The 288358-nt window shown below is 46.3% G+C and overlaps 3 protein-coding genes across 6 annotated transcripts; 1 reads left to right on the top strand and 2 right to left on the bottom strand.

Moving 5' to 3' along the window:
• Positions 1-84278: 84278 nt before the first annotated feature.
• On the bottom strand, positions 84279-172643 carry NOL10 (nucleolar protein 10). Its single transcript, XM_067703695.1, has 21 exons — positions 172468-172643; positions 168728-168773; positions 166343-166441; positions 163538-163615; positions 161943-161980; positions 160595-160731; positions 159792-159857; positions 158294-158354; positions 153530-153615; positions 148687-148765; positions 147335-147484; positions 144776-144842; positions 142419-142471; positions 114673-114799; positions 111029-111108; positions 110729-110827; positions 109593-109682; positions 101048-101221; positions 100537-100784; positions 91008-91110; positions 84279-85093 (listed from the first exon to the last, which is right to left on the bottom strand). The coding sequence occupies exons 1-21, from the start codon at positions 172531-172533 to the stop codon at positions 84974-84976; spliced, it is 2067 nt and encodes a 688-aa protein (XP_067559796.1). The 5' UTR covers positions 172534-172643; the 3' UTR covers positions 84279-84973.
• Positions 172644-197946: 25303 nt separating this feature from the next.
• On the top strand, positions 197947-252704 carry ATP6V1C2 (ATPase H+ transporting V1 subunit C2). Of its 4 annotated transcripts, none has more exons than XM_067703690.1 (14): positions 197947-198023; positions 199184-199338; positions 201921-201988; positions 227315-227400; positions 234305-234399; positions 238629-238720; positions 240068-240166; positions 240779-240847; positions 242755-242847; positions 242963-243056; positions 245431-245568; positions 246394-246491; positions 252024-252156; positions 252431-252704. In XM_067703690.1, exons 2-14 carry the CDS (start codon positions 199210-199212, stop codon positions 252518-252520), a joined length of 1284 nt encoding a protein of 427 aa, XP_067559791.1. In that variant the 5' UTR covers positions 197947-198023; positions 199184-199209; the 3' UTR covers positions 252521-252704. The 4 variants fall into 4 exon arrangements, with proteins under 4 accessions (XP_067559791.1, XP_067559792.1, XP_067559794.1 ...); XM_067703693.1 differs by lacking the exons at positions 197947-198023; positions 199184-199338 and adding exons at positions 201039-201127; positions 201309-201359; XM_067703691.1 differs by lacking the exon at positions 245431-245568.
• Positions 252705-253170: 466 nt separating this feature from the next.
• Positions 253171-276302, bottom strand: PDIA6 (protein disulfide isomerase family A member 6). Its single transcript, XM_067703689.1, has 13 exons — positions 276153-276302; positions 270632-270773; positions 267293-267350; positions 266721-266847; positions 263514-263620; positions 261701-261831; positions 261188-261302; positions 260516-260656; positions 259653-259737; positions 259458-259530; positions 258175-258333; positions 254247-254343; positions 253171-253640 (listed from the first exon to the last, which is right to left on the bottom strand). Exons 1-13 carry the CDS (start codon positions 276169-276171, stop codon positions 253572-253574), a joined length of 1323 nt encoding a protein of 440 aa, XP_067559790.1. The 5' UTR covers positions 276172-276302; the 3' UTR covers positions 253171-253571.
• Positions 276303-288358: the final 12056 nt, after the last annotated feature.

Genomic DNA, 288358 nt, shown 5'->3' with positions numbered 1-288358 from the left:
CCATGCCCTGGTCTGGGCCAGCTCCTCGCTGAATGTGTTCTCTCCATCTTATTTCATTGGTTCCCCACAAGGAATCTACCAGGCCAAATGTTAGGATCTTAATTTTACCTTCAAGATACCAGTTCTTACAACAACAATGTCCTACTGTATAGCACAGGGAACGACATTCAATATCCTGGGAGAAACCATATGGAAAAGAATATGAGAAAGAATGTATATGTATATGTATAACTGAATCACTTTGCTGTACTGTAGAAATTAACACAATATTGTAAATCAACTTTACTTCAATAAAGTAAATTTAAAAAAATCATTTCCCACAAAATTCCCTGTTCCATGAAGAAAGAAAGATGAAATCTGTGACATAATGGAACACAGAGGTGAAATCCCTCACTCCACATCCAAAGCACAGGGAGCAGCCCCCTGGCAAGGGTCTGAGTGGGAAGCAGAAGCCGGGGAGCACCTGGCAATCAGGAGGGGCCGCGGTGCTCTGTCATCTCTCCTGCGTGCCGCCCTTCCTGGGCAGGTGACTGAGAGCTGCGGAGGGACGAACACCTGCAGACCCTGCTGTGGGGGCCGCCCTCTCACCAGATATGGGCCCCCAGAGTCGGCCTGTGGTTCTCTGCAGGGACAGACCCCCAAGGAGGGGTTGACACAGATGGGGGAGAGGAAGGAAATCCATGTTCCTTGATTCTTGGAATTTGAGGAGTTGAGTGTTGGAAGGGACTTCTGAGATCATCAGATTTGATAGATAAGAGAAGCTGAGACTCAAGGAGGCCTGGGGGCTTCCCGAATGTGTTACCAAAGCAGGGCAACACACTGTCCCTGGAGAGGGAAGGTCAAGCTTCCCTTCCTGCATTTCCCGCCAACTCTCTGATCTTGGTGGCCTCTGAGCCTTGGTTTTCCCACCTGCAAAGCCCCATGCCTGTTCCCCAGGATTACTGAGAGGCCAAAGTGACCATAAGAATAGAAAATCTGGCAGGAAGCCCCTTGGGAGCCTGGAGGGCCACCGGGAATTACCGACCAAGAGGGCAGGGCCTCGGGGCTCCGGCACTGCTGGGCCTGCTCTTGGAGAAATGGCCACAGAAGGGCAGCTGGGGCCTAGGCAGGGCCTTGACGTGGTCTCTCAGACCCAGGGAGCTCCCCGGAGCTTCTGTCCCCTTTCTGTCGCCTCCTCTACCGCAGGCTCTCGGTTCATTCCCGGGACTGATCAGGGTGAGGCCCCAGCCCCGGTCAGGGAGGGGGAAGCAGGACGGGAATGTGACCACTGCTCCCAGGCCCGCCCCGCACCCACTCTCCCCCCTACGCTGGCTTGCGGTTGGCTGGCGTTGCTGCTTCTTGTGGCTACGTCCAAAATGGGCCGTGGCGGAAGACACCGTGGCTGCGGTTTACAGCACGCCCATCGTGTGCGGGAAACTCTCATCTCCAATTCTCACACACCTGGCTCGACCAGCAATGAAATCTGCAGCGTGGGATCCCCGTTTGACAGATGAGGGCACAGGGGCTCAGTGCTGTTAGGCGGCTCGCCCAAGGCCACACAGCATGGGAGGGCAGAGCCGCGATTCAGCCAGGTCTCCTGGACTCCACTCCCATGGTCTGCGGTCCCTCTGGGAAGAGCCCTTGCATCCTGCAGAGCCTGAGACGTGATCGGTGCCTGTGTGGGGAGCCTGAGGCCTCTTCCAGCCTTGGGCTGCTCGTCAGTGCAGGGAACTGTTGGACTTAGGGGTTGCCTAAGCCATTTCTAGCCCCCATTCTGGGGCCTGGGGCTGGATGCCCTGGACTGTGGTCTGGATAAGGTCCCCAGGGTGCTCTGACCCTCTGCCTGGGGGCAAGGGACAGAGCTGCGCAGACATGACCCCGGCCTGCAGCCTTGGAAAGACGTCTTGTCTCAGGGGGCCCTGGACTAGTGTGTGATTAGTAGAAAGAGGCCTGGGCTCGTCCTGTGGCCTCTCCGACCCCACACATCCTGGGCACGGAGGACAGATGAGATTCTCTGGGCCAGTGTCCTTACCTGTCAGAATGAAAAGGGTGTAGGTGCTGATTTTAGGAATAAGAAAAAAATCTCCATATTCTGCTACGGAAGACATCTCCAAGATGTATTGAGAGAAAGAAGCATGGTGCATAGGCAGTGTGCTAACGTAAAAATTCCATATGTATTCCATGTATATACTGTAATATATATGTATATATTCAATAATATACTTTATATACATGATATATATATACATATTCAGCATATATATGAACTCAAAAGATATATTTGCTTATTTTTCACAAAGAAACAATGCTAGAGTAAACCAAACATTTATTTTTCTCTTTTTTTTTTTTTTTTTTTTGCGGTATGTGGGCCTCTCACTGCTGTGGCCTCTCCCGTCGCGGAGCACAGGCTCCGGATGCGCAGGCTCAGCGGCCATGGCTCACGGGCCCAGCCGCTCCGCAGCGTGTGGGATCCTCCCGGACCAGGGCACGAACCCGTGTCCCCTGCATCAGCAGGCGGACTCTCAACCACTGCGCCGCCAGGGAAGCCCTTCTTTCTTTTTTTTATTTTATTGAAGTATAGTCGATTTACAACATTGTATTAATTTCTTCTGTACAGCAAAAATATATATACATATATATTCTTTTTCATATTCTTTTCCATTATGGTTTATCACAAGAGATTGAGTATAGCTCCCTGTGCTATATAGTAGGACCTTGGTGTTTATCCATTCTACATATAATAGCCAAACATTCATTTTTAAACGGTTGCCCATGGGAGAAGGGAGAGCAGGGCTAGCGAGGGGACACAGGCGTGGAAGCTGGACCTCTCTGAATGTGCCTTGCTTCACGGTGCTAATTTTGGAACTGTGCATCAATTTCATGTAACTTTAAAAAAAAAAGTGAAAAAGAACTGCAAAGCAATCCATAAAAAAAACAAAACACTGCTTAAATAAATGTTTGCGTATCAGTGTGAAGACACAAATGCCCAGAGAAGACTCTTTCCATTGACAGTGCTTAGATGTTACCGCTCAGTGACACCAAGCCTCTAAAGAACCCACCAAGGCTGCGCTCAGTGGCTGTCCTCGTGGTGCTAATGTGGATACTGTGACTCTGAAATGATCACATATGTGAATGTATATAGCAGGATAAATGTCTATGCTGCTAAGAACCAAGGTTCTCAGAGTAAGAGAATGGAGAAGCAAACTGGATGCCAAAGCTAGACTGTGAAGTAAATGCTTCTGGACTTGTGTGTCTCTGAGCCCAAAGGCCCCCTGGGGAGACCCCAGAGGATCGCACCCAACGCTGCTCCCCACCTGCCCTTAGCTCTCTGCCACAGTCTTTGCTAGTTTTATAGTCTCTGGGGAACAAATGGCTTGGTTTGGAAGAACGTTTTCTTGCTTAAAGAAAACCAAGAGTCCGGAACCGCTGACGGATTTGACCATTAACTGTCCCTTCAGAGCTGACATTTCATGGTTCTAGAAACCGAGGTGCTCAGCTAGCCGACTTACACCGAGCTCATGCCTAGTTTAACGCTGCACAGAAGTCACATCTGAGGTGGAGCCGTCCCCGCACATTCCAGCAAAGCGCCGCCCGCTCGACTCCCCCTGGGTCAAGGGCGGTGCTTGCTCTGGTCCTTGACTTCCGGGGCTTGGGCTTGTCACTCTGACTGACCCAGACGTGATCATTTACAATGTCCCAGAAACTGCTGTGTGTTGGGAACTGCTACAGGTGTCGCCCACTTCGTCCCTTCCAAGACCTTGTGAAGAGGGGACTCAACCCCGTTTTCTCAGGGGAGGAGAGGCAAGTGTGAGGATGCGAAGTGACCCAGCCCTGGACCCAGCTGGGCAACGGTGGGGCCAGAGGTTGCGTGTGGCCTGACTGACATCAAAGCCCTGCTCCTTCCCTGAGCCCTGTGCACCTGTCATGGAGAGAATGGTCTCCTGGCTCTTTCTAAAGGTGTGAGACAGGCTGTGAACGAGTTAAGCCAATAGCAAAGCGCTTAGTAGCAGGTCGGATCCTCTGGCCTGGGAATGGCCCCATCCTCTCCTGGCTAAAGAGAGAAGTGTACACACAGCAAGATTAGCTACCAAGAATTAATCCCTGCTGTGTGCTGGGCACCACCTACGTCAGCTAATGGAATCTCCACCATGCCAATGAAGTGGGCATCCTCTGTACTTCACAGGTGGGGAAACTGAGGGTCTGAGAGATGAATGGCCTGCTAATGTCATAGGAATGAGGAGACACAACTCTGGACTAGCCTGCAATACTGCAAATCAGTCATTGAGAATTGTAATTTAAGTCTCCATCTTTACTCTACAGGCTAGGAAGAGGACAGCAACCAGCTAGAGGGGGAAACATTCCCTGACAAAGGAAGTTTATGGATTGAAGCTCCAGGTACCTAATTCTGTTCAGAGCCAAAGAATAGATTTTATTGGTCTAGCCCAGTGGTTCTCAGCTGGGGGCGATTCTGGCCTCCTAGGGGACATTCAGCCGTGTCCAGAGACAGTTTTGGTTGTCATGACAAGGAAGGGGTATGTACTCCTGGCATCTTGTGGGTAGAGGCCAGGGATGCTGTCACATGTCTCACAATGTGCAGAGCAGCCCGGATGACAAAGAATGGTCTGGCCCCAAAAGTCAGCAGTGCCAAGGTTAGGAAACCCTGCTGTGGCCTAGACTTTGGAGAAGACCTCCGCCTCCAAACCTGTTTCTCTTCCCACTTGCTAGTGCTCTTCAAACACTCAGTTTTCAAGAGAAAGTCATAAGCCACCTGTTCTTTTTATTTTAGAAGGTTTATTTGTTTATTTATTATTTTGGGCTGCATTGGGTCTTCATTGCCGCACACGGGCTTTCTCTAGTTGCGGCGAGCGGTGGCTTCTCTTGTTGCAGAGCATGGGCCTTAGAGCGCACGGGCTTTAGTAGTTGCGGAGCGTGGGCTCAGTACTTGTGGTGCACGGGCTTAGTTGCTCCACGGCATGTGGGATCTTCCCGGACCAGGGCTCGAACCCGTGTCCCCTGCATTGGCAGGTGGATTCTTAACCACTGCGCCAACAGGGAAGTCCAAGCCACCTGTTCTTAAAAGTTTCCAGAACGTCTCCATTGTCAGCAAAGCCAGCTCAGTTATGTCTCTTTCATCTTTCCAGGAGGGTTTCATGTTGGGAGACAGTGTTTGGGAACCCACGTGATGACAATTATTCAAATGGGCTTCTCCTCTGAGAATCCGCTCTCCTCTGAACTTCAAACATCTTGAACAGGGACTTCTCTGGTGGCACAGTGGTTAAGAATCCACCTGCCAATGCAGGGGACACGGGTTCAAGCCCTTGTCTGGGAAGATCCCACATGCTGTGGAGCAGCTAAGCCCGTGCGCCACAACTACTGAGCCTGAGTTCTAGAGCCCGCGAGTCACAACTACTGAGCCTGTGTGCCACAACTACTGAAGCCTGCACGCCTAGAGCCTGTGCTCCACAACAAGAGAAGCCACCACAGTGAGAAGCCCGTGCACCACAGCGAAGAGTGGCCCCCGCTCGCCGCAACTAGAAAAAGCCCATGTGCAGCAACAAAGACCCAACACAGCCAAAAATAAATAAATAAATAAATTTAAAAACAAAACAAAACAAAACATCTTGACCAATACTAATCTAGCAGCAGAACATCTCAGGGAGATCCTATCTGCTCCCAAACCAATTAATTGAACTCTGGGCAAGTTTACCAAACAATCTTCTTTGATCAAATAATTTATTTTTTTCCAAGGACGTGATGTTCTAACCATATGTCTTCCTTTGACATTAACTTATAGACCAGAAAGGAGAAGCACCTCCCACTTTTGGAGATGTCATTGGCATTTCAGAGTCAGGTTTAAAATATTGCATTTTTCACTGTTGTTTCTATAACTTGGTACAGAGAGAAGAATCTTGGGGTTCTGAGGCACCCAGCAAGCACTCAGAGATCAGAATCCCAAGTGCCAGGCTCCACGAAAGGAGAAAGGACTCCAAGTCCCCTCTGGGCCAGGACGAGATGGAGCGCACTGCAGGGTCAGCTGTGCGAGGGCCTTTGTCTGACTCACTCTCCATTCACTGAGTGGTCTCACCAGCATCGAGCCCATTGTGAGGTGCTGGGGCTGCCACAGGGGAAGGGAATGCCATCTGTGCCCTAAAGTTTACAGTCCAGTGGGCAAGAGACAACTGAACAAATAATTATGGTGTTTTTGTGTGCCTGTGTGCTACACACCGCCCCACGGCTGGAGGGATCGGAACTGCCACCCTCTCCCCTCTTCTGAACATTTGCATCTGCTGATTCTTTTCCTGGTGAGGTCTACTCATCCTTCCAGACCCAACGGCAGTGTCAACTCACCCTGGCAGCCTCCCCTGTCCCAAGTTGAGCTGGTGACCCGTCTGTCCGCTGAGCTGCCCAGGCTCCCTTAGCTTCCCTCTACCAGGACATGGGCCACTGGTCCTTTGTTTGTTGTTCTTCCCCTACTGCCCACCCCCTAAGTGTGAGCTCCTTAAGGTGGAACCCTGGGTTCTTTGTCTGTGTATCCTCAGCACAGGGAAGGTACTGGATAAGTACTGAATGAATGAATGAATGAAATGTGTGGATGTAGGCCCAAGGGCAACAGGAAGTAAGAGTGAAGAGGTGGATAAAGGAGTGATTTTCAGCTGATGCTTTGTTAAGCCTGTTTTCTGGCGCCATTTTGGCATTTTTCCCACAGAGCAATGCCGACAGGCATCCAATCAAATAAATGAATATTCCCTTCCCACCATGAAAGACTCACTTTGTGGGAAGAGCAAGTCCACACAGTCGTGTGTGGGTGTGTGCCCCATACATCAACCCCAGGAGAAACCACCATGTGTTTGCCTATGTCTTCCTGCTGCAAGAGATGAGAAGTGTTCAGCTTTCCTTTCTCATGGGAGCCACTGACGCTCATCTGACCTTTGTGGTGGCAGAAAATTGGAGAAGGGGTGGGAGCACAGAGAGGGGAACGGAGAGGGAAAACGTTTATCAACTGTGAATCCAGGCACCCCTCTTGTAAGAAAAAACAACATAGTTGCCACTATTTTTTTTTAAATTAATTAATTTATTTATTTTTGGCTGTGTTGGGTCTTCGTTTCTGTGCGAGGGCTTTCTCTAGTTGTGGCAAGCGGGAGCCACTCTTCATCGCGGTACGCGGGCCTCTCACTGTGGCAGCCTCTCTTGTTGTGGAGCACAAGCTCCAGACGCGCAGGCTCAGTAGTTGTGGCTCACGGGCCTAGTTGCTCCGCGGCACGTGGGATCTTCCCAGACCAGGGCTCGAACCTGTGTCCCCTGCACTGGCAGGCAGATTCTCAACCACTGCACCACCAGGGAAGCCCAGTTGCCGCTATTTAAAGGTCATAAACTTTGTGCCTGTGGAATATTCTCCTGGAAGTTTCAGTTTTAAAAAATCACTAAAACACTTCATGAACAGAAAAATGGAGACTCTCTTGTTCTCAAGATAGTAGAAATAAATTTCCCTGGTTATAGGCCAGATGGATTTAGAGCTAATAGCAATTGTAACTTAAAAGTCTTCATATAGATAAGAAGCCACTTCTCAATTTAAAGGTGAGCCTGAATTTTGAATAAGAACAATCATAACTTAGCAGTTCGGGGGCCTCTAACCCCACTCAATTTAGCCTCAATAGATACGCTAATTTAAGAACATTTACCTGCTGCCATTTTGTTTCAAGATGGCCAAAACCCACACACTCACCCAGTGGCGTATCATGATACCCTTTAGTAGCATAAAGGGATCTAAAGTCTGTCAACTTCCATGCAGGTTAGCTGGGGAGCCAGGAAAGAGAGGTAAACACAAATACGCAATGTCACTGAAACCAGTTCATCGTCTTGTTTGGTCAATGAACGAGCAGTGACTTGGTCGTCAGTGACTATAATGTTTACCAGGCGCTTCCCAAGTGCCAGACACTGGGCTAAGTACTGAGACGCCTCCCTTGACAGAGAACCGTGAGGGGTGCGGTGCCGTCATCAGCTAACAAGTGAGGAAGCGAAATGAAGCACTGCCTGGTGTCCAGACGTGGTAAGGGGGGACCTAGCGCCCGAGTCCGTACGTGTCGCGCTCCAAGGAAAGCAGGTGGAGCAGTGCCTGGCACACGGCGAGCTCCATGGAGGCAACTGTGTCATCCCGGCGGTTCAGCACCAAGAGGAATCTGTTCCCGCGCAAGATGCTCTCTGAGGAAGGAGATGTCAGAGGCACATGGCCCTTGCTCTTCCAGAACCCACAGCGGGCTGGAGGCAGGTTCTCCCTCATTAGCCTGAACAGGACGGGGACCAGGAGGTCTTGGGGCACACAGCCCTCCTCACACAGCATCCTCCCCAGTGCCTCCCTTGCCTTCTCACTGGCCCCTGCTGGCCCCTCACCTCAGTTGGGAGGACGCCTGCCTTTCCTTCCAGGCCCGGGCCAACTGCTGCAAAGCCTCCTCAGAGTCCACTCGCTGTAACTGCCTGCTCCCTCCTATGACCAACAAACAGGAACTATTATTATTTTTTAGGGTTCAGGATACAGAAAGAGGTAGGATTTGATCTCTTTTAAGGGCTCTGTGTCTCTATCCACGTTGCAGCCAAAGCTCTTTGGCTTCAGGGGTCAGAAATTTTTTCGCATAATGGAATGAATGTAGTTACCAAAATGATACAGGGTGTGCAAACACGGCCACAGCTCTTCAAAGCTCCTTCCATGAAGAGGTAGAGCTTCTTCCTCACCCCTTGAATCTGGCTTTGGCAGAAGCAACATTAGAGTTCCGTGCCTAGACCTGAAGAGGTTTTGCAGTTTCTGTTCTTGGGCTGGGAATCCCCTGCCACCAAGTCCAAGCTAGCCTGCTGGAGGATGAGAGACACGTGGACGGATGCCCAGACAAGTGAGTGACCCCAAGCCTAGCACAGCCAAGCTCAGCCCAGCCCAGAGGAAAAACCTCACAGACTCCAGCTCGAATCACTGACACACAGAATCATGAGCTAAATAAAATCATTGTTTTAAGCCACTGCACCCTGGGGATGTTTGTTACACAGCAGTAGGTAACTGGTGCACAGGGCAAGCTCATGGAAACAAAGTCCAGTTCATGGGAATGGAAACTGGGGGCTGGGAAGCCATTGAAGGCTTGGTGACTATTCTCTCAATTTCTCTCTGGGATTGTGTGGTGGTTCTTACTGCAGTCTGTGCTTTCTCCCCCATCACTCTCGCAATCCTGCTTACTCAGCCCCAAATGGTCACCCCAGCCCCAACTCAACACAACCTTTCTGTGCAAGAGCTCACCATCACCAAATGACTGGTCCTGGCCTCTTCTCCACTCACGTGTACCCTGAGTGCAGTGGAACCTGAGTCCAGAGGTCCCTGTGGGCAGCAGGCATTTCGGGGAGGGAGGCTGTCCGAGAAAGTGCTCCTGGTGGGACAGGCAATAAAAGACTGCATTTCATCACCCATATGGGGACAGGGCAAGGTGAGACTTTTCACTACCATCTTGTTGCTGAAGAAGATGCAATAAGAATGATTTTACTGAATAGTACTGGGTCATAGTAGGCTAAGCTGATAAGCTTGTGTCTCTCATTCCTACTTGCTAAATATTAGAGAAAAACCTCCATGCTGTGTCTTTGTTGGCAGATATGGCAGATCTCACTGGACTTCCCCTGGGCCCAGGCCAAGGAAGAAGGTTCAGAATGCACAATTTCCACCATCCCCTTTGGTTTATTTTTCTTCTGGGGGTAGTAATTCTTTCCTTTGCCTTTTTTCTGGCAGCCCTTCATGCCCCTTCTAGCTCCACTTACCACAACTCCTCTGGACATCTATGCTAACAACCTAAAATATATTCTCCTTGTATATAATAATATACAAGCATATACAAAGTTCTAATAATATTATTTACAAAAACAAGGTCATACTTTATACAGGTTTTTGCATCCTACTTTTCTCAAAGAAGTTAACCACCTGAATTTAACTTTAAAGAAGTTAAATTAGTTGTAGCCCTAATTTATTCTTATTAATGGTTATATAATATTCTAAGGTGAGAATAACTATGCTCTATTCAACCCTATCCTATTGATAGGTATTCACTTTGTTCCCACATTTTTCCAGAGCTGCAGTTCTTGAATATAAAGTCTTATGTACTGATGCTCTTATTTCTATGCATTAGATACCCAGACATGGGGTTATTGCTAGGCTGAAGGATATATATGTATTATTTTAATGGATGTTGCCAGATTGCCTCTCAATTAAGCTGTAACCAGTAATTGAGTACCCATTTCACCATATCCCCAAGAGCAAAAGGTACTATTTCTGTTTTTAAATTTTGCTAGTTTGATAGCTGTGAAGAATTATCTCACTGTTAATATAAACTGCTTTTCCTATACTCGAGAGTTTTGAGAACCTTACAAAAAATTTTGTTAGTCATTTGGATTTTCTCTTCTGTAAATTGCTTCTCTATATCCTTGTCCATTTTTTATTAGGTAATTGTCTCTCATCAATTTCTAAGAACTCTTAGTAAATAATGGATACTAAGCTACTATCTGTCCTCTGAATTGCAAATAATTGGCACCTTCTTTAAGATATCTTTTGCCATAAACAATTTTAAATGGTTTAATATTGACAAACATGTCTGTCTGGTTTTCTTATGGTTGTTTAGTTCTGTTTTTGTGGGGGTTTTTCTTTAGTTTTTTGGCTGCATCGGGTCTTAGGTGTGGCACGCAGGCAGCACACAGGCTCTAGAGCACTCGGGCTTAGTTGCCCTGCGGCACGTGGGATCTCAGTTCCCCGACCAGGGGTTGATACCATGTCCCCTGCATTGGAAGGTGGATTCTTAACCACTGGACCACCAGAGAAATCCCTATTGTCTTGCTTTTCATATTTAAGTTTTTATTTGGCATTGATCCCTGTGTAAGTTGTAAGACTGAGAACAAATTAATCCATCTTTTCATGTATTAGACCATCTTTTTCATGTATTAGGTTCTTAAACATACTGGATCTATTTCTGCTTTCTCAGTTTGGTTCTAGAGCTAGTTTCTCTTCCTATGCCAATACCATATTTATTTGAATAGAGTAGCTTTCTGGTATGTCCTGATCTGATCACGCAAATTCCTCTAACTATTCTTTTTCAAAAAGTTGGTATTCTTAGGAATTTATTTTTCCAAATAAGCTTTATAATTTATTTTAATCCAATTATCTGTCCCTTAAAAAAACTCTGTTAGGATTCTATTTGGAATTGCATTAAATATATATATATATATTAATTCTAGGAGGGATGACTTTAAATAAATACTATGCCTTCCCATCCAAGAATAAGGTATGGCTTTCCCTTTATTCAGAATTTTGTTTATGTCATTTGATAAGATTTTATTGTTTTTATGTAAGACTTTTTTCTTGTTATACTGTGTTCCTAAATATTCAATAGTTTTGGTTGCTACTGTGAATATTTTTTTCCCATTTCTACTTACTTAAGGCTAGACTAGAGAGATGTCAATATTTGTACATTTATCTTGTATCTAGCTATGTCACCAAATACTCATTAATTCTGATCACTTTTACTAATTTCTTGGGTTTCTAAGTATATCATCAACAAAAATAGACAAAGTTCTCTCTTATTTTCCGAGATTCAAACCAGTTTTATAGTTTAAAAATTTTTTTTTATTGCATTTGCTGTAACCACCAAGATCATGTTCAATAATAGTGATGGGACTTCCCCGGTGGCGCAGTGGTTGGGAGTCCGCCTGCCGATGCAGGGGACACGGGTTCGTGCCCCGGTCCGAGAAGATCCCACATGCCGCGGAGCGCGTCCGGCGCCTGTGCTCCGCGGCGGGAGAGGCCACAACAGTGAGAGGCTCGTGTACCGCAAAAAAAAAAAAATAGTGATGGTGATTATATCATCTTTATTTGTTCCTGATTTAAATGAACATTATTCTAGAGGTTCACCATTTAGAAAAATATTCTCTGTTGGTTCTTGGTAAATGATCTTTATTTCTAAAGTTTCCATAATATAGTGTTTAGAACTTTTAAGGAAAGGATGCTAAGTTTTTTTCAAAGGTCTTTTAAACTCAATTGTGTGTGTGTGTGTGTGTGTGTGTGTGTGATTTTTATTTTTTAATTGCTCTAACTTTGTTTTTAAAGAAGACACTTTTGTGCTTGGAAATTTACACAGGCATATTGTCTGTCTCTCTTTCTTATTTTAATTCATCTCTATGGTTTTCCAAAGACAAAAATCAAGCAAAAAGTTATTTGCATATGATGGAATACAATATCATTTCAAATAACATATTCCCAAAGACTATTGTCATAAGAAGAGAATGGTGAAATAAGTTAAAGTGGAGAAAAAGATAGAATGCAAAACCATAGACAGCATGATCCTAATTCTTTAAAAAATAAATACCTATCTATACATGAAAGACCTCAGAAAGGAAATATAGTGTTAAGAGAGATATGGGTGATTTCTAATTGTTCCTCATAGTCTTATGTATTTTCAAGATTTTCTGTAATAAGCTTGTCATGCTGTTATAATAAGGAGGAAAACCACATTTTAATTTTGAAATGTCAGTAACAAGAATCTTATGTCTCCTTCAGATGCAAAAAACACCCAGAGTTTTCACAGCACAGCCTGGTTGGGGCTTAGTGGAGGATTGAGGCTTACAGATTCCGGAAGGCTCGGGTCCCACTGCCACCCAGTGGGTCCCATCATCAGGACCTATATTACAGTTGTTTATTTAACCCCAAATCCCTGCTCCTTCCAGCACTTGCTCGCCCTCCACCCCAGGACAGTAGTGGAGCAAATCTGAAATGGGGGCCAGAAGAACAGACCAGCCCTGGCTCTGTCTTTTTCCTGCTGTGTGACCTTGGCAAGTCACTTGGCCTCTCTGAAGCATAAAATAACTCCTTGCTCATAAAATAAGGCAATAATGTCTGGTCTTCTTGGTTGTGTGGATCAAAATCTAAAGGAGACCCTACAGGTAGAGCTGCTTTATAAACCACCCAGAGTAGTATAAACCCAAGGGATCGTCCTTGCCTCCAGAGAGAGAGCTCCTTGTCATACTCTGAATATCCTGATTGCAAAACAATTCTTATTTAATTGGATCCATCTGAGTAGGTCAAATAATAATAATAATTACTGAGCGTGGTAGTCATATCAAGAACAGCTCACTATGCTTCTATTACTAACCTGAGCTTCCCTCCAACGCCCCAGTTTGAAAGCCTCTCCCATTCACCTGCTCGTGACTCAGGGATCACAGATCAATCCTGTGCTTGGAGAAAGGCCCTCGGCTCCTCCTACCTTGATTTAAACGAGCGGCCAGGGCTGTCATCCTTGCTCCGGTCTCTTCATACTCAACCACGGAGTAAGCATGAATGGATTGCTCATCCAGCCTCGAAACGCTGCTCCGTGGACAGGTGTGCCGTCGGATGAGGGATTTAAAAAAGGCCGAGCAGGGGATGATGCTATGGCATCACCTGTTCCTTCAGCCAAAATCCTCCCCCACCCAACACAGGTGCACCCTGTGGCGGCTGTCAGAGGTCCCTTCCTGCCACAGCTTCTGATGCCTTTGTTCCTAAAACGGTATCTTTTCCCCAGCTCCCCAGGGACAGTCAGCAGGGCGCCTGGACCCGCCCGCCACAGTCCAGTTCCTGCACCCAGGCTGAGCCTCATTCCCCTTTAGTAAACCTCTCCACTGATTAGACACCCCCTTCAATTCAATGTTTCAGCCCATGAAATCTCCTTCAAAGAAAAATCTCAGGAGACCCCAAGGTGGTAAGGAGGGAGTGTTGGGGGCCCAGAGTGTATGCCCTGGTGCTGAGGTGGGGTAGCGGGTAGGGCATGCTAAACCTCCCTTTAGTTCCTGCTACAAAGCCTTCTCACCTACCAGAACTAGCAACAACTCGCAGAGGCCTCTTTCCTCCCACATTTCAGGGGGAAAGTGACTGCTTACAAGTTTTTCAGGGAAATAAAAGCAAGCCACTTTCCCAGGAAAGCCTTGGTCACTGGTCAGATTTCCTCCATTGTGCTGGAACTCAGGGGCCTTGTCATTCTGGACACTCAGACCCTTTAGCCTGGGAAAATTTTCTTGAATTATGTTATCCATTATTTCCTCTCCTGTTTTCTCAATTCCTCTTTCTAGACTGCTTTTTTGGGGGTTTGTTTCTAACTGGGCTCCTTGTCTTAGGCCATTAGTTTGCTTGTCTTTCTTCTCCTACACCTTCACTTCTCCTAGACTGCCCAGTGTCTTCTGTTCTGACTGATACTGTTTCTGCCCTACCAGGAAACTTCTGTTCCCTGAGATGCTGTATCTCAGAAACAGCACTCCTGACGGTCTCCCAAGGCTCTCCTGTGTTTTTTTTTTTAAAGATTTTATTTTTATTTATTTATTTATTTTGGCTGTGCTGGGTCTTAGCTGCGGCATGCAGGATCTTTTAGTTGCAGCATGTGGACTTCTTAGTTGCAGCATGCATGCAGGGTCTAGTTCCCTGACCAGGGATTGAACCTGGGCTCCCTGCATTGGGAGCACAGAGTCTTACCCACTGGATCGCTTGGGAAGTCCTAGACCTTCACTTTGCCTTTATTTCCTAGGAGAGGTCTTCAACTTCTTTTTCCTGTCCTTTGATTATTTCATTACTTCTATCAAATTTTTAATTCTCCAGAACTGTTAGTTGTCTTCTGAGCCTTCTTTTGGTCTACCATCTGCTTCTTGTTTCATGGATGGAATTAGCATTCCTTTCAGGAGTTCCATAAGAATGATTTTTTCCTTCCTCCTTTATAGACTGTTTCTTCAGGCTTATTTGTTTGTTTGAGTCTCTGTATTTCAAGGTCCTGGATCCCTGGTTGTCCGTCCCTATTGCAGAGTGAGGTGCTAAGACGTTGATTTTAGAAATCCTGGGCACATGGGTAGGGCTATAGGGTCATTTTCTTAGACTCCCCCCTATTTTTTTGGGGGGGTCCCTAAACATGTCTGTATCTTTAGGTCTTTATTTTGGTGCTGGTGGGAACTCCAAAAGGCAGCCTGGTGAAAAGACACATTAGGGTTTTCTTCACTAGCTTCTTCCATTTTAGAGCCTGGCTGCTGACCCAAATACTATGTAAAACTTTTGAGAACAGATTCACACAGAACATGATTAGTTTGTAAAAATCAGATTTCTGTAGTGCCCTCTCCAAGAAAGAAAGATGCCCCAGAGTGCAGGACCAGACCAGGTAGTGTTCATTGCATCTACTTTGGAATTTCTGGTGGACAAGTGAAATCTCCCCAGCAACGTTGGGTGGGGATCCAGCCTCACTTCCTTCAGAAGAAGTGCTGTACCCACCTGGTGTCCGGTCACCAGTGGGATGTCGGCGTCTCGGCCAACAGGGTTTCCCTAGATAAGCCTAACTTGGGGGGAACCTCCTAGGTCATTCAGCCTGTGGATCTAGTTTACAATATGCCCAGTGTCTTCTGCTCTGACTGATCCTCTTTCTGCCCTACCAGGAAACTTCTGTTCCCTGAGATGCTGTATCTCAGAAACAGCACTGCTGGAGGTCTCCCGAGGCTCTCCTGCAACTGAGTCTCATGGTTCTCACTGTTTGCAATTCCTATCTGAAAGTGCTGCAAGTTGCCTGTGGGCATTGGAAGGCACCGGCCACACGAAACATTCAATTTAAAGGCTTAGCGCCCAGGAGAAGAGAGTATTATTATTATTAATATTATTATTATTTATCACCTCTGGGTACTCATAAAGCAAACAGTGCTCCCATGTAAGCACCTAAGTTAGAGCTAAATGCCCTGAGTCTTGTCAGCTGGAAGCAGGCTGTGGAATGAGAGGATGAATGGCGATCTCCAACCGTACTTAGAATGCTTGGTTTCCAAAGAGAGAGGGACTATCATTCACAGGACGGGCCACAGGATCAATCCTGTCCTGGAGCGTCCCCGGATGTACTCTTCAGTGGAATTAATAGTTGTTTAGATCCAGGGAGCTGCCTTACTGCATAAACATTAGCAGAAAAAGTGGAGTCAGACCCTAGAGACACAGAGTTGGCCAAGCCTGGGTCCCTGCTTTGAATGGGTTCATAGCGTCCTGGGGCAGGCAGACAGCAACGCAGGACCAGCGTGCTGGGGCCTAGGAGCATGTGGGTTACTGGAGGTCAGTGTGGTGTCCTGGGGTGCTGTGGAGCCCCCAGAGGCACAGTTCTTCCCCCCTGCCGTGCAGGTCGGAGGGAGACCTCTGTGCTCAGGGGTTCTGGGTCCCACAGCATCAAAGGGACCCGGACAAACAGGAACACATCTCAGAGGACCATACAGGAGGCTGAGGGGCTCATGACCGCGTCTGATGTGTTACCTCGAAGAGATTGCTGTTATTTGGGCTGGAAGGAAAAGGCTGGGGTTGGGGGTGAGAGGGAGAGGGAGAACACTGTTGAAAGAAATTAAAGACCTAAATAAATAGAAAGACATCTCCAGTATATGGATCGGAAGACATAATATTGTTAAGATGGTAATACTCCCAAATTGACCTACAGAGTCTACGCAATCCCTATAAAAACCCAGGTGGCTGCTTTGCAGAAATTGACAAGCTGATCCACAAATTTACATGGAAATTCGAGGGACCCAGAATAGCCAGAACAACCCTGATGAAGAAGAACAAAGCTGGAGGACGCCCACTTCTCAGTATCAAAACTGACTATAAAGCTACTGCAGTCAAGAGAGTATGGTAGTAATATAGGGACCGACGTGTAGATCAGTGGAACAGAATTGAGAATACAGAAATAAATCATGTAGGAGCAATTGATTTCCCACAACGGCGCCAAGACAATTCATTGGGGAAAGAACAGTGTTTTCAATGGTGCTGGGACTGATGGATAGCTACATGCGAAATGATGAAGTTGGACGTGTCCCACAAACATACCATATCAAAAAAAAAATCTCAAAATGGATCAAAGATTTTTTTAAATGTAACAGCTAACACTATGAAACTCTTAGATATAAATCTTCGTGACCTTGGATCAGGCAATGGTTTCTTTAACGTAACACCAAAAGCATGAGGGACAAACGTAAAAAAATAAACTTCATTGGGCTTCCCTGGTGGCGCAGTGGTTGAGAGTCCGCCTGCCGATGCAGGGGACGCGGGCTCGTGCCCCGGTCCGGGAAGGTCCCACATGCCGCGAGCGGCTGGGCCCGTGAGCCATGGCCGCTGAGCCTGCGCGTCCGGAGCCTGTGCTCCGCAACGGGAGAGGCCACAGCAGTGAGAGGCCCGCATACCGCAAAAAAAAAAAAAAAAAAAAGAAAAAAGAAAAAGAAATAAACAAACTTCATCAAAATTTAATTTTTTAAAAATCGTTATGTTGTATACTTTAAATACATTACAATTTTATTTGTCAGTTGTACCTCAATAGACTTAGCCATGAATTTTACCCTCCTAGACCCTAAGTCTTGTGCTGCCTTCAAGGTACAGAAGCCCTTAACCACAGGAAGCCAGTGTTTCATTCTGGAAATGACTCCACCTCATAGGTTTGGAGACCATGTCTGTCTTTCCCCAGAGCCAGCAGTTTGATAGTCAAATAGAAATCAAATAAAGAGAATTGGCCCTTGGAGAACATGGGCCCAGGGTGAGAACTGCCAGGGGCCGTTTCAGGAGCCTGGAGTTTACCTGCACCGGGCCCTGCGCTCCTTTCCCTGGAAGCATCCACCTCTGCAGCCCGGCCTTTGTTTGCACTGCTCACCGGCTTGACCATTTGCGCAATGTGGGCAGTGACTGGGCTGGGGCAGCACATCCCAAGACAGCAGACTTTCTACAGGCCACTTCCTGGAAAGAGGGGAACCCCCGGGAGAGAGGCTGATTACTTAACAGGCTGTGTAAGCTGTCCGGCTGATTCACCCAGAACCCATTCAGGGAACCAGCAAGGCTGAGCGGTGTTTACTTTTGCAGAATGTGGGATGGTGCCTTGGACTCGGGCGAGCTCTGGGAACACCCACACGGCAGATGAGGCCCCCAGAGATGGAGACAGAGACAAGGGAAAACAGACCATGGCAGCTTTCACAAATGTCAGGCTGTGCCGGTGGACTCATCATGGAGACTGACCCTTGACACACTAAGGTTTACCTGAGGGAGGAAGCACCACAGAAGGCCCCAAGCACTGGGGCCAGCGTTGCCCAGTAGGACTCACCCTCCCCTTGTGCACATGCGTGTTTCACATACGCCGAGGTCTTCCACGTGCGTGACCTCGCCTGAGCGTTTGTGTTTGGCCATTTGACCCACAGTAAAGGGAAGGAAGAGTCAAGCGTCGTTACGGCAATTGATGGAAGCCGTTTACGATCACGTCCTGGTTCTGCATCAAGCATCGTCTCCTTTAACTTAAAGCAGGGTGCAGAGTCGGTGCTGCTACCATCCCCACTTCACAGCTGATGAAACTGAGGCTTGAGGTTCTAGAAATGCGAGTCACGGCAGGCGAGAGGCGGAGCCGACTCCCGCTGACACCCCAGCCCCACCCGAGCCATTTGCATAATTTAAACCAACGATCCTCTGCAGCTGTCCCCTGGGTCTCTGGTGGCTGGTCACAGGGGCCAGTTGGGAGGGAGCCCTGGAAGCCACGGAGCCCTGCGCAAGCGCTCTGGTCCGCCTCACCTCAGGAGGCAGAGAGGCTACTCACGCCACTCTCGCCGCAGTGATCTCGGTGAGAAAAGGAGCTGATGGCACCCGGGCAAGGCGGGGCCCGCAGCTGTGTGGGGAGGCGGTAGGGAGCTACAGTCATGACGGGTCACTGGCCGGGGCCGGGCCGGGGCGTCCTCCAGCACGTTTGAGTGGGTGACAGGCAGCCGGGTGTGTGGGCTGTGATGTAACAGAGCTGCTACGGCTGCTGGATGGCGGGGAGACTAACTTTCCTCCTCTGTCAACAGCCTCTAATGGCCTCCACGGCTGGAGAGGGTGGGTGTGGCAGTGCCCACAGCCAGGGCCACCAGCCAGGCACCGAACATCAGGGCCACGGATCAGCCCACACTCCCAGCTGCCGCCCCTGCAGCCTCGGACCAGACGGACAGCTAGGTCGGTCCTGGCGCAGAGCACGTGTGGGAAGAGAAGGCAATGCAGGCAAGACCCGGAAAGCAGGCTGTCGGCGCGTGAAGAAGGGTTTTCTTCTTTGGACCTAGAGAAGGAGGTGAAGGGAGGGGGAGCCGTGTTTTGATTTCCTACTGGGAGCCAGGTGCGGTGTAAGCACCTGCGTGATCTCACTGAGTCTTCACAGCCGCTCAGTGAGATGGGTATCGTTCATTCATCCATCCATTTATTCATCCATTCATTCATTCACTTAAATATTTCTGGCCACCTGCCAGGTGCCATCACTCATAGCGTGGTTTTACGGATAAGAGGCTCAGAGGTGACCTGACTTCCCCAGGCGAGGCCGGAGCTGGGGCTCACAGCCGCCTTCGTGTGAATTAGAAGAGGCTGCACCTCTGGGAAGATGCAGCCTCCCACCAGGAGACATGACCTGGCGAGAAGCGTTTTCTTGGCAGGCGCCCCTGTTCCGCCTCTGAGATCTCACGGCCAGTGGGCGGTACAGCTGGGCCCTGGGGAGCCAGCCACGTGCTCCTTCCCACGCGACACCAACTTTCTCTACCAGCAAAAGTCTCACAGCGGGAGGTCAGCTTAATGGACCTGTTGGCAAACTCTACCAACCAAAATCAGTGTTTCTAGTCATAAAAGGGAGACTGGAAGAGTTCTTATGGAACAGCGGGCAAGCCAAGAGCCCAGCAGGGCTGGGGGGCTGGAGCAAAGGGCCTGATCACGCCTGATGGAAGGGACAGAGGTGGATGCTGGTCCTGCACGCGTGGGGAGTGGGGCACGTGAGGAGCATGTGGAAGTGATGTCAGTTTGGGTTGGCCCATGTGAGTCCTGTTTTTCTAGCACTTGAAATGTTCCAAGGAAAAGGATAAATGTTGGTCAGAGCTACCCTAAGGATGTGTGGGTATAAAATAATAAGGGGAACATTCAAGAAAAAGTTTCTAATAAGATCCATTGAGAAGTGGAAGGGGCTGCCTTAAATGTAGTGATGTCCCTGTTGCAGGCCGGCCACCGCTTTAAGTCACATTAGTGTGGATTGCATAAGGTTAGGGGACTTCCCAGTGGTGAAACTCAAGGATTATGATTTAACAAACCCATTTAGGTTATTGCACTGAGCCACTGCCTCAAAATTCCTTTCCATGCAAATGAGAATCACCTCACTGAACGGGGCCAGGCCCCTGAAGAAGGAAGTGAAGGGTGACTGGAGGGAGGTGTGTCCCCAGGCGCATCTGGGGAAGCCAGCTGTCATCCCAAGCTGATTGCGTGTTGCTCTGGGAACGTGGTCAGGTCCTTGGCCTGGCCGGCTCTTCTCCCAGCTGTTTCCCGATCACCTTGGACCCTGGGGAACGTGGGGAGCAGAGCCTGGAGCAGAAGAGGAAGAGCGGCGGGGGCGGGGTGTGTGTGTGCACTCCAAGCGCCCCAGCTCGTCTATACTGTTACAATAGGGACACACTTCTGCACCAGCTGGCACAGCTGCTCCCGCCCTGGCCCCCAAATTGTGATTGTCCAACACAGGCTGTGCCCAGCGTAAGTAGGTTGAATTTATATGCATAAATATCATGGATGAATGAAACCTACACACAGCACAACTACGCCCTTGGGTTCCTTGGGGCTCCTCCATCCTGAAGCCACTCAAAACTGCCAGGCCACTCTTGAAGCCTCCTGCAGCAGTGAGGGTGGGAGCTGGGCCCCGGGGCCTTCATGGAGAGAATCGCTGGGTTAATATTTGTCAAATATGCTGGTGCTGGTTTTTTCTATAAAGTGGCTTTGGTTTCAATTTACATTTCAGGGAGAGGCTGCAAAATGATAAGTAAAACAATCATTATCTCACGATTAATTTGCGTGTCTTTACACTGAAAATAAAGTTAACTCTTTGTGCTGGGGCTGTTCCTACCTAGTTTGTGTGGCTGTGAATCGCTCACATACAGCTCTATACTGTGGCTCTTTTTTTTTTTTTTTTCTTTTTTTGGTGGTACGCGGGCCTCTCACTGCTGCGGCCTCTCCCGTTGCGGAGCACAGGCTCCAGACACGCAGGCTCAGCGGCCATGGCTCACAGGCCCAGCCGCTCCGCAGCATGTGGGATCTTCCCGGACTGGGGCACGAACCCGTGTGCCCTGCATCGGCAGGCGGACTCTCAACCCCTGCGCCACCAGGGAAGCCCTATACTGCGGCTCTTTGCCTTTCTGATTTGCAAGCGTGCGTTATGTTCAAAGATGGTAACTCTTAGTCGTGGAGGTTAGAAATTTCTCAGCGATAGCAGGGGTCTTCAAGGCAAAGGCTGACAGCGTGAGGGGCCCTTCGTGTCTCTACATCCCTTCCCAGATGTCTGGGCTTGTCCAGGGGGGCCAAAGAAGAAGGCCAGTCAGCTCTGACCCACACGTGGAAACACTCCTTGCTGATCTATCTTATGGGGATCCCATATAAGATTTCCGTTGAGTAAGAGTTTGTGGTTAAAAGGTTGGAACACTCACTTCTAGTCCAAAGTGCTCATTTTGCCTGTGAGGAAGCCCATGACTGGGTGAGGGGTAAGTCGTTCTGGACACACGACCTCACACACACACACCCACATCCTCTGGGTGTCCTGAGCCTTGGCGTCCTGCCTGTACAGGTAGACAGCAGCATCCAAAGTGCAGCACTCGTTTCAGTCCTGGTGCTGTGGCCTCAGACTCCTGCCTCAGTTTCCCCACCTGTAAAGTGGGTGCAACCCCAGTGGCACCCCTCTCATAGGGCCGCAGTGAACCTTACATGAGATAATTCATGTGGAGGGCTAAGAGGAGCGCCCAGCACGGTGCTCAGTCAGTTAATTATTATTATTTGGTCCGGGGCCCGTTACCTATTAGCTGTTCAATTAACTTTCCTCTCCTTCCCAGCCCTGGGGACTCGTGAGCCCAGGAGGCTGCTGGGCCTGGGCCCTGAGCACCCCCTTGGTCAGAGCCCTGAGAGGAGATGGGGAACCTCGCGCTCCTCCCTCCCTCCGGGTCGGCAACGTCCCCCAGTCGCCGCAGACCTGGCAGAGCCGCGGCCCGCGGGAGTCAGCACCTCCTCTCCTGCCCTACTTTGTTGTCGTCCCGTCTGGGACAATCAGACGGGGATGCGGGACAGCTGCCCGGCTTTGGCCCCTTCTCCTCCGGGCGCCTTTCCTCTCCTTCCCCACTGCTCCCTCCTCCTCTGTATTCCTCGTCTTTCCACATCCTGGATGTCCCCTGGTGCCCTGGTCACAAGGCCGAGGGGCTGGCGCTGCCGGTGCCCCCGGCCAGGACAGAGCTGCACTGCATCCAGCCTCCGGCTTGAGGACCCGCCCTGCTCTCCAGCCCTTCTTCGGTTTCTCCGCTGTCTCCCAGTCTCCTCGGACTGAGGCCCGATCTGGCTGGCTTCAGGTTGGGGTACATCCAGCTGTGAGTGCATCTGACCAGTGGGAAGTGGGATCTGAGGCCCTGCCCCGCTCCAGGCCCACAACTCGGGTTTCAAGCCTAATCTCCAGCCTCTTGCTGGAGGGTGGGTGGAGAGTTGGGAACTGGAATGTGGACAGGCTGCCTGAGCCCTGCTGCTCGGCCCACGCCAAGGGTCGACTGGGCAGAGCTCCCACACCAAGGGTGGACTGGGCAGAGCTGAGTCAGCTTCCCTCAACGACTACTGAGAGAGCAGCCCAGGCGCCGGTCCGGGCTGGGATGGAGTGAGCAAAACAGCTGAGCCCCGTCCTCAGGGGAACCTCGGGGAGGGCAGAGAGCGCTAGCTGGGCCATTGTCCCCGCCCCACTGGAGGAAGGAGGAAGAACGCCGGAGCCCTCCGAGGGCACGGCTGGTCCCTGGGATGTTGACAACAAGCTTCTGTAGCAACAAACCAGCCCTCCACCCTGACGGCCCCAGGCTCCCACTGGCTCTACAGGAAGAGGACTGGGCAGGTCCAGGACAGGCTCATGGCCTCCGGTGCCAGGCTAGTCCTTGTGCCACGCAGAAGAGTTTCCGTCCTCCTCCACCGGAGCAACCAGCATCCACAGGTGGGAGCCCCCTCTGCTCCCGCCCGCCCAGCCTCCAATGTCCCCAGCGCGCGGAAAGCGGACCCCCTGGGCTCTTCCGCACCTCCCTTGCACACGGAGCCAGCTCCTTCCTCTTTCCTGCTTATCTCTCTTCTCTCCTCTGGACTCGGTCACGCGTGATGTTTTCTTTTTTTGCGGTACGCGGGCCTCTCACTGCTGTGGCCTCTCCCGTTGCAGAGCGCAGGCTCCGGACGCACAGGCTCAGTGGCCATGGCTCACGGGCCCAGCCACTCCGCGGCATGTGGGATCTTCCCGGACCGGGGCACGAACCCGTGTCCCCTGCATTGGCAGGCGGACTCTCAACCTCTGCGCCACCAGGGAAGCCAATGCGTGATGTTTGAAACGTCCTTCTGCCCTTTCCTCCACTGGCTCTCCCGCCCAACCACCTCTTCCCCTGCACACCCATCGCACATGTCAGCTGGCCCTCCCTTGCCCATGCGCTCTGCCCTCTGACACCATTCTCACTGGTCTCTGGCCTCCCGGTGACCAAATGCAATTGGCCCTTCCAGGCCTCCTTTCCTGGCCTGGCCGCCCTGCTCCTGCCCTGAAAGCCTCCTCCTTCTGCTTCAGCGGAAACTTCTGTTGAGCTGACTTTGGCCCGACCTTGCCCCACTCTATCCTCCTCGCCTCAGCCCCCTTCCTCAACCACTCCTTAAATGCGGATGTTCCCAGAGAGCCCAGACACTTCCAGGTCTCCATGCCACCTGGAGCCCAAGCCTTGCTCTTTCTAGACCTTCTTTCCAAATCTCCTCCAAGCCCTAGACCCGCAGATCCATTCGCAGTAGTTTAGTAGACATCTCCCTGCAGCCTTGCTGGCAGGAAGTGTGCAGGCGCCGTGCTCCCGGGCCTTCCCTCAATGACTGGGCGCCTCAGCTGCCCACTGCCACGTGCCCCTCCACTCCCACCTAACTGGCCGCCGAGTCCTGTTCACCTCCTGCCAGATGACCCTGGGGTCTGTCCTTCTGTCCCTCTGCCCCAGTTCCTCTCCACTCCACAGTCCTCTGCTGGCCTTTCAGCCTGCTGCCGCCTGGCGCTGGCCTCCGGCCCCTCCTGCTTCTCCCTCCTTTGTCGAAACACTGAACACCCGCTTCTCAATGCTGCCTCTTTGCACTGGCTGTTCCCTCTGCCTAGGATGCCCTCCCTGCCTCACCCGCCTGGGGAGCCCCTCTCCACTCCTCAAATCCTCCTCTTCCCAGGAGCTGTGCTCCAGGAGGCCCATCCGGTCCCACGTCTTGTGTGCCTGTTCCACCATCCAACGCCCCCTCTGGCCTCCCAACTTCTCTCCCCGATGGTGTCCACTCCAGCACAAGGGTCCGATGGCGTCCACTCCAGCACAAGGGTCCACTCCAGCACAAGGGTCGCACGATCTGTTCCGCTCACCGCTCGGATGGCTCCCAGAGCGGGCAGCCTGTCTGACCCAGCTCCCTGACCGCAGCCGGGGGCACGGCCCAGCACACAGGGGCCAAGCCGTGACCGATGGCCCAGGGTCTCTGCTGCGGATGGAAATGGCGGTCCAGAGAGGGAATGGGGGTTGGGCCACAGGAAGAATCCCATCCCCACAACTAGGAACCTGAGAACTTGGTCCGACCTGCCCAAGGCGGCAGTTAGTATTCCAGTTAATTAGTGAACTCTGTAAAGTACTTCGAACACGAAACACACTATATAAATGCCAAGTATTATTATGAAAAAGTAAGAAGTTCTCTAATATGCCAGTCTGGAGAGCCCCAGGCTAGTCCAAATAAAATGAACGAATGCAGAAAATTAAGCAATTAAAAGGTGCTATTTCAGGATTTGCAAAAAGATGAAAGTAACCGAATGGCTGCATCTGCGGGGTGATCGTAGCCCCCCTCCCTCTGCCCTCTCTGCATAGCCGGCCCCCTGAGCCGACCTTGCATCCATCTGGAAGGGCTGCACGGAGGTTTAGAGTGGGGTTGGGAGGGGGCGAGGTCTAGGAAAAGACGCTGAGCCTGGACCGACCGGCTGGTGGGAGCCTCTGTGCCAGTGGTGTGAGCTTTGGCAAGTCAGGCCTCCCCTCCGAGGCCCCGTTCCCTGAGCGTAGGACAGGAGGCACCTGCAGCACCAGCCCTGGCGTCGCCCTTGACCCCGCTCCCTGGCCAGAGGGCTCTGAGCGGGGGCAGGAAAGGGTGGCCAGTGGCATCGAGCTCCAACACTTACCGCCTCCGTCCTTATAGCCAGGTGACCCCACGCGGCACATGTGCTTCCTTGTCAGCACTTGGGGACGGCAACATCCCCTTCACAGAACTGTCGTGGTTAAGAAATGAAACTTAGGTACAGACGCATGGAAAACTGTTGACCACAGCCTGCGACCTGGGGTTTGCCTGCTGGCTCATCCTTCACCTTGACATATTGAAACATTGTGGATTTCTCTCTTCCTTTTCTGGAGCTCTGTCCTGGCGTCCAAGGGCCAAGGTTCAAATCCCAGGCCTTCACTGAGGGGCTGTGTGACTTTGGGCTCTTCCCGTCCTTGTGGAAAGGAGATGAAGATCCCCACCTCTGAGCCTTGCTGTCCCCGAGTAGAAGCCCTCAGTCCAAGGCCAGCCTCAGGTTAGGTAAATGCGGGTAAACAGATGTTTCTTTTCCTTCCCTCCAGGCTGGCAGAGGCCAGCGGCGTGACACGCACACGCTCATCCAGGCTACGAGAGACGAGAGACCCCGTTCACAGCCCCTTTCCCCAGGACCTCCATCAGAAACTCCTTATTCACGCGTGCCTTGAAATAAACACCCAGGAGGATCCAGTCACAGGCCAGCCTAAGAAAGGGACTGAAAAACCAGCACAAGGTCAAAACTCCTTGGCCTCAGACAGCAGCTGAGCGGAAATGGTCCCCTGATTCGGGACCATGGGGTTCCACATTCAGCTGGTTGGCCTCAGCTTGCTTATCTGTAAAATGGGCTCTTTGGACCAGGCAATGCTCAGGATCACCGGCGCGCTGACCTCACTTGCGGTTTGCATAAATCTCAAGCTCGGACAAAGGCGGCGGGAGTCCTGGGTTGGCCTGGCCTCTTTTGACCTCCTGCTCTGGCCAGTGTAGGTCTTCTGAGGTGTGGTGCTCCCGGGTTGTTCCCCGGGGTCTCCATCACTGCGGAAAGGGGGAGAAATCGGTCCTTGGGGAGCCCTTGCTCTGGGTGGGCCCTGGGCCCCCAGCAGTCATGGAGGGCCCCAGGGCCGGGTGTCAGTGAGGGGCACCAAGGGCGCTGCTCCCAGCTCTGGCCTCTGCCTGATGGCCGCCTGGGAGGCCATCCTCTGCTTGGCCCCCACCTGAGTCGTATCCCTGCTTCTCTGGCTTTCCCCCTGAAGGCTCAGCACCAGGGCTGATGTAGGGCCTGGGCCTTGACCCCCCGGGGTGTGGCTCAGCCCCTCACGTTAGCACCACCTGTGAGGCAGGCCCGTGAGCCATGGCCGCTGAGCCTGTGCGTCCGGAGCCTGTGCTCTGCAACGGAAGAGGCCACAACAGTGAGAGGCCCGCGTACCACACACACACACAAAAGCAGCACAAGTCTTATATACCAAAAACTATAAAACTTCCCTGAGAGAAACTGAAGATTTAAATAAATGGAAACACATTTCACATTCATGGATTGGGAGACTCAATATTGGATAGATGTCAAGTCTCTTCAGAGTGAATTACAGATACAGTGCCATCCCTATCAAAATCCCAGCAGGCATTTTTTGCAGATATTAACAAGCTAATCCTAAAATTTATATGGAAATGCAAAGAACCCAAACTAGTCAAAACAACTCTGAAGAAGAAGAACAAAGTTGGAGAGCTCATGCTCCCTGGTTTCAAAACTCATTATAAAGTTACAATACTTAAGACAGTATAGTACTGGCATAAGGATATGTATATGTGTATGGTAGTAAAGAATGGTGTTTCAGCTTCAGCTGTGCTGAAATAATTATATATCCATGTGCCAAAAGATGCATTTAGACCCTTAACTCACACCTCACACAAAAATTAACTCAAAATAGATCCTAGACATATGTATAAGAGCTTAATATTTTTAGGAAAAAACATAGGATAAAATCTTTGTGAACTTGGGCTAAGCAAACAGTTCTTAGATACAACTGTGAAAGAAAAAGAACTGATAAGTTGGACTTCATCTAAAAGTTAAAATCTTTTGTACTTTAAGAGACACCATTAGGAAAATGAAATGGCAAGCCACAGACTGGAAGAAAACTCTTTGTCAATCAATATATCTGATAAAGTACTTGTACCCACAACATATAGCTCAATAAGAAGACAGACAGCCAATTAAAAGACAGGCGAAATATCTGAATAGACATTTCATCAAAAAAGATGCACGAATCGCTCATTAGTCATTGGAGAAATGCTAATTAAAACCGTTTCACATCGAGATACCACTTTACACTGGCTATAATTTTTAAAAACTTGCAATACTAAGTGTCAACATGGCTGGTGGGAAAATATGTTGCAACTTCAAAAAAACCACAGTTTTTCAGTTTCCTAAAAAGTTAAACATAATTTTACCATATAACCCAGGAATTTTCTCTACCCGAGTAATGAAAAATATGGCCATACAAAAAGTTGTACATAAATTTTCATAGAAGCATGATTCATAACAGACAAAAATGGAGGAAATCCAACTGATCATCAACTGATAAATGGATAAACAAAATGTGGTCTGTTCATGCACTGGAATAATATTCAACAACAAAAAAGAACAAACTACTGATACAACATAGATGAACCTCAAAATATTATGGTAAGATAAGATAGATACAGAAGACTTCATACTGTATAATTCCATTTATATGAAATATCCAGAAAGGACAAATTTATAGAGACGGTGAGCAGATAGGTGGTTGCCTGGGGCTGGGGGTGGGAATGGAGACAGATGTCATATGTTCTCGAGGGGTCCTTTGAGGGTGATGGATGCTTTAAAAGTCAACTGTGAGCCACTATGGAGAACAGTATGGAGGTTCCTTAAAAAACTAAAAATAGAACAACCATACTACCCAGCAATCCCACTACTGGGCATATACCCTGAGAAAACCACAATTCAAAAAGAGTCCTGTACCACAATGTTCATTGCAGCTCTATTTACAATAGCCAGGACATGGAAGCAACCTAAGTGTCCATTGACAGATGAATGGATAAAGAAGATGTGGCACATATATACAATAGAATATTCCTCAGCCATAAAAAGAAACAAAATTAAGTTATTTGTAGTGAGGTGGATGGACCTAGAGTCTGTCCTACAGAGTGAAGTAAGTCAGAAAGAGAAAAACAAATACCGTATGCTAACACATATACATGGAATCTAAAAAAAAAAAAAAATTGTTCTGAAGAACCTAGGGGCAGGAATAAAGACGCAGATGTAGAGAATGGACTTGAGGACACGGGGAGGGGAACGGTAAGCTGGGACGAAGTGAGAGAGTGGCATGGACATATATACACTACCAAATGTAAAATAGATAGCTAGTGGGAAGCAGCTGCATAGCACAGGGAGATCAGCTCGGTGCTTTGTGACCACCTAGAGGGGTGGGATAGGGAGGGTGGGAGGGAAACACAAGAGGGAGGAGATATGGGGATATATGTATATGTATAGCTGATTCACTTTGTTATAAAGCAGAAATTAACACATCATTGTGAAGCAATTATACTCCAACAAAGATGTTAAAAAAATAAATTAATTAAATAAAATAAAAGTCAACTGTGGTGATTGATGGCTGCACATCAATTTACAAATGTAAATCTACTGAAAGTCGTTGAATTTTACACTTAAAACAGGTGACTTTCAATGTACGTAAAATTATACCTCAATAAAGAAGTTAAAATATATATTCATAAAATATATGTGTAGAAAAGACTGGAAGAAAACATGCCAAAACAGTAAGTTCTTTTACCTTTGGGTAATAGGATTATGGACGCTGTTATTTTCTCCTGTATCCTTTTCTACATTTTCTAAATGTTCTCAGTGGGTCTGCAGTTCTTAGATATTCAAAAAACAGTGTTTTGTTTTGTGTGTCTGTGTGTGTGTGTGTGTGTGCAGGATATGAGGCAAAACTTGTTTGTTGTTTGCTTTGGTGAAAGAAGCTGTTGTCTTAAAGCTGCCAGATGCTTCTTGAGCAGGAAAAGCAAAGACATGCCTCTATTCTGGGCAGAGGCCTCAGGGGCAGCCTCCACAGCAATGCACACGGAAGAGTCACAGGTGTTCATCGTCTGGACAAAGGCCATTCCGGAAAATAATCCTTGAAACACAGAGTTCAAGGTCACAGCAGGGTGAGGAGGTGGGCAAATTCATAAACAGTGAGAAACCTCCTGGAAGAAAGGAGTTGGAGACCTTGACTCCTTCCCTTTCATATTTGTTAAGAAAAATTTTGTTGACTATAAACTACATCAGGAAGTGCATAAATTCTGAGCAAACAAGTCCATGAACTTTCCAAAGGTACAACTACCATTCAGAGCAAGATACAGAATGTTCCTGCAGCTACCTCATGCCCCCTCCCAGTCACTAACTCTCCCAAGGGAAACCACCCTTCTTATACCGAAGACTGTTTCACCATTTTTGAACATTATGTGTATAAACGCATGCAGCACATTCTCTTCTGCATCTGCTTCTTTTTTTTTTTTTTTTTTTTTTTTGGCACAGGCCCCTCACTGTTGTGGCCTCTCCTGTTGCAGAGCACAGGCTCCGGACGCGCAGGCCCAGCGGCCCTGGCTCACGGGCCCAGCCGCTCCGCGGCATGTGGGATCTTCCCGGACCGGGGCACGAACCCATGTCCTCTGCATCGGCAGGCGGACTCTCAACCACTGCGCCACCAGGAAAGCCCTGCATCTGCTTCTTTTATTCAGCCTTATGTTGGTGTCTTGTACATGCTGTTCATTTTCGTTACTGTGTCCTGTTCCATTGTATGAATACATCTCAATTTATTTATTTTTTAATTGAAGTATGGTTGATTTAAGATGTTGTGTTAGTTTCAGGCATGCAGCAAAGTGATTCAGATATGTGTGTGTGTGTGTGTGTGTGTGTGTGTGTATTGACAAGGGTCCTTGTCAACTCATGGTTTTGTCTGTCTTCATTTTAGCCCCTTTGGTGGGTATAGTAGAACCACATTGTGGTTTTACTTGCGTGTCCCCGATGGCTGATAAAGCACATTTTCTTTTGCTCACTCGCCTTTGGCTTTGTTCTTTGGTGGAGAGCCTGGTCAAGTCCTTTGCTTATTTTTCTATTGGCTTGCCTGATTGTTACTGGTTTGTGGGAATTAATATATATATATTCTGAGGACATGTCCTTTGTCAGAAATATGTGTGGCAGGGGGCTTCCCTGGTGGTGCAGTGGTTGAGAATCTGCCTGCCAATGCAGGGGACACAGATTTGAGCCCTGGTCTGGGAAGATCCCACATGCTACGGAGCAACTGGGCCCGTGAGCCACAACTACTGAGCCTGCACGTTTGGAGCCTGTGCTCCACAACAAGAGAGGCCGCGATAGTGAGAGGCCCATGCACCGCAATGGAGAGTGGCTCCCGCTCGCCACAACTGGGGAAAGCCCTCACACAGAAGCGAAGACCCAACACAGCCATAAATAAATAAATGAATTAATTAAAAAAAAAAAGAAGTATGTATGGCAGGTAACTTCTACTCTGTGGCTGACCTTTTCATTCTCTTAATGGTGCCGTTTGATGAAGAGCAGTTTTTCCTTTTAGTAAAGTCCAGTTTATTGGTTTCTTCCCTTATGGTGAGTGCTTTTTATGTTTTGTTTAAGAAATCCTTGCTAATCCCAAGACCGTGAGGGTGCTTTCCTATTTTTTTCTTCTGAAGACTTTACTGTTTCACCTTTCACATCTAGATCTGCTCTGTATTTGGAATTGATCTCTGTGAATGTATGGAGTGAGGCAGGTGGAGTTCAACATCACTGGAGCCTCTGAGGGTGGGAGAGACAAGGCCCCACCAGAAGGGAGCGGACTTGGCCTGGTGTGGCTGGGCAGCATGAGCTCTTTCAGCTCTGCGTGGGTCTCCGACTAGACTATGCTGTTGACCTGACCACTACCCAATGTGACGGAGGCTATGAAAAGGGGGGAGGGGCTGGGAGCCAGATACTCAGGTGAGCATTGGCACAGGTGGCCTTGGTCTGGCACACTGCTGAGGGAGGCCGGGGTGCCCATGGCAGCAGAGAGGCGAGGGGCGGTCACAGTTGAATGGATGCAGGCAAAGACCCCTCCTCCTCTCCTGTACCCTATGGAACTGCCTTCAGGCCAGCTGAGGGAAAACCATTGGACTGCGTGAGACCTGTGCTTGGCAATGATCCTTCAAGGCCACGATGAAACCACTGCAGAGGGAAACTGGGTCAGCTCCTCACTTCTCTACAGCTGGAAGCAGAGTGTCCAGCCCTTTCAGACTGAGTTCTCTGAGGCTCTTGGGAAATTGGTTAGATGCGTGCTCAGTTGACTAATTTGAATATTAAAAAGAGATGTGCCTGAGAAAGTGGGTCACGCCAGTAATGTATATAAATAAGTGAATCACCCTTCAAGCCACCAAAATAGCTGGGTTTTGATGTGGCCCAGCTGGCAACTCCTGAGGAAGAGGCAATTCTCCACACCAGGCCTGCCAATGGAGCAGCTGCTTTGGAAAATGTTATTCTGGGTGAGTTTCCACTACGTGGCACAGGCCAGAGCAGGGGATTGCCAGGAGGCCTCCCTCTAAGTGCTGCTTAGCATTCCACATGGTCTCGGATGGCTAAGTTCAAACAGGGTCTACCGAAGGACTGACAGATCAGTTTAAGCCTTGCTCTCCACTGAACAAAAAGTCCGCTTCCAAGAGACGTGTCTGGTTTTCTTCCCCCACCTCAACTCTTCCAAGCTACCAAAGGGGAAGCCTGTCCCTCCTGCATAGCCTTTGGGAGTACGGGGTAGGGGGGAGGCAGGGCCCTCTCCACTTGCTCTCTCTTTTTTCCTATGACACCCTGGGGGTCTGCCTTTCTCTACATCACAAAGGCAGTCATAAGACTGGAGGAGTCCTTCTGTTCTGGTAGAAAAAGCGTAGGCCTTAGGATAGATTTGGCTGGGATGAATCCCACCTCCATCAGTTCCTACTAACTGTGAGATTCTGGGCAGATTCTTAATCCTTCTTAGCCTCAGTTGTCTCATCTGTGAAATGGGGACAATGCCTATCTCATAGAGCTGTTATGAGGACTAATCAGGATGATGAATCTCGAGTCCATGTATCTTTTTGGAACACAGTAGGCACCCAATAACATTAGCTATTATGATTCCATTTTAAACTACCATCTCCCTTGGGTGTAGGTGCAGAGCCCACCCATCAGAATAGTCCAGAGACACATTGTAGAGCTTTGGCCCAACCTTCTTTGGAAATCTACTTCACTTGTGAAGTTCCATTGTGAAATATCGAAACATCGATGTGGAAGAAAGGAAGACAAAACCCAGACTCTGAATCAACCAGTAGGTGTAGTGTTTCAGAGACTCCACAGGAGGGTGAGCCCAGTGACTCACCCATAGTGATCCTTTTACTTTTCCTAGTGACCAGTCTGATTTTTCCATTACACGGCAATGATTCACCGGTTCAATGGTTATAACAAACCATTGTTGAAATGCCATCCCTGAGAATGAAATCACCTGCCTCCTTGTTCTCTGAGAAGGGAGCAGCTGAATGGTGGATCGCACCCTGGACTGGGAGTCAGGAGACCCCGGCTCAGGCTGGCCTTGACACAGATTCCCCTGTGTTGCTTACCTTCTCTGGCCTCAGTTTCTCCACCTTAAAGTGAGATGTTGGACTACATCAAACCTAAGCTTTGACATTCAAAGAATTTACAATATTAAACTTTTCTCAATGAGTCTTTTTGCTAGGCAAGAGTTCTCAAAGTGTTTGCTATCAAATCCTAAGTGCATGGCACTACAGAGGTGGACATGGAAATTGAGTTAAAGGGCAGAGTGGGGGAAACAATGGATTCATGCTAGATGTCTTAATAATAAGTTAATCTAGCCTTGGAGGAATGGGGTCCCCACAATTTTTCCCATCTGTCCTGTGTTATAAATAATAAACGGGAGAGGATCTCCATGTACTGACACCTCAGCTGCCATGCTGATCATGGCCCTCGGCAGACCTAGGCCAAGAAAGAAGGGAAGGGCTTTGCAGAGGCAATTATACTTGCTTTGCTCATTCCCTGGCAGGAGCTCCATGTCTTAGGACTGACCAAGTAATATAAGCCCATTGGACACATCATTGGGCTACCCTGCCAGTAAGAGACAGGGCTGTCCTGGGCTCTCAAAATCTAAATTTCCTTTTTTCCTCATCTTTAGCATTTGTTGGGCTTCTTAAATCTATAGATTGGCATCTTTCAACAGTTCCAAAAAGTTCTCAGGCATGACCTCTTCAAACAATACCCTTGCCCCTTCTCTCTTACTTCTCCTTGAAGAACTTCAGTTAGATGTATTTGGGCATCCTTACACTATCTGTCTGGTCCCTGTGTCTCTTTTTCATGATTTTTATCTTTTTGTCTCTCTGTGCTGTCATTTGGGTAATTTCTTCTGACCTATCCTCCAGTTCACTGATTCTCTCTTTGTCTATATCTAATTTCCTAGTAAACCCATCTATTGAGTTTTAAATTTGAGTCATTGTATTTTTCATTTATATTTTTAAAAGATCTATTTGATTCTTTAAAAAAAATCTGCCGGATCATTTTTTTATAGTTCTCTATTTCCTGCCGATTTTTAATCTTATATTTTATTTAACATAATAAGCAGCTTTATAATTTTTTTCTATCATTCTGTTATACGAAGTATTTGAGGGTCAGCTTAGCTGTGTTTTTTTCTGCTTATTCTTGCTCTTATTGCCTCATTTCCTTGTGTGTTTCATTATATTTCACAGAGTGCTGCTTACTATTCCTGAAAAATTACTTAGTGGGAATTTTTTTGAGGACTGGGATGAATGTGACTTCTTCCAGAAAGGATTTGCATTTGCTTCTGCCATGTACCTCGGATCATGTCCCCTCCAGGATCACTTTATTCTAAACTTTCTTCTTGAAGTTTTTTGGCCCCTTCAGAAGATGTGAATGTAGGCTACCAGTCTGCACAAGGGTTAGCATGTGGTTACAACTTCCCAGAGATGAACTTCTCCCCTGACCTCCTCAGTGTCAAGAAACTGGTCCTCGTAGTCTCTAAAGTGGGAGAAGAAGGGAAGTTTGCTTCTGGTCACACTCATCCTGGGTGTGTAGCCCTTTGAAGATGAAGTCTGATGGGCATCAGTGGTTGTCTTCCCCAGCTGGGTAGATACAGTACCTGTCTTTTACAGGATTTATAGCTGGGCCTGTCCTTGGAGACCTCAATCTGGGAACCCACTGGCGATTGTGCAGCAATCCACCCCCCAACCCCGTTTCCACATCCCAACATGGACAAAACATCTCTGGTCTTCAGTCCTGGGGGCCTGGTGAGTGACAGTCAGGACCTCCCAAAGTTGGTGAGTTGGGGTGGGGGGCGGCAGGGTGTGTGGATGAGCAGAAACCCATCCCTGTGAGGATGTTTTAGGGAGGAGGGGGCTGGCTTTCTCCATGCTGGCCACACGCTTTTCTTCTCATTCTTCCTGTATGCCACGCACTTCCCAGACCTCGAGCTACATGCCTAAAGGGTTACCTCCCAGCCACACCTGATTTAAATACTTCCCCACAGCCTTCAGATCTTACTTTCAACACCAGTTCCTGACAGAATCTCCTGACCAGGTGGGCGCTCCTCTCATTGTCACCCAGAGCAATCACACTTCTCCTTCATAATGCTTGTCACCCTTCAAATGACTATTTACCACTCAGCTTTCCCACCGGATGGGAACCTGCTCAGGGGCAGGAATCACATCTGTTTTATGGCTTCTGTGTTATCGGTGTCCGGCACATGCACAGCTGGCCCGGAATCTGCATTTGCTGAGTGAATGAAAGAATGAAAAATCAAAATCCACAAATGGAAAAATAGTTACTGACACGTTGAAGATACTCATGATACAATGTTAAGCTAAACAATCACACCAGGACTTCCCTGGTGGCGCAGTGGATAAGAATCTGCCTGCCAATTCAGGGGACACGGGTTCCAGTCCTGGTCCGGGAAGATCCCACATGTCGCGGAGCATCTAAGCCCATGCACCACAACTACTGAGCCTGCGCTCTAGAGCCCGCGAGCCACAGCTACAGAGCCCACGTGCCACAACTACTGAAATCCACGAGCCTAGAGCCCATGCTCCACAACAAGGAGAAGCCACTGCAATGAGAAACCCGTACACCGCAACAAAGACCCAACACAGCCATAAATAAATAAATAAATAACTTTATTTAAAAAAGTAATCACACCAGTGAATGAAGGGGCATGAAATTATATCTATAATGTGAAACAATTTGGGGGGAAATGCCCATAGGAAAATACTGGGAGCAAAATGGAAAGAAATACAGCAAAATGTTAACCTTAATTAATTCTGAATGGTATGGCTACAAGTGATTCTAATATTTTTGTATCTTTCTGTAATTTCCAAATTCTCCGTAATGTACATTTTTGTTCTCAAAATACAAAAGATGAAAGTCCTTCAATAGACAGAATACGTGGAGACTTGAGTTAAACTTGGGATGTGTTTGCTCATGGTCAAAGCTGCATCAGGTCAACGAGGAGGGAGGAGGGAGCTGGGAGCCCGTGTGACGGCTTCGTCAAAGGGCGTGGAGCCTTGAAGGTCACTCTATGGTCCCAGGGCACGGACGTCTTTCTATATGGTAAGCCCCGGGGCCCTGAGCGTCCATCATGGGCACATTCCCAGGCATATCTGAGGGCACACTGTCCACCCAATGCAGGTGTGCTTCATGTAGGGCCATTGTCTGTTAGCAGGAGAATTCACTGCAGGTGTGGTTGTGGTATTTCACCTGTGTATTCATCTGCATGGGCTGTTATAACAAAATACACCAGACGGGTGGCTTGAGCAACACACCCTTACTTCCCACAGTTCTGGAGGCTGGAATTCTTAAGATCACGGTGCTGGCGGATTCAAGCCCTGGTGAGGGGCCCACTTCCTGGCTTGTAGATGGCCAACTTCCTTCTGTCTTCACAGGGTAGAGGCAGAACGATGGTCCCTCTTCCCATCATGGGGGCTCCACCCTCATGACATCATCTAAACCTAATTATTCCCAAAGGCCCCACCTCCAAATACCGTCACATGGTGGGGGGCGGAGGTGGTGGTGGGTAGAGCTTCAACATAGGAATGTGGGTGGGGAGGTGACACAACACTGAGTCCGTAGCAACCTGCCTTCACACCTTCCTTTGAGCAGAAATTACATTGTTGCCCCCCTCCCTATGGGAATGCCTCAAAGCACATTACTTATATACCCCTTAATGTCTTCCTACCTGTTCTCCCAGGACACTTCATTTGAATTCAGTCATCTGCTTACCTTATTAATTGATTCACTCATTTATTCATTGAATAAAGACAGACAATACAATGGACAGCGTGTGGTCCTGGATTCTGAGTCCCCAGGGCAGGGCCATGCTTTGTCATCATTTTATCCTCACCGCCTACCTCAGGGCCGGGGTGCCCAGTAGGAATGCCCAGTGGACAGAGGAGTGAGGCAGGGCACTCCTGGCATGAGAAACAGCCCACAGAGCAACGGCAGGGAGTGAGGGGGCAAGGCTTGGGCACAGGACGGCAGCCAGATGGCCCTGAAAGCTAAGCCTCGGGCTTTGTGCCTGGAGCGCAGTGGACCATTCATTTGAGCTGGTCCGTTCAATGGATCAGGGAAGTCACACCATCTAAAGGACTTTGGAAAGAACCTGCCCAGGGAAGGAAGGACTGGAGAGGGAGGAGACCAGAGGCAAGGAGACCTGCTAGGAGTCCCAGGATTCCCGGGGTTGCCGCAGCCTTTGGGGTCATTTTGGCGCGTCTGTCCCCCTGTGAGCTTTGGAACCCGACGCCACACAATGCTCGGCCCTGAATGGTGCCCAGTGGAACCGGGGGAGAGCAAGACCTGCCAGTCCCTGCTGTGCAGAGCCACGAACACCTGGTTGAGGCTCCCCCACACTCCGTCCTGTTGAAAGGACACACCTGGAGGCACCTGGGAAGCAGGAGGGTCGGCGAGGCCCTGATAGAGGCACTCCTGGTCCAAGTCCTAAAGGCTGAGTAGGTGCCAGCCAAGTGGAAGCAGGAGGTGAAGGACGTGCTGCTGAGGGGTTGCTTGAACAAAGGAGCAGGTGTGAGAACAAAGTGACAGGGCAGGCGGCCAGGAGCAATTTTTTGTTGTTGGAGGGAGGCCAGGGCTGAGGCTGGGGAAGTGCAGTGGCCCTGTCAGGCAGCCGCGCTCACCCTGGAGGGATCGGGGGGCTTGTCTGGGTGGTGCTGGGAGCTGGGCGTGAGGCGGCCATTCCAGCAGGGTCTGATGCATGGGCGCTGCGGACGGGCCAGCTGGGCAGGGGCGTGGAGGCAGGATGGGGGCAGGGACCACAGTAGAGGCTGCTGTAATTACCTGCATAGGAGGAGCGGAAGAGATCCCCCAAATTTAGGAGGCAAAATTGGGAGGGGCAGGTGATGGCCTGCATATTGCATGTGAGAGATGGGGGCAAGGAGACCCCCAGGTCCCCGGCTCAGGCGGTGCCAAGGCGGAGGGCGGGGGGAAAGTCAGGAGCCAGTCCCGGACGCGACGAGCCTGTGGTGCGGATGGGACACCACGGTGGGCCGCCGAGGGGCATCTGGACGTGGGGCTTCTGGAGTCACGGGTAGGCAGGCGGGGCCTCCAGAGCCCGAGCAGAGCTCAGGGGGAGCTGTGGGCTAAAGACAGAGCCTCGGAGCCAGACCCTGAAGTGGCCAAGGAGCTGAGGAAGAAAAAGCTGGAACAGCCCAAGGGGCAGGAGGAGGACAGGCAAGCTCTCCTTTCAGAAGAGCGCGGTCCACACAGTCAAACATGACACAGAGATCCAGAGTAAAAAACAACAACGGCCCAGCCCAGAGCACGAGAGCGCCATCCTGTGTCCTTGGCCTTGGGTCCCAGTTCTTCTACTTACCTGCTCTGTCATCCTGGGCAAGTCATCTTTTTTCCTCATTGACAGAGAGCATAGCCCCTCTCAAGGCGATGTGAGGGCTGCTGCATGGCGCGGGCCCCCTCTAAGCAGTGCCCCTCCAGCGTCAGCTGTTACTATTGCGGGCGTGGAAAGAGGCCAGCCGCTGAGTCAGGGCTTTATCCGTTGTCTCAGCTCCAAGCCCACCCTTCCGCTCCCGGCTCTAATGATGCTGGAGTGGGGACCCTGCCAACCGCCGTGCCCACACCCCGTGTGGCTGCCTCTGCCCCTGGGAGGCTGGAAGATGGGAGAAGGGGAGAAGGGACCTCCCGTCTGTTTTCCACGTGGGTCAGCGTCACCTCAGCGGCAGCCGGGGACCACACAGCGGGCCTGTAACTTGCAGGTCTCCTGAGCGCCCAGATGGCTCCGCAGACCTGGCCTCACCTGCCCGCTTCTGTCCTTCACACACACGGGCAGACTTCGGACGTTTGCTTGGTGTTCCTCTGACACCACCATCCCCAGATACCCACTAGGCTCGCTCCCCCAGCCCCCAGCCCGGCTCAGCCCGGACCCCTGTTTACTGGTGCTGCCCCCTCTCCCCAGCAGCCTCTAGCCCTCCCACCTGCTTTGGCCCCTCTCTCCTCCACAGCACTTACTTAGTATTTTTGTGGGTCCGCCCCTGCTGGAGTGGGGCCCCCCCAGGGAGGGATCTTTCGCTGTTTTGTTCACGGATGTATCCGCTGTCTGGCACCTATGGGCGCTCAGGTGATATTTGTTGGACGAAGAACTGGTGAACAATTGAATGAGCGGTTGGGAGTCAGTGCTCTGGAGGGGTTGAGGGTCCGGAAGAGATGAGGGGTAGGGATGTGGGAGGCAGGCATCTCCCCCAGAATGAAGCATGGCCCCTGGGGAGGCCAGATAAGCCAGGAAGGGGCTTCCGGCCACACCGGCGGGCAGGGGGAGAGCAGAGGGAGTTGGCAGGGGGAGGGGAGGCAACCATGCAGGGAGAGGTAGGGAGAGGAGAGGTGGGGGTCCAGGATGGCTCCACAGAGGATCCGACCGGCCTCGAGGCCAGTCAGAGGCAAGGAGGCCCAGGCGGCGCCGATTCCTGGGCGGAGAATCCAGGCCCCGGGTGAGGCAGCTGCAGATGCTGGGGTCGTTGCTGAGGTCAAAGGCACCAAACTGGAAGGGGCAGACCCTCACGGGCATCGTTAGGCCCACCTCACACTGGCCCATCCTGCCAGGCTCAGGTAACCTCGCGTGCTGAGTCCAGCCCGCTGGCGGGGGGGCCGCAACTCGTGGGCTCTGTGGTAGCTCCTTGGTCGTGGTGGCAGAGGGCGGGGCCCCAGAACAGGGGTCACAGTGACCCGGGGTCAGGTCCCCAGCCCAGCAGACTGGCTGTGTGGTCCTAAGTGTGTCCCCTTCACCTCTGGATTAGTTTGCTGTTGCTGCCATAACAAATGACAACAGACTTAGTGGCTTATAACAGCCCAGGTTGTCCTCACAGTTCTGGAGGCCAGAGGTCCAAGGCAAGCTCTGGGGCTACGATCAAGGCACTGGAGGGCTGATTCCTTCTCTGCTCACCAGCTTTTCTGAATCCTGCAAGGTTACCCACTGGTAATAACTCTAGGTCTGCTGCAGGGAGAACCAGCCTGTGTCAGCCTGCATTCTAAACAAGTGAAAATTATTATGTGCCTTTTCTACAAGTGAAAATGGGGGCTCGGAGAAGACGAGTGACTTGCCCAGAATAAATGGAGCGGCAGGATTCGAACTCAGGGCATTCCAAGAGGAGCACCCCGCCTCTCTGCCCTGCAGGAGCCCCTCGGCCGCCCGGGAGCCCGTACACCTGAGGGGCAGGCTGCCTCTCTCAATGGCCTGACACCTGCCCTGGCAGAACTGACTTGAGTTTGTGTCTCTGTGGGCCCAGAAAGCTGGCCTGTCCTGGCTTCCCAGTTGAGAGAGAGAACAACTGGTGTCTTAGGGTCCACCATAGAGACTCACATGGATACAGCACTTTTCCTAAGTGCTTTGCATGTCTGATCTCATTTGAGCCTCACGACAACTATTTTCCACTTTGAAGATGGGGAAACTGAGGTATCCGAAAGGCCAAGCACTAGGTGCCCACGAGCAGGGCCGAGTGAGGACCGCAACCCAGGTTTTCTGATTCCCCGTCCCGCCTGCTTCCACCACACCGGGTGGGTTCCCGGGCAGGGGCTGTTTCATAGGGAGATGGGCTGTCAGAACCCCAGCGGGAGCCTGGCCAGGCCGTGGCCACACTGCCGTCCGACAAGCCCAGGGGCCTGTCCCAATGAGACTCAGATCCGTGTGGAGACAAGTGTGCAGAGTGACTGGCTGTCCGGGCAGACCTGCTGGCACCCTCCGAGGCACAGAGGGCCGGCTCGGAGGCTGGGCTTCCTTCCTTCTGTGGCAGCACCTCCGGCGCCTGGGTTCCCAATCTGGCCGTCAAAGCCAAATTTCAGCTCTAAGTAAAAATGAGTCTGAGTGATAAACCTTTGAAGATGCGGGTTCTTAATGAAAACGGAGAGAAGCCAATTAGAGTGGCATGAACAGTAATCGCTATAATAAGGGTAACTGAGTTGGATTTATTATAGCTGATGACGGACTTTTTTTTTTCGTTAAGTAGAGAAAAAGAATAATTTACCGATATTAAAACATGGTTTAAGTTTTCCTTCAAACCCCTGAGAAACAGATCGGTTTCTGGAACTTCATCTCAAATGGGTAAGCTGGGACGAAGTGAGAGAGTAGCATTGACATATATACACTACCAAACGTAAAATAGCTAGTGGGAAGCAGACGCATAGCACAGGGAGATCAGCTCGGTGCTTTGTGTCCATCTAGAGGGGTGGGACAGGTAGGGTGGGAGGGAGACGCAAGAGGGAGGGGATATGGGGATATATGTATGCATATGGCTGATTCACTTTGCTGTACAAGAGAAACTAACACAGTATTGTGAAGCAATTAGACTCCAATAAAGATCTATAAAAAAAAATAGAAGGAAGGCATGGTGTTTAAAGGAAATTAATGCCGATTTGAACCCTGTACCAGGCCAAAATAGTCTTCAAGGTTGAGGGCCCACTCAAGCCACTTGCAGATAAAAACTGAGAGCAGTTGTTACAAAGAAACACTGATTCACTTTGTTATGCAGCAGAAACTAACACAACGTTGTGAAGCAATTATACTCCAATAAAGATGTTAAAAAAAAAAAAAAAGTGAGGCTGGAAGAAAACAAGGAGAAAAAGCCACCCTTAGTGAATTTGACTTTCTCAGGTAGGAGCTCTTCTTTTCAGAAGCAAAATCAAATGAATCCAGAAGAATCTGGGAGGCAGTAACGGAAAGTGAGAAGAACAGAAATTGGGAAATCATACTCCATCATTGTCTGTGTGATTTAGACAAGTTCCTCAGCTTCTCTGAGCCTTAGTTTCTGTGTCTATAGAATGGTGATAATAATACTAACACTGCAGGTTTGTTGGGAAAATTAAATTAAGCTAAATTACATTAAATTTAATTAAAGAAGGTATATAATATGCCTGGCAAGTGGTACACTCAATAAATGTTAACAACATTCCCTAATAGTAGGGAGTTATCTATGGAGAGAGCCCAGGGCTCCAAAAGTCCAGCCACACTACTTTGTTTTTTTAACAAGATAGAAATTTATTTCTCTCTCATCTAAAATTCTACAGGTAAGTAGACCCAGGCTGACACGGCAATTTCATAATCTTCTGGGACCCAGGCCCCTTCTCTCTTAGTGTTCTGCCACCCGCAGAATGAAGCTTTTACCTCGGGGCCCAACATGGCTGCCAAGCTCCAGCCATCATGCCCTGTTTTCAGTTAGCAGGAAGGAGTAAGGAGCACGGTGGGGTTCTCTGACGTTCTTTAAAGAACACTTCCAAGAAGCCACACACAACACTTTAGCTTACGTACGTTTGGACAGAACTTGTCACATGCCCCACTCGGCAACAAGGAATTCTGAGGAATGTAGTCCTTATTGCAGCAGCCACGTGTCCAGATAAAATTAGGATCCTTTTGCTAAGGAAGAAGCGGGAGGAGCACTGGGGTAAAATAGGCCATCTCTGACCCGTTGCCCTGTTTGACAGGTTGGCCACGTGAGCTGATGGGATAACGCACATGTACTTCTAACATCAGTGCCTGCAGCTCCCCTCGTTACACGGGTGCCTCCAAATCTCTCGTGTCTGGCTTCCTTGGCTCGAGTCAGAGCCTGAGACCAGCCAGCTCAGAGGTGGAAGTTGTGCAATGCAGGGACAAAGTGGCATTTTTATGTAGATATTTATTTGGCAGTGGGAATTTACCATGTGCCATGCACCACGGGTATCATAACCTCTCCAAAAGTTTAGGCTTAAAAAAAAGTGAATTTTGCTTTTAGATCATGTTTATTGATGTGGGAAAATCCACAGAATATCATATTCAGTTACAAAGCTCACCCCCAGCGTACAAAACAGCAGGCAGTGTGATTCCAGTTATGACTGTTTTTACAGTTATCCTTTTTTTTTTTTGCGGTACGCGGGCCTCTCACTGCCGTGGCCTCTCCCGTTGCGGAGCACAGGCTCCGGACGCGCAGGCTCAGCAGCCATGGCTCACGGGCCCAGCCGCTCCACGGCATGCGGGATCCTCCCGGACCGGGGCACGAACCCGTGTCCCCTGCATCGGCAGGCAGACTCTCAACCACTGCGCCACCAGGGAAGCCCCCTGACGTACATGTTTTAGTGAAGGGCTCTTTGTAACACCTGCTCTCAGCTTTTATCTGCAAGTGGCTGAGTGGGCCCTCATCCTTGGGGACTATTTTGGCCTGGTACAGGGTTCAAATTGGCCTTAATTTCCTTTAAGCACCATGACTTCTATTTTTTTTTATAGATCTTTATTGGAGTCTAATTGCTTCACAATACTGTGGTAGTTTCTGCTGTACAACAAAATGAATCAGCCATATGCATACATACATCCCCATATCCCCTCCCTCTTGAGCCTCCCTCCCATCCTCCCTATCCCACCCCTCTAGGTGGTCACAAAGCACCGAGCTGATCTCCCTGTGCTATGCAGCTGCTTCCCACTGGCTATCTATTTTACATTTGGTAGTGTATATATGTCCATGCCACTCTCTCACTTTGTCCCAGCTTACCCTTCACCCTCCCCATGTCCTCAAGTCCATTCTCTACATCTGCGTCTTTATTCCTGCCCCTAGGTTCTTCAGAACAATTTTTTTTTTTTTAGATTCCATATATATGTGTTAGCATACGGTATTTGTCTTTCTCTTTCTGACTTACTTCACTCTGTATGACAGACTCTAGGTCCATCCACCAACGAAATAGCTCAATTTCGTTTCTTTTTATGGCTGAGTAATATTCCATTGTATATATGTGCCACATCTTCTTTATCCATTCATCCGATGATGGACACTTAGGTTGTTTCCATCTCCTGGCTGTTGTAAATAGAGCTGCAGTGAGCATTGTGGTACATGACTCTTTTTGAATTGTGGTTTTCTCAGGGTATATGCCCAGTAGTGGGATTGCTGGGTCATATGGTAGTTCTGTTATTAGTTTTTTAAGGAACCCACATACTGTTCTCCATAGTGGCTGTATCAATTTACTCTCCCACCAACAGTGCAAGAACTTCTATCCCTAAGAGTTTGGTCTGCAACTGTTCAGAGGGTGACACTTGTGACATCCCTCCTAGGGCTTTGGGTGTTGCCACCTATTGTGCCGTAAACTCACCTGATCTCTTTCCGGCCACAATGTGATGTTTCACTTTCTGCTCCTGATATATGGAACCGACACGCCCTAGGTTTCGGGGGTACGATGAGGTCGTGGGTGTGAAAACGTCTTTCACAGGAAGGAATGGCAATGGGGACGATGAGGTGGCCACCAGCTTCCTTTCTCCAAAGCCCTTCCCAACAAGGCAGACAAAGGCCAGAACTTGGGCCCAGCCCAGCCCTGGGGGCAAACACGAGACACCTCTGTCTGCTCTGACTCTGGATTTTGGTCCAAGACCAATCGGTTCAACCCCTGGCTTTAAGCTCAGTCATTATGGGACTTTAGAAAGTCCGCCATCCCCTCTGAGCCTTCACCTCCTTGTCAGTAGAACTGGGACAATAATCTCTAGCTCAGAGGCTTACTGCAAAGAGCAGACAAGACAGTGGGTGTACGACGCCTCGCAAACACTCAACGCAGAGAACGGCATCCCCAAGTGAGCAGCCCCAGAGTGGCGCTGGCTCCAAGGCTGCTGCCCTTCTCTGATTGGCTTAGAGCTGAGTTAGAGCTGCCTGTAGCACCATCAGTCAGTTCTCCTGAGGAGCTGTAGCCCCAGGAATCTCCGCTCTTTGCAGAAGGTGCCTCTAATGTGGAAATACCCACAACAGGTCTGGTGAGGTACACAGGCAGTTGCACTGGGTAGTATCCAAACCTGGGGGCCCGACGGTATGAGGGCAATCCTCTGGAAGCGGCACGATGAGAAAATGATTCCCAGCATTGCTTCCATCGGTGTGTGTGTGCAAGGTCCACGGAGCGTGTCCATGCAAGAGACACAGCTTTGCCCACGTGGCACAGCCTCCGGGCAGCCCCAGGCCCCCTTCTTCTGCTTCCGGGCCCCCTCCCCAGGCTGCCTGCTAATGAGCGAGCAAGGGAAGGACCCAGGAAACTCCACGGAGACCCCATTAGTAAACCGACTCTTTACATGTTAAACAAACAAACAAACAAACAAAAAAAACGTGTGGTCAGTTTTCATTGTGCATAAAGGCCCTGATGGGTGGAAGGACACCCATCTGCCCCCAAGAGGCAGATTTCATGCTCTGAGTTGTGTAGACCTGATGGGAAAAGTATGTTTGGGGATAGGGCTTTCCTGGTGGTGCAGTGATTAAGAATCTGCCTGCAAATGCAGGGGACATGGGTTCGAGCCCCGGTCCGGGAAGACTCCACAGGCTGCGGAACAACTAAGCCCCTGCGCCACAACTACTGAGCCTGCGCTCTACAGCCCACAAGCCACAACTACTGAGCATGCGTGCCACAACTACTGAAGCCCACGTGCCTAGAGCCGGTGCTCCGCAACAAGAGAGGCCACCGCGATAAGAAGCCCGCGCACAGCAACGAAGACCAAACGCAGCCAAAAAAATAAATGTGTACGGCCCCGGGCGTCCCGACCAGCAGGACAAATCCTTGTGAGTCTGAGGAGGAACCTGTGGGGGTTGAAAAAAGGGGGAAGGGCAGGAGACGCGAAAGAATGGAGGCAAGACAGAATCCTGATCAAGCCTCAAACTTTTATTGCTGCGGTAGCTGTATTTATACACTGCAGAGAAAGGGGGGCGGGATTCAGAATGAGGGAAGTACTTGGCTAATCATCATTGGTGCTGCGTGCGCGGGCTTTCATTTTAGGCGCGAACTTCTATCTCATAAATCAGGAAGAGAAGCAGGGTGTCGGCCATCTTCTAATGGCGAAAACTTCTTGGCTCTCAACATTTCCTCCCTTTTTATTTCTTTTAAGGAGGTGGGCATTAACCGAGTGAGGGAGTAGTGACCTGAATCCTCCCGTGGACAAGGTATGTGTGTCCACACTCATCGGCTCTTGGTATCTTTTGGGGAGGAGAGGCAGAGCCAAAGATAATCTTAGCTACTAAAAGCCAAAAACAATGTTTAGATACCAACCTCTATCATAATTCAGGTATACTCACAGGGAATAACAGAGATTACCTTGTATATACATATATACACGTTTTCCCTTGTGCATGCTTTGCTGCCACACTCAACTCGGTACCCATACCCTCCATCAAAGAGGGGGGTAGGCATGTCTCTGTTTCATGCCGCTCCAGTGGAGGGGCAGCCAGAATCATCCTTTGGTTCTGCTTCTGTAATGGCGAGGCGATGGTAATGTATCAGGTTAAATTTTGAGGCAAGTGGGGAGTGCTTTCAGCCTGTCCAACAACCAGCAAAGATGACAGGATCAGGGTCACAACGGATAACTCATGTCGTCTCTGCCGCTCTTTCAATATTAGGAGGGTCTCCATCTTTTTCTGAAAAAGAAAAAGAAATACAATCTCAGGGAAAAGGGCCCTGGATAAAATTTATTACTTTATAGAACTTATAGGTTTAATAAGGCGCTCAGGCAACCAGCGTGCTCCACCTTCTTTGGTATTATATACACATGCGGATCCCCTCCCCCAGATGAGGAGTGGATCGGGTCCATGCCATTTAAAGGTCAAAGGGTCTTTCCACATAACTTGTGCATATTGATTTTTAGTTTCTTGATGCCAAAGGCGATCGGCGGCAGATCTACCATTATTATCTAATTGTAAAAAATTAATTACAAACAGGGCATGACTAAGAATATTTTTTGGGGAATTTTTTGTAGCAGTTAAATCATTATTTTTAAGCTTGGAAATGGTATTTTTAAGGGTTTGATGGGCTCTTTCTACTATGCCTTGACCCTGGGGATTATATGGAATTCCCGTAAGATGTTTTATTTGAAGCCGGGTGCAAAAATCTTGGAAAGCCTGGGAGGTATACCCAGGCCCATTATCTGTTTTAATTATTTGAGGCTTGCCTAAAACTGTAAAACATTGGAGCACATGTGAAATAATGTTTTTTGTGGCTTCTCCTCCCTGAAGGGAGGCATATATAAAGCCGCTAAAGGTATCAATGGACACATGAATAAATTTTAATTTTCCAAATTCAGCAAGATGGGTAACATCCATCTGCCAGATTTCATTAGGTAATAGACCTCTTGGGTTTACCCCAAGATGTGGAAGAGGTAAAAATGTAACGCACCCTGGACAATTTTTTACAATTTGTCTTGATTGTTCTCGAGTAAGCTTAAACATTAAGTGAAGAGTATGTGCATTAACATGATGTAGCTGATGAAATTGAGTAGCTTGAGAAACAGAATCAGAGGTTACGGTGCACATCAGGCGGGCATTTTTATCAGCTAAATCATTGCCCTGAGAGAGGGGTCCAGGAAGATCTGTATGAGCCCTAAGATGATCAATAAAAAAAGGCGCTTGTCTTCGAAGTATAAGACTTTGAAGTTGTTGAAAAAGGGGAACAACATTGGAAGAGGGTTTAATATATGGAACAGTTTCTAAAAGGGGGACGGACAAAGCTATATATGAGCTGTCCGTATATAAATTAAAGGGGATATTCTGTAACATCTCAAAAACCTGAAGAATGGCAAAAAGCTCAACAAGTTGTGCTGATAAAAAGGGGGACTGTACCCTATAGGGCTGATTATTTATAACAAATACAGCAACACCGGATGATGATCCATCAGTGAATACTAGGGCAGCATCTCCCAGAGGAACAGCAGAAGTGATTTTGGGAAATATAAACAGATGTTTTCTAGCAAACTGAAGGAGCTTATCAGGTGGATAATGATTATCAATATTACCCTGAAAGGAGGATAAGGAAACAAGCCATTTATCATCAGTTTGTAATAACCAACTAAGCTCTTCTTTGGTATAGGGGAGAATCAAATGATCAGGATCTCTGCCAAAAAATTGACGGCTTTTTTCTCTGCCCAAAGTAAGAACCTGTGCTACTAAGGAAGGGTAGGTCTTAAGCACTTTATTAGGAGATACGGACAAATGTATCCACAAGAGGGGATGATCTTGCCATAGGACTCCAGTGGGTGTATGTGCAGTGGCACAAATAATCAAACTAAAGGGACGACCATAATCTAAAAAGGTAATCTGTTGACATCTAATGGCCTTTTCTACTAATTGAAGAGAATTTTTAGCCTCCTTAGTCAGCCTACGGGGTGACAAGGGATCTGATGGCCCTTGTAAAATTTCGAATAAGGGTTTTAACTCTCCTGTAGTAAGTTTAAGATACGGTCGTAGCCAATTAATATCTCCCAAAAATTTTTGAAAATCATTGAGGGTTTGCAAATGTGATACTTGTATGTGTATCTTTTGAGTGGTAATTATTTTTTTGTTTAATTCGAAACCAAGATAATAGTATGGATCTTTTAATTGTACCTTATTTGAAGCAATTTGAAGGCCAGAGGAAGCAAGATTATCTTTTAAATCTTGATAACACTTGAGGAGTTCATCAGTTGATTTTCCAGCCAAAAGAATATCATCCATATAATGAATGATATAGATACCAGGCCAACGAGCCCTAAGAGGGTCTACAGCTTGTGCAACAAATTTTTGACATAAGGTGGGGCTATTGGCCATACCCTGCGGGAGGACCTTCCATTGAAAACGTGGCATTGGGCCTTTAAAATTAATTACTGGGAGACTAAATGCAAAACGCTCTCTATCCTGAGGATGGAGAGGGATAGTAAAAAAGCAATCTTTAAGATCAATAATGATTTTAAAATAGCCAGCTGGAATGGCAATAGGAGAAGGCAAGCCAGACTGTAAAGCTCCCATAGTAAACATTGTTTTATTAATTTCCCTAAGATCTTGGAGAAGTCGCCATGAGCCAGATCTCTTTTTTATCACAAATATAGGGGTATTCCATGGCGAAGTAGTGGCTTCTAAATGTCCAGCGGCCAATTGTTCCTGCACTAACTTTGTGGCAGCTGTAAGTTTTTCTTCTGTTAGAGGCCATTGGTCCACCCAAACGGGATCATTAGTTTTCCATCGTATTTTGTCCGCATGGGGCACAGGAAGGTCAATGGCCGCTAAGAAAAAGGCGAACTGCCTAGGCCCTGGCGATTTATGTTAGATGCCAGAGAAATAGGTCGTGTAATACCCTGATTATTTTTTCCTAAGCCTAAGCCTGGTAGAAACCCTTGGTTTAGCATTTGTTGGGTCACCACCTCATTGGGGCTGGCCATGATTAACTTTAATTGTGACAGGATGTCACGTCCCCAAAGATTCAACGGGATATGTGGCAAAATATAAGGTTGTACCTGTCCGGTATTACCTTCAGTATCTATCCATGTAAGAACTTTAGAGCTCCGTTTAGGATTGGCAGAATGTCCTATGCCTTGTAAATGAGTTATAGACACTGTACAAGGCCAAGAGGAGGGCCAATATTTTTCCGAAATAACTGTTGCATCGGCTCCTGTATCGACTAAACCCTCAAATTTCTTTCCATCTAACCACAGGGTTAGGAGTGGCCTTTCAGGAGTAATTTGTTGGACCCAATAAACATCTGAGGAGCCAAAAGCAGCATCTGCTCTAGGACAATTAGTATGGCTCTTATTTAAAGAATTTAGGGGCAACAATACTAACTGTGCTATCCTTTGACCTTTAGGGATTGATATAGGGCCTTGTAAAGCAGATGCCAAAAGGGTAATTTGACCTGAATAATCATTATCAATAACACCAGGTATAATTTGGAGGCCAGCCAAAGCGGAACTACCTCTTCCTAAAATTAAACCAAAAGTATTTGGGGGCAGGGGGCCATAAACTTCTGTGGGAATTGGTTGTACTCCTTGTTCTGGGACTAATATTGAGTCGGTGAAGGCACAGAGGTCCAATCCTGCGCTTCCGGGTGTGGCTCGACAGAGGGAGCCAACATCTGGGTGCAGGGAACTTGTCCAGATTTTTGAGGAACAAACCGAATTGCCCCTTGGTTTGGTTCCAAGGAAGGGGCCAGGGGCTGGCCCCGTGAAAAGTTTCCCTGTTTTTTGGGGAGCAATTGGCCATTTATATCCGTTTTTGAAAAACATTCTGAAGACCAATGTTTGCCTCTTTTACAACGAGGGCAAACGGTGGTGGGAGGAGCCCGGGATTGATATCGGGGTTGTTGTGGGTTAGCCTTTAATGACTGTCCTTGTCTATGTAATGAACAATCCCGGGCAAAATGTCCAGGTTGTTTGCAATTATAGCAAGTTTTTTGTTGTTTATCTAGGACGGATGTATCTTTAATAAAATCTTTTAGAGCAGCTCCAATCGCAAGACCAACAGAATGGGAGGGACCAATTCCGGAGCACAACTTAATGTAATCAGCCAGGCTACCACCACGATGAGCCCGAAGGGCAGCTTGGCAGGCCGGATTGGCATTTTCATAAGCTAAATGTTTAACAAAGGCATTATCAGTTTCACTATCACCCACTACACGCTCGGCGGCGTCCGTGAGGCGGCTAATAAACTCACAATAAGGCTCTTCTGGTCCCTGGCGAATTTTTGCCAAGGAAGTTGTGGGCGAACCCTTAGGCGGAAGACGGCGCCAGGCCTTAAGGCCAGCATTTTGTATTTGAGCCAACAAACCAGGGGGAAAAGCAGCCTGAGACTCATTGGATTCATAGGGGGGACGGCCAAGTAATTTATCTCGGGTCCATGATCGGGAAGTTCTGTTTTCAGCATTTCTTTGGGCAGTTTCTCTACAATTTTCTACAAATTCAGTGCACCATAAAACAAAATCTCCCCCAGAAAGGGTGGCCCGAGCCAGGGTAAGCCAATCATTTGGGGTCAGCCAGCGATCGCTTAATCCCTCCAAGATTGCCAATGTATAAGGGGCTGTGGGCCCATAATTATTGACAGCAGATTTTAAATCTTTTATATGTTTTAAATTGAGGCGGCGATATTTATGTTCAAAAGGGCCGCCCCCAGAAGAATTATGAATATCTGGTCCCTCATCAGGTTCAGGAGATTCTTCTCCCTCTTCCTCTTCCCCTTCCTCACTATCTTCAGCTTGAATTTCACCTTGAGTGGGTAAATTTTGACTGCGAGTAACAGGGAAGGCTAACTTAATGGATCCTGGTTTTTGTCGAAGCGGGGGTTTATTGGGACCGTTCGAGACATTAAAAGAAGTAAGCTCCACCTCAAGGGCCTTAAGCTCCTTTAGGAGATCCAAGCGTTCCCGTTTTTGTTGTAAAACATCTCTCAAAGAGGAAATTTCCTGGGTTAAGGCCATCTTAGCCTGTCGAAGGGGATCAATCAGGGGGGCAATGGGAGCAGGGGCGCTAAAGGCAGGCATCTGATGAGGAGTATTATAGGATGGTGGAGGCTTCAAAAGGGGGAATCCCCAGGGATCATCATTGCGATGATAACGAGCAGCCTGCTCATCGAGAGTTTCCTGATCTTGGGGGGAAAGCTGGTCATCATTGGGATCACCCTTAATAGCAGTAAGGGAAGGATAAATCTTTGGGATAACTTTATCATCTGTGGGATAATGATGACCGGTTTCTGGAATTTTTGGGAACTCTTCATTTGAACCCATATCAATGGTAACGGATGGACAAGCTGAATGGAGACGAGAGGCTGCTTTAAGAATTGTTTCCCCGGTCTCTACAACCTTTTGGACATCGGGGTCAAAAAAATGACCCATGAGAATCTCCCTAATTAAATTCCAATACGAAAATGCAGTCACAGGCACTTTAGAAGGCCCAAAGGTTTGATAATAATCATTTAAACAATTTCCTACACGATTCCAGCATTTTTTTATCTATTGTCCCTTCCTGTGGGAACCATGGGCAAACATCAGACAAGAACATAAAAAATTCACGCAAATCTTTTTTTCTAGCCTTAATCTTCCGCATCTTGAGGGAATCCTCGATCCCCTGAAGAAAGAGTTCATGGGAACTCAATTCCTGTCCCATATTTATAGCTCCGCTTACCTTATCCTCAGGTCACGACTGCCGAAGGGCGGCCAGTCCTCCGGGGACCTAATCAAGCTGCACTTTCGAGTAAGTCTCGCGGCGGCTCAGTGGGTGCCTGGCCAGGCGTTCGTAAGCGTGCTACCTCCGTCAGGATCCGTTCCTCAGGCCCCACGTTGGGCGCCAATTGTGTACGGCCCCGGGCGTCCCGACCAGCAGGACAAATCCTTGTGAGTCTGAGGAGGAACCTGTGGGGGTTGAAAAAAGGGGGAAGGGCAGGAGACGCGAAAGAATGGAGGCAAGACAGAATCCTGATCAAGCCTCAAACTTTTATTGCTGCGGTAGCTGTATTTATACACTGCAGAGAAAGGGGGGCGGGATTCAGAATGAGGGAAGTACTTGTCTAATCATCATTGGTGCTGCGTGCGCGGGCTTTCATTTTAGGCGCGAACTTCTATCTCATAAATCAGGAAGAGAAGCAGGGTGTCGGCCATCTTCTAATGGCGAAAACTTCTTGGCTCCCAACAAATAAATAAATAAAAAATAAAATAAAATAAAATAAAAGGATGTTTGGGGACTAAGAAGTAAAACCAGGATAGGAGATTGGGGAAAGAGAAGGACCTGGCAGGAAGCCAGATGACAACGTATTCACAGGCCACAGTCCAGGTCCTCTGGGGGCCGAGCAAGGCTTCATGGCTGCGTCCCTGTAGTCCGTCCCACCCTCCAGGCCAACCCAAGTGTTTTCCAACATCCACACCTCCTTCGCAAATGTCCCAGGCCCTGGTGGTCCTGCTGGTACGTCTGGTCTCCTGGGCACATGGCAGGAGCTCTGAACAGACCCGAGTCGCCAGGTGTACTTCTGTCTGGGGCAACTGGGTGGCGTTTCTGTAGGCCACCTCTGCTTCTCTCCCGGGCAGGGGATGAAAGTTCAGGCTGTGCTCTCCCAAGAAGGTCAGAAAGAACCTGTTCATACCAAGGATGGACGACGAGGTGAGCAGCGGTCTCAGGAACAGAATGGAAGGTTTAGTGGACAGTCAACCTGCCCTGCAGGGCTCCAGAGGACAGAGGTCGGTTCTCTGACTACAGGCTGCAACACCGGGCAAGGGAGTGAGGCCCGACCAGGTCCACTGCCCACCCAGACCGGCCAAATGAGCCCAACCTCACTCCCCAAGCAGGCCGTGGACACGCCAGGGGGCATCCAAGAGGGAGTGGCCAGGTCGGGAGCCGTGCGACCCTGCAGTCACACCAGACCCCGCTCTGGTTTAACGCCCCGTTCCGGAAATTTGTAATAATTTCTGAATAAGGGCCCTACCTCTTAGCTTTTTTGCACTGGTGTGAGCTAGTCTGGTCTCTGCCCTGGTTCCTGGCACACAGCTCCCGAGACCTTTGTGATAAGAGCTCTAGAAGAGTCTTTTGCTCTAATATTCGGCCTTTGATCCCGGTTCCTGGCACGAGTTCTTAAATCCCTTGGAATTTCCTGGGTGATAGCAGGTGTGTTTTGTTCTAATGAGGTGACTCTGGACAGCTCCTGGGTGGCGGCTGGTCACCAGAAAGGCCAAGCCACAATGAGAAGCTTGGAATTTTCATCCCCGCCTCCCTCCACCCCTCACCGCCCCCCGTTTCCCAGAGAGGGGAGAGGGAAGATGGTGTTAACGATCAGTCATGTCTGCATGACAAAATCTCCATAAAGATCTCAAAAGTACAGGGTTCAGAGAGCGTCCAGTCCGGTGGACGTGCGTGGGTACTGGGGGGGCAGGGCAGCTCCACGCCCCTTCCCACACACGTCGCCCCACGCATGTCTTCCATGCTGGTTACTGATGTAAACCAGTAAACATCAAGGAAATTGTTTTCCTGAGTTCTGTGAGCCGCTCTCGCAAATTAATCAGAGGAGGGGATCATGGGAAACTCCCCTTTACAGCCGGTCGGTCAGAAGCACAAGTGACACCTGGACTCACAACTGGTGTCCAGAGGGGAGAATGAGTTTTTCCTAAATTATGAAATTATGACATTTTCCTGCAGACTCTGCAGCTGGGCCTGAGCGCTGTGGCGAGGGGCCTGGTCAAAGGCAGACCCCTCGCAGGGCCAGGCCTGTCAACTGGGAACACAGGGAGGACTCACGAGGGGAAGGCCGTGTCCATATACCTGCAGCGCCCGGCAGAGAAAAGAAGGACCGGCTTCCTCCGAGCAGCCCTGGAGCACGGAGCCGAGGCCGGTGGCCGGAGCCGGGCTGGGGCGCAAGGGGCTGCAGGGCTCAAAGTTGCAAGGGCTTCGCACCAGAGGTGGGGACACCTGGCAGACATGCAGGGGATGCTGTGAGTGAGACCTGGGTCCTGGATCTGATACCTGGAACAGCCTTCCTGGACCTTGAACCTCAACTGAAGGCTGTGAGCCACCTGGTGCTGGAGAAACCACCATCCAGCACCCAGAGGGAAGTATGACGATGATGGGGTCTCCTGAGCACAGGCAGCGCCCCCTGCCCCGGCCCAGGTCACAGACAGGAGGCCTTGCCTTTCCCAGGTGCTCTTCCCCACGCGGGAAGCTGGCAAGCTCCCAGACCAGGCGCTGGCTGAGCCCAGCTGAGCTGCAGCGGCCAGGCCTCCCAGCATACCCTCCAGTCCCGTCATCAACTTCTTGGGCTGCCGTTTCAGATTTGGCATCTCTCGGCCCTGGGGCTTGACACGTGCCTCCTGTCTGACTGCTCCTCAGCTATTAAAGATGCAGCCGGCTTTCCCCGTGCTGCCCCAGTCAGGCCCCAGTGGTGGTTCTTTAACCAAGCCTGCTTGCTAGCTACTGCTTCCTGTTGTTTGCTTAGCTCTGGCACGACTGGTGGTCCAGCAAGAAAAGAAAGGGCGTTTTCCTACCAAGACCTGTGAGACGCAAAATCAACTGAGCCCCGTTGTTTGGAAATTCCTTGCCTTGGAACCTAATATTCTTCTGGCTTTTCGCTTTGATCCTGTGTCTGGAAAACCTTTCTCTCTTGGCCTGGTGAAGGTTATTCTAGCTCGAGTAGCACGTTTGGAGCAGAGAGGCCGTGTGGGCAAACTGGAGCTGGGGATGGTGATGTCCAGAATGGGAGCGGCCTCCTTCCTTCACTTCTCAGGAGTGAGTTGCTGCTGATGCAGGGGCCAAGTCGTCCTGGTTTGCCCAGGACTCTTCTAGCACGGGACGTCTCACAGTCACACCAGGCCTCTGGCCTGGAAGGAGGGGCTGGGGGTCCTCAGCGGAGGTGGCAAGGATGGGGGAGGTTACCTCGAGGACAGGGCTCAGAATTCTCTCCCACTCTCCCCCCTCCCCACCCCCTCCCCGCAGCTCTGCAAGGTGGCGCTGGCTCGGAGACACCAGCCCACAGCCAGTGATGGGCTAAGAAAACCAGATTCTGCTTCCCAAGCCCTTCCCTGTCTCCGCCCATTGATGCCCCTCCAGCAGCCCGTCCCGCCACCATCACTCCGAAGCCCTCCCTTTCCAGCATTTCCTGTATGCCTCACGTTCCCACAGGGTCCTGTGCAATAGACACTCCGACTGGCCTGTGTCCGCTCCTTGGAAGAGCATCTAAATCCGGGGGATTTCCCACACGGTGAGGTGTCTTGTTATTCACAATGGGCCCCCAGACCACACCTGACGGTTTATGCTAACCGACGGCTCAGGATAGGGGCTGGTCACACCAGGGAGACCAACCGTGTGACTAGGGGGTTGTGGCTTGAGCCACAAGATATCAGACCGGACCTGGGGGGCGGGGACGGAGCAGAGACTGAGGTCAACCACACCGGCTGTGAGTCAATCAATCATGCCACGTACTGGGATGCCCCCCAAAAGTGCTGACACTGACGCTCAGGTGAGCGTCCCTGCTTGGCAAACACTCTGACAGTTGTCGTACTTTGCTGCTGGAGGCACGCCATGACCCTGAAGATTATGGAAGCTCTAGAACGCTCCTGACCTCACCCTACACAGGGTGAGGTCCTCTGGGCGGTTCTAATTCATTATCTTGCTGTAATAAAAGTGTAACCACTGAGTCTAGCACTTTCCTGAGTTCTCCCAGTCACTTTAGGGAATTATCAGACCTGAGGGAGTCTACGGGAACCCCTGGATTTGTAGCCAGCTGGTCTGAGCATGCAGTTGGTCTAAAATGAGGTCTGTCTCGGGGAGGATGGGGCCCTTAACCCTGAGTTTGCTGACCCCCGGGAGCTCCCCTTCCTGAGGCCTCATCCCTCCACACCACCCCCCAATTACAACATCCCTCTCACTGGGTCTCACTGTCTCTTCTTCTCTCTGCATCATCCTTCAACTTGCTGCCAGAAAGACCTTCCTAAAACTCGACTCTTACCTTGATCCCTTTTTCTGCTCTTCACTGGCCCCCGTTACTTTCTGGGTAAGATCTAAACTCCTTGGCCCAGGGCTCTTGCTGACCTCTTTTTTGCCCAACTCAACCTCAGGCAACTTCCCTCTGGCTTCACCGCCTTCCTTGGAGTTTCCTGAATCTTACTGTCACGACATAGGTCATAACTCTACTTTAATCTTCGAAACTCAGCCAGAACGTCACCTCCTCCTGGAAGTTTGTCTTCGACTCTTTTCCTACGCCTCATGACTGACGTAGGTGCCCCCGTACTGGTCCCAGCACTCACCATCACCCCACGGTACTTACACCCGGCAGCGCAACTGTCTGTCTTCCTGAATTGATGGCTACACTGTGCACTTCTCAAAAGCAAGGACCGTGCCATTCAACCTCATGGCTTCAGCCCCCTCACGGCATTTGAAACCCAGGAGGCTCCTAGCACACGTTTGTGGGATGAATGGGTGAAACTTGAGAATCGTCACTGACTCTGTCATCCGAAGAAAGCAAGATTTACAAATATTTATTATTCCATTTGACACTGGTCCCACGTAGCCTGTATGTCAGAAGGTTGTCCTGCACACAGGATACAGAGAGCTCCCAACCACATTTTGTCCCTTTCTAGATGTGTGTGACATTTGCAGATCACTTGTGGCCAGGGGATTCCTTTGGATAGATGGATTACATCATCTGATATTAGCTAAAGTAACTGTGTTAAAATGGAGAAGTGGTTTTGAAATATTCAGGAAAAAACCAAAAAATACCCCCAAAACCCTAAGAGTGGAAATAATCCTAATATGCAGGCCCAAGTGGATAATAGATATGGTATAAAAAAGTAAAGATTTGGCCTCTATCCCAGTTCCTGGCATAGAGCTCCTAAAATCCTTCCTGTGTGATGAGTGTCTTTTGTATGCCGAGGGGATGACTCCTGGGGGGCCAGCTAGATAATTTCAGGATGGGGGTTGCTCACCAGAGAGACCAAGTCATGATTAGGGAGTTGGAACTTTCAGCGCCAACCCCTGACCTCCAGGGAGGGGGGCGGGCTGGAGATTGAGTTCAGTCGCCAATGGCCAATGATTTAATCAATCGTGCCTATGTAATGGGACCCCATTAAAAACCCCTAACCACTGGGTTTGGTGAACACATCCATGTGCCAGAGGGGGATGCACCCCAATTCCATGGGGATGAGGCGCCTATGCTTCAGGCCATTGCAGACTTGGTCCTATGCTTGCTGTTCATTTGTACCTTTTATAATAAACGGAGACAGTCCGTAAAGCGTTTCCCGAGTTCTGAGTCATTCTAGTGAATTAGCAAACCAGGATTGTGGGCAGGGGTGGGCGTGGGGATGGGGCTGGGGGCAGAGTTGTGGGAACGCCTGAATTTGTAGGCAATGGGGTCAAATCACGGGCCAGCTGGGGATCCCAAGTGTGGCTGGCATCTTAGATGGGGGCCATCTGGGAATCCACTGGCGGCCCAGTGGTTAGGACTCTGGGCTTTCACTGCCAAGGACGTGGGTTCAATCCCTGGGGGCCATCATATAGGACTGAGCCTCTAACTTGTGGGGTCTGACATTAACTCCAGGTAGGTCATGTCAGAATTGGGTTGAATTCTTGGTCCCCCAGAGCACTGGAGAATTAGTTATTGATGTGGAAAAACAACACGCGTTTAGTGCCACCAGCGATGGCAGAAAACACTGCACGATAGGTACCGAGCTCACAAACATCTAGTAAAAACCGTGCATATCTAGTGGTCTGGGACAAGAAGTCAGCCATTCTTTAAAAGCTACCAAGACCATTCGAAATGTGGATTTATACTGATTGCTCTTACTGACAGGAAGCCTCCCTCCAAGTTCGCGTTCATGCATTGCATTGTGCCACGCCGCTTCAGTCAGCAGCACATTTATTTATTTATTATTTATTGATGGCCGCGTTGGGTCTTCGTTGCGGTGCGCGGGCTTCTCATTGCGGTGGCTTCTCTTGTTGCGGAGCACGGGCTCTAGGCGCATGGGCTCAGTAGTTGTGGCTCGCGGGCTCTGGAGCACAGGCTCAGTAGTTGTGACGCACAGGCTCAGTAGTTGTGGCTCGTGGGCTCTAGAGCACAGGCTCAGTAGTTGTGACGCACGGGCTCAGTAGTTGTGGCTCGCGGGCTCTAGAGCGCAGGCTCAGTAGTTGTGGTGCACAGGCTTAGTTGTTCCGCAGCATGTGGGATCTTCCCGGACCAGCGTTCAAACCCGTGTCCCCTGCATTGGCAGGTGGGTTCTTAACCACTGTGCCACCAGGGAAGTCCCTCAGCAGCACATTTAAAAACTAAGCCCCCAGAGCCCAAGACACACCTCAATACTTTTCTCTACAAACTTTAGTTAATCCAGTTCTTCATAAACTCTTGCAAATGAACTCTTTTCATTCTTGTAGTGAAAAGTGTCTAGAAGCTTCTTTTGAGTTTTATTTTAATAGAAAAAAGCCTAAGAGGCATTACCAGTGTGCAAACACTTAAATGGATGAAACAGTGATATAGAAGAGGGTAACAAACCAAAACACATTCCTTTGTCAACAAATACTGTTGGAAAATGCCTAGAAAACGCAAGTGAAAATCTGAACATTCATTAGAACGGATTATTCAGTGGGAAGTTTGCTATATACAGTTGGATAAAACTAGGGATATTGTTACTGTATCTGGAAAAGATTACGTTTCAAGATCGAAGCGCACAAAGAACTACTATTATTTTCATGAGCCACCAAAGGAAGGTATTTTCTCAACTCTAAGTGACTCCTCAAAACAATGTGTTATTGAAAACCTCCGTGAGCAACTGGAGCTTCATTTTCCTTGGAATTAAAAAAAAAAAAAAAGGGATTCAGAATCAGGTTACAAAGCGGGAACTCATTGCCTCCATCGCGAGGAAGGCAAAGAGTGTGACGCCAACGAGCAATGTGACCAGAAGTGGTTAATTTTATAAAAACAACACTTTTAAACATAGTAGGATCTTTTCAATACTTTGCAATAAGATAGGAGTGAAGAAAATCTCTCATTCCACGGAGATCCAAAGGTGACCTTGTGACAGAACACTTAAAAGACCCACTGAGCTGAGAACAAACAAAAAACAAGTGCTCCAAACGCAGGGAGCCTTTCTCTGATCACGTGACCACCACCTACAGATACTTTAAACACAGACACCCGCCCGCACATGATCTGTCCCTTCAGAAAAAAAAATGACATTCTGATAATTCTAAGACAGTCCTTGCTATATAGTTTGTGCAACTGAGCATTTGAAAAATATATTTGAAAATGTTCCCATTGTCGTGTGATTTTTTGAGGGGGACCACTGGTAATCAAGGTGTCAATAAAAAACTTCCATACCTGCGCACCCCCAAAACTTGGGAACAACAGCAAAGACACTTGGGAACACAATTCTCTGTTTCCAATTCATCCCAATAAAAAGTCTTGGTGGGTTTTGAATACCTTTATTAAAAATATAATAACAGCCTCTGATTAGTTTGCAAAAACAACAAGTAGACAACAGGGAAGATGGAAAGTTATTGGCCAGATTTTAATGACAGAAAGAAGATCTTTGTGTAATTGGTGGATTTATTTATTTATTTATTCATTCATTTATTTATTTTGGCTGCACGGCTTGTGGGACCTTAGTTCCCTGATCAGGGATTGAACCCGTGCAGTGAATAAGCAAAGTCCTAACCGCTAGACCTCCAGGGAGCTCCCTGTAACTGGTGGATTTAGAAGAGAAGTGTGATTTAGTCAGAGCAGACAGATGACAAGGCCCTCATTTGTTTGTTTGTCCTTTATTATTATTTACTTATTTCACTTAGCATAATACTTTCCAGGGTCATCCACGTTGTACCATGTGTCAGAACTGTACCTTCCAAACTTATCTCCCTCTAGACCCCGCCACGACCTCTGCTGCTCCTGAGCTCATCCTATTTCTCCCTTCTGGAATGTTCTTCCTTTGTTCTCACCAACTCAAGCCCTGCTCATGCTTGGAGCTCAGCTCCAACCTAACTGTCTTTACGAAGCATTCTGAATGACCCCTTTATCCTCAGAGGAGGCTTTCTCCTGGGGTCCCTCAGCACTTACAACTGCACCCAGCACGCTGGGCTGTCCCCTCTGTGTGCACCCTGCTTCCCAGACTCACAGGCGGCTCTTGAAGGAAGACTTGGCCTTGCGTGTCCCTGGTACCCCTATGAGCTCCACACCAGCCCACTTGCACAGCAGGTGCCTGATAAGTGCAAAAATGCATGGACCGCGATACATTGTCCTAAGTGCCCTCTGCACCTGTAGGTCAATTCAGGAGCCACTTTCCGTGTCTGCCAGCCCAGTCGGCGGTCAGGACCGCCCCGGCTGGAGCAGGCGTGGCTCAGCTTTGAAGACCGACAGGCCCCAGCTCACACTCCAGCTGGGCCCCTCGGTGGCTGGGGGACCTTGGTTGGTCAGCTTCGATTTCTTCATCTACAGAATGGGCAGACACTGTGGGCTTTCTGGGGTCAGTGTGCGCAACAGTTGGATCCCACGTGTGAAGCGTATCGCCCACAGTATCCAGCTCTTAAAGGTGCGAGGTCCGCAGTGGCTGAGGGACCTGGACACCGTCCATGGTGGGGGCATGCCTTCCCCACCCACCTTAACCTGGGTGGGTAGGGAACACGACGCTCACCCCAAAGCTCTGCCGTCATTGGCCTTTTCTGACGGGAACCCCACTTAGTGGCTACAGGAATAAACTGAGGGTGGAGAGAAAGAGATTCCGTGGGGTCCTTCCACTGTGGACGGCCGCGTGACGGTCATGACCCCCTGGCTTCACCCCAACCCAAGCCATGTGCCCACCACTGCCATCTGCCTCTTTATTTCACAGGAAGAAAAGAACTGGAAACAAAACTGAGTGTGAGGCTGGGCTCTGGGTCAAGGGACGACAGGGAGGTGTTGGGACCCGGGACCCCCCTGGTGCCCAGAGGACAGGGACGCCACTGCCCCTCCAGTCTGCGCCTGCGGCTACTGGCTTCCATTCTGACATTTCCCCCCAAAGCCAAGTTCTCACAGCAAGTGGAATTCCCAAAGCTTTTCTCACCAGTGACCCCTTGTCTGGTTGACCCCAAGGTTGGAAACAAGTCTCATTGTCAGAGAAGGCTGCAAAAGACATTCCTGGGATTTTATCTTTAATTGTTAACGAGTTCATATTTATTTATTTGTTTGTTTATATTGAAGTATAGTTGATTTACAATGTTGTCTTAATTTCTGCTGTAGAGCAAAGTGACTCAGTTATACATATCTATACATTCCTTTTAATATTCTTTTCCATTATGATTTATCCCAGGATATTGAATATAGTTCCCTGTGCTATACAGTAGGACCTTGTTGTTTATCCATTCTAAATATAATAGGTTTCTTTATCTTTCTTTCTTTCTTGCTATTGAAGTATAGTTGATATATAATATTGTGCTAACTTTTGCTGTACAGCAAAGTGACTCAGTTATACACACATACACATTCTTTTTTATATTCTTTTCCATTATGGTTTATCTCAGGATATTGAATATAACAGTTTCTTTCTTAAGAATCTGTTTAAAATGTTTCTTTTTCAATGACAGAAGTGAGCAAATAGGCTTTGAAGAACTAGAAATAATACAAACGTGTACAGAGGAGAATATAAAAGTTCCTCCCCTCTCCCCACCCCAAGCTGGGAGGAAACTGTCAGTGTCAGAAAAAGAGCCTCTGCTTTTCCACCCAAAGGAAGCTGGCCTCGTGGCCCCGACGCTTTGTCCTCTTTCAAGCCTACACAGACGTTTCCTCAACAAGGCTGGCGTCGGGCTGGCCCGGCTCCCCAGCTCCAGCGATTCTCCTATGTTTGCGGCGTGTGCTCACTTCTGCCGGGATGGCTCCCGTTCCCAGGGCGCCGCAGGCCCTGCACCAGAAGGCCTGCTCCACCCGCCAGGAGCTGCCCAGCCTTGAACAGCTGACCCCAGTACTTCCTTCCTGGAGGCCCTTCCTCTCTGGGACGCTGACCCGCACATGGCCTGGGCCAAAGGCTTCATTCAGTAGCCTCTGGAGGGAACTTCCCAACTGGAGAGATTGGTGCTAAGAAGTGATGTCATCCAGACCTGTCATCCACATAAATTAGGTCAAAAGTGAGCTTGGCATCCCTCAAAAGGGGCCCGTCTGGAACTTAAAATAGGTAGTTTTTAGAGTGAAAAAAGAGAAGTATTATTGGCACAGCAGGAAGTCACTGTATAGATTTTGTTACTCCTTAAGTAACACGATTTTAAAAGGTTGGATGAAATCAAATTAAAACACTTATTACGTGCTAGATGGTGAAAAGAAAAAAGACACATAAACCCTGGTCTCTCCCTTCAGGGAGATTTAAAGTCATGGATATTGTTGTCATTTGGATATATTAGTCATTTGATTTTGCACTGTGAGGCAAAGATCTAAAGCTTCATCCTTTCATCTTCCAGAAGTTCAGCCCATAGCCTTGCTGGTGCTGGTACAGGAGCTCCACGAAATCACCAGGATCTGGGCTCTTCCCAACTCTCAGTGCCTCGCCCTGGGGTGTGTGCCTTGTCCTCATGGCCCAAGACGGCTGCTGGAACCTGGCCATTGTGCTGAAATTCCAGCCATTGTGGAGAAGGTTGGAGATTGGAAAGGATGCTCCCTCCATAAGAAACATTGGCTCCCAGAGTGGCACTTATCACTGCCATTTTCCCTTGTCTAGAACCTGGTGACATGGTTACACCTAGCTCCAGGGAGGCTGGGAAGTGCAGTCTTTATTCCAGAAGGGCATGTGCTAACATTTGGGATTTCTATTGGAAGATGGGGAGAGACGGTATTGGGGATGTTGTTACTACTATGCAGTAAACATAAAGGAAGTGCTGGGCTTTGGAGGGCTGTGGCCTCGGGGAGAAGCTGGGCGGACAGGCCTCTCGACACCATGCCTAGAGTATGCAGACCACCGGACCTGTTTGCTCTGGTTAGTTATATAGATTCTGAGACACTCAGGTTGAAAGTCCTGGAGGACACTTGTTCCCGCTTCAAACCCCGTGCTGACTTTGTAGACCCCTCACAGGCTGCCCCTCTTCTGTTTGAACAGACCCGTGACACGCATCATTTCCTTCCAAGGCAGTTCTCATTTCTTCAACTTAGACGGTCTCTCTGTAGCTGGAACTTAAACCAGCTCACGATTTCTACCCAGGAATAATTAGATTAAATTAAAACGCGAATGAGGTGTGGGTTCCTTGCCAGGCCAGGGGACGCGAAAGCCACAGAGAGGGGAACCCCCGATGTGCACACAGACCTCAGGGCACGAGTATGTGCCCTGTGGGTGGGCAGGAAGGGACCTCCTACCCAGAAGTGAGAGCAGGCAAGGAGGGGGCTGCCCCAGATGAGGCGCCAGAGACAGGCTCAGGGCTGGGCTTGAACCCGGGGCCGCTGGTCTGCAAGCACCTTTAGCAATAGCACCCTTTCCCCAGCCCCTGCGTAAACCTGTGTGCAAACCCCAAGGGCAGCTCCACTGAGGGGGGCTAGACGGGCAGGGCACCCCCTGCTGGGATTCCCAGGCCCCCACATTGCTGCAGGCAGTGGGGAGCCCCCAAGCACCCCTGAAATGATGCTGCCCTTGTCCTGTCAGGCCCAACAGCCCTACAGGTCATCCTGACAAAAAGGCCCGGAGGAGTGAGACACCCCCAGTATCATGGCCACGTTCCCAGGGGCCGGCCACACCTCAAGGGTCAGGCGGGTTGCCTGCCCACGCTGTTGGCTTTTTCCATATTTACCCCTGAGAGTTCCTCCAAACAATTGAGAGGAAATACTCTCAACCCCAGCTGTCCAGGATACACGTGTCTGCAGCCTTTTTCCAGGGAGGGATCTGCTGATCGCAGGAAGGAAGCCCAGCCCGCAGGAAGCAATACTGTGGCATCGCTGATTTCTCAGCCACTGCGTTCTCCAGGCCGTGACAGACGCATTGCCTGCATCCTTCCCCAAATGTCGGGTTTGCTGTGGTCCCCGGGGCTGCCACCGCGCTCCACCAGCAAACAAGATGCCACGGAGGGCTGCACCCCAGGCCACGCGAGGCTCCCCTCATACACACACGCAGCCTGGCTCGAGCCCCACTTTGAGAGGTTTGGGGTCCCTCTAGCCCAGGGACCCTACCTTCTGACATGAATTACAAGGCAAGCCTCAATCAGCCACTCATGATCTTTCTGTCCGCTATCCCTGAGGACCACGGGAAACATGGAAAATACAACCGGAACATGCAGTCCATCCCTGTCGAGGACCTGGGCCCAGGTGGGAGAGGGAGATGGGCCCAGCACCACCCTCTCGGCCCCCAAGCCCTACTTCTTCAAACCAAGTGACTCTGTGTCAGCTGTTTGGTTCACCAGGGCTGCCATAAGAAAGCACCACAAACTGAATGCCTTCAACAACGGAAATTCATCAGCTCATGGTTCTAGGGCTGGGAGTCCAAGATCAAGGTGTTATCAGGGTTGGTTCCTTCTGAGGCCGTGAGGGAGCATCTGTGCCAGGCCTTCCCCCAGCTGCTGGGGTCTGCTGGCGACGTCTGTGCCAGGCCTTCCCCCAGCTGCTGGGGTCTGCTGGCGACGTCTGGCATTCCTTGGCTGGTGGAAGCACCACCAGGATTCTGCTTTCATCGTCACACGGCCTCCTCCTCGTGTTTGCGTATGTGTCCATACTTCCCTCTTTATAAGAATACAGTCACCTTGGATTAGGGTCCACCCTAATGACCTCATTTTAACTTGATCATCTGAACGACCCTATTTCCAAATAAGGTCACACTCATGGGTACAGGGGTTTAGGACTTCAACATGTAGATCTGCGGGGGACACAACTCAATCCATAGTAGAGATAAACTACAGGACCCCTGGTCATAGGTGAATATCAGTGTGTCCCATGCAGGACATGGGACATACTTATACTAAAAAATTATTGGTTGTTTATCTGAAATTCAGATTTAACTAGGCATCCTGGACTTTTTTTTTCCTTTCTACTGGCAACGCTACTATGAGTAAACCCCACCTGTGAAAACTGAGATATTCTCAACAGAAAAATGGGATGATTCGTTGTTTTATGAAAAGATTAATCATAGGATGCCTTTAAACAGCAAATTCCTCTGGAGGCTTTAAGGCAATCGGAGTAAAGACCAACATCTGTGTGGGCTAAGGCAGAACCCCCCTGTCTGTCCTGCATCTAGGGCTGGGGTAGGGAGGGTCAGCTTGGGGAGAGGTACACGATGGAGCCCTTCTGGATTTGGGCTCCCAGGGGTGTGAGGGTGGCAGGGGTGAGCCAGGTGGGTGACCCTCCCCTGGGCCTGGGGCCCAGGACCGTCTTGGCCTGGTCGTCCACCCTCTGAGCCTCGGTCTCTCCCGCACACCGGTCTCTTCCTCCCTGTCTTCACAACCCCTGTGGCAGCTCCCCGAACAGGCCCCCCAGGGCCACGCCTTCAGTCCTGGGCTTTAGACAGTTCTCCAGGTAGAGCACGAGGGGGAACAAACATGCCAAACTCCAAGGCCAGGTGACAACGAGGACACCAAGGGACATGAGAGGCGGGTAAGTGAGGTAAGGGTTGCTCAGGGCAGGGGCAGGTGCTGAAGTCCCCACATCCAGGGGTCTGGGTCCCCTCGGGGACGTGAACTCCTCTGTCCTTAAGGCGAGAGGCTGAGAGCCTGAGCCCACCCATGGGAGGCTGGCAGGCTGGAGTCTCCCTTCAAGGGAAGCGCCCTTGGCCTGCACCCCCCGGGCCACCAGGCCCTTCCTGCACAGTCAGCTGCTCAGTCGAGAAGACGTGGCCGGTCTGGCCGTGGGCTGCCGGTGTTGGGAGCTTTCTCCACTGAGAGAAGGTCTGAGGGGAGCTGAAGCACATCACTCTCTCCAGGGTTCCAGAAACCCAGATTTTCCATTGTGGTGAGCAGCTCCCCAGAGATAATGGCAGGAAAATTATTCAGACAGATGGGATCAGATGTGGTTAGAATTCACCTGGAGTTCTTCTGTGCCGAGGAGCTGAGCTCCGCCGTAGCTGAGGTGACAGTAAATCACAGTGTCCATCTAAGTGGCGTTGGGCAGCATGAGTCACCAGCAGCTAGACAAGGGGCAATTAGCAGTGCCAGGCAGAAGCTTCAGGGGAACAGGGTCCTGGCACCTCTGCCTAGTGGCTCAGGGCTGCCTCAGCCCCATCTGGCTGGCACAGCAGAGCTGAGCCGAGGGACAGAGCCGGCATTCGCTCCTGGCAGCCACGGAGGCCCCATCATCCCCTCGAGCCGCGCTGAGCGCCCCATTCCAGTCTGGGACCTGACCCGTCACATTTGGCTTGCATCTTCCCTCAGACGTGCTGCTCACTACCTATCCCCAGGTCCTACGGAGCCTCAGGTGTTCACTCCTGGAAAAGCGCAAATCCAAGTGGCGACAGGGAGGGCCTAATCCTTGGAGCCTGACTGTGGGTGGCAAACACCCATGAGAGGAGGAATTGGTCTGTCTGCACAATTTGAGGAATCTGACAGATTGGGTATGACTCAGACGGGTAAGTCTACCATCTCCTTCGAGTGCATCATACCTCGTGTAATAATACTGGCGTGGGTTTTGTTCTCTTTTTCCATCACTATTATTTAATGTCCACACTCATCGTTTTCCCTGAATGATGAAACTGCATCCACAGACAGCCGTCAAGCATTGCAGACACAATCCCTCCCCTAGAGCGGATGGGTGCTGATGGGTGCAGGGAGACGCACGAGGTACAGGAGGGGAAGCAGGCGCCGTGCATCTGCAGGTGGTGTCTGGGGGTCACGAGGGGCGACCCTGATGCGCCCGGTGGGCAGCGGGAGGTAAGGACAGACCGTCCTGGGCGGGAGGGGCCGTGGCTGTCCTCCCTCACGTCACCTTGGCAACCACGCGACAGCTCCACGGATCAGGGCTCAGTCACTTCAGTCAAGCCGCAGAGAAAAGACGGAGCGTCCCAGCCCCTAGATGGGACACCAAGAAGTGGGGTGTTGCTGTAACAAATACCTAAAAGATGTGGAAGTGGCCTTGGAACTGGGTGATGGGTAGAGGCTGCAGGCGTTGTGAGGGGCGGGCTGGGAGTACGGAAGCGAAGGGTGATTGTGGTGAGGACGCAGAAGGAAGCGGGGAGAGCTGGGAGGAAGGCCCAGTCTTCTTAGGGAACATCAAAGCGGCCACGAGCAGAACGTGAGCAGAAATGTGGACGGTGTCAGAAGGACCCACCGTGTGGCACAGGGAACTCTACTCAACACTCTGTAAGGACGTATACGGGAAAAGAATCTAAAAAAGAGCGGCTATATGTACAAGTACAACTGACACACTTCGCTGTGCACCTGAAACTAACACAACATCGTAAATCAACTACACTCCAATAAAAATAAACAACAGGGCTCCCCTGGTGGCACAGTGGTTGGGAGTCCGCCTGCCGATGCAGGGGACGCAGCTTCGTGCCCCGGTCCGGGATGATCCGCATGCTGCGGAGCTGCTGGGCCCGTGAGCCATGGCCGCTGAGCCTGTGCGTCCGGAGCCTGTGCTCCACAACGGGAGAGGCCACAACAGTGAGAGGCCCGCACCGCAATAAATAAATAAATAAATAAAAATAAACAACAAAGAAACACACACACAGAAAACAAGAAACGTGAATGGTAAAAGTCATTCTGATGAGGCCGCAGATGGAAGCAAGGAACATGTTATTGGAATCTAGAGAAAAGGTGATCCTTGCTATGAAGTGGCAAAGAACTTGACGGAACTGTGTTCACGTTCTAGTGTTTTGTGGGGGGTAGAACTTGTGAGTGAGGGAATTGGATATTTAGGAGATCTCTAGGCGAAGTGTTGAAGGAGCTGCCTGGTTCCTCCCGACGGCTTCTGCTAAAATGCAAGAAGAGAGAAATGATTTGAACGCAGAACTGTTAAGCAAAAAAGGAACCAGAACCTAAAGATTTGGAAAACTCTCAGCCTAGCCATATTTTGAAAAATAAACCAGTGTGTTTGGGAGAGAACACTAAGCGACCATCTGTTACGGAGTGAACTAAGACAGAAATGGAGACAGACGGGAGTCTTCTGGAATGTTTCTCGGGAATGGAAGGGACTCTTCAGAGTCTGGTTTTGTCATGTTTTGTTTTCAAGCTATTTATGTGGTGCGTCTTTGCAAGAGGTGCCCTAGCCCCTAATTCTTCCTACCTGCTCTCAAGTCAGTGCCAGGCCCTGGGCCTGGGGACCCACCAGGGGTTCACGGCTGAGTAAGATCCGGTCTTGGCCTTGAGGACTGAGTTCGCTCCTGTGGGGAATTATAACCCCCCAGTGCAGCCCTCAGTGAACACAGGAGGGCGGTTCTGGGCACTGAGGGGGCCGCTGTCCTCAGTATCCCCTTGGAGCCCTGTCCAGTGGTACCTGAGTTTCAGAACGAGAGACCAGCCACATCCAGTCCATTTCTATTCCAAGACAGGACTTACACGGCAGCAAAGGAAATCACAACTCTTTAGAAGGTTTTGCTAGAATGGGTAACTCTCCCCTTAGCTGGCTAGAGAATGGATTTAACTGCCCGGCCATGAGATTCTGCTACCCCGGACACTCGCTCTCACACGTCGAGATGGAGCCTGGAGCTGGCGTGACGTGGGCCTGGCTGGTCGTTACTGGCAATGCTGCAAGAATGTCACCTTAGCGTTTACACCCGTTAGTGAGGCTTTGGGCAAAACCACAATGGCCAGAAGACTGGAGATGATAGAGGCCTCAGGAAAGAGCCTTGTATTTCTCTCATGTCATGGTCTGTAAGGAAGTCGTCTGAGCCGACGGGGCAGCCCAGCTGCAAGAAGTCCCTGAGGGGCCCAGGTTCCCTCCCTCCTGTGGCTCCGCCACCTCCCCATGTGCGTGGTCAGAGCTGGCCAGCAGCTTATCTGACACATCCCCGCCTCTCGGGAAGAGAAAAAGAGGAGGTGCAGGAGAAGACATTTCCCTTCGATCTGGTGACGTGGAAGTAACACATGTGACCTGCTCACATCCGCTCCCGGGGGCTCGAGGACGCAGCCTTGGGCTAGATTGTGCGCCCAGCTAAATCCGGGAGTGTCCCGTGACTAGAGGAGTAAGGGGGACAGTTAGCAAACACCTGCACAGCGGCCGTAACGCGTGGGGTCAGACAGGTGCGGAACCCACCGCAGCCTGGGTCACTGTCCCAGCTCTGGTCCTAACTGACACCCGGACAAGCAGCCTCTGGGCTTCCACTTCTGCAAAACTGGGTGGAATCTGCCCCTGGGGTTTCCACAAGTGCAAAAGCACTGGCACAGTGTCTGGAATATTCTAGGTGCCCCGCCAGTGGCAGGCCTTGTTATCAAGCCTGTTATTTATGCTCACGACCTCCCAAATGGTCTGGGCGGTTACACTGAATTAAGATTTATTATGTGCAGGGACTTCCCTGGTGGTCCAGTGGCTAAGGCTCCGCGCTCCCAATGCTGGGGTCCCAGATTCTATCCCTGGTCAGGGAACTAGATCCTGCATGCCGCAACTAAGAGCCCACATGCCACAACTAAAGATCCTGCACGCGGCAACAAAGATCCCGTGGGCCACAACTAAGACCCGACACAGCCAAATAAATAATAAGTAAATAAATATTTTAAAAAAGATTTATTACATGCGTATTAATGCATGGAAACCTAGGTGTTCGGAATCTGAGGATCATCTGCGAGCCTGAACCAGAGCTAGAAAGACAACCCCGTGGCAGCAGTCAGATAGATCTGTGCTCACGTGGTTACAGTTCCTTTATACACATTATCATTCACCCCGCGTTATCCTCTTTTGGGAGGGAGGAACCAGGCTCCCGAGCTTGTGTGACCTGCCCCGGGTCACAGAGCTGACACTTGATTCCAAGTCCAGGCCTCTTTCTCCACCACGGCCGCCTCCTCCTTCGAACCCAGATCCAGACATGCTTCCCACCCGAGGGGACTCTCTCCATCCTGAGAATTTTGGGTCCTCTAGACCAGGGGTCCCTGTTAGGAACCTGGCCGCACAGCAGGAGGTGAGCGGCGGGCAAGTGAGCAAAGCTTCATCTGCCGCTCCCCACGGCTCCCCACGGCTCCCCATCGCTCGCACTTACCACCTGAACCATCCCTCTGTCCCCTGGTCTGTGGAAAAATTGTCTTCCACGAAACCGGTCCCTGGTGTCACAAAGACTGGGGACCACTGCCCGACTTAGTAGCCTTGGCCTTGCGGTACGTAAAGCTGCCGTAGCCTCGGCCAGTGCGTGTGGGTGTGGAAGAGAGGGCGCGTGACCTGCTTGGAACCAGCCAGAGGCCACGGTGCGAGAGGCGGGCTTCATATTTACCGGGGGTGCCTCTCCTTTTTACCATCAGTTCTCCTGAAATAACTGGGGTAACAAGAAAAGCGCTGTGAGCAGAGTTCCCTTGGCTGGAGTGAAGGAGGTATGGACAAGACAGCCCAAGGGTGTACTGGTTTTACTGGACATGCAGTTACCTTCAGCAGGACGGGGGGGCTGGTCACTGTGCTGACTGGGGTCCGCTCCAGGTGAGGCCCTGTAGACTCATCTGTGTCTGAAGAGTCCTCCAGATGCTGCTTTGCAGAGGTCAGCAGCTGGAGGCCAGAGCTGTAAGCCAGCCTGGATGGAGACCTCCCCACCTCTTGTCTCTGAGTTTCTCTCCTTTCCGTCCATTCCCAGTCTGGCACCTTGAGACACCCGGTTAACCCAGACATCCTTTCCTGGAGCATCAAATGCCTAAGAATAGCCCTTCCTAGACCACCCAGGTATGTGCGCACCTTGAATTTCTGCTCCCAGGTATGTGTGCACAGACAGATACAAAAATCAAATAGAATAAGGGGTGGATATCCAGTATATATAAAGAGCTCCTACAACTTAACGACAACAAAAAACCCCAAACAACCCAATTTAAAAACTGGGCAAAGGACTTAAATAGATATTTCTCCAAAGAAGATACACAAATGGCCAACAGGCGCACGAAGAGATGGTCAACATTTGTCGTCAGCTGGGGAACGCAAATCAAAGCCACAGTGAGATACCACTTCACATCCACTAGGATGGCTATTGTAAAAGATAAATACATTTTTTAAAGTAAGGAATAAAAACAGAAAATAACAAGTATTGGCAAGGATATGGAGAAACTGGAACCCTGGTGCACTGCTGGCAAGAATGTAAAATGGTGCAGCCACTGTGGGAAATAGTTTGGCAACTCCTCAAAAAGTTAAACATAGACTTACCGTATGACTCAGTAATTACACTCCAAGGCCTATACCCAAAGGAATTGAAAGCAGGGACTCAGAAAAGATACTTGGGCACCAAGGTCCACAGCAGCCAAAAGGTGGAAGCAACCCAGTGTCCGTCAACAGATCAATGGATAAGCCAAATGTGGTCTATACACACAACGGAATATTACGCAGCCATAGAAAAGAATACAATTTGGATACATGCTACTGCCACAAAGATGCATCTTGAAAACACATGGTTAGTGAAATAAGCCAGATGCGGAAGGACAGGTATTGTATGATTTCAGTTATATGCAGTACCTAGAATTGTAAATTCACAGAGATGGAAGGTAGAGCAGAGGTCGCCAGGTCAGTGGGTATCGCGTTTCTCTTTGGGATGATGACAGATTCTGGAGACGGACGGTGGTGATGGCTGCACAACAATGTGGATGTGCCTAGTACCACGGAAGTGTTCTCTTACAAAAGGTTAAAATAGCAGAATGATTCTCCCCCATGAATGGCACAGGCCACTGTTACTTGTATTAAGAATGGCATTTTCAGTGAGCAGATGCCCCAGTTAGCAGAGTGAGGCTCGCTGGGCACTGGGGCCTGAGCCGGGCCTGGGGAAGGGCTGGTGCTATGACAGAGCAGGAGCCTGGCCCGGGGCCCCCACTGTGCCGCTCGCTCCACGGTGCAGGCCCGGCAAGCATGGGGGACGGAGGGGGCGAGTCGAGTCGAGTCATCTGCAGGATGTGTAGATCCGGGGAGGGTCTCCAAACCTGGTGGCCGTGGAGGAAATAATTTTCATTTTTTCTGAACTCTCATATAACCTAGACATTCAGCTGGGACTCTGAATTTCAAGACTTCTCCATACAGTTGTGTTTGCAGAGACCTTCATAAACAGACATCCAGGGGAAGGAACCAGAAGGAACCGGGCTTCTCTGGGGCCGCTGGTCAATCCCTCGGCCCCAGCGCGCCTCGAGGGTTTGAACAGGAACACGGTGGCGGAGCCAACCGAGGGGCAGGAAGACTCTCAGAGAAGCTTTCTGGATTTGACCTCCAGCCATGAAACCACTGTAAACAGGAATGGGAGTCAGAAGACTTCCTGAGCATCTATTTACTGGCACCTACAGAGCCCTCCGCCTGGCTGGCAGAGGAGGCCTGAGCTGGTGCAGTAACGCCGGCCTCTGCCCCCCCCCCCCCCGATATGGGTTAATAGTCCCCTTTCTCTTGTGGCTTTTCCAGGGCTCTCAGAGGGAGCACGAGGGCCGGTTTCTGGATGGGGCCTCGGATTGCTCTCTCCTGGAACATCCGTCTTGCTTCCTTCGCCCCCATGTGGCTGGGAGGTGGTCCCCAGGTGAGAGCCCCTTGCGCGACCACCCCCGGAGCCGAAAGCCTTGAGCGTCTCCTACCTCTGCACACCGCTTACCATTTTGCCTGATCTGTGTTTCCGGTTTGTCTTTTATTTATTTTTTTTAAATACACTTAATGTTTTTCAACAGCTTTAGGGTTACAGAAAAATTGAGAATATGGTACAGGCTGTTCCCAGGTACCCACACCGGTTCCCACTCTTGCGAGCATCTCAGATTCGAGTGGCACATCTGTTACAGCTCATGGATCAATGCGGATATTTTATCCTTAACTTAAGTCCAGACTTTACTCAGATTTCCTTGGTTTTAACCTAACGTCCTCTGTCTGTCCCAGGACCCCAGCCAGGACACTGTGTTACATTTAGTATCATGTCTCCTTAGGTTCCTCTTGGCCTAAGTTTCTCATGGATTTTTGTCTCCCTCCTTAGACTGGAAGCTCCTTGAGGACAAAAAGCACCCCCAACCCCTCACTGTGCCCTGAACGTGCTTCGCCCACCGAGTGCCCCATAAATGAGGAAGCATCGGCCTGTAGCTGTTTTCTCCCAGCAAATATCCAGACACCAGTAAGATCAAGCGAGAAAAACCAGTGGTTGTTCCTGTAGAGACGGGGTTCTGGGGGAAATTCGCTTTCCTTGTTACATTTCTATAATGTTTAAATCATTTTAAATAATCAGCATGTATTTCTCTTCTAATTAGAAAGAATAAGGGAAAATCGAGTTGCGAGTTGGGGCCTGACGGTTTAAGAACACAGCCTGGGCGGGTTCGTTCAGCACTGGAGGTGTCCGGATGTCACCCCCTCAACACACGAAGAGGCTGGTGCCCTGAGCTATGGGGTGGCCGCCTGGGGTGACCATCGGGTACAAGATGTGCCCAGAGCACGGCGTACTGGTTCCTTCCAGCCCTCACCCACCCACCCAGGGTGCCAGAAGAGACGAGAGCTTCAAAGCCATTTGGTATACATGAAACCCGACGCACGCCCATGACCCCCAGGCTCCTCCTAAGGCACTTTGGACACCCAGGTCCCACTTCTGAAAAGAACCATTGCTGGAATGAGCAAGGCGATGTGGTGATGGAGGAAACAGGGGCTCAAGGTGGCCAAGTCACCCTTGGGCGCAGGAAGATGCCGGGGTACCCTTGCTCTGGAATCGAGGACCCCCCCCCGAGCCCTTTCACCTCCTGGCATATCTGCAGGCTGTCACTCATTCCCTGGGCCAGCCCTGTGCCTGGAGGTTCAGACTCCACTCGCCCAGCTCCCACGTTTCCCCTGCACTCCCCATCCACTACTCCCACCCTGCACTGCCTTGCCCTGTCACGCTTTTCCTTGGCTGAATTCTGTTCCCAGGCAAGGAGGGACCCGGTCTTATCTGCCTCTTATATGTCCCCGCCTCTCATCCACTGTCTGGGACAATGCCAAGCACACACTGGGGGCTCAGAACACACCTTGCTAAAGGGTTTGAAGAGCAAACTGACTGAACAAGTATTTTCAAGTATAATTGACATAAACCCTGAAGCCTCAAGCCGTGTCTAGAGACCACATCCTAATAAGGGAAGCTGGGAATCCAGGCAGACAAGCCAAGTCAGGTCTCCAGGGCCTGACTGCCCCCAGCTCTGGGGCCTCCAACCCGTAACAGCCGTGCCCGCCTGGCTGCCTTCCCGCGTTTGTCCTGACCTGGTGACCGTCTTCCCAGCAAGGGCCCTCGGGGAGAAATGGGCAAACAGTGAGGTTTTTCCACCAGACACTCTGCAGCCTAAAATGATGGAAATATTTTCTAAAACTGCTGAGCTACAAGTCAGATTTATATATTGTGTGTTGTTACTTAAACTGCAGATTTGCTTTGGGCAGAAGTCAACTATTTGGTACCCAAGAAATTCGGATTCTGAAATCAAAGGCAGAAAGGACAGGGGTGAATGGGTGCAGGGGAATATTCAAAATTCACCCGAAGCTCAGGGTTTATTCTCATCCAGAAGACTGCCGGGAAAGGAGCAGCAGGGATTTTTCCCTTAGGGGTGTTGGCAATGTCCCAAGCAAGGGAGGAGAGGCCATGGCGGCCACCAGGCAGCGGGACGAAGGAGGGGGAGAAGCAGGAGGTGAGCGCTCCGGTCTTCGTCCCCAGCATCCTCTGAGGCGGCCCTTCAAAGATAGAAGCTGTCTGGCAGGTCGCATCGGGAAGCGGGAGTGACCATCGGGTGATTTGGCTTCTACTGATGAAACTTGTGGCGCAAATGGGGTCAGGCAGTGGGGAGCGGAGAGCAGGACTGCGTCAACTGTCTCCATGGTAACGGAGCCTGTGACCCAAGTGTGGAGCTCACTTCGCTGACACGGGGCCTGGGACCTCATTTGGGGCTGAGTCTCCACCGTGGTGCTACCTTGTCACACAGTCAGATGACTGTCCTGTGGGCAGAACCCACTGGAAGGGTGTTCCTGCAGTGCCACACTTATGTGCCAAGCTGGGTCCACACTGGACCGAACGTGTTGACAAGACTGGGCAGGGAAGGGGGGTCAGATGTTGAACAAGGAACCTACCATTTTCTAAGCACTGTCTGGTTCTTTACACACTTTATCTCATTAAATGGCCCTGCAGCCTCATGAGGTAGAATTATGCCCACTTGACAGAGAAAGAAATCCAGGGGCTTTTAATGTTTCCAAGTTTCTAGATGTGGTAACCGGCGAACCTGGCTGTTTCCTCTGAGCCTTTGGTACCCGGAGATCTGCAGGTGGGAGGCCAACGGTGGGTGTGGTCCCTGTCGAAGAAGTTGTTGCTATGGTTACCAGTAGCAGGGAGGAACTCTCAACCCACAAAGTTCACAGAGGTGCAGCCCAGTCTGATGGCCTTTTTTGTACGGGCACGCTCAGCCCCATGTCACCAGAGGGTACGACAGGAGCCAGAACAGGGTAGAGACGTGCAGTGTATTCTGTCCCAGCCCCTCACCCTTTATCAGCATCGGTTGAGACGGGGCTGCGTGGGGCTGACACAGCCCATCTCCTGGGGCCTGTCAGGGCTGGGAGAGTTAATTGGAGGGTTAAGGGTAGAGACGATGGATGGCTCTGTGATGGAAGAGCGAGCGGTTAGAAAGTAATAAGAGATGAGGATGAACAGAGAGTGAGGAGAGGTGGATAGAACGCTTAGATGGTGCGGCCCCTGGGGGCTCCCCAGGCTACGGGTGAGCTGGTGGGTCTTAGCCCCCAATTCTGATTTTTTCACGTAGTGCCTGCCACTCAGCTCTCCGCAGTGAAGAACACGCTGGTTCTCCTTCACGTGCCGCTGCACTCAACTACACGAAAGGCAATGACCCATACTTGCTAGGCCAAAACCTGAGGGAAAGTAATTATTTTCCAGCAGACATTTCTTTTTTTTTTTTTTTTGCGGTACGCGGGCCTCTCACTGTTGTGGCCTCTCCCGTTGCAGAGCACAGGCTCTGGACGCGCAGGCTCAGCGGCCATGGCTCACGGGCCCAGCCGCTCCGCGGCATGTGGGATCTTCCCAGACCAGGGCACGAATCCGCATCCCCTGCAACTGCATCGGCAGGCGGACTCTCAACCACTGCGCCACCAGGGAAGCCCACAGCCACGCCTTTTTACGTGTGTTTTTCAAACAAATCTGTTGTCATGGTAACCCTCTTAAAACAAGATGTGACCTGGTTTAAAGAACCAGAGCTAATTACAATAGTGCTTTATATTCAGTTACACCTTTCTTCTGAGGAGTTTAATGGACCCCATTCATTAAGCTCCATCCTCTGAAGTCTTTAGGGGACAGATACTATTAAACCCATTTTATAGACGCAGACACCAAGGCACGGACGGGTTAAGTGACTTGGCCGCTGACTGGCAACTTAACCACGAGCAAGTCTGGGCCAGACCCAGGTCTCCTCTTGTTTCCGTCTGTTTTCTCTACTCATCAGGCTCCAGTCTGGGTTTTGAAGCCCTTCATCATGAAAGGCTCAGAGTTTCCCACAGTGTGGCTGGGGGACCCCAGATTCTGCTGCCATCCTTGTGCAGAAAAGGCTGCCCGGCCAGGGGACTTAGGGGCGCGGGGAGGGGAGAGAGGAGGCCGGCCCTTCAGGGGTCTGGGGGCCAGAGGTGCTGTTCCTCCAGCATCGCACTGCCTGGGTCACAGCCTGCAGAGCCCGCATCATCCTGCACACCTGGCCAGATGTTCCCAGGGCTGGTGGGGCGGCAGGGGCTGCTCCTGCCTCCACGCCAGGAGTCTGACACTACACTGGCCAACGGGCTCCTCCCTCAACCTCCAGGCAACAGCCTGCCCTGGGGCCTCTGCTCGGTGGCTCTCAAAGGGGACCCTGCTATGGTAGAAACCCGAAGTTTCTGGCCCCATCTCAGACCCGCTGAATCAGAAACTCTGTTTCTCAAGATTTCTGGGGGCTTTTCAGTATCTCTGCCTAAAATGTTCCTCCCCCAGCATCCCAGCCACCCTTCCTCCCCTCCTTCAAGCCTTTTCTCAGATCTCACCTTCTCAACAAGGCCTATCCTGACCCAGCCTAGTTGGCTCACAGGTGGACTCTGTCCCGTCCCACCTCCCGCTGACCCAGCCCTCAGGGCCCTCTTCACCCTCACGACGTTTGAGAGACAGTGTCTGTCCCCCCGTGAAAATGGAAGCCCCGTGAGAACACGGCCCTTTGCTTGGTCACTTGCACGGTGTAATCCATCGATACTGATACGCACCATGATCTTTGACTCAGGTGACTGGATGAGCAACGAGGAAGAGGAACAAGTACTTGGGCTGAGGGTTGGTGGGGGCAAGGGGTCGATGCCGTGTGTTTTGGGCGAGGTGACCCGAGGCACCAGAGGGCACACGGATGAAAGGTGCAAGAGGTGGTCCTGTGAGAGGAGGAGGAAATCCCGGGGCACGTCCGCACCTGTGCAGGTACACGAGGATCGGACAAGGACCAGACAGCACCCGAAGCGCAAGGAGCCAAGCGGGGCGGGAGAAGTGGGTCTCAGATCCGGCAGACACAGGAAGTGAGCCTCCCCCTCTACAGGGCTTCAGTACAGGCATGGGGGGAGGGCAGGAGGGCGGGTAGGGAACACCCGGAGACACTCAACTTGCCCTGCAGAGACCTAGGAGGCAGACCCAGCTGGAATGGGAGGAAGGCCATTTGTCAGCTGGGTATGTCAGCAGAAACTGGATGATGAGTTCAAAGGGACAGGACAGGGGAAATCCCATCAGGCAGGTGTGTGGCCAGCTGAACTGGAAGGTCGGTCCCATCAAATCCCGGGAGTCCAGGATTCATGATGCTGTCCTGAGTCTGAAAGAACCCAAGGCTACTAGAAAAATACAGTTGGCCTCCCTCCCACCCAACAGGAAAGCTTGTGGCCCTATAACTTTGAAGTTCCATCTGGGTTTACAAAATAGTCTCAGAGTCTGGAACCCAGCACCGTCAGAGAATAACAACTTCCTCCTCAATTAAGATGTGTGCGTGTGTGTATGTGTGCGTGCGCGTAGACAGGAAAACTGGGAGTGTGTGGGTGATTTCCAGCCCCTGCAGGACAGCTGGGCAGCAGGACGCCCCACAAACACCCCGAGCTGTGTCCTTCCTGAAACCTGGCTCCAGGCCCATCATATCTTTAAGGGCAAGGACAGAACGTCTTCTAATACATTTCCATTCACCCAGGATGTGCTCATGATAAAGGTTCCATGTCTTGAGTAGAAGGCGGCACCCTAATTCCCAAGAGAATTCATTCAAATGTCACAGACTTTTTATTGCATAATTTTGGAAAATTTACATGTGGATAAAACACAAATTTCAGGAATAAAAATTATTAGGACTGGAATTTCCCCTACGTGTTCAAAAAGGTGTGTGGTATCCTAGATTAAGCCACTTATATAGGCCTTAATATAAGGACACTCCAAACATAAAGGCAACTCCATATTTTCCCAAAAAGAAGAAAAAAATTATGCCAACTTGGACAGGGATGTCGAGGAAACAATCAAGTATCTATTATAGTATTTATTTATACATATACCTTTTCTAATACTTTGCTGTCCTCTTTCAGTTTTGAGAAGAATTCAGTCACTTCAAGACCCAACACGTTAATTTACTTTGGACTTTTCTTGGATTAAAATACATCACTTTTAGTATTCTCAGTGCAGATGAGAGATGAGTTTTCTATCAGATAAGAAATACGGAGGCAGGTCTTTTACAAAGAGTAGAATGGTTACGTAACTACCATCATCTACATTTGCTTAAAAACAATGACAGCATAAACTCCAGGATTTTGTTTCAACTTCATGGCTACATAGGTAATATGAGGTTTAAGAGTCATTTCAAAACCCAAATCAATCAAAAAACAATCAGATTTTTAATGCATCAAGAGTTTACCCAAGAACCATAAAATCTTTTAAATTTTCTTATAAAACCACCCAAACTGCTCTTCGATAAAATCGATTTTGCATTTAATTTATGCTGAAGATAGAGCTTTGAAAAAAAGAAAAGTCACTGAAATACTCATCTTGTGCATTCAGTCAAAAAAAAATTCTCATGGAAGCTCCAGCAAAATGTCTCACTACACAATTTATCACTATTAGAAGTTATAGCAACAATTACAGGTTTGGGGGACAAACTTTAGGGGGTTTTGCCAACATGCTCCTGGAGCATGAAGACAAACCCATCTGTTAGGGTAGGTGGCAATTTCCAACTCGGGGCTGGAGCCGTCATTACTGGGTCATGTAATCAATTTAATAGGTGTGAACTTATCTGGGGGAGGATGGTGGGGTAAAGGAAATGTTATAGGACAGAACAGAAAAATGCCAGCCTGCTTTATATACTGGGAGGTACAGTTTGTAACACTTTTGATACACGTGTTCTGGGTCACAGTGTCAAATGTATTTCTTACTGTGAGACACGGTAAAAAAAAACAACAAAAACATTTGAAAAACACTGAGGTAGGATTCTGGAAACTCAGAGAGGCAATAAAATCCGAGGAAAAGCAAAAGCAGAACCCAGACTTCTCAGCTCTTACGTCCTGTGTTTTATTACTCTGAGGAAGCAATTGGTGTTCTACAGAGATGCTCACGGTGGGTGGAGGGGCAGGAAGGAGAGAAGGAACGGGATGGACAGTTCCTGGGGATTGAGAGATTCAGCCAGAACAAAGGGTTCTGAATAAGGGTGAGCTTGGTGTGTAAGCACAGAAGTTCAAGACGCGGTGAGCGGGGGAAGAAGCTCACCTTGGCCCAATGAGAAAACGGAAGCTATTAGAAGAGAACGTCCACCTGCCTGCCTGCCGCCTATCTGAACCCCAGTGGCCTCTGCCCGTGCGTCTGTGTGAGGTGGGTGTCTCTGTGCACTCTACCCCATTCCCTCTCAGGCTAGTGTGTGGGTGCTAAGTTTGTCTACAGATTCTTTCTAGGGTTGTCAAATCTAGCAAAAAAAAAACCAGATCATCCATCACATTTGATTTTGAGATGAATGATTTTTTTAAATCTAAGTACGCCCCATGCAACATTGGGGACATAGCTATACTAATAAGTTATGTTTATCTGAAATTTAAATGGAATTGGGTGCCCTGTATTTTATCTGGCAACCCTACGGGATACTCCCTCCACTTAAAAGATGGTACCCAATTCCTCTCCCACTGTGAGCGGGCTGTACTTAGTGACTCACCTGTAACAAATCAAAGAAAGGGTAGGTGATGACGTGCCACCCCTGACCCCAGGTCATAAAAAGCACAGTGGCTTCTGTCTTGGTCTCTCTTGCTGTCTGGGATCCCTTGCTCTGGGGGAGGGAGGACACTCGAGCAGCCCTATGGAGAGGCCCGTGGGGCATGGAACTGAGGCCTTCTGCCCACAGCCATGTGTGTGAGCTTGGAAGAGGGATCCTCTGGGCCCAGTCAAGGCTTTAGATGACTGTGGCCTTGGCGGACGTCTTGATTGTATCTTCACGAGAGACCAGGAGTCAGAACCACCCAGCAAAGCTGCTCCTGAATTCCTGGTCCACTGAGGCTGTTGGATAACTGTTACGTTAAGCCACTGTGTTTTGGGGCAATTACACGGCAACGGCAACTGCTGAACCTACTGATGGATGCCACTCCAGTAGCTGTCCCCTCTCTGACGTCACCGTTTCCTCTTCCTGGCTTACTTCCAGTAGTGTGCAGTCATGCTGGATTTCTCCCGTTTTAAAGAAAACTCTCTCTTGATCTCACATTTTCTGTTCCCCTGTATTCCCAAACTCCTGCCAACTGCTGTCTGTAGTCACTTCTTCTGACGCCTTTTTTCCTCTTCTTTCCTGAACTATTCAATTAGGCCTTTCAGCTCTGTACAAGCTCTTGTCAAGTGAGAATCATCCCTCTGCTATTCAACCCCAAATCTGATCTTCCGTCCTCATCTAACTTGACTCAGCTATTCATTTGATAAATACTTATTAAGTAGCTGCTATGTAACCAGGCATTGTACTAGGTGCTGGATACACAGCAGTAAACAAAACAGACCAGAAAAGAAAAGAAAAAACCATCTCCCTACCCTTACGGAAGTCACATTCTGGCGTGGGGTGGAGGATGGGATAAACAATAAACAAGTAAAGCGCTACGAATATTTCTTGTAAAATGATATGATGTCTGGGGATCAAAACACTTCAAAACAAAGGGCCAATGGACAGGAGTAAAGAGGAAACAGGATGAGCTTCTGTGGTTAATTACTGAAGCTGGAAGATGAATGCGTGCACGGAAGCTCATTAAACTGTTCTCCACTTTGGTTTGTGTTTGAAATTTTCCACAGTAATAAGTTTGTTGGCTTGTTTTTCTTCTCTTAAAGCACATTGTGGTGGATATCGGTGCCGGGAGCAGGGGTGGGACAATTCTACACAGGGTGGTCGTGACCCGAAAGGTGAGACAGACATGCCGTGGGCCGACGAGAGAGCACTCCAGGCAGAGGAAAGGGCAGCTGTGGAGGCCCTGGCTTAAGAGAACACTCTGCGTGTTCCAGAAACAGCATCACATGGTGACGAGGAGTAACTGAAGGGGGTGCAGAGGGGCCGGACCGCATCACGCCGTGGAGGCTCTGAGGATCTGGGTGTTTGCTCTGAGGGCAGCCCCTGCAGGGTTCCGAGAGGAGAAGGGACCTGATCGGATCTAGCCCGAGTGGAATCCGTCCTCACCCCCTCAGTCCCACACCAGCTCGGCTGGGGCCCAGCACTGGGGCCGCGGCCTCCTCTCCCCCTCATGCGGCGCCGCCAGCCCAGCCCTAATCCTGCCAACGCACCTTCAAAACAAATCAGGTCCCACCACCACCACCGCCTCCGCCCCGTCCGGGCCCGCCCAAGTCACCCAAGGGCCTCAGCGCTTCTGCCCATTCTTCTCATGGCAGCTGGAGGATAAGTGAGGCAGGTCTTTCATGAGGTGGAAACCCGTACAACTGTATTAGGAACTTTAATCATTTCAGCTGCAGGCATAAGAAGACGTCCATGAACGGTACTTGAACAGCACGCTATGGTATGAGGAACATCTCATATAGCACGGTTCGTTGGTATCGTGGTAAGTATGGTAAGAGTACACAGCTGTTCACAGACATTTAAGAGGATATACCTTCTACTGTTAGTAGTTACGGATTAGTTGGGAATTTGTTATCATGGGTACATGTGACTTTGATGAAATAATTCTGTTTCTTATGACTTTAATTGAAGTATAACATGACACAGAAAAGTGTACAAGTCATGAGAGTAGCTCAGCTCCCAGGTTAAGGACTGGAATCAACCAGGTGCTATAGATGCCCCATCATGTCCCCCTTCAACCACTTTCCCCTCTCTCCAAAAGTAACCACTGCCCCAGCTGCTGGAAGCAACTTTCTTTTAATAGTTGGACCAAAAAAAAAAAAAAAATTAGGCATCAGGTCGGGGGTGTCAGAGAACGAAGGGGATCTGGTACAGGCAGGCTTAGAGAAGTCATGATGCAGTAACCGCAGGGTGGTCCTGAGGTAAGACCCACGCCCCCAGCTTTAGGCTGGGCCTCTCCTACTGGCTCAGGAACCCCCTGCCCTGGAGAAGCACGGCCACATCATCGGGTTGCTGAGGAAGCTATCAGAAACACAGGGAAATTATGGAGCACGAAACTCGTGTTTAACATTTTTAAAACAGAAGACTTCAAAGAAATGGGGGGATTGTAGCAGGTGCTTCAGGAATCGCCACCCTGAAGAGGTGGGCCTGTTTCAGGGGTCGCTAGGGGAACAGCGGTGCCTGGAGGATGCGCTCTGCAGCTTTCTATCTATCCAGCAACTTTTTCTCGAATGTCCCTCACAGCTTCAGCTCAGGCCCTCCATCTGCCCTTTCAGGACTCCCCCAGAACAAAAGCTGAGGGGCACCTTGCTCTAGGAAAATCTTGATATTAAAGAATACGTTGAGGGACTTCCCTGGGGTCCAGTGGTTAAGAATCCACCTTCTAATGCAGGGGACGCGGGTTCAATCCCTGGCCAGGGAACTAAGATCCCACATGCCACGGAGCAACTAAGCCCGCGTGCCACAACCACGGAGCCCACGCGCTCTGGAGCCCGCACACCACAACTAGAGAGAAGCCCGCACGCCACGACTAAGACCCGACACAGCCAAAAATAAATAAATAAATTAATTAATTTAAAAAAAAAAAAAAAGAATGTGTTGAGTTCAGAGGGGCGCGTGTGCAGAGGGGAGGGGCGTGGCTGCTGAGCGAGCACTTCCTCCAGCACTCCTGAACCCGGCGAGGTGCTCGTGCACGTACGGGCCGCATTCGCTCCTCACCGAAATGAAGCATCAGGCCTGCTTACAGGAGGAAACGAGACTCAGAGAAGTTACGGTCAGTGTGTACGGAACTGGTAGCAACAGGCCTGGGACCCCACCCTGGGTCAGGCCGGCCCCGCTGCCAGCGTCCCAAGCGTCCAGAATGGGTCCACACCATCCTCCTGGCCCTGGCGATGCTCTGGACTCAGACGAGCCCTAGCTTCACAGGGCGAACGAGGCCCCTCTGCCAGCTGCGGCACTGCTTCTGGAATCTGGCACATGGTGTACTGGCTCCCCACGTCACACGGAGGGCCCCGAAGAAGGAAAAGGGGGGCCCGGGAAGGCCAGGTGTATGTACGGAAGAGCCTAATCCCAGGAAACAGGTCTGGAGCACAACCCTCAACCCCTGGGGAAAAACTCCAGCTGGCAGTGTCCTTCTTTAAGTTCTTCTCAAACTCCCAGCTTCTGAAGACAGCAGCGTGGGAGACAGAAAAGCGAGCCACAGAGAGCTGAAGCCCCGTGAATAGCTCAGGGGACGAGCTGAGAAAGCAAAGTACCAAACAGGTGCGGGACCCTCTGGTATCACAACACAAGTTGGGTTGGCTGCCCATGTAACCAGAGTCTCTTTCTGGTGACTGTGTCTGTACGTACACACACACACAGACACACAGACACAGACACAGACACACACAGACACACACACATGCGCGTGCCTACTCTCTCTCAGACCACAGAGGTAACAGTGTGACCCATGCCGTTCCCCGCCTGGGGGAGCAGGCCAGTCTGCACAGAAGCGGAGATATAACGGGGAGGGGGTGCAGGAAGAGAAGAGGGGAGACCTGAGCAAACAGGAGTAATGTTGAAACAGGAGGGAGAAAAGAAAGGAGGGCAGACGGGCCTGAGTCTGGAAGGCCTGGATCCAGGTGTCCCGAGGCAGCTAAGGCTCGACAGCCTGGCTGTGTTAACTGACGCCTTTGCCTCTTGGCTCACGGCATTTCAAGTTAGATTCTATCATTCACAATCCAAGGAGTCACTATCCCAGTTGTACATAAAGAAACGCGTCTCCAAAATCGCATTCATACACAAAAAACTAAGGAAACCAAAGTTATTTTTCAAATTAACTCAAGGAGTGGGTCTCTCTCCAAGAGGCTGTTCAAATGAAAGCATTTATTTTTATAAACGTTTTCTCCAGCCAGTATGTCTCTAATTACACTTAAGAAACAGAATAATAAAAAAAATCTGTATTTAATCTTGTGCCAAGTTAAAAGAATATCCAGTAGCTTCCACTTCTTGTTTTAGACTGTTATTACCATTACTTTATATTCTCTTGGTATAAAAATATATTTAAAAAAATCCCAAACTAACACATAAACAAGCAACACAGCTACCAGCATATCCTCATAAACATAAACACGACCGACGCGCACAAGTCGGGCAAGACAGGAATGGCATCTCGGGGTGGTTGATTCATGGATGGTGGCAGGCAGTGAGAGAAAGTTTCTGGAAGACCGTCAGTCCTGGTTTTCAGCACAAGAGAACCTCTCACGTCACGGTGCACGTTTCACAATATTCAAAAACCGCCACCTCGTTTACTTGATTAAAACCGGGGAAAGGGACAATGTTCTCGGGGAGCCCTGGGGGCACCGCATGGCCAGCGGGCGCAGCCCCGCAGTCTGACCAGAGGCCTGGGACCGGCTGCCAGATGTCGACCCCTGCAGACGCAGCGAGGGTTTCCGCGGGGCTCCGGGAGCGTGCGTCCCCGGCGCAGACAACACCCTCTAACGATGGTCAAGTAGGGGAGAAAAGCTCCTCCCAACCACACGTGGGATCGGTTCCAGACTCAGTGGAACGGCCGTCCTCTCCTGGGCCTGGACTTCAGGTGACCGGCTGAACGGCGGAGGGTCTTCCTCTCTTGTCGGTGCAGTTTCGCAGCCTCCTGCTGCTGCTTCTGCTGTTCCGACTAAAAGAGAAGATTAAATGAGAGAGAAAGAGAAAGGGAAGGCCAACACCCCTTTTTTGTGACCATCAGAACGCCAACAGCACAACCACCAATCACTGCCCTGCTCCGGCAGGGACAGCAGGACGAGGGCCAACCTTTACGGTCACTGTGAAACCTGAAATCCTAACCCCCTGGGTAAGAGAACGGCCTTGACACACGGGTCTAAACCACACAGTCTGAGGCTGGCTTTCCAACTCCCCACACAACACGGCCCCTCCCAGGAGAGCCAATTTTAAGAGGACGCTATTAGTTTCAAGATGTCCACGACTTCTCATGTAGAACTGTCTTTCGTTTACAAGCCAGAGACATTCATTAGTTTACTCAGACTGTCTTAAAGACACAAAAGTACTTCTGTGTCCTGAAAGCGTATAATAACCCACCCATGATTAAGCGTTCAGTCTCCAGAGCTGGTTCCAAAGAGTTTTTGGCTATTTCCAGAAAGTCAAACTCCCCTTGAAAGGCAGAGATCTACCATTAAATGCTGATAAAGGCTCGGCAGACACATCAGTCACAAGTTCATGGCTGGAACAGGCGCGTGGGTGCTAGGCGGACTGCTTGAAAGGAACCGTTCTCAACACTCAGGCGAGAGCCAGACCTCCTCCAAACAGTTTCACTACGTTTAGCAGAAATTCTTAAAAGAGAGGAGTTTCAACGCAGAATCCGCAATGAAGGTAAGAGCTATAGAGTTTTAAAAACATTTTTGGTGGTTTGGATAATACAAACTCCTAACCATGAAACTCAAAAAAAAAAATCTTAGCCGGTGGAACTGACAGAAGGTAACTGTGAAAGCAGTGGCAGGGACAAATTTTTAAAGGTTGAAAACCACTGCCTTATAGACACCTACGTACGCAGCCTGCCTGCCTGTGACCTGTATTTTCCATGCACCTGAAAATACTATTTGTATTTTAGTCTTGAAGAGAAAGTCCCTGTGTTCACTTCCAGCTGGTATCATTCAATATTTTAAAGAGTTGGAAAGTGAGGGAATCGTGAGAAAGGAAAGCAATTTATAAGACCAAAAAGAGATGAATCGCCCCTATTCTAGGAGACTCTTAGAGATTCCGAATAATTATTTAACTTCTTTTTCTGACTATTACCATTTTTGCAAAGCCTTTTCACAATAAAGCCTGCCCTGTGTACTCCTCCCCTTAGCTCTACCTTGGCCCCGTCCCAGGCCGGGGTGCTGTCTGCACCCCACGGGCCCCTCACTGCAGGGGAGGAGCCTGCAGCCACAGGACTTTTTAAAAATAAAAACAGTATGTAGTCTTCTGCTAACTAGAGCTTCTCAATAACTTTCCACGGCTCTTAGGATTGAGGTTAAAATTGAACATGACCTACTCACCAGGCCCCACAGGACAACTCTACACGTCTTGCTAGTTACACCCAAAGCCACAGTTCCCCTCCCCAAGATGGCTGTTTCGCACGCATAGGCGCCTTCAGATCCCCGAGCGCGCCTGGAACCCTGCCTGCCCCACCCAGGCTCTGACTTGACTCTAAGATCCAGCCTGCCCCTCACTCATCCGCCCCGCACTCCATGGTCCAGGCCAGGCCCGACACTCACAGCCCCGGGCCTCCCTGGGAGCACGTCCCACACTACAGCGATGTGACTGTATGTGTACCCCCTCTAGCGCCTGAGGACTGCGGTGGCAAAGACCAAGTCGGCCTTGTTCTGTGCATCCCCAGAACGTGGCACAGAGCAGGCATCTGATACACATTTGTTAACAGAAAAGTCAGAAACCCCGAGGGAAACTGCATACTCCCTAGCAGACCAAATAACGGTGTCATCAAGACGCCTGTGAATCAGTGAATTTGGTTTTGCATGTTGAAAAGTATCCCTGGGGCTTCCCTGATGGCACAGTGGCTAAGAATCCACCTGACAGTGCAGGGGACACAGGTTCGAGCCTTGGTCCAGGAAGATCCCACGTGCCGCGGAGCAACTAAGCCCGTGCGCCACGACTACTGAGCCTGAGCTCTAGAGCCCGCGAGTCACAACTAGTGAGCCTGCGTGCCGCAACTACTGAAGCCCGTGCACCTAGAGCCCGGCTCCGCACAACAAGAGAAGCCACCGCGATGAGAAGCCCGCACACTGCAACGAGAAGCCCGCACACTGCAACAAAGAGTAGCCCCCGCTCGCTGCAACTAGAGAAAGCCCGTGCGCAGCAACAAAGACCCAACGCAGCCAAAAATAAATAAATTTATTTATTTTTTTAAAAAAGTATCCCTAAAAAAAGTGCTTCTTGTCCAAATAACTTTGGGAAAATAAAATAAAGATAAACAAGGTGTTCTGGGTGGGGCTTCTAAGTCAGGTGCTGTTATGCGTCTCTAATACAGACATCAGTGGTAGATTTCCCTTATGTGTCCGGTGGCAAAGCCCCTTTCCATGAGGCCCTGCCCACTGGTTCCCACAAGGCAGGAGCCTACGCAGGAGCTCGTATGCAAGAGCGATCGTCCTGCAGACAAACCCCTGTCCAGAAAAACCTCTCATCAGCCCCCTTCTGAAAAGAGGCTGTATTTGGAAGACGTCGCCACCACGTGACCCATTTGCTATGACCGAAGAGCCAACTAGCTCACTCCCCTCCTTGCTCCTGTCCCGACTCCCTCCCCTACAGCCACGGCAGCCCTGTCACAGAGGCAGGGGAGGATGAACACAAACCCACGCCCTCGCACTAGCGGCGGCCCAGCGCCCCTGAGGGACTGAACTGCAGGGCATCTGAAACAGGATCTGGGGCCTAGTCCCAGTTCTGCCACCTCACAATTTTAAGTAACATTAAAGCACAGGTTTTCTCCCTCAGTTTGATTCACATATGAAAATACTGGGGAAACTCGAGATCTTACCTGACTATATCGTACCCCTAGTATGAAACGATCTGTATAAACAAATATACAAACAATTCCCTAAATATTCTTAAGTAAAACTAAGACTTAATAGTTAAACTTCTGTTAGCCAAGTGATAAAACAGGCATGAGCCAAACACCAACTGATGCATCCCCCGAATAGTTCCCAAGCCTCTGCTGGACCCAACCACGAGGCTGTGTTAAGTACTTTTTACTCAGTGTTGCTTTTGTTTTCGGGGGGAAAACACCCAAGAAAATCAGAACCATATTATTTTCACTTTACCACGAATTACAACCTGATATTCAACTCAGTACCTTCCAATTAAGGGGAAAAAGTGGGAAAGGAGTGTGCATGCATCCGCCTTGAAGCTCACTCCGTGCCACAGAGGGAGCGCAGGGCCAGGGCAGCCGCGAGCCTGAGGTCCTCCCACAGCTGCCGTGCGCCTGACGCCCCCTCGGCCTCTTGGACTTCAGGGGGAATCGGGAAATGTTTGACGGTACACAGAGAATTTCTAAGAAACTAGGTACAGGCACAGTTAGTTCATCTGAACACAGAGCCAGTTTTGGCTTATTTAAATGAGAAGTGTAAGAGTGCAAATTTGCTCTAAATGGAGGCAGATTTAACTGAAACGCTTCTTACGCTTATAATAAAGATGTTCTGAGGCGGGGTGGGAGGAGGGGGGACTTGGAGAAAGGTGGTCAAAAGATACAAACTTCCAGTTAGCTAACACTGCTGTATTATATTACATGAAAGCTGTTAAGACAGTAAATCCTAAGAGTTCTCATCACAAGGAAAAAACAACTTTTCTTCTTTTTTTTTGCTTTTTCTTTTTATTGTATCTAATACAATGGATAATGGATGGTAACTAAGAAAAAAAGTGTCCTTATCATTTGCCAAGCCTCCTGATGACACCAAGAGAACTGTCAAAGGATCAGAGATGAATGGGAGAGGATGTGAACAGACAGTTCTCCAAAGAAAATATACAAATGGCCAATAAGCCCATGAAAAGATGCTCTACCCTCATTAGTCACCAGGAAAATGTAAATCAAAACCATAATGAGATACCACTTCACACCCACTAGGATGGCAACAATAAAAAAGACGAACAATAACAAGTGTTGGCAAGGAAGGGGATAAAGTGGAACCGTTATACACTGCGGGTGGGAGTGTAGAATGGTGCCGCCACTTTGGGAAACAGTCTAGCCGTTCCTCAAAAGGTTAAACAGTTATCATATGGCTCAGCAGCTCCATTCCTAGGTATATACCCAGGAGCAATAAAAACATGAGTCCATGCAGAAACATAGGCCTGAATTTTCACAACAGCATTATTCATAATAACAACAAAAAAAAAACCCAACCCAAATGTCCATCAACAGATTAAAGGATAAGCAAAATGTGGTATATCCACACAATGAAATACCAGTCATAAAAAGGAATAAAGTTCTTCACATGCTACAACATGGATTAATCTTTAAAACATGCTAAGGCGAAAGAAGCTGGGCGCAAAGGAAAACATGTTGTATGATTCTACTGATACACAGTGTCTAGAACAGGCAAACCACTAGGCAGGGGAGATGTGAGTACGGGGTGATTGCACAAGGGGTTTCCTTCTGGGGCGATGAGGACGTTCCAGATTTAGACAGTGGTAATGAACACCCAACTTGGTGATATACTAAAACCTCTGAACTGTATGTACACTTTAAAAGGATGAATTTTATGATATGTGAATTAGAACTCAATTTTAAAAAAGAATCAGAGGCGGAGTCTTTGTCACTCTTTCCCTCTTGGAGACAATGTATATTAAGGAAGACTGACTAAATGAGAAAAAAAATTTGACAAATAAACCCATGTAGCAAAAATAGAAATGAAGTTTTCCCTCTCCTGAGAACAAAGAAAAATAAAGGGATCAGTGAACAGGCTAGAGAAGAAACATAACCTGGCCTGAACGAGTTAATCAATCCTAGTTTTATTTTAACCGTTACTAATCTGTAGTGTCTGTAGTTAGATCTGTCCTTCACAAAGCTAACCTGTCACCCCTAATCCTGTGTAATTTACATTCTACACCTGGGATTTGCTCTCCCTGTAATCTCTTGTAGCAAATCACCCCTTGTAGCCGTTTGCACTTCAGAAAGGAGGTCACAGACCGATAACCCAGAGACTAACGGACCCAATTACCGGGCTGCTGGACCCAATTACCTGGTTGCCTGACTCCAGTGGGGACTGTCTTGAAATAATGCAAGAAGAAGAAGAATGTAAGACCTTCACCATTTTGACCCTTATCACTCACTTCGGACTGCGAACTCCCCTATAAGAATCCCTGTACCTCCCCGGGCAGCGGGGGCACAGTTCTTGAGGCGCTGGCCTATTGTGTCTTCCCTTTGCCTGGCAAAGAAAATAAAAAGCCTCTTCACTTCTTAGCTTCCAAATCTCTGTATTTGTGTTCGGCATCGGTGCACAGGGAGCCAAGACTTGGCAAGAGCGTCACCCATGAGTTCCCAGCAAATATTTAAAGCAGCTTATTCCTCCTTCAATCGGTGCCAGGCATCACCAAAGCCGGCTGAAGAAATGACTGTTATAAGTCAGTTTAGAATAACCTACTACCGACAGAAACTACCTACCCTGGACAAGCTGATCTTACTGCCATGAACACATCAGAACTCACCAGTTCTTGATCTCCTTTCAGTCCATGTGAGCCTGAACTATTCCATTATACCACAGGAGGCCACGACTTGTGCTTCAGAAGGCCCTATTCAGGTGGTCCAGCCACCCAGAAACCAGACGGCAGCTCCTCACCAACAGTACCAAGCCTGGGGTCACTGAGGCCCTGTCTCCCTCAGGACACCAGAAACACGCCAGCTCTGCCGAGGCCAAGCCGTGTGCTTGCGGCCCAGGACGCGTCCTGGCTGCAGGAAAGATGCCTGAAGAGAGCACAGCTCAACAGGGGAAAAGCCTGGGAAGGCAGCTCTGAGGTCACACACACAACACTACTGGAGGCCTGTTTTGCTTCTGTAAATTAAAAAAGAACATGAAAAAGCAACTTACCTTCTTTAATGTAAATGTCAACTGTTTGCTGCCAACCGTGGTGTCCGATACACTCAATGTCCCATTTTTCGCTTCGAGTTTCAACCGGTCTTCAAGGGTTTTACTGCAGGAAATTTAAGAGAATAACGTATTAATTAGCATTTTGTTTCGATTTACCATTTGAAACAAGTTTTAATTAGAATTGATCACACGAAGAATGATCTTTCACAAATTTAGTAAAGACAGAAAATGGCATTCGTTTAATACAATCAATGGAGAGAATCGCGGGCACTCAAACCGTCATTATTCAGACTCAGCAGATCCCTAGTAGAAACAATGGCTGCCCCAAACACCCACTAATTTAATATTTTAAGTGGGGGTTCCACATATTTCAATGGTTGCTACTTATCTTACTAAATCACATTTCTGAAGCCAAAAGGCAAAGGAGCAATATTTCTGAAGCCTGTAATTTACCGTAATAGTCAGCGGCACTTACGCTGCTAAAGCATTTTATATGTAATCCACGCATGAGTTAGGTATGTGAGCATCTCGGCAACTCATTCACCTTCTACAAAGGCCTCAACACAAAGGCAGCTCTCCAGGTCGAGCCACAGAGAAGTGCTATGAGAATTCTGATTTGTCCTTCACTCGGTCTTAGCTCGTGGACCACACTCATCACCTACCGTATGACCAACGTGAAACGTGAATACTCGTCTGATTACACAGAGAGAACGAGAGCAGTTACACTGAGGGTAAATTCTATCTGATCCAGCCCTAGTCACTGCTACTTCTCCAGGTGTTTTCCTTTCAATTTCTTACCTGAATTACCCTTTCCGACACAATTTGCCCAAAATTTCAATTTCATTTTATTTCTTGATCATGTTTCTAAGGTCTCTTTTTATAATCTTTGTCACTGTTATGGTTTGCTGTGCCCGGCAACTGACTGCCAGCTACAACAATCAAGACGTTAAATTTGAATTTTGTACCAGTTATACAACACTTCATTGAATGTTCTTATAATAATGGATTATTATAAAACCAGATCATTGTTAAGCTGGTTTAGAGCGAAAAAACAGAATTAAGCCTAAAGATAGACATTTTGAGTAAGTTTTAAAGTTAGCTCTAGCCCTTCTAGAAAAGGCTAAAAGCAACACCCTCATATCCCTGGGATGAAACTAGGAGGGGAGAAGAGAGGGAACAAAAAACAAGAATATGGTTTTCTCTTCTATTCGGTTCCTTCCTCAAAAAAACGTAAATATACTTCCCTTTCCAATCCTCCTTGCACCAACTTAAAACTGTGCACTCTTTTTAAAAGTTAATATGAAAAAACTTGGTTGAATTTAAAAGGGGGTGTGCGCACTGTGTGAAAGGGTCTTCTTTTTCCTGAAATATGATCTTCGTAACTAATTACTGAGTAGAACACAGCTCCTAAATGATCCATTAGACAAAATGATGCTCCTTTGAAATTCTGAAGCCAATGTTTGATGTTTACACCTTTGAAAGCCCTACCTCTAGTTTATGACTACTAGTTAGTACTAAACATACCTTTTTTACATGATTTGAGACATAAACGTGGTTAGCATAAAAGTGGCACTGTTTTCTAAGCAATAATGTTATTAAGAAGCACTTTTAAAGTACTTTTCATCTTCAAGGTTCTTAACAGACTAATTCTTTCAACATTCCTGAGACAGAAGCGTTTATCCTCTATAGATGGCACAAAGGGAGGCATGATGTTCTCTGACTTGCCCCAGGCCACAGAAGGATTCAAGCCTAAAACCAGGACTCCACCTGAAGAATTCCTTGTTTCCAGGCGTGTGTCAGACCAAGCCTGATTTATAAAGGTTTGCTCAGGAAATGTGTCCACTAAGTATTCTAAATGACAAGCTTCCACATGACAAACTGAATGAGAAATTAAGGTTTGGTTTCGCCTTTTTTTCACTTGAGCAGAACTCAAGGGTGACGTGTAAACTGACTCCGGCGCGCCTGTGACTCACGTCAGCTCTGCAAATTCCTCCAACCCTTCATTGCACTTTTGTTCTTTCCTTTCAGAGCTACAAGTGCTGAGATTTTAAAGGTAACAGGAATTCTGAGTAAGTATGGAGCCACTGAGACAAGGTGGTACACAGAGAACACTAATTTGGGAAGAAAAAGACTTTTTAAGTCAACTGTGGGAAATGACTCCTCTTTTCAGGGTGACCTATTTCCTGCAGGTAGGGCAGAGGAGCTCTGGTCTCCTCTCCGTGTACCTGGCCGGGCACCTGCAGAAACTTGTTCTGCCTCGGCTGCTTGGAGAGCCCTAAGCTTTAGGAGGAGCCGTGGCACAGGATCAGACGCAGGGGCCGAGGGCAGAGGCTCCCGCAGTAAAGCAGGCCCCGCTGCCCTCCCCTTAAAGGCGGCGTGTGGAAAGCGGCTGTGAACCACCCGTCCCGAAGCCTGAATTCCCGAAGTGTGAATTCGCTCAGAGGGGACTGAAGACGCAGTCAGGCCCCTGAAAACTGTCTACTGTAACCTTAGAGGAAAAGGCAGAACCCCCGCACCCCCGCCCGTCCTGCTCCCGTTCGCCCAGCGCTGGCCGGTCCTCCGTCCTGCTCCTCCTCCTGTCTAGGCTTCGGGTCGCGGGCCTCTGGCTGCTTTGTAACTGACGGTGAAGTTAAGAGGTTTAGGGAGAAAGTACCCCCCTGCCGGTCACAAGACGATCAAAACTCCCCCACACCTGCGGGGACTGCTGAGAAGACAGACATGGGCTGCAGAAGGTGGAAAGTGACAGGAATGACTCAGTATGGGATGGAGAGGGTATGGGGAGAAGAACCTACACGATCAGTGCGGCTGCATTAAAAGCAAGAAGAAAAACGGGCATACACTACGAGGGGAAAAAAATCAAATTGGATATTTATTAGATGCCCCAAGACAGCTGAATGATTTACTTCTTTGAGGCTTTAAAACACACACACACACGTATCTATTTCCTTAATTAAAACTAATTAAAAATAATGCTCCTTCACAGCGTTTTTAAATCACTCTGTGAGGAAAGGGAGGTAGGGGACTGGAAGACGTACCTAAAGGCACCTGCTTTAGTACAGCGTTGAGAAGAGCGAAATGAGCTTAACAGAAAGGAATCACCCCCACACCGTCTACATCAAAGGGAGTAAGAAGAGAATGGAGAAACACAAGTACCTAAAATTTAAGTACTTCGTTTTAAATATGTAACTTTGACAAATATTTACATACGCTGTCAAGGTTACTGGAAACTATTTCAGTGCTTTCAGTTTGCACTCGTGGCTTCAAAGTCTCTATCTCAGCAGATACAAGTTCAAGCAACCACGAGATCGGTTATCTCAGTGTGCAGCTCAGTTCAAACTTGAGAAGATCCCTGACGGCCAGTGTTGTTGCAAGTGTGGGGAAACAGGCACCCTGGCAAGAGGGCACAGGGCCCAGAGCCCTTCTGGAGGCCGATCTGGCCAAACTGACCACACACCTCTTTCGGTCCAGCAAATTCCATCACTAGGTAAGGCAGTCTATGAAGTTTTTTTTTTTTTTTTTTTTGGCGGTACGCGGGCCTCTCACTGTTGTGGCCTCTCCCGCTGCGGAGCACGGGCTCTGGACGCGCAGGCTCAGCGGCCACGGCTCACGGGCCTAGCCGCTCCGTGGTATGTGGGATCCTCCCGGACCGGGGCACGAACCCGTGTCCCCTGCATCAGCAGGCGGACTCCCAACCACTGTGCCACCAGGGAAGCCCTTCATGAAATATTTATGCAGCCATAAGGCAGACCTCCATGTATTTACCAGGAAAAAATTTCAAAACTTATTGTTCAGTGAAAAGAGCACATGAAACAGCAACAAGGTTAGTGCAATCCTTTCATGTCAAAGGCAGAAAAGCTAGAACTGTACACGTGAGTGTGTGCATATACAGGAGTGACTGAAACCTAAGAAGGCGCCCGGCGCAGGACCTCAGGAAGGGAGTGTGGGTAAGAAGAGACTTTCACCTTCCATCCTGTGTTCCTAAGTATTACAATGATAATATGCTCGTGTATTACTGGAGCACATATTACTGGAGTAATAAAAGATTCTCTTTTTTTTAAAGTGAAAGTTTGGAATTAAACTGCTTTCAAAATTAGATTTTAAAAATGTTTATATTAAAAACGAGACTGCGTTCTTTTAGTGCTTATCCACAGTCAGTGAAGAAAATTAGCTGAAGAGTAAAAACTGGCCATAGTTATTTAAAGTGGATAAGTTTGCAGACATGATAAGCAGCTCACCAAGAGCTACTGAAGTAGCTGGTGAAGAAGATGAGGTCGTCAAAGGCAAACAATGTCTTAAAAATCTTTGAATTTCCAGGACCTACCAGAGGGTAGGTGCTTCAAAGAATGCTTTCATGAATTGGGCTGAAAGGGCCACCTAGCATGTAGTATTTATTACCCAAGAAGAGGAGCTACCCTCAACTACTGAAATTTAGAAAGTTATCCCAAGGACTCTTTCTCTGGGGTTTACCAACAGACACCTCCAATATTTACATCACCTGCTGCAGACCGAGGCTGCCCCAGGTAACTGAAGAGGCTGATGTGCCCAGATTCCTGCCGGCGGCCAGCTGGCGTGAACTCCCAATCTTTCTACCTAGAAACGCAATCACCTCCACCCATCCTGACTTCTCTCCCTTGTCTCTGAAGATGTACTGGTGCTCCTGGCCCCATTCACTCCGGACTGCTCACCTAATTAGCTCTGCCAATTCAGTCCAGTCTCTCACTTCTTCACTCTCCCCTTCCTCTCTGCGTCCTGATCAGTCACATCTCTCAAGCCTAGAAACCCTTTCCTATCAAGTTACTGGCTCTGAATACCTTCCTTTCACTGCCAATGTCTTGAGAGAACCATCTATGCTAATTGCTCACAATATTCTTTTATCTCCCATTCATTCATCAATCCTGAGAAATTCATCGCAATAAGACACTCTTCCTACGGCCTTTTTCCAATCTCCATTCCGGGGCCTCCCGTGCTCCGCCTGACATTCGAGCCACGCCCCTCTCGGTGAAAGTCTCTCCATGTTTGGCTCTTTCGTTTTCCTCCCGCCTCTTGGGCAGCTCCTTAGTAATGTTTACTGCCCACATTCTCCTTTACCAGCCCTCGAAATCAGAATTCTCAGCCCCAGCCTAGCGATATATTCCCAACACCGCTAAAATCACATGTGTTACTTTGCATGCACTTGTATGCTGTCAGAGAGGTGTATGGTTTTCATCATAGACACAAGAAAAATACTTGTTCCCAAGGGCTCCACTCTTAGCCCTCATCTCCCTCTACATAATGGTGGGAAGTCTTTTTTATGCCACAGTTTCAGTCCCACAATGAAGCTGGTATCTCTTAAACCAATGTCTCTGGCCCACCTCCTACATTTCCATTTGTCAGCTGGACATTACCAAGAAGACATTTGGGTCTTGCAGACTTAATGTGCTGAACACCTGGCTCAATACTTTAGCCTTAAATTTGTTTTTTCATTCTGTATCCCTTATCTCGGTGGCAACATTGCTAGACATTTCAACGTCACCCCTGACTCTTGTGACATTAAATTAGTGACCAAACAGTGCTGTAGTGTGTGTGTCTTATTCTTAGACGTACTTATGAATACTCAGGCTCCTCTCCACCCCACACTTCAGGCTTTCGTCACTTCCCACCAGGACTGCTGTGCAGTGTGTGAGCTGACCTCACAGGCCCAGTCTCTCCCTGCATTCTCTCTAAAACTGCGGTATTTCATAACAGTCTCTGGGAAATAGGGACTTTTTCGCTTATGTTTTTATTTTCTACAACAAACATGTACTGCTTTTACTGTGTAAGTATTTCCATCGTTGGGAGGAGGGGCTGAGCAGATCTGATCACGTTCATCTTAGCCCAAACCCTTCCCTGGCCCGCCAGGACCTGGGTCGGGGCCTAACACGCCTCTCCGGCTCATCAGCTGTGCCCCTGCCACTCACTCTGCGCTCTCGCTGCACAACGAGAGCGCTTCCCTCACTTCCACACAGCAGTCCTCCCTCCACGCCGCTCCCTCAGCCTAGAATGCCAGCTTTCCCACCCTGCTTTCCGTGCTCATCTTTTTCTTTCAAGAGACCAGTTTTAATAGGACCTCTAATAAAGATGCCCTCAAATCTCTAAAAACTGACCCTCTTTCTTCCTTGTACACGTTCCCCAGGCCTCTGAACAGCTCACAGTGTCAGCGAGAATGGGAATGCAACGGGCATGTGAGCTGTGCTTTTCCTTTCCATCCCCCAGGCCTAGAATAGCACTTTGCTCACATGAGGCACCCGATGAATGACTGACTGATGAATGGGTGGGTGGGGAGGCTGCCAGGTGGATGAGCAGACACACAAACAAAGCGCAGCATACTGGAAGGCATATGAAAAGGTGCTGACAGACATGTGCATTTACCTAAAGCCTTGTTACTACGTCAAGCAAAGGACTCACTCAAGCACCCGGTCAGGATTCACTCTTCACTTTTCCCTTTATAGAAATGGTTTTACGGTTGGGCAAGTCCAAGTGAACTTTTAAACATAATACACTTGCTTCTGATGTTGTGTTTTGTTGGTCGCCTTGTGGTAACTCACAGAATAAACATAAGGAATCACTATAGCTGTCTGAAGGATAAATGGTTCAATGCTTCATTAAATAACATTAAAATATTACAAGTTCAGAATTTGCCAGAATAATCCGGTCAAGACCAGAGTTCAGTAAGCAGTATGTGCCAAAACGCCAGCCAACTGCAGGCTGTTCACACCAAAGGGTCATTACTTTAAGCAACTTGATTTGGCTTTTAAGCTTGTGTAAGTATCATTACTCATATAGCTCCTCTTCTCAAAAAAACTGTTTAACTTATTGACGTTTAACTTAGTAAGAACGTTTAACTGCACTGCATTAACTTAGCTATTATTTATCATTAAATACTAAATTTTCATCCCTTTTGTTTTTTACATTAATATCCTACTACAACCCACAGGCAAAGCAAGAATGTCAGTGAGTTTAGTCATGACTCCCACCCCCAAATTGTGGCTTCCTGTTACCATGGTTACCCTGAAAACAACTGCTCCCAGATTTTCCTGGGTTTCAGGTAAATGAGTTCTTTTTCAGCAGATCTTGAAAGGGTAACTTGAGAGTTGCCTGACATGTAGGCAAGGCATAGAAGATTCACACTCTCACAAGGATTTATCAAGTGCCTACTCGGGTCTAGGTACTGATCCAGGAGCTAGGGGTAAATAATGCAAGACAAAAACAGCAGATAATCTAAAAAGAAATTCACTCCACGGAATCAGAATGCTGAAAACAAGCAGTCTTCCCTCTGCTTCTGAGTAGGACTCCAGATAAAAATCTAAGAATGACAGCTGCATAAAAAGCGAGGTGCACATACTGCTGATGGAAGGTAAAATGAAGAAGCCTCTTTGGAAAACAGTGCGGCAGTTTCTCAGAAGGTTAGACACAACGATACCATGGGACCAACAATCCCACTCCTAGGTACGCAGCCGGGAGAAATGAAAACATATGTCCACGCAAACACATACACAAATGTTCATAGTACCATTATCTGTGATAGGCAAAAACTGGAAACAACATAAATATCCTTCAACTGATAAATGGATAAATAAAATGTGGTATATCCATATCCTGGAATATTATTTGGCAATAAAAACTAATGAAGTACTGACACATACTACAACGCGGATGAACATGTAAAACATGCCAAGTAAAAGCTGTTGGACAAAACACCACATACTATATGATTCCATTTGTATGAAATGTCAGGGACTTCCCTGGTGGTCCAGTGGTTAAGAATCTGCCTTCCAACGCAGGGGACGTGGGTTCGATCCCCCGTCGGGGAACTAAGATCCCACATGCCACGGGGCAACTAAGCCTGTGCACCACAACTACTGAGCCCCCATGCTCTGGAGCCCATGCACCTCGACTGGAGAGAAGCCCGCGTGCCCCAACTAAGACCAGACGCAGCCAAATAATAAATAAACAAACATTAAGGGAAAAAAGAAATGTCAGAATAGGCAAATCTACAGAGGTAGAGAATAGATTAGTGGATGCCCGGGGATGGGATGGGGTAAATGGGGGTGAATACCAACGGGGTAAGGAATTTTGTTTGGGGGCAATGAAAATGTTTTAAAACTGACTGCGGTGGTGGTTGCAGAACCCTGTGAATAGGCTAAAAACCAACGACTTACACACTTTAAGTACGTGACCTGTATGTTATACAACCTACATTTCAAGAAAGTTGTTATGAAAAAAAAAAGTGAGGTTGGTAGGTAAAGAAAATTTCTTCAAAAGATAGTAAGCCTATTACTAGACTCTTTGTCTACCAACGTCTCTTTTGTTAGTCAGAACCAGAATTTCTAGGTGCTCCTGGATCTAAGTTGAAGGGTTTGCTCATCATTTGGTTTCCCAGATATTTGCGAGAAACTGCTGAAATAAAGACGAACAGGCACATCTCCATTCCAGAAACAAGTCAGCCTGTCTGTCAATATCTTCCCCACCTTTTCCCCCTCCTTCCGTCTGAAAAACCACATTTTTCAAAACGGGAAGGTGGGGGCTAGAGAAGTACAGGGTGTAGCGCTGGTACCGCCCCTGACCTAATGCCTCACCTGTCTCGCTCGGGCCCTGCTCCTCCCCCGCTTTCCTTGGCTCCCCAGGCCTTTAGGCTCTTCTTACAAGGTCATCTACTCTGATGGGCTATCGATCCAAGTCCTGTATATCAATACTCAGCCTAGAAATTCTCAAAGCAGAGACTTGGGTGACTTAGAGCTCATACACGTTTTGGGCTTACATACCCAGCTAGTTCCTTACTTAGACACTTGAAAACTGAAACTGTTTAAATAATACCATTTCTTTTAAGGTTGATTTTTTTATTGTGGTAAAATATATATAACATAAAAATCACCATGTTAACCATTTTTCAGTGAATAGTTCAGTGGATATTCACACTATTGTGCAAACATTACCACTGTCCATTTCTAGAACTTTCTTATCATTCTAAATTGAAACTCTGTATCTCATTAAGCAATGTCTCCCCACCCCTCAACCACTGGCAACCACCATTCTACTTCTGTCTCTATGTATTCGACTATCCTAGAATACCACTCTTTCTGATCTCTCAGTTTTCCTACAAAAGGCTTAAAATTCCTGGCAAATTTTCCAAGTGACCTTTTTAATAATCAGGTAAACTACGATGAGGGTAAACATAACTGAAATTCTAACTTTTAAAAATAACTTTCTGTTAAAGAAGTTGTTACCTCTTAATTACCACCGTAATTTAAGAGTGTGGCTTCTGCAGTATGAAAGTGCTCCGACGTATATATTTACCAATACTCATGGGGTCACACGCTGCACCTTATTGTATGTAAACTATACCTCAAAAAATTGTTAAAAATAGTCACAGTAAAGACCAGTGTATTTCCCCTCAGGCCTTGTGGTGCTTCCCTCACATTAACTCCAAAGATCCAAACGCCACCTTTAGGGCAAGGAGAAAAGCAAGGCTGGGACAACTCGATGAACCTTCACTGAAGGCTGTTCTACTCACTTCATCAGCTTCTGCTTTGTGGCAGAATCTCTGAAGCTTCTGAATTCTTCGCCTGCTTTGATCTCATAAAACTGGGGCTTGAGGACTGTCTGCCGGTCCTCCCTGAGCCGTTCCTGCCGCTTCACTTTTTCCTCCTGTTGGAGAAGTCGGCGCTGTTTCCTGACCTCTGCAACCCAGTCTTTGTCATCATCCGAACTCTCAGAACTTTCTGCATCACTTGGTTTTCCTTCCGGTTCTTCCTCCTCTTCCTGAAAATAAAAATAGTAAGAAGCAGCTCCTCTCCCCCAACCCAAAACACTGACCCACTATTTTCTTTTAAACAGCATTAGCCCATCAGAGTACGTGACCTTGCATGCATCGGAAAAAACATCTTTAATTAAATAAGATATATTCCTAAGCTGAAGGTCAAACAAATTACAGCTCAAGTTTGTTCAAAGACTCTTTCAACCTACACAGAAAACTTTATTTTAAACAAACAGGAGCAAATTCTAAATGATAAAGAGTATGTTACTTTTTCATGAAGTTCCTGTTGCTCTAAGAGTCTTAGTTTCTTCTTCCTTTTTTCACTAATTTTGGAAACAAGTGGATTCAAAAGCCTAAATTCTTCACTCTCTTCGTCTACTTGGAAGTCAGGGTTCTCAAACATAACTTTAAATCGATCATCGGTGAGAATATTAGGAAGGCTCTGTAAGAAAAAGAATGTCAAAATTTAAAGTTAATACTGGAATAAAATCTGACCAGAAAGATGGCTTAAACACATTTTACTCAATAATAAATTAATAAGCTACATAAAGCACAACTTATTAAATTATGAAATTGTTAAAAGAATCAGTTTCCAGAACTTTCTAACTGCTTATCTCTTACCCACAATCAAATTCGATTCACCCATTTCACAGAAAATATGTATTAGTTGGCCGATGCACACAGTGAGCTGAGACTGAGCCTTCTGGCCTAACTTTATGCTTAACACGTTAGAAAGAATTTCCTTCAATTAACATTTTTTGATGCAAAAACATTTTTCAAGAAAATACATGTTTTTGAAACATGGCTTTTTAAGCATAGCTACTATACTGAATGAAAATTAGTGAGACTTTCAACTTCATATTCTAAAACTGGTAGAGGAAGTTGCGTCAATCACAAGTCAAGAATTAACAAGGTGGGGAGCTGGTGGTGTAAGTTTACTGACTCTGAGCTATTCGGAAACCTAAGGGATATTTCCTTCCCTCATAGGACAGCCTCATCGATCTTTTTCTCCTAGGCCATTTAATTGTTCTCAAAGGATATAATGTGAGACTCTATGATATTGACATAATAAAACTTTACTACTGAGACCCATTTGGGATAGCTCAGGACTTGACACTGTATTCCCTCTTATTTATACCACTCTGAACAGAAACATTTTCTAGAATGTACTGTAAATTTATCTGTTCACTTGAACAGATGATAATCTTATACACTCAGGGCTCTCCTATTGTTCCTTATCTGCACTAGGCTTGGAAACAAGATAAATTAACCTGCTTAACATGGTTTGTAAAGTAAACAGCCTGAGCACAGGCTGGAAAAAATGAACCTGTTTGTGGTAAACTATGGCTCTACTTAACAGACTTTATTTTACTGGCTGCTTCTCCACTATTGGGAGTAAATAAGGCTGTAAGTAGTTGAGCTCAGAATGTTGTATAACTGAGCTACACAAAAAAAATCGGTAAACCACGAGACATTAAGGAACTTGGGCTATTTATTACCTGTATGTACCTAAAACCTGACAAACCCTTACTAAAATTCTATGATATACTGAATATATATTTGAGATATATCGAAGTCTTCCCTAAGTATCATTTCCAAGACAGATTTAGGTTCAAGGAAGAAACAAAGATAGGTAAGTTCTAGTTCCTGATCCCAAGGCATTCACAACCTAATGAGCAAAAACCTTAAAAAGGATGCTAGACAGAGTTGAAAGTGCTCTAGGAGCAGAGAGGTAAAAAGTAATTCCAATAAGGTACACCTCAGAAGGGTTCACAGGGGATATGCATCGGGGAGGAAGCTTAAAAGATGGGTAGTTTTCGGGCTTCCCTGGTGGCGCAGTGGTTGGGAGTCCGCCTGACGATGCAGGGGGTGCGGGTTCGTGCCCCGGCCCAGGAAGATCCCACGTGCCGCGGAGCGGCTGGGCCCGTGGGCCATGGCCGCTGAGCCTGGGCGTCCGGAGCCTGTGCTCCGCAATGGGAGAGGCCACAACAGTGAGAGGCCCGTGTACCAAAAAAAAAAAAAAAAAAAATTGAAAAAAAAAAAAAGATGGGTAGTTTTCAACAGATAGAAATTTGGGAAGAACATTTCCAGACAACTGAGGAGTGGTGAACAGTCTGATAATGCAAGGATAATGGCAAAATTTGAAAAAGCAATTTTTGATCAGGCCAGATGGTAAAGGATTTTAAATACCGTGACATTATTCTGCAGGTAAGGGGAAACTATTAGGGAAGAAGAGGATAAGGAGGAAAGATACAGACAGAAAAGTGCGTCAAGAATCTCAGATGACAGGGCTTCCCTGGTGGCACAGTGGTTAAGAATCCGCCTGCCAGTGCAGGGGACACGGGTTCGAGCCCTGGTCTGGGAAGGTCCCAAATGCCGTGGAGCAACTAAGCCCGTGCGCCACAACTACTGAGCCTGTGCTCTAGAGCCCACGAGCCACAACTACTGAGCCCGCGCGCCACAACTACTGAAGCCCATGCACCTAGAGCCCGTGCTCCATAACAAGAGAAGCTACCGCAATGAGAAGCCCACGCACTGCAACAAAGAGTAGCCCCTGCTCGCCGCAACTAGAGGAAGCCCGCACACAGCAACGAAGACCAAATGCAGCCCAAAATAATAAATTAATTAATTAAAAAAAAAAAAGAATCTCAGATGACAAAAAGAAGCCTGCTTTGCGATTCCGCAGCGGTGTGCTACATGATGGGCTGTTGAGGGAGAAACCTGAGTCATGAGGAAGACGAAGAGGCCTCTTGAGGAAACTGGGAAAAGAGACAGGGCCTGAATTAGGGCAACTGGAATCTAAGGGTGTTTTAGGAAAGGATGATAGTGAGATACACTTCTAAGTTCGAACTGATAGATACAGCTACAGATGAGATGGGAGGAGGAAGACTGAAAAAGAGGGGTAAAAATTTTTCTCAAGGGTCTAGCTTAAGTCACTAGAAAGCTGGTGATACAGTAAGTCAGGATTCATCACTGGAGATGATCAGAAAAAGAGGCATAGGGTGGAATAAAGGACAAGAAATTATGTACCAAGAAACCAAGACATCCCCCAGTAGCTAAATAGTAAGTACACCGTGGTACATTCAAGCAACTGAGTATTATTTAGCGCTAAAAAGAAGTAAGGTTTTCAGCCACAAAAAGACATGGAGGGACCCTAAATGCATATTACTAAGCAGAAAGAAGCCAATAGGAAAAGGCTACGATCCCAACTATATGACCCTGTAGAAAAGGTAAAACAATGGAGACGGTAAAAAGATCAGTAGTTGCCAGGGCTCAGGAGGAAGGGGTGAACGGTGGAGCACAGAGGATCTGAGGGGATGTGAAAATATTCTGATGTTCTAATAGTGGATACGTGTCATTATACATTTGTCCAAAACCGTGGAGTGAACAACCCCAAGAGGAAACCCTAATGTCAACTGTGGGCTTCCGGGGATGACGATGTATCAATGTAGGTCCATCGATTGTAACAAATGTTCCCTCTGGTGGAAGATATTAATGGGGGGAGGGGGGATTATGCACGTGTCCGGGCAGGGGTATATGGGAAATCTCTGTACCCTCCTCTTGATTTCGCTGTGAACGTAAAACTGTTCTAAAGTAAAAACTGTCTTAAAAAAATATCCAGTGCATGAGAAAAGTTAAAGAAATTATGTTCCATGTGTATATGTATAACTGATTCACTTTGTTATAAAGCAGAAACTAACACAACATTGCAAAGCAATTATACTCCAATAAAGATGTTAAAAAAATAAATAAAAAATAAAGTCCAATTGTTTGAATCAAAAAAAGAAATTACGTTCCATTTAAGACTGGTTAACTCAGTCTATGGCTCAAGGAGAACATCATCTGGATTCTGACAGACACCATTAGGTGCCTAATATCAAGGCACCAGGACTCAGGAGAGAAGAGGGGGATAATCTGGATAAATTTTAGAGTTACCTGTAAACACAGGATACATAATACTGCCAAAGACCACATGAATAGCTATTGGCCTGTTACACATTTTCAGGTTTCATGTATATATATATATATATATATATATATATATATATATATATATATATATATATATATATATGTAAATCCCAAGGGAAAACTTTTCTTTTTCATCTTACTGTATTATTACATAATCACATTTAACAAATAACTGAGAAATGTGTTAAAAAAGGATATGTTGGCTAGTATTCTTTCTTCCCTTAATTTAAAACAAATAAGTTGCATTGCCTAAAGACAAGTATGCCTTAGAAGAACAAATATAAAATACAAACTCTTCTAACCCAGCTGTAAAAATATTTCCATCAGAGTTTCCTAGTCTGTTTGTTTTCACAGCTGTCTAGGATGAGATGTAGTTAGTGACGTTCTATAGTAGTTCACGAGCGTCTGGCTAGCGATCTGCCCCATAAATACACATGTCCACATGCCGAACACTTGCCACTGGAATTTAGGAAACATCTTAAAGTATTGCTCATGCCACAGCCCTGCCTCAAAGAAGTATATTGTGTGCAGATCTGAGTAGCATGCTTATTATCAATACTTTGTCCCAACACAGGGACATATATGAGAAATACTTAACATTTAAAACAGATTAATTGTTTCAATGCTATGATATCTATGAAACTAAGGTGATGCAGACTTCTGAGTAAAGATGGTGGTTTGAACATGAGCATCTTCTATCTCTGCTAAAACCCCACTAACACAATAGAAAAGGGGCTTTAAAAAGACACAAATCCTTAAGGATGAGAAGGATAGGAAAGGAAACAGGAGCGATGAGGTTGCAGAAGCTTAAAGGAAGGTCTAGCACTCGCGGTCTCCAGCTGGAGGGAGGCTTCTCTGGAGGGCAGGATGTGGCCAGCTGGGGCCACAGCACGGGGAGGCAAGGGGAGCACCTGGCACCAAGGGGGTGTAGGCGAGGGGCTGAGGTGCCACCCACCCCGACACCCCAAGCCCTCCTGATGGTAGCTCTCAGTCCTCAGAACGTTGGCAGCCAGGCCACCAGCCTCCAATCAGGAGACTCGGAGAGGCGGAGAGAAAGGCTGAAAGATGCTGCCGCTTGGCGCTTCCCCAAATAAACAGTTTGGCCAGGTCAGCACACAGGACTGATGAGCCCTGTCTCCACCTCAGAGCCTCCCGTCAGCTTTTCAAATCTTTCACTCTTTAATTTGAACAAATGACCATGAATCACAGCTGGGAAAGACTACTTAAAATTTTTTTAAGAAAATTTCCCAGTACTGTAGAACCTAAGTTCCTGGATTGAAAGAATAAAGCTGAAAGAATAAATGAATTAATTCTTAATTAGAATTAATACCATCAAATTAATTAATACCAAATACCACCAATTAATACTACCAAATTTCTAAGTTTGGATAAGGTCCAGATGTTTCGCGACATTATGAGGTGGGTCACTTGCCACCGCAGATCCAACATCAACTGAAAGGTAAACATCTTAGACTTTAATTATGTTATCAGTGATAGTGATATCTGGGAACATATTTCACCGTCGGCCTCCATGAAATTTCAGCCGGAGCCAAAGCAGAACATAACTGCACCATGCTGACTTTCAAATCAGAAGTTATCAGAGCTATTAAAGCTCCTGCGGGTTTAAAGAGCTGAATTCAAAGACGAGACTAATGAACTGCTGATGGATTTAACAATTCCTTCAAGTCTTCTTTACAATTATAATGAAGAAGTCTTTCCTTAATTCACGAATGGTTTTTAAGGTCTTTTTTTTGGGGGCGGGGGGGGGGAACCACACCACGCGGCCTGTGGGATCTTAGTTCCCCGACCAGGGGTCGAACCCAGGCCCTGGCAGTGAAAGTGCGAAGTCCTAACCACTGGACCGCCAGGGAATTCCCCAGGTCATTTTCATTAGATAAAACTGTTAAACAAATCATACAAACTGTCTAATAACAGACTCAGATTTTTAGATGACTATATTTAAGTATTTCTGGAAAGAAACTGAGCTCTGGTAATGGAGCCTGACTTGGGTCAGCAAGCCACTAAGAGCAGATGAGCACACTGTACAAACGCCGCTCTCTGGCAGGGTTCTACAGTTCACACAGCTACAGACACCGTGCTTCCAGCTTCCAACAGCTGAAGGGAAACTGCTTGATGGAAGAAGATAAGAATTTCCAAGGTTCTTCCTCTTTGCACTTGCAGTAGAAATAGCACATGGTCTGATGATTCTTTACAGGATAACCCTATAAATGTTTTGACTGAAACTGTCTTAAAGGCACAGACAACCATGATTTTCCCATTGACTCTACAGATCACTTTGCATGTTTTCAGCTCCCAGGGTCGTTGTTACCATCCTGCACTAACGTGCACAGCAAGGGCCGCCTGTGTTCTCCATCTCTTCCGGCCGTCCCTAACCTCAACGAAAGTCTGTGAGGCAGATGGGGGGATGGTGAGAAAAGGGCGCTTCCCCCACATCTCCACAATCATAAGGCCTTTAAAAAGGATCCTGATCCTTAACTTTTTATGTGTATGCCGTGCTGCACAAAGTATCAAAATTAAATTTTAAGTGCCCTACTCTCTATAACATTAAATGTAATAAAGACTCATAAGCATAAAACATAGAAAAGATGCATCTGCAGCCTAAATTAGCTTCACTCCCTCCCTACTGAAACTTCAGGGCATGTAAATCCAAAGACCACTTCCATTAAGCTTGCAGAAGGACATATAAAGCTGAAAGGTACCTCCCTAACCATCCTCAGGCTGGGCTAACAAGACAATCAATGTGGGGACTTCCCTGGTGGCGCAGTGGTTAAGAATCCGCCTGTCAATACAGGGGACACGGGTTCGATCCCTGGTCCGGGAAGATCCCACATGCCGCAGGGCAACTAAGCCCATGCACCACAACTATTGAGCCTGTGCTCTACAGCCCGTGAGCCACAACTACTGAGCTTGTGTGCCGCAACTACTGAAGCCCACGTGCCTAGAGCCCATGCTCCGCAACAAGAGAAGCCACTGCAATGAGAAGCCCACACGCTGCAATGAAGAGTAGCCCCCGCTCACCACGACTAGAGAAAGCCCGTGTGCAGCAACGAAGACCCAACACATATATAAATAAATATAAATAAATTTATTAAAGAAAGAAAGAGAAAGAAAGAAAGGAAGGAAGGAAGAAAGAAAGGAGAAAGAAAGGAAGAAAGAAAGGAAGAAAGAAAATAAATCAATGTGAATACTCTGAGGAGGAAGTCAAGGTGCAGGAAGCACTTACATTTTAAACATTTTAAGATATACATATATACTTAATACACTGATGTAAAGCAGGAAGGTGCACAGTCATAGCATATAGATGTACAAATTCATATAACAAGTTTAAGTCATTGTTTCAACATTGGTATACTATTCATGTAATCAAAGTAGAAATGTAAAAGCCATCTATGTACTTACTTGTGTGTGTGTGTGGGGGGTGGGATGAACTGGGAGATTGGGATTGATTCATGTATACTAATATGTATAAAACAGATAACTAATGAGAACCTGCTGTATAGCACAGGGAATTCCACTTCCATGTACAGCAGAAACTAACACAACACTGTAAAACAACTATACCCCAATAAAAAATAAATTTAAAAGAACTGGAAAAAGAAGGGGAAAAAACAGCATATTAAAAGAAGCGAACAGACCAGGATAAGAGGATGCAGAAAGAATGAGGAGGCCAAGGATGACGGAGGGAACAGTGAGAGTGAACCCGTTCATGGCACTGGGAACGCCCCTCGCTGGTCCTATTCCTGCATCTTAGAGAAGAACAAGCTATGACCCAGTGAAGCTGAGGATCACCCATGATGACACAACTAGTTAGCAAGGGGGCCAGACTCAAGACCCTTTAGTTGCAGTCCCTTGACGTCACTGAAGAGAATGGTACAAAAATTAACACATGAAGAGCTCACTTATCTCCTGTTCACTTACCTGGCTAAAAACTAGAGAGAGAACCGAGAAAGAATAAACAAGCAAACAATCCCCTCCTGAGAGCTCAACACAGCTGGCCCAGATGCGAGGTTCGGCCATCTATCTATTCAGGCAGGTCCTGCAGGCTTGCAGGAGAGATCGGATCTTTACACCTCATTCCAGAGAACAGCCCATCTTGGTCATCTGCCTGTCTGATCTAAGCAGGTAAGAAAACAGCACTGGGGAGGAACAAGGAAGCCTTCGCATATCCGGGAAAATCAGAAAAATCTCCTCCTGTCTTGACAACATCAGCTAAATGAAGCATTGACCCTTATTTAGTTTACAGCCGACCTTTCTCTATCTTACATTAGGAACGGAATGTAGAGAGCAGTATTCATAGGCGTGCACAGTCCCGATGACGCCAAGTCTAAATGAAAACTGGTTACTTGTGAAGTTATAAACAAACCTAGTTAGTACAGAGAAAAACAATAAACCAACTCAGTACTGAACAATAAAAGGATTACTTAAAACACATGCACAAGATAAAATACGCAGCTCTCAAAAATATTTACGAAAGAATTTTTAATAAAAATGGGAAGCTATGTGTGTTATTTTATAGAACCAGGATAAATATTTTATATATACAGTAGTATCCTGCTATTATAGTTTATAATTTTAAGATAAATAAGACAGGAAGGAAATTCACTAAAATATTAATGATGCCTTTGGATAGAATTATATGGGTGACTTTCTTCTTTATATTCTTTTCTACAAACTTCCCATATTGGGCACATACTATCTTAAAAGCAAGGAAAATAGAAAACTAAATGCATTTTTAAAGTAAAAAGAAAAAAGATACAAGTTACTGTCAAGAAAGTGGAGAAACAATTTATCAGTATTTTCTCTGCCTTATAAAATCTTACCTTAACCTTCTTTTTCCATGTAGATCTTTGCTTTTCCTCCTCTTCCTCAATTAATTTAAGTGCCAGCTCTTTGTTAACTTTTGGCAATTTCTAGTAGAGGTGAAAAAAAAAACTGTACTGAAACACCTACAGTTTAGCTTTAAAGGTTAAAGCGAAAAGCAGGGACAGGAGGACTCCACATCCTAGCCTGACCTGTGGCCAATATACACACACTCACTGCTTTTAAAAACTTAACAAATAATCTGGAAAAAGGAAAAACCTGTCACTAGTCTTTTGCACTGAGAGTGTGTGCATGTGTTTTAAACAATGTCCAGTTAGAAATGATTGTATCACTTGGTGGCTGACCTCAGTCGGAAGGCAGAAGGAGATGGGGTTTGCGCTTCCCCTCTGCTTGCCGTTGGCGCGACGTCACCCATCAACGCTTCGTTGTCCTGGCAACAACAGGTGGCTCCAGCAGAGCAGGGAGTCCATTTTGTGGTTCTCCCACGCTCCCGGAACAGCCTCATCCTACCTCGGGAACCCCAGCGCCAGCTGTCAGCCCTCCACGGAGGTCTGAGTCCCAGCTCTCAGGCCTGCCTCTCTCCTGCCGCCCAGCCCTGGAGTGTTAGCTGCTCCCTGAAGCCACGGCCTCTCTTATCAATACCTCAGTATTTTTGCCTTTTCAGTTCTCTAATACCTGGGTAACAATTCTTTACATTAAATTCCCTCCGTTAATAGAATTAGTGTGGCCTGATTCCTGTCTGGGCCCTGGCACAGTCTAATGACCATTTCCCATGATCCAAGCAGCTAGCCTAAGACACTCCCAAATGTCAGAAAGAAATGGGGATTAGCAAAGCAACAACACTCCAAAATCTATATCCCTATTTGAAAATAGCATCATGTTTTCCTGGTAGGACTGACACTCTCAGCTCACCTGGCATTATTTTCCCACAATACCATTACCATAGAGTCTATAATGATAAAACTGTAAAGAGTATCTACCCTCACAACAAATAAAATATACCAGAAATATTAGTAAAAGATGTAAACTCAGGATGGAAAAACTAAGAAATGGATGGCAGGTTTCTTTGAATAATAAATAAAATACAAATGAAGTACCTTTCTCTAGTAGATTCAATGCTGACTACAATATTTACCTTTAATTGGACTCTCTGTGCTCTTGTTTCTTCTATCTTCTGTCGGATCTTATCTTTCCTATATTCTTCAAAAGCAAATGGATTTACCATCAATTTCACCTTTTCAAAGTGGAAAAAAATTAAAAATAAGAGAATTGTATTTAGCAGCACGTCTCATATACAGCATGACTATCATGCCAAAGAACAGACAGATCGCTTACAAATCTTAAGTATGTTTTATAAAAACGAAAGTAAGTAGAGAAGAAATGGCTACAGAATGCTTTTATTTATCACCTAAAATAACTGTAGTTTTGTACTTACCCTGTGGTAGAGTCTTATATCCATGAAAAATCCATGCATATATGCCCGGAGAAAAGGCGATCCAATGAGATGGGTAAGCCCTGGGCAAAGTTAATCAAAAGAGGGCAGATCTTTATGAAATCTTGATTAAAACTCAACGATCTTTCATGACAACAATTTGATTGTAAGTTCACTTCTGAGTAAAAATTTAAGGATCAGAATTACTGATCTTCTTCAATAATTGCAAAGAAAATTTTACTCTGCTTCAGCAATATCATCCTTACTTCTTTTTAATGCAATACTAAGCATAAAAATGATGGCAAGGTCTTTATGAACTATGACAGGGAAGTAACGAAGGGTTCCCTATACAAGTGGTTCTCAGAATTTTGGGTTCCATGAGCTATAGTTTAACTTTAAAAATAACACTGAGGGCACTTCCCGGGCGGTCCAGTGGTTAAGACTCCACGCTTCCACGGCAGGGGCACAGGTTCGATCCCTGATCGGGGAACTAAGATCCCGCATGCCGTGCAGTGCGGCCAAAAAAAAAAGCCCAAACAAACAAAAAATGCTGAGCTCAACGCTAGGTTGTCAACTTTCAAACTGCCAAGTAGGAACAGTGCTGGGGTTGGGGGGAGACCACTGTTATGGCCCATAATTTCCAAAAACAAAGGACACTGTCACAACAGTAATGTAGATAGGGCATGTTTTTCCCCCAAAAGAACAGCTTTTGGCAAATTTATACCAACATACATATTATATACAGACATACTTCATCATGGATGAATTAAAAGTTCAATGCCAATCAGTGTTTGGAAGCTTTAAACAGTATCTTTCACAGGGTTTCCTAGATTTAGATTTCATTTACAATTAGTGGTGCTGGTGGTCACATAAGGATGCTCTGCCTATGTCACAGCAATTGTTTATTAATTGCAAATATTTACATAGAGAAAGGTTATGAGAATATTTATCTTCAGAATAAGACCACCTATGACATACTCACATAAAAGGCAGCTTTAGTTGGTATAATACTAAGTGACTACGTTTCCAAGGAAAACATTACCCTGATTTCCAAATTTAAGAAATAAACATCGCTCCAGACCTAAAAATCACTTACTAGGAAAATCACATAGACGTACAAAACAGTACACATTACAGAATAACATCAAAAGGCAAAATTAAATTTAGGATAATCTCATAAAGTAATAAGACTTGGTCAGAAAAATACTTTCCTGGAATTCATTAGGTTAATAAAACCACAGGGTTTGGATTTGCACAGGAGAAACTTAAAAGGTGGTAGGGGGGTCGGGGGGAGGGAGGGCTGAACCTTAATGAAATGTCCAATGCGTAACAATCTGCATTTAGGTACCTGCACATGTGTGCTCCTAATTATTTGTTTCCTCTGTTAGGTATATAAAATTTATATTTATGGCCCAGCATTACTCCCATTCCAGGAGAAAGCTTTTCATATTCAAATAATTCTACACAGAGAATCTGGCAGGAGCAGCAGCTTTTCTCATCATTAGCTCCACAGAACACTAGTCCCAAGAGATCTTTGAGGAAGAAGAGGTTCTATGATCAAGTTAAGTTTGGGAACTGTTTCATATTCTCCTCCCACTCCTGGAGATTTATAGTGTATGATGGCATTAAAGGCTCAAAGAAGTCCATAAATAGAGAAACTGATTTATCTTGGCTTAACCTAACATTTCTCAAACTTATTTGCCACAAAACTCTTAAAATGATAGGTAACATTTATGTATTATGTTTCAAAACTGTGCTGAGTACTTTTCAAGCATTATCTGATTCATTCTCCAAGCAACCCTATGGGTAGGTATCATTACTATTGCCATTTTATAGATGAGGAAACCAAGGCACAATGAGGTTAAGTAAATTGGCCAAGTCATAGAGCTATTAGTCATGGGATGTGAGCCCATATCAGCCCATCTCTAACGCCCATGATATCAGCCACAATGCTACCCATCCAGCACTGCATACACAGTGGCCCATGAAACATGGTATAGGACCTGCTAAAGGCCATAATTGGGAAATGTCAGAACTTGCAAGTATTCAATGCTATAATCTTAAGAAATAAGGGAAGTTAGTTACATGGCCTTATTTTTACTTTAACATAAATTATTTAAAAAGGTTTTATATATGATCGTAAAATCTGTTGAAAAATTATAACCAATGGCTTATTTAATATTAAAAGATATTACTAATTTACATGAAGATGATTTCTAGTATAACTTATTTTGTTGAATATTATATCTATTTCCATAGTTTTAAAAATAGGCAGTATGAATGCATTTTAACAAAACGTATCTAAACCTTTATCACTGCCTTCCTCACCCAAAATAAACACAGTGAAGAGACTGAAAAAACACCCAAAATATACTAAACACAGTAGTTTTTAAAAATCCACAAAATAGCAATGACTTTCTAGTCTCCAATTTAAGAAGGCGGGTGAGTGTGACGCAAGCAGACTGCAAAAATCACGCTGGGGGTGTGTAAGGAGGCACTTCAGTAGGAAGACTTAGTTCACCCTATTTCATCCAAAAGTCATATTTTTAAAAGGCTAAATACAACTCTTTTCTTTTTAAACACATTAAAATTTAAAGAATTATTTTGGTGGTAGTTGGTAGAAAATAATTCTGCCTGGATTAAGTGTGCTAAAAGATATAGTTTAAAAATAGAATTTAAGAATCTCTCTTCTAATCTACTTGGTATGTGATTCTATTTTCTTTTAGCATTTAACTGCTATAGTACCTCTATTTGTTCTAAAGACAACTAAGCTGCCTAGGCTTGTGGAGAACGGATCCTCTAAGTTTTCCCATTCTCAGTAATTTGCTGTGTAGCCTTTTCCCAACAATAGAACAAGATTAGCAAAACCTAGTCTTGTTATCCTACAAACCAGTACTAGTCAACTAAGATAAATATGTTCTTCAGAGGGGTCAGTATGGCTGAGGTTAAGAGCATGGACTCTAAGTTTAAAACTCTAACCCTCACATTTACCAACCACTGAAGCCTTTGGCAAGTTGCTTTAATCTTTCTGGGAAAAAAAAAAATCTTTCTGTGCCTCAGTTTCTTTACCTATAAAATGAAATCATAATAGTATCCACTCCATAGCTGTGAGGATTAAATGAGTTGTATATAAAACATTCAGCCTGGCACGTGTAAGCCCTATTTTAAATGTTGGCCATTATTAAGAAGCATTTCTTGGTTTGTATTCTTTAAACCTAAGTAACTGTTAAGGTTCTACATATTTGAGGATTCAATCTATGGATTCTAAGTTTTGGATTAGGTCTTTTAATAAGCAAACCTACAGGGGGACAAAAATCATTTCCGTGCAGTCTCTGAGATTTCTCAAAATCTTATTATATTCAAATAGTACTTGAAAGTCACTGCTCCCTTGACTGAGACTTTTCCTATACATAGGTGGTAGGTTAAAAAAATTATTCCTCATTTAAGATACAAAAAAGCCTCAGTAGGTTGAATTTATCTGAATCTTTTTCTAAGCAGAGATTATATATACTAAGTTTAATGTCTGATTTGTCAGAAAGAGATTTGGAAAATCAGATAAATGTGACTCCATCGCTTCTAATGTTCAAAACTCAAAACAAAAACAAGTAGAAATAATCTTATAAACATTTCATCATAATTTTTTTTACCTAAATTTTCAAGGTCTTTCTTGGTGACAAATTTGTAATCATCATAAACTGTGCTTTCTGGATTCTCTTCCAGTTCTTCTGTCAAGTTGTCTAAGAAGGAACACCACCTGGGAGCAGGACCCAAAACCTGCCGGCGTTGATTAGAAGGTTAGCAAATGTACATTCTAATCATGTGAACTAAGAGTTATTTTACAACCAGATTTCGTGTTATATTTTATATAATTTAAAAATCCTTGATTCTATCAGAAGTACTGAGAAACAACTGCAATATGCATAATCAAGTCTATAATGGAAGAGAAAAAACAGAGTAGGGAGAACTTAGTCCTATAAGGGAAAAATCTCAGTCTGGGACACAACAATATTAATGAATATTCTTACATGAGAACTATGAAAATATAAATAATAATTCAGGTAGTAATAGTAACATCCATCTATAATTCTATTACCTCTTTCATTCAAAACAGTACTAGAATCTACAAAAGCACACTTGGCATATCAGACCGTTTGTTTGCCACTCAGGACGAAAGTCCAAAATGAGAATTACCCTTTTTAAGGGTTTTCAACTAATCACTTGATAATTACATTCTATCTTGTATGGTCCACTTCATTTAATTGATTAAAAATTAAAATTCTGTATACAGAATTCTTTAGATTTAACCTAAAATGGGCTGCCAGGATCCACAATCAGTCCCAATAAAAGGCTGAGGAACAAAGGATTGAACAGAATTTATAACCAAGTAATAAAATATGAATACTTCAATTTGTAACCCAATCACTTCCATAAAATACCGTGATTGCTTCTTACGCTTTTGCCCTTGGTACAAATCTTTCCCAGCAGATGCCTCACGCATTGAGGTCAATGCTTATCCCAAAAGAAATAACACTCAGCGGGAGAGCCAAGCTACTGAAACCCTCTCTCACGGTGGAGGCTTTCAGAAGAGAGAACTCTGGGCTCTTACAAAACAGAACTTCCAATGACTTCTTGCCTGTGTATTTTGACAGTAATCAATCATACAGAGGAAAAAAAACAAAACTCATAATGGAAATTATTAAATCTAGCTTAAACTTTTTGGAGAAGGGAAGGTAGGAGGAAGAGAGTTATAACAAAGGAAGACAGCCCCCAACACCCTCTTCAACCATTTAAAAAAAAAAAAAAAAAGTAAATGTAAGATACAGCCGTACTAATTAATTCTATTATTTTGCCTGATTAGAGAGGGTGATCCCACCACTCCTGCCAAAGGCTGTGGGGCTCATGAACATGAAAAACAACTCTTAATGAGCATTAAAAAGTCCCATGGAGGGCTTCCCTGGTGGCGCAGTGGTTGAGAGTCCGCCTGCCGATGCAGGGGACACAGGTTCGTGCCCCGGTTTGGGAGGATCCCACATGCCGCGGAGCGGCTGGGCCTATGAGCCATGGCCGCTGAGCCTGCGCGTCCGGAGCCTGTTCTCCGCAACGGGAGAGGCCACAATAGTGAGAGGCCCGCATACAGCAAAAAAAAAAAAAAAAAAAAAAAAAGTCCCATGGAGAATTTTCTTACTTGCATAATCTGTACAATTTTTAAAACAGAGGTAAAGGTCTTGATATGCTAAGTGGTTAGACTAACCATAAAGACAAACCTTCAAGAAATGAAAGGTATTTTTAAAAAAATTCAATGTAGACCACTTTAAAGAAACTGCTGTGATTTTAAGCAATTTTAGGACAGTAGCTTGAAGTCGACAAATATCGATATTAATTGCTACTATACATAAAGCACGGTGCTAAACCAAGGTCCCCACTATCCTCTTACTCCCCACGGAGTCAGAAACCTAACTGCAGCAGATGGTTTGTGCATGCACACACACGTGCACATGAGCACACACTCAGCCGTTCAAAGCAATGAACTGAGATTGTGCGGAATCCACGTGGAAGACGGGCGAGGGCTAGATGAAACAGGCCGGGTTGGGACACTCAGTAAGTATATTTGAAAGGACTTCCGGTTAGAATGAACACGTGAGCAAGCTAGGAAAACCACAGGGGCACCTTCTGAGAGTGAGAGTTTAGGCACCTGCAACTACAGGGTATCTGCTTCCCGTCAGTCACAAATACGCAAAAGCAAAGCTCGGCCACGCACTGGTGTATGACCTAAGGACAGCAATCGTCTCCTCTTTTAGAGAGGAGGAAAGTACACTAACGCGTAGCACGTTTCTAGAATGTAAAATCCTCAAGAAATTGTTCTCACGGGAGGGTTTAAACTTCATCTGTTTTAAGTGCTTAATTTCCAGTACCTAGAACATTGCCTGCCAAGTAGTAGGTGTTCAATAAGTGTTTCATAAATAAATCTAGTCACACATAAAACATGTATGGATGCATTCATGAATTCCACTGCACAAGGCATGAAGACTTAAAGGGTTTACTTTGGCAAAAGTATTTTTTAAATTGTCTAGTTGTCCTCACTCAGATAGAAACATTCAAATACCTCACCATAAAATTACTGGATATAAGAACACTTTTTAGTGAAAGTCGGACTTATTTTGCCTCCTATGCAAGGGGGTACTGGTACCAAAGGACCTCATAATAAGGTAGTTTCACCTTTAAACCTTAAATCAGTCACAAACGTGGGCTTCAAAGACAATGGAGAGATTACACTGTGTTTACTGACTTTTCTTGGGGGATGAGGGGTAGGAATACTAAAATATCAGACCAGATCTGAACTTTCACATGGCCCTTTTTTATAATGTTCCACAACACTCTTTTTGATAGTTACCTGGATTCTAATGAAACTGTTTCAAATTGCCTCTCCAGGGACAGCTCTGGTTATGGAAAATAATCTCTGCAATCAAATTCACGGCCATTAAATTTTACAGGAGGAAATATTTCCATCAAAAACAAAACTAAGTCTAATGGGTTGATTATTAATCACGTTTTCCTACTTCCTACTCAGAGAAAAAAATCAGAGTAACCATAACAAAGTTCAAATTACTGATTTAACTGGTATTCACTGAAGGTTTTATCCGCATCAGAGCTTTCCTCAAAGGTCTACCACTAAGTTGCAAAAACAGAGGTTGGCTTAACTAATAAGGAGGGTTTAACCACGTGCACAGCTCTGATGTACCTATAATGACCACAATATTAATTCATGTGTAAAAATTCCTCGGTCTTTATTCATAAAATATGTTAATCCTTCAACGAATATGTAAAAATATATTAATTTATTCTTACACTTCAGGCTTTACAACTTGAAGAAAACATCTTTTTTAACAATTGGTGTACTATCACTACTACGTCAAAAGTTTCCAGGCTTTCTGTAGTGTCATTACATTGCTATATTCTATACTGCAGTCAAAACTGATTATTGCTTGGTTATCTACATTTTTATGTACCAGAAGAGTTTTGTTTCAGAAACTTGGTAAAGACTGTTCTATTTTAAACTTCAGTTATCTGTTAATGACTTTCCACTTTTTATAAGAATTTCCTAAAGTCACAGGTCAGTAAAAGTAGAGAATTGGACACGGACTCATCAAACTGCTATAAAGGGATACTGTGGGTCCCTCAGCAACTTTAATGACAATCATATCAATCAATTTAAACAGAAATACTTGGTCCTCCAGAATAGGAAAGAATCTTCATCAGTGTGCTTTGGGAAGGCCTTGACTGAAATGCAGCCGAGTATCTACTTGCTCTAACCCGTTTGGGCAAAAGAACCAATTTTAAGGTACATGAAAATACATGCCATGTGCCCAGGCTCATCTGCCTCTATGATTACAATCTACCTTTAAGATGTTAATTACGTATGCTTAATTTAAAACCTCAAAATTCTCATATATTCTGGTAATGGACAAAAATGACTAAGAGTGGGGAGGACAGACGATGAATATTAAGATTCTTAGGGAGTTGACAGAAGAGGGTACCCCTTCCCCCATTCTTTTGAAAAACCACTGTGCCACATCCTAAAGCTGGGTTAAGGCAGAAATAAGGACTGAGGATTACTGGATGGATGGTTTTAACAGATCAAGGGTGATTAAAATAACAACAAAGTATTATTAATATCATTAGAGACAAAGAACCAAACTGTACTAATTCAATATAGATGCCATAATTTTTCCCATTTACTTATAATGCTACTTAGTATTTCCTATTTATATGAAAATCACTGATAATATAGCACAGCAATTAAATATGAAATTGTTACCCTGACTTTTAAAAATAAATTTATTTTTTGGCTGCATTGGGTCTTCGTTGCTGTGCGTGGGCTTTCTCTATTTGCGACGAGCGGGGGCTGCTCTTCGTTGCGGTGCGCGGGCTTCTCATTGCGGTGGCTTCTCTCTTGTTGTGGAGCACGGGCTCTAGGTGCACGGGCTTCAGTAGTTGTGCCACATGGGCTCAGTAGTTGTGGCTCGTGGGCACTACAGTGCAGGCTCAGTAGTTGCATCACACGGGCTTAGTTGCCCCGCAGCACATGGGATCTTCCCGGACCAGGGATCGAACCCATGTCCCCTGCACTGGCAGGTGGATTCTCAACCACCGCGCCACCAGGGAAGTCCCTTCACTTTTAAACTAATGATTTAAAAACAATTTTAAAAACCTTAGTAACTAAGAAAATTCTTAATTACTCCATTTGGTAGTACTGTATCAACACACAATAAATAACTTTTTTCTTTTTTCACAATAACTTCGAACAAAAATGGGAAACTTTAACTGTATGTAATATATCCAAGTGTTCTAACATGTATCAGTTAAAAGTTTCCCCATTAGAATTTTAACCCACATCTAATCTGAAATCTGTTGCTCTCACTATAAGGCCATAACTCTTTATCAGAAATAACTGGGGCCAGGGACTTCCCTGGTTGTCCAGTGGTTAAGAATCCACCTTCCAGTGCAGGGGATGCGGGTTTGATCCCTGATCGGGGAACTAAGATCCCACATGCCATGGGGCAACTAAGCCTAAGCACCGCAACTACTGAGCCCACACGCACTGGAACCCGGTGCTCCACAACTAGAGAGAAGCCCGTGTGCTGCAACGAAAGATCTCGCACGCCGCAATGAAGATCCTGCGGTGCCGCAACTAAGACCCAACGCAGCCAAATAAATAAATAAATATTAAAAGAAGAGGAAGAAGAAGAAGAAACTACTGGGGCCAAAAAGCATTTGAAGCCTTAGAGTCTTCTGCATTTTCAAAAGGTAACACAGTACGTATAGTGCTTTTATGTAAAATCTTCAGTGGGGTCTGGGTCAGTGGTCCATAATCAAACACGTTAATAGTTCTCTGCGGCAAAATCTACACATCTTCACACCGGTGATCTGGATAAATAGACTAGAAAGAGCCGCCTCATTACATGTCAGATTTGAGTCCTAATGAAGCGATTCAGGTTTTGCCACTGATCAGTTATAAAAAAAAAAATTCAGGGCTTTTTGGATTTCAGAATTGCAGATCAGAGATGATGCGGGTATACTATAATGTAACTATCGTTAACCACTATTACGATTAATCATAATTTTTCTCAATGTATAGCCTGTATCTCCAGAAGGAGAACGGGATTTTGCCAACTAAGATGACCAACTCTGCAATACACAAACTCAAAGGCAAACTTCCTTTTCAAACTTTCCCTCTATTATTAGTTGAACAGCACCACTAGTACCAGCATGTATTTTTAAATTCTGACAGCTGGGGCTTATTAATAACCGGTCATAAATAAGCCTAAAAGAGGAGAGACAGCTGGGTGAGCCGAGGGAGTGGCCACGAATTTAAGCATGCAACTGCATTTGCAACATAATGAGCTGCCTAATTGCGTATCCAAGTTTACATGTATTTGCGTGAGTAATTGTGAGTCATTTAAAGGTACTCTACTTGTAGTACTTTGTTCTCTCATTCCTAAAAATCAGATCAGCAAAAGAGCAATTTAGTTTCAACATTTTAAAATATTTATTTTAAAAAGGAGAAAAATTATTATCTGCCATGATTTCAATTTTTTTCAATTCACTTTTTGAAAAGCAGTTTAGGCACTGAAATAAAATGATAATAAAAGAAGGCCAGGTGATAAAGAAAAAGATCACCTATGCCATTCTGTCCGTATCAGCCGACAAACCAGTAGTTAATCTATGCAATGCCCTATGAGTACAAACAAGCATGCGACGGAGCATCTATACTCAAGGGTTAGGGGAGACAGGACGCCCCAAGCAAACAATTCAATGGCGCACTAACTATATATTTTTATCTCCTTTCCCTCCCAAGCCTACTTAAAATGATAGTAAACCAGTATAAAAGGTATTACCTTCAAGGACAAAAAGAACAAAAGAAGAAAATATAGCGGTTAAAGGATTTAACACAGTATAAATGTTGGGTACAGGCTTCCGTGGTGGTGCAGTGGTTAAGAATCCGCCTGCTAATGCAGGGGACACGGGTTCGACATGGACCAGGACACGGCTTCCTGGTCCGGGAAGATCCCACATGCCGCAGAGCGACTAAGCCCATGAGCCACAACTACTGAGCCCATGTGCCACAACTACTGAGCCTGCACGCTAGAGCCTGCGAGCCACAGCTACTGAGCCCATGTGCCACAACTACTGAAGCTCATGCTCCACAACAAAAGAAGCCACCGCAATGAGAAGCCCACGCACCACAATGAAGAGTAGCCCCCGTTCGCTGCAACTAGAGAAAGCCCAGGCACAGCAATGAAGACCCAACGCAGCCAAAAAAAAAAAAGTTGGGTGCTTACAGAGGTAAGTATCAAAGAGGAGACTAGATTCTTAGAGTCCTTGAGACCCAGCACTTCCAGGCTCCATGCATCTGGGAAGATGGGCCCACACAGAGGGGAGATGATGGAGTTGATGAATATCTAAAGTCCCACCACCCTTTAGGAAACCAGAGGATGATGTTTTGGAGAAAGTGAAGGAAAGCTGCTCCGCGTGGGTGGATACCTGGCACAGGTGACTTGAGCTGTGGGGGCTGAAATCAGCAAACTAACTGGCAGCCTCCACATCAGTGTGTGACCCTCAGCTCCTTCCGCAGCTCCCAGAATGCCAGAAGCCAAACACAGGTTGCCGTGCTTCCATTCCTGCCAGCCTAAACCCCTAACACTCCTGGTGAGGAACCGGGGGATTCTCTATAGAAAACGAAAGATCCCCAAAGACAGACTTCCAGATGTTGATATCTGGGAATCCTCCAATATAGGCACAGACCTCATGTTATTGCACTTTGCAGATATTGTGTTCCTTACAAACTGAAGGTGTGTGGCAACCCTGTGTTGTCAGATGGATGACGGTTAGCATTTTTTAGCAATAAGGTATTTTTAAATTAAGATATGTACATAGTTTTATAGACATAATGCGATTGCACACTTAATAGACTACAGTATACTATAAACATAACTCTTATATGCACTGGGAAACCAAAAAATATGTGACTACCTTTATTGCGACATTTGCTTTATTGTAGTGGTCTGGAGCCAAACCTGTGATTTCTCCAAGGTATGCCTTTGGTCATTAGCTGAAGAGTTAGCATGAAAATTACCAGAAGACAAGACCACGGCATACAAAGAGCTTCCAGTCAGCATTTAGTATTTCATTCTTTTTTTTTTTTTTTTTGGCTGCGTGGGGTCTTTATTGCTGCACATGGGCTTTCTCTAGTTGCGGCGAGCGGGGGCTACTCTTCATTGCAGTGCGCGGGCTTCTCATTGCAGTGGCTTCTCTTGTTGTGGAGCACGGGCTCTAGGTGCACGGGCTTCAGTAGCTGTGGCACGCGGGCTCAGGAGTTGCGGCATGCGGGCACCCTAGAGCACGCAGGCTTCAGTAGTTGAGGCGCACGGGCTCTAGGGCGCGTGGGCTTCAGTAGCTGTGGCTCACAGGCTCTAGAGCGCAGGCTCAGTAGTTGTGGCGCACAGGCTTAGCTGCTCTGCAGCATGAGGGATCTTCCCGGACCAGGGATCAAACCCGAGTCCCCTGCACTGGCAGGCAGATTCTTAACCACTGTGCCACCAGGGAAGTCCCTAGTGTCTCATTCTTAAATAAGAATAGATTGCCAAAGATCACCATTCATTTACTCAATAAATAGTTATTGTCAAGCATTTTTCTCTTCACTGTAGATACAGCAGTGAACAAAACAATCAAGAATCTCTACCTTTAAAGAGATTTCATTCTGGAAAGGGAAACAATAAACAAAGGAAAGAGTATAGAGTATGACAGACAGTGATAAGAGCTATGGGGAAAATAAAGCAGTGAAGGGTGATGGATAACACAGGGGAGGGGGAGCAGGGGTGGAGAGGGAAGCCCATGTTGAAGTGACAACTGAATACAGACCTAGAGGAGAGGAGAGAATAAACCATGAGAATATCTGGCACATGCAAAGGTCCTGAGATCAGAACTGCTTGGCAGGTTTGGGGATCAGCAAAGAGACCAACCCAGTATGGTGTGAACAGAGGGAGACAGGAAAGGGCTAGATCAGGTAGGGTCTTGCAGGCCCCTGCAGGACTTCACCTTTTCCTTGAGTGAGACGGAAGTCACTGGAGGGTTCTGAGCAGAGGCGTGACATGATCTGACTTATGTTTACAAGGATCCCTTTAAAAAGGATGGGAGACTTACTGGTTCCAGGAAAGCTCTGTCATCAGCTGAATTAAGTCAACTAAGCAAAGACTTTGGTGGCCACACAGAACAAAGCTATCAGATTTTACAGACTTAATCCAGCAGAGTCTCTAAACAAACAAAATGGCAACAACAGTGAATTCAGGGTGGGGGTCATCTGAGTTCCATAACTCCCAAATTATATTATCTAAAACATCTAGTTTTCAACAAAAAATTACAAGACGTGCAGAGAAAGCACGGCCCATATACAGGGGATAAAAAGCAGTCAACAGAACCTATCTTTTGAGGAAGTTCATACTTTAGACTTACCAGACAAAGACTTTAAATCAGCTATTACAGATATGCACAAAGAACTAAACAAACAAACCCGTGCCCAAGAACTAATGAAATGTATGAGAACACATGTCTCATGAAATAGAGAATATCAACAAGGAGAGGGAAATTATAGAAAAGAACGAAATAAAAGTCTTGGAGTTGAATAGTACAATGATTGAAATAAAAAATTCACTAGAGGGGCTCAACAGATATAAATCAGCAGAAGGAAGTATCAGCCAATTTGAAGACAGGTAAGTTGAGATTATCCAGTTTGAGAAATAGAAAGAAAACTGAACAGAGCCTCAGACACCTGTGGGACGTCAAACAGACCAACATACACAAAATGGGAGTCCCAGAAGAAAAGAAACAAAGGGGCAGAAAGAGTATCTGAAGAAATAATGGCCAAAAACTTCTCAAATTTGGTAAAAACTATTAAACTGCACATCCAAGAAGCTCAACTCCAAGTAGGACAAATTCAAAGAGATCCACACCTAGACACATCACTGTCAAACTGTGAAAAGACAAATGTACCTGAAAACAGATATTCATACCACTCCTCTCCTGTTTTAAACTTTTGAATTTGAGGTATTGTAATGTCAAGAAAGCTTCTGGGAAACTGAAGTTAACAACGTACTGAAAACTGAACACATACATCCACTGGAGATCTACTGACTGTGAGCCTGGCAACATTCAGAACATGCAAGCTTACACCAAACAGTCCTGCTAAATTGAGGAAAAGGGGAAAGAGAATTACTCTCAAACCACTGCAATTTAAGAGAGCAAAAATCTTGTTCAAAACCAGGAAATTCCTTCATAAACCAAATCTCTTAAAGTTCTCTTGTAAGTATTCAAAGCTGTATTATACTTAACCTAAGTAATTCTAATTTGAGTTAGAATGAAAAGCTTTTCCTGAAAATTACAAACAGTGCATTAAATAGCATGAAAAAGTCCTCAGCTTCCATCTTCCTTCAGTTCTCAAGAAAAAAGAAAACAATATCTTATTATGGTCCGTGTCTTTTTCAAAGTCCTGTTAGTTAAACAGGACAAACACGGTTCTTTTAAGGTCTCCCCTTTATTCTTTCCTGAAGAGCCTGGCTCTGCACCTCTGCTGCAAATCACCACTGGATGTTTACCATCACGTTACACTTGAAATCCCATGCAGTTTCCCCAAGTGCACATCCAGAGTTTACATTCCAATGACTCCAAGCAGTGCTTAAGTCCTCTACTTCCAGCCTTTTCCTGTCCCAGTTTCCTAACTACACTAAAAATGCTCAACCTTGACAGCTATGTCTGCACATAAGTGTACACACAACAGTCCCATGGGTGCTAAAGGCACCAGGCCAATTTTATCATTTGAGAATGTATTTATCTTTTTGATCACACACCTGGTAATGTGCACTCTCCAAGATCTTGTTTTGTCATTTTATTCCTGCCAAGAGTTACACAGATGGTTTGAGTGTGTTATCCTGGTTACCACATCAGCAGTTTCCTGGTTCTATCCTACTTCCTCACAGGCAAAGAAATTTATTAATAATTTTTCGGCATATTCTTACGCTTTCCAATTCTTAAGTCTATGTAAAAACTAAGGGCATCCTAATATTTAAAAATATCTAGGGGTGGAAACTTGGCAGAAACAAAGGAAGAGTAAAATGTTTTTAAATGAAGATTATACACTTCAACACTGCTACTCTAGAAGGGTCAAAAAATATTTTGCCACCATTTAGCAGTTAATGTTTATCTACAGGGTGCCACACATGGAATTAGGAAATCCTGAAGAATATATTTTAAATTCAAGCAAAAGGAGATTTCCATATATTCCCAAAGAAAGCCAAAGTAGAGAATTATACTGGCAAAACAAGAGGGTAAAAGAACCCAATTTTGACTCATAATTGAATAAAATGTAACCAACCATAAAGCATGTAAGTAATTTTCTACAACCCAGGTAGAATGTCTATTTCAGATTTTAAATACATATATTTCCCACTGTGATGGTAAACAGGATTCATACACATGACAATATTAATGGCCCTATTAAGATACATGATGTATGTGTGTGCAGGGTTGTGGGACGGAAGTAGTGTGTATATTGTATTTATCTTTTTTTAGTGAAGTCTTAGGATAAATTCCAAAAACTTCACGTAAATCTAATCATTTTCAAAAAGAGAAGTGCTTTACAAGGAAAACCATATACATAATGAAATATTTAAACTCAGACTGAAAGGAAAGCTATATAGTTTGGTGGGAGGAGTGATGAAAGGGAAAAGATTACCTGCTGTAGCAGAACCAAAAATTGAACTTTGGACTCCATGGCAACCATGGCAAAAGAGATGCATAATGAGGTAGACAGAGATCATTTACTTGATAAAGGAAGCATACTGATATGTCTGGAAAGAGAAACTCTCTTTTGGAACTAAACTCGAGAAGCATTTCATAGATCTCCCCCTAAGGAACTCTAACACTGAACAATACTTCTTTAAAAGAGGTTTACAAGAGAAACTTTATATGACTGTTAAACATCAAAGAAACACCATTAAACTGTAATTGATGAAGGCCCAAGTAACGTGATCCAAGCAAGCACCTTGATGACCTAACTTGACTCTGACATAGCTGAGAGCTGCGCTGTCCAATACAGCAGCCACTGGCCACATGTGGCTACTTAGATTAACTAAGATGGAGTAAAATCTAAAATTCGGTTCTTTAGGCACACCAAGCACATTTCAAGTGTTTAATAATCACACATGGCTAGTGGCTGCCATGTTGGACAGAGCAGATCTTAGAATATTTCCATCAGAGAAGTTCTACTGAACAGCACTGGTCTAGAGAACTGAAAGAAATGAGTGGTGAATATCCATTAACAGGAAACTAGACAAATAAATTATGACATATCTATAAAATGAAATATTGTGCAACTATTAAAAAGAATGGGTTTGCTTTATATTTATCTGACCTGATCAGAACAACATATTGTTAAGTGACAAAAACCCCTTTCGAAATTGTATGCATCATGAGACCCCAATTCTGCTAAAATGCACATGCTAGTGTTTGGGGGGTTTGGGGGGGCATGGAGGGAGACAGAACTGACTTGACTCTGCAAAGAGTATGCACTGACCTGTTAAGAATGGTAGTGGGAGGGGCGGTTATGAAGGACTTTTTCTTCCTTGGTTATATATTTTTACAGTGTTTGATTAAAAAAAAAATAGAGCATTTTTCCTAAAGTAATAAACAACATCTCCAAAGGGACAGAGGCACAGAAACAGACAGAGTTACCAAATGATTAACAAGCCCCCTACAACATCAAACTGAAACATCAATTGTTTCAGAGCCTGTAATTCAGGATTGAGACCCTTAGTGAACATCTGGATTGGTATTTGTGATATTGACTGAGAAGAGACCTTTAAGAAAGACAAAAGATCCTTTTTCTCTCCAGAAAATTCAAGAACTTAACTCACTCACAACTTTTGATCCTTTCCATAGAGATAAACCAAAAGATCAAAACGCCCTCCCAGGAAGTAGCTTGCCATTATCTGAAGCTTCGGAGTTTTAAATCATATACCTGGGAGAGAAAACTTCAAGTCATCTCAACACTTCCAAAACTCAACTGAGCACCTGCTCCACCACCTGTAGCTTTTACCTTTGTCAACGGCATCATCACTCATTCAGCCCCATCTGCCTCTTAGTCCCCACTCCCAACGATCACCAAGCCCTAAGGAGGCATTACCTCCTGACCGCCTCTTCTATCTGTCTCCTCCTTCACCAGCCACTGCCACTACCTCAGAGGGTGCTCTCAGGACCTTTCCTGGTCAATTATGATCTGTCCTAGCCCCTGCTTCCAAAGCCACCCAATCCCTATAGGCAGAATAATCCTACACCCATATCTGATCGCACTCCCCTGAATAAAACCCTTCAAAGGCATGCCGCTCCACTTTAAATCAAAAGCAAATTGCTAACATAGTACAAAGGTTTAGATTTAAGGCCCTTACATCTCTCCAGTTTTATTTATTTCTTGCCCCTCCCTGCCCCTGGAAAACCTAAGGAGCACACAGAACAGATCTGGGGCTCTAGCATCTAGTTTCAACTCCCTGTGTGTAGAAAGATCTCCCTGATTCCACCACCTTTCTTTCTACCTCTTTGTTGGTTAACTCCTACGTGTCCTTCAAGATTCAATTCAAATGTCTGTACTCCCCCTGACTATCCCACCAATGGAAAGATGGCTTCCTAGCGTGCTCCTACGACTGTAATGTTTGTTCCTTTACAAAACTATAAGCTCCAAGGCAACAAATAAAATGTCTTTGATATCCCAGGCCTTAGTGCAGGTGCATGAAAGGTGCCTACTAAGGATTAGTCCAATGACCCTTACTCCCCCCAAAACTCAAAGTAGAAACTAGTCAACATAGACCATCTAGTCAAGCCCACAAGGACAAAAAACAAAGGGCTGGATTTCCTTCAGTGACCAATATAAAAATAAATGTACTTACAAATTAAAACAATGAGATACCATTACACATCATTAGAATAGCTAAAATCCAAAACACTGATAGCACCAAAAGCTGACAAGGATATGCAGCAACAGCAATTCTCTTTCATTGCTGGTGGGAATGCAAAATGGTACAGACACTTTGGAATAGTCTGGCGTTTCTTACAAAACTAAACATACTTTTATCAGACAATGCAGCAATCACACTCCTTGCTATTTACCCAGCAGAGTTGAAACCTTATGTCCACACAAAAACATACACATGAATGCTTAGAGCAGCTTTATTTATAACTGCCAAAACTTGAAGCAACGAGTTCAGCAGGTGAATGAATAAACAGACTGTGGTACATCCATGCAATGGAAGAGCATTCAGCAATAAAAAGAAATGAGCTATCAAGCCACAAAAAGACGTGGAGGGATCTTAAAGGCATATTACTAAGTGAAAGAAGCCAATCGAAAAAGGCTAAATACTGTATGATTCCAACTATGTGACATCTGGAAAAGGCAAAACCACACAGATAGTAAAAAGAGGAGTGGTTGGCAGGGGCTTGGGGGAAGAGGGAGGGATGAATGGGTGGAGCACACAGGATTTTTCGGGCAGTGAAACCATTCTGTATGCTATATAATGGTGGATACACGTCATTATACATTTGTCAAAACCCACAGAATGGACAACACCAAGGGTGAGCCCTAATGACTTTGGGTGATAATGATGTGTCAATGTCAGTTCATCAACTACAACAAATGCACCCTCGGGTGCAGGATGCTGACAGTGGAGAAGGTGGTGTACACTGTGTGTGTGGGGGTATGTGTGTGTGTGAGAGAGAGGGGGTATGTGGAAACTCTGTACTTTCCACATGATTTTGCTGTGAACATTTTGAAAACTGCTCTAAAAAAAATAAAGTCATACAAATAAATGACTGAATGCATGAATGATACAACCATGTGCAAATATGAAAGAAACATAAACAGACCTAAACTTCCTTTCAATATGTCTCACTATTATCATTTACACATTATTTCTTTCCAACCAAGAATAACGTTCTGTTCCTCAAGAAGGTAAACAGAGCCTAACTAAAGATCTGTGCCAATGTGCAGATCAATTATTCATTTCCAGTTAACAATTTTCAACAACTTCTTTCTACAGCAATTTAAACTGCTAATAATACGAGTCAATCCCACCACCGCCCCCCAAAAAAGCATGGAGGGAAAGCACATGATACTGAAGCAAGGAGATGGATAGATGGGGGCTCTTTACATATATTTGAAATATTTCCAGAATAATTTTTTTTTTTTTTTTTTTGCAGTACGCGGGCCTCTCACTGTTGTGGCCTCTCCCGTTGCGGAGCACAGGCTCTGGACACGCAGGCCCAGTGGCCATGGCTCATGGGCCCAGCCGCTCCGCGGCATGTGGGATCCTCCCGGACCGGGGCACGAACCTGTGTCCCCTGCATCGGCAGGCGGACTTTCAACCACTGTACCACCAGGGAAGGCCCAGAATAAAATTTTTTAAATGAAATGTCAGTAATAGTCATTCCTTCAAATTGGCACGTATTCAGCAAGAGCCCACGAACTGTTCTGGGCACCAGGGACACAGCAAAAAGTAAAACACACAAAAGTCCTGCCCTCAGGGTGCTTACATCTGAGCACATGTGCATTAGAAGACAAACTTGCCTGGGATTTGAGAGAACACTAAATCAAAGTGAAGAAAAGTCTAAGTCTTAGAACTTTCTTCTTATTTTCTGTATTAGCTGGGCCTTTTAAAGGAATGTAGCCCAAATTTCTTGCCTATTTGTATAACTTGCCTTCTATTTTTAAGGGAAAAAAACCAAAACAACAAAAAAAACCCATAATAGGTAATGGGCATATTAATCAAAGAAAGTACCAGAGGGTTCAAGCAGTCAGGTAAACTCAGAAACTAAAATCAATCCCTGGTTGTGAGCACTACATCCTACCGCCGCCAACTAGGTGACCACACCAACAGGACAAAAGAATACTAGATTTACTTCCAACTCTATCTTGTCCAAAACAAGAATGGTAAAGAGATCGACCTGGTAAGCATGTAATCACCAGGGCTGGGAGATAAGATCCTTGGTCAATATTTGATTCAGAACTGAAAACCTAGCATCTGAATAGGAAGTTGTTATTTACTTTCAAGAAAACGGGCATGCCAGATGTGTAAACATTTGTGTAGAAAATAAATATCATCTAACATATTAACATAATAAAATAAATGTCATATGTGCGTCAAATATTTCCATATGGAAATTACATTCATTTTTACCTCGCTGGAACTGAAATTAACTTTTGAAAATGTGACAGGATGCTCAGAAAATTACTTCCTGAGTGTCACACATTAACGCTTTCTGTATGTCTGCTATTCTTGTGACCCAATAAAATGTGATGGGAAATGGAGGATTTCCTTTGTTGAGAAAAATGCCACAGATACTATGTTACTGCCTGAAAGCGTTTAGATTAAAATAGGAAGTCCACATTTCCCCTTTGTAAAGACACAAACAACTTGTTTGTATTAGATCAGAACACTTTATTAGCCACCTGACATTTATGCCCTACTTCCCATTTCACAATTATGAATATATAACTGAAAAATTACAAACAGAACACAACACCTTATAAAGCGATTTCATGCATAAGATAAAATTCAGTTACAGTAGATCTGCTGTGAATTGGGTTAGAAAGGAAGCTCACTAAAAAGAAATGCATCTGCTTTTCATCCCTCTCCTTTTTTGTTAATTAAAAGAAGGTAATGAAAATACATGGAGTTTGGAATCTAACTTTTCCACTAACTTGCTGTTCTGACTTTAAGTGCTCAATAATGAAAATTTTCTTCCTTAGTCTAATGCCCCATCAGTTGTTTTTTTTTTACCTCACAAAGGGTGACTTTCTTTTATGAACTTATTCTTTTCCTAAACCCTAAAAACATGCCTTCTCTAGATGCTGCCTGATAACACAATTCCTGAGCTCTTTTCTGATCTTTCTCTAATCCTCAATCTGTGAAATATTTCTCAATGAACATTCACGTTAACAGCCCCAAGATGGCCCTTTCAATTGTACCCCCTCGTCCTTCCCCACCTCCATTCACATGTGGAATCACTGCCAACATTCTGCTTAATTTATTCCTTTGATTTAGAGGTGAACAAAACCCCTGGATCCCTTTTTCACAAATGCTGCTGCTAAGCCCTATCTCACTCATTCTGAACTTGCTAACTATATTTTTTATTTATTTATTTATTTTTTTGCGGTACGCGGGCCTCTCACTGTCGTGGCCTCTCCCGTTGCGGAGCACAGGCTCCGGACGCGCAGGCTCAGCGGCCATGGCTCACGGGCCCAGCCACTCCGCGGCATGTGGGATCTTCCCGGACTGGGGCACGAACCCGTGTCCCCTGCATCGGCAGGCAGACTCTCAACCACTGCACCACCAGGGAAGCCCTGTTTTTTAAATCTTTCCCTTTCTCCTACTCTGTTCACTGCAATTAAAATTTCTGAATTTCATTGGTTTAACCTCTTACATAGAGACCAGGTTCTAAAGTCAAGCAGCTAAGACTAAATAAAGTGTAATCAAACTTGAAAAATCCCTTTGGGATGTCCTTCAGTATTCTAAAAGAGCACCTACGCCTCAGGTGTTGGACCAGATACAGTGACCTTACAGCCAGGAGCCTTGTCATACCAAAAACCCCTTACCTTAAATTACCCGAACCACACTCAGTGTGGCAATGCTATGAGAGGTAGTGGGAACAAAAATCTTTTGAAGAAAACATTCAAGCGGTCTTTTTTTTGAATGGCGTTCCTCATCTCAACCACATAACACAGGAAACGACTGTTTTCTCAAGTCTCCCAAGAATGATACGTAACTAGCACCTTCCTAAATGCATAGATGAGAAGGTGACCGACTACACTCAGTGGATGCTTTAGAGAATTAGGGCTGATTTCTGTTAGTTGAGAAACGATCTTCCACCTTAAATTCAGTCCTAGACACAGGCCTGCAGCGTGAGATGGACGGAGCCACATCGCCCCCCAGCACCCACACCTTGAAGGACTTCTATTTAAATCTACGTAAGCTAAGTGAGCGTAATTACAGGATTTAGGTGAGAATGTAACCAACAGCCACCAAGATGTTCCCAAACGCAAGGAAACTGTAACAGAAGCATCAGCAAGAGTGCCTCTGACTTGGCGAGACTACAGTTGGTTTTTTCATCTATTTAAACATTTTTTAAAAACTATATACTATTTTTATATTCACACACAAAACCCACTTTTTAATGATCTCCAAGAGCTTATGATAATTTGGGGAAACATTAATTAAGTGGGAAAAAGGCAAGATATTAAACCATATCAACGTTTCAGATGAAAACAATGGAAAAAATAGAGCCAAGCGTGTTTGCCTTTGGATGGTGGAAGAGTGACGTTTCTACTTGTCTTTATTTGATGTTTTCTATAAAGAGTGTGCTCTGTTTATATAATGTGGGGAAATGGACTTCACTTTTAAAAATCAGATTTTTAATTTGAGCAACCAGATTTCATCACTGCTTTCTGTTTCAATAGCTAACCGCAAAACCAATGGCATTCAATAGTTCTTTCTCAACCTCTATTTTATATGATCTGTAACAGACCGAACAATCTCAAATCATATTTCCGAAGTCATTTTCCTCACTCACACCTATGATTCTGTCACGACCTTTTCAGTGTATCTTTATTGTGCTCAGTATCACATTCCTCCTAAAAGCTACATAAAAGCCCATGTCCATATAATGCTAAATATAAATACTCTTTGACACTGGATCCATCAAATTTTACTCATTGCAAAAAGAGTATAACAGTAACAATCAGCTGAACATCTACCAGGCACCAAGCACCATGATAAGTGACTAAGTATCTACCGTACACAGCTGCCTTACAACATCATTCTTCCTTTGTAGCTCAAGTAACCAAGGCTGAGACAAGGTAAGTAACTTATTCAAAGTCACCATATTTACAAGTAGCAAAGCTGGTATTCAAACTCAGGTCAGACTAATTTTGAAATTCCTTCCATAAGTAATATGGAATGAAGAAATGCCTTCTATGATTCACTTTGTTATAAAGCAGAAACTAACACACCATTGTAAAGCAATTATACTCCAATAAAGATGTTTAAAAAAAAAAGAAAGAAATGCCTTCTAGATCCAGCTCTGTGACCAACTTGTCATTTGATCTTGAACAAATGACTTGACTCCGCCTATATATTAAGGGGCTAGACTAGATGACCTCAAAGTTCCCTTCCTGTTCTAGTGTTCTGTACTTCAAAAGCTTCCCCTGTTCCTTCGCAGCACATTGGAAAACCCTTTATTGTGGAAAGCCATTTCAGCAACCATTTGTTCAGTTTATGTTCTGTTTTGTTTTGTTTTGTTTTTTCGGTACGCAGGCCTCTCACTGTTGTGGCCTCTCCCGTTGCGGAGCACAGGCTCTGGACGCACAGGCTCAGCAGCCATGGCTCACAGGCCCAGCCGCTCCGTGGCATGTGGGATCTTCCCAGACCGGGGCACGAACCTATGTCCCCTGCATCGGCAGGCAGACTCTCAACCACTGCGCCACCAGGGAAGCCCTATGTTCTGTTTTGTACATCCGTTGTATGTTGGCAAACTCCCCCGAGGACAGTTTTCTTTGCATCTGGTACTACCTCCCTAAACCAAGAGAATATGTTGCAACTGGCACTAGAAAATAGAAATTTCTAAATCTAAAAAAACTTAAAAAACCAAAACAACAACAAAAAAGGAATTTCTAACAAAATTACTTCTGTCGCTACATCCAACAGCTCTCTGCTTAAATAAGCATCTTAGAGGAAAACGTGATCCATCACTTTTAGGACTCTACATGGACACTAATATATTCAGGGCCACTTCAACATACACTAGTGGTCTGAAGAGATCTCACATCTGGGGAATCTCTGGTATCAAATTAGTAAACATAAGTGCCTTCAGCCTTGGCTTCAAATCGAAATGGATCAATGGTCCGGATTCAAAGCCAAATCTTAGGGAGCAGCATGCACAGGACTTCCACCACCTCCAGCTAAAGCACAGGAAGAAAAACAATGGCATTGTTTCCAATCTTTAAAACACGTAAGTCCATCCTAAAGCCAACTTTTCCACAGATTTCAAAAAAGGTACTACAAAAGCTGAATGCCCTTACTTTCACATTCTCCTTTTGTATTTTTCTAAGAAAGAGTTCATCTTAACAGCACCATTAAATCTTTTGGACAAGGCATTTCTTTTAGAAATCTGACAGCATTCCCAAACACAGTGATTGCATTGTCCCAAGATTCTCTGATTCTGCTGATTAGAACATACTGTCAGAGCGAAGGAACTGATCCTTACCCTACTGTATAAAAATTATGTCTAACACTTATGAGTCATGTTCTCCACTTTTTAATTTCACTAATGGTAGGAGAAAAGGGCAGATGGTAAATTTGAATTTGGTATAACAGCTAAAAATCATTGCAAACCAGTCATTGTCAAAACATGCAAACATTATCCAAGATTCTTCAAATTACGGTCATCATATTACTCTCATATGTATTTGTTTTATTAATCTTCAGCACATATTAATTCAATGTCTACAGTATAGTAGACACTGCTTTAGGTGCTGGGAATATAACAGGGAAAGGAGCACAACAATATCCCTGTGTCCATGTTTTACATTATCATGAGGAAAGATATACATTTATCATTTATAAATGTATTCATGTATTTATTATTTATATAAATTTACAAGTAAGTAAATAAATATAGGAAGATTTTGTGTTCAATGGAAAGCTACGCATACTCTAGAGTGGGGGCCACAAACTTTTCCTTAAACGACCAGGTAGAGATTTTAGGGCTTGCAGACCACAGGGTCTTTCTGTCGTAACTACACAACTATGCCTTTTTAGTCAGAAAGCTGCCATAGACAACACGTGATAAATGAATGCGTGCACTGTGTTCCAGTAAAACTTTATTTACAAAAACAGGCAGCTGGTGCTTACGTGTTTAGTTTGCCAAACTCCTGGTCTAGAGATTATCTGATTCTGATTCCATGGGATATATTTTACAACTCTGTAAATTGCAAGTAACTGACAGCAATGCAAGATAACTGTCTACAGTCACGTAAATGCATTCTGTCCTGGACAGATAACCCTCCACAACTTCGGAAAGGCCTATCTATTTATTTGCACATTCCCAATCCAATATCACTTTATTCCACGTAAATCTGTGCTCTTTTAGACTTCACCTTTGATGACATGTACCTGATCCCCTTATTTAATAAGTTAAATGAAATTTTCAGCGCGTATTCATTTGGTATCTATGTGAAGGTCATGACTTCACGTTTCTCTGAAAATCATCCTTTAACAGTTTTAGAGGTCCCACCAAGATGCACAGTGGATTCACCTGACCGTGTCAGGGAAACTCCATCACAAGAAAAGCACAGCCAAGCGCAGCTTTTCTTCTTGGCTCCATATGAATCCAAAGGGGCAGCAGGACTTCGGTAACTCTGTTTCTCTAACTTTAATTTTCCTCTCTACTAATTCTGTGCTTGGGTTTTGGTTAATTTATGGCCTATAAGTTATTCCCCCTTGCTGGCAGCAATGACTGGGGATTTGGTCTTATGCTCTAACCATCTGGTGATCCCTGTAAATGGATAAATGGTTTACAGAGATCTAGTCTCTAATGGGTGAGAGAAAATGGAGACTCTGGTGTTTTAGCCTTTTCCTGTTTGTGGGACATTTTAAGTTACGATAGGAGTTAAGATGCTATGCTATGCAAAATGATAAGCCTTTGGAAGGTTTAGGAAGAATGATAGACTCTGATTTTTGTTTTTATTTTTATATTTTAAATCAACCTGGCTGTTGTATGGAAAATAGAATGCAAGAGAGACAAAAGAGAAAGAAGAAAGATCAGTTAAGAGGCCACTAAGGTAATCCAGATGAGTGGTAGGAACGGAAGTACTGAAAAATGGCTGGATTTGAACCAATATTGGAAAAAGAGTTGATGTGACATTCGGATGGATTGACGAGGAGGCGTGAAGGGAGGGGGAGGAAACATGGTGGTGCCTGCGCTCTGGGCCTAGAAACTGAGGAGACAACGGTGCCTCTGCGGGAACGGGAGACAGGCAGGGGTGGGGTGGGTGGAGAGCTGGGATCAAGACTTCTGCTGCAGGCACCTTAATACAGGGCACCAAGTAGACGTCCAGGTGGAGAAGCCCAGTAGCCCAGTGGATATGTACCTCTGCAGCTCCGAGAGGAAGGAAAGGCTGGAGACAGAAGTTTGCAAGTCAGCAGCACGCAGGCGCCTTACAGAGCCTAGGGACAGATGAGCTCCCTGGGGGAGAATACACAAAGAGACAAGCACTAAGCCCCAGGGCTCACTAACATTTGGGTCAAGGGGAGAGAGCTGAGGCCCAAGCACTGGGCCATGCCAGCAGAAGCCACCAAAGAAGACCAACTGGAAGGGCCAACTGGGCGACGGGAGGAGAACCAAGAGAATGTGGTGTTCTAGAAGCTGGGCACAGCCTGGTCAACTGTGTCCAACGTTAAGTGATCTGCATACGAGATGTACTTTAAAGGAGAAAACACATCCAACTCTCCAGGAAAAGCAGAACCTTCTCTGTTGGCCAAAATTCTCTCTGCTGTTTGCGTTGTTTCTAGAGATTGTGGGACAAACTTGTCATTCACCATTTTGCCCCCAGGTGTGTGATGTGATCATCAGACAAAAAGAAGACCAAGGGACTTCCCTGGTGGCCCAGTGGGTAAGGCTCCACACTCCCAATGCAGGGGGTCGGGGTTGAATCCCTGGTCGAGGAATTAGATCCCGCATGCGTGCCACAACCAAGAGTTCGCACGCTGCAACTAAGAAGGCAACATGCCACAACTAAAGATCTCGTGTGCCTCAACTAAGACCCTGGGCCACCAAAATAAATAAATAAATAAACATTAAAAAAAAAAAAGAAGGGCTTCCCTGGTGGCGCAGTGTTTGAGAGTCCGCCTGCCGATGAGGGGGACGTGGGTTCGTGACCCAGTCCGGGAGGATCCCACATGCCGCGGAGCGGCTAGGCCTGTGAGCCATGGCCGCTGAGCCTGCGCGTCCGGAGCCTGTGCTCTTCAACAGGAGAGGCCCGCGTACCGGAAAAAAAAAAAAAGAAGACCAAGTTTCTAACCCTAAACTTTAAAACTAAAATGGAGAAGATAATAGCTATATAAAAAGGAGACATAAAATATCTGTAAGACACTGTCAAATCTAACGTTAAGCTAAAATAACATATTTACAATTTGGACAGCTGGTAAAAATATGTTATCTATGGTGAAGGTAAGGAATAATTGTTAGAAAGCACTATATAACTATGTTCTTAAGCCATCTGGAAAATGATGCCAAAACATACCCAAACAGTAATATTTGAAATACTGGCCTTGAAAAAAAGAGGCCATCTCTGAGGGAGGCCACAGAAATACCTCGATAATGGACAATCTAATATAGTGGCTGAGTTTAGAAGTAGGCTGACAAGTTCAATTCACCACAGACAGAACAGTCAAAATTGTTCATATCTAAATTTCTTTGTTTCAGTCACAAAAGCCCTTAGAGAAAAAAACACCAGTGAAAAGGTTATGATATGCATTTTTAACTCTTTACTGAGCAACAAAAACAAAATGTGCCCAAATGCAAATATCCATATATCTACTACAAAATTTTTCATTGCACTTCTCTAAAACTGACTTCCAAACACTACAAACGTATTTCAAAAGCACCTCTCTGACCACCGCCAAACCAGGCGGTACTCGCTGACCTCTTGTCTCCTGGAGGGCTGAAGCACAGGTGTTTGATCTATATCAGACTAAACCCCTCTGAACAGGAGCAAGTGAACCCAGCGATGGTATCTGGAGGCCATGGCTCTTTTGAAGGCCTTTTGGGTTGGTGAGTGATAACTCACTGAAGTGAAGAGACTTAAAGACATTCACTAGACTGAATCTTTTATTACATTTCACAAAATTTGACTAAACTTCACTAATTTGTTTTGCACTTCCTTTGGCTTTAGGTGCCTTTGGGAGGATATGTGCGTGTGTGTTACAACTAGTGAAGCAAGCGCTCTTGAGATTTTATGCTTCTTAATACGCAGTCATCTCTCTTTGCAAAGACAGAGTTCCGGAGGTTTCATGCATTATGCTGGATAAGTTCAAGTGCTATTTTCTTAAAAGAAACAGAAGCACTGGTGCAAGTTAAATATAACCCTTTATGCTTTTAACTCTGCCCTATTTGCAGGTACTCTGGCTCCAAAAGTACTTTCCAAATTTAAAATATAATTTTAAATTAAATAGTAAATGTTAAAATATTTAATACAGTTTTTTGATTCATTATAAAGAATAAAAACATCTCAATAAAAACAAGTATTTTGGGCTTCCCTGGTGGCGCAGTGGTTGAGAATCTGCCTGCCAATGCAGGGGACATAGGTTTGAGCCCTGGTCTGGGAAGATCCCACATGCCGCGGAGCAACTGGGCCCGTGAGCCACAACTACTGAGCCTGCGCGTCTGGAGCCTGTGCTCCACAACAAGAGAGGCCGCGACAGTGAGAGACCCGTGCACCGCGATGAAGAGTGGCCCCCGCTCGCCACAACTAGAGAAAGCCCTCGCACAGAAACGAAGACCCAACACAGCCAAAAATAAATAAATAAATAAATAAGTAAGTAAAAACAAGTGTTTTTTCCCCCTAAGAAAATGTTTTAAAATAAAACACCTAACTGCCAATACTGAAAGATGGGTTCAGTGACATCGCATATAATCATTATAGTGGCTTAAATTTACATGTTCGGAAAAAAAAAAAAAACCAAACCATTGATCCTTAATCAGCTGACTTTTATTCTTCTAATTCAAATAGCTTCCTAAACAAATAATAATTCTCTTTTTCCCAAGTTTACGCATCCATACACATTATCAAACACGCAAGCCATCAACTATCCCGTCATGAGTGGTCTCTGGAGCTCACTGACCCACGGGGCCTTGGAGCCCAAGGAGCATTTCCAACAGAAACAGTACGCAGCACACTGGCAGGTTTGGGGCTGGGTGCCACAGGACCTGGATTCCCTCTGGAGTCTATACAGTTGCCAAAGGTGTTAATTATGAAGAACTAACCTACGATTAAATTACATTTCAGAGGAACCCAAACTTGAAAAACTGCTTCTGGCATTAGTCCTGAAAGCTGCCGTTGAATTAGGCCCTGGAATTTAAAAAACAAACAAACAAAATAACAGATCCTGGTCTCCGAGAGGGAAAAAAAAGAGAGTACTGAGAAAAAGGGGAAAGGGCTGGAGAAAATCCATTTGGTCATAAAAGACTAGTTAGCTATTGGGATATGTAAGTAGCACAGAGTATATAAATCAGTATTTGCATTTAATCTGAAAAGACTTCAAGTATTCAAGAAAGATGGTATCAGGTAGAAAGGCAAAAATTAATAAGCTAAAAGAACATTAAGCTGTCTTCATTTTTAGCACAGCCCCAAAGCAGGGAAAAAGAGTTTTCAGACCTGGTTTATAAGATGTTGATACAAATCACAGTCCCAACCTCCCATATTGGGCATGAATTATATATTAAACACACACTTCTCTGTTTCTATAGGCCTCAAATAAACCTTTGTGCCAAATCAGCTTGGTCAGTTTGATAAAATCTTATGAAAGATGGCAGGCTTTCAGACCCCTGGGCTCTCTCTGCTTTGAAGGAGTGTCACAAAGAACAGGTTCCAAGTAAAGACAAGCGGCACTCGGAAACCTCACTCCGTGCAAGGCAGCAGGGCAGGAAGGCAGGTCAGGAAGGACCACTTACGTACCAGCTGCAGCACAAGGCTTAACTGCACGAGAACAACTCCGCTCTCACTGTCCGCACACGCACAGTCACCTGGGAGCAGCCTCTGGACTCTTTTTCAGCGCTCAAGTTAAATCTGAGCTACAGAGTCGAAACTAAAAAGACCTTATAAGATAAGCTAACATTTGTCAAGAAAGCAGTTTCTCACCACCTGGCCGGCATCTAGCCCCTCTCACATGTGCAAATTAAAGTTCCCAGAACTTGGAACAAAAAAGCCCACTCTGAGAAATAGACCCAGAGAAGCAGAAGGGAGTAAGGGTCTCCTCCAGTTCTAAGAGTCTACCATCCCGTTTCTCCTCCTGGATTCAGCGAGGGACCTCCTCGTCTGCATGTTTACAAAGCAGAAAGCAGCTGTCATCTTTGGTTCTTTCCTCTCCTTTCCTCCTCACATCCAATCAATGACCAAGCCTGTCTTACAACCTTGACAATCTTTCCAATTCTGCCCCCACTGCCACCATCTTAGCACAAGCTGGTAACACAGCCTTCCCGCAGGAGTACTCAGAACTGCCCTCCCCGGCTCCACACCAGCTGAGCAGACCTCCCATGCGGCCTCCACGCTCCATCTCAGATTCTGGCGGATTCTACACACTTCTGACGGGAGGAAGGGCTCTTCCATTCAAGACATCGACACCTTATAGGCAGCTGCTGACAATCAAAACACAGTAAGCGCTCCTGAGAGGAAGACGGAAAGAGACCTCCGCCAGGAGAAGTAAAGGGAGGGCAAGCTGATTTATTCTGCCTCTCCTGACGTGCCCAGAGGGGCCGACGCTGCGAGAAGACTATTAACACTGGACCGAGGGAAGGCTCTTCTCGTGATCGACAAAGGTCTTCATCAGTGGACACCTCCGGACACACCACCTGGCTATGCGTGGACAACAAGCCTCTGAAATCACTGCCCACCAGATCAGACTTCTTTCAAATTGCCCCAGGACCCCCAAAGCTCCAAATACTAAAAAGGGAGGCCTGGCCAAGGTAACACAGGGACCGTCACCTCTCCTGTAGACTGCTACAGCCTGTTCTCGCTGCTTCCGGATTGGATCCTACCTAATCCATTCTCCTGATGGCAGCCCAAATAATCCTTCAAAACTGCAGATCTGACCACAGCACTCTCCCGCTTACAGCTTTTCCAGGAGTGCCTGCCCTGCACCGTCACACCTGGCCTACAAGACCATCAGAGCCTGGCTGCAGAGAACCTTTTCAGCCTGAGCTACCACCAATCCTCAAGCGCTAATTCTCAGCTACGTGTGTTATCTTCTCCCTGATCTTAGCACACGATGTTCCCTTTACTTCCAAGACCCTTCTCCCATTCTGCACCCCGCCCTCTTCATCCAGGAGACAGAACCAGCCTTCTGGTCTCTCCCTGGAAATCAATTCCTCTGGGAAGGTTTCTCCGAGTATCCTCCACATTTCCCACCAGTTTCCAGCCCCATGATGGGTTCCTTACTTCTGTTACAGCATTCATCACACTGACTGGAAATTGTCTACTTTCTTGTTTTATTCCCTAATAATGAACTCCTTGAAGAAAGGGGCAGGACCCTATACACTGCCAACCTATAGCACTGTGTCTGCCACACAGTTGATACAATCACTTATTGATCAGATGAAGATAAAGACATATAAACTAACAGGAATATGGAAGCAGTATCTGTGAGACTCCGGGGAGAAAAGGAACAAATGACAATTTAGGAAAACGGAAAAGCTGCTGTTTGAATAGCCTTCATTTCACTATCAATCAAAAGAAACATCTCAAAGTGCTTTCAACAACACATCAGGTTCCTGAAACCACAGAAAGTCAACATCAACAGAATACTTTGTTTTTTTGAAATACACACATGGTTGAGATATTTCAAAAAACCATCATCAATATAAAGAACCTTCATAACTGGAGGCTAACAGCGACTATAGAGAGTTCACTGCCCTAAAGATGTGATCTTCAACACCCCTCACGCTCCTCCCCAAATCTCAGAAAAGGAGATGTCTGCTAACCGTAATCTAATGCCAACTTTGTACTATATGCTTTTCTGTTTAGGTAAAGGTAGGGAAGCTTCTGGCAAACCTAACAGAAGAATTCTTTAAGGAAGAAAAAACGGCACAAGATTGCAAACTGCATGTCATCACTGATCATGGCAATCTAAGATAGTTTCTTTTATATAAACTCATTTTTAAAAGACACAAACTACAAAGAGATGACTGGAAGAGAACTAGACTTTTATTTTAGAGGATTAGATCTCCTGATCACTAATAGCTGAAAGTTTAAGATTCTGGAATGCTTTGAAACAAAAAACAAATGTAGATCTGAAGAATAAAGAAGAATTTCTACTATTTTAATGGGATATTAAGTAGTTTCCCATGAACAATGGTTAAGCATTATTTTACCGGTTCCAGGAAGCACAGGGAATTGACAAGTGAGCCACTGTGTCTAATTTACACAGCCACATGCAGACCCAAAGTCCCTCGACACAGCCAGCTTAAAAAATACAGTATCTTTTCTTGTCCTATTTTTATCATACCTCCTTTCTGTATCACTTACCGGAATGTAATAGATGCCCATCTTGGGGGTTTCATTGGCAGTAAGAAGCATTCCTAAAAATAAACACAATGAAAAAGGTAAACACATGGGGAAAAGAAAAGCTCCCTTTTCTACTTGTTTTACGTTTTGAAATGGGTGAGGTGCTCAGAACACGGCGAACAGCAGAAGAGCCAGACCGGCAGCCAGGCACCCTTGGAGTCAGCTTGTGGCCTGTGGTCCCTGACCCTCCCAGACGGGGCACCTTAAGTATCAGAAAGACCAGCCTCCCCATCTGCAAAACACTTAGGCTGTCTGTACTAGCTAAGTGACTGAGCAGTTCCCACCATGAAGTGCTCAGGTCTATACAAAGTTCGCCATCATTTTTAAGGGGGAAAGTTTTAAGCTTCAGACACATAGATAAAATGTAGTTTTGATGCACTATTTATTATAATATAATAAGGAAGTCAAGAAGAAAGGTTTCTCTCTGTTAATCAGGAATCAAAGAACCAAGGTAAAGTATTTCCCACCAAATGGCACAGCAAAGTAGTTCCTAATGTTTGAATTAAACTTTACACCTTAACAGAAAACAAAATGGCTTACAGGGAATGCTATGTGTAGCTACACTAGAAAAGACCCATACAGAATCCAACAGCCTGGGACTTCCCTGGTGGTGCAGCGGTTAAGAATCCGCCTGCCAATGCAGGGGACACGGGTTCAAGCCCTGGTCCAGGAAGATCCCACATGCGCGGAGCAACTAAGCCCACGCACCCTAGAGCTTGCGCATTGCAACTACTGAGCCCAAGCGCCGCAACTACTGAAGTCTGCGTGCTCTAGTGCCCCCGTGCCCCAACTACTAAGCCCACGTGCTGCAACTACTGAAGCCCGTGTGCCTAGAGCCCGTGCTCCGCAACAAGAGAAGCCACCGCAATGAGAAACCCGTGCACCGTAACGAAGAGTAGCCTCCGCTCGCTGCAACTAGAGAAAGCCCGTGTGCAGCAACAAAGACCCAACGCAGCCAAAAATAAATAAATTAATCAATTAAAAAAATAAAGAATTTAGCGTCTGCAGACCTGCTTTTCTCGAGACCACACTATTCACTGTGCATGGGACGTGGCTCCCAGGGTGAGGCTGTGGATCAGGGCGGGGCTTCACAGCCACTTGGGAAGCATGTGAAAAGTAACTCATTTCGGGGCTCTACCCCAGACGCCGAGTCAGTACCCCTGATGTGTGTAGGGCCAAGCAAGCCGTACTTCTAAGACGCTCCCAGGCGATCCTAGGGGTGGCCAGGCTGGAGACCCTCTGCCAGATGCTGCCACCGCCCCCTGCCTCCTCATATTCAAAGACTCAAAGAAGAAAACATAATCTTTCTCTCCAAATTTGCTCTCTCTCCTGTGCTCCCAATCTCGGCTCCGAGTATCACTTCCTACTCATCTTAGTTCAAAACTGATCTACCTTTTACCTGGTGGACAGAACCACCTCTGGAAGCAGGGTCTGAGTGGGTCCTGACCACAAACAGCACCCAGCCACTCAGCAGCTCACTCCTGGGTCCGCACCACCCGGGCACCACCTGCTTCCCACCCCATTCCTCCCAGAGCTCCTCCGTGCACCGTGCTGTGCCTCTGCCCATCCTTCCTGCCCTTCTTACACTGTCCCCTCATGGGGATCACCTCACCTCCCAACTCCACCCAGCACCCCACGCTCAATGCAGACAAAGATCTCCTCTATGTTCTCCTCTCATTCCTTCAGCTGAATCTCTCTCTCTCTCTGTCTCTGTCTGTCTCTCTCTCTGTCTCTCTCCTGACATCTGTACATACATAACAGAACTCTTCCTGCTTTGCCTTGTATCCCTCCGTCAAAATTATCTGTGTACGTCCGTCCTCAGAATATGACCCTGCTTGAGAGTGGTGCTCTCATTTTCCAGAATTCTTCACAGATCTGCCTTGAAGGGATTGTTAAACCTTAAAATCTGCCAGGTAATTTACTGAACAGCCTGCAACACAGAATATACGAAACCCACGGCTTTATGAGCCTGTGTATCATCATCAGGGAGCTCCAGCCTCCTCCAAATCCCTACACACGATTACCAGTCACATAAAACAGCTAAAGTGCACACTACGTAGCACCTCACCTGCCACCGACCTATGGACTGCTACCAGTTTCTACTAATAGCTAGGCTGGCTGAGGCCTAAGTCACTGAGAGGGTCACCTTCTCCATCATCCACGCCACTTCCTGCTCTTAATTTTTCAAGTAAATACAATATCCAAGAATTGTCCCAACCAAGCCAAACCCTGTCTTAAGAAATAAAATGAGTTTAAAACCCTATAAAGCATAACCTAGATTCATCTCGCAGAATGGCCCGCTGCTACATACTGCATACCTGAGTTGGGATAGAGGCAAACATCATTAATGTCATGTTCTGGCTCCAAGGAAGTAAATATTTTTCCCTAAAAGAAGCAAAAAGCAATTATTAAAATAAAGGAAGACAACTTTTGGCAATGTGATATACAGAAAATAACCGGGAGACCTAACTCCACTACACTCTGCTGATGTGAAAAAATAAAATCACCTAATTGAAATCACAGAATTTAAGTTCAAAAAAATCTTAGAGAATTTGTTTTATCAACTTATCAAATCTTCTCATTTTAGAGAGGAAGAAACTGAGGCTCGGGGGGAGAGGTGACTTTCTTGGGAAACTGAGTATAAACTTTTAAAGATAATGTCTAAACAGGAAAGAGTAAAGTCTAAAATAAAGTTGTACATCAACTTTAAAAAATTCTCATAACCTGGAGAACACACCCTCGGTAAACTTGTCCTCAAAGAAACCAAAGATGAAGAGACGGTCAACAAGGCAGAATAAGGATGGTATCTGCCACACCTGCGTCACAAGGACTTGAGGGGGATCGAGTAAGATGATGAATATAAAATAACTTACAAAAAAAAATCCTATAAATACATAAAGTGTTAGTTATCACATAGCAAAGGGTAAATTTTTTTTAATATGGGGGGAAATATACTCTAGTTTTAAAAATTAAAAGAAGTAAAAGAAAAAAGACAGAAAGTAAGTAGATGGGAGTGGAAGAAGGTGATGAGAAAGATAAACAAGGAAAGCAAGTCGAGCAGAACCAAGTAATTCGGGTGTTGGTCAAGAGGACGTATTTAGTCACTGCAACAACACCAAAATAAAACTTACTGTAGCAAGTACAACGTGATTTCAAGAACTGCTGTTGAAAATGTCTGCCAGCTCTTGCATTTATTAACCCATTATTAGAGGCTCCGCGGCAAAGTGGGGGCAGCAGTTAAAAAACTAATTTTGCACCCAGTGAAAAACAGCAGCCAGGTTCTACCTGGAGACAGACGATGGGACTCGCACGGCTACCTCCCTCCCTTTCGTCTCAAGTGCCCCCGAAAGAAAAAACGGAAAGACGGAAGGAACAAGGAAGGTGAAATGGGAATAATAGCATGGAACAAAAAAGAAAAGGGGCCACAGTTCATAGAAATCCATGTTGGGGAAAACTATGCAGCAGTTAGAGGGCCTGGGAGGATCCAAATTGGTAAGTTTACCATTAGGTAGGATGGAAGCCAGGTCAAGGGAAACTTCTACTTTCCCAGTATGCTATGACCTTTCAAAAATAATATGTCTGCATTTGTAGTATTAAAAAGAAATACTGTTTCAAAGTAAACTAGTTTGGATTATCAGAAAAGAGCAGAGAAAATTCCAGCCTAAGACACCACGTATCTTCCTAAGAAAGCCCTCAAAACCCTCCACCTCAAAGCAGCATAGTCGGTTCCCGGGCAATCGTCAGGGTAATTCTTCCAGGAATTGAGAAAAGCCGGAAGCCCTTCCTCCTCTCCCTAACAGAGTCTCAGGAGCTACAAAGGTAACAGGGCTGGAGAGACGGGACATACCCCAAGGATAACTCTGAACCTCCACAGCATATCCAGAGAAAAAAAGAAAGGGAGCTAAGTAAGGTCAATACTTTGAGAGTTGACAAAATGAAAATGAAAAACAGAAGTAATGGTCCAAACAGGCAGGGATTCTGCTCAGCAGCTGAACCATGACGGAGCTGCTGGTGGCATCTCTGCCCTAAACGCGGGCAGCCCTCACAGGAGAGACCGGCGCTTGCCCTCCGGTAACTAATGCTGGGGCTGCTGGGCCTTCCACCCACATCCATCTCAAAAATGAATTTTTTTTTTTTTAAAGTAACACTTTTTGACTACAGATGCTAAGTTTGAAATCAATAAATGCAAAGACTCTTAAAAGCAACTGCTACACTGAATGAATTTTTTCCCAGCTGGTGAACTAATCTTTTACTACTCTCTCAAAATACTTAGGTTTTAAAATGAAAAAGCAAAAACAGAAAGGAGAATAAAACCAGCAACACAGGGTTTTGTTACCTTTTAAATGACACTCAGAAGGGCAGGGAACATCAAATATTCTGACGAAAATATTGTTTTTAAGAAAAACACTATAGGAAATTATTGTGAAGGTATCATATCTAAAAATCCAACTGTTTGACATGGGGAAAGGGTATGAAATTGAGATGTATAATAATACTGATATGGAAAGATTAGTAGTAGCTCATAAAAACCTTCCAAGCGTTGTAAGACAGCCTCAAAATCTAGGGAGTTTCTCATGGATCAATCTTTTTTTTAAACAATGATTTACTCTCTACCTAACTGAACATGTAAAAATGCATGTCCGTTCTAGCAAATGAGGAAAACTTCTTAACAGGAGGAAAACAATCTTGACTACTTTGCATATGAATATTATCTATCCCGAAGTAACTGACTTCCAATACTAAGCCCAAACGGATGCTTAGTATCGATACTTCTTTCTCAAGAACGCACACTGCTCAAAAAAGGCAACAGAAAGAAAAGAAACATTACATGGAAAATAAGCAAATAGTAAGTAATGTTAACAACAAAAGATACGTACTGAGTTCTTATTCCACATTTTGATAATTCGAGAGTCAGCAGACAAAATCAAATCTAATGAATCCTGGAAATGAACTGATTTAATGGGCAGCCCATACTGGTGATCCTTAACTAGCAATGGCTTATCAGAACGAAGATCATACAATAAAACCTAGAAAGAAAAAAAGTTATTTCTGTTTAAACGAACTAAATATTTTATCTTGAAACTTTTAAAACTTAGAAAAGCGGCTGTCATTTGCTTCATTACCTTTTTAATCAACACAATGAACACCCTTCACTCAGGGTACAAAGATTCTAAAGTCAGCCAGCAAAAAACACTCCAGAAAAATCTCTTAAATTACCCTTCCAGTATATGGTTTTATGAATGCAACCCTGAGAGTAGTTTTTAGGCACACTAAGATTGAGAACTATTTAGCTATATTAAGGAAGGAACCAAAAGGGAAGTCCACAAGAATCTGTGTCATTTATGAATTCAACAAATATATACACTGAGGGCCTACTGTGTACCAGGCACTGTCACAGCGGCTGACAGAAACAAGAACAAGAAGCATAATAAAGACAGCCCTGGTAGATTCAAGACAAATGGCGGTTGCAGGGTTATGACTTTCGGGGGGAGGGGGGTCTCTTCTGAGCCCTGTCTTGATAGGCAAGGGGCCTGGTGAAGCTGGATCTCAGTCCCAGGTGACAGATGACAGAGGCAGTAACTCTACTGGAAGCAGGGCTCACACCTGTGCTGAGGTCAGAACAGACTTACAAGTGTGTGGGCTCTGCCTTGAAGGAAAGAGAGAAAAGATGAAATTAAATCCCTGAAGCTATTTCATTTGTACTCCTCAGACTAGCGTTTGCTGAGGTATGTCCCACTGACCACGCACTGCACCGGATGTGGGTGATAGTGCTGGCTGAAAAAAAAGGTTCCTCGGGCAAATACATTTCGGAAATACTTACTCAACACATTTTTTGTCTGCAGGAATTCTCCGAGCTTTCAATAGATATTTAAATGCACTATAAACCTCACAGAGTAGAAATGTGGAGAATTCCAAACCTGTATGACCACGGAACTCCGCTCCACACTCTCTAGAAGAGGCTGCTCTAAACCACAGTCAGGACACCTGAGGCATACCCCGCTGCAGCTTCAGCTCGAGAGCCTCTCACACCAACCATTCAGGCCAGGACCAGAATTTCTCAAGGTACTAAAGGAACACAGCATTCTGAGTACCCTCTCCACTCTGGCCAAAACAATAATGCTTCATTTTCTGTTCCCACAGTGAACAGACATGTGGATGTTTCCTGTGACACATACACGCCCCTGAAGTAGTAACTGAAGTGTGAAGTTTCCAACTTAAACATATTTACCTGCCCCGTGGATGTTCCAACTGCCATGGTCAAGGCACCATTAAATTTCAAAGCAGAGATCGTTGGTAAACTGTTTATCCTGAAAGGCAAAACATTTGTATTTCATGTATATATGGCCAAATCTCCTTCCAAATAACAAATTCATTATTAATCTTCACTTCAATTCTAATGGGGACAATCACATTTCTTAGCCTTCTGTTTAAAAGGTAATTGTAGCCAAACTTTCTTAATCAAAATGAAAAATAACCTTTACTTATAAATGTAATCTACCTTTAAAAATCTGTAGATTATGTTCTTTAAAAACTGTAAGAAATATTTTCAAAGTAGCTACAAGCAAAAAAAGTTTCTGAAAATATAAAACCAATTGAAAAAGATCAGTATGACAATATCTTTCATTTTGATTAAGCCAGGATAAGGTATTTACAGAAACATGCCCTTTTTTGCTTAAGAGAAAACAGTTTTATATTCGGGCATGGGTATACCCATTTTCTTTCTTTCTTTTTTTTTTTTTTTTTTGCAGTATGCGCGCCTCTCACTGTTGTGGTCTCTCCCGTTGCGGAGCACAGGCTCTGGACGCGCAGGCTCAGCGGCCATAGCTCACAGGCCCAGCCGCTCCGCGGCACGTGGGATCTTCCCAGACCGGGGCACGAACCCGTGTCCCCTGCATCGGCAGGCAGACTCTCAACCACTGCGCCACCAGGAAAGCCCTCCATTTTCATTTTTAACGTTAGTGATGTCAAGCTAAAATAAAGACTAGTCCCCAAACGGGGGACACAGAACCTGTAAAGGTAACAAAATGATGGATGTTTATGGCTCTGAATCTGGAGTATGCTTCTCACTCGGTAAGCAAGAATAATGCTCTGAGGGGGAAAGGGTCCTAGAAGATGAGCCAGAAGCGGGCCACAGTCCTGATTTCAATACCTATTGTCTCCATAACCTTGGACCAAGACCTTCAGTCCAGGCTGCTGACTCTTGGCATCCTCAGGTCTCTTATGCCACCTAAAGCCTCAGCCTGCAACTACACTGAAGCATCCACGGGAACCTGGAGGTCTCTCGTCTGCATCACTTTCAGTCACCTACTCTTCAAAATAAACTCTGGAATCATTCCTCAGTGTGGTGACATTATTTTTCCTCATTTATTCAAACTCTTTGTTTGTTGTTTTTTTAAAATTTATTTTATTTATTTATTTTTGGCTGTGTTGGGTCTTCATTGTTGCACGCGGGCTCTCTCTAGTTGTGGCTAGCGGGGGCTACTCTTCATTGCAGTGCACAGGCTTCTCACTGCAGTGGCTTCTCTTGTTGTGGAGTACGGGTTCTAGGCGCGCGGGCTTCAGTAGTTGTGGCTCACAGGCTCAGAAGTTGTGGCTCGCAGGCTCTAGAGCACAGGCTCAGTAGTTGTGGTACACAGGCTGAGTTGCTCCGCTGCATGTGGGATCTTCCTGGAACAGGGCTTGAACCCGTGTCCCTTGCATTGGCAGGCGGATTCTTAACCACTGTGCCACCAGGGAAGCCCTAGTCAAACTTTTTTGTTTCTTAATAAAATTTTGTCCCTTTCTTCAGATAGTCACTTCTTAAGCTTATCCCTCAGTATTTTACAATTGTTTTGTTGTAAATTATTTTGTTATGAGAACTGCTTTTCATTGTACCTTTCTAACTGGATATTGCTGATAAACATCAACGCCACTGATTTTGTACATTTATTTTGTAACCAATTTACTTAACTCTCATATTAGTGTTTATAGTTTTTCAGTTAGTTCTACTGGGTTTCTTAGGCAGACAATCACATCATCTGCAAAGAACAAAAGCCTGTCCTCCGCTAGCCAAAATTTAACACGTATTTCTTTCTCTGACTGTATTGGCTCCACCTTCCAGAACTCTACCTATGTCAAATAGCAGAGGTGACGGCTTATAATGTTTGTGTAGGAAAAAAATAAAGCTAAGCATAAAAAAATTAATAAATAAAATCACCTGGGGCTTCCCTGGTGGTGCAGTGGTTGAGAGTCCGCCTGCCGATGCAGGGGACGCGGGTTTGAGCCCCGGTCTGGGAAGATCCCACATGCCGCGGAGCAGCTGGGCCCGTGAGCCATGGCCACTGAGCCTGCACGTCCGGAGCCTGTGCTCCGCAACGGGAGAGGCCACAGCGGTGAGAGGCCCGCGTACCGCAAAAAAAAAAAAAAAAAAAAAAATCACCTGAAGCTGAATCAGCAGGCAGAGCTACTTTTAACACTTTGTAACATATGCAGATTTCATCCCTATGACTGGACACATAAGTTCATTGTTTTCCTTATGAAAATGTGATAAAACTCTATAGGGAACTGTATGATTTGCTTTTCTACTTAACAGCATATTTGGAACATCTTTCCCTAGAAATAAATATGCTTCTGCCACATAATTCTTAAAGCCTTACGTAGGCTATTGGTCAATACTTCCTCATCCGTAAAATAAATACAAAACAGTACCTGCATCAAAGACTGTTGTTGTTTTATTAAATAAGTTAATATATGTAGAGAACTTAGAACACTACCTGGCAAATAGAAAGTACTGTTAGCTATTATTTCTACCAAGCTGTATTTTGATTTGATATCCCGGGCTCTTTCTGACATCTTAGTATTATTATAATGGGATTAACACCTTGGGCTATGGAAGGTGGGAGAATGTGCACTCTGTACACGTAGGTAGACCTTTAAATTGATGTTACCTTTTCCTGTCAGGCAATTTAGCAATGGGTACCAAAAGCCTTAAGAACATGTATGCTGTTCAAGCTCTTAATATTTTCCCAGGAAATAATCATAAAACTGTAAATAGATGTGTACTAGTGAAAAACTATAAGCATCCTTCACGAACCAAGAGTGGTCTGTTACTTAAATTAGACCTACCTGTATATATGCAGAAGTCATTTTTACTTTCTTCCGTGCATTTTTGAAACTGCTTAGTATCTTTTTAGATTAAGTACACATCATCTTTACAAAATGAAAAAAAAAATTTAATAAATAAAATAACCTCCATCATGACAGCTGAAAAATGCCTCACCCCTAAGGACAAAAGAGGCCACCAAAAATATTTGTGAATCAATATTCTAACAAAAAAAGAAAGACTACTCCCATGTTTCTAGAGGCCACAGTTAAGATTATTTTTTAACATCCCTTCCTTAAATTTTGTATAATGGTACTTCTATTGTAGTCATTAAAGTAGAAATAACCTTAAGACATACTGCAAATAACTCCTGCTGGCCTGTTTTCTTAAATGACTTTTCAAGATTAAACAATTAATGACAGAGTTTGTACACAAGTCTCTTTATTCTAATTCAAACACAAGTTAATGCTTAAGGGTAAGAGAAAATTAACCTCTTTGCTTCCTATAGAGTGAGTAAATATCTTTCACTTAAACCTGATTTTCTACTTTCTAAAAATAAACAAGTTTCTGATTCATTTTCTTTCATACCTATTTGATGAATACTAATAAGCATTTTCTGTTGCTTTATTCTATTAACAAATGTAGAGACTCATAATTCAGTAATATGCACATTAATGTTTTATGAGTTTTTCTGTATGTGTACATTTCACAATAAAAATGTCTAAGTAATTCCAAAACAAAATGAAAAATCAAATGTAGAATGAGTTTTCCATTTTTAGATTGTTTAATACACTGTACTCCATACCATGACTAATGAAGTTATTCATTACTTTAATAAAACTCAGTAACAATACTCAGGAAAAAAATTTCCTATACTCACTTTCAATGTCATAATTAAAAGATGGAAAAAATTTTTTCTTTACTTATGACAGAGGGAAAAATGTATACATTAGAAACAGACATCTTTCCATTCAGTGATTCTTAGCTTTTTTTTCTAGGTCAAGAATGCTTTTTTACAAAGCTGAGTTTTTCAAAAGAAAGAACTATATTTCTTCTCTCCCCCAGAAAAATGCAAATCACACAAAATTCTACAATAAATTTAGAGTTAGTCTCTCTCAGCCCACCCATCTAACACTCCACCTCCTATGTGACATGACTGGAGATAAATGTCTCATCAACTGAAAGACAAAGTAAAATGACATTTCCATGAATAACAAGACCCCAGAGAAAGGGCATTCCCAAGCTGATTATAGCAACTAATCCCATATCAAGGATCTGACAAAGAGAGTGATAATCTGCATGTGTTAATATGAGCACAGAAAAATGTCTGAAGGGAATTCCCTGGCGGTCCAGTGGTTAGGACTCGGAACTTTCACTGCCAGGGGCCCGGGTTCGATCCCTGGTGGGTGCAGTAAGATCCCGCAAGCCATGCGTCAAGGCCAAAAAAAAAAAATGTCTGAAAACATATGTACCAAGCAGTATAACAGTGAGTACTCTTGTGAGTGGGAAAAGGACAGGGGGCTTATAGGTATTACTTAATTCAAGCTTTAGAGGTTTTCATCCCCCAACTGTGATTTACTTTTCCAATTATTTTAAGTGTTGGAATGGCCAAACAGGAACAAGAAAATATCAAAAACATTGCTTCCCTCTACATTAGAATTCAAAGCACATATTTTTGTTTGTTAAATGGAGTGGTAGACTCCTGGTTCCACCACCATATCCTACAGAATGGGAAATACAAATTCCTGCAGTGTATTTGTTTTAACAAAATTCCACAGCAACTATATAAACAAGGAATTCCATCTGGCTTTCCCACTTAGTGACCTTTCACAGGAAAGGATTTCTACATAAAACAATCACAAAACCACAACCTCAGATAAACGTGTTTTAAGAGTGTCACCCTTTAGCAACTGATTTTAATTTAGTGTTGATACGTTTGTTTAAATCAGAAGCTGATGAGAATTTAAACTGCGACTTCACTCTCACTTACTCTGAATCAGCTGTGACACTACTTAAGGCGCAATCTAACAGGCCAACTCTGCCACGCGTCCTCGGGTCCCAGCACTCCACTCGGCCCTAAACAAATAAAACACAGTCATTTTAAATACTAGAAAATTTTTAGACAAATACCAAAAAAAAAGCCTCATTAACACTGATTATCTCGTGGGGAATAAGAATTTAACTTTTTCTGTATGCAAAAAATTATAAGACACTGATGAAAGAAATTAAAGATGATACAAATAGATGGAGAGATATACCATGTTCTTGGATTGGAAGAATCAACATTGTGAAAATGACTCTACTACTCAAAGCAATCTACAGATTCAATGCAATCCCTATCAAACTACCATTGGCATTTTTCGCAGAACTAGAACAAAAAATTTCACAATTTATATGGAAACACCAAAGACCCCGAATATCCAAAGCAATCTTGAGAACGAAAAACGGAGCTGGAGGAATCAGGCTCCCTGACTTCAGACTATACTACAAAGCTACAGTAATCAAGACAGTATGGTACTGGCACAAAAACAGAAATATAGATCAATGGAACAGGATAGAAAGCCCAGAGATAAACCCACGCACATATGGTCACCTTATCTTTGATAAAGGAGGCAGGAATGTACAGTGGAGAAAGGACAGCCTCTTCAATAAGTGGTGCTGGGAAAACTGGACAGGTACATGTAAAAGTATGAGATTAGATCACTCCCTAACACCATACACAAAAATAAGCTCAAAATGGATTAAAGGCCTAAATATATGGCCAGAAACTATCAAACTCTTCGAGGAAAACACAGGCAGAACACTCTGACATAAATCACAGCAAGATCCTTTTTGAGCCACCCCCTAGAGAAATGGAAATAAAAACAAAAATAAACAAATGGGACCTAATGAAACTGCAAAGCTTTTGCACAGCCAAGGAAACCATACACAAGACCAAAAGACAACCCTCAGAATGGGAGAAAATATTTGCAAATGAAGCAACTGACAAAGGATTAATCTCCAAAATTTATAAGCAGCTCATGCAGCTCAATAACAAAAAAACAAACAACCCAATCCAAAAATGGGCAGAAGATCTAAATAGACATTTCTCCAAAGAAGATATACAGACTGCCAACAAACACATGAAAGAATGCTCAACATCATTAATCATTAGGGAAATACAAATCAAAACTACAATGAGATATCATCTCACACCAGTCAGAAGGGCAATCATCAAAAAATCTAGAAACAATAAATGCTGGAGAGGGTGTGGAGAAAAGGGAACACTCTTGCACTCCTGGTGGGAATGTGAATTGATACAGCCACTATGGAGAACAGTATGGAGGTTCCTTAAAAAACTACAAATAGAACTACCATATGACCCAGCAATCCCACTACTGGGCATATACTCTGAGAAAATCAGAATTCAAAAAGAATCATGTACCACAATGTTCACTGCAGCTCTATTTACAATAGCAGGAGATGGAAACAACCTAAGTGTCCATCATCGGATGAATGGATAAAGAAGATGTGGCACATATATACAATGGAATATTACTCAGCCATAAAAGGAAACGAATTCGTTTCCTTTCCAAACGAAATCGTTGGAAAGCTATTTGTAATGAGGTGGATGGACCTAGAATCTGTCATACAGAGTGAAGTAAGTCAGAAAGAGAAAGACAAATACTGTATGCTAACACATATATATGGAATTTAAGGGAAAAAAATGTCATGAAGAACCTAGGGGTAAGACAGGAATAAAGACACAGACCTACTAGAGAATGGACTTGAGGATATGGGGAGGGGGAAGGGTAAGCTGTGACAAAGTGAGAGAGTGGCATGGACATATATACACTACCAAACGTAAGATAGATAGCTAGTGGGAAGCAGCCGCATAGCACAGGGAGATCAGCTCGGTGCTTTGTGACCACCTAGAGGGGTGGGATAGCGAGGGTGGGAGGGAGGTAGATGCAAGAAGGAAGAGATATGGGAACATATGTATATGTATAACTGATTCACTTTGTTATAAAGCAGAAACTAACACACCATTGTAAAGCAATTATACTCCAATAAAGATGTTAAAAAAAAAAGAATTTAACTTTTTCAAACTTTTTACCTATATCATTTTTAGTACTGTTAAATGTTTTATCATTAGCTGCATTTCTTTTATAATTTAAAAGAAGAAAAGAAGGATGGTTAGGAAAAACAAGTGCAAAATGTGCTGCATGATCCTTGAATGGACCCTAATTTGGTTGGTGTGGTAGCGGGGAGAGGAGTTACGAAAGACATTTTGGTATAACTGGGAAAATATAAATTTGTAAATATTATTGTATCCATGATAAAAGTTTAATATATGTACTACAATAACTATCACAGAAGAAATCAAAATCCAACATATAATGTAAAAATTAGGGCTTCCCTGGTGGCGCAGTGATTAAGAATCCGCCTGCCAATGCAGGGCACACGAGTTCAAGCCCTGGTCCGGAAAGATCACACGTGCCACAGAGCAACTAAGCCTGTGGGCCACAACTCCTGAGCCTGCACTCTAGAGCCCGCGAGCCACAACTACTGAACCCACATGCCACAACTACTGAAGCCCAAGCACCTAGAGCCTGTGCTCCGCAACAAAGAGAAGCCACTGCGATAAGCCTGCTCACCCCAATGAAGAGTAGCCCCCGCTACTCTTGCAGCTAGAGAAAGCCCGCATACAGCAACAAAGACTCAATGCAGCCAAAAATACATAAAGAAATAAATTTATTTTTTTAAAAATTAATGTAAAATGAATTTTAAAGTCTGGTCTGACTATGCATATCAAATTTCAAGCCCCCAGTAATCAAGGTACCCAAGGAATTTCAGGAACCCAGCCTTTGGTCTGGGGGGTTCTGCTCTCCCTTCAACAAGTCTCAGGGCTGGTCTTAAAACAGCTGGTGAGGGATTCCCTGGTGGCACAGTGGTTGAGAGTCCACCTGCCGATGCAGGGGACACGGGTTCGTGCCCTGGTCCGGAAAGATCCCACATGCCGTGGAGCGGCTGGGCCCATGAACCATGGCTGCTGAGCCTGTGCATCTGGAGCCTGTGCTCCGCAACGGGAGAGGCCACAACAGTGAGAGGCCCGCGTACCGCAAAGAAACGAAAACAAATAAACAAACAAAAAAACAGCTGGTGAAAGAGCAACCTGCTCTAATACATAACTTCTCTTACAGAGCACACTTCCTGATTTCTAGCCTAACTTGCTCTGTAAGGACTCTATTCAAATAAACAATTTTTTCAAGAAAATTATTTGAAAACTTCCCCTTGGTAATCTCAAGAAAAGTAATTAGCAAGATAATGCTTCACTGGCCTCACTTAGGCTTAATAGTATTATAACACTGTCAACATAGTTTTATATGTTTCCATTAAATCAACCTCATGTGTTCCATTTCAAATTTTAACCTTTCAACATAAAAATAATTTGAGTAAAGAAACCTAAATTTCATCCAGATGGATTGGTTTAATAAACTACAGTACATTCAAACAATGGAATCCTATCCATCAGTTTAAAAAAATTACTTTAGGGGCTTCCCTGGTCACGCAGTGGTTAAGAATCCACCTGCCAATGCAGGAGACTCGGGTTCGAGCCCTGGTCCAGGAAGATCCCACATGCCGCAGAGCAACCAAGCCCGTGAGCCACAACTACTGAAGCCCATGCGCCTAGAGCCCGTGCTTCACAACAAGAGAAGCCACTGAAATGAGAAGCCCGTGCACCGCAATGAAGAGTAGCCCCTGCTCGCCGCAACTACAGAAAGCCCGCGCGCAGCAACAAAGACCGAATGCAGACAAAAATAAATAAATTTTTAAAAAATTACTTTAGCTTTATAAGTAATTACAAGTACCAATGTATAAAGACATACATTATATACCATTACATTAAAAAAAAAAGCAAATGAAGAACCATGGTATAATTTCAATTTTGTGAAAAACTTTTAAAACCATATTACTAACACATATGCATACCTGCACATACACAGAGAAACAAAAAAGAAAGGAGAATACTGCAAGCCATTAGAGATACCTCGGGTGTACGAGGATTTGGTAACTGGAAAGCACAGAAGGGTACTTTTTTAATAATACATTTTTGACATTTTTACCTTTTTTTATTATGAGTATTTAACAATGTTGTAATTAAAAAATGCAAATCTAGAAACACTACTGGTAAGCATGAAGGACACTGAGTGAAAGGTGCTGCAGTTTAAAATGAAAATGTTGAGCATTTATCAAACGCTACTATAGAGGATGCCCAAATCACAACCCCATATACCTGTCCAGTTTATAATGTTTTCAAATAGGTTCTGTCATGTGATTCTCACCAGCACAGCACCTCCATACAGTTGCCAAGGTAAGTATTATCATCTCCATTTCACTGATGAGAAAAACAAGCCTCAGGGAAAGTCAGTCATAAAACTATCAAGCAGCAGAGAGCTGGGACTGCCTCCTGTTAAGAACAAGGGTGGCAATCATACTGGAGCTGGCAATCCAGCAGCGACTTCAGGTCTCACCCCCGACGATGATGGCCCTCGCAGACCAAATCAATGCACAAGGGGCACAGTCTGCAACAACGGCACAGCTGTATCTCTGTGGAATGTGACCCACGGTCCATACGAAAAGCAAACCAGTGGCCTGTGGCTTCATCAGCATCCTGCTCTTAGGAACCAAGCAACGCTGTCTTTAAATAAAACTCCATTCGTTATCAAATATAGAGCAAATGTTCTAAAAAATAAAGTCAACGTACGCTTACCTCTATTGTTCCTGCAGCAAATAAGCCATGCACTGAATTTACGTCACAAACATTATTCTCCCTAAAATAGTAAAGCGATAAGGGAGTTTTAGCATCTACTTTTGCAGGGGGCGGGGACGACGGACACTCAATAAACTTTCTAAACAAACAGTAAATGCAATGCTGTGCGTAAGGTGGCAGCAGATTCTCTCGCTCATCTGCGTAGGCGAAGCACCGAGGCAGCGAAGGGGCCAGTGCATCGTACACAGTCCCCGCAGTGTCAGACCCCAGGGTGACACTCTGTCTGCCAGGGGACGAGACAAGGAAGGGCTTTCTTCAAAAACACTATTCCACCATCGCGAGAACACATTTCCCCATATATTTTCTCCCAAAGCAAAAAGAACGCAGGCTATCACTACGCCAGTCCTGAGACTTGACCAGCTTGTTGAGTACACTGATCTAGGCTCGTTCTCTTTTTCTGAAAAATGGTATTCACCAATCTCATATGGTTGTTGTGAGGATTAAATGAAAAAACTACATGTTCAGCACAACGTCTAGAGTTTACAAGACAATAAATAAAAGTTGTTATTATAAACAGGAAATTCTGCAACTAAAGAGCATATAACTTTTTATTATTCAAGGATGCATCATGACATTACTATAATTTCTTTTTAAAGAAAATAAGAGTATTTCAAATCAATGTGGAAAAGAAACCCAGAGTTTACCTGGTTTTTATCGCTACCTGTTCTTCCAACCTTTAAAAATCCCTTTCAAAGCAATGAGGAAAATCCAACAAGCTCATTATATACACAGGTGAGAAGTAATCCAGCTTCCACTCTATGCTAGCTGTGTGAACTTAAACAAGCTACTTACCCTCTCTGAGTCTCAGCTGCCCTAGCTGTAAAATGGAGATAACAATAGTACCTATACTGTAAAAATATGTTGTAAGTTTCAAATGGGTGAATATATATAAAATCCTGAATAATGCTTGGCACACAGTAAGTGCTTTCACTACTGTTGTTGTTACTATTACTCAGTATTAATACTGTTATGATAGATTCATTCCTAAAGGATTTCTCTATGAATAAAACAAAAGTACAGACCATAACGTATGATGAAAAGAAAACGTGAAAAACTCTTAAATGTCTGCCAGCAAAAGCATAACAAAATAAAATAAAAAAACAGTACTCCAAGTTACTTCAAAATTTCTCTATAAAAGAAAATACCACAAAACTAAATCACGAATGAAAATTTAAAGAACACAGAAAAAAACAGCAACTGAATTTCTGGAGTGAGTTAAAAACTCTTCACATATATTTAAAAAATTTTTTTTTAATTTTACAACATCCCCAGGTCTTCTAGTGAATTTGTGTGGGAAAAAATTTAATGTTACTCTTTTACCTAAGCTGCCCAGAGCTCTGCTCACAGGCAACACGTGTCATTTGACAACAAATTGGGCGTCTGGCTTCATCTCCTGGCCAAAATAAATACAGCAGGATTCTTAAAACAAAACACTCACGCAGCATCAGTCTGTAGAGGATTCAGGAACCGTCCTTGTTCCAAGTTCAATCTGTAAACTTCAGAGCTGCCAAACAATGAATAAAGTGAAAAATCCAGGAAACTACAATGAACGTTTCTTCAAGTAAATATAATTTTTAGAAACATGGATCTGTCACAAAGCATCACTTCCCTTTGTAAAACTGACACAAAAATGCATTCTAACCCTAAAAGATAACCACCTTACTTGTAAGTTTGTTCATGCATAAAAGTGATTTAAACGACCCACGTGCCAAGGAAATATTATGAAGTCATTAAGTAGGATATTATTTACAAATAACACGGAGAATACAAGATCCAAAATGTATCTATAAGTGTATGTATATAAGACTACAATGAAATAACAATAAAATACTAATAAGGGTTTCCTCTGAGTGGCATAATTATGGGTGATCTTTTTGCTTCTTTATTCTTTTTTATATTTCCCCAATTTTCTAAAATGGATATGACTTATTTTTATAATCATAAAGAAGGTAGCATTTAAGAATAAAAGTTTTAAAATGCATGCAAGGGGGCTAAGATACTGACTCCACACCACTGCTACACTACTGGGTCACCACGTCTCTCTAGATTTAGAGCGCCACGCTAATAGAAGGCAAGGATGTAATTCCTAAATGAGCCAGTCGCTTTGGAACTACACTCTTGGAGCAACCATAAGGCAGGGATAATGTCTTATCCTTCTTTTAATCCCTCTCCTCAATTTTAAGAACAGAGTTGCTTGGGGAGGTGGAAGGGAGAAAACAAACAGTGATTAGACCCCAATACCTTGCGCCAACGAAGTACAAGTCACAGGATGGATAATGGTAAGAAAAATCTCTCCCGAACTTTGGTATTCTGGTTTTGTAGTAGAAACCTGATTGTGAATGAAATTCAACGTATCTATCATTATGCAGGAAGACAATCTGAAAATGAAACAAGAAAATTAGTTTGCTTAGGTTAAAGTATTTATTTCATCATCATCACTGAAACCGGCAAAGCAAGAAAATCTCTGATCTCTCAGCCTCCTCCTTGCTCTCTGTAAACGCACGTGTATAAACACAACTCGCCACGATGGTTAAGAAATGTGTTTGAGAATCAAACCTCTCCATCAGTTACTTAGTGCGTTCCTGCATCTTAGACAGGTTTTTGGCAAACTTTACCTTCTAACTGAAAGACTTAATACGAATGCCCTTCATCTATCTGGCGCCAGCACTCTGTAATGTAGAGCACTGCTCAGTAACCTCAGTGAGTCATTTCCTATTTCACTTAAGAACACGCTTTAGTAATCTCACTATTATCACATGGAGTTTGATAGGCTCCTTGTATAAATTTAACTTTAACGTATTACAAAGGTATCTTAAAAATCTGCAGATGGTATTGAAAAGCAAATTTATCAAGATCTAGAGAAAATATACTATAAAATTACAAGTTCCAAAACGTACGATAAACGGCTACCACAGGCAAAAGGATAAACTGTACCCCATAGTTTCCAGAACTGAAGACAACACAGAAAGCATGTCAGCTCTGAAAATTCAATTTTCCTTCATGACGACATCTCTCAAAGTTTTTCATTTTAAACTGAATAAGGCACTTTTACTGACAACCTTGTAACTGTTGAAAATTACCACAAGAGTTGAAAGATGCACTAATGGCACCAAGAAAGAAAGAAAAGGAAACAAATATATTAGCTGTGTCTCGAGCTGTTTCAGTATATGCACAACCACTTATTTGCAGGGTTAAGAAAATTAAACGTACAACACTGCTGCTGTACTTTTCACATATGAATAAGGAAACGAAAATAATAAATGCAATAATGAAAATCACACATCTAGAACACAGGATGGTCTAAAAAGATGACTGCTACCAATTCTTAAAAATATAGATAAGGTTTCATTCATACATGCTATGGCAAACTTATTTCGATATTAGACTGGCCAAAGGCTATCTCTATCCCAGTTGTCACATACATGTGACAAACTAAGTATATATTAATAGAAAACAATAGGTTTTATTTTACTATACAGCCATTTTAAATTTAACAATGGAAACATCATAAAAACACTTATCATAAAAACAAATCCCACTCATTCATTTCCTGAGGACAGGCAGGATAAACCAACGCTACAAAGCATACCTTTGAATAGTCATCAGACAAAGTTTCAAAGGTGACAACTGAAAAATAAGAAATAGGAAAAATACAATTATCAGTCCACTTCTTTAATAAAAATACAAATTTGATGCAAAGATTCTAACTCAACACAAATACTATATACAAATGCTGGGTTTTTCTTCCCTTTTTGCACCGACATAACACAAGAACAAAGTTTCCATGCTATATTGCCCCCCCAAAACACCAAATGGAAAACTAGAAGCTTTATAGTTTCTTTATACAGATCAGCTAGATTTTCTACAGAACTGAAGCAAATTAAATAATAAATTTACAAAACATAATGACTTGTAAATTTTGTCACAGTTTTTCTGAGATGTTCAAAGTAAAACAACAAACATTAAAAACTCAAAACTTTTTGCTTTAAAAAAGGTAACAGTGGGCTTCCCTGGTGGTGCAGTGGTTGAGAATCTCCCTGCCAGTGCAGGGGACACGGGTTCGAGCCCTGGTCTGGGAAGGTCCCACATGCCGCGGAGCAACTGGGCCCGTGAGCCACAACTACTGAGCCTGCGCATCTGGAGCCTGTGCTCCGCAATGGGAGAGGCCTGTGCTCCGCAATGGGAGAGGCCCGTGCACCGCGATGAAGAGTGGCCCCCGCTTGCCGCAACTAGAGAAAGCCCTCGCACAGAAACGAAGACCCAACACAGCCAAAAATAAATAAATAAATTTATAAAAAAAAAAAAGTAACAGTAACTTTTTACTCATTCATAGTATACCTGCTAAATGAAAATAAAGAATGAAAACAGTTATTATTAGCAGCACATGGAGTTTGTACTGTTTTTTAAAAAGAAGACAGTGAAACAAGTTAAGAGAATACATATCCCATTAACTTCTTTTCTCTCAATCTCAAACATGGGGCCACCTGAAAAAAATACCTGAACTCTCCCATTTCAACCTGCGCCCTGTGCCAGGCAGAATTCTAAGAATGACCCCGCTGACCTTCCCCCCAGGGCAGTCCCCTCCTCTGGAGAGTGTGGGTGGACGCTATCAATGTGAGGAGACACCGCTCTTGTGATTACATCACGTTCTATGGCAAAGGAAAGATTTATAATCACACGAGCCCTTTCAAAGCAGAGTTTTCTCCAGCTGGCGGCAGAAGGGGTAGTCAGAGAGATTCAGAGCACGAGAAGGATCCAATGAGCTGCTGCTGGCTTGAAGGAGGAGGGGACCAGGTGAGGAGGAATGCAGGGGTCTCTAGAAGCTGAGCATGCCCCCAGGCTGACAGCCAGCGGCAGAGGGGTCCCTAGCCCTACAACCAAAACAAACTGCATTCTGCCAACATCCTGTAAGTTTGAAAAGGGGTCTTGCCCAGGGCCTCTGGAAGAGTCCCACCTGGCTGACACCTTGAGGTCAGCCCCGAGCACAGAACACAGAAAAGCCTGGACGGACTTTACCTACAGAGCTATGAGCTAATAAATGAATCTTTTTTAAGCTGCCGCGTTTATTGCAATTTGTTACACAGCACAGAAAACTGATACACAACCCATGCCCATTTTAAAAAGCAGAAGAGCAGCCAAAAATAACAACTATTTTTGTGATTTCAAATAGAACCTCTTACTTACCTTCTGAATCTAAACACCTTTCAAACTTCAAGGATAATTGATAGGTGTCATAACATCGAACTCGAGGTTTGTATGTTCCTATAAAAAAATTTAATGTGATGTAAGACCTAAAGGACATACTTTTCATTATCAATATCCTGCAGCTATGTTGAGTATACTTTTTGTTTAGAGGTAAGCAAGATTCATTATAAGCATATCAAACAGAAAGAATTTAAAAGCAGCCCTCTCCTAAAATGGACAGCCAGTGGGAAGCTGCTGCATGGCACAGGGAGATCAGCTCGATGCCTTTGTGACGATCTAGAGGCCTGGGATAGAGAGGGTGGGAGGGAGGCTCAAGAGGGAGGGGATGTGGGGATATATGAATACATATAGCTGATTCACTTTGTTGTACAGCAGAAACTAACACAACACTGTAAAGCAATTATACGCCAATAAAGATATTAAAAAAAAAACACAGCCCTCTCCAACATCCCAAGGGAAAAATGAACAAAGGATATAAACAAGCAAGACACGGAAAATGTATACACCTGTGTATGAAATACAAATAACTAATCAACTTCACAAATAATCTAACAAAGTAGATTTTTTAAAAATTAGTTTTTGTCAATATTTATAAAATAGATAAATAATAAGAACCTGCTGTATAAAAAATAAAATTCAAAAATTCAAAAAAAATTCAAAAAAATTAGTTTTTGTCTATCAAATGGCAAAGATGAAAAACTGGTTAGTATCTGCATTGAGGTTGATGTTCAAAAAAAGTTCTCTCATACTTTGGTGATAAGTATAAATTATTAGAAATTCTTTGGAGGACAATCTGGCAATATCTGTAAAACGTGATGCTCATACACCTTACATCTGTATTTCAACTTATACAAATTTATTCTATAGAAACACACCCATAAGTGTACCAAAGACATGAAGAATGTTCATCGCAGCATTATTTACTGATGGCCAAAAATTGAAAGCAAATTAAATGTCCACAGATAGGGAAACGATTAAATAAATGATGGTAAATCATTATAGAGGTTATAAAGAGGATGACGCAGACCTGTAACTCCTGACATGGAAAGCTGCCAAAACATACTACAAAGTGAAAGGGAGAGTGAGTACAGCGGGTGCAGTGAGGGCTGCAGAGTGGCGCTTATACTGTGATCCGGCTTTTGTAAAACTCAACAATGACAGTGTCAGTACTCTGTACAGAAAGAAGATGGAGGAATAAGCACAGTGATATCTTGTGTATTTTAGTGCAATCTTAGGGCCTTTCACATTTTATCTTATGTATTTCTATAATGTTTGCATTTTTTATAAGTTTATCATGAAAAGAAAAAGACTGACTTTTAAAACCACTAAGGATATTTTTAAAAGAAAGGAATGAAGTAGTCCTATGTTTTCTGGCATGGATCAAAGCCCAAGATCTCATTTAAAAACAGTATATAGTATAGTATATATACACACACATACTCTATATACAATACATGTGTTACATATAAACTATAATTATAATTTAGATTCTGACCATAAAACTGGACGCTAAAAAATGTGGATAGTGTTAGTAATGAGACAACCATTGACACAGAACAAAAGAGACTAGCACGTGGATGTAGAAAAGTTGTCAAATAAGAAAGTGGTTGGAAAAGAGATACAGATGGATAATGTTAAGCCAACAAAACAATTTAAGTGGACAATACCCAGGATAGATGTAGCAAATCACAACCATAAAAAGGCTGGGTAATGCTGTTCTAACTTATAATATATTAAAAGTTCCCTATATTTGTTGACTTTTTGATACTGATGAATACTGCTAACATAAAATCTTAGTGACATAAAAAATACTAGTACATAATAGAGAAAATCATTACGATAAAAATGACCTTTCCTGGAACCATCATTCATTGCTGGTGGGAGCGCAAAATGATCTGACTGCTCTGGAAAACCATCTGGCAGTTTCTCATCAAACCAAATATATACCTACCCTCTGACCCAGCAATGTCCTCAAAACAGACTTGGACAAGACGGTTCATAATGCTTTACCAATAACAGTCGAAGAATGAAAATAGCCCAGGTGTCCACCAAATGAAGAATAAATTAACAAAGTGTGGCATATTTCTATAAGGAAATACCATTTGCTAATAAAGAAAGAACACATTACTGACACATATAATGACATGAATGAATCTGAAATATGAAGTCCTAGATGAAATAAGTCTTACACAAAAAAAATACATAGTGTATGACTGCATTTACATGAAGTCCATTTAAAACAGGCTACACTTGTCTGTGGTGAAAAAATCAATCACAGCAGCGGCTGGCTACACATGAGTGGGAGCAAGGATTGACTGTGGGGGGCATAACGGAATGCTCTGGATGAAAGAATGTTTTGTATCCTGGTAGGGGTTTGGGCTACACAGGCGTATGCATTTGTCCAAACTCATCAATGTCTTTATACAAATTTATCTTTAAAAAAAAGCAATAAACGAATACTGAACTCTAGTTAATGATGTACACACTGAGGTATTTAGGGGTGAAGTATACTAATACCGGCAACTTACTCTGAAATGTATCAAAAAACAGGATGGATTGATGGATGGCAGAAAGATGGGTAGACAGATATGTGATAAAGCAAATACAGTAAACTACTGAAGAATCTAGGTGACAGGCTGTTCACGGTACAGTTTTTTCAATATTTCTATATGTTTGAAATTTTTTAATAATAAAATGTCAGGGTAATTTTTAAAAAGTGACCTTTCCCATCATAACATTTCCTGCTACGAAGTATATGTCAATCATAACCAAAAAGATGCTTACCGGTTGCTAAAATATACTGTCCATCTTTTGATACCTTAATAGTGGTACACACAGTAGGCATTTCAAAATCCTGAATAAGTTCAATTCTCCTACGGACATCTACAAAGAAAGAAGATAAATAACTGGTTTAACCGCCATGTGCTTACTCTTGTGTCCAGGAAGACAGTATTCAGAGCGGGGTCACTACCAACGGCAACGTCCCAGTGCCTCCCAGCGTCGGGAAGGCGCACGGACACAGCCCCGCCCATGACACAGCAAGCTTTTCTCTTAGCTCATACCTTATTTTTCTAAACTAAGTATTTTATTTTTATTTTTCAAAAAGGAAAAAGTGTCATCGTTAATTGGGGAAAAAAAATGTCCATAATAGTGCATCAAACATCCAGTTTCAAGCCCGGGATAAAGGGGCAACAGAATAAACATTAAACCACCATTGTTATTCAATCATGGATCACGGCTAAGACAAAAATCTTTACCATTTTTTCTCCTAAATAATAACAAGTCTAAACCTTTAAAATCTTAACTTTATATAGGAAGCTGCTACCAAGCTGACTTTTGCCTCTTTGTGGCAGCACTGATCTGCGGCCAAGAAGATCCAGGCTAGAGGAAGCCTTAGGGCAATCTCTGGGTCTAAACACTTAAACGTACTCTCACAAAAACTGGTTCCCTGCAACAAGAAAGTGTGGATTCTTGCCGGCTGCTACTGTAACAATGCGCCCACTGTAAGGACTGTGTATGACTCTCTGGCACATTATTGCCCTGTTCACTAAACCAACCAACTGAGCAGGAATGGCCCACTAAATTTGGAAGACACACGATACTCTTGAGATGGGCTGGAAAGGAGTCAATGAACAATTTTTTCCTCTAAGTAATCTGAACCTGTTTTCTTACACACTAGAACACTGGAGTGGAATGAGAGTATCAGAAGAAATCAAAATCAGTAAGCACTGTGAAAGCAGCAATTATTCTTTTCCTTTGATTTAAAGTTGTAATTTTCTAATTTTATATAAAGCCTACTTCTTCTCCAAGATGCTTGCTTTGACGTATTTATCTCACATCCAGAAACCTTTTCAATATCTTAGGTCTCTGATTTTCAGAAAATAACTTGAACAAAATATGTGGAAACTTAATCATCTTTCAACTATGACAAGTTGTAATAGAGAAAATTTAATGAAAATTTGTCCAAAATGATTTAAGTTAAAAACTGATCTTACAAACCTATCTTCCCTGCTGTCATAACTTAAAGAATCAAAATCTTCTACAATGACCATATATGTTCATGTTCATATGTCCTGTACGTAAAATTACTTTGTTCAGAAAGAAAATGTTCATTGTCTCTATAGCTCAAAAACTGACAAGTGGATTCAACAAATGGAAAAAGATATGATACACTGGAAAACAAAGTGATTATGGAACTGTTAGGAGAGCTAGTCCTTCTAGGACTGCTTGCATTCCTATTGGTCTTGCTGGGTACGGCAAGACTGTAAGGCCCTGGCCACTCCTTTACCTGAGCCATTCCTCAGCATTATTTATGCAGCTGGGAACCTCCACAGGTAAGTCTCCTCTAGACAAAGAGCAGGTTTGTTTACTGCTTGCTGTAAAGGCAGTGGACTTCTCAAGTTCAGTGTTCCTCAGCTGCAACACAAAGCCACTGCACGCAGTGCGCCCATCTGGGCCACACTGAGTGCCCCTGTGGAACTTGGGCAGGGGGGTGACAGAGCATGCTGGTGATCATGCTATCTGCTGTGCCGCCTGAGTAATGCAGCCCTTGTCTCTGACCCAGGAGTCTTACGTCTTCTGCTATCATCCATGAAACAGTAACAAGCTAACTTACTAGTGCTTAAGTAGGTAAAATCAAACCCCATACCCACGGGACTGTATCAAGCACAACAAAGGTTTTCTTAAGAAGGAAAAGGGGGCTTCCCTGGTGGCGCAGTGGTTAAGAATCCACCTGCCAAGGCAGGGGACACGGGTTCAAGCCCTGGTCCGGGAAGATCCCACCTGCCGTGGAGCAACTAAGCCCGTGCGCCACAACTACTGAGCCCGTGTGCCACAACTACTGAAGCCCACACGCCTAGAGCCCGTGCTCCGCAACAAGAGAAGCCACTGCAATGAGAAGCCCGTGCAGTGCAAGGAAGAGTAGCCCCTACTCGCTGCAACTAGAGAAAGCCCGTGCACAGCAACAAAAAAAACCCAACAGAGCCATAAATCAATAAATAAATTAATTAAAATTTTTTTAAAAAAAGGAAAAGGGCAGAAAGTCTATTTTCCACTGCATGAATTCCACTGTGTTTTTGTAAACCTTCACTTAAATATGATAACAATAAATGAGAAAAGCATTATAACGTGGATCACAAATGTAGCTGAAATGAAAAAAATAATACTCACCAACATCTTTCTTCTGAAGTGCTCTCTTTTTTCTGTCAGAAAGCCACTTAAAGAAAACAGAGACTTTATTTTAAAACATATTTACTTGAATTGTTTCTCTGCTTACAAAAATAATACATGCTCATATTAAAAAATTGAAACTTTATAGGAATATATAACATAGAAAATGAAAATACTCTGTAATCCTAACCCTACTGTGAACATCCTGTTACATGGATTTTTTTCTGGTATATATTTACATATACTAGACAATAAATTTTTAGAACTACCATATTTTATACAAGAGAAAACTAGTTCATCTAATCAACCTAAGGGAAAGGAGTAAGCCTCAAATATTATGGGTTATACCTAATATATGGAACTTTATTTAAGTGAAATTTTAAAAAGCAAGCATTAAATGGAGAAAGTTTCTTAAAGAAATATATTTTTTACAAAACATAAACCTAGATAAATAAACCTGACCAAACAGCTGACACTTGATAATAAAGAAATGATACTTTTAAAAGTCACATTCGCTGACACCAGATTTTGTTCTGTAATTCCTGTACCTTTTAGCTTGCAGCATAAGTCCATTGCATGAACAGGTGCCAATGATGAAGCACTAATCAGTTACGATCACCTTAAAGCAGTGGTTCACAACCAGGGGCAATTTTGCCTCTGAAGGGCATCTGGCAATTCTTAAAGTGTACTTGGTTGCCACAATGGGAAGGGGTGGGCACTCCTGGCAACTAGTGGGTAGAGGTCAGGGACGCTGCCAAGCCTCCTACAATGCACAGGACAGCCTGTACAACAAGCACTGTCCAGCCCCAAATGTCAATAATGACAAGGTTAAGAAAACATACCCTCAGGAAATCAAAGAAAAGCAAGAGAAAAATTAACAGATGTCATTTCTAAAAGCACAAACCCAATGTACAGCCCATGTTAGACACAGGACATTATAATCTTTACGGCTCTCTGGTCATGTAGTCCCACTCCTGAAGACCCTAAGTGTGACGCCTGAGGCAGTGTGGACGCTGGAACAGGTGTCACTCTTTGAAGGGCCTCAGTCTGAGCCAGAGCTCTCCTCCTGCCTTGTGTTTAGGGCATTGGTTTACAGGTCTGTGCTAGTCTTTGTGATTACACTGCTCTGATTTCATTTTAGGTAGAAATGTTTCAATTAAAGGTGATGTTAAACTATATTTCTGGGCACTCGATACATTCTTCTACATCAACTTAATAGAAGCAAAACAAAGGGCTTCTCCTTTCATAGGGGATTCGATTTCCTCTTCTCAGGGAGTTATGCTAAAGAAGGGGGCAGTTCATTGGATAGCTGGTCTCACACATCAGGAGCTTGGGGCAAAGGGGAGGGGACTGAGATTGCCTTCTAAATGGGAGCCTGGGACCTAGAAGAGCCAGAAATTCCTTACAACGGTGACGATGGAAAAGAGTTGAAAAATGATGAAAAAACAGTTCACTCTGTAGTTTCTGTACACACTGACAGCACTACAGGAGAGCACACCAGACAGAGTCAGCACGGGGCAGGAATGAACCAGTCTAAGTTTTAAAAGTTCAACAAAGAACTGAAAGTTGTCACTGATATCAGGCATCCTCTTTGTGTTCTACAAAATCACAGCTGATAGAGAACGTCACTTTACCAATGCCAAAGAATTTAACCAGAAACCCAGCAAAAGAGCTCTGGAAATGCTGATGACCTAATTCTCTCACCGGACAGGCATCCCGCCATCGTGGGAAAAAAACAAAAGAAAAGAAAAGAAGAAAAAAAACCAAAACCCTGCTTGATCTTACATTTGAAGTAGGTAAAGCAAAACAGGCAATTTGTTGATAAGTCAGAATTACCTTAAAAGAAGATTTAGAGAGATTCCCTAACAGGATACACATACCTGTTTACTCAACATTTCCACCTGATGTTTATTAGAACATCAAACCTTCAGTATCAAAAATAAAACTTTTCATGCCTTTTGCTCACTACCTTCCCCCGACCCGCAATGTGCTCAATTCTCCATTTCAGTTATCAGCAACACCGTGTACCCAGTTATTCAGATCCACACCCTAAGAGTTCTCTCTTGATTCCTTCCTTCACCTCAACTTCCTACGACTATCCAACTCATTAGCAAGTCCCATTAGCCTACCTCCAAAACACCTCCTTTACCCCACCCAGTCTTAGCATCTCCTCTGCTACCATCCTAGCCCGAGCCACCCGTCTCTCAGTTGGACCACCTAACTCATCCCCAGTCACACCCTCCCCAGCTGCAGTACTTTACCAGAGAGCAGCCAGTCTGAAACCCAGCAACAGCTTCCAACAGCACTAAGAATAAAACCCTAATTTTCTGCCTTGGCCTACAAGGCCCACCTCTCCAGCCTCAGCTGTCCCCACCCTCTTGCCCCACTGAGCATTCCACAGCCACAACCGTGCTTCTCCTGTTTCTCCAACGTGCCAAGTGCCTTCCATTGTGGGTCACTGACACTTTCTGTTCCCTCAGTACGGAAAACTCTTCCTTTCTCCCATCTTCAAAAGACTCAATCCTTTTCATCAACCAAGTTTCTGTTCAAATGTGACCCCCTTGTAGAGGGGCCTTCCCTGAGGGCTTGAGTCCAAACCACTTTCTCTAAACAATTCATCCACAAGTGCTCTCTTATAGACACTCAAAGCACTTTTCAGTATCTGAAGTTGTCCTATTTGCTTACTTATTATCCTTTTCCCCAACAGGGAACCTTATCTGACCGGTTCATCACGTATCCCAACACTTAGAACAGGGCTGCCTGCAGGTACTCACGTCTCAGCAAACGTGCAGAACCAAAGAACAAAATGAGAAGGATCATGCTGTGTGACAAACAGCTGGAGAACAAGGAGTTATTTAACCTGAATTCTGAGAAGAGTCTAATCACTGGCTCCAAATCCTTTAGGGTCAGACACAAGGAAGAGTTACACTTATTCTGATTTCCAAGGGCAGGACTCAGAGCAACCGCGGCATGTAGAAAGGGGGCGTGTTTTAAAACAACTGTCTAACAAGCAGTCTCAAAATGGAAGAGCTTCTGCCAAAAGTTTCTTCTCACTGGCAGTGCTTCGACAGCAGCCTGACCAGCACTTATGAGAAATAACACACAAGCTACAGAGCCTAGGTGGATGACTCTGGACAAGTCACCCTTCCCCTCGCTGGATCTTTTGCATATTTTCAACATGAAAAGATTGGAAGAGAATGGCTGACTTTCCAAACGCCTTCCAATTCTGATGTCCTAAGACTCAACGAAATCAAGTTAAGTTCAGCAAGGTTCAAAAATACTGCCGTCCACATCATAAATGCTGCTGACGCAAAGTCTGCATTTCTCTTCACTGCTGTATTTCTAGAACTTGGCATATAACAGGAATTCAACGAAGAGCTGATGAGCGGGCATTAAAGTGGGGGAGAAATACCTGTCAACCAATCTGTCCACGTCTTCCTCCTCGGTGTGGCAGCGGCTGTGAACATTATACAAGCCCAAAGGGACAGCTCCTCTGTTCTAGAGAACTTTACCCGCAAAAAGTTCAAGCCAACTCATCAATCCCGATCACCCCTCGGCCCAGGCTCTGGCGCGGTAACAGCACTGTCCTCGTCTCCCAGCACCGACCAGCTCCCCCACGCACCGTCCCTGGACTCTGGGCCTCCCCTAGTCTGGGGCCGGCCCGGGCCCAGCTGAAACTACCAGGAACAGGGAGGAGAGGGGCGGCTGCCCCGCGAAGAGGAGGACCCGACGTGACTCACCTCGGGAAGGGACTTGCCGCAGCTGAGACTGTAAATCTTCACTTCGTTGAGGCTGGAGACCTGCATCGCGGCGCCGACGAGCAGCCACCCCCGTTCCCGTCCAGGACGCTGCAGTGCACGCAAGCACCGTAATCTCAGGGCCTCCTGGAGCGCCTGGGCGGCGTGGGGCCCGGGGCGCGGGCGCTGGGTGATGACGCACTTCCGGGCGCCGGAAAAAGCGCCGGTCCCGGAAGTGGGAAAGTGGCGGAGTTAGGGAATGCTGACTAGTGAGGTCCTGGAGGCGGCGGGGCTGGGAGCGACCCTAATATAGGGAGGGCGAAGAACTGCTTTCCCTTTTGTCAGCAGGGAGGAGCAGGAAGCTCTTAGGGTCTCTGCTCAGGCCGAAGGGTCTAGGTACCCGGGAGGGCGAGGCTGTCTGGGCTGACTGAGGCTTTGGGGGGCCCGCTCAGGGAATCCAGGGAGAGAATGCGACCTGGGAGCGAATTCAAAGTGGAAGTGAGTTCTTTTCTCACCAGTGTTCCTGCAATATTCCATTAGAAATAAAAGCTTTTTAAAAATGATATTAAAAAATATTTTCATCTGGAATTGACATTCATCCTGCAGGGGAGCAAAATTTGCCATCCCAAAATGTCTCTTTGGCGTGCGTATTATTTCTAGCTGAAACCAATCAAGGCCCAAAAGACACAGGAAAAAACTTTGACCTTCCCCTTCACTGTCTAGAAGAATGTAGATAACTAGAGTGTGAACTGGGTGTGGTGGACAGGGAGGAACCTAGCAAAGCCTGTTAAAATTCCCCTCTGTGTCCCATGGTCTCTGTGATACCCAGCAAGCATTTGTTTACCAAACACTTGCTTTTTAATCTCCATGTCAGTTGCCCTCCTCGCCTTTGAAGTCTCAAACCAGTGCCCGAAACAATCTTTTTTGTCTTTAGCTGAAGATGGTATTTAAGATGAGGGTTTCCAGCATTTTGGTTCATTACTCAGTTTTCCTGGGTCCCTCCCATGTATACATGTTATTGCACTTTTGTTTGATTTTCACATATTAATCTGATGTCAATTTAATTCTTAGACCAGCCAAAAGAACCTAGAAAGGTAGAGAAAATTTTCTTCCTGGCAATCTCACTAAATAAGGAAAGAAAAGAAAAAGCGTAGTAAGAAGAGGGGAAAAAAGGTAAAAGAAGAGGTGATCAGGGAAGAAATGGATTTGAACCTGATGTTTTTTGAGATGGGTGTGAGACAGTATTGACAGACAGACCCTCACTTAAGTATCGTTTTCAGAAAAGTTCACAAACTTTCTCTGTTGATCATCCAGTTACTTAGAGACTGTTGCCTAGATCTGAGGACTTAAGAATTCTTGGTGTGGTTAGATGAAACTTCAGCAGAAAGTGTCGGTTAACTGTGCAAAAGGGTCCTTTTGAAACTGGAGAGTAGTACTCACTCCACTTTCATATAACTGAGGTGGGTCACTTTGAGCACAAGCTATATTGTTCATGGCAGAGTAAGGACTTCTGAGCTCAACAATTTTGTTCCTATTGTAACTGTCCTTATTCTACCTTAAAGTTCCAGTCCAAATTCTACCTTCCGCCTGAGACTTTTTTTGAGAAAATGCGTAGGACTGCCATCCTCCTTGGGGAGGCGGTGTCCCAAGGGAGAGAAAGATCATGGGCTTCAGAGTGGTAATAAAATAGGCCTTTTAAGCAAGTTGTAAAAATAGAAAACGTTAACAGAAACAGACTGACAGATCTGGAGAACAAACTAGTGGTTACCGGTGGGGAGATGGAAGGGGGAAGGGACACGATAGGGGTAGGGGATTCAGAGGTACAAACTATTGTGTATAAAATAAACAAGCTACAAGGATATATTGTACAGCACAGTGAATATAGCCAATATTTTATAATAACTTTAAATGGAGTATAATTATAAAAATATTGAATCACTATGTTGTACACCTGAAACTAATATTGTACTCAGCTATACCTCAATTTAAAAAAAAATGGAAAATTCTTATTTTCCAAAATATGCAGGATGATTTCCAAGACACTTTGAATACTTTCATACACAAAAAAATACTACCTTTATTATTTTTTAAAATAAATTTTTATTTATTTATTTTTATTTTTGGCTGCCTTGGGTCTTTGTTGCTGTGCGCGGGCTTTTCTCTAGTTGCAGTGAGCGGGGGCTACTCTTCGTTGTGGTTCCCGGGCTTCTCATTGGGTGGCTTCTCTTGTTGCAGAGCACGGGCTCTAGGCGCGCGGACTTCAGTAGTTGTGGCACTCGGGCTCAGCAGTTGTGGCTCGCAGGCTCTAGAGCACAGGCTCAGTAGTTGTGGCGCACGGGCTTAGCTGCTCCGCAACATGTGGGATCTTCCCGGACCAGGGCTCGAACCTGTGTCCCGTGCACTGGCAGGCGGATTCTTAACCACTGCGCCACCAGGGAAGTCCCTACCTTTATTATTTTCAAGAACGTATTGTAAAGACCCATTGAGTGTAAACCACAAGCATGTCTGTCGCTTATTAAGTGACATGTGTTAGGTATAATATATATAGATATAGCCTACTCCTAACTTTGATGATAAAGAGTCCTAGACCATTTCACTTTACCTTATTCAATCCGATTTCCCACTGACTGACCCCTAGATCTGCCGTCTACCTCATGAACATCAATTTCATTTCTCTGCTTTTGAATCTTGGCTGATGGTCATTTGAAGCCCTCCCCTTGTCCTTATATCCAGAGGCCACCATCTCCTCAAAACTCACCTTCTGAATATTTTTCTCATTCTCCCATGCTTTCACTGTACTGAATAAATACCATTTTTTTTTGCAGATTTTTATTATTAAAATGCACAGTAATTTAACACATCCTACAGACAATAATAAGGAACACGGATGCCATGCGATACTAGATGCCTGTTCTTGGCGGTTTCCTGCAGGCACTCTGGTTTCCTTAAGTCACAACCTCTCAAGCCTAATTAAAATATCATTTTTAAAATAGAGCCCATAAAGCTTCCTTTTTTGTTAAATTTGGGATGGGCTCCTTTTTTAAAATTTAAAAAGTTTTTGATTTCTGTACAATTTTTAAAGGTTACTTTCCATTTACAGTTATTACAAAATATTGGCTGTATTCCCCGTGTTGTACAGTACATCCTTGTGCCTATCTTACACCCAACAGTTTGTACCTCCCACTCCCCCACCCCTGTATTGCCCCCCACAACTGATAACCACTAGTTTGTTCTCTATATCGGTGAATCTGCTTCTTTTTTTACGTTCACAAGTTTGTTGTCTTTTTTAGAACACAAATAATACATATAAGTGATATCATACAGTATCTTTCTCTGTCTGACTTGTTTCACTTAGCATTATGCCCTCCAAATCCATCCATGTTGCCACAAATGGCAAAATTTCATTCTTTTTTATGGCTGAGTAATATTCCATCCTATACATATACCACAGTTTCTTTATCCATTCATCTGTTAATGGACACTTAGGTTGTTTCCATGGGGGATGGACTCCTTTTGAACATGTTCTTCACCCTGTTATTTTCTTTCTCCCTCATTTTCATTACTCTAGGAAATTTTTTAACATATTTAGAAGTATAATAGTGTATTGAACTCATGTACATAAAACCCAGCTTCAACAATTCACACATGAACCATTTATGTTTCAGCTATACCCTCACCACTTCCTCATCCTTGGTTTATTCTGAAAGATTTGAAGTAAATCCATGGCAATTACCTTTGTGGTTTGTAAGGTACTTGTCTGACCACCCTTTGCACCTAGACTTGATGACAGTCTGGGCCTTACTTCATCTCTGGGTTCCCTGGGCCTAACCCACTGCCTGGTGAATAGCACACTCTCAGTAAATATTTCTTGATAAAAATGAGTCAATTACTCACTCCACATCCTGACCCAAAGTCCTAATTCTTTGTCCCGTACATTTTGGCCTTTGGAATACTGGAAACAGCACAGCTCTCTGCCAAATGATTGTTTCAAACATGCCCATTTATACATCTTCCTTCTCCAACAAGAAATGTCAGAGAGTCAGGAACCACACTGCAAGGAACATGGTGTTTTCTGCCAGGTAGAACAAGGTGTACTTGGTCCTCGGTGCCAGGATGGTGCCCCTCCCGCAGTCACTGCCCTGAGGGTTCAATCCTCTGCGTTCTAGGGTTGTTTTCCACTGAGGGTGGAACTACGAAGCAGGTGCTGCTTCTTGGGTGTTTCTAGTTTCATCTCTAACACGAATATTCAGTCCCTAGACTGTGATGAACTTGAATGTGGTGCTTTATCCAATGCCCGTGCTTGGAGCTAAGAGTACAGTCTTCAAAGCCAGACTGCACGGGTCCAAATCCTGGCTACCTGGATAGAGGCTGGATAGAACAAGTTCATGTAATCTCTCTGCTTCTATTTCCTCATTTGAACAATGAGGATAATAATAGAACCTACCTCAGAGGGCTGTTATAAAGATAAAATGAGTGTGTGTTATAATTCACTGAGTCCAGGATACCTATTTTTATCATCCCTGAAATCAGGTGTGTCTTGTATGTCATGCATATTTAATTGACAGTATTTTTCTTCTAATGGTACATGGGATAATGGTGCATCTTATAGTTAATGGGCTTTTAGATTCAATAAAATACAGCACATATGAAACGCTTAGAACTGTTCCTAACATAGTAAGCACTATTTATTAGTTATTATTATTTACTCCTGGGAACAAAAACATTAAAAACTGTCTAAGAAAAAAAATAAAGTTGTAGACTCCAAATAACCTTAACTGCTGTGTTATTAGTTGCCATTCCAGAGACCTTCAAGTAAACATTCAAGATTCCTCTCCCAATTCTTTACGTCCACAGCCAATCCAACTCCAAATCCTTTAGAGTTTCCCTTTCAGATGTCAAATTCATTCTTCTCTGTTCCCACTGCCAGAGGAATTCAAATTTCATCCTCTCCCACCTGGCCATCACAATCCTCTTATTCCGGTCTTCCTGCCCCAAATCTGTCTCTCACAGGAGACAAAGTCATGTCTCTAATGGGCAAACCTGATCACATCAACAGTCTAACTCGAAACTCTTTAGTTCTCCCCAAGCCTAGAAGAACACCTTTGCTGGCCCCTTCCAACTTTCCCAGCCACTGTACCTGATGCTGCCCCCTCCCCAGCTCGTCTCTCACCCCCGCTCACTCCCTAGACTCTCCAAGCTGAATTACTCACAGCGTGAAAAATACAAGACCCTCTCTCACACCTCCTTCGAGTCTTTGCACCTGCTCTTCGGACTACTATTAATCCCACCCTCTGTACCTCAGTAACTCCAGTTCATCCTCCTTCACCTCCAGGGGGCCGTAAATACTTAGATTCTCATCATACGTTGTATTTAATCTCACTGCAGTGTTTCTTAAACTGGGGCTTACAGTTGTATTTGCAAAATAACATTTCGTTGTGTTTTTTTTCTATTTCAACAATAAGTTTTTAACCAACTGATATAAGCATATCTGATTATCTGGTTGGCGTCTTCTGAAAAGTACTACGGCTCATATCAGCGCCAAGTTTGTTTTTAAGTTTACAGTTCACTGGCTCCACGTGCCACTACTTTTATTGTCTCGGTTCAGTGATTAGAAGGAGAGAGGATGGCATGAAATAATATGATAGGGACACGTCTGAGCCAAGTGAAAGCCCAACGATGTCATGGCCTATTATGTGAAAGAAGGTTTTGCAATTGATCATGTAGAGGACGGTGGTGGGAAGAACTAAATCAGGTGGGGATAGAGAATGCAACAGATCTCATGTCATAGCAGTGCTATATATTCATCTAGCAAAGCAGCAACTGGTTTTCATCAAAAATATCTATATATCAATTATCATAGTAAATTAATTTGAATTCTATTGGTTTGAAGTTTTACGTGAAAATAATGTATCAATTTGTTTTGGTGTATAGTAATACAAGAGCTAAAAGCATAATAAACTTATACTAGGTTTACATTTGTGCATCTTTAAATAACACACTAAAAAGAATTAAGTCCTAAATGCAGCATGGTGGTGTCCTGGATTGGATCCTGGAACAGAAAGATGATATTAGCAAAAACATTGGTAAAATCTGAATAAAATCTGTAGTTTAGTTAATAGTGTTGCACAATGTTAATTTCTTAGTATTGATACATACGCTATAGTTATGTAAGATGGGTAGAATGGGGGAGCTGAGTGAAGTGTATATGGGAACTCTCTGTATATTTACAACTTTTCTGTACATCTAAAATTATTTCAAAATAAAGTTTTTTTGTTTTGTTTTGTTTTGTTACGATGAAGCCAGTGTTGAGAGTCCTCCTGCTAAGCCCATGGAGCGTCTCTGTTTCTTCTGGAAACTCCTTCCTCGTTTTCTCTCCATGAGGCACTACAATAGGCTGTGGATAGATTTCCCAACCATCCACCAGAACCAGAACTCTTGATACCCGTCACCCCTGGCCTTCCCCCTCCCAATAAACAGGATTATATTCACCAAGCGGTTCACTCTCCAAGTCAAATCCACCGGGAAGTCTATCTGCTTTATCTCCAAAGAAGATTTTCTGGATTTCTACACTGCCACTGCCACCCACTGCCTGGCTCCCCAAGCTGCCAGCTGGTCTCCCTGCTTTCACTCATCCCCTGACCCTCAGCCCTCAGAGCAACCTTTTTAAAATAGTGCCTCAGATGGTTTCGCTCCCTTGCTTAGAACCCAGTGCACTCACATTTAAATCCAAACTCCTTCCTGATGCCTAACAAGATCCTCCACCACCTGTGTTCAGCCTACCTCTCTCTCCCCAGTGACTTGGCCACACTGTTTTCTTGCTTTTCTGGCCTCAGGGTCTTTGCACTTGCTGTTCTCTCTGTCCAGAATGCTCTGTCCTCAGCATTTCCACGCTGCTACTTTGCAGCATCCGGATCTCATTTCAGATGTCACCCCCCACCCCCAAATGCCTTCTCCGACCCATAGCAGCCCTGCCCCCGCCCAGCTGCGTCCATCACGTCCATGTGCTTTATTGTCTTTCTTGCATTTATTACCTGAAATGACTTTACTCTTTAACACTCGAAGTGTTTTATACTCTGGTTCCTCCATGCTCACTAGCATGTAAGCCCCGTGAGAACAGGGACCTTATCCATCTGACTGCTATACATATATGTAATTATATGCAACACTGAGAAGAGAGCAAATATAAGTATTTGTTGAATGAAGGAAAGAGGAAGATGTTACTATAAGTGATCCCCAAAGATAACATTTCTCTCTTCCAGACGCTTGCTGGTCGCGTGGTCTTCTTCTCGCCTGTCAGACCCCATTTCAGAATACTGAAATGCCTGATAGCTAGCCACGCCCTTCCCAGCCCAGGATGCCTAGCTCACCCATTTCCCTGTTACTCTGAATCATTGCTTCGGGTTCCGCATAACCTGCAGAGGAATTTTCCACACCTTAAAAATACCATTAACCACTGGATTCGTTTTCTATTGCTAATAGCAAATTACCACAAACTTGGTGGCTCAAAGCAGCGTAAATATTGACCCACAGTTCTGTAGGTCAGAATTATGGCATTGGCGTGGCTGGTTCTCTGGCAGAAACTAAGGTGTCGGCCAGGCTGGCTGGTCTGGAGGCTCTGGGGAGAAATCAGCTCCCCAGATCATTCTTGTTGTTGGCAGAATTCGGTTTTCTTCAGTTGTAGGGCTGAGATCCCTTGTTTCCTTGCTGGCTGTCAGCCGGGGGCCACTCCCAGCTCCCAGAAGCCGTTCTCAGGTCCTTCCTCCGTGACCCCCATGGGCAGCTCACAGTCTGCATGCTCATGGTCTTTCAAGCTGGCCACAGTGGGTCTCAGGGACTTCCCCTCTGCATCCAGCAGAGAAGACTCTTCTAAAGGGCTCATGTGAGTAGGTGGCCCTATCTTAAGATCAACTGATTAGTAACCTTAATTATATCTGCCAAATCTTTTTTGCCATGTGATGTAACATAATAGCCTATCATAGTTACAGAGGAGGGAGCTATGCAAGGGTGAAGGACATGGGGTCATCTCAGAGTTCTGCCTAACTTCATGTGGCTTGCATGGTCGTCACCATCAACATCATCATCATCATCACCATCATCATGTACAGGTTGTCTTTCCCACCGAGGGAAAAAGAGAACCATTCCTCCCTCCATGAGATAGACTCCTGGAGTATAGCAAAGATGTGAGAAATTAAATTTAGTTAGGCACACATGTATTCAGCTACTACCATGTGTAAATGCCATGTTTGAATTGAACTGAAATGCCTTTAGGACTTACTATAAAGTTTTTGTGTTATTTTAATAATTAACTCTTAATCATGTGTCCTGTAACACTATTCATTCATACACTCATTCAGAGAATATCTATTGAGTTACTACTATGTGTTCAGACATTTGTCAATATGTCTGCCTTAGGCTGTAAGTTTTTTTTAGAAGGCAGATTTCAAGTGAACTTACACACGTGAAAATGCTTTGTAGATGACATTATTATATAAAAGTAAGACAATACCATGTAAATCTTTCTCTGTGGGCTGAATTGACACACAGATTCCAGAATGTATGAGATAATGTTAACATGCAGATGCAGTTTGCATACCTGAAATACAGTGCTGCCCTGTATTTTTACACAGCCTTGTGTTATGCCTTTTGTCCATTTGATGTGACTTGAGCAAAAAAGAGAAAGGAATAGACAGTTAATAGTTTTACTGTTAAAAAGATTTACTTTTGGGCTTCCCTGGTGGCGCAGTGGTTACGAAACCGCCTGCCAATGCAGGGGACACGGGTTCGAGCTGTGGTCCGGGAAGATCCCACATGCTGTGGAGCAACTAAGTTCATGCGCCACAGCTACTGAGCCCGTGCGCCTAGAGCCCGTGCTCCGCAACAAGAGAAGCCACCGCGATGAGAAGCCCACGCACCGCAACGAAGAGTAGCCCCTGCTTGCCACAACTAGAGAAGGCCTGCACAGAAAAAAGAAGATCCGACTCAGCCAAAAATAAATAAAATAAAAAAAAATTATTTAAAAAAAGATTTACTTTTTTATTATGTTAAGTCCACAAATGGCCAATGGTGAAATAAACTATAGAATGTTTGATCATGAAAATCTACTCCCTAGTTACAACACATGATAGGCACTCAATGCCTGTTGAATAAATAAATAAATGAATAACTAAATTAAAAAATGGTTAAAGCTATATGCACGTTATTAAGAAAATAACTTTCATAAATATTATTAATATAAATTTATTATTGTTTTCATTAGTATTATTAATATGGACATTTAACTGTCTTAAATGCACCAGAATGAGTTATTATCTACATTATGGACAAAGTTAAGCTGAACTTTAGATTAAGTAAAGCTGTGTTTTCTTTGCTTGTCTCCTCTGGGTGGTGGTGGTAGGGATAATATAAGTTAACTTACTTCCACAAGATAATATAATCCAACGCTGTAATCCCCCTTCTGTTTCCTTCCCTCTTTTTTTCTCCCTTTATCTTCCATTCAGTAGCCAGACATTTACTGGACTTATTGCCAGACCTTGTGCATATTAGGAATAAAGGTCTGCATAGGATGTAGTCCACATTGCCAAGGAGTTCTAGAGTGGGAGAAATCAAGCCAGGGAAGTTGGCAGTAAGATAGACTGGAAGACCTCTTATACTTGACCATGAAGACCCTCACTAGGACCTGGGCCCCAAACCAGATTGCAATAAACACCACACCTCACCCCAGGCAGTGGGATGCTACCTCACTGCACGCTTTCTCCTTCAATCACACACTAATACTTTGCATAAATGATACCAAATACACACGGGCGTGCACTTCCAGTCTATTTGAAGGAGCTATTTTGGACAGTTTAATGTATAGAATCCTTTGAATAAGAACGGATATTTACTGAGAATGAACACAGGCTAATTATACTACACGGAAACTGGTGACGTCTGTGCTTGAAAGTTTATCACAAGCTCCACCTTTGTGGTGGGATTACTGGCTGACATCACAACCACAAGCAAATTCATCCCATCAGGGCTCTCAGTGCCCTGATCACAGTGGGCCTCACGGAACATAATCATTTGTTGACTCAGTTTTCAGAACTGAGCAGCTGGACTATAATAGTAGCCAACGTTCTATCTTCTAAGGGCATTCAAAGTGATCAGGTTATAACAAAAGACAAAAGCCATTGATTTTGGAAGAAAGCAGCTCACTTCATGGATGACTTGCCTGGGTCCTTCAGAGTTCTAGGGCTTCCTGCTCCACACAAACAGAGACAATGACAAGAGTGGGAAGTGCAAAGGCCCTGTGCAGTCACACAGGGCCCCATGCTCATGAGATCCTCACTCACACCTGGTTTAAAACTCTGCTGTTGTCATCTTGAAATTCTTAATAATTTTTGAGCAAGGGACCCTGCGTTATGTGCCCAGTCCTGTGTACAGGGCATGACTGCTGCATCAAGGAGGGGTCCCAACTCATGTGGGGGGGGGAGGCTTTCAGAAAAAGGAAGGGACAGCGAATGTCAGGAAATGTAGCTGAAAAGGTGAGAAAGAGCCAGGTCATGAACTGGTACATTTCAAGTTAAGGCAACTGGGACTGATCCTGGAACTAATGGGTTTCAAGCCAGAGTAGTGGGGTCAGATGTGCAAAAACAGTCTCTCTCAGGCTGGTGCATGAGCTGCATTTGCAGGGTCCAGGTAATTAATCAGAGATTGCAATTATCTGGGTGAGTAATGAGGAAGGCCTGCACTAGCACGGTAGCACTAGGGACAAAGGAGAAAAATCAGCAGGCCTTCATGATTGCTGTCAGGGCTAAGGGAGAGGGCAAAGTTAAGGGTGCCTCCCAGCTTCAGGGTCAGGTATGACAGTAGATAACACAAGAGCAGATCTTGGTGTGTGGGGGGGGAGTGGGAGGATGGGGAGATACATAAATAATTCAAGATGAGATTTGTCATTAAGATGTCCATTCTCTTGGCTTCCCTGGTGGCGCAGTGGTTGACAGTCCGCCTGCCGATGCAGGGGACACGGGTTCGTGCCCCAGTCCGGGAAGATCCCACATGCCGCGGAGCGGCTGGGCCCGTGAGCCATGGCCGCTGAGCCTGTGTGTCTGGAGCCTGTGCTCCGCAACGGGAGAGGCCACAACGGTGAGAGACCCGCGTACCACACACACAAAAAAAGAAAAGTCCATTCTTGGGCTTCCCTTGTGGCACAGTGGTTAAGAATCCACCTGCCAATGCAGGGGACATGGGTTCGAGCCCTGGTCTGGGAAGATTCCCACATGCCGTGGAGCAACTAAGCCGATGCGCCACAACTACTGAGCCCACACGTCACAGCTACTGAAGCCTGCACACCTAGAGCCCGTGCTCCGCAACAAGAGAAGCCACCGCAATGAGAAGCCCACACACACAACGAAGAGTAGCCCCTGCTCACCGCACCTAGAGAAAGCCCGTGTGCAGCAACGAAGACCCAATGCAGCCAAAAATAAATAAATAAATTAATTAATTAATTTTAAAAAAAGACAGTTAAGAAGATGAATAAGCAAGATACAGGCTGGTAGAAAATATTCGCGAAACGTGTATCAGATGGTGGCCTGGTATCCAGGATGTATAAAGAACTCCTACAACTCAACAGTGAGAAAACAACAACCCAATACAAAATATATGAGTATATTAATGACCAACAAACACATGAAAGTGTCCTCTACATAATTAGTCATCACGGAAATGCGAGTTAAAACCACAATGAGCTGTCATTACGCACGCATCTGGATGGCTAAAATTTTAAATTCTGAAAACACCAAGTATTGATGAAGATTTGGAATGACAGGAACTTTCACACATTGCTGCTGGGGTGTTTGGCTTAGTGCGATCACTTTGGAAAACTAGAATTATCTACATCAGTTAAATATAGGTAAACTCCAGGACCCAACAATTTCACTCCCAGATATATATTCAACAGGAGTACATACAACGTGTTCACCGAAAGACATGTACAAGAATGTTCACAGCGGCATGATTGCTAAAAGCCCCAAACTTGAAACAGAAGTCCACCAAAATACACCACGGGACACCCGGCAGTGAATACTGCACACCGGTTAAAATGAACACCCAAGAACATCGAACCTCAAAAGCATAATGTAGGAATCAAGAAGCCAGGCACCGAAGAGTAGATAGTGTACGATTCTATTTTTAACAGGCAAAGCTACTCAATGGCTTTAGAGGTCAGGCTGGCAGTTTCCTTTGGAGGGTGCGAGGAAATACCAAACGGCAGAGGGCCAAGGGGGCTTCTGGTGCATTACTAATACTCTTTTCTTTTCTTTTCTTTCTTTTTTTTTTTAAACTAATGCTCTATTTCTTGATTTGGTTCCATGGGTGTTCCTACCTGTGATTCATTGAGCTGTACACCTGTAATTTGTTCTCTATCCTGTATACATTATAGTTCCTCTTTTAAAATAATAGACATTAATTTTTAGAGCAGTTTTAGGTTCGTGACCAAATTGAACGGAAAGTACAGAATTCCCACGTGCACAGCCGCCCCCATTATCAAGTCCCCCACCAGAGTGTTATATTTGTTACAATCCGTGAACCTACATTGACACATCATTACCACCTAGTTTGTAGTTTACATTAGGTTTCATCCTTGGTGCTCATTCTTGGTGTTCTGTGGGTTTGGACAAAATGTATAATGACATGTATCCATCATCATAATAATATTATACAAAGTAGTTTCTCTATCCTAAAAATCTTCTGTGTTCTTCCTATTCGCCCCTCACTTTCCACTACACTTCAATGTTTAAAAGTTGTAAAGAATAGATGGTCCTGCGGGAATGTTTGAAATCTCTCTGGGAAAGTGTATAGATGAGGCTTCTAGATCTGGAGTCCGAGAGTCTAGAGGGGCCCACAAACTCCTTGATAATATCATATGAAAAGAATCCTATGTATTGTGTAATGTGCAGTTATTTTTTCTAGGAGGAGAGGTCAACAGAGAATCAAAGGGATCTGTGATCCCCCAAAGTCACAAACCTCCGGTGCAGGGAGAGAAAGGAGCGGGCAAAGAATGGAGTTTTGGGGACAACAAAAGTAAAGGGAGGTCAGAGAAAGGACATGCAGGAGAGAGTCAGGAAATGAGTGGCCACAGGAGAGGATGGAGTCGTGCAAGTCCCAGCAAGGGGTGATTCCAGAGGAGAGCGTTAAGCGGGGCTTAAAAATGGAGGGAGGATTGTTTTCGAGGAAGCGGTGAGGACAGATGGTAGCGGCTTGAGGTGGGAATGGTTCCCACCTACACACACTGTCCCCAGCAGAGCCGGGAGTCTCCTCCCACCAGGCATGGCTCTTCCTGTCCCCACCCCTCACGAATCAGGGTGATTCTAAACTTTCAGGCCCTGTCATTTCTCCAGGGAGAACCCTATTTGAAGTGGGTTTTCCCCGTTACTCTCAATCTCACTACCCCTTTTAATCTTCTTCATAGAACTTTAAAAAAAATATGTAAATTTCTCATTTACCTGTTTACTTGCATGTGATCTGCCTTCCACACAGGATGTAAGCTGCCTGAGGCCAGGGCCTTGCCTGTCATGGCTCCCGTGGTTACCCCAGCAATGAGCATAGGTTCAAGCACACAGTAGGTCCTTCAACAGCAGGGGAACTCGGCTGTACCTGGCAGTCAGGATGCGAACACAGTGCTGGAAGTTTAGAAGGAAGGAGAGAGATTGGGGAGGGGGGTGTGTAGAGTGAGGCTCAGGGCCTAAGGAGGGTAGTTGAAAGACAGAAGATGATGGAGGGAGTTCCTTGGCGGTCCAGTGGTTAGGACTCAGCGCTTTCACTGGGGTGGCCCGGTTTAATTCCTAGTCAGGGAACTAAAATCCTGCAAGCCGCATGGCGGGGACAAAATTAAAAAAAAAAAAACAAACAGAGAAGACAATTGAGCTTGTTTGCATGCCGAGGGGAAGGATCGTGGAATGACGGTGTGACGATGAAGGATAGCCAGGAGATAACCGATAGGGGAAGTAGAGGGGGTCCTCGGTGATGAGCACGGGGGTGGGGGACACTGGCCTTGAAGAGGAGGACCTGTCGCGTTCTCTAAACAAGAAGAACAAAGCAGCTGTGGGGTTAGAGGTACGTAGGGTGGTAAATTCATAGCTTGGCAGAATTAGAAATGATATGACATCCGAGGGTATCACTTTTCTTGAAGTAGGGGGCAAGGTCATCTTCAGAATGAAGGCTGCAAAGCCCTAGGTAGTAACTGCAGCAGAACAGTGAGGCTGACCCCGCTGGATCACCGTGACGGTCATTTATCTATTTACTGTGTCCCCCCAGCAGCAGGGGAGGTCTCTGAGAGCAGGCACCTGATCTGGCTTTGACCGCTGAGCCCCAGGAACCTTGAACAGCCCTGGCCCGCGTTGGAGATCAAAGCGTATTCACTGGAAGCATGAACGGGTGAGTGACCAAAGGGAAGGGACAGCTGGGAAAGTAGGACAAGAGCGGTGCTGGGCAGCACTGTGGGGCCTCTCTGGCACTGCTGAGCTGCCCAGATGTAGGTGGGGGAGACTCAGCATCAAGGGTTTTGCTGAAATGAGCTGAGGGTGATTCACGGGAGGAGTAGGGCACGAGAGAATCAAAGGTGCTGATGAGAGGGAAGTTCAGACAGTCAGGCCTGGCAGGAAAAGAAGCCAGATTGGGAGGAGGTGACAGAGCAGGGGAAGGCAGAGGCATGCGTGTGTGCGTGTGTGTGTGTACGTGTGTGGGCGCGCTGAGGGCAGCGCAGTGGGAGTTGGGCACGAGAGTGGGATATTGCTATCTAAGCTTTCAGAGGTGGGGCAGTTTCACGTGATGACAAGGTGCAGGGTGCGTCCACAGGAGTGGGCAGCTGAAAGGACCAAAGGGAAGGGCCTTGGAGTGGAGGAGCTTAGAGGCCGGGATGGACGTTGTCCATAGGAACACTCAAGCCATTCCATCTGAGCTGGAGAGAAATACTGCTCCAAAGTCAGGTGCCCGGCCTCATAGAGCAGGGGAGAGGGACCAGATGATGACATTTCACTCATTCCTCTTCATCCATCCATTTACTCATTCATTCATTCAGGAAATACTCATTGTTGATTTCCCTCACAGGGAACCAGGCAGACAGGGGTCTCTCCCTGACAGACCTTGTCATCTCCAAGGACCTACCACCATGCACGCAGGTCCCTTCCTAGGAGGGGGAGAGTGCGGTGGTCTGCTGGACCCTCGGCAGGAGGGGTTTCTTCGCGGACACGGAGGCATCTGGCCTGGCAGCACCGGTTTCCCCATGGATATCCTCAGGGGAGGGCTAAGCAGGAAGGAGGCAGGTTGACATACAACAAGTGTGTTTGCCCTGGATGGTGTCTCCAGGGAGCCCCCAGGCTCAGAGATCGGGCAAGGCCTCAGAGCACCCTGGGAAGAACAGGAGTGAGGCAAGCAGGAAGTGCTCAGGTGTGACGGATGAGCTGGTCAAAGACATGAGGGTGCCCAAGGGCCTCCCAAACTCACAGACGCACGGCTCAGGCTCACACCCAACCTGGACCCACAGCCCTCTCCCGAGAGACTTCGGCCCTGAGTTCACTAACACCTGGAAAGCCCTGCTTAGTACGTCAGCAGGCTTCCGGAAAGCAGAGACTTGCTGAAAATTCGTGCTGCTCCTCGTGGCAGTTATGTGTGTTGAGAACCATCGTTCCTTTAAACATTCTTAGTCAAAATTCCCTAGGACTGCAGCACTCATTTTCCAAATGGGCACCATCATTGCGTCACTCTCGCCAAATATATCCAGAGAGAGAAGGATGTAGTCCAGATCAGTGTACATTTTCACAGGGGCTACCAGCAGTTCTAAAAGGGAATTTTAAAGGCTCTTTAAGAAAATGCTGGGCAGGAGCCTCATTTGCAGCCAGGGAACCGCCTACGCTGTCCTCCGAGGGGCGTGGACTTTCCCTTGGCTGGCCTCAGGCTCTCAGTGGAATGAAAGGACAAGGAGGACAGGATGGGCCACTTCCTCCACCACTGTCACCTGTGCTCTCCTGTCTCTGCCTGCAAACTTCTTCCCGCTGGCCTGTTGGCTAAGTGCAGATCTCTAGGACCAGTTCAGGTAGGATAGCCCGCAGAGCAAGCCTTCCTGAGGACCCCGTCCGTGTGGGACACTATGTCTGCAACAGGGGCCCAGAGATGATTCAGAGTCAGGGTCTAGAGGGCCTGTATCATCTCCAGAGCCGGCTGCAGGCTGAGCAGGAGAGAGGGGATGGGCAGCTGGGCTGGTGGGTTCAGGGAAATGCCCGGCCACTCCAGCCGCCTACCCAGTGGCTTGCTCCCTAAAATGCGGCTGCCCAGTGCTGAGATCAAAATAGAGTTCAAGTATTCGGAGAATCTGACATACTTGACCTCTGAAGTTATTAAGTACAGCACGGTTCTCAGAACCACAGATTCAGCAATGTTTATCAGATGTTGATGCATCGAAGGTTCATGCCTATGAATATTTATCAAACAATTAAATATCTAATTGACATCGTTATTAAATGTCACAATATTTATCAAGATGATTATGAGAATTCACTCATTAAACAAACATTGACCGGCAACCTTCCTTGTGCCGGGCACGTGGTGATGCAGAGAAGAGTGAAGTATGACCCTTGGCCTCTAGTAGCCCCAGCCCAGCGATGAGGACAGATGGACTGCAGGCTCCCACACGGAAAGCCGTGAGAGAGGGATGGGAGTCGTCAGGCCGTGTGGGAAACCAAACAAGGATCTGGAAAGGTTTCACCAGCAGGTCATGCTTGAGCAGCCTTGTTTGTTTTCGGTCACCTTTTTGGTAAATGGTATTTGTGGTTGATTTCTATTTTTTAACAACTTTATTGAGAAATAGTTCACATACCATACAATTCACTCATTAAATTACAATTCCCTGTTTTGTGGTATATTCATAGAGTTGTACGGCCATCCCCACAGTCAATCTTACACTTTCATCATCCCTCAAAGAAACTCCATACCCGCTAGTAACCACTTTCTATTCTCCTCCAGTTCTTCCCCATTCCCTGCTCTCTCCCAAACCCTAGGAAACTCCTAATCTGCTTTCTGCCTTGGACTGGCCTGTTCTGGATATTTCACACAAAGTGAATCATATAATGTATGGTCTTCAGTGACTGGCTTCGATGTTTGCAAGGTTCATGCATATTGAAGCATGCATCACTGCCCCACTTCTTTTTGTTTGTTTGTTTAGTTTTCTTTTTTTTTTTTTTTGGCCATGCTGGGTAGCTTGTGGGATCTCAGTTCCCTGACCCGAGATTGAACCCGGGCCGTGTCAGTGAAAGCCCAGAATCCTAACCACTAGGCCACCAGGGAGCTCCCCCCACTCCTTTTCATTGCAAATAATATTCCATTGTGTGGATACGCCTCATTTTATTTATCTACTCATCAGCTGAAGGACATTTGGGTGGTTTCCACATTTTGGCTATTATGAATAATGCTGCTATTCACAATTGCGTCCAAGTTTTTGTGTGTATATGGTTTTAATTTCTTCAGTATATACCCGGGAGTGGAATTGCTGTCTCACCTGGGAACTCTGTTTAACATTTAAGAAATGGCCGGGGCTTCCCTGGTGGCACAATTGTTAAGAATCCACCTGCCAATGCAGGGGACACAGGTTTGAGCCCTGGTCCGGGAATATCCCACATGCCGTGGAGCAACTAAGCCCATGTGCCACAACTATTGAAGCCCAGGCACCACAACTACTGAAGCCCATGCACCTAGAGCCTGTGCTCCGCAACAAGAGAAGCCACCGCAATGAGAAGCCCGTGCACCGCAATGAAGAGTAGTCCCTGCTCGCCGCAACTAAAGAAAGCCCGTGTGCAGCAATGAAGACCCAACGCAGCCATAAATAAATGAATGAATGAATGAATAAATAAATAAATGAAGAAAAGAAAGAAAGAAAGAAATTGCCGAACTGTTTTCCAAAGAGGCTGCACCATTTTCTATTCCCACCGACAACGTATGAGGGTTCCAACTTGTCTCCATCCTCATCAACACTTGTCCTTTTTAAAATGATAGCTATGTTGGTGAGTGTGAAGTGGCAACTCATTGTGGTTTTTATTTGCATTTCTCTAATGACTAATGATATTGAGCACCTTTTCATATACTTATTGGCCATCTGTATATCTTCTCTGGAGAATGTTCAGATCCACTGCTCATTTTTTCATTAGGTTATTTCTCTTTTTATCACTGAGTAGTAAGTGTTCTTTATAAATTCTGGATACAGGTCCCTTATCAGATATACGATTTGCAAATATTTTTCTCCCAGTCTGTGAGCTGTCTTTTCACCTTCTTGATGATGTCCTTTGAAACGCAAAAGTTTTTGTTTTGATGAAGTTCAATTTATTTTTCTTTTGTTGTTTGCGATTTTGGTATCATATCTGAGAAATGGATTTTTTCCCAACTCAATCACAAAGCTTTACTCCTTTGTTTTCTTCTAAGAATGTTATAGTTTCAGCTCTTTCATTTAAGTCTGTGACCCATTTCGAGTTATTTTTTGTATATGATGATGGGGGCTTGTGGGGGTTTTCTTTGGATTGTTTTAGTTTTCTTAGAGAATTAGCAAAGTCCTCTGCTGAGGGTAGAGATGGAATAAGATGAAATAGACATACAGGAGAGAAGAGAGTTTAAAATACTTGTCTGGGAGAGTGGGAGAGAGAATGAATTGGGGAAATAACATAAAGTACTGGACTCTACCAAGGCCTCAACTTAGGTTCCTGGTCATAAATTTAAAGCAGAATTGCAGGGGAGGAAAAACCCTCCTCCACCCTGTCTGGGTCTCTGGCCGGGCCTAGGAATTAAACTGACACAGAACAAATTAACAGAAGAGCGTATAATTTTTTTGACCAGAGCAGGAAGCTTTTGTATCTTTCAGACAAAGACACAATGAATTTGTGACAAACTGACAAGACAAAGGGGTTTGGACGTGGGGTGGTAAGTGGTGAAGAAGTAACTAGGAAGATAAAGGTTAGTTTAATAAGCTTGTTGGTACAGATTTCTCAGCTTCCAATCTCCTGTCTCTGGTGATAAGAATGTCTTCCTTCTTCCCAGGACAGAGCAGATACCTGGGAGCTTTATCTCCTGCTTTTAGGAAGAAAAACAGGGTCAATGTCCTCCTTGCCCCTGTGTTTCTTGAGTGCCTTTAAGTCAAAATAATCAGTATGCCAGAGTGGCCTATTTTGGGATGAAATATTCTAGTTTCCTTCAATCAGTACAGACCAATCAGTATAGTCTTATGTTTTCCTCCAGCCGGTGGGTGCATGACCCAGGTGAGGCAGGTGGGGGGGTGGATTTTTGCCCATCAAGTAAAACCAAGCAAGTGAAGGACAAGCGGGCTGAAGGGAGGGTCAAGGACGTGGACAAAATGATGGGCCATGAAGTTTAAGGAGGGAAGTGAGGGCATGACGGTGTGACAGACAGATAGACAATGGCAGGGTCGATGGATTTTGGTCCCAGTGGGTACTAGGGAAATGAGGAGGAAAAATGGGAGTGGTCGTGTTGGGGCAAAAATAATTCACCTGGTAAATGGGGTAGGCCCTGGTTTAGGGTAGCCCAAACCAGGGCTCGAACCCCTGTCCCCTGCATTGGCAGGCGGATTCTTAACCACTGTGCCACCAGGGAAGCCCCTGTTTCTACCTTAAGAGCCCCTTGTATTATGAAAAAGTTGAAACTGTAAAGGTCAAAGGAAAAGAGAACATCTGTAATCCCACTTTCCAGCAACATCTTGATGTATTCGTGTTCCCTTTTAAAATAGATGTATACTATGTACTTATTCTATTTATACATGATTTCTTACAACACTGGCACCTTAATTTTGGATTTTCCACTGAAAATTTTATGATTATTTCATACGTCATTTAATATTCCTCTAAAACATTTTTAACAACAGCATGATTATACCATTAGTAACTTGTCCAACCCCTTTTGTCCGGCATAGATATTGTCTCCAATCTTCAGCCTTATAAACAAAATTGAATGACCATGGGGGTCACACATGTTTAACATACATAGCCAATCCTTACATACAGTCTTATATCTTCATGACCCTTTGAAACTGCTTAAAACTTCTAAAACAGAATAGATCTAGAAGAGCGAAAGAATTCTCACTCAGCTTCCTAGGATCTGCCAGGCAGTCTCCAGCTTTTAGGTTCCTTGCTTCAGGTGATCCAAAAAGTATTCAGCACTAAGAACTTGACAGTGAACGAAGCAGGTGTGGTCCCTGCCTTCCCGAAGGCTGTAATCTAGGGTGAAAAGACGAGCATACGAGCGAGCATCGGGCACGTTTGGACATTTTGCATGCCCTATCTCATTCCACTTTTACTGTAATTCTCTAACAAGACCTTGACTTCCCCATTTTATAGGTGAGGAAACTGGGCTATGGGGAGCTTGTATTTGGAAAGGGCGCAGCTGATACACGACAGAACTTGAGGCTGGGGGTCAGATCCTCTCAACTCCAAAGCAGAGCTCGAAGCGCCTGCGGGTTCTCTTAGCTGGAGACTCCTCCCCAAGCACCTGCTGCCCTCTCCTTTCCAGCTTAACTACATCAAAGACATGTTTGAAGAATTGAATGCATGAGTGACAGACGGGTCACGTGTTTATAACTGGGCAGGATCAGTATCTTCCAAAAGAACCCTGGGAGGGGAAAAAGGAACTTAGAAATGAGGAACAAAAGGAGAAAAAGAAGCAGAGAAGCGTGAAGCTTTTTAAGGTGGCTGATACTCAGAGCATACTTTGATGACTTAATAGGGACCGGTCACTGTGCCAGATCATTTAATCCCCAGAAAAACCTCACTTTATTTTTTTATTTTTGGCTGCATTGGGTCTTCATGGCTGCGCACAGGCTTTCTCCAGCTGATGCAGGCAGGGGCTGCTCTTTGTTGCGGTGCGTGGGCTTCTCATCGCGGTGGCTTCTCTTGTTGTGGAGCACGGGCTCTAGGCGCGCGGGCTCATGGGCTTAGCTGCTCCGCGGCATGTGGGATCTTCCCAGACCAGGGATCGAACCCGTGTCTCCTGCATTGGCAGGCGGATTCTTAACCACTGCACCACCAGGGAAGCCCAGAAAAACCTTATTAAGCAGGAACTATTATTATCCCCATTTTACAGCCCTCTGAACCCAAGTAGCTGTGCAAGTTCACTTGGCTGATGGTGGGAAAGCCAGGAATTTAACTCCACGTAGTGTGCCAGTAGCTGGTTCTTTGGACCAGGTAGTAGAGCAGTAGTTTAGATATTGTTGTGCAATATTCAGAAGAATGAATTTCAAATCTGAGGCCTACCATTAACTGTGCTCTCAATCAGCTCACTTAATGGGCTTGTTTCCTCATCTGTGAAATGAGGATCATGGCATTTCTTGAATATTTATGTCTAACTTTTATGCGTGTGTCACATCCCACTCAGTGTTTTATATTCAAACCTTCGTGAGTTGGGACTGCTCATAATTCTGTTTACCATATTTGCTTTGCTGTACGACGAGTCTGAAAACTCTGATTTATTTTTGCAAACTCCAGAGGCTGGAAGATACTGAAAAAAAAAAAAAAGAAAACAAACAAAAAAACTTGTTAAATGAAATGAACAGAGAAGCCTTCTCCTTATCTCGATGCACTCGAGCAAACGAATCATGAGAATTCCTCCTCCGTCTTATTTTCTCCAAGAAAAAAATGAACACCATCAGAACACTCCTTAAATCAAAAGGGTATTGGCCAGATGACAAAATGTAGATCAGAGGACTTTGGGCCCTTGGAGAAAGATGTCGGGCAATAACAAGGGATTATAATAATGTACCAAACGTAAAGCGTAAAACCATAAAGACCATCTAAGAAAGGAGAGGGAGTGAGAGGGGAAAGGACCATTTACTGAGCACAACTGGTTCCCAGGCTCTGACTTTGGTGCCTCGGATGCTATTCTCTCTTATCCTCAGAACAGGCCTGAAAGTTGAGCATAACTGCCCTCCTTTTTTCAGATGGGAACCCTGCAGCTCAGCAAAGTTAAGCAGCTAGTCCGATTACCTGATTCTAAAGCCTAATCTGTTTCTACAACACCAAGTGGACACTCCAGGGACAATTCGGCTTCCGCTCTTCTCTACTAGAGACCTGTCCCTCCAGAAAAACTTCCTTGGGTCCTTCTCAGCAAAGCCTAGAAAAATCCACCTGAGCGGATCGTAGGTGGAATTATGTGTCTGCGCTAATCTGGGGACAGCATCTTTGGAAAGGGCTGTCTCCATGAAGTAATGAAGAGGTCTAAAAGGGTACCATCTGGGAGAGGCCGGTGGACAACAGACCAACTAGGCCAGCCTCGTCCTTCTGGTTCCCAAACCTGATGGGACGGTACCACCTCGCACAGACTTCAGCTGGCTCAGTGCACAACCAGTGCCGGCTGCAGAAATATTTCTGGAATATCTAGCTGAAGCCAAATTCATAATAAGCTAGAGATGATTCAGGGCTGATGGCATTTCCTCCTCAGCCTTTATTTCCAGGAAGAAATAGCATTCTTTCTGACCTGGGTTCTTTCAGGATTGTGTCCATGAACGTGTTTTTCATAACCTGGGGGTATTTTATAAGTGGTGGTCAAGGCACTTAAACTTAGCTGCCTCTTTCAGAGACTCTGGGAGGGGTGGAGACACTGAATATGGGCCTTAAAGGCTGCTTCAGGCCGATACATGGAAGGGAACCGTTTTTGTTCTATTTGGGTTGGGAATGCTGCTTTATATTCTCCTAATAGCCTAAAGGATCGAGCTCCACAACTTTTGGTTGATGTCTCCTTCTTTCTTTGTTTTAAAAATTGGTCTCACTTTATAGGGAAATAAAGAGAATAACACATCAGTTCAAAACTGGTAAGTACATATACTCTCTTTGAAAACTGCAAGTCAAAAAGCCCTGGGGCAAGACAGTGTTGTTTTTGTCTCTCCCTCTCTCTTTTTTTTCTTCAAGGTGTAAGTTGTCCAACAAGATCTCTTTATTTGCCTTTGAAATCAATGTTTCTGACTCAAGTTCTGAGCTGTGGCAAATTGCTGATGACATTGGGTTATCCTTTACTGATAATATAGAATGATAATTTTTTTTGATCTTTAAAAAGCAATCCAGGGGCTTCCCTGGTGGTGCAGTGGTTAAGAATCCGCCTGCCAATGCAGGAGACACGGGTTCGAGCCCTGGTCCAGGAAGATCCCACAGGCCACAGAGCAGCTAAGCCCGTGCACCACAACTACTGAGCCTGTGCTCTAGAGCCCGCGAGCCACAACTACTGAGCCCGCACGCCACAACCACTGAAGCCCGTGTGCCTAGAGCCCATGCCCCGTAACAAGAGAATCCACCTTAATGAGAAGCCCACGCAATGAAGAGTAGCCCCCGCTCGCCGCAACTAGCAAAAGCCCGCGTGCAGCAACAGACTCAATGCAGCCAAAAAAAAAAGAAAAAAACAAACAAAACACAAACCATAGGAGGATGCCAAACTTTATGTATAGCGTGTACAGTCATGCCAGAAGTCCATATTTGTACATATGAATATACATTAAAAAATAACAAAGGGAATTTGAATGTTAACAGTGGTTATTTTCAGATCGTGGAAGTACAGGTGATTTTTACTTTCTTCTTTATGCTTTTCTATGTTCTGCAAATTTTTATAAGATGTGTAGAATTACTTATAAGTGGGGAAAAAAGAAGTTATTTGAAAAAAAGTCAAGCAGACTTAAGGGTAGAATAGCTGATATCTACCCCTAAAGCGGTAGATATCAACTACTGTAAATTCCCATACTTAAGAAGAAACTTAAGATGTGAAGAGACCAGAAAGATTGTAGATTTTTAAGCAAGACAAGGAACACTATAGTTCTTATTCTTTTCTTAATCAGATGGCCAGGAGTTATTTTGTGTTGGACTCTTATTTCATGAAAAAAGCTTGTTGGAGGAAACCATATTTACAGAAAGAAGAGGTTTCATAAGCAAAGTTGGGGAAAGTTGTTGCCCAGTCTCTGGGAAGCCAGGTCTCTGAACAAGGAAGGCTAGAAAAACGTGCACTGAAATGGAAAGCACCGGTTCTTAGAGTTAGGACCCAGGCCTGCAGGCTTGCTGGGAGCAGTGGGAAGGACACAGGATTTGGATCAGAGGCCTGAGTTCCACTCATAGCTCTGCCATTTATCAGTTGCATGACACCTGACAATTCAAGCAACATCTGTGGGCATCGCTACACTTGTTCATAAAAGAGGTCTGCTCCCGGCGCTAGGATTCTGTTTTCCCCGGCTGGAAAGAATGGCATTCCCAGATAAAGTCCAAAATTGGAGACCCCACGTCAATGTCTGACCGGACCGCTCCTTCCCTGGAATTGCCACTTAACCTTCCTGTACACACAGGATTTCCTCATCCCTCGGTTTCAGGTGTCCTCCCTCCGGAAGATATTGCAAGGACTGACTAATGCACTTGAGTGGCCCAAGTGTGATGAGGCAGAATGCAGGTGCAGGGAGTTCCAATCTGCCAATCCCAAATCCACAGTAGGACTGCAGTGCGATCCTGCTGTGACCTTAAAAGTCACCTTTCTGTCCTGCATCTGGGGCCTCCCATCCCAGCACAGGGCACCTTACACCTCTTTCCAAAGATCTAAAAGCATTCCTGATAATAGGTTGCCCATCTGGCTACTTTCATACAGTAAGGGGGACCCCATTCTCAGGGTAGCAACCAAAACTTCTTCAACACCCCCTGCCCCCTGAAGAATAATTCTGAGATTTTAATCTTTCCCAGAAATCACTGAAAATACCATCCACGGAGAAGGATGCACTAAAGTTTCCTCCTTGACTCCAGAGAAAATGAATTCTTAGAGGTTTGTTTTTTTGTTTTTGTTTTTAAAATACTCACATGATAATTTCCGGGGTTTCCCTCTCTTCCAAACAGCACGGATCATAAACTCACGCCGTGGTGCTAGATAGTAAGTCAAGGCGATTAGGAAGGAGGTAAGGTGAGGTGGGCGTATCCTGCAGTGGAGAGTTTCCTTGGCAACCAAGGGCAAGCTCACGCCCACGTCAACAGGAAGATTATTCCTCTGCCCAGGTGTGTGTTCCAAAACCTATGTGAACCTGTTGCGTCACTTTCCACAGGTCAGTTCTGTCTCTCGGTGGTTCCCCTTGAGACCCTGTTCCCTGTCACTGTCCGGGGATGGGGTGGAGGTGGAGAGACTCGAGGCGGCCGTGTCCGGGTGCCGAGTGCTTCGCCTACCCTGCTTCCCTCGGTCGTCCGCTCTGCTCCGTCATGGGGTTGGGGACCCCGTCCGATGCTCCCCAGAATCCCGCCGGGACCCAGCCCAGCCGCTCGGGGCTCGGGGATCTTGGCCAAGTCGCGAAGGGCTGGATCCCCTGCCTCTCGCGTGGCACAGCGGCCGCAGGGGCCCGGCGGGCGCCCCCTGCCCGGCGGCGGCAGGAGGCGGGCGGCCCGGTATGCAAATGTCCAGCGGGGCGGCCGCCTCCGGCTCGGATAAAAGCTCGGGGCGGGGCGTCGCGCAGAAGCCGCTGCTTCTCCGGAGCCGGCCGTGCGCTCCGGCCCGGCGCCAGTCCGCCCGCAGCCCGCGAGGCCCGCGGGCTCCCGGTAAGGACGCGCGGCGGGTCGGGGGCCCGAGGCGGCGTGGGGAGAGGTCGCGCGTCGCAACCGGGGGCCCAGCTCGAGCCGCCCGCGTCGCTTTCGTCCCCGCTTTGCCTCGGCCCAGGGGCGCCGTCCAGGGCCGAGCCTTCTCCGTGGGAACCGGGGAACCGGCGTCTCTGCTGCGCCCTCCTAGGGGCCGGGCAGGTGGCATCTCCCCAGGTTCTGCGCAGGGCCAGTTTGTCCCCAGGCCATCAGCGGTCAAGTGCGAAAGGAGCTGCGTTCGGCGTGCTCAGTGTTGGGAGGGGCTAAGATTGTCTTGGAGGGGGTGAGACGGGGGCCAACAAGAAGAGCTTGCACGATGGGTCTCTGGCTATTATCCTGGTTTGTTCGTAGCCACCCGGAGACGTTGGAAGGGAGGAAACAGGCCGAGGGGAGAAAGGTGTGGGTGTGTACACGTTTGAATGAGCAGAGCTAATCGACTTTAGACGCTGGACAGAAACTCCCAGCCGGACCCAGCGCGTTACCCACCTCTGCAGAGTAGACACCTAGTCCTGTGGAAAAACGACTCTAATAGCCCCCTTACCTTCCCTCTCCCCTCCTTATTTTATAAAGAAAGGGGTTCTTCTGAAGTCGTTGTGAAGCTAGCTCCAATCTCAAGGTTGGTCAGTTAAGATCTGGGTTTGCCCAGCCTGCCCATTGTGGAAGCGCCTCCTTGTCTGGTTCCTGCCTCACCACCCCTTTAACTCCCCAATCCTACATCCCTGGAGATGCAGCGTGGAAGGGAGAGAAATAGTCCAGAAGGTGCCCAAGTCCAGCTTAGTGGCCCCCATTTTATGATGCCAGGAATGGGTTTTTCGCTGAAGTAGGAGGGACAGGAATCACACTCCCCCTCCTTCTCTCCTCAAAACCAGTCAGAACCAACCTGGGAAGGAGTGTCTTTGGCAGTCTTTACAAAGACCTGAGGGCTTTCCAAGTGGAGATAAGCTTTGGGCAGATGGCTGTCCTTGGAACTGTAGAATCTGAACTGGAAGGTCAAAGGGGGGAACGAACGGGAAATTGGAAGAGTGGAGAGGATTAATTCAGAGGGAAGGGAGTGGTGAACAGGTAGAGGTATTTGACATTTCTCTCCTGTTTCTGTTTGTGTATGTTGCTGTGGTTCTGGTCAGTAACTGGATAAAAGAAGACTGGAAACATGTCGGAATTTTGGTTAATTTCTGCCCCTGGAGATAAGGAAAATTTACAAGCGCTGGAGAGGATGAATACAGTAACCTCCAAGTCAAACCTGTCTTATAACACCAAATTCACGATTCCTGATTTTAAGGTAAAATACCCCAGGAGGAGGAAGGAGGTGATGGGCTGGGGTGGTGTGGGTGTCTTCTGGAAAGCCAAGGAGAAAACAACAGGACAATGGCGCCAATGCTGAGGATCAGCCTGGCTGTGAAGCTGTACGGGGGGACTGGTCTGGATGGGACTTCACGAATAGCCCCAAATTAACTGTGATGCTTATGGACTTAGAGCTACAGGACAGAATGAGAGGGAGACAAGGGTGCGGCTAGCAGTGTCTTCAAAAAGTGGAAAGAGTGTCTTAAACACACTTGGGTCCTCATTGAGTTCTCAGATTCTTCCTGTTTTATCTTCAACATCTAAGAAGACCAACAATATACTTTAAATGTGCAGGCTTGGAGAGGTTCAACCTTTTTTTTAATTTTTGGCTGCAGCGAGCGGGGGCTACTCTTCATCGCGGTGCACGGGCTTCTCATTGCGGTGGCTTCTCTTGTTGCGGAGCACGGGCTGTAGGTGCGTGGGCTTCCGTAGTTGCGGCGCGTGGGCTCAGTAGTTGTGGCTTGAGGGCTTAGTTGCTCCGCAGCATGTGGGATCTTTGCAGACCAGGGATCGTCGAACCCGTGTCTCCTGCACTGGCAGGCAGATAGATGCTTAACCACTGCGCCATCCCAGGAGAGGTTCATCGTTTTTTTAAAAAATAATTAATTAATTATTTTTTGGCTGCGTTGGGTCTTTGTTGCTGCACGCGGGCTTTCTTTAGTTGCGGCGAGTGGGGGCTACTCTTCATTGCAGTGCTCGGGCTTCTCATTGCAGTGGCTTCTCTTGTTGCGGAGCACAGGCTCTAGGCACACAGGCTTCGGTAGTTGTGGCTCACGGGCTCTAGAGCGCAGGCTCAGCAGTTGTGGTACATGGGCTTAGTTGCTCCGTGGCATGTGGGATCTTCCTGGACCACGGCTAGAAGCAGTGTCCCCTGCATTGGCAGGTGGATTCTTAACCACTGCGCCACCAGGGAAGCCTAAGAGGTTCATCCTTGATTGTGTTGTTGAACTGGGAGCAGGGCATCCCTCTGGTTCTGGTGGAGGGAGAAGGAAGGAGACTTAGTGACAACTGGGCAGATGGCAGAAAGAGATTTTATTTTATTTATTTACTTTTGAAATATTTATGTGGCTGCGCCGGATCTTAGTTGCAGCACGTGGGATCTTTAGTTGCAGCATGCGAACTCATAGTTGTGACATGCAGACTCTTAGCTGTGGCATGTGGGATCTAGTTCCCTGATCAGGGATCGAATCCAGGCCCACTGCATTGGGAATGCGGAGTCTTAGCCACTGGAGCACCAGGGAAGTCCCAGAAAGAGATTTTAAAATGAAACAAACATGGAAGAGGAGGAAGATAATGTGCAATCTTCTTACTTCCAAAAGAGTGGACTTCTGGCCACGCTTCCTCCTAGGGGAAGACGCCTAAGGCAGTCTTTCTGCCCTACAACTGTGTCACGGATTCTGGAGGGATGGTGCTAAACGCCCAGAGGTGGCTCTTCTAGTAAACTGCCGCATAATCCTTTTTCAAACCTCGGTTTGCCCCTCTGGGCTTTTCTGCATAGTTGTTAATGAGCTCCTACATTTGTTAGTGTTTATGGAGCGGTATGCTGGGGGCCAGGCTGTTTAAGCGCATCTTCCTGAATCTTCACAACTCCCACTTTATAGATCAGGATGGGCTGAGAAAGGAGACCGGGGTTGTGGAGCTGGTAAGTGGCAACACTGGATTCTGAACCCACATCTTGCTGATTTTTCAAGCCTGCCATTGTTTGTCCAGGGTCAGACACTGTGAAGGTTAGTAAATTAAGCATCCTCTCATTGCTTACTACGTGGGAAGTGCTGTGCCAGGCCCGAGGGTACAAAGATGAAAAGAAGACATGACTTCTGCCAAAAGTTGCTTAAAATTAAGTTGTCTGAAAAGAAACAACACTTGCTAGGAATATCCAGACTTCATAGTTCCCTGATTACTTTTCAGCATCTGACGGGTGGTTGATGATGTGATAACAGACTTTTTCCTTCTGGTTCTGTGAGTAGACCTTTAAATACAATTTTGGACACAGTAATAATTTCCACAAGAAACAGCTTGTCCTAAGTAATCTGTAAGGAAAAGGACTTTCATGGAGGGAGTGGGAGGAAAAGCTGCCCTTGCCCCAGAAAGATCATTGTTAATAACAGCACAGAGGACCAGAGATAGGGATCGGCTGGACTGCCTTGGAGAAGAAAGGCTTTCAGAAATGATAACTTCCTTGACGTGCTTTCTGTCTCATTGCTTCCTTGGCTGTGGTGATTAATCCCCGGAAGAGCAGACTGCCATTCTTAGATGAAAATAAGCTGAGGGTAGACCACGACACAGTCACTCCTTTCTGTGGCAGAAATGACAGTTTATCCTGTTGGCCAAAAAAATAATGATAGTAATAATCATCATCATCCCAAATCCACTGGTTTCCCTTGAGAGCTCTTCTCAGTTTCCGGTTTCACCATTGACCAACTGAGTCAAGACAGAAGAATTCCCTGCGCTATGGTTGAAACCCCGTGCCCCCCACCAGCTACAAAGCCTGAGCATCTAACTTCTCTCCCATCTTTCTAGGTGGGGACCTTGGATTCCCTTGTTGGCCTCTCTGATGAGTTGGGGAAAGTCGATATCTTTGCTGAGAGGTAAAATATTTCTTATTTACTACATACAAGTGAGAATTTGCCATTGTTGTCACAGGACACAGTGCTCTTGCTTTGGCTGAGGCCATACTTGCCTAAACCCGGTCCTGGAAGTCACAGGAAGAGACAGGGCAGGTCTCCGTGAGGGTGCCAGGTCCATGGCTGCACGTGGGGTCCCTTGCGTAGTTTTGTTTGCTGAGATAGAGTTTTTTTTAGGGGGCTGCCTTCAAAATGAAGAGGGCTACGGCATAAGGTACTAAAACACTTAGAAAAACAGTTGGTGCAGTTTTCCCCACAAGGCTTTTTAAGTTTTTTGTTTGGTTTTGTTTTTGTAGGAACATATGCACGTAGTAAAAAAATTCAAGTACAAAGGAAAGCAAGTTATCCAGTGAAAATTGTTCTCTTCTCACCTATTTTTCAGTTTCCTGTCCCCTCATTTTTCCTCTTTTAAGGCAATGTTATTATAATTTTTAGGAGAGCCTTCCAGAGACAGCCTGTACATGTACAAAGAAATATGAACATATTCTTAAAAATAATTTTATACAAATGATAGCATATATTCTGCACCTTGCTTTTTCCCCTTAATCACATTTCTTAGAGATAGTTTCATGTCAGTCCATAATAGCATTTAAAATTTTATTTTATTTTATTTTTAATTTTTTAATCTTTTAAAAAAAACATTTAATTTATTTGGCTGTGTTGGATCTTCGTTGCTGCACGCGGGCTTTCTCTAGTTGCAACGAGTGGGGGCTACTCTTTGTTGCGGTGCGTGGGTTTCTCATTGTGGTGGCTTCTCTTGTTGCAGAGCATGGGCTCTAGGCACGCGGGCTTCAGTAGTTGTGGCTCGCGGGCTGTAGAGCGCAGGCTCGGTAGTTGTAGCGCACGGACTTAGTTGCTTTGCGGCATATGGGATCTTCCCGGACCAGGGCTTGAACCCGTGTCCCCTGCATTGGCAGACAGATTCTTAACCACTGCGCCACCAGGGAAGCCCCTGCATTTTTTTTAAACTGGCTGCATTACCTTGAATAAATGTTACCTAATTTATTTGAATATTCTTATTGATGGACATTTAAGTTTTCTAGTCTTTTGCTATTACAAACGATGCTGTAATGACTGTCCTTTTTTGTACTTCTTTGTGCCCATGTAGGAGTGGGATAATTAAAAGTTGAAATGCTGCATCAAGGAGTATTTGCGTGTAAACATCTACAGATATGTCCATATTACCCCTGCATGAAGTTGTTCCTATGTGTACTCCCACCAAAAGTGTATGAGGATATTTTAGTCTTCAAATCATTTATTTAAAAAAATTATTACAAATCTGGTACATAAACATTGGAAAATATTTATAGATCATAGAAAAGCATAAAAAAGAAAATACAAATCATATGATACAAATCACTTGTAAATATGCCATCCGGAGATAACTGGATATGCTATATTTGTTTTATTTGCAGTATGTACGTCTAGCTTTTTCTATACATAAGTATTATTTATGCATACATATGTTAATAAAGGTGACTTCATGTTACACATATTTTTTTAAAATAAATTTATTTATTTATTTTTGGCCACGTTGGGGCTTTGTTGCTGCGCACGGGCTTCCTCTAGTTGTGATGAGCAGGGGCTACTCTTAATTGTGGTGCGCGGGCTTGTCATTGCAGCGGAACACGGGCTCTAGGCGCGCAGGCTCAGTAGTTGTGGCGCACGGGCTTAGTTGCTCCACGGCATGTGGGATCTTCCCGGACCAGGGTTAGAACCCACGTCCCCTGCATTGGCAGGCGGATTCTCAAACACTGTGCCACCAGGGAAGTCCCCATATTACACATATTTTGTAACTTGCTTTTCCCTTCATATCTTGTTCTTTGGATCTCACCGTTACCTCGTCCACTGTAATGTTATACCATATGGATTTGCCATAATTTACCTTTTAGGTAGATTTTAAATAATAATACTTCCTTGTCTTGGTGAAGATGAAACTTGTTTAACAAGTGTTTTCACTTGGTTTTAAGAAAAATACAGGTGAGATAGGTGAGGAAAGAGTCTTCAGGGGCCAAGGCATACACCTACCAATCTGCATGACCAGGGGAGACCAGGGTTTGACTGCCTGACCCTAAATAGAGGGCTTCCTATTTTCAGGGCCTGTGGACATGTGCTTTTTACCTTCTCAGTGGAATGGTGATATGCATGCTACTGCCTTCTCTGATGCATTTTTATGGAAATTGTATAGTGAGGAGTTCTAGTGATCAGACTTTGAGGTTTCTAATCTGCAGCTTGGTGCCATGAGCTAGAAATTAAGTTTTCTGTGTTCCAGTTGCTGTTCAGCCACCCATCGCCTAAGAATAAAAAGAATCCTTTGTTAGTAACGTTTTGCTGTATGTGGGATGTTGCACTAACCACACCAAGGCAAATCCTAATCACCAAGCAGTTTGTAGCTCACAGTCCTCGAGAAAGAAAACTAACCTTCACCTTTCTCATCTATGAAATGGGACAGTAGTGATCATCTCTGTGCTTTCAGGGAACAATGAAGGGGAGTGAAATCATGTTGAATCAAGAATGAGCAAATCCCAGGAAGTGTTCTATGAAAAACTAACATCCAAGAAAAAGTGGCTTGATCCCTAAGTATCAGCTCCCTTCTTAGGCTGCTCTGCCCCCTGGGGAGGTGGGTCTAGCAGATACCGTGGAGGCCAGCCCACTGTCCTGGGCTGGAGATGCCTTTCCTCGGCAGCCCGGACACACCACAGGACGAGGCTACGCGGTGAGGTGCAGCAGTGTTGGCTTCAGGGGAGTGAATTGTTAAAAAAAAAAAGAAAAGTGTGAATTGCTCTCAGGCCTGCTGCAGAAATGACAGCTAGTCAGCATTTTTATTTTTCTAGACCTTCCTTTGCTACCAATTTTCTTCCCTGGTGCAAGTCCTTAACCTCTTTCTTATTCACCAAAGCCCCCTCTACCTCTAATAAAATCCTGTGATCTTGGATTATTATCGCTTCCACTTTCCTTTTTTGTTTCTTTGTTTTTTTCACTAAGCGTTTGTGTTTTGTCCCGTAGCTATCGGTTGCACAAGTTACTCGTGTTTAAGAAAATGCGTGAGTAAGCCAAATTAAGGCTGTAATTGTGAAACAGATAACACCCGAATGAATTAAAGAGTTTTTTGGTTTTTTTTAAACAGGGTGAGGTATGGAAGAATGAAAATCACTGTGCATTGTTTTATTATTTCCCTGTGGGTGTATATTCCCAAGAGCCTTCCTCTCTGGGGGAGAAGAAAAGCGGTGTGGTCTGGACACCCTGAAATTCTTACTTCTAGCATTTATCTAGTCTAGGGGTCAGATAACTTTTGTTTGGGGCTTAATGCTGGAGCTTGGGGTAAAATAATGGGATACACTCATAAAATACAGAGATCAGCTTCAGTTAAAACGACGCAGGTGTTATTGGATAAATAAACCCTAGCTGGGTCTGTAACCCGGGCAGCATAAACCTGTCAGCACTGCTACTGGCCAGGAGAACAGAGAAGGATCAGGAGTTTTCAAGGTGTATTGTTTCCACATCCTTTTATTATTTATTTACTCGGTGCACTAGAGTGTTTTTCCACTTAGCTGGAAGGCAGCTTTTGCTTACTGGAGCCTTCCTTTTGTTTTTGATTTATCCCCCCATGCTGTCTTTGGTAATTTACGCTGTATTTGCACTGTAATTAATGAACTTTTGAGAAACCAAATGATTTTACCTTTAAAAGCGCCCTCCCTCCCTTTTCTTTTCTCTTCTACGTTTGAGTCCTTCCCAGTATCTTAGCCTGTTTTGCAGTGCTGGTTAAAATACTACATTTCACTGGTGCTTCGGCTGTCAGAGGCACCTCATGAGTTTCTCTGGTACTTTGGTGACCGTCAGCTGCCCCGAGTGCATTACCTGGCTTGCGGAATAGTTGGTGGCCTTTCTTCAGCCACGTGGCTCCGTGAAGTTGACTGAGGGTTGGCTGATCAAAGATGCCATATCCGAGGGTGGCTGTCTGCTTAGTGATGCAAGTCTCAGGAAGTCGGTTCTTCTAAGGGCATTCTAAAGAGAAGCAAAAATATAATTAAAAAAAAATGACCCAAGCTTCTCTTCTCTGTCACTGCAAGAACATCAGGATGAGGTTACCTGCATTGACGCAGTTTAGATTCACTGGAGAAATGTCAGTCGAATGCCTGTTTATGCTGTTGTGCTGTGAGTCCTCAGGGCTGCTTGGTAGTCCCGCCGTGTGTGCGCTGACCTCCTGCTCTCTGGAATGACTAACTTTCCCGATGCCCCACTCGCCCCTGCTTTCGCCTGCTAATCCTGTTCAGCTCCCCCAGACTCTCCTCTCACCCACACCCCCTGCCTGCAGACTTGCTGATTGACCCTCTCCTAGGACAACTGAGTGCGCCCGCTTCTTCATAACACCCTCCATGGTGGCCTTGTACATTTTCTTGTGGGATCGTTTGATGACTGTCTGTCTTCCCAGCTAGACTGTAAGCTCCAGAAGACCAGCTGAATGAATGAACGGAAGAAAGAATCCTGGAATATTCGAGCTGAACGGGTCCTTAGAGATCTAATCGAACTCCTTCATGTTCCAGATGGGGAAACATGCCCAGAGAGAAGTTCCTAGAAAGAGCTGGGTGGGCTGGGGGCAGTGCAGGGGGAATAGACCCTTGAACCAGATTCACTAATCCACCCATGTGTCCATCTGTGCCTACCCTTCCTCTCAGTGGCTCCCACCAGCGCCAACAGGAAGCTTAATAGTATTTTTTAATACAGACCTTGAAAGGTGTCTTCCTTGTGTTTTATTCATTGCTCAGATAATTATTGTTGACACTTTAAAAAACTAATATATTTACACATTAAAAAAAAATCAAATGGTATAAAAAGGTACAAAAAGAAAATTGAAAGTTCCACTTTCACCCCAGTCGCTCTCCCCATAGGTGGCCATTATTAGGATTTTGTGTGGTTCCTTCCCTGGTGAAAAAAGACAAAATGAAACACACACACACATGCACACGCACACGAACATTCACGATCCAACCCAATATTTACAAATTTTATTTCGAGGTATCTACTTAGCACAAACAGATTTGCAAAGATCCTATTCATGATTCATTTCGGATTGCACTGAAATTAGTGGAGATTAGCAGTCTTAAAACTTTGAGTGTTTCCATGAGCACAGTTCATCTTTCAATTGACTTAGTTCTTTTTCTTTGTTCCTCTGGTAAAGCTTTAATGGTCTCTTCAGAAGGTCCTGCAAAATATCTTATTTTTTTCCCAAGTGTTACAGGTTTTATTTTGTTGCTATTGTAAATGAGATCTTTTCTTTAAATGCTCATTGTTTGTCAATAGGGATTTTTCACATTAACTTAATGACGTGACAACTTATGGAATTTCCTTGTTGTTTCTAATGATTTTTCAGCTTATTTTCTAAGGTTTTTAGGCATGTGATCATATTGTCTGTAAGTGACAGTTTTCCCTGCTTTTCTCTCATTTTGTTTTCTTGCTTAATTGCAAAGGGTAGTAGCCCAGAAAAATGTTTAATTCGTCAGTGATGGTAGCGGACATCGTATTCTCGTTCCTGCCTTTAATCTGGATAATTTTGGTGGCTCCATTAAATATCATTGAGCTCTTGTTTTTAAATATGCTATTATCATGCTAAGGAAGTATCTGTTTCTGTTTTACTAAGAGTTTATCTGGAATAAGTATTGTAATTTTTTTTCAAATTCCTTTTGTGGCATATAATGAATTGGTCCTATGTTGTTTCTTTCTTTTCCCTTGACCTTAATATGGTATATTTATTAATAGATATCATAATTATTGAATCATCCTTGCATTCCAAGGAGAAACCCTACTTGGGATGTTGACCTCTGTTTGCTAATGTTGTAAGATTTTGCATCAGTAATCATGAATGACAATAATACTAACATCATAATGTTATCATAACATAGCGATAGTTAACATCTATTGAATGCCTACTCTGTGACAGCCCAGAGATTACAATAACTGGTGAAGCTAAGGTTAGAGGCCAGGGAGTCTGGCTGCAGAGTCCTCATGCTTTTTTTTTCTTTGTGAATCTCATTCCTTTATTCTAGCTCAAGCTTTGTCTCCTGAAATGTAACCCTTTGTTTTTTTTTTTTAACATCTTTATTGGGTATCATTGCTTTACAATGGTGTGTTAGTTTCTGCCAGAGTCCTCATTCTTAACCACAGTATTAAAATTGGTCTATTGTGTGACAGCACACAATTAAAAAGCCATATTAGCGTAAGAAAAGTGGTGGCTTTGTAAGAAGAATTTCGGAAGCTTTCCTTCTTTCTCCATTCTCTCTACACTGTTCAAAATGACATCAACTGACCACATGGGACTTCTAAGCACTTGAGATGTGGCTAGTTTGAATCGAGATGTGTGAAGTTTAAAATACCCATCAGATTTTGAAGAACCTGTATGTACAAAAAAAAAAGGATGTAGAATATCTCAATATATTTTTATGTTGGTTACCTGTTAAGCTAATAATATTTGGGATATTGGGTTACTTACATAAAATATATGATTAAAATTAATTGAGTCGTTTTACTTTTTAAAATGAGGCTACTAGAAATTTTTATATTACATGTCTGGTTCAATTCTGTTTCTATTGCACAGCACTGGGCTAGAGCTCTAGACAGTGCCTCTCAAACACACACGAGTCCCCTGGGGGTCTTGACAAAATGCAGAGTCTGACTCAGTGTGTCTGGGCTGAGCCTGGGATTCTGCATTTTCCCAGGCTCCCAGTGATACTGGGGCTGCGGCAGACCACCCTTGGCATGGCATGGTCAAACAGGGGCTCTCAAAGTGTGTGAGTCAAGTCATCTGGAAGATTTGGTGAAACAGGTTCCTGGGCCCCCTCCAGAATTTCTGATGCAGCAGGTCTGACGTGAGGCTTGGGAACCTACATTTCTGTGAGTTCTCAGGCGATGCTGATACCGCTCCTTGTCCTGGCACCGTGATTGAGAACAGCTGCGTTATTTTATTTTAGTTTTTTCTTTTTAACATCTTAATTGGAGTATAATTGCTTTACAGTGGGGTGTTAGTTTCTGCTGTATAACAAAGTGAATCAGTCATATGTATACATAAATCCCCACATCCCCCCCCTCTTGCGTCTCCCTCCCACCCTCCCTATCCCACCCCTCTAGGTGGTCACAAAGCACCGAGCTGGGAACAGCTGCTTTAGATGGTACTGGGATGATCCGTTTCTGGAAAGTTTAAAACATGTCATTGTGACATATTGGGGCTTCCTGCTGAATTTCCAGTATTCTCTCGGTTTTCTCTTTGGGAGAAGAGGTGTATGGATTTTGGTAAATTTCATTTTCCTAGAAAATAATCTATTACCATCAACTTTTCCAAGTTATTTGCATTGAGTTCGATATTGTTGTGAGTTTTATAATTGTCTCTGCTAATTTCTCATTTTGTGTGTGTGTGTGTGTTTTCTTTGATTAGGCTACCCAGCAGTTTTACCTATATCACTCTTTAAGAGAAGCAGCCTTTTTTCTCAATTTTTTAAAATCAATGTTACCCTTTTCTGATTTCTAATTTTCACGTTTCTGCATTTATCTTAGTTTCCTTCCTCTTGCTTTGCTTGGGTTTATTTTCCTGCTCTTTTCTGTGAAACAACTGAGTTACATGCTGCGTTCATTTATGTTCTTTTTTGTTTCATTCTGTAATGTTCAAGGCAATGGATTTTTCTCGGCGTATTATGTAACTTTTGGAATTTCCATTATCATTTTTTTCTAGATGTTCTGCAAGTTTTTAAATGCTTTTTAAAATTTCTGGACTGTTGAGTTTTTTTGTTGTTTCTGTTTTCGTTTTTCACTTCTAATTCCATTGCTTTGTTGTTAGAGAATAAAATAAGTGCTATTTCTACCTTTGGGAATTTGAAGTTTTCTTTGCTGCTTTTTCTAAGTGTTGCATGGGTGCCTGAGATGGGTGTGGTCTCTTGTTTTCACTGTATAGAGTTGATATATGTCTGTTGGACCCACAGTATCGATGATTTCCATATCTGCTGGGTCCATGTTTCTAACCTTGATGCACTTTGCTGCTCTTACTGCTGGGTCATAAAGGTCTGTGACAGTTATGACTCCACTGAGGGTTGCCCCTTGATGTTCTCTAGAGTCTCTGTTATATTGTTCCCTGTCTTGAGTCCACACCACCTGCCGATTGTCACGTCCCTGTTTTGCTAGGGGCCATTCTTTGATTACCCGTTGTATACCAGGCACTGTATTATTTCCTCATGAGCTCTTCACCACAGTCCCAGGAACTGGGTGAATATCCCCACGTTCTAGATGAGCACATTGATGTTCTCAGAGTTAAGTCACTGTGCAGGATCATAGCTGACGTGTGTCAGGCCTTCACTGGTCCCCCTGCTTCTCTCCCTTCCTGGCAGATGGCGGGGTTAACTTCTTTCCCGCCCGCCCTGCCCTTCATCCCCTCCTTCAAAGCCTGCTGGGATAGTCTCTGCTTTGACAGCCCCCAACCAGCTCCTGCAGTTCTCACCAAAGCGGAAGTCCCACCTGCAGGGAAGGAGCTGGTGTTGATTTCTGTGCTGAGGCCACAGGGCCAGCGCCAGCCTCAGGCAACATTGTGAAACTCACAGAGTGAGTCTTTGGAGGTTAAATTTAGTATCAGGCCCCTCCTTTTCATTTATTTATTTTCTTAATTGTTTGGCTGCTGTCAGGTCTTGTGGCGGCCCGCGGGCTTCTCTCTAGCTGTGGTGTGCGGGTTTTCTCTTCTCTAGTTGAGGCGCACGAGCCCAGTAGTTGTGGTGCGCAGGCTTAGTTGCCTTGCGACATGTGGGATCTTAGCTCCCTGACCAGGGATCAAACCCGCGTCCCCTGAATTGGAAGGCGGATTCTCTACCATTGGACCGCCAGGGAAGTCCCCCCTTCCATTTTAGACCTGGATCAGCTCCTGGGAGCCACGGCTCCACTGTTCTCCAAACCTCAGCCCAGTCCTGTCCACACAGCACTCTTCACGCCTTACATAGATGGCAGCCACTTAGACTTATTTTCAGAGGCTTAAGGGGCAGCTTTAAATGGTTCTTTTTTGGCACTGGCTTTATGTCCGAAGTTAATATCATTCTCAACCGACAGCTTATATGTTTCCATTCTCCTCTTACGTGGTCTTTCCCACCTCAGTCAAAGGCTCCCGGGGCCCAGGCACCAAGCAAACGGTCTGGGCCCCTCCTTCCTGACCCTCCACTTGAGACCCCAGTGAGGACCGAGCCCGGCGGCCTCCGCCTGCCAACCTGTCCCGTTTCCGTCCACTCCCCTGCCTTCAACCAAACCACCTTCTTCTCATTCTGTATTTTTGCACCAAACTCCTGACCCAGGCCCGCCACCTGCCACCTCACCTTCGAAGGATGGGCCCCCTGTCGTCATCCCATCTCAGTTGGAATGTCACCCCCTCCAGAGGCCTTCTGTGGGCTACCAGCCAGCCGAGCCCCTCTAGGTCACCCTATTTTAATTCTCTGCCTTCCACACACCACTGTGTAACACTCTGCTTGTTTGTCTTTGTGTGTCTCTTGTAGAATATATGCCCCAAGGAAACAGGGACGGTATTTCTGTGCGCGGCTCCTGGCTCAGAGTGTGTGCTGAATTAATATCTACCGGGTACACGTCCATCTCACAGTAGTGGGCCTCCGCTTCTAGCACCTGTACCATCTCCTGGGGAACGTAAAAGATTTACAGGTCCTGGGGCACCACCTCCAGGGATGCTGATTGGGTCCGGTTGGGGTAGGGCCTGGGAATCTGCATTTTAAAGGGACCTCTGGGTGGTCCTGAGGCAGGTGGGCTTCCGACTTTGAGGACTGGTGTTCGTAATGGCGCTTACACAGCTATTTAGCCCACTGGATCCTAACGTACTTCTAGGAAGTATGTCTTAAGGCCAGGGATTCTAAATTTATATTTAAAAACTTACAACAAAGTTTTTTGTATTTGTTTTTGTGTGTGTGTGGTTTTTTTGTTTGTTTGTTTGTGAACAGATAATACGTTCACATGCATCAGAGATAAAAAACAATATAAAAGACTCTACGTGAGAAGTTTCCCTTATGCTCTCCCGGTCCAACTCCCTCCTCAGCCTCCACTTAGGAAGCTGCTTGTATGAATTGCTTGGATACATTTCTGGTCCTTCTTTATGCAAATACAGGCAAATTCCAGCATAGATTTTTATTTCTCCCCTTTTCAAATGCAAAGTAGTAATCCACATGTTTAGCATCTTGCTTCTTTTTCACTTAACAATATATCCTGGGAGATTTTTCCCGTCAGTACATAGAGAGCCTTCTCGGTTTTAAGCTACCTTGAATTCCACATGGGGGAGGTATCATAGTTTATTAACCAGCCCTAGAAGTGGAGGCTTGCCTTATTTACTTTTATGGGGAAGGGGGTTATTACCAACAGTGCTGTAGGGTGTAATCTTGCTCCAACATCATTCCCTTGCACATATAATTGTGCAGGTGTATCTGCAGGATGAATTCTCAGAAGCAAATTGTTGGATCCCCGGGTCAGTGCTGTGGCCTCTCCTGTCGCGGAGCACAGGCTCCGGACGCGCAGGCTCAGCGGCCATGGCTCACGGGTCCAGCCGCTCCGCCGCATGTGGGATCCTCCCTGACCGGGGCATGAACCCGTGTCCCCTGCATCGGCAGGCGGACTCTCAACCACTGCGCCACCAGGGAAGCCCTGCCTTTGTAATTTTAATGGATGTCAGATTTCTCTGACCATTTTGCATTTCCACTAGCAATGAAATTAAGGGGTCCCCATTTCCCTACAATCTTTCTAATCAAGTATGCTGTCAAATTTGGGGGTTTTTATGAACCTGATAGGTAAGAAATGGTACCTCAGTGTAGTGTAGGCTTTTTTTTTTTTAAACGGCTTTATTTAGACGTAAATGATGTACAACAAATTCTTAAAGTGTACATTTCAAATGATGAGTTTTGACATATATACATCAGTGAAACCATCACCACAGTCAAGATAGAGCACATCTGTTACCCCCGAAAGTTCTTTGTGTCACCTCCTCAACAATGATCTGCTTTCTGTCACTGTAAGAGTGTGCACGTGCTTTAGAACTCTTTTTTTATATATATATAAATTTATGTATTTATTTATTTTTGGCTGCGTTGGGTCTTTGTGGCTGCTTGCGGGCTTTCTCTAAGTTGTGTTGAGTGGGGGGCTTCTCTTCATTGCAGTGTGCAGGCTTCTCATTGCGGTGGCTTCTCTTGTTGCGGGGCACGGGCTCTAGGCGTGTGGACTTCAGTAGTTGTGGCATGCGGGTTCAGTAGTTGTGGCTCGCGGGCTCTAGAGCGCTGGCCCAGTAGTTGTGGTGCACGGGCTTAGTTGCTCCGCGGCATGTGTGATCTTCCCGGACCAGGGCTCGAACCCGTGTCCCCTGCATTGACAGGCAGATTCTTAACCACTGCACCACCAGGGAAGTCCTAGTACTTTTATATAAATGGAATGATATAGTATGTACTCTATTTTTTTGGTTTGGTTTTTCCATTCTGTATCATTATTTGAGGTTTATCGATGTTGTAGTGTGTATATTAATTGTCTTTTTTTTTTTTTTACCGCCGAGTAGTATTCCATTTTATGGGTAAGCCACAATTTATTCACCCATTGGAGGACATTTAGATGGTTTCCAGTTTTGCACTATTGAAGTTGTTATGAATATCCATGTACCTTTCTGTATTGACATAGTTTTCATTTCTCTTGGGTAAATACCTATTCCTTGAGGCAGCTAGGCTCCTGGTACCCAAAGTGTGATTGCATACCTCCCCTTTGACCCTCAAACCTTTGCATTGCTTCCTGACCCTGTGGGATGGTAGTGGCTTAGATGAGGGCCAGATTAGGACCCTCTAAAGCATGGTGTCCCAGGGCGTGGCCCCCTTGCCATGGACTAAGCTTGATATTACAGCTGCATTGAGTACTACTATTTTGTAGACATAAGGGATACTGATTTTTTTTAAAAGAAATGCCCATTTGAAAAGTTCACGTTCTGGGAGATGAGGCAGCAGAGTAAAGCAAACGTCTGGATCCTGTCGGTGGCACGTGAGTGAAGCAGGGAAGGCTGGGGACCGTGGTGGCTCTGAGGACCACTGGGCTGATTTCTTGCTTCACACCCTAAGGCGCTTATCCACTAGCCAGCCGGGGTTTGCTGAGCGTCTGTGTGTTTTCTAGGAGGCACTGTATGTTTGCTTGAGCTGATGACAGCTCAATTAATACATTTTCAGAGATCTGTTTGTTTAGTGGTGACCAGATGAGGAAACCAGCACTTTAGCACGTGATAATTTATATGATGGAGGGAGGGTCCTGGTGTAAGCCCCCTGAGGGCAACAACTGTGGTCTGTTCGTTCACCGCTGTTTCCCATAACATCGCCTGGTGCATAGCGGATACAGTATGTTCTTGCTGAGTGCGGGAGGCAACAATTTTTGTTTTTAAATGGTAGTTCCTTTTTTTTTTAAATTGGGGTACAGTTGATTTGCAATGTTGTGTTAGTTTCAGGTGTGCAGCAGAGGAAGCAACGTGTTGTGGGTGGAGGTGTTCTCCAACGCTCTCTTGTACAATATTTGTTAGGGTTGACTTGCCTTGAGGAGGGGGCGCTTGGGCTGTTATAAAGGGTGAGTAGCATCCAGGTAGCTTCAGAAGACTGGCCCGGGAAGGGCAAAGGAGAGGAAGAGGGTGGAGAAAGAGGAGGCCGACAGGGAGGGGTGTTCCTTGTAAACTCTGCTGAGGAGTTGGAACGTCAATATTTGAACTTCTTGAGTTGAAGCAATGCGATGGCACGCTAAGATGTGTGTTTTTAGAGATCCCTCTGGCTGCCATGGGAGGGAGGGGCGGGAGGAGGCCAGATTGGGAGAGGCAAGGAAAGCACAGCGGAGGCTGTTGAAGGAAACCTGGACGAAGTTGGCATGACCTGCCTAGGACAGCGACCCAGGGCAGGGCTTGGACAGATTTCTGGTAATTGTAAAATATAGTGGAGGTGGGAAAAAAGGGGGTAGAGCCATGGAACTCGGGGGGAGGTGGCGACATCCAGCATAAATGACCAAACCAGTCCTTGACATTCTCCACGCTGGGCCTCCACCCTTGGAGCCAAGAAAAAGGCCGAGACATTCTTTTATAAAATTGAGATATAATTCCATACCGCAGCATTCCTCCCCTTAATGTATAAACTTCACTCGTCTCTAGTATATTTACAGAGTAGCCCAGCCATTGCCACTACCTAATTCCAGAACGTCGCCATCATCCCCAAAGGGTGATTGGAACCCATTGCCGTCCCCTCCCAAGGAGCGCCACGCTGTCCTAGAGGCCTAGTTTTTGTCCTGGTCAGCTCCCAAGGAGCTGTGTGACCTCAGGCAAGTCCCCACCTCGCCTTGGCCCCTGCAGGCCCTTCCAGCTGTGACCCCATATGATGATTCTGGGTGGGCAAACTATGTTATGGTCATACTTCCATGGCTCTAAAGTAATGTTAAAGATATTTTAATGGCCGGGGTGGGGAGCTTGTTTCGTTTTATTTTTTAATGGTAATAAAACACAGATGATTCTACTATAATTAACACCCTAATTAGCATCTTAGCATAAATCCTTGTCTTCATTTTTGGTTACCTCCTAAAGTTGCACTTCCGAAAGTGAAATTACAGGTTCAAAGGATGTAGAAATATTTAAAGTTGCTTGTATGCATTGCTAAATTGTTTTCCAACGAGGTTGCGAGAACGTGCTCTTTCATCAGACCCTCATTGATTCAGTGCCTTTAAAAAACGTCGTTCACGTCCCTGGCAAAATGAAAATGACGTATGATTGTGTGAATGTGGATTTCTTGGGTCACCAGCACGAGCAAGTACACTTTTGGGTGTTCCTGAGTCACCTGTCATCCCATTTCGTGATCTGCCATTTCTGACCTTGACCCCTCCATCCCCTGGGAAGGCTGCGGGTGGTACCAGTCTGGCGGCACCCTTCACCTGTGAGCCCTGGGGCCCCTGCCGTTGGGCGTGGTGACCGGGCTGCTGGGTGGGTTGACTTTTGGCAAACTCTCCAGAACGTAGACAAGTGTGTGCTGATGCTCAGGGTCTAACTGCCCGGTTATTCCTAAAAGACCCCAGAGCATTTCAGTACCACTTCAGAACAAGTAGCCTTCCTCTCCTCCACGTTCCACTAGGGGGCAAATTTTCTCTGGGGGTAGGTTGGCTTTTTTAAAAATTTTTTTTATTTTGGTGGTGGCATGTGGGATCTTAGTTCCCCAACCGGGGATCGAACCCGTGCCCCCTGCAGTGGAAGCGCAGAGTCCTAACCACTGGAGCGCCAGGGAAGTCCCGGCAGGTTGGCTTTTTGGAGAGGACCAAGAATTTCTATGCTGTGTTGTGGGCAAGTTGAGCTGCACAAAGCCAACTTGGCCAGAACCCGTTCTGTTCTGAGTGACGGTGGCAGGGGGCGGGGTGACTTAACTGAGTGGCATTCCTCTAAAGGTGGAAATATTTGTCTATTTCTGAAACCGAGTTTCTGAGAATCAAGGGCAGAATTCAAAGTAAGCTGTAAGTGGGGCCAGAGTCCCCAGAGCAGGGACCTCCCAGAGACCTCACTGGATCTTGTTTCTCTAAAAAGAAAGTCACTGAATTGCTCTCCTCACATTTTCCTGATGACTTTGCTGCGGGACATGTCCCTTGGCCGAGGAGGAAGCAGAGAGACAAAGGAGCGGGTGAGGTGCCTAGGGGCTCCTGAGTCACCAGAGGAGCCGTGGGGAGCAGGCTGCCTACCTGTGTGGAAGCTTCTGGACCTCACTGCTCAGGGCCGCCGTGTGGCTGCAGAGGGAGACTGGGCCTGTGGTGGCACCTTTACCTTGACTCTGAGGCCAGTTAGCGCTGAGGGAGGGGCTTGGGGTTTGGGTCCCCCATAGCGGGGCACGTCAATCCCAGGTGCGCTGCCAGCAGCTGGTGTGGAGGATGGAGACTGACTTTAGAGGCAGGGGTACAGGACTGGTACTAGCTGATGCTGCGGCCACCAGCAAAGGGCCAGGGGCGGGGGGAGTTTCTTGGCTTCCCTGAATCTGTTTCCTCAGCTCCTGGGGGCTTCTCCTTCTCTGTCCTGAGAATTCAGATGTATCTGTGCCAAGGGCCCTTCTGAGGACCGAGGGCAGCTCGCTAGATGGAGCCGCTGTTACCCTTGCTTAAGACCCTATGGAAACTCCCTCTTCCCTGCCTGTCACCTGTTGGCCCTCTCCCCCAGGCTTGGGGTCCTTTCAGAAAACCAGACCCACCTTAGTCTGCTCTGCCTGAATTACCCAGAAAACCCAGGGGAGGGGGGATGCCCTCTTTCATGTCCGTACACTTGCACTCAGGAGCTCGGAACCTCGGAATAAAAGAGCCGTGCTCTCTTTATGAGAGAACTGGGTATAGGAGACCCAGCCCTTCCCACAGAGCAGGGCGAGAGGCGGGTGGGTACAGATCGCCCAGCCAAGGCGGAGCGCCCTGATGAAAGTGTGGCCCACAGGGATGCTTTGCTGTGCACAGTTTGGTGTGGAGACACCATTTAGGAAGCACCTCTGTGCTTGAGCCCTGGAGCAGGGGCACTCAGGTGAGTGGGGATCAGCCCACTTCCACCTAGTGCGGGGCAGGCTTCCTGCCCCGGCTGCTCCTTCCCCCGACAGACCTGGGCCTGGAAAAGCCCTGAGGCCCTGCCCGCCAGACGGCCAGATGAGATTGCAGGAGGAGAGGCGGTAGACAGAGAGATCTCAGGAACACCTGCCTAGCTGTGCTCTTAGCTCTTGAGCCCTCATATACCCCAAGGCACAGCAGGGATTCTGGGCCCCCTTGGAGCCCAGGGTGCAGAAATCAGCAGTGCTCAAGGTGCCCCAGAAGATTTGTAGAAAGGGAGGACAGGGTGTTTCTGTCACATACTCGGCCACAAGCATCTCCGTCTTTCCTGACTCTTATCCCTGCCATTCCAGGTCTCTGGATTCTGCCTGCTTAGCTCCTCCCTTCTCCGTTCCCTACCTGCCCCACCTCCTGCCTGGGTGATGCCTCCCCCCCACCCCCATCTTACTCATTCTCCCCGTGGGGGCTCCCCAGATGACTGCCACGGTATCAGCAGTTAATTTGAAAGAAATCTTAATGGGCTGTGCCCAGGTAGATGCTTTTGACTTATTCCTTTATTAGCTTCTTGCTTTGTGTATTTGCAGGACCATTATTGGTCTTTTTATTATTAACACATAATCATGCTGGTTTTTTTAAGTCCGAATTCCACCTCTACAGTCCCACTCCCCAAAGGACACCATTTCCACAATTTATTTTGAATCTTTATAGACTTTTCTATACATAATACAAGTTTGAGTGTTTATGTCTTTTGCTTTTTACAAAAACGTGGTCTTAACTATAGATACTGTTTATTATTTGCCTTTTTTCCTTTTATTCCATGATGTACAACCTTTCATGGCAGTCTGAGATACCTCCCTCATTGCTTTTTGTTTGTTAGTTTGTTTTTAGCTTTTTGGCCATGCGGCGTGGCATGCGGGATCTCAGTTCCCCAATCAGGGATCACACCTGCTCCCCCTGCAGTGGAAGTGCTGAGTCTTAATCAATGGACCGCCAGGGAAGTCCCTCTGCCTCATTGTTTTTTAGAGATTCCTTGGTGATCCATTATATCAGCTGGGTCCCCTATTGATAACATTGAGATGACTTCCTGTCTTCTGCAATTACAGACCATGACACAGCCCACATCCTTGTGTATACGTTTTTTTGCGCAGGAGCCAGCGTATCAGAAGGGCCAATTCCTAGAAGTAGAATTGCTGGGCAAAAATATCTGTGTGTTAAAAACGTTTGATCGATATTCTGAAAATACTCTCTTGTAAAGCTGTTCATTTGACACGCTGTGTCAACGGGGCATGGGTATTCCCATTTCCTAGAGTACTTGCCAGTGCTGAAATTATAAATCTTTTTACTGTGCCCATCTGGTAAGTGAAAAATGCTTTATCCCAGCAAGTGAGGTTAAGCTTTTATCCTGATGTTTACGGGTGACTTTTTGTTGTTCTGCCAAGCATTTTACCAGGCCTCCTCACCATCAGTGTTGGCTGGTGATTTTGAGCCCTTTTCAGTGCTTGTTGGCCATTTGTATATCTCCTTTGGAGAAATGTCTGTTCAAGCCCTAGGCCCATTTTTTTTTTGTTTTTGTTTTTTTGTTTTTTTGTTTTTTTTTGTTTTTGCGGTACGCGGGCCTCTCACTGCTGTGGCCTCTCCCGTTGTGGAGCACAGGCTCCGGACGCGCAGGCTCAGCGGCCATGGATCACGGGCCCAGCCGCTCCGCGGCATGTGGGATCTTCCCAGACCGGGGCACGAACCCGTGTCCCCTGCATCGGCAGGCGGACTCTCAACCACTGCGCCACCAGGGAAGCCCCCCTAGGCCCATTTTTGAATGAAGTTGTATGTTTTTATGTTGTGATTTTTAGGGATTCTCTATATATTCTGAATATTAATCCCTTATCAGATGGTTTGCAATTTTTTTTCTCTCATGCTGTGAGATGCCTTTTTATCCTGTTGATAATGTTTTTGATGCACTGTTTAAAATTTTTCAAGTCCAACTTGTATTTTTTTTTTCTTTTTTTGCCTGTGCTTTTGGTGTCATATTGAAGAAATCATTTCCTAGTCCAATATCATTAAGTTTTTGCCTTGTGATTTACTCCAAGCATTTTATGGTTTCAGGTCTTACATTTAGGTCTTTGATCCATTTTGAGTTAATTTTTATATATGGTGTTAGGTAAGGGGTTAAATTAACTTCATTCTTTTACAGTTTTCCCAGCACTGTTTGTTGAAATAATTGTCCTTTCCTCATTGAATGCTGTTGGCCCCTTTGTGAAAAATCATTTGATCATATATGTGAGAGTTTATTTCTGGGGTCTCTATTCTATTCCATTGGTCTATATGTATGTCTATGCTAGTACCACACTGTTTTGATTACTGTAGATTTGTAGTAAGTTTTGAAATCAAGAAATATAAGTCTTTCAGCTTTATCTTTATTTCTTCAAATATTCTCTCTGCTCCTTTCTCTTCTTTTTCTGGGACTACCACAATGCACATGTTGGTCTACTTGGTGGTGTCCCACAGGTTCCTTAGGCTCTGTTCACTTTTCTTCTATCTTTTTATTTCTGTTCCTCAGACTCAATAATTTCCAATGTCCTGTCCTCAATTCACCGAGTCTTTCTTCTTCCTGCTCAAATCTGCCTTTGAATTCCTCCAGTGAATTTTTTATTTCAGTTATTGTACTTTCCAGCTCCAGAATTTCTTTTAGGTTTCTCCTTAGGTTTTCTATCTCTTTATTGATATTTCCAGTTTGCTCATACTTTGTTTTCTTAACTTTCTCTGCATCTTCTTTTAGTTCTTTGAGCATCTTTAAGACAATTGTTTTAAAGTCTTTGTCTAGTAGATCTGCCATCAGATCTTTTTCAGGGATAGTTTATGTTGATATATGTCTTTCCTTTGAATGGGCCCTATTTTCCTGTTTCTTTGTATGTTTTGTGATTTCTTTTGTTGTTGTTGAGCCCTGGACATTTGAATCTAATAATGTGGTAACTCTGGAAATCAGATCCTCCACCTTCCCCAGGATTTGCTGGGTTTTGTTGTTTTTGCTTATTATTAAAAAAAAAAAATTATTGTTGTAGTTTGTCTCTGTGCCAAGGACCAGCCTGAGGCGTAAACTTAAAGTCCCCTTAAGTCTTTTCTGAGGCTTTCCCTGGACATGCACAGCCATTTTCTGATTTCCCCCATGTGCACAGTTGTTTTTGGATGTCCTAGTCTTAATGTCCGGCTCCCAAAAATGGGAAAAAAAGAGAAAAGAAGGGAGGAAAAATGGGCACTGGCCCTTTAAATCCCTTGGGAGTCACTACAGCTAGAGGGAGGGGGTTTCGCAACAATGTGGGGAGGTGGCAGCAATGGCTGCCCACCTCTTCGTCTGTGCCTCTGTGATCAGAAGTAGCAGTCAGAGCAGATTCTCCACTGTTTGGAGGACAGGGTCCTTTGCCCACCCTGGCTTCTGCAAACTGTATCAGCTACTCCAGGAACACAGGGCTGCCTGCCATGGCTGGGGGTGGGGAGGGATGGCTGCTACTGTGCTAAGAGCTGAAACTGACCCAGATTGACTACAGTTTTATGGTTCAAGCTTCCACCCGACAGTTGCAAGCCTTCAATAGGCTCCAGAGCTCCAAAACAGTCACAGAACAGCAGACAGACTCTGCCAGTGCCACTGTTGTCTAGGTGGGCAGACAGGCTCCTGGTGCTTGTGACTCTACCGTCATCCTGGAATTCTCTCCCACTTATCACCGTTTTAACCATTCTTAAAATAGTTCGGTGGCATTAAGTACCTTCACATTGTTGTGCAACCGTCACTGCCATTCATTTTCAGAACTCTTTAATCTTGCAAAACTGAAACTCTGCTAACCCATTTTACACTACACTAACTCCTTATTCCCTCCTCCTTCCAGCTCCTGGAAACCATCATTTTACTTAAGGTTTCTATGAATTTGACTCTAGGTACCTCATTTAAGTGTAATTATACAGTGTTTCTTTTTTTATTTCACTTAACATAATGACCTCAAGGTTCATCCATGTTGTATCAGGCAGCAGAATTTCCTTCCTTTTTAAAGCTGCATCATTATTCCACTATATGGGTAATACCACATTTTGTTTATCGATTCATCCACCAACGGGCACTTGGATTGCTTCAATCTTTTGGCTCTTGTAAATAATGCTGCTATGTTTATTTATTTTTCTTCATTATTATTTATTTCATTATTATATTATTATTTATTTCATTTCTTTTGTTTTCTACTTACAAAAGTAACATTATGTCTTAATTCAAGCATGACATTACAGAAGTACATAGAAAGGGAAAAGTGCTGTTCTTGTACCCACAAAGGTAACCAGTGTTAACAGTTTGGTGTCTTTTCTTTCAGGATTCTCGTTTAGGTGTATACTGACATATAATTTTTTAAAGTGGGATTATAGGGCTTCCCTGGTGGCGCAGTGGTTGAGAGTCCGCCTGCCGATGCAGGGGACACAGGTTCGTGACCCGGTCTGGGAGGATCCCGCATGCCGCGGGGCGGCTGGGCCCGTGAGCCATGGCTGCTGACCCTGCGCGTCTGGAGCCTGTGCTCCACAACGGGAGAGGCCACAGCAGTGAGAGGCCCGCGTACCACAAAAAAAAAAAAAAAAAAAAAAAAAAAAGATAGTATCTGTTGGACTTCCCTGGCGGTCCAGTGGTTAAGACTCTGCACTTCCAATGCAGGGGGCACGGGTTCGATCCCTGGTAGGGAAACTAAGATCCCACATGCTGTGTGGCCAAAAAAAACAAAGATAGTATCTTGTAAAAAAATATTTTTTCTTTTCTTTGTTTTACCAATTTTTAAAAATTGAATGTTATTTTACAATGTTGTGTTAGTTTCAGGTGTACAGCAAAGTGATTCAGTTTTATATATATACATATACATATATATTCTTTTTCAGATTCTTTTCCATTATAGGTTAATGTAATGGTGATTATAGGTTATTCAATAAGATATTGAATATAGTTCCCTGTGTTTTACAGTAGGTCCATGTTGTTTATCTATTTTATGTATAGTAGTAAGTGTATATTAATCCCAAATTCCTAATTTATCTTCCCCCCCCCCCCCATTGTCCCCTTTGGTAACCGTAAGTTCATTTTCTATGTCTGAGAGTCGGTTTCTGTTTTGTAAATAAGTTCATTTGTATCATTTTTTTAGATTTCACATATAAGTCTTTCTCTCTCTGACTTACTTCACTTAATGTGGTAATCTCTAGGTCCATCCATTTTGCTGCAAAAGGCATCATTTCATTCTTTTTCATGGCTGAGTAATATTCCATTGTATATATGTACCACGTCTTCTTTATTCACTCATCTGTCGATGGACATTTGGGTTTGTTTCCATGTTTTGGCTATTATACACAGTGCTGCTATGAACACTGGGGTGAATGTATCTTTTCTAACTAGAGTTTTCTCTGGATATATGCCCAGGAGTGGGATTGCTAGATCATATGGTAACTCTATTTTTAGTTTTTTAAGGAACCGCCATACTGTTCTGCACAGTGGCTGTATCAATTTACATTCCCACCAACAGTGTAGGAGGGTTCCTTTTTCTCCACACCCTCTCCGGCATTTATTATTTGTAGACTTTTTCATGATGGTCATTCTGACCAGTGTGAGGTGATACCTCATTATAGTTTTGATTTGCAGTTTTCAAATAATTAGTGATATTGAGCATGTTTTCATGTGCCTGTTGGCCATCAAAAAACTTTTTTTATAAGGTAAAATGTACATACAGTGAAATGTGTACATCTTGTATGAACAGGTTGATGAATTTTGTTGGGTGCCTCAGTGTAACCAAACCCCAATCAAAGTTGCACATCATCTGCGATTTGCTTTTTTAATTAAAAATATGATTTCTGTATCTTCCCTTGTGGGTTAGTATAAGCTTTTGTGTTAGAGGAGGGAGCCAGAGTTTAGTTTAGACAGGCACTGAAGAGCATGGCTTTGGAGTCATGTAGATCTGGGCTCAACTTCTGCTCTGACACTTATAACTCACTGTAGGGGGACTTTTAGCTCTTTAAGTCTTAATTTTTTCATCTTCAGATTGGGGATGTTACCTAGCTCAAAAGAGCGTCTCAAGAATTGAGTCCCCAAAACACCTAAGAGCCCTTACAAATCTATGTTTTTTTAAAAAAAAATGACGAGAAACCAGTGAAAGATATGAACACTCTATTACCAGAAGAAGACAGCCATCGGTAGAGTCTAATAAACCTATCAAAAGATGTCCAGCCTCATGGATGATCAAACAGATGCAAGTCGGAGCACCAGTGAGATAGAACTTTTCAGCTCTCAGATTGGCAGGGATTAAAAAGATCCGTAATCCATCACTTTAGGAGGCAGGCGGTCTCATCCATTGTTGGTGGGAGGGTACATTGGCTCTGTATACTTGGCGGATAATTTGGCCTTATCTGTTAGAACTGCAAGTGCTCACACCCTGTATTCCAGTAGTTACTCCTCTGCAATTTATCCTACGTATGTGCCTGCACAAATGGGCAAAATATATGCTTTGCTGCAAAATCATTCAAAGCGTAAACAGCCCAAATGTTCAATCGGGAGAGTTAGTTATGATACAACCTTGCAACGAAATGCTATGCAGTCAATGAAAGGAATGAGGAAGCTCTACCGTGACGTGTAAAGGTTTTCACAATGAACTGTAAAGTGAGAAAAGTAAATTTAAAACAGCATCTAGACTCTTAGATTCCTTTCAATGAGAAAAATGTTCTGATTTTGTCATACCACAATTCACGGTTGACTGTAGTTAATGATCACAGTAAGTCAGGGAATTTTTGTTACGTTTAACAAGCAGGTTTTCCAGCAATTAAGCTTCGTCAGACCGTGCTATTCTGAGATGTTCCGTGGTGGTGTACACACCTAGGGGCAGGTGCGCCTCCATGCTTGTTATAGTTAAACATTTCTTGGAGGCTAGAATTGGGAACAGCAAAGAGTCATTAACAGAATGACGAGGGAGTTCTGCTTTTAGGTCGATTAGGAAGGAAGCATGTGTGTTATTTAGGTGCTATGACATTCGTTTATTCATTCAGCAAACATTTCCTGAACAGCTGCTGTGCTTCAGGCATTGCCATTAGGGTTGCAGTTACTACTTCCTTCATGTAAATTACTCAGAATGTGACAGAGGGTATGGTAATAAGAGACAGCAACCTGCATGTGTCGCTATAATGATGATAAAGAGGAGCGCTTGACAGCATTAGAAAGAAGCTCTCTGAGAGCAGGGGCTGCTCTGTGCATAGCATCTAGGTTCACAGCGCTCTAATCAGTGCTTGGCACACAGTTGATTAATGTCTGGAATTTGCTAAATGAATGAGTGAATGAGCGAATGAATTTATAGGGTCAGGGTTCTAACAAATAACAGAAGACATGCTCCATTTAGGATGATTTGAGAAAGGTCTATTCATAAAGGAGCGTGTCGTTGTATGAGGGCTGTTGAGAAGCGCAGGGAATGGTACAGGAACCCAGGTAGACGCAGAGAGGTTGCCACACCCCTAGGCTATAGGAGATGAGGGGAGATAGGTTACTGGAACTGGGAGGGAACCAGATTTGTACCCCCTACCCCTGCCCTCACTGTCTCCTATCGAATCTACTGGGGAGCCAGAGGGCAGAGAGCCCAGGCGCCTCCATCAGGCTGCCGAGGGCTCATCTGAAGGTACCTGCCACAAGCTCCCGGGGGCCTGGTTCTTGACATGCATTGCACCAAACTCTGTGAGATGAGGAGCATCACCCGCATTTTGCCAAGGAAACAGAATGAGATTAGCTAGGTAACTTGCCCCGTTGTCATTAGTAAGATGCAGAACTGCTATCCTCAGAAATGCCAACACATTTGTGGAGATTTGAGCCCAGGTGGCCTAGAGCCTTGGGGTCCACAGACAAACTGGGTAGTTGGGAGGCAAATTACTCCTCTGGGCCACAGTCTCCCATCTGTAAAATGGGATGATAATCATTACAAAAATTCGAGAATTTTTGTGATGATTCGATAACAGTGATAGAGGACTTGGTAAACAAAAGAGGACCTCAACTTAATATAAACTGTGGAAGTGTTAAGTATTTGGAAGTATGCCAGAATTCAAAGCACGTGTTTCCTTTTGGGTGGGAGAGTGTGGTTGTTCATTTTTTTTAAAAATTAATTAAATAATTAATTATATTTATTTTTGGCTGCATTGGGTCTTTGTTGCTGTGCGTGGGCTTTCTCTAGTTGTGGCGAGCGGGGGCTACTGTTCATTGCAGTGCTCGGGCTTCTCATTGCGGTGACTTCTCTTGTTGCGGAGCATGGGCTCTAGGCACGCGGGCTTCAGTAGTTGTGGCACGTGGGCTCAGTAGTTGTGGCTCGCAGGCTCTAGAGCACAGGCTCAGTAGTTGTAGCGCATGGGCTCAGTAGTTGTGGTGCATGGGCTCAGTTGCTCCGCGGCATGTGGGATCTTCCTGGACCAGGGCTCGAACCTGTGCCCCTGCATTGGCAGGCAGATTCCCAACCACTGCACCACCAGGAAAGCCCCTTCATTTTTTGTTAATTACTTTATACTTGTATTTTTCAGTTTATGGTCACGAACATACATAAGTTAGATGCGAAAACAAGTTGCTCTCCCTGCCTACTCTGTCATTTTTTCCTTCCCTCTCTCCGTCTTTCCCTCTCTCCCTCTCTTTCTTTAATCTGGGGCCTTTCAGTGCCCTCTGCCTCAGTTTTCTGTGTCGGGCCCTAGGCCCTTGGGCTCCACTCTGAGTGGCCACATGGCCAGTGTCTGCATCAGCAGAAAACCGTGTTCTCCATTTGGAATTCAGTGACCTCATCCTCCTGCCTGCAAACACCTGCTCCCTCCTGGGAGCCAGGAGAATGAGTAGAGAGGGCCTGAGGCAAAGATGTAGATCATCAGAGCTTTTAGACTTTGATCCTGGTTGGCCTGCTGCCAGCTGGACTTCTAACTGATGGGCCTCCAGGAGTGGACACTCTTTGCCACCAGACACTCCTGCCTGACTAGTTCTATTAATATTTATAACAATCCCGCAAAATGGGTATCATCCCATTTTACAGAGAAGAGAACTGAGGCTCAAAGAGATTAAATGAATTTGGCCAGAGTCATACCTTTGGCAGAGCCACAGTGAACTTGAGCCCTTCTGCCTCCAAGTCTCATACTTTCCTTTCCTTTCTCGTACTTTCTGGAGCCTTCAGTATGTTTTCTGAAGACTTAGAAAGTTTTAATTTTCTAATTATAAAAGCAATACTGGATTAGAATAGAAAATATGTAAAGTAGGAAGAGCATTTTCACATAGCTGCAGCCATACTGTGTGTATAAGTCTGTATCTTGTTTTCTTTCCACGTAACATTATAATGCACGCCTTGTTCCACGGTATTAGAAATTCCTTGTAAACCTATTTTCAGTGGCTGCTAATAACCCCTCAGCTGGGTATACCGTCCTTCACTTAAACAATCCGCTATTGTCAGACCTTCCAGCGGCTCCCAGTTTTTCGCTGTCAGCAACGTTACTGCGAAGAACATCTTTTTATTCAGAAAGCTTTTTCTGTTTGTCCTGTTTCCTTAAGATAGTTTCCCAGAAGTGGAAACACTGGTTTAAATACTGGTTAGCATTTTACGTCTCTTCATGCATATTGCTGGGTTGTTCTCCCAAAGGGTGACTCTGGTCCTTTTCCTGCCAGCAGAGTGTGAGAGTATGCTGAGGGCAGTTCCCTACTCTAACTGGCTTTTTGTTCTTTCCCCAAAGCCTCATAAAGAGAATGGCCCAGAGTGTGGTGGAAGTGATGGAGGATGCAAAGGGGAAGGTCCAGGAGAACCTCCTGGCCAATGGAGGTAGGTTCCTGAAGTGCGTTTATGACGGTGCTTTCCCAGCCCATTTTGGTCCATCAGTGGCCTCACATGTGACCACACAGTAGCGGCTGAAATGATGCAGGTACCACGGAGGCTCTAGACTGACACATCGGCACCGCTGTTTGGAAGACGTGCCCCTTTACAAGCTTATAATCCTGCTGTCTCATTTCTAAAGCATCTGGCATTTCTTACCTGTAGCTGAACTCCTCAGTGAAATTTGAAATGAAAATGGGTTCAATGAGGTTTAATGGTTGGTTGGCTCACCCACCTTGTCTATCAGCCCCCACTTTATCCCGCATGGAGTATTCCGTCCCCACCCCCCAACCCATTTATCCCTTTCCCCAAACGAGGCTGAAAAATGCCTCCATTGCTGGGAATGCCTCAGACTGAATTCTTTAGTTGTGCCCAGTAGGCGGAGGAGAGATGGACCAAAAACACTTTGGGTAGCATGTTTGCCTTTGGCGTTCTGTCTCCCCTATGCAAACAGGATAAATCTTTAGATTCCAAGGATGTTTTGGTCCATGAATTAGTGTACAAACAATTTGAGTGCACTTAAAACGTGCAAGACAAAAGCTTTGAGGCTTTGGAAACCTTAGAATTAGGTGTTTCAGCATCTGTAGAGATAATTAGACCTATGACTCTATGCATAAGTATACTGAAAATGAGAACATATATTCTATATTTAATATTTATTTATATCATTTATTACATATAAATTAAAGTCTTTTCCCTTCGGCGAACATTTCTTTTTTGTGGCCGCCGTGTGGCATGTGGGGTCTTAACTCCCTGACCAGAGATCGAACTCGTGCCCCCTGCAGTGGAAGCGTGGAGTCCTAACCACTGAACCGCCAGGGAATTCCCGCCTGGGAACACTCGAAAGCTTTTTCTTTGCTTGTTTTAACTGACACATGGAAATGTTCGTACTCCCAAATCTGAACTTAGTTTTGTATGTTAATGCAGTCTAATAACTCCACCTTATTACGTTGCAGGTTTGAAGGAGAAAATGAAATGTTTAAAGAGTAGGTTGTGCGTTGTTTGTTGTGTGTGTGCTCAGTGTGCCACCCGCATGTCCCCCAGAAGGTGGAATCTCAGTCTGGTTGTAGGGATACAGTGATCAGGTGACGATGGATTTCTCAAGTGACAATCTCGTAGCGTGGTCACGATATCCATATAACACAGATAGCAACTGTTTTTTCCCTCCCCGCTCTTCCTTGCATCTCCCTTCCCTCGAGGGAGGCAAGGCATGCAGCACTGCATGCCTCCTGGCGTGGTGAATGCCTTGACCCTGGAGTTCAAGATCAACTTGGGCATCTTTTGGCTTGCGGTTCGCTTCTTGCCGTGATGGCTGTCCCTAGCGTCCTCCTGCCTGTTCTTGGGGGCTGGCTCATACAGGGAGCCCTCTTCTCTCAGGCCCCTCCTGGGAGAGTCCCTGTGCTTAAACAGGCCATTTCTGGTTTCCCTGTTCGAAGGTGTCGTTTGCTTTGGTTTTTCTCCAGCCTGCTCAGACTGGTGGAATTGAAGCCAGCAGATCCTCTTAGGACAAATACAAATCTTTACAGATTAGAAGTCACCAAAATGCCTTCCCAAATGCAATCTGATAGTTACACTGAGATTTCTTGCCGAGGCTAATCAAAAAAAATTATTTTGTTCAATTGATGAACTGGTCTTACTTCCCAGCAGGTAACTCATAGGGCCCTAGACTGAAGCGTGGACTTAGGGCCTAGAGCTATTTTTCTACATAAAAACCTGGTCCTGAGGATTCTAGGATTTGAGCTCACATTACGATAATGATCAAAATGCTTACATTCTATTCAAAATCCACGTCAATTAAAATTAGATGTTATTGTTACATCGTATCCATTCCCAGTCCAAATGGCACGACTCTAAGAGCCGCTGCTTCTCCTCTCAGGAGGTGGGAATTCAGCTTCATTTGTTCGTATGTGTTGCATTATCTCTAGGCCGCCTGGGAGTTGGGTGCCCACAACTTCCAGCTGGTCCCGTACCCCAGCCCTGTGCAAACAAAGGTCAAGGACGCTAGGGCAGAGCTCATGGCCGGCTGCTGAACATTGCTCATGCACGTGTAGTAAAGGCTCTGAAAAGTACTGCAGTCAAGAGACCTTTGAGACAGCTTGTCTCAGGCTTTCCTGATATTATCCGGATGGGGAAGTATTTTTCTTCTGCAGAGCACCCAGGGAACTAGTGATTGAGAGAATTCACTGGAGAAACACAGTGTTGCCCCCAGCAGGTGGGATTTTAATCTGATGTCCCTGAGGGTACACCCAAGTCTTCTGGGCTGTGTTTGCTGGAGGGCCAGCAGTACTGGCCTTGGGACAGTCAGGCTTGGTCCTTTGTGACCTTGGCAGGTCACCTCCCTGGGTCTTGGTTTTCTCACCTGTCAATGGACTTAATCCCTTTACGGCTCTCTGCTCTGCCCGGGCACCCTTTGTTTTTGTTGGTTCTCTGCCTCTCGCTGTGCTTGGAGCGTGGAATGATTGCAGCAGAGGCTGAGCGCGCAGAGTCAGAACCATCTGAAGGCCCGTCTGGCTGCCCGGGCAGCAGACCGCCGCCTGTGTGTGGTCACAGGTCCTTCTTTCTGCCGCTGCCGGGAAGGCCTTGTTTTGGTTCTTAGATGACATCATTGTTGCTCAAGGGCAGCCGCCTGTGTACAGCGTGTTTTGATTCAAAGTGAGCCTGCCCGGGCCGTGGTCTGACCTCACAGGCCCTTGATCCAAGGCCCATACTGCTCCCTCGAGACCAGGCTTCCGGACTTCAGCTGGGGAGAGGGGTGGGGACGGGAGCCTGTCATTTCCGGGGCAGGCGGAGCGGAGGCTGCAGTCCTGGCAGCACAGGAGGGCCCAGGGCTGCCGCTTTCTAAGGCTGAGGGCGTCCTCAGGCAGAGGGGACAAGGCCCTTGGATGCGTGAGCTGGGGCTGCGGGGAGGGGGCAGTGTCTGGAGCTGGGGCTGCGGGGAGGGGGCGGTGTCTGGAGCCGGGGCTGCGGGGAGGGGGCGGTGTCTGGAGCCGGGGCTGCGGGGAGGGGGCGGTGTCTGGAGCCGGGGCTGCGGGGAGGGAGCAGTGTCTGGAGCTGGGGCTGGTGCTTTCTTTCCACCTGGAAGAGGAGGTGGAAGAACTCACAGTCACGAACCAGAGGTTTCTGGAGGCTTCTGTCAGGAGACCTTCACCGTCTCCTCGTCTCACTTATCGGACACGCGTGCCTGGCCGTCGAGTACCAGGCAGTGTGCTGGGTGCCGGGCATCCAGCGATGACTGTCCTCCAGGAGCTCGCGGCCTGGGGACCAGACCCATAGTGCCTGACGTGCTGTGATGGAAACCAAGTACTTAGGAGCCTCCACGAGGACGGGGGCTGAGTCCTAAAGGAGTCACAGGCATTCTAGTAGAAAAGAGGGATGCGTTCTCTTTGGTTTGAGCGCCGTAAAAGCCTGGAGTTTGTGAAAATGCATGGACACGAGACCTTGTCTGAAATGTACCTCTTCTAAGCAACCTGGATAGTGTTAGTACAACAATCAGGGTTAATAGGCAGATTCTCATACGAAGCGCTTGCTCCCTGCTGGGCACTGTCACAGGCTCTGGGGACACAGAGATGATCACCTGCCCTCAAGGAGGCTGAAAGAGCAAGGGAAGCAAGGGTGATCGTGCAGCGTCGTTAGTGTGATGAGGCAGGCATCCTGGGCTCAGGCCAGCAGGGGGAGGGAGGGCCGGGCAGGCTTGCAGGAGTTGGTCTCCAGCCTGATGTTTAGGACAAGAGCAGCAGTGAGAGAGAGAGTGAGGAGTCGGGGGTGGCTTAGCTTGGGTGGTGGTGTGCCCAGGGGTCTGGGGTGGGCAGAGGCAGGAGTCTCTAGAGCACATACCTGCCTGGCACCTGCCTAGGGCGGGCTGTTCCCTGGCCTGTGTGGTGGACGATGGGTCCCACCGGGCAGCATGTGACCGCATGGGAGGTGTGTGACCGTCGTGCTTGCCCAGGGCCTGGCCCACAGTAGGGTCCAGTAGCAGGATCGGGTGACTGCTGGCACACGAGGAGTCCTTTGCGACCGTCAGTTCTGCCTCTGACTGCGCCCCTGCCATCATGCAGACCTCAATGCAGCTCCTCCGAGGCCTGGATCCTTCCTACACAGTCATTTCCCTGCCCTAGTGTAGCAATCTCCAAATCCATGTTAATAACCAAATTAATACCAAAATCTGCATTAGCTCGGGCTGCCGTATCAAAATACTGCAGACCAGAGGCTTAATCCACAGATGTTTATGTCTCACAGCTCTGGAGGCTGGAAATTCAAGATCAAGGTGATGGAGGATGTGGTTCCTGGTGAGAACCTGCTCCCTTCCCTGTATGTTCACACGGCCCTTGCTTGGTGGGAGCACGGGGGGCGTGGGGGCTCTTTGGTTTCTCCTCATAAGGGCACTAGTCCACTTGGGTCAGGGCCCCACCCTTGGTGCCTCAGAGGCCCTCTTGTCAATCCCAACACCGTTGGAATCTGAAGGACCCTCTAAATCAGGAGACCAGAGGTATCGGAGTGTGGTTCTTGCAGAGGTGCCGACAACGGCAGCTTCCCTGTCCCCCCAGAGTGTGGCCGCTCCTGCCTGAGGCCGGGGCGGGGAAGGGGCGTGGTCCTCCCTGGCCTCCGCGTTCCTTGTCTCCTTTTCTGGTGGACGTTACACGACTTACTCTGTGCCAGAGTTTCCTCATCTCTGAAATGGAGATAATAATAACATTGAACAGGGTTGAAGGGTAAATGAACTGAAGTAACTCATGCGTCCCGGCCACAGTAAAGCACCAGCCAGCGTCAGCTACTGGAATGGTCACCACCAGCGTCGTCATCCTGCTGACCTCCCTCCCACAGCCTGCTTCCCTCCTCCAAGCCCCACTTCATTTCCATCTGCCGTGAGGGAACTTAACTGACCCGAATATCCCACTTAACTCGTCCCAAGCGGAGCCCGTCTCCGCTCGCCTCTGCTCCATCCCAGGCTGCCGCCTCCCCGCTGCCTGGCCGAGTGAGCATCCCCTCCTTTCACCTAGTCACCCAACTTGGAAACCCAGGTGTACCCCGAGCCTCCTTCGTGCCCCAGGGATAATTGTCCCTGCGTGCCGTTGTTGGCCCCCTGCCTCTACTCCCCGGGCATGGGCCCCTCTTAGCTTTCCCTTCTGTCTCCCTCACAGCCCCAGAGAAGGCTCCTCAGAGCACCAATGTCCTCCCCCCCCACTCCCGGCTATGTCCTGACCTCTTGGTGACCTTTCCGCAGTGCTGTTGAGGTTGGAGTGACGCGTGTCCCACTCCTGGCATGTGCGAGGGGCTCAGGAGGTGGCCCTGGTGTGTGTATCGCCACGGGAGAAGGTGCAGACGTGACTTTCCTGACCCTGCCTGGCCTTCTTGTTCCCCCTCCGTCCAGACACCCCGCTCCATCAGCGTGACCCAGGGAGTCCTCATGCCCCGCATGTGACGCTCCAGTCCAACCTGCCTGATGCCCGGCGTCCTCCTTCACTGGCCACGTGGCAAACTCTGTCCCATTCCGTCCCTGCGTGAATACGGGGTCCCCACGAAGCCCTTGGAGTGCCCCCCAGGACAGGAGGCAGGTGTGGGCTCTCCCCCTCCTTCCTCAGCCCCTGCCAGCCGTGTGTACACTGCTCACTGTGGTGTCATGTTTGACTCGTGTCCCGAGCAAACAGGGAGCCCCTCGAAGGCGAGGGGGCTACGGTCTGCCGTCCCCAGCACAGTAGTGAGCTGGCCTTCAGTCGCGGTGACTGAATGTTGAGGGAGCGGTGACCAGTCCCTTTTCACCTGCGTGAAGGGCCGGCGTCCACATAACCTGGGGTGAGAACCCAGGTTAGCAAGGCCCATCTTGCTGGGGTTCATGGAATTCTGGGGGCCCCCGTAGCGCATCCTACACTGAAGGGGTAATGGACCGGGGTGTAGCCTGCAGCTGGCACCCGGGTCGCATCCTTTCAATGTGCCTAGAGCTCACCTGAGGAGAGAGGGCCCTCGGGAGGTGTGCGGACACCCCTTCGCGCACCCACTTCTCAGGTCAGGAGGCTGAGGTGCAAAGAGGTTTGGTTACTAACACGCCCCAGGGCCCCAAGGCGCCGCTGCCTGACTTCCCAGCCCCTTCCTCCACCCGCGGCCGGTTAGAGACAGTCACAAACACCCTGAGCACACAGGTTTGGGCTTGCTTTCGGAGAAAGTAAGAGAGAAAAGAAAATTTGAAAAAACACTGATGTGTTCCACTCACTATGCACTTTTATATAAAGAACATACCCTGACAAATGCACGTCTGTACCAGGTGGTAAAAACCACCTTCACTAACTCCAGTATTTTGCTAATGTTGAAAATGCCTGTGTTGAAATAGACGCGTGTGAGGACCTGGCCCATGTCTAGCGCTGGGACGTGGGAGAGGCAGGGAGATGGTCATCTGCTGGGCAGGTGGCACCCATGGTGGCTGTGGGGTCTTGGGGGTTGGCTTGGGGCTCTCTGGGGTACCTCGAACTGACAACTCAGCTGGGAGTGTGGTCGAACCAACTGGAAAAGGCAGGGGATTCATCTGGTGCCGCAGAACATCTCCGACTCTGTGGCCACCCCCTGGGAGGGCAGGGCTTCCCACGCGCGGGGCTCTGGGGCAGTGTCTGAGTTGGAGCTTGGGCGCAGGAGCGCACCTCTACAGCATCCTGAGGGTGGGGCTACCCGTGGTCCTGGCTGATGCTTGGCCTAGCCCTCTGCTCCCGTGGGGAGCGTCTGCTCTCCCAGAGGGGGAGGGCGCCCTGGGTCTGTCCTTCCATTTCTCTCATCGCTTCCTCGGTTTCAGTGGGGATGCTTGGCCTGCCTGCGTCTCAGGAGAGACAGGGAGTCCACTATCCGGTGCAATGTGTTTATGTTCTTCCAGCGGACTTAACGTCCTTTGTGACCCACTTCGAATGGGACATGGCCAAGTACCCTGCGAAGCAGCCGCTGGTGAGCATAGTAGACACTCTGGCAAAGGTAAGAGAAGGGCCTTCTCTTGGGGGACGTCACACTGCTGTGACCGGCGTCACCGACCATCTGGGGTGAAGCTGCACGGCGTTTGCACCCTAGCGAAGCGAGGAGGGACTTTCCGGAGGCGGGAGGCTGGGTGGGTCCTCGCCCTGCCCAGTGGCCCTGGGTGGGGTCCCTTCCCGTCTGGCTCCCGCCAGCCCTGACTGGGCCCTGAGCTGTGGCCTTCCGTGCGCTGGGCGAGGTCAGACACCTTTGGGTTTCAGGGCAGCCCTGGAAACGGCTTGGTGACCACCTGTCCTCCCTACACCTCTTCCAGATCTGCCACCGGGCAGGGTGGCTTCGTCTTACAGGACACTGCCCTCGACGGGTGCTCTGAGCCCCTGGTGTTCTGACCCCAGACCCCGGCGCCTGTTCACTGCGCTCCCCTTTGAAAGGTGCTGTTGGAGAAGTCAGTCCCACCCTGACTCTCCCGACCCCGACGGCCATTGTTCACTTAACAAAAACGATCTGCTTCCGTGGAGAGTTTGGCTTAAGAGCCCTAACTCCCGGGAGGCATCTCCCGGGGTCCCACCCCTAGTGACAGTGGGGAGGCCGGTGGGTGCTGCCCTCATGATTTCACTGTCTCGGTGAGCGGGGGGCCTCCAGCTTCTGCTGCGTTAATAAGAGCACCAAGGCGGAGCCCTCTGGGGACATCGCGGGTGTCTTGCAGCGTGTTGACTCCTGTTGGTCTCCCTGAGGGTGGGCGCTGATGAAGCTTCTGAGGTTTAGCCTGATGGTTTATGGCCACTGTCCCTCCCCTCCCTCTAAGATGCACAGAGCACCTAATATGTCACGTCTCCTGTGGCTGGGTGGCTGGGGAGCATCTCAGCCAGACCAGGAACAAAGCCTTCCTGTTGTCTCAGCGCGACAGAAGCGCCCAGGTGTGTCTGGGCGGCTCAGGTGAAGGCGATGGGCTGCTGGGACCCACCCCCTTGCAGTCCTGTGCATCTCCTGCTGGCAGGCTGGCGCCTGGCCTGTGTCTCTGGGAGCACAGGTGGGATCAGAAGGCTCTGGAATCTGGGTGTAGCTCATTGGGCCCCCTTTACATCAGAGGTCCCAGCCCCTCCTGGGGCGATTGGGCAATGATTCTGGAAGGCCCTTCGAGGAGGGGCTCCCAGAGCACCTGTGCCAGGTGTGGCATCCAGGAGGGTGTTGTGCACCTCCACCCCCAAGCTGGAAGCACACAGTAGTCTGTGGGACTGGCCGCTCCCCGCCCTGCTCTGGTGAGGCCAGACCGAGCTAGGCAGCATGGCCAGGGCTGTGCCAAACGTCCACTGGGGACAGCGCTCGCCGGCATGGCTGTCCTGGGGACGCAGGCAGTGAGGAGGGTTCCCAGAGTGCATTGGGGCATCAGCTGAGCGGGGGAGCAGAGCAGTTGTAGAGGACAGGACCTGGCTTCTCTCTAGTCCGGGGGACCCAAAGAGTGACTTTGGCAGGAAAGCAGGGTGGAGAGGAGGGCACTGGTTTGGACAGCGCTCCCTGTGTGCCTGGAGCCATGCTGGGCTTTTACTTCCCACGTCACCCCTATGGGGTAGGTGTCGCCTTCCTCTGCTTTCAGACGGGGAAGCTGGCTGAGAGGTGGCGTGGCATCCCCCAGGACCTGCAGGTGTCGAAGTGTTGCCCTGGGATGGGGATGCAGGTCTCGGTTGGGCCGTATGCCTGGCATCACTTCCCAAGGAAGCCCTGGGCTGGCTCCACTGCCAGGAATCAGCTTTCTGAGGCCGGCCAGACAGAGGCTCCGGGCATCGTCTCCCTCACCCCGTCCCGCCCCAGGAGCACTCGAGCGCTGCCCTCAGCACTGGCTCAGGCCTCTTCCCCGCATCGCGAGATCTAAATCTGTTAACTGGAGACGTCCTAGTCAGAGGAACTCCCTTCTCTGAAAGCGCCCAGTGTCTTCTAGGTGTCCGAACGGGTCTCCCCACCTGGGAGGCGCCCTGTGCTGACACTCTCAGGGCTGGGCCCCCGACCCTCCCAGCAGCTGGGAACTGAGCCCACCTGCCTCCCCTAATGAAGGGGAGCGAGGATGGGGACCCAGCCCCTGGCTGTGTCCGTCTCCACGGGCTGGGTCACGGTGTAGTTCCAAAAAGGCTCCCAAATCTCACCGGCATAACGTAGCAAACAGTTTCTATGCCTACCGCACACATGTCCACGGTGCTCGACGGGGACCTGCTCCCTCCAAACCACTCGGGCAGCGGCCGCTGGCGTCTCCACCACCTGAAGCATCTCTGGGTGCTGTGCAGGGAGGTTCAGGGGGTCTCAAGGCTCTGCCTGGCGCACCTGCCCCTCGGTGGTGGGAAGTGCACGCCAGCCACATGCCAGAAGGGGCAGGACTGTGGGAGCGCTTGGCTCTGGACATGTTCTTGAAGCACCGCCTTGTGCCGGCCGCTCTGCCCAGAATCGCAGAGATCACCCAGACCCAGCCTGCCCTTGAGGGGCTCAGTCTGTTGAAGAAAGGGCTCACCTTTCTGGATGACCTGCTCTGAGGACTGTAGCAGCTCATGGTAATTCCATGGCACTGAGCTCAGAGAGGTTCAGGAGCTGACACCACGTCACACAGCCAGAGGTGGAACTGACATTCAAATTCGGGCCTGATGGGTGCCCAAGTCTTAGTTCCTCTCGTTGTTTTGCGGGTTTCTAAACACTGCAGTTTTTCTAAAACTCTAGTTTTTCCTTGGCTTGTGGTAAAATCATAAGAATAAAGACGACACAGGATTTTTTGTTTGATTTTTTTTCCTTTAAAAAAAGACAAATGTATAAATCTTACTTTAAAAATCAAGATCTGTGGCTCGTAGCCACGTCAATTTCCTGGTTACGCTATTGTACTCTTGTTATGTGAGATGTTAGCAATGGGTGAGACGGGTACATGGGACCTCTTTCCTGTGAATCGATAATCATTGCAATTTCCTGTGAATCGATAATCATTTCAAAGTAAAAAGGTTCTAAAAATTGTAAAAAAAATTATAAATCTTATTTTAAAAATCAAACAATCAAAATCGAAAGATGAAAGCCCCCCCCACATCACCCACACGTCCCCTCCCCTCCAACTGCCACTCCCTTTAATCTCCCTAAAGGTAAACAGTGTTTACAAGTTTAAAGCGGATCCTCTCATCTATATTAGAAGTCTATACATTTCAACTCAAAATGGCACATCCTATAGATTGCCTCCTTTTTCTGTGTCGTGATTCCCGAGACATTCCCGTAAGCAGTGGTGTGCTGCTCTGTTGTGTGTGTTGGTGCGATGTAATGTCCCCTCGCAGCCGAGGGCGGGCCACCAGGGAAGCGTCCCTGAATGTGTTTCCTCCGGGTGGGACCAGCCCTCAGGCACCGTGTCGCTGGCACAGTATTCCGTGGTGTGGGTGCCGTGCCTTGTCGGGCCCGTTCTGTGTTCGTGGACCCTGCTGTTAAAGCGGGAGCCAGAAAATCCCCACAGTTCCCACGTGCAAGAGGGGTTCGCCGCTGTCGCTGAGCCGCGGGCTTCAGCGACCTCGAGATACTGATTTGCGGTGATCGTCGTAACAGCTGCTGAGTTTTGAGCACTTCCGTTGAACTGGGCCTGGTGAGCATTTTTCTTTCACTGCTGTGGAAGAGTTATCACCCCGGCTGAGCAGGTGGGGCACCTGAGGCCAGGCATCTGGAGAGCTGAGCCTCATTTCCCTGCCCACCGCAGGAGGGGATCCTGGACGTGCTCCCGAAACTTCCAGAACAGGGGGATATCCCTAACGTCAGGCTGGTGACCTGCCTCCAAACTGAAAAGAGCCTTCCTACCTACACAGAACAGGAAGGGGCTGCCGTGGGGCACAGCTGAGCCTGGAGACCTGGGTGCTGGTCGGGGCTGGGCTACAGCGGGTCCCCCGAGAAGCCGGGATGGGGGTCAGCCCGAGCTGACCTCTAGCAGAGCCTGAGAGCACGTGGAGTTGGGGCCCTGGGGGCCCTGAGAGCACGAGATGGGCTTGAAATCGGGACAAGACTCAGCTTGCTGAGTGATCCTAGAAAAGCCATTAATCCCTTCCCTGCCTCCCGGGGTGAGCTCACTGTAGGGTCAAATGCTGAAAGGTCTGGGAGAGCAGAGGGGAGAAAAACGCAAGCCATCCCGGCAAACGGGTGGGGTACAGCGTTTTCCTTAAGTGCGCCAGGAGCAATTTGCGGCAATTGTGAAAAGTTCGGCCAACTCTTTAAACTCTTGCTTTTCCAAATAGCAACTGGCACAGATTGAGACGGACCTGAAGTCCCGCACGGCCGCCTACAACGCTCTGAAGACAAATCTGGAGAACCTGGAGAAGAAATCCACGTGAGTCTTCGGGGTCCCACGCTCCTTGCAGCCTCAGGGCCCGGCCAGGGCAGCGTCCAAGCCGGGCTCCTGCACGGGCCTTTCAGATCACTGGGTGAGCTGGGTATCTGTGTCTGAGAGAGACAGCCAGCCAGCCAGATGGACAGACAGACACGGAGACACTCCTGCCTCTTCAGGAGTTACGTGCTGGGCAGGGAGGGCCAACAGTAAGTGGTTGATTGAACATACACGGAGTGAAGGAGGGGAGGGTGAAGAGGGTCCGACAGTCTCCATCTCCCTCTGATGTTTCTCTTTTTCTTCTTCGGATCAATGTTTATTAAGTACCCACCATACTCAGGCCTTATGCTAGGCCCTAAAGATACAAAGCAGAATAAAATATCATTTCTGCACTTGGAGAGCTCACAGTTATTCACTCAACAAATATTTATGGAAAGTCTGCTTTGCGCAAGGGGTGCAGGTGTAAGATAAGGTCTTACAGATAAGACGGGACAGATAAGTTCTGATAGCGTAAGGAGTCCAGGACAGACGGGCACTGCAGGGTGCCTTTGGAGAGGGACCCTAAGGGCCTTATCCGTGATGGCTGGTGGGCATGGGGAAGAGGGCGTGTGGATTCCAGGCGGGGCAGTCTGGAGAGCCCTGTGGGACAGCTTTTTACCTAAAGCTTCTGCCTTGACTAAGGGCTCGAGAACTCTTTCCTCGGGAAGCAACGTGCGCTTGGGTATTTAACCTCATGGCCTACGTGCTGATGCTACAGACCGTCCCAGTAGTTGTGTTCTGGCCCATTGGCTGATACAATAGCCTTGGTCCCTGTGCTAAAAATACCATGACCTTGATGAGACAGGTTCCACTGGACACACGTACAAAGCTATTTCAGGTGAATGTCCCCTGGCTGCTGGACCTGTAAGGTGTGTAAAGTGAAACGGAGCCCTCTTCTGGGCCTGTCTCTGCCCGGAGTGGCCCAGGTGGTGGCGTGAGCCGACCGCTGTGTTCCATTGGGGTAACATAAGCTGCCTGGCGCCAGCGATCCCCTCCCAACAGCCGGTGGCTTGCGCCGGGGCAGCGCAGCTGACCGAGGTGTTGGATTCAGCTCGGGTGACTGGTGATAGGACCTGGGGTCTCGCCAGGCACAGCAGTTCTGGGCGCCCAGACACACAGCCGGGGGACACTTAGCCCAGGGCCCCCACCCCTCCCCAGGAAGCGTCCTGACCCTTCCTGTCCCCTAGTGCCCCTGCTGTCCCAACACCTGCGTGTCGTGGGAGGGCTGGGGGTCTGGGCATCCCACAGGCCCAGGGATGCCTCTGTGTGCTTTTCTGCTGATCACAACCCCTTTGTCCCGCGTGGATTCAGGGGAAACCTCTTCACTCGGACACTGAGCGATATTGTGAGCAAAGAAGACTTTGTGTTGGATTCTGAGTATCTGATCACACTTCTGGTCATTGTTCCCAAGTAAGTGGACCAGGAAGGGGAGTGGTTTGGGGTCTCCATCTGGGTTGGTGATCACAGAAGGACACTCGTCCTGCCCAACAGAGATGAAGCGGGAGTCCCCCATGGTTAGATCCTGGAGCCCTAAATGGCAGCTGTGGGGTGGTCAGGGGAGCAGGTGACAGTGCTTGTGGCGGTAATAGTGACAGAAGCGGTCATTTCTCGGGCATCTGCTGTGTGCCCGATGCCACACGCAGGAGCTCGTTTCCCTCACAACACGCCTGGGGTCAAGCGGGGGCTGTTACTGTTCCCTTGTCCTGCGGCCGGAGAGGTCAGCTGGTTTGCCCACGCTCACACAGGGCCAGGATCAGAGCCCCCAGCAGGAATCTCCTGAGTCCTTCTCACGGCCGCTCCATGGTGCCTGGGGCCTCATGGGGAGGCTAAGCCCCAGATGGGGCTGGGGACAGGGGTCCCAAAGCCCACGGCAGTGCCTCAGGGGATGTTTGGGGCTCTGTCTGGCCCCTAGCCTTGCTCCTCTCAGGCCCTCAGGGAAAGGGGCATGCAGCTTCCTGGACTCTTAGGACACTCCACAGTCTTTTCTGCAAAAAATCACTGAACGATTCTGTACTCTCACAGACCAAGCTATGTACAATGGCAAAAAACCTACGAATCCCTCTCGGACATGGTGGTCCCACGGTCGACGAAGTAAGTGAGACCTCAGCTTGGCCCCAGGGCCTGGGGTGTGGCGGGGGCATGTGTGGATGCTCTGGGGCACCTAGCCACCAAACATGCCCCAAGAGCACAAGTGCCTTCAGCCCTCCACACTTGTGCCTTCACAGCCACACACTCAGCCACATGCCAGACTCCCTCCATCTTTCAGCATCCCACTTCCTTGCCCCCTCCTCCGGGAAGCCCTCCCTGACTACCTTCCGGCCCTCGGGGCATGCAGGGCCTGCGCTGTGCTCCGCTCTGCATTCTCAGCTTGGCCTGGATTCTTCCCCACCTGAGGGTCAATCAAGAGCCTGGCTGTGATGGCCACAGAGCCCGAGCAGGGGAGAAAAAGAGTCTCGACGTGTGGCCTGCTGGGGTCAGAGCAGGAGCGGCCAGTGAGGGCTGGAAAAGTGACAGCAGAGGGGATAGAGGAACATATTTGAACCATGAATACCACACAGCTGGGAAAATCAACAGGTTAGCGTTACGGGCATGAGCAGGGATAAATCTCACTCTGTGGTGTTAAGCGGAAAGCAAGTTGCAGAAGGGGACACACAGCACGAAGCCATTTATTTAAAATCTAAAAATGGACAAAACTAAACTGTATGTGACTTGGGTAATGCAGGTGCATGGAATTGTGGGTGTTTGAGGATGAGAAACGCCAAACTCAGCACGGCGGTGACCTAGGGGTGGGATTAGAATGAGGTTGGGGAGGGCATGTGGGGCTTCTGTTGTATGAAATTGTTTTATGTCTTAAGCTGGGCGGGGAATACGTGGGTGTGTATTCTCTGTGCCTTTTCCCATGCCTGAAATAGCTTGCACTTTAAATGGTTTCTCAACGAGTCTTGGGCAGCCCTGCCCACTCCCATCCCAGCCCAGAGGCCTCTGGCCTGCGGCGCCTGCTGGCTCTCCCAGGGTCACAAACTCACTGGAGAGAGCAGTCAGGAGCTAAACTGAAGGGTGCAGGGCCAGGACAGTCACAGCCTGAGGTCACCAGGGGAGGCTGGAGGAGGAGGGCGTACAGGCCGGCAGAGGAGCTGGCCCTCGACGCTGGCCTGCTTGGCAGGAGCGTTCACTGCTCTCCAATGCTGGCTCTCCATGGCCAAGTGCTGGGAACTCCTGCCAGGAGAGGCTGCTTCAGGAGGTGGCTTGACTTCTCAGACCAGAACCCCCAGGCCCTCCATTGTCGGGGGGCACCTGAGAGTCTGCTGAGCTTACTCTGGAAAGGTTTCTGGAACCTGGGTCAGCCCCTATGGGTGTGGGCTCGGAGAAGCAGCAAAGGTGACCCGAGACCCTGCTTGGGCCCAAGGGCGCCCATGGTCAGGTCATCTGGCCAGCGGGACTCAGAGACGCTCAGACCACGGGCCCCAGTGACCCCCACATTGAGGACAGTGACCACAGTGGTCCTGCATCAAGGTGTGCCAGGGAGACCGTGTCTGATTAGAACATTGTGCCGTTGGACGTGAAATGCCCACGTGGGATGGTTTCCACCATCTGGAACCTTTTCCTCTGCTTCGTTGCAACCACAGCGCGTGAGAGCTGGCGCGCCCCGCTCGGCGCAGCAGGTGACTGAGACCTGCGTACAGCTTGCTCTCGGCCAGTTCATGACCTGGAGCACACCCCAGATCCGAGCAGGTCTCGGCGTTTGGGTCACCCCTGGAGCCCTAGCCTGGAGGGTGAGAGAAGGAGAGGAGACGCCGGGAAGGCGCCGGCAGCTGACACCGCGCAGCCAGGAGTTAGGCGCTAGGAAGGGACGCCCTCGCTTTCTCCACCCTCGCTGCCGCCAGGGCCACCAGGCTCCCCCTGCAGCGACCCACCCCGCCGGGGAGAGGACAGGCTCCTTCCGGCCCAGCTCCGGGGCCTGATGGTGAGTCCAGTGAACAAATGCTTCTCTCCCACAGGTTGATAGCTGAGGACAACGAGTGTGGCCTCTTCACCGTGACTCTGTTTCGAAAAGTGATTGACGATTTCAAAACCAAAGCCAAAGAGAATAAGTAAGGGCTGGCCTCGGTGGGTTTCTCCGGGTTTGGTTGGTCTCCACTGGAGGGGGGGGGTCTCTGCTCTGACTGGAAGCTTCTTAGCGGAAGCCTCTCCTTTGCTTGTTTTAAGGTTCACTGTCCGTGAATTTTACTATGATGAAAAAGAAATTAAAAGGGAAAGGGAAGAGATGACCAGACTGCTGTCGGATAGGAAGCAACAATACGTGAGTCTATGATACAGGCCCCGAGGATTTTCTTGAAGGCGTTGGCTGGTGCCCGCGCACCCAAGGCCTGGAGCAGAAGGGCCCCGCCTAAGTCCCAACACCCACGCCAACATCCCTACTTGCCCGGTGCACACTCCTGGGGCTGCCGGACAGGGTCTGGGGGAGGGTGACAAGTATTGGTAACCTAGAGGTGACACATGAGCCGTGAGCCCTGCTGTAGGAGATCTCACGGAGCCCGGCACTGCCCTCCGGGAAGGAACTCTTAGCTCCATTCTGCAGAGGAGGAAGTGAGGCTCTGAGAGGTGAACGGGCACTGGCCCTGGGAGAGGACCCCACCTGGCCGCCTGGGGTCGAGCGAGGCTATCAGGGCTCCGGGCAGGAGCGCCTGTGCTGAGAGTACCAGGGCCGCCACCTTGGAGAGTGCAGGTAGCTGTCACCCGAAGCCCTGGTCCGTGTGACGTCCAGGCGTACTGTGACATCCCCATCACCGGCACCTGTATTTACCTCCCCAAGGCTTTTAGCAAAGAGTGGGTGCTTATCCGAGAGAATTCCAGCCACAGCCACTCAGAACCTTCTCATGTGTGAGGGCAGCTGAGCTCAAGAGAGAGAGAAACAGATTTTCATTTTTGAAACGTGAATGGGGTAGCCTTGAGAAAGTCGCTCTGTAGAATGGGCACCTTCGGGACTCAGCATCCTTCAGCTCAGAGCGGGGCTGAGCCGGGGGGCATGTGTTCAGGTCCCCTGCCCTACAGTCCCCCCAGGGAGGGTTCTCAGAGCAACTTCCAGTTCAGCCTCTAGAGTAGAGAGGAAGGGAGGGGTGAGGAAAGTTGGTGTGTAAACACGAAGCTGTGAGTGTGTGTTTGGGTGAAGAGCCAGTGCCTCCCGTGGGGCTGTGCCTGTGCCCCGGGCCTCCTCCTGCCTCGGGCTGGGGGATTCTGTGCATCCCGCCTGACCTCTCTGGGTCCATGGCCTTTGCACAGGGACTGCAGACACCTGGTCCCATCAGGAGTGAGAACCAGCCACGGGGCCCCGGAAATGGGGTCCCCAGAGCCCCACTGGATGGACCCATCCCCCTCTGAGGAGGAAATGGGAGCTGATCGTATAAAACCCTTCTGTCCCCGAGGAGAAAGGCACGCGCGCGCACACGCACGCATACGTGTGTGGACACGTGTGTGCGCGCCGAGGGAACACACACTTCTTAGAGCCGTAGTCTGTCGGGCTTGGGCCAAGGCTCCCGGGCCCTTCCTGAGACTAAGGACTGAGCTGGAGCCCTAAGCCCCTGGCCTCGGACCCGACTCACCAGGCAGGAAAGATGCTCACCAGCAAGAGCCGAGATCCAAAGGGTTTCCTCCTCCACCTGAGCTCGCCCGGAACCCTAATATCCCAGGAGGTTCCAGCCTTCTCTTTAGCTGAGCCCTTTCCCCGCTTGCTTTAGTCCTGGCCCGAGCCCCCCGCGGTGTCTCTGGAGGGCGCTAGGCGGTGGCACCTTTCACAGGTGACCAGGGCGAGTCTTTGGCACCCGCCTCCGCGCTGGCACAGACCCCCGGGTGATACACCCGAGCCCAGCGCCTGCGCCCCTGTCTCAGGTTGCTCACTGGCGTTTTTTCGTGTGGTGTAGACTTCCGCTCCCTGCTCCCCCACCCCGGGAGCCCTGCCCGGTCTCCGTGGAGGGGAAGCGGAGCTCCGAAGGACAAACTAACTTGGAAACTCGAAGTTGCCTGCGAGGCTCTTGCCGGGCGCCAGCGAGCAGGGGTCAGCGGGGGTCAGCCCGACCCCGGCTTCTTAAGAATCTCTCTCCCCCTTTAGGCTTTTTGGAGGTGCATAGGACCAGCATCCTGCGTCCGTCCTTTTGTTACCTAGGTCCTGGGTGTCAGTTCCCTTTGAGAGCACAGGATGGGATTTTCCCGCTCTTTGCACCTGTCTGCAGAGAAGGTTGATAAAGGGTCGAATGTGTGCTAACAGCGCGCCTGACCAGTTTTCTGCATGTAACATGCTTAAGTGCATCCTGACGGCCAAGGAGGCTACTGTGAGCTGGACTTGGGAGAGACACCCTGACTCAGCCCAGACAGCCCGGAAGGCGGAGCTGGTTGCACAGACGGTCCAGGGAGGGGCAGCTCCTGGCCGAGGCCAGGCCGGGGGAGGGGCTGTGGGCTCTGCCCCTGGAATATGGAAGCCGGGGACTTGAACACCCCCGCCCTGGAGGGGGAGTGCCAATGGCACCGGCACACCTCCAGTCCAACCAGCACGCAAGTGCCGAGGGTGGGCCGGCATGCCTGAGCCCACCTTCAGGTGCTTTTCAGGCCGTGAGAATGATTTCTGTTTGTTTGTGATGCATGTTTGCTGAAAGATTAATAAATCATTTCTGTGCCTTTAGCAAACTTCCTGTGTTGCTCTTAAAAAGGGATCATCCACCTTCCCGGACCACCAGGTTAAGGTAACCCCGCTAGGGAACCCTGATAGGCCCGCTGCGGGGCAGAACGACAGAGAGAGAGAGAGTGAGGGCGAGGGTGAGGTAAGCATCTCCCCGGGAGCCCTGGGGTTCCCCGGCTCGCATGTCCTTGCCCGCGCAGGCATCTTTGGAGAAAGCAAATCCTTGCGTTTCCTGTTATCTACTATGGCTTTTGAGGTCTTAAATTCAGGGATTCCAGAATCATGCCTTCCTCCTAATCTGCAGGGTCTCTTGAGAGCTGCCCCTCCCGCTCCCCCTCCCCCTCCCCCAGCAATGATTGGTGCTTGCTGGCCAGGGTGCCTTTGTCCTGGCTGGCGGTGGCTGGAGCTGGTGATGGGGCAGGTCCCGGCTGGGGGATGGTGGTCGGGCAGCTCAGCTCTCTTCCCCTGGGTGCCCGCCCCTGACCCACCCCTGACCTTTGTGGGCATCCGAGGAGGACCAGCCATGCCAGCATTAGCGACAGTGGCTGTGGCCACGTGCAGTGGGGCTGTGAGGAACCCCCTGGAAGTGGCGGCTGGTGGATGGTGCCGGGACTTGGAGTGGAGCCTTCGAGAAGGGGGGCTCCTCGGCGGCGCAGTGTCAGCCAGAAGCCTGCTGGCTGCCTTCTGAACGCCCCGAGGTCAGGGGCTGTCCGCCCCCCGCAGCCCGGTGGGTGATGGCCCCATGCGTGTGCTGGCTGGCAGGCCCACTGAGCTGCCCCAGCGCCAGGTGCCCTGGAGAACGTGGGCCTGGGCCTCACCCTGGCCTCGTCGGACCGCCTCGCTGCTCCTGCTGGCCCCTGGGCGTTTCTTCTCAGCTCGGGGCTTGCTCTGTCGAAACCCACGTCCTTTGTTGGCCGGGCGTTGGGTGGACTGGCCGGGAGGGGTCACCGCACTCCTGTCCCTGCAGGGCCCGCTGCTGCGATGGCTCAAGGTGAACTTCAGCGAAGCCTTTATTGCCTGGATCCACATCAAGGCCCTGAGAGTGTTTGTGGAGTCTGTGCTCAGGTGCGTGGACGAGACGCCCGCCCTGGGCTGTCCTGCGGTGGGCGGGCGGGCGTAGCCAGCTCCGGGGCCACCTGGGCTCTGCCACCCCTCTTCTGGCCCCTCCAGCCTCCTCTGGGACGCGCCCTGGCTTTCCTACCCTCTTCCTCTGCAACTCCTGGCTCTTGGCAACAGGCTTAGGGTTTCCTCCGTCAAATAACCCTTCTCTCAGTCCTGAGGGCCCCTGCTGTCCGGTGCTCTGGCCCTTTCCTGCCGGTCATGGGGTTAGTGTCCTGCTGCGCCCACCCCCTCTGTGCAGCCCACCAGGGGCCAGGGGCTCCTGGAAGAAACACCAGCACCGACCGTCTCCATCCTTGAGCTTTGAGGCCTAACCCTCAAGGCCGCACAAAAAGTAAAACCCAAACCAAACCGAACCAACAACAGCTAAACTTACTTTACCTTTTTTTTTTTTTAAACAAATGCAAACTAGGTTCACTGTTTTGTAGAAACTATAGGTAATCCCAAAGAGTGAAAGCAGCAAGAGGAAACACTGCTAACATGCTGGTGTACCAGCATCCTTCAGAGTTTTGGGGTTTGTTTCTTTAAATTTGCAGACATGCATAACTTCTTTTAACTTTTTATTTTATATTGGACTATAGCCGATTAACAGTGTTGTGATGATAGTTTCAGGTGCACAGCACAGGGACTCAGCCATACATATGCATGTATCCATTCTCCCCCAAACTCCCCTCCCAGCCAGGCTGCCACATAGCATCGAGCAGAGTTCCCTGTGCTCTACAGTAGGTCCCTGTTGGTTATCCCTTTAAGATATAGCAGTGTGGACATGTCAATCCCAAACTCCCTAACTGTCTGTTCCTCCCACCCTTCACCCCTGGTAACCACAAATTCATCCTCTAAGTCTGTGAGTCTGTTTCTGTTTTGTAAATAGGTTCATTTGTATCATTTCTTTTTAGATTCCGCAGATACGCATTATTTTTACAAAATTTTTACAAAACTGGGATCAAACAGGAAATATCTGTTGAAGCCTGCTTTCTCCTGTGTTTGAACATATCCCGTGTCCTGAACTATGGGGGGGTCTCGGCAGCACTGCTCACGGCCGCTGCCCCCTTCTCCCAAAGCTTGGCCTGCTCTGGCCTGCAGGCTCCAGGGCCCCTCGGCCCCTCTGGGGTGGTGTTGCTGGGCCCCTTCCGCCAGGCTGACTGCCCTGCTCTCTCTTTCCTGCCCAGGCTTCCTAGGTCTCTGCTGCCGTGCACTTCCCGACCGGCTTCACTGGATTCCTGACTCATCTTCCCTCCCCGTCCCTTCCTCCTGATCTCCGTTTCTACCGGTGGCCTCAGGTCCTTCCTCAACCTTCAGGGCCCGCTTGGACACCTCCGCTGCCTCATCCTCACGTCCCCCCGCACCTCCCTGCACCTCACGCACCCCTGACAGCGCTCCATCCTGCCTTTGCTTTCTCTCCCGCCCAGCTGTTACTTGGGCCCCTGCGTTCAGTGCATCCTCCACGTGGCTGCCACTGTGGTTCTGTCCAAATACAGACCGGCTCTGATGGTGGTTCCTCATCCTCTGAACCATCTCAGACCCCTGTAATGGCAAGGATCGTGGCGCTGGGCTGAAGGGACACTCGAGATGACCTGGAGTGTTCCAGCCATCGACAGTGTAGACGGGCCCCAGTCTGTCCCTGCTCACCTTGAAAATCAGGGCTTCTTAGGCCCAGTGTGGCAAAGCCTGCCCATCCTTACAGGATGCCCGTTTTGCTCAAGTGAGAGGTCGAGAGGGAGGTCCCTAATATCTTGTTTAAGCTCAGTAAAACTGAGTATATGCAAGAATAATTCCTTCCAAAACTATCAATGTATGACATTTTCAAAACTGTACTTTTTATTTCTCCTGAATAGTTGTAATACATGAACACTGTAAAAAAAAAATTCAAGTTCAGAAATATGTACTGTGGAAAGTAAGTTCCTCGCAGCCCCACTGCCCATAGATCATCCCAGTTAATGGTTTCAAGAATCTTCTCATCCCCCAAATGTCATCACTTATACTTAACGTTCTGCAACTTGCTTTTTTCATCTGCTTTGCATTATAGTCTTATCAGTATGCATAGAGATACTCGCTCCTCCTTAATGGCTTTTTCATATTCCATCGTATGGAGAGAGCGTAAGCTAAGAAAATAGATGTTAAACCAACAAGTTGATTAGAGCAGATGGGTAAAGTTCGCCTGTTTCTTGACCCTCGGACCCCGCATAGGTCTTCTCCCCCGGTTCGCACTTGTTGCTGTGTCTTTCCTCAGAGCTGGTTCTGCCCTTTTTCCCTACCCTGAGAGCTGGAGGGGAGGGCTGGGGTGACTTGGCCTCACTGCCTGTCACCCAGCGCAGAGTCAGACAAAGAGGAGGTGCCCCACGTTTGTGGCCTGAATCAAATCAAAGAGAAGCGGACCAGTCCTCAGCTGAGGAAGTGCTGGTTCATTCTCAGGGTGAAGTGAATCGGGCTTAAATCACCCAAGGTGAGAATGGAAACGGGCCCTGGGTGAGTGGTGGGGCCATGGCGAGACTGGAGAAGCCGGCAGCTGGGTCATTAGTCTGGATCTTGGGAGAAGCTCTAGTGGGGAATGGATATTAGGGAGCACCAGTGATGATTGATGTGTGTGGATGGGTTCACCCACAGAGAGTCGCTTAGGGGAATGTACCAGCATTTAAGGAGTGGAAGCAAAGAAGCCTGTGTGATGTCAGAGGCCGGAGGAGGGAGAGATGGGTGAGTCAGGGATCAGAAGGGTAAGGCTTTAGCTGCCTCTGGGATGGGGCCGCTGGGAGGCCATTGGTGTGGGCAGCTCGAGTGTAGTGGCTGAATGCTTGGGTGACGTAGGACACTGGGTGCTCTCGGATGTGGGGTGAGAGCGGGAGGGAGTTGGGGGAATTTTTATTTTAAACAGGGCACGATGGTGCCATGTTTGTTTGTTTTATTTCTGGACATGTAGAATTTTTTTATTTTTTAACATCTTTATTGGAGTATAATTGCTTTACAATGGTGTGTTAGTTTCTGCTGTATAACAAACTGAATCAGTTATACATATACATATGTCCCATATCTCTTCCCTCTTGCATCTCCCTCCCTCCCACCCTCCCTACCCCACCCCTCTAGGTGGTCACAAAGCACCGAGCTGATCTCCCTGTGCTATGCGGCTGCTTCCCACTAGCTATCTGTTTTACATTTGGTAGTGTATATATGTCCATGCTACTCTCTCACTTCGTCCCAGCCTACCCTTCCACCACCCGGTGTCCTCAGATCCATTCTCTACATCTGTGTCTTTATTCCTGTCCTGCCCCGAGGTTCTTCATAACCACTTTTTTTTTTTTTTTAGATTCCATATATATGTGTTAGCATACGGTATTAGTTTTTCTCTTTCTGACTTACTTCACTCTGTAGGACAGACTCTAGGTCCATCCACCTCACTACAAATAACTCAAATTTCGTTTCTATGGCTGAGTAATACCCCATTGTATATATGTGCCACATCTTCCTTATCCGTTCATCTGTCGATGGACACTTGTTGCCTCCATGTCCTGGCTGTTGTAAATAGAGCTGCAGTCGTGCCATGTTAAAGGGGAGGGTGGCGGCTGCAGTATTCTCAGCACGGAGGGTGCAGGTGGAGGGCTCACCGCCAGGGGGCCCGGAGTAGAAGGAGGCTCCTCTACTGAGGCATCCAGGAGGGGGCAGCAGGGGGGCGGCCTGGAGGAGGCAGGAGCGGAGAGCTGACCTGCCGATCCTGGAAAGCAGGTTCTGAGCAGGATGGGGAGGTGTTCACTAAACTGACCTGGAGGGAGGGCTGGCAGGAACAGGTCTGGAAGGATCTGGAAGAATGTGCAAACCCTGAAACCAAGAGGGGAGTGGGCTGAGAAAGGGGTGCAGGGCGTGGAGGCCGGATGAGGGGCGAGGAGCATTCGTTCAGCCAGTGCTGATGGGGTGCCTGTTATCCGCCGTGCACTGGGGAGCCGTGAGTGAACAAGACGGATGCGGTCCGCTGCCTGCAAGGAGCTCACAGGCTGGTCAGGGGAGGAGAGCTCAAAAGACGGGGTCCTTGTTCAGGAGGGTAATCTTCCAGAGCAGCCTGCTGATGAGTCGGTGGGATGACCGGATTGGAGGGTGGTAGAGGCAGGCTCTGTGTCCCGGCAGCAGAGTGATGGTCTAGCAGCTGCACCTGGGAGCTGGAGTGCCATCTCCTGGCATACGTGTTGCCTGGGCTGTGAGACTGGTGACCGTCGCCCTTTGAGAAGGCTGCAGACTTCCCTGTAGTAAGCGGGTAGAGCTGCGCTGGTGAGGTCGAGGGTGTGGGGTGGGCATCCAGGGCACTGGGAGCTCGGGGAGGAAGTTCAGGAGGGAAGGCAGGGCGAGGGTTACTGCACGTCCGGGTAATAGGGGCTCTCCAGAAGCACTACAACCCGGTCCTCAGCGTCATCTGGGTGACCGGAGCTTTGGTGACAAGGAACAAAGGAATGAGGGCGGTCCGCTGGGCCACCCTCTCACCCACGATCTAGCGCAGGTGTCCCCGCCATCCCTGCCAGCGTCTGCCGGCCTCCGTGGCCCTCACCTCTCGGGTTTGGCGGGGCCCCGCTCAGCCAGTGTTCTAAGGCAACGGGACTAGGTGCGTCTTATGCTTGGTTACAGTGAAGCAATTAACAAATGGCCCTTTCACGTATTTACTTCACCTTTCTGCAGATCCACCAGGAGACCTCAGGACTTGAGTGGACACTTTGCACCGTTAGCAGCCAGAAATGAGGACGGGAGAGCCAGGGGCTAGTTTATGGGCATTGACTGAGAAATTAAAACTAAGTAATACTAACAGGTCAGGCAGTAAAAGGGCATCTTAAGGCCAGCTTTCACATGCTGGGCTCCGGCATGAAGCAGCACAGGTGATAAGTATCGAACATCCAAGCCTTTGCTCACTGGTAGTATAGACATGTATTTTAAAAACATTGAGAATCACAAAATGCATGTTTCCTGTTTATGTAGTACTCAGTGTAAATATTTTAAGTGTTTTGAGATACCACCACACGAAGAGCTGCCAGCAGGTGGTTTCAGAGGTACTCATGCACACAAAGTCCATTTAAAGTCCTTTCTGTCCACCCAAAACTCAGCAAAAGGAATTCACAATCTCGATAAACCAGATTTGCGTGTGTGTGCGTGTGCTTTTTTCAGTGGAGAAAAGTATGTCAGCTAAGCTGGGTTTTAGACGAAGGCTTTGGAGTCAGAATATTTAGTCAAACAGCCTCCATTCAGCTTGACCCCTCACCACCTGATGATTACACACACCCCAGAGACCCCGTGGCTCTATAGTCAAAAAACTGTCACCATCAGAAGTGGGTGAGCATATTCTAGAGATCTTTCCCCACACAAGGATCTGGCAGTTAGTCTCACTTCTGACCGCAGCCATTGCACTCGAGTTTTCTTTTCCTGAGCTATGCTGCCTCGTTTTTCATTCTTAACTACAGTGTCAGGTTCATTTTACCCGTATCTGCAGTAACTCCTCTGCACTTTGAACAGGTATGGATTGCCAGTGAACTTCCAGGCGGTTCTCCTCCAGCCGCATAAGAAGTCATCCACCAAACGTTTAAGAGAGGTTCTGAACTCCGTCTTCAGACATCTGGATGAAGTTGGAGCCGCAAGTATATTGGATGTAGGTATATTTTTATCCAGAAAGAGCTGCCTTTCTACAGTAAGGTCAGCCCCTCCACATGGGAGGTACTTTCCAAAAGTGGTACCTGCCAGACTGTTAGGAAAATCTACACTTCACAAATGTGAAAGTTTAACAAGAGGCTGTGTGTGTGTTTGGGGTAGGGGGCGGACGGTGGGGCAGAAAATACAGTCAATGCCTAGAGAGCTTTCCTCAAACAGCAAAGTAAAACAAGAAACGAATTCATGCACTGAGAATGTGACCATGTCTTTTGCAGGCATCCGTGGAGATCCCTGGATTGCAACTCAGCAACCAAGACTACTTTCCTTACGTCTATTTCCACATCGACCTTGGTCTTCTTGACTAGAAAGATGAGCCGGCACCGCTAAACTTGCATATTTGTGCAAATTACCACAGACACTTCTTTCCTTTAGCCAGAGAAGAGTTTAAGTATCCTACAGAATTTAAATTTTTAGAGAAATATTGCTCACAAAAATTAGTTCCAGTTGTATTTATTTTTTTTAAGTTACAATAAAGAAATGTTCTCAATCCTTTGAATTGTCTCTTCATTTACATTCTAACAGATTCAAAGCTTCACTTTTCTGAATGTTTTACGTAAATGGGGACTTCCCATAGACTGCTAACCTGCCGCTTGTTTCACGTCTTAAGGGACATTTTGTGAGGGTTTAATAATAGCGTATTAAAAACCGTGGGCTAACTGTATAACCAGCTGTATACCCTAGTAGTCGCTGGTGATGGCCCAAAGACAAAACAGTGGGGGTGGAATGCAGTTCTCACTTGACAAACCATTGTTTTTCATCCTTCTATATAAGCTCGCTTTACGTTTCACACTTACAGTTGAAACTCAGCCTTGCAGGACACGTGTAAAATCTGTGTGGTGGCAGGCATCCAGACGGTGTCATGTGAACCACAGGTTTACAGGGAGGAGAGACATCAAGGTCATCCCTTCATAGTACTAATTTACTGAATTTAGGATGTGGACACTAATTTCATACATTTATTGGCATTGTCCAAAATAGTTTTATTCTTTAATGGAAAAAAGCAATTAATATTCAAAGGAAAGGATCACATTAAAAAACCTGGTATGTAAGAAACAGCCTCCAAGAACATTCAAGCAGCAGTCAGAGGGAGGGAAAAACGCTTAAACAGCCCATCAGTTTTCTTCAAAATATTATTTGACAGAAACGACCCAATTCACCGGCTGTGACAATTCACAGAATTTTTCACTGTTTTCTTGAGACGCAGAAGTTCACTGTTGCAGTGTTTTCAAATGACCAATCAGTGTTACTTCTTGGTTAAAAAGGCCACTGGTAGATCCATCTGATTGGAAAGAATGTTCCTTCACTGCTGGAAAATCCGCTCCCAAGAAAAGAAAACTCGAGTCTGTGCGGCACCTCTCATAACTCATCTTTCTCCAGGTCGTCGAGCTCCACGTCACTCAGGTCAATGTCGTCCTCCACGGGAAGCTGTAAAACGGAAAGCCACCATCAGGCCCTGCAGGGTCTACACGGAACCACAGACAGGGCGACCTGGAAGTCTGGCATCTCAGTTTACAGAGCACTGAACTTCCAGAGGGGCTCTGGTCACAAGTTTCTCCCCAGTCCAGCTCCTGCTTTTAAGTTTGCCTATTATTATATAGATAGAAAACTAACAGCTATTTAACTGGTCCTTTGGAGGGGGGTGGGCAGAAGTGTACCGGAATAAATGCTGATTTCAAAGCTACAATTTTGTACTTCTCTCAAAGTTAATGAATTCTAGCTTAAATGTTCACTTTACAGGTAACAGTCAGGAAAGCAACCTCGCTGAAATTGATCTCGGTGTCTCTGTCGCGAATATCCTATGCCACGTAGCACCGTGTAATACGGAGGATGGGATGAAGGGTCTTGCGACAAAGAACACCCCGAAAGGCCCGTGAGGGTGATTCTTCAGGTTATGCTCACGGCAAGGCTTAGGTGTGATGCAAAGGTCTGGTTTACAAGTAGCAAAGATGCACAGGGATCGGGAAAGTAAGGGGCTGGACCAAAGCCCCGACAGCGAGTCCTGCTCACACACAGCTCGGCCCCGGGACTCACCTCGCCGTCCTTGCCGTCCCAGGGCTCTCTGGTGCTGATGGCAGGGAAGACCCCACCTCCCACGGGGGCTGTAGATCCACGCCCAAAAGACAGCTCCCTTAGGGGAAAGTGAGCAGAGCACGGGGTTAACGACGGACTGCTGGTGCGGATGGAGAAACAACTTTTCAAAAGTAACGATTTCCCTACTCCCTGCTATGTCCGCACAGAGGCATTTCTCACCTCCCTCCCCGGAAAAGCACTTCATGAACAGTATTATCTTTTCAATCAGGGACAACAATGTAACCAGATGACAATATAATGACATTCCTGACTAAGGCCTTGGCAGTAGGTAAAGCCAGGTACTACCAATAATTAAAACAAAATAGCAAACATATCTTGCTAAAATACAACTTAAGTGTGTAAAAACGATCAAAGTTGACCCAGAACATGGTCTAGACCAACACTAACACTTGATTAACAAAATTCCACACTGACTTTAGAAAGGCTTTTTGAAAGATGGTACCTTAAAACTGAAATCCTTTTCTCAGATTTCTAACAGGAAGCAGAACCCACAGGCCCCCTCAAAGATCTATAGGTGATGGTGGCAATTTTCACACATGTCAAGCTTTCAGACAGAAGAGTTGTACCACGAAACAGTGTGTTAGGTTTTGACTTTGGCAGGTATCGATAAACATTTCCCTGGAAGGATGTAGAGGCGATCACCAGACGGTGAGCAAGGCTGCTTTATAAAAGGCGCCCCCTTGGGCTTCCCTGGTGGCGCAGTGGCTGAGAGTCCGCCTGCTGATGCAGCGGACGCGGGTTCGTGCCCCGGTCCGGGAAGATCCCACATGCCGCGGAGCGGCTGGGCCCGTGAGCCATGGCCACTGAGCCTGCGCGTCTGGAGCCTGTGCTCTGCAACGGGAGAGGCCACAACAGTGAGAGGCCCGCGTATCGCAAAAAAAAAAAAAAAAAAAAGGCGCCTCCAGATATCCTTGGTGAAGGGTGCTTAGAATTAGGAGTTCGGGATTAACATTTACACACCACTATATATAAAACAGATAAACAACAAGGTCCTACTGTAGAGCACAGGGAACTATACGCAATACCTTGTAATAACCTATAATGGAAAAAGAAATGGAAAAATACATATATAGATAAATATATGCATAACTGAATCACTTCGCTGTACACTTGAAACTAACACATTTGTAAATTAATTATACTTCGATTAAAAAAAAAGAATATGGGTAAAAGAAAAACAAACAGGATGTCAAGTTTCCTGTATGTGTCCGACAGTAGTTACTGTGCACGGTAGGAAAACTGGGTAATTTTACCCGTCGCTTCTGGCTACTTCGCACACTTGACAACGTGTGTCAGCGGTTCTGGAATTGAGGGCAATTTTTGCCCCCAGCGGACATCCGGCAAATGTCTGAAGACATTTCTGATTGTCACAACTCAAAAATCACTGAGTGTGAGTGTGTGTGTGTGTGTGTATGTGTGTGTGTGTGTACACTGCTGGCATCCGGGGGTAGAGGCCAGGGATGCTACTAAACATCCTATAATGCACAAGACAAACAACTACCCGGCCCAGAATGTTGAGTGCGCCCACGTTGAGCAACCTTGATGTACACATGCCAGTTACATTCAGAAAACAGGATTATAAATATGTAAAAGCCCACTTTACCACCATTCCATGAACTGTGCTGTATGGGTAGGACAGAGGCATTCAGCGCAATAAGTCAGACCTGTGTCACACGCAGGCTACTACGTCCGCCAGAATGGCTCAATTTACTAGGGAAAGGCACAGGACAATCCAGGCTCTGGTTTATGTGGGAAACACAAACCCGTGTATATAATAAAAAGTCAGCAGTTCTGCTTCTTACTAGTTGTGTCCTTAATCAGGTTATTTATTAGCTCCCGACATCAGCCTCTAGGTTCCTGCTTAATAATGTCAGCGGCAAAAGCAAACAGACTAGAGGAAAGATGTCAAACCTTCAAAAAGGAACAAAACCTTGAGGGCAGAGAGTTCAATCATCATTTAAAAAATAACAAAAAAGGTTTTTTAATTGCTCAATTACACACTTGCCCTCTGGCTCCATCTTCCTTTTAGGCTAAATGCTAACAGATCTCTCTTCTAACTAAGAAAGCCTGGAGAAGCATGGCCACTGCCTTCAAACTGAATGGCCACGAACGCATATACCGGCTTGGCCAGAAAGTTCGCTTGACATCTTACAGAAAAACGTGAACGAACTTTCTGGCCAAGCCAATATATGACTCAGGCCCTTTTTCACTTCTGGGGGCGTAAAGTACAATTATATACTTGCCTTTTCTGGCTGCTACTCCAATAGAACACAACATGACTTTTTTTTTTGGCCACACCGTGCAGCTTGCAGGATCTCAGTTCCCCAACCAGGGACTGAACCCAGGCCATGGCAGTGACAGCCCGGAATCTTAACCACTAGGCCACCAGGGAACTCCCATAACATGACATTCTTAAGGAAAGATGCAGAAACCACTAATGTCACCTTGGGTTGACCACAGTGTTCAATTGCTGCCCCTACATTTATAAATTGTTAGTTTAGCTTCACTGTTACCATTAACTTCTATGGGCTGTTTGACGACCTGCGTATACGCACTGATGGTTTTTGTCCTTGGTTTTCCAATAGCCACGCAGAACGTGGCAGGTGTGTGGTTTTTCAAGTACGTACGCTGGTGCCTCTCGCCACCAAGCAGATGTATCCGCCAGCTCTCTGCCAGGCCCCACCCCGGCCAGCTGGAAGCAGTCTCCTCACTAGTGACATGCTCCGTACAAGTTCAGTCTCCTTAGAAAAGAAGACTCACATGTGGCTAGAAACAAGCATACTGCCACGTTTTGTTTCCTTCCTATTCATTACCGCAGACTTTTCTCCACTGGTAATCTGAGGTTTTCTGTTAACTCCAAGACACAAAGTTTGAGAACCAGTGACCTGTATGATCTCAAGCAAAAGTAACTGTCTCAAGTTTACAACATGCTGTTGTTCCTGGAAGCATTTACCTCCTCTGTACTTTACGTGAGTCCAGAGGCTTAGTCTCAAGGTTACTTACTACTCTCCTATACTCAGAGCTCTAAGGTTTTCTAGATTGGAATTCGCTGTTGAAAAAGGATGAAGCACACTTATGAGTAGTCTTCCTGCCAATGTCCCTGAGGGTAGGGATGCCTTTCCTAACTGAAACTGTTCCAGAGACAAGAAGTCAATCGTTCATTCATAAATATTTACAAGAGCTTATTACCAGCCAGGCTCTACAGTGGCGACTAGGGCTAAGTTTTGTGTAAAAGATTCAAACTCTGTGGAACTCACAGTTAACAGGGAAGAGGCATTAATCAAATCACCACAAATCTAAGAAAAGTATGGGTTAACATTCTGTATTTGCCTAAATGAAGACTAAGTCAGTTTTAGGATGAGTTGAACAACAGGGCAGCTTAGCGAGCTCTGTAAATTGGTTTTGAGTCTGAGAACCTACCATATTGTTTGCACGTTTTGGAGTCACTTCAGTTAGTGCACTCATTTTCAAATAACTACATTCTAAATCCAATGCCCAGGGGTGGAAACTCTTATCACCTGAAGTCAGGGGTACAAAGCAGCCTAGAGCGGGAGTGGGTGAGACGGGACTGCTTGTAGCCCATATGAGACCTTTATGAGAATGAGGACAAGCCCAATGCCAAGTGCACAGAATGGCGAGGTGGCCCGAGAGGAGGAATGTGCTAGTATCACTCACTAAGTAGAAGACTTCCATCGCACAGGAAGACGACTCCAAAGCTCTAATTTATAAACGTTAATTCTCTGAAATGTGAAATACAAAACTATTCCATTTATTGCCTAGTCTATATAAATCTAGTTTGGAACCAATTACCACAATAGAACCAAACAAAGAGACAAAACAAAAACAACTCAAAGAAGCAAGGAATTACCTGAGAAACTCATTAATGCCTTGCTCACTGAACGATCCCTTCAGAAGAGCAAATTTCATCTTGCGTGCGTTAATAGCCGCCATGGCGGGGTACCCAAACCCTCCGATCCCCAGCGCATTCTCAAGCTCAGGCTGGGCTCCGGCTTCCGTCCACAGCCACCTAGAAAAGCAGGTTGGTTTTAGGGCAAAGATCCCCTTTGAGTTAGTCAGAACCTGACTAACAATTAAAGAGCAAAAGATTACACATCTTTTGAATGAAATAGGTGAAAAAATAAATGAAAAATTCAAGATTAGTTTTTAAAATAATGTGTTCTAGATGTGCTCTGAAGTAACTACAGTTCCTCTCCTATGTTCCCTAGACCCTAACCCCAGAAGTCCCCCAAACAGACTGGTCTATCTCTAGGACTGTTTTTCCCCTCAGTCCCCAAAATACTGTCCAACAAACCTGACGAATTTTCTCTGTCACCTGAAATCCTACCAACATCGTTTGGGTTATTAAGCACATTCTTCAGCAGTGTAACAACTTCTTTTTAAAAGTTAAGGATATGCCATTATTTAATACATACAAACATGCTCAACCACGTCTCTGCCCTTGGGGCTTCCCGGGCTGTCCGGTCCCTGGTCGGGGTAACATCCTGCATGCCCCGCAGAGAGGCCACAAGAAAAAAAAGGAGAAAACGCTCAAAAAAAACCTCTTCCCTCCACTCATACAAGGGAGAAGAATAAGGAACTTGGGCACGCAGCCTTCTGCAGGCACACAGTAAACACCTGCTGGACTAACGGAGGCGGTGTGAGGCCACTGTGAGAGGGAAAGCAGGGACACGTGGTGCCTGGGACAGCAGCGGATAAGGACGACATGGAGCAAAAAGATTATTAATACAATGGAAACAGAGACAAGCTTTGTTTTAAACATTTGCCTGCGTCCGGCCCTCACTCAGAAGAGGGTACACACCTCTGCTTCTGCTTTCTTTATCTAGCCTTCGAGGCTCTGCTAGAATTGAACTCTGTCACTAATGGCGTTTTTCCCTGCTAGCCTAGAACCAACCGCCATCAGAACACGATTCCTCTAAGAAAAAGTGCGCTGGGGTACAAATAAGTGTGTTATAAATAAGAGGCCTGCATGACTTCATTTCCTCCTAGGTGGTCAGTGTTTTTATATCCTAAATAGAAAAACATGCCAAAGTGAGCCCAGGAACAGAGCCTACAGAAAACACAGAGGGAGCCGCTTTCGCGCAGCGCTGCACTCTTCTACCCGGACGACACTGAGACAGTTCGATAACTTACCCCCATATTTTCTTTTTGTATTTGTCTGCCAACTTCAGAAGAACTTCCAAGTAAGAATTTCTGCCTGCAGCTCCTGATGTAAATGGACAAAAAAATTTTAAGGTAAAAATAAAGGAATGGGTAAAATTAATCTGTCAATTAAGCGTTCTCAGAGCGAGGAACACAGCACAACGAATGGAAAGCGGCGTGCCATACCCGTGTCTAGAATATGCGGCAGCACAGCCACGACGCAGAGCTGGTACTCCTCGCACGCCTTCCTGGCGATGTCCTCGCTGAGGATCTGCGGGGCGCAGAAGACAGGGTGTTGGAAGGCCACGTGACACAAAGCCCAGAGGTAAGCTGGCGTGAGCACCGTCACTCTCGTTACGCGCAAAGCAACTCAAGAGCTAGATAAGCCTCTTCCCAAGTAACACTTCTGTGTGCGTTACAGAAACACCACGAGACGTTCTGTGAAGACTTCTGCTTTTATCCCTCAGCCATCTGTCCGCGGTGGTGCTGAGGCATTTGTATACACACACGGACGGTCAGAATACCTGCGCGTAGCCTGGCTACGACATTTAGTCGTTTGGACAGATAAAAAAGACACATTTACACGTATCATACATTCACATGAATTTGAGGCTCTCTGTGCCTGTGTCCCCATATTTAAAATGGAGATTAAAAACAGTATCTACCTCTAAGTGTTCAGAGGAGAATTAAATGAGAAAAGTCCACACAGACGCACCAGAACCGTGCTTGTCACATGGTCAGGTGCTCAATGGATGTTAGCTATTGTTTTGAGAGCAATAAATGAAAGAATGGATTCGTTCTATCTTTAAGACGCTAAGGTACACTTCTGCTCACAGTGCGATTATTTTGGCACTAAAACTTATGACAGGCAGCCATTTTCAGACAAGTTTTCCCCATCTGAAAGCACAAAAACACTCTAAAGAGAGAATTTTAAAAGAGAAGAGAAAGAGCTTACTGGAAAAGACAGCAAGCTGTTACTGCTTTAATATCCTCTATCATCAGCCCGGAAAAGCTTCCCTTACTACAAGTGATTGAAGAGGTTTAATTACCTCAAGGAGCTCAGGAGGCGGAGCGTTATCAGAAAACAAATCAAGGGCCCGGGAAACGATGTCGGATCTCGTCCGTCCCCCATCATAATCCACAGGAGACTCGCCTTTCTGAAATATCTTGATTGTAGGAAATCCCCTAATCTATTAAAAAATATCAGAGTACAAATCAAATTACCATTTCATAAGAAATAAGATCTTTATGGTTTCTAAAACTACCTTATAGGTAATTCAATGTAACAAAAATATTCCCTAGCCTGCATCGATGTGTAAGGGACAGCACACAGAGGTCTGTTAATCAGGGGGTTTTAACAGTCTCACTGCCAGGCTTAGCCGAATCTTATTCAAACCCTGGATATATACTTAACACAGTCTATGTGCTCTAGAACAAATAAACCAATTTCAAAAGCTGTACGAATAACCCGCGAAAGCTCGGGCTCACATTAAACACACAGGCAGTGCGATACTGAAAACAAAACAAACAAAACTAAAAAGCCCCCAACAGTCTTGAGTGCCAGATTCACTTGTTACAACAGTAAAACGATGTAATATCGTCATTACAAAACGGCTAGCCTCCCCCCTCCCACGTCCTAGAAAGCCCAGGAGTACTAGATGGTGTAGCAGGTGAAAACACAGGGCACCTCACAAAGGCATCAGCCTCGGAAGCACACGCACCTCGTATCGGCTGGCTAGAAGCTGGTTAACGGTGGCGTCCACAGCTGCGAGCTTCACTTTCCCTTTCGCCCGCTCTTTTACCTCTGTAGCCGCCGCAGCCCACTCTGGCTCTAGACTGTAGAAATATACCCGCGCTTTAACAGCGTATTTTAACTGCGAGCACAGATACTTCAACTGGCGCGCGCATTTCTGCCCAATCCGGTTAAATCACACTTGGGAAACACTCTGTGTGTAGCTTTACGAAAGGCATGATGGCCCCCTCACATTCACTTCCTGGTCCTTCGTCCACCACGCCCCCCAACTCTGGATGCCGGCTCCCTGTTAATCACTGAAAATATGACGAGAGGAAACACTCGGCCCTAATGCCGATGTTTAACATTCATTCAGAGCCGGAGCTTTTGGGGAGGAGATCCTGGAGGTTACCTATGACCTGGTTCAGCTCTTTCAAAGTGAGCCACGTGGACAGACTAAAAAGCACCTGACTTAAAAAAGCACCTGGTACAAAGCACTTACTTTTTGCAGTGTCCACACCAAGGAGCATAGAACTCAACCATCCAAACATCTTCACTGTCAAGAACACTCTTATCAAAGGTGTCGTCCGTCAGCTCAATCACGTCCTTCTTACTTGAACTGTCACTTCTACCCTGTCATTTGTGACATTAAGTTACAACTTGGCCAAAACGAACACTAATCCTATTCTAAATATATGTATAACAATAATCATTTCTACAACTTAAAAGTTTTGAGTTCTTCTTTCAACTGAAAACTATTTTACTCAGATTGGGGACATTCCTTAATATTATTCTTTTTACTTGGCAAACAGTATTTACTTTCAAACAATTAGCAGTACACTCAGTGTAATAAGGAACGTGTATCTGAACTCCACCCCCCCTTCTATCTTCATTAAGAGAAACCTCAGCATGGCTCAAAGAACCACCTTAATAACACCATTCTAATTCAGAACAGCGCTGGTTCATCCCAGGACATCCAGTTAGTACCTCTTCATAAAGTCCCTACCATTTAAGAAAGCTAAAAATAACATTTCATCCTTTTATCTTTTCAAGGAGTTTTCTTCAGTACTAAACCCACGAAGCAGTCAGGATCGATACAGTGCTTTCCGCTGCCTGGGCCAAAAGCCATGGGGGTAGGAAAGACAACTGTGCTCATTAAATGTCTAAGTCTGAAATAAAAGGCAAAATCATGAAATCTCTGGTGAGCTCTGAGTCTGTCTAAAGAAGCTAGTCTCACTGGCCTCCTAAGAGAGTGAAGGGCTGTGTGTACACACGCAGGCAGACCTTGGAGATACTGCGGGTTCGGTTCCAGGCCACTGCAATAAAGTGAGCATCGCAATAAAGCAACTCACATGAATGCTTTGGTTTCCTGGTGCACATAAAGGTTATGTCTACACTATACTGTAGTCTAGTAAGTGTGCACTAGCATTATATCTAAAAGACAATGACCATACAGTAATTAGAAAATACTTCAGTGCTGAAAAATGCTAACCTTTATCTGAGCCTTCAGCAAATCATAATCTTTTTGTAATAGTAACACCAAAGATCACCGATCAAGATCACCATAAATATAATGAAAAACTGAAACATTGCCAGAATCTCCAAAATGCGACACAGTGAGCAAATGCTGCTGCAAAAATGGCACCAAGAGGCTTGCTCGACACAAGGCCGCCACAGACCTTCACTCTGTAAAAAGTGCAACACGACGAGGTGTGCCTGTGTGTACCAGGAAGAATTCAATGCCTTTTCGCAAGAACATAACTACGCCACATTTCACACACAGGAATCTGTAATACCAATCCAGAGAACAGGAATCTTCTTCCCTGTCCATTTATGTAAAGATGCCCAGGGATTTCAGCCCGACTGCCACAGACACGGGCCAGGAGGTCATCCAAATTTCATCCACGTTTGCCCAAAGCTGACCTGGAGGAGAGCTGGTCTCCCTCTCTCCACTTTGGAACTACAAACGCCATGGAAGCCAGATTCCCACTCCCACGGCCTGGGGCTCTTTCTCCCACTGTAGGCCAAACTCTTGTCCTTCGGCCCTGGGCCAAGGAAGCCATCTCGGGCCGTGGTTCCCGGCCTGCGGCTGTGGCGGATGCCCTAGGACTGGCTATGGCGACAGTGATTCTGAGGGGCCACGCGAGTAGGCTGGGTGTCTGACTCCCTTTTGGAGGGAATCAACCTCCTATTACTTTTTAACCGGAAGTCCACCAATTTAAAATATTTTAAGAAGTAATTATCTTCTACGCGGAGTTTACAGTCAGGCTTAAAGATCACGCCACATTAAAAACTGACATTATACACAGCCTTACTTGCTTTCCAGAACTATATCCACCACTCCTGCCTCCAAGGCGGCCCTTTACGAGCTGGCGCAGAGCACCGAGAGCAGCGTCTACGATGGCTTCACCAGTTCTGCCACCTGCGGGAAGACAACGGGCCATCAGGTGAGCGGGGGCAGGCGGGCTGGGAGCCTACATCGGATGCTACCTGAAGACTTGAACCTTTACATACCTGTCAGCTTCATCTGATGTTCAAACAGACCTAACACCACGTGTATCTTTAAGACAGCCAGTTTCTTCCAGAATGTATTTCCTGCTAGACTTTATGCTGGGAAAAACTAAATCCTCTTCTTCAGTGTTAGGTTATTAGTGTGAGCGAGGACATTCTGTTCACCCATAAATACCATCTACTATTGAGAACAGTTCACAAATGTTTACTGAATGTATAACGCGTACACAGATGAAAAAGAAGGTTATCTAGTTCAGAGAGCAGGGGAAATTTCTAAACACAAAGTACCAAATGAGGCAAATGGAAAAACTATTTCTGAGATAATAACAAGTAGGATACGAGGGGTCCGAAGCTAAGAAACTGGAAAGCAATCCACTGTTTTCTACCTTGCTTAAAACACTTATTTTGGGCTTTTAGGTTCTGTAGCTGAACTTACTCCTAATATAGGAAGTAACAAGCCCCGTATTAAAGATAGTGACAATAGCCTTTGGAAGTTTACCAAAAACTATGTGCTCAAGAAGTTAGGGGACTATTAACTGACTCAGAAGAATATGGATAATATATGCCTTGAGACTATCTTCAGAGTTTAAAGGCAAAACTAACAAAATCTTTTTAGAAAGTTTCTTCTTTCTTCTCCTTTCTTAAAAATAGAGTTTTCTAATCAAACTGCCCAGGAAGAGATTAAAAACTTCTGAGAACGCTTCAGACTTGACATTAGAAAGAAAATACACAACAGCAGCATTCGGAGTGTGTTCAGATCATCCTGCACTGCATCCTGGCTGAGATTACCAAGTATGTCACTTCCTGAGACAGAAAGGCAAGACCTCAACATAAAAACAGCCTTCTGCTCCTTATCTACTGCAGACACCTCCACCTTCTGAACCAGTGCCCCTTCCACCACCAATCTCCACCTGGAAATATACCAAATCAAGAAAAACATTAGGGGGACTTCCCTGGTGGCACAGTGGTTAAGAATCTACCTGCCAATGCAGGGGACACGGGTTTGATCTCTGGTCCAGGAAGATCCCACATGCCATGGAGCAACTAAGCCCATGCGCCGCAACTACTGAGCCTGTGCTCTAAAGCCCACGAGCCACAACTACTGAGCCCACGTGGCACAACTACTGAAGCCCGCACGCCTAGAGTCCGTGCTCCGTAACAAGAGAAGCCACCGCAATGAGAAGCCTGTGCACCGCAACAAAGAGTAGCCCCCGCTCGCTGCAACTAGAGAAAGCCTGCGCACAGCAACGAAGACCCAACGCAGCCAAATAATTTTTTTTAAAGTGAAAATATAAAAAAAAAAAAGAGAAAAAAAAAGAAATACACTAGGGAAAAAGACAGAGAGGGTTTTCTCACTCTAGACCAAGGGTGAGCAAACTGTTCCTGCAAAAGACCAAACAGTAATTATTTTCATCTTTGCAGGCCATACTGCTGCAGCTACTCAATTCTGCTGTTTTAGTGTGAAAGTAGGCATAGACCATACGAATGAACAAGCGTGACTGTGTTTTGAAAAACTTCATTTACAAAAACAAGCAGCAGGACAAACGCTAACCCCTGCTCTAAACATTCCATTTTTACAAGTTAGCAAAATGAACAAATTATATTCCAAAGCAGAAAAGCAGGTGGTTAGTCAGAAAAATGAAACTGATCATTTTATGGAACTTTAGAGCTGGGGAGTCTAGGAGAAATGATGTGTCTAAGGCCTCATCCCCAAGTATTTTGACCCACATCTTGGTGAGGTACCAACCACACCGACACTTACCAAGTTACATGCTTTACATGTACTATTTCAGTGAAACTTCCAGTAGCCTAAAACAGGTTTTCACATCCCCATTTTACAAACAAGAAGCAGATCCAGAGAGATAAGGTATTCTGTTTAGCCAGCAGTTAAACCCAGGCCAGGCTGTCTTCAAAGCTCACGCTATGGTTTCTCTGCTCCCTTCACATTCCCTTTTCTGAGAATGTTTTCTCAATCCGCTGGATACAATGCAGGACACCAAGTACAGATAAGACAACAGTCACTTTGTTTTTATCGTGATGCTGATTCTCCCCACCTCCAACCCTGAAAACTTGTTCCTCTCACATAAAGCAAAACCTAAGATTTTAGACTCTAAGTTTAGTCACTTACATGCCCCTTGTAACAAAATCTTTTTAAAAAAAAGATCAAATGAGCCATAATTTAAACTTTAAATACATTACGCCCAATACTTTTATTGGACCCTGGGTATGGCTCAACTTAGCAATTCTGTCTTAAATATGATGCTTGTGACATCTTAAATAACAGGCGATTCTGTAAAAGAACAGGGAATCTGAGCCAAGATCCTCTGCCCACTTGCCTCAGTGACTCACAGCAGATACAACTGACCACTGTCTATAAAATGAAGAACTTGTGGGACTTCTTTATTATCAATAGTTTAAAAGACTAAATAATAGCTTTAATATTCAGATACTATACATGTTTACAAGGTATAAAGATTCATGGGCAAAATACTCCATAGTAATAGCAATAGTTTAAACTGACTTCCAAATTACAGGACTCTTCTTTTTCCACGCTGATATGCTAGACCCGCCCCACAGTGAAGGGACGAGCAATCAGAGCAAGAAAACACTTGCAGATCTTTTCAAATATTAAGTAATTAAAGAAACTTATTAAATATTAACTAACTATAAAATATTCAGTAACTAGTATTTTTTAAAAACTGTAATGAAAAAGAGGGAAGCACGAAACATCATTACTCTCCCATTGCTAAGCCCGTGGGCCTAACCTAGTATAAACAGTAATAAAAAAACTTTTACCTGTTTGACACATATTAAGTCTTTAGAGCAACCCAGAAGAGGTAGGAATTACTCTATACCATTTGACAGATAAGGAAATTCAGGCACGAAGAGGGTGAAAAACTTGCAGGTAGCAGGGCCAACAGGTTATAGAGTCCCAGGTTCCCTATTTTCTACCTACCTGCTCAAATTAAAATTCCAACCAATGGAATGAAGTAATTAGGAAAAGTCCTTACCCTGATAATCTTCTGGTTGGTTTTTATTAGATCCAAAAATCTTAATGGTAGGAAATCCCTGAACGCCATATTGACCTCCCAGGGACTGATGTTTATCTGCGTCAACTGCACCAACTTTTACAACATCCTGTGGAAACATAAAAGAAATATCTATTTTTCTTTCAACCAGAGCAGATTCCACAAGAACCCATCATCTGATGATGTAGACTCAGAGACAAGATAGTAAAGGATCCATTTGCCAACAGAATCAATGAGAACTTTAGCCTGGGAAACCATTCCTAAATGGAAAGCTGGGCAACATGCAAGTCAGCCTGTGAGGAAACTGTGCAGCTCCCAGAACTAGCACGGCTAAGCATAATCATGCCATTTAACTGGGCAACAGAATTAACAAAAGTAGACAAGATAAAAATTAGAATGTACAGTATCCCTTTGCTCCCTACATAATTTTGGCACCAGAACAAGAGTATTGGGCTTCAATATGCAAATTAACTTCCTATTGTACATTAAGTCCATTTGCTTAATTAAACTTATTTTAACATACACAGGTGAATGTGGACATCTCAGAAACTCACTTTTAATGCAGTTGCTACTTTCTTCCATTCTGGTGTTAACCTTTGGCAGTGGCCACACCTTTCAGGGGATGAAAACACAAAGAAGGCAACAGTTAAGTCCTTGATTCCCAATTCAAGAAACGTTCACCAACAGTCTACTGAGTGACATGCCCTGAGGGTGGGGACCTGCAGGGAGAAGAGCACTAAAAACCATGATCGGTGACCTGAAGGAACTCACTGTCCTGATTCTACTATGATCCTCTTTCATATCATCATAAAAAAGCTTCCAAATTACTGCTGAGTTAAAGTGTATTTAAAGAGTTTAAACAAACACTATCATTCATAACTCTCTCCCTGAGTGGAAACTTTAGTGTTTATCTGGTCAAATGTGCCTCATGTGCGGTCCCAGTTGTATGGCTTAGCAAAGTGCAGGTTCTTGGGCCCCAAGAAACCAGAGTTCCTAGAGAAGGGGTTCAGGAACCTGTATTTTAATAAGTTCTACTAGTGACTCTTAAATCTATTAAGGTTTGATAGTCCCTGATCTAGTCCAAACTTTTCATTTTATAGATGAGGCAACTGTTTTAGAGTCTAGATCTCCAGTGCCTAAATCTCAACGTTCTTTGGCTCCCACAAGCAGCTTGTAGAGGTAAAAATGCACATGTAGTCCCCATTTAGTATGGCTAACAAGTGAAAAGCACTTGATACCGCAAGGTGGTGATAAAAGAACACGAATGAGTGACAGTCACACGAACACAAGGAAAAATAATCTTAATCTTTTAGGTACCAGTACTTGCAAAGAATTATCATGAAATATAACACACATAGAAAACTGCTTTTAAACATTATATATACAGAAATCTGTTATGTTTAAATCAGTCATCAAGGTTATAGGTAGCTGTATTATTTTCATCACTGTATAATACCCATTGTATGAAGACAGCATAGCTAGTTTATCTATATAGGTGACTTTTTCCTTTTTTAAACAAAGTATATTTTCTTCTAATTAAGTCTCTAAGGAGCTAATGAGCCAATGCCACGTGCCAGCACCACGATGAGCACTCTTCATACAGGATTTCATTTAATCAGCACAACCACCCTGCAAGCAGGCTTTGTCATTTTCATTTTACAGATGATGAAACAGAGCCTGAGAAGTTAAGAAACCCTCCCAATACCACCCAGTGACAAAGCTGCCTGACAGGTTTTCCTGGCTCCAGATCCCACATTCTTAATCACTATATAACATCACCTTTCATAGGGGCTTAAGTTTAATCCAATATTTTATTTTATTTATTTATTTTTGGCTGCATTGGTCTTCATTGCTGTGCACGGGCTTTCTCCAGTTGCGGCGAGTGGGGGCTGCTCTTCGTTGTGGTGCACCGGCTTCTCACCGCGCAGCCTCTCTTGCTGCGGAGCACAGGCTCCACGCGTGCAGGCTTCAGTAGCTGTGGCGCACGGGCTTAGTTGCTCCACAGCATGTGGGATCTTCCCAGACCAGGGCTCGAACCCGTGTCACCTGTGTTGGCAAGTGGATTCTTAACCACTGCGCCACCAGGGAAGTCCAATCCAATATTTTAAAAGTCAGGATCTTTCAGCAAAATGTCCTGAAATGCTGATCCTACATACTACATATACAGTATGTTTTGCTATTTAGGTGAGCTACTTAGAAGTCCACAAGTCAAAATTTTACAGGACTTTGTGCCTCTTTAATTTCAATTTATTCTAATGAAATAAGGACTCAAATCGGAGATTGTCAGAGTATATACCCCCTTCAATTCCAATGTAAAGCAATGTAAAGACAGATCAAAATGCCACAAATATAAATATAGCAGCACACCCTGTAACTCAAGGGTTCTTCAACTGGGGTCTAAGAATCCCCAAAGGACTGGTGGATAAAAATTGAGGGGCTCTGTGAACTTTGATGGGGAAAGAAAAAATCCTGTATTTTCATTAACCTGTAATTGAAATTTAGGATTTCCTTCAGTTATAAACATTAACAACATATCATAGTTGGTTAGTACTTGTGACTGTCACAAATAAAAATCACAGCTATTTTCTTATCACCACTATAGTTGTTGCAGGTATCTTTAAACATCATTTATGTTCATCACTGTTTCAGTATTATGGTAGCTAGCTGTTAGATGTTGGTATTTACGTTCCAGTAAATAAGTAGTACATAATCATATCAAGATTTATTTTGCTATTTTAATAATGTTATTCCAACATTTTAGGTTTCCTTTGTGATCCTACAGCCTTTATTTTATACATGTGTATTTGTTGGTTTTTTGTTTTGTTTCCGTTAAAGGTTTTAACTACATAAATAATACTGCATTTTGACTGCACAGATGACCCTTGAATAACATGGGGGTTAGAAGTGCTGACCCTCTGCAGTGGAAAATCTGCATGTAACTTTACAGTCAGCCCTCTGTATCCATGGATTCAACTAACAGTGGATTGTGTAACACTGCAGTGCAAATTTGTTGGAAAAAAAAGAAAAATCCACATGTAAGTGGACTTGGTGCAGTTCACACCTGTGCTGCTCAAGGGTCAGCTGTATGAAACTGGGCACTATTAATTTCAATGGTAATTACAAGTTTGTTCCCCTCCCCCCGCCCCAGAAACAGATGTAAGGCAAGAGAAGAGCTTTTAAATCAAACCAAATTTTCTAATTACATATTTTTGGAAGCAACCCTCTTCAAGAAACAAAATGGAGTCAACCACTGGTCCTTCCCTTTCCTTTGCCCGATATTCTCTCTGCATAAAGTCAATTTCCCGGGCTTCCCTGGTGGCACAGTGGTTGAGAGTCCGCCTGCCGATGCAGGGGACACGGGTTCGTGCCCTGGTCCGGGAAGATCCCATATGCCGCGGAGCGGCTGGGCCCGTGAGCCATGGCCGCTGAGCCTGCATGTCTGGAGCCTGCGCTCCGCAACGGGAGAGGCCACAACAGTGAAAGGCCCGCGAACCGCAAAAAAAAAAAAAAAAAAAAAAAAAAATTCAATTTCCCTTCCATCTTCACCCCACTTACCTCATCATAAAGATGTATCTTCCTAAAATTATACGGGTTTTTTCCTTCCTTCTTTCTTGCAACTATTAGCTACTTCCACCATTTTTTTTGTCATTGGCTCAATCTCTGCACCCTTTAACAGACTCAATCAACAGTTTCCCTCTCCTCTACCTCTTTTATTTATTTATATTTTGCCATTATGAGATCTATTCTTATTAGTATTACATGGATGTGTCCTCTACCTCTTAATCAGTAAACTAGGTAAACGAGACGGCTGAATAAAATTACATTTTTATGTAGTATTTTTCTTAATTTTATAAAGTACCATAAATAACTGACAACTATTTTATAATACTTACCATGGAGCATAGAATTCTACAAGCCACAAACTATCACTCTGAATAACTTCTCGGTTGAAGTTTGACGGAGTTAATTCGATTACATCATCACTAGACGAATACAGACCATTAACTGCTATGAAGAGGGTACAGCTCATCAGACCTGGAGCAACAACAAAAAGCACACCATCAACATCAGGGTTCATGCTGACAGGAAATGTGGGCCACCAAAGTCCTTTTCAACTGACCAAGGCCCTTTACAGAGGACAGCCTGGGTCAGCTCTCTCCTAACCCCCTTCTCCCCAACTCCCACCCCCAGCCTGGCTGCTGCTGTAGCCCCTGGAATTTGAGTCCCCCCGGTGCAGTGCTGAACAAGGGAACAGACAGCCCACACCCTCATCTCTTGAGCTGCCTTGGGACCAGATTTAAATACTCTTCTTAGTGCTTTTCCTACACTAACACCTTCATTCTGTACAACCACACTCCATGAGGCAGTACTATTATCACCGTTTTATGGGCAAGGGCACTGGAAAATGGGGAAGTTACATCTAGCTCTGTGACCTTGGATAATCCACATGGTATTTGTTGTGTTATTCAGTTGCAGTATTAGCATGCTATCTTTATTAAAGCTTATTGATGGGAAAAATAATTATTTGCCTCCCCTACTAGACTGTGACTCTCTTAAGGGCAATGATTGTTTAAATATTTTTCTTTCTACTAACACTATCCATGGCACATCATCAGGCGCTCACAGTGTTGCAGGATGAGCTCCCAAAGAATGTTCATGTGAACAGTGTTATAAAGGAAGGACAGAGAGTCTGTATCATTAATAGCATAGTTTAGCCACACTGTGGACCAAGTGTATTTTTGTTGCTACTCTGGGAACTTACATGCAGATTATAACAATTACATAGAAAAACAAGTTCTGAATATTTAAAAAATCCAAGTTTTCTGAATTGGTAATGTCAGAATTTTACCTCCTTTAAATTTGTCTGTGTATGTATACACAGACACACAACATAAATTATATATGTTATATATGAAATTTTATAAAATATATAATTTGCTTTCTAACTGCATTGTCTAGTATCTCCAGAATAATGCTAAATAACAGAACGTTTTTTACTTTAATAGGTATATTTTCCCATTTGCTAGCTTTTGGGTTGAAACAGATAAACTTAATGATATTAAAGAAATTTCTATTACTTTCTTTTCAACATCTATGGAGATGACCATATAATTTCCTTCTTTTAATCTCTTGATGCAAAGAATTATAAGAGACTCACCTGTCTTCTAAGAAAGCATGTGTGTATATGCCATCTTAGTCACAGTTTCACATGCTTACTTTGTAAACAGAATTTGGAAGATTTCAAATGGAACTTTTTGAACAACCCAATGGTAAACTTCTTCTGGAATAAGTGTATACTGGTGTTAATTGTTCTACTGCTAAATCCTCCACCTTATACTTACAAGGCACTTTGAATTTTTAAATCACTTTCAAACGCATTGGATCCACTTGATTTTTCACAGCACTACTAACGAGAACGTGGCAATCGTCCCTATTTTGTAAATAAGGAAACAAGGGCAGATAGAGAGCAAGTGGCCCGTCTGTGGTCACACATATAACTGGGAGAGCAGCTCCCTGACTTCTACTTCCAAGCTCTACCCATTAAACCATGTTGTCTTTTTAGTGTTCAAGATAAAAATGTTCAGTATGCCATGGGCATGAATAACAATGACACTGTTTGAGAACACTGCATTTGAATGATAGACATGACTAGTATTGCAGGAACTTAACTGTGGACCTTCCTAAGGGTGATGTGAAGCCACTAAAGGGTCACCATGCAGGGGGTAGGATCAGACTTGCTTTCTATAGAGTATTCTGGCTGCAGTGTGGACAGTGGATGGAGAATTATCAGGAGAGCGGTTTCACATAAACCAGGGGAAAGACGGAATGAGCAACAGTAACAAAGGCTACTGGGAGGTGAAGTAGGAACGACTGCAAACTGTCCACTGGATATAATGACAGAGAGGTCACTGGGGTCCCGGGCAGTTGAGGTACAGTAGTGAAAGTAAGCAGCAGTCAGGCTGCACAGGGCTGGAGAGAGCAGGAGGGGACAAGCTGTGAAAATCACACAATAACTCTTTAAACAAGTTTCTTAGAAAGAGCAGGAGACAGTAAGAAAATGGGGGATAGAAGGAAGCTTTCTTTTTAAAGATGGGAGTGAGCTGAGCACAAAGTGAAGAAATATGTGGAGGGAGAGGCTAAAGTACAGGGAATAATGTAACAAAATGCCTGAATTAGGAGGCTGGGAGGGAACCCAGAGTCAGAGACGGGGGTAGCTTGCAACCGAATGACCTCGTCTTCCATCTCAAGAGGTGGGAAAGGGTGTGGATGGAGGTCAAGCCAAACAAAGCGAGGCTCCCTTGCTAACTGCTGTGCAACATGGCAGCCGCTGGCCACACGTGGCTGCCCCCAACTGAGGTGTGCTGTAGGTGTAAACAGCACACCAAATCGCAAAGACTTGGTAGGGGAAAAAAGTAAATTATCTCATTAGTATTTCTGATATTGATTTCCTCTTGAGGTGATATTTTAGATATACTGGATAAATAAATATATATTAAAATTAATCTCACCTACTTCTTTTTGTCTTTTTAAATGTGGCTACTAGAAAATATAACATTACATACAAACTTGGCACTATATTTCTATTGGTGGTGCTGCAGGGAAGATTACAGAGTTCGACATATTTAATAAAGCAAGTAAATCAAGAACCTAAGCAGAGACAGTCCTAGTTCTCAGTAAGCGTGAGAGGAAGACTGGTCTTAGGAAATCCTCTATGGAGATCTACTACGTTTAAAGACGTTTATCTTCTTTAAAAAAAAAATCCGTAGGAGTTATTAGTTTTTCAATATACTGAGCTCCTTGTGAAAGTTTCAAAAATGAGAAAAGCCAAAAAAAGAAAAACTATCAACAGTCCCACCAGAATGAACTATTAATATTTTGGTGGGTACTCTTAACTAACACATCTACACTATACAGAGGCCTAAAAATTTATATAAATGTGATCTTACTACATACATTCCCTTCTGTAACCTTTTTTCACTCAAAATAAGTTACATTTTCTACATAAGTAATTATGGATTACCCATTACCCCCCATGTAACCATTTTTAATGGCTGTATCATGTTCCTAATCCACTACTGACATAATTTGATGGTCTCCATTTTTCTCTATTAACAGGCCAATACTAAAAATTCTAATACTTCTTCCCTCCTCAAATAAATATGATTTCTTTAAGAGAAAATCTTACAAGGGGAATGGGGTATGGCTGACATTCTGATATATGTATCTGTCCAAGTACCCTCCAAAAACTGCCGTCTTAACTAAGAATAACACTCACACAGCGCTGTGTACCAGTAGCTCATCTACTCTATGTGGTGTGTATCATCACGCCCATTTTTAGCACAGGACATGGAGCAGAAAAGGTAACTTGCCTAAGGCCACATAATTAGAAACAGCACCTTGCTATGCAACCCCAAATTTTAACCAAAGGGCTGGAGCCTACAGAAGCATAACCCCAGGAGGGGCATTCTATGGCCTGTGGCAGGAGAATTACCTTCTTTCCCTCCTCATGCCAATCAGGGACAGCAATAAACAATGAACTCTCCTCCTCATGCTGTGTCAAGCAGGCCGGAGTCATCAAAGGATGAACCAGACTGTTTACCTCAGGAATGGGCCTCCTTGCTGTACAAAGATGGTCGTGCCTAATGACACTCAGTAGGACATGAACTTGAGCTTTTTTCCCCCCCTAGTAAGGGGGCTGGACTTTTCTTATCTATGAAGTGGCCTGGTTCTCACGGGAGCATTCCCTCCTCATAAATGGCTGTCAGTGGAAATGTCTTGATGAAGGTTCAAGACCTAAGTTCCTCAGAAGGCAGTAAGACCTAGCAGGGTTACAAGGAAATCAAAATGCTACTCAGAAAAGCATTAGAAGAGGTACAAATTCCAACAGCTGAAAAGTAGTCAGCAACTACCCCCACAAAACCCCTCAGCCCACTTAAGATGATAAAAAGTAGGTCAAGGCTGACCAATACCGTTCTGTTTCTAAAACTCACATGGCCATTCCACTCGCTGATAACCAGCACCGACGGGAAACCGGAACACCCAAGGGTCTAGAATCTATGTGAGCAGATGATTTTGCCATCTGTGGCCTCCCATGATTCCTCCAGGGTAGTAAAGGATGTTATAAATCCACGTCACTAACATCTCCGTCCCACACCTGCTAGCAAGAGTACGTGGTCCCAAAGCACTCGTCCAGAAACCGAGAGGGCGCCCCAAAGGCTGACTACATTTATTATAATAATGAATTAATTGTAAGAATCCTACACTCTTCCACAGCCCTGTCTGAACTCACTCGCAGGCAACTGAACAGAAACTAAGTTCTTTCCCCCTCATCTATTCTCTCTACGGTAATACGGCAAATATTTCTAATACGGCAAATATTTCGATCTTGTTTACTCTCTTTGGACATATAAATTCCTTAATCCTGAGAACAACCCTATGGAGTACTAGCCCAGAGTGGTTAAGTAACTAGCTCCCAGCCACACAGCTAGTAGATGCGGGGGTGACGGAGAGGTGGGACTCAAGCCCTGCTATCTGGATCCACAGTGTTCAGGTATCCACTGTCAGAGCACCTTGGCTGGGACCAAGGGGAGCCCAGGAAGGAACGGGATCCTCAACCACACTACTGTAGTCTCTAAAACTGACATTTACGTAAGTCCAGAAAGTCTGGGTTCAATTTGGTTGTTAGAAGTGCAACCACATTTAAAGTGCTCTTGCATCGTAAGACCCGCTTTAGGAAGGATTTATTTCAGGACCGGGTTTTGATAGTTCAGGTTTTTTACAAGTGGGAATTCCATAAAACAGGTGGTGAGGACAACTTTCAGTGTGAGAAGCCCGTGACTCTCCCGCACACACTCGAGGCCCAGAACAAGGCCCCCCTGCTAGGTGGCCCCCCAGTACCCAACCTCGGCCAGGGATCAGCCATAGCCGGTCTCTGGGCTCAAAGGCAGCTCCCGGCCTTCGCTCACACCCGGCCCGCCCAACGCCGCCCCTTCACCGGAGCCCGGCACCGGCCACTCGGCCCCACGCTCGGAGCTGTCCCAGGCGCCCTGGGTGCGAGCCCGGTCGCGGGGCTCCCGCCTCCGGCCGCGCTCGCGCACACGCTCCTCCCGGATGGGAGGAAGTCGCCCCCGCCAAGGGCGCCCTCATCTCCCCACGCGCCCCGCACTTTTCTGCCCGAGGGCCCGCGCAGGGGGCTCCGGCCAAGAGCAGCCCCAGTCCCCGGAGCTCCCCCACCGCCCCAGGGGCTTCCCCTACTGCGTCCTCCGCGTGGGCCGGGCCACCGACCCTCCCCGCCAGCGCGGGCCCGGCCAAGGCCACGCACCCGCTCGCTCCCCCGTCCGCGGCCCGCCACGGGGGTTCCCGGTCTCCCAGGCTGCCCCTCCACCCTCCCCGGACGAAGAGGCCTGCGCCTACCAAGCACCAGGCGAGCCATGCCGAGGTCCGGGGCCACCGCGTAGTCCAGCCACCGCCTCGTCCAGCCACCGCCTCCCCTCCGCCGTGCCGCGCCCCCGCCGCCTCACGTCCAGTCCTCGGCCCGCGAGGCAAACGCGGGGCGGTGCGGCAGGGGAGGGCCGGAAGACGTCACCAAGCCGTGGCCGCGGCTTATTGGTCCCGACAGACTTCTCTCATTTGCATAGCCAATGGGAGGCAGCCGGGTAGAGGTTACCGGTTTGGGTTTTGAGGGGGCGGGGCGAGCGACGGAAGGAGGGACTAGCTGGGGGCGGGGCAGGCCAGCCCCTCCATCCCGCGTGTCTCTCACGTACCTACGGTGGCTCCTGGGCTCTCCGTCCTTTTCTCTCCAGGAGTACAGTACTTGGTTTGCCTCTCTGATCCTTAGGATTCTCTTTGCCCACTTGTTTCCAACGAGACCGTTTCCAACCCTCATTCATCCCTTGTTCCCCCCCACCCCCGACCCTTATCCTCTTTGTCTCTAGGGAGGATAAGTTTCTTTGGGCCCTCAGTACATCTACGACCTTATCAAATGACATATTAGTTTTTCCTGTGCCCGAACGAGTATTCAGTCATAAAACACTTGCTAAACACATACTGTATATAACATAATTCAACAAGTATTTATTTTGTTGAATTACTTTAAAAGTTCCCACGACCAGGGCACAAGACTGCAAAGCTTTTCACAGACAGGCACTCAGTTCTCTGTAGAAACCCTGTGGGGCTTAAGCTTCAGAGCTCCTAACTTACAGGGTTTACTTCCTCACCCGAGAGGGGCCCTAGCAATGAGTTCACACGGTCATGTGTTTTGCAAAATATGCAAAAGTGAAATATTTTAAGCACAGCAGGCTAAGACTTCAATATCTTTCCACTGTGATTTCCTCTCTGACATTTAGAGCGGACTCGAGCATTTTCTTTTTGTATTACTAACGGTTTATTTCTCTGTAGTGCTTAATGCATAAAACAGCTCTGATTCTGGCCAAAGCATTTATGGGGTCTGGGAGTAATGGAGACTGGTAGGGCTTCCTGGAGGAAGCGGCACTAGAGCTGAGTCTGGAAGGAGGAGAAAGTCATTCAAGGCACAGAGAGCAAAGGGAGCAAAGGGAGTGAAGAGGGCACAGTGGGGTGAACTGGCACCATGAAAAGGAAGCTGGCAACAAAAGCCAGATGAAGGGGTGATGCTGGGGGCTGTGTGACATTAAGATCATATATAGACTGAGCGATGTAGATGCCTGAGTTTTCTTTTTTTAATAAATTATTTATTTTAGGCTGCATTGGGTCTTCATCGCTGCGCGCGGGCTTCTCATTGCAGTGGCTTCTCTTGTTGCGGAGCACGGGCTCTAGGTGCGCAGGCTTCAGTAGTTGTGGCACATGGGCTCAGTAGTTGTGGCTCGCGAGCTCTAGAGCACAGGCATAGTAGTTGTGGTACACGGGCTTAGTTGCTCCGCGGCATGTGGGATCTTCCCGAACCAGGGCTCGAACCCATGTCCCCTGCATTGGCAGGCAGATTCTTAACCACTGCACCACCAGGGAAGCCCAATTCCTGATTTTTGATTCTGTAAGATGTCTTTGGGTTTATTGATGCTACTATAAAATCTAGGCTTTGGTGTGTTGGGGTAAATTTTAGGGAAAACCTTAAAATCTCAGTGGCTTTTACCATAATGGTTTGTTTCTTGCTTTCATTAGGGAGCAGATTTCCATCTGGGTCCTCCCATCTTACAAAGAAACTGTCTTCTAAAAATGCACTTTCAGGGCTTCCCTGGTGGCGCAGTGGTTGAGAGTCCACCTGCCGATGCAGGGGACACGGTTTCGTGCCCCGGTCCGGGAGGATCCCCATGCCGCGGAGTGGTTGGGCCCGTGAGCCATGGCCGCTGAGCCTGTGCATCCGGAGCCTGCCCGCATACCGCAAAAAATAATAATAATAATAAAAATAAAATGCACTTTCAACATGGAAAATATTGCTCCCAAGGGGGCACAATTGGTTCTTGGGGCAGAAGGATGAGAAAATCTTAGATATTACAAGGGCCACAGTACATAAACAGATAAACAGTATATCTATGTGTTTCAAACTTCATAGGAGAGAAGAAATTAGGAGAAGAGACATCTAAAAGTCTCCTTAGGGGGGTGATAATGCAAAACAAAGTGCAGAAACACTGTTCTAGAACAGGGCTGCCCAACAGAAATATAATGTGAGAAACGACCACACACAGAATTTAAAAAATTTCTAGTAACCACATTGAAAAAGTAAAAACAAAGAGATTAATTTTAATAATATAATTTAACCCCAAATACCCCAAACATTATCATTTCAACATGTAATCATACAAAAATGATTAATGAGCTATTTACATTCTTTTTTTCATACTAAGTCTTTGAAACTCAGTGTATATTTTACGCTTACACCACATCTAATGTTAGATGGGCCATATTTCAAGTGATTGACAGCCACATGCAACTATTGGACAGCACAGTTCTAGAACCTCCTTGGAGTCCTTGATTGGCTCCTCTGCATCCAACTGACCAAAGAGCAAAGAGAGAACGAGGAGGATTGCACAGGTACTTTTGGCCAGGCCTGGTAGCATCCTTCCACTCACATTCCATTGGCTGGAAGCCAGCCATGTGACCCCAAAGTAACTACAAAGGAGTATGGGAAATAGTCTTCTGTGTCCGAGAAGGTGGACTGGTTAGGATCAAGACAATCTCCGTGGTAGTCTACCCTCTGACCTCCGTGTATCCACTTTACTCTTCCTCCACACGTGAAACATGCTTAGTCCCTCCCCAAGGAGGAGGAGCGTCCATCACTGCACCCAGCTCAGAGTCCTGGGTGTCTGGGTGAGGTGTTGATCCCCTGTGTCAGGATGTGAGTCCTCATGGTGTAGAGCTCATGGACTAAAAAGAAGAGGATCCTCCCCACCCTGAAACTCCCAATGAATGTTGTTGGGACAGGACAGGATAATCGTAATAAATGTTCCCTTTCAGAAAGGAGAATAGGAGACACACAGAAGTCCCTGGTTCAGGGCAATTCTGAAATCCTAATGGGTGGACACTGTAAGGCTCCCACACTGGAGAAAGGTGGTTCCTCGATTAGGTTCCAGTTCTGCTCTCTGGGAGGAACTCTGGCCCCCTCCATCCTCAGAGGCTTCCCCTGGTGATTAGTCTTCTACTCACATCTGAAGGGGGAGGTAGGAAGCCTGATCTCCTAGGGGGCTGCCCAGCCTTCAAAGCCTGCTTCTTGCCTGTGGAAGATTCGGAGTCCAAGGACTCTTTTGTTTGTGTTTGTGCCTTTTGTTTTGCTTTAAGTAAACTTTTTATTAAAATATAACCTTGTGGGCTTCCCTGGTGGTGCAGTGGTTGAGAGTCCGCCTACTGATGCAGGGGACACGGGTTCGTGCCCCGGTCCGGGAAGATCCCACATGCCGCGGAGCAGCTGGGCCCGGGAGCCATGGTCACTGAGCCTGCGCATCTGGAGGCTGTGCTCTGCAACGGGAGAGGCCACAACAGTGGGAGGCCCGCATACCACAAACACACACACACACACACACACACACACACACACAAACACACACACACACACACACACATATATATATAAAACCTTGTTATGGACTGAATTGTGTCTTCCCCAAATCCATGATGTCAAAGCCTTAATCTCCAAATGACTAAATTTGGAGATAGGGTCTTTAGAGAGGTAATACAGGTTAAGTGAGGTCATAGGGGCAGGGCTCTAACCCGATAGGACTGACCTTCTCATAAGAAGAGGAAGAGATACCAGAGATGCATACAAGGCCAAGTGAGGACACAGTGAGAAGGCGGCCATCTACAAGCCAAGGAGAGAGGCCTCAGGAGAAAGCAACCCTGCCAGCACCTTGATCTTGGACTTCCAGTGTCCAGAACTGTGAGACAAAAAACATCTGTTGTTTAAGCCTCCCAGTCTGTGTTACTCTGAGCAGGCTCATACAAACATACGCTAAAAAAGAGCACAAATCTTTAAAGGTAAGAGTTCCTTGACATTTTTGTAAAGCAAACATCCCATGTAATCAGCACCCCAGAAAAACCCCTAACACCCCCTTCAAAAGGTAACTAATACCATGAATTATCATCATAGATTAGTTTTGTCTGTTTTGGCACTTTGTTTTTGTTTTTTGTTTTTTTTTGTGGTACGCGGGCCTCTTACTGTTGCGGCCTCTCCCCTTGCGGAGCACGGGCTCCGGACGCGCAGGCTCAGTGGCCATGGCTCACAGGCCCAGCCACTCCGCGGCATGTGGGATCTTCCCGGACCAGGGCACGAACCCGTGTTCCCTGCATCAGCAGGCGGACCCTCAACCACTGCGCCACCAGGAAAGCCCTGTTTTGGCACTTTATACAAGTGTGATCAATCAGTATGTACTATTTTGTGTCTGGCTTCTTTCATCTAGCGCTATGTTGGTACGTTTCATCCATGGCATGGCCGATTGTTTTCTGTTGTTTTTTGTGTTTTTGGCCGCGCCGTGCGGCCCGCAGGATCTTAGTTCCCCACCAGGGATTGAACCCGGGCCGTAGCAGTGAAAGTGCCGAGTCCTAACCACTGGACCGCCAGGAAATTCCCTTGTTGTACCCCATTGTATAAACAGCCCACGGTGTACGTGTTCTTCTGATGGACGCTTGTGTTGTTTCCACATCATGTCGGCAGGTTGACACAGTGAGGTATTTAAAAGACCAGACACACGTTTCCCTGTCAATGCCCCAAGGTATTTTCAAGGTGTTGCTGAGTGTATGATTGTATTACAGTTTAAATCTCAGCTCCAACAATATATCTCACAACACAAACTGTTTAGTAGGCCTGGGGTCACTTAATAAGTACTACTCAGGACCGAAGAGAATTGTGGTAAATTAAGACAAAAAGAGTCAGCTAGTCTATGGCGTGAGGTATGTTGCTGCTTCCCTCAGCTATGCACTGAAGGCCAAGTGTGGGAATATAGAGAACACTGGTTCAGCCATCAAAAGGTAGGTTTATCAGTACACTTTGCTATCATCTAGAACATTCTGGTAATTCTTTTTTTTTTTAAAATTAATTAATTAATTAATTTTTGGCTGTGTTGGGTCTCTGTTGCTGCACGCGGGCTTTCTCTAGTTGCGGCGAGCGGGGGCTACTCTTCGTTGTGGTGTGTGGGCTTCTCACTGTGGTGGCTTCTCTTGTTGTGGAGCACGGGCTCTAGGCACACGGGCTTCAGTAGTTGTGGCTCAGGGGATCTAGAGCGCAGGCTCAGCAGTTGTGGCGCATGGGCTTAGTTGTTCTGAGGCATGTGGGATCTTCCCGGACCAGGGCTCAAACCCATGTCCCCTTCTTTGGCAGGTGGATTCTCCACCACTGCACCACCAGGGAAGTCTCTCTGGCTCTTCTTAGGGCTTTGAATCTAAAAGCTAAAGTACAAAGAAGGCTTTGGTTACAGGTGTAAACAGAGGAAAATTCACTGTTCACTCACTCTTTCACTCATTCCTTCCTTCACTCATTCATTCGACAAACATTTACTGAATATCCCCTTATTTCAGGCACGGTGGTAGGTCCTGGGGATATTAACATGATGAAGAGATGCTCCCTGCCCGAAGGAGCTCACAGTCCAATGAGGGAGGCAGGTTAATAAAAAGCTACAGTGAAGGTACATACAAGGTATATACAGTAAGTCCTCTGGGATCATGGAATAAGCCAGCAATCTGCTCTGCTTGAGGGAGTCTGATGTGGAAGAGTGTTTCTGGTGTGGCAAGGAGATGTTCCAGGCGAGGGCAGGTTCATGACCAAAGGCACAGAAGTGGAGAAGTGCATGGTGTGTGGAGAAACCTGACCAGCCCTCCGTTGCAGGTTGACTGGGACCAGTCTCAACAGCTACACTTTTATCAACACTGTGAGTTTTAAGAACAAGAGATTAAAGCATTTTACATAACTAAATTTCTCGAATTCTAGAACTTTGAGCCCACATTCTGTGTGGCTCTTTGGGCGCTCAGCAAATAAGCATGGAGCATTCAGCGTTGGGTGACCAAGATTGGAGACAATTTCAAAAAGTCCTGCCGACTTTGGCTGGAGGCTGAGCTGATCAAACACCAGCCCTGGGCCACTGTTCCCGGAAAAGACAGAAAGGACAGCAATAATATTGTTGAAGTACCGCAGGCTCCTCTCCTTGTTCTATCCTGAAAGGCTTGATCACCAACCGGAGAAGAAAAAAACAGATGATTTAAGGAGCAAGGGAGGACTGTCCAGAAACCCTGATTTTTGTCTAGGACAGTAAGCAGAATTAATAACTCAAATTCCCACCATGCTTCATATAGTTAATAATAATTATTATAATAATAAATAAGTAATAGGTTATAACTTTGTATGCACTAGCTCCAGAATTTTTTAAAGCAGGGGTAGTGATGTTGATGAATAAACTGGACATTTCTTTTCCTTTCATTTCCTTATAATTTCCAGCCCCGCACACTCAGTTATTGTCATTATTGCTTGTCTGCCCTTGTCCGCCCTTGTCCGTCAATCCCAAGTTCCTGTAGCACCTTTTCCATCCTTAAAGGAGAGGAGAGGAAGGCCCTCAATCAGTTTACAGTTCTATCTGTAGTATATGAGAGTGCTCGCTACAACTCATTTCTAAAGTTCTCAAAGGAATATATTTCCAAGTGTCAGAATTTCTGTTACTGACCACAGTTGGGTAGATATTTAAGGACTGAGAAAGAAATTTTAAAATAACTTTTTATTTGGAAAAAACTTCAAACTCACAGACAAGTTGCAAGAATAAAAATAGGGGCTTCCCTGGTGGCGCAGTGGTTAAGAATCCACCTGCCAATGCAGGGGACACGGGTTCAAGCCCTGGTCCGGGAAGATCCCACGTGCCGTGGAGCAACTAAGCCCATGCACCGCAACTACTGAGCCTGCGCTCTAGAGCCCACAAGCCACAACTACTGAGCCCGCATGCCACAGCTACTGGAGCCCGCGCCCCTAGAGCCTGTGCTCCGCAACAAGAGAAGCCACCGCAATAAGAAACCCGTGCACCACAATGAAGAGTAGCCCCGGCTCACCACAACTAGAGAAAGCCCACATGCACAACGAAGACCCAACGCAGCCAAAAATTAAAAATAAATGAAATAAATAAATTTAAAAATACATATATAAAAAGAATAAAAATAGTACAAAGTTTCCCGTATACCCTTTTCTCAAAGTCACCTGTTATTAACCTTTTATCCAATTTGCTTTATAAGTTGTTCTCTTTGTATGGGTGTGTTGTGTGTATGTGTGGTTATTCTCTTACACAGCCATATAACTGATGTCAAGTTCAGTCAATTTAACATCGATACAATACTTTATCTGATACATCATTTTGTTAGTTGGCCCATTAATGTCTTTTTTTTAAAAAAAATCACACACCCTGCCCCCATGGGATCCAGTCTAAGGTCAGGTGTTTAATTAAGTTGTGATGTGTCTTGAACCTTTTTTTAAAAAAATTAATTAGTTAATTATTTTTTTGGCTGCATTGGGTCTTTGTTGCTGCACGTGGGCTTTCTCTAGTTGCGGCGAGTGGGGGCTACTCTTCGTTACAGTGCGTGGGCTTCTCACTGTGGTGGCTTCTCTTGTTGCGGAGCACGGGCTCTAGGCACCTGGTCTTCAGTAGTTGTGGCACGCGGACTCAGTAGTTGTGGCTCATGGGCTCTAGAGCGCAGGCTCAGTAGTTCTGGCACACGGGCTTAGTTGCTCTGTGGCATATGGGATCTTCCCGGACCAGGGCTTGAACCCGTGTCCCCTGCACTGGCAGGCGGATTCTTAACCACTGCACCACCAGGGAAGTCCTTCTTGAGCCTCTTTTAATCTGGAGTATTTCCACGATTTTAATTTGCCTTTTATGGCATTGATGTTTTGAAAGGATACAGTCCTCTGACCCACTTTATTTTGATACAACCTTCCCCATTTGGGCTGATCTGTTGTTTTCTTGTGATTAGATTCAAGCTGCATTCTTGGCAGGGTGACTGTGTCAGGGACTGAGGTTTTTCTCTGTGAATTCTTCTTCTTGTCCCATTCATTTCGCTCCCCAAGATCACAGGGGGTGAGGTTTTACGTCACAGAATCGGGTATCATAGAGTTGAGGGAGGTTTCAGCAGATACTGAATTCAACCTTTAACTTTATGGGGGCAGGGGTGGAGGTGACCAACAGGGAGAGAGGTTCTGTGATCCGCCCAAGGACATTTCTGCACACGTGCTTGGCACGTTACAGGCTTTCAAGATATGGGCTCATTTGGCTTAGTTAACAGCAGATCGAAGACTAGAACCCGAGTCCCTTGAGTCTCGGATTCATGCTCTTTCCCCTGGATCTTCCTGCCTGTTCTTAGACTTCCTTGCCTTTCCAGCCCTTCACGCCGGGAGTGCCCTGCTGATGCTCCTGAGGGGTAAAACTCACGTATGCAAACGCACGTCACGCAACTCCAGGATGCTGGGCCTCACTCTGCCTTTCCCTCCCACTCAGGAAGCCCATGTGGTTTTTCTCGAGTGACAGTGACGCCATTAAGAGGCTAACCTGGTTACTCTCTACATAAAATAGTAAACGGTTTGCAGACATGTGTACTTTATTATCAGCAACAAGTCACTTGCTTCACCCTTAACAGCTGATGGTGACACGGTTATGATAGAATGGATAGAGTTATGGCGGCAAACCTCCTCCATTTGGGTCCAAGGGTCTCCAGGCACTAATTCCGAGTTCTAGACATCCTCGTCATCCTTCTGGATCGGAGCAAAGAGCTCTCCTCAAGCACCAGTGTTGAGGGTGACTCTTGTTTCAGAGTCACTCTTGGTAGAGACCTCCAGTTTAGCACCCAAATCTGTCCTCTTCTCCCTTCATCATAGTAGAATTGTAGCTGGGTATGTGGCTGCCCAGCTGCCCTGTACTTGTCTAAGCCCTTGCCGATGGAATGAAAGAGGAGGTGATGTCTCAACGACTTAGCCTGGCACTCTCTTCCCTCTTCCCCAGCTGCTCCTTAGCCGTGGGGCACCTCAACTTCCACCACGCAGACCACCGCAGTGCCCTTGGGGTGAGGAACAGTGATGGGAAGGAACGTGAGTCCAGAAGGACTATGAAGGTCAGTGCCACACGGCTGCTATTTTAGAGACAAAGGAGACCCTATAGCTCTAGGCCACTGTATTTTGAAATAACTCGTCACACAGTTTAGTTTTGCTTTGACTAATGTACGAATGGAGAGGACCGGGGCAGACCCCTCCAGGGTACACTGGCTTCTCCCTAGGGATGCTCCTGTCTGAATTTCTCATTCATTCTTTTTTAAAAATTGTTATTTATTTATGTATTTACTTATTTAAATTATTTATTTATTTTTGGCTGCGTTGGGTCTTCATTGCGGTGCGTGGGCTTCTCATCGCGGTGGCTTCTATTTGTTGCCGAGCATAGGCTCTAGGCACGCGGGCTTCAGTAGTTGTGGCACGCGGGCTTAGTAGTTGTGGCGCACGGGCTTAGTTGCTCCGTAGCATGAGGGATCTTCCCGGATCAGGGCTTGAACCCGTGTTCCCTGCATCGGCAGGCGGATTCTTAACCACTGCGCCCCCAGGGAAGTCCCTTTCATTTATTCTGAGGCTCAGAATATAGCAGAGCGGCGTCTTGTTCTCAGTAAGGAAAAGTGGGGAGAGGCTTTTTAAAAATTGCAGTAAAATATACACAACATAAAATTAACCATTTGAACCACTTTTAGGTGTGTGGCTCAATGGCATTAGGTACCTTCACATTGTTGGACCATCACCTCCATCCATCTCTGGAACTTTTTCATCTTCCTAAACTGAAAGTCTGTGCCCATTAAATAGTAACCGCATTCCCCTCTCCTCCAGCCCTTGGCAACCACCTTCTATTTTGCCCCAGAATCTGATTACTCTAGGCACCTCATGTAAGTGGAACCACACGTACATTTGTTCTTTTCTGTCTGGCTTATTTCACTTAACATAATATCCTCAAGATCCATCCATATTATAGCCTCTATTGCAATTTCTGTCCTTTTCAAGGCTGAGTAGTATTCCATCGCATGTACAGACCACAGTTCACTTATCCTTTCATCCATCTGTGGGCGCTGGAGATGCTCACGCCTTTGGGCTATTGTGAATCAGATGCAGGCTCTCACCCGGGGAGTTTCCTCTGCTTATTGGGTGCAATGGCCATGGTGGTTGGACACTTATGGGGTTTTTCCCTGACAGGGGTCGGGCCAGAGAAGCAGCTTAGGCTGAAAAGTGAGAGAGAAGAGGAGGCGAGGTGCAGAAATGGGGAAACCATTAGTGAACGTTCACTATATGTAGGCAGCGTGCCTGGCATTCACATATGTGAACCTGTAAAAGCTGGTTAATCAACAAAAGGACGCAGTGCTGAAGAACCCAGTCCCCTAAAGGCACGGATTATCAGAAGCTTCGCTGTTCTGAGATCCATACAGCAAGTACGGAACAGCTCTGTCTCGCCTGGAAGGTCTGAGTCATTGTGACGGTGAGATGTCGCCTCTATTTCCAGCCCAGGGCTTTCTGGGCGCAATTGAACACATTTGTCTCAACTTTGTGGTTTCTAAGGAAAGAGGACCCTGAGTCCACTCTGTAGCTCTGGTCGGACGGTGATCCTTTTATACAAAATTCTCTTTGGCTTTGAGCCTATAGATACGCTGCTTCGCTTAAGTTTTACCTAAACTCTACTCTTCTCCAAAATCATATAGCAATCTTACTTCTCCCTTTGATGAGCGTTTTCCCCGTTTCTCTGCAGTCCCTCCTGCCCCCAGCCCACATCATACGGCAGGAAGCTATCGAGCCTAACTTTGTCGCCGCTGGTTTGTTCCTGGTGATGGGATACATCACATATTTTGTTCCATTTAATCCTCATGCAAACCTTGCAGGTTGGAAATCACTATTCTCATTTTACCGGAGGCCAGTTCTTTGCACGGCGGCAGCCAGGGTGGCTCGGGGGCTAGGAGCTGGAAGCACCTGCAGCCTCACTCAATGTCTGGACCTTGACCCTGGCTGCTGGCTGGGACCTCCGCCGGGGCTCTTGGCCAGAACACCTACAGGTGCCTCTCCCTGTGTCTTTTCGCATGGGCTGGTTGGCGGTTCCTTTCTGGTCTGGAAGCTGGGTTCAAGAGTGAGCATCCTAAGAGTTAGGAAGAGGAAGCTGCCAGTTTAAGGCCTGGACCAGGAAACTGACATTAGTTGAGCAGTCATAGGGCCCAGATTCAAGGGGAGGGGACTAGACCCATCTCTGAGTGAGAAGAGCGGCAAAGCGTTTCAGGGCCATGTTCTAAAAGAGTCTTCAGAGATTTATTTTATTCAGAGTTGGAAATTTATTCACAGATTGGAATGCCCTTTTCTCACTTTTTTGTTGATGAAATACTGCCCATCCTTCACAGCCTTGATGAAATCTGCCTACTCCCCGCCCCCCTCCTTTCCTCTTAGCTGGAAGTATCAGCGCATCCCCAACTCACTTCGCCTTGCTCCCTCCGTCTCTACCGTTGCCCCGTAAGAAGTGGAGGGCAAGATTTAGTCAATCAACTATCAGCCCTCATGGGGCTGGACAGAGTACCCCTTGCAAGGCAAGTCTCCAATAAATGAGTGCTGGATAAATACATGATACCTGGGGAGCAGCAGCAGAGAGAAGAGAAAGAGGCATCGGGAAGGCCAGGTCCCCAGTTCCCCTGAGGGGAGGCCTCTGGCTGCGCACCTGGGTATCACCTCCTACTCAGCAATATCTGAACTGATGTTAAGCAAACACCCAGAAAGCAGAAGCCTTTCTTGAGAAGTCAGTGCTGTCCCTCTGCAGCATTGTAAGTGTTTCTGTGGCTGTGAGGATCCCAGCTAAGGGCAATAATCAGTGATTTTCATCCTAGTTCAGCAAACAGGGATAACTGGGCGTATTCTCCTTAACTGCGAGTCTTTCCTCTAAGGAGGCCTTTCATAGCACGGCAATAGCTCCACCCTCTATGGCCTGTAGCAAGTCAAACAGGAGGCTTGGATATCGACCCAGTGGCATTTGGTTAATGTTCTGGCCTGGCTTTACCTTCCTAAACAATTTGTGGGGCTTCTAGGCAAAGCTAAAACCGAAAAACAGGGTGTTCACTTCAGAGTTTGAGCCTTAGTTATTAGGGATTGCTGTTCTAGCAAGTCTCAGGAGAGCTTCCTGAGGACAGAGACAAGG

This window comes from Pseudorca crassidens, chromosome 14 (assembly GCF_039906515.1).
Source record: "Pseudorca crassidens isolate mPseCra1 chromosome 14, mPseCra1.hap1, whole genome shotgun sequence".
NCBI classification, from domain to species: domain Eukaryota; kingdom Metazoa; phylum Chordata; class Mammalia; order Artiodactyla; family Delphinidae; genus Pseudorca; species Pseudorca crassidens.
Note: the sequence above shows the minus strand (reverse complement) of the source record. Positions and strands in the feature narration are given on the sequence as shown.

Excerpts from the sequence above, each read along its gene's own strand:
- ATP6V1C2 (XM_067703690.1), top strand. The coding sequence starts at position 199,210 with ATGTCGGAATTTTGGTTAATTTCTGCCCCTGGAGATAAGGAAAATTTA. Across the intron at positions 240,167-240,778 it reads CTTCTGGTCATTGTTCCCAA|ACCAAGCTATGTACAATGGC; the intron begins GTAAGTGGACCA and ends GTACTCTCACAG. Across the intron at positions 240,848-242,754 it reads GTGGTCCCACGGTCGACGAA|GTTGATAGCTGAGGACAACG; the intron begins GTAAGTGAGACC and ends TCTCTCCCACAG.
- NOL10 (XM_067703695.1), bottom strand. The coding sequence starts at position 172,533 with ATGCAGGTCTCCAGCCTCAACGAAGTGAAGATTTACAGTCTCAGCTGC. Across the intron at positions 147,485-148,686 it reads TTGGAACATCCACGGGGCAG|GTTTTATTGTATGATCTTCG; the intron begins GTAAATATGTTT and ends TTTTCTTTCTAG. Across the intron at positions 101,222-109,592 it reads CATGGAAAAAGAAGGTTAAG|AGCCTTCCTAATATTCTCAC; the intron begins GTAAGATTTTAT and ends TTTTTCTTACAG.
- PDIA6 (XM_067703689.1), bottom strand. Across the intron at positions 261,832-263,513 it reads GATATAGTTCTGGAAAGCAA|GGTAGAAGTGACAGTTCAAG; the intron begins GTAAGGCTGTGT and ends CACAAATGACAG. Across the intron at positions 260,657-261,187 it reads TTCTAGCCAGCCGATACGAG|ATTAGGGGATTTCCTACAAT; the intron begins GTGCGTGTGCTT and ends ATTTTTTAATAG.